Raw genomic sequence first — 288358 nt, forward strand, 5'->3', positions numbered from 1 at the left:
ATCATTTGCATATCTCACCTCCGCTAATGCATGTTGTAAATTTCATATTATTTGTATGCTTCCTTCAGGGTGTTGCATTTACGGTGGCCAGCAGTGTATATATATAGAGGTTAATCGTAACCGTAGTCAAACGTCTCATAAATGTGAAATTTTGTCATAAAACTGAGTGTGAGACCCGAATCCCCCTTGCGCACAAGTGGAATTTCATGGCATTTACGCACAACCGAGCCCCTCTTGGCCATTTTTCTTTTTTTCTCCCCACCCCTTTCTTTCTTTTGTTTCCTTCTTAAATTTTATAAAAGTAAAATGACATAATCATTATAAAAAGGACTGCTTTCACATCAAAAATTGCAAAAATATCAGATTTTTTGTTGGGAATACAGTCAACCACATCATAATGAACTCCAAGAGACCGGAGTAATAAAGAAATTTCGTTAAATTTCAGATTTTTATATTGTTCCTATGTAAACTTATCCGGGGGGATTAGAAAAGTTTTCGTTAAAACGATATTTTTTCCGTTATAACGGTATTCGTTAAAACGGGAGTCGACTGTATTTCGTCTCAAACTATTTTTTTACGCGTATATGCAGACTGCATGGGTAACAGGGTGTATGACACTTCACTGGCGAGTCGTTAGTCTTAGAGACATACCCAACTAGAAAAAGTATCCAAATCACGTGCCCAACTCAGATATGTCATTCATGTTGTAAGGGGTTGTATAGTTATAAAATAAAATAAAAAACTTTTTATGCCATCCCCGTGTGCCAAAGAACCCAATTAAGAAGTTGTTGCTCTGTCTTTTCCGATGACAACTAAAATAATCTCACGTTTCTAAGAGCAATATTCACCGATGTATGCGAATTCGAAAAATTGAGGAAATTTGGGGAAAAAAACAGCATTAAATGCGGGTGAAATGGTTTCCTCGCATTTAATGATTTTTTTTCCAACTTTCTTCGAATATCTCTGTGAATATTGCACTTAGAAACGATGAATTTTTTTGTTGGAGACCGGGAAACAACTTTCCAATTGGGTTTTGGGGCACAGGGTGTCCACATAAAAAGTTAATATTTTTATTTTAATAACTATGTAACCCCTGGCAACATGAATCAAATATCTGAGTACTACACGTTATTCGGGTACTTTCTCCAACTGGAAGTATGCCTCTAGGACCAATGGTTCACCAGTAAAATGCCATATGCCCCGTTACCCATGTATGCGCCTTGTATATTAAATATAGTACAGACTATTATGTGAAATATTGTGTTGTGTTTAAGCCAACTCGCACGTTGCTTCGTTCGCCTGCGAGAGAGCGGCCACATTATGAACCAAAAAGCCGCTTGAAGGTAGCTTGTCACATACAACGAAATATATCAGATTTTCAGTATCGAAATTGAAGTCAACAAACTGATAATTTTCTTATTTGAAAATCTGATTAGGGGTCATTCAATTATTACGTCAGCATCGAGGGGAGGGAGGGGGTTTCGGATTTGCTGACTTTTGATGATAAGGGGGGGGGGGTTGAAGGTTGTTTACGTCATCAACGACCCCTTTTTGAAGATATGAAATATTCTAAGCTGCTGACGGGGAAGGGGGGGGGTCAGTGTTTTGCTGACTTTTGCTGACAACGAGGGGGCGGGGGTCAAAAATGGCTGAAAATCTGCTTATGTAATACTTGAATGGCCTCTTATTTATATTTTCCGACGGGCTTGAAATCCTGATAATGAATCATTATTATGTTCACATGAACAGTTTTGTCACTGCGTTACGCAATGACAAACTCCGTATATACCGGGTGACTCGAAATGTTACGCCGTCCGCCAATAGAAGTTTTTTTTTTTTTTTTTTTTGCCTTGTAGCAGCATTTGCAGCGAATTCACAATGGTACTAACAATTTTAAAAGGGAATTAAAATTAATTTAATACTCTAGAACAATTTAAGAAATTCATTTTTAAAAATATTGTTGGTGCTGCTACCTACTTTCAAAAAGAGAAGTGCCTTATGAGGTGATGACGAAGCTCAGGCATAAAAAACTGAATTCTTCATTCAGCTTTGCTCCTTATAAACAAAGCTTATAAACTGACCTGAAAGATCAAACTTCCAGTTCGGTAATTTTTTCAAGAGACATCCAAAACAAAGGTCCTCCACACAAGCAAACGACAGGTAAGTGAATTTTTCCACTCTCCACGTTATAGTAATGTGCTGCCATCTAATGTCAAATTTAAAAGTGACTCATATGGTGATGATGAAGTTCAAAGTGAAAAAAACTATATTGTTTATTCCGCTCAGTTCCTTGTAAACAAAACTCGTGAACTGAACTGGGAATTCAAACTGAAAGTTCGGGTATTTTATTTGAGCATAAGGAGACGTCCAAAACGAAGAACCTCTTGATGAGCAGACGACAGACGGTTTGTTGGGTTCCCTATAAGCTAAACTCACAAACCGACCTGGAAAGTCAAACTACCAGTTCGGTTATTTTTTAAGGGCACAAGGAGAAGTCCAAAACAAGTAACCTGGAGAGAAGCAGACGACATTACTGGTGGGAGAATCCAGCCACCGCGACTGCAGCGACATCAAATGCAAGGAAATGACGTGACTCGGTCAAAACAAACTTCCCGCCTGGCAATTTTCCCATAGAAATGTACAGTTCGGTCTCTAAATATTGGGTTTTAAAGATTTGAAAAAAGGATAGAGAGAAGAACTCAACTAAAGAGAGAGGTTAAATTATTTTTATTTAATACCGGAATCATTTCTTGAATTTTCCTTCATTATTTTTTGAATATTCTTTCATTATTTCGGGAATTATTTCCTTTATTAATTATTTTATTTCTTTCATTACTTCTGAAATAATTGCTTTCATCCAGAATTGATTTGTTTCTTTCATTGATTCTGAAATTATATCTCATGAATTCTGGAATTGTCTCCTTCATTAATTTTGGAATTACCTCTCTTTCATTAATTTTTGAATTATCTCTTTCATTAATTTTTGAATTATCTCTTTCATTAATTTTGGAATTATCTCTTTCATTAATTTTGGAATTATCTCTTTCATTAATTTTGGAATTATCTCTTTCATTAATTTTGGAATTATCTCTTTCATTAATTTTATTATTATCTTTCATTAATTTTATTATTATCTTTCATTAATTTTATTATTATCTCTTTCATTAATTCTTTCACTAATTTTGGAATTATCTCGTCCATGCTGTGAAATTATTTTTTCATTTATTGTTTTAAACTCCTATTTATGCCATAAGAAAATAACAAGGGGAGGGGGAAGGGGATCGTGTTTGTTTTCGCCGAGTCACGTGATGTTCCGACAAAAGATGTTGGGGGACACAGTTCTTAGCACTTCCAAGGCGGAGACCGCTGACGTCATACTCTCTCCGGAGGCTTGATTTATATACTGTTGGTGCTGCCATTTAATCTCGAAATTTCAGGCAACTCATGAGATGATGAAAGAGAGTTCTCTTTGTTATTTTTTGGCATGAAATTTTTTTATGAGACGAAAATTTCCGTAACAAAATTCGTACATTTGCAACAATCGATTTTATGTAGAAAAAATAATTATTTCTTTGTACAAAAACATTCGGAAAATATGGATGATCGAACAAATAAGTGAAAACACGGATTATGTGCTCTTCGGATAGGGTTACCAGATTCAAAACTGAAAAAGGGGGACGCCTGGTGCGAACCTTAGGCGGTGCCGTCTTAACGCATGCTTCCCCTCTCCCCTCCCCCCCGGGCCGTGCCCGAAGTGCCTCAAGGGAAGAGGTGCCTCAGAAAAACGAGACGTAGTTGAATTTTTCGAGAATTTTCCAGGTAGGGCCTCCAAAAAATTCCTTGGCTCGGGGGGGGGGGGGGGCTATGATGCTATTACGACGATCCTGCCTGTCAGTCCTACTCTTGTGGAAGTCATGGAATTCCAGTACTTGATTCCTTTACTTCTATTAATTTACATTAATTACACAAAAATAGCAATAAAAAATTCGAAAATGATCAAAGTCATCGAATTGCAACGTATATTTGATAAAGAGATGATGAAGCGCTTTAAAAGTACGACAAAATTTTATGACTGTTCAATATGATTCGAGCCACGATGTCAGCAAGTGGACCACGCGCTAATTATTATCTATGAATTTTGTAAAATTAATTTAAATGTCATTCTCTCTCAATGGGTCGTGTTTGATTACGGTCCAGACCATCAACGCGTTCCTGAAATAATGAAACAAAATTAGAGTAATAAAATGCGTTCTTTCTGGAAAAAAAATTCCCCTCCAAGATTTATGTTCGCAACTCGAAAAGTTTGTAAGTCGGGAACAACTAAATAAAATGTTTTTGGAGGGAGCCGCAAAAATTTTTTTTTTGCATTGGGCCGAGAAATTCTTCCGAGCCCGGACCTGTGTGCGATTTTGAATTTAAATATCTCAGGGAATAATGCAGTTAAAAACATGTGATTTGTTTGTTGGACTCGGAAGAGAAAGAGCAACAACTGTCTCATTGGAAATTAGAGGGGGGGGGGGGGAATCGTACAAAAATTTAAATTTTTTATTTTGTGTACACTGTATTTTCATCCTCAAAACTCGTACAGGGTAACTCCTGGTCACATTGAGAATTTTTAAAATTATAACCATACCGCTACGACGAACGGTTGATGGATAAAGGCTGTACCAACACTCCAAGGAGAAACCATTGAATCTTATAATGGCCATAATATTACCAATAAACAGGGCCGCAACTAGGGGGGGGGGGGGGGGAGCACGAGTCTGGTGCACCGGGCGCATTACAAAAGGGGGAGCAAATTCAACCATTCAACCTATCCTTCAGCATTACGGGGGGGGGGTGCCTAAATGAGTAGTTGCCCTCGCTAACCAAGTATCCAGTTACGCAGTTGCGGCCCTGCCAATAGGTATCTTATTTCTGACGAATCGCCGTTATATTGGGTACTTTTTCTTTTAGATACATTCTCAAGTTTGTATTTTACACCTGGTAGCATTTCTTTTACTTCTATGGATCAAACTACACAGTTGATCCACTAATGACACATAAAAATCACGTCCTTATTCTGTAGAACTTGGTTTTCTGCATGGGGCCCATCTGGTCACTTCTGGCAACCAAGTGACAATTAGATCTGGTTCCGATTTTCAAGAGTAAATATGCAAATAGGTAGGTAGGAATTTTTAGCAAGGTAGTAGTTCCTCTCTCAGAAAAGTCGCTTTGTATGCGGACATATGGTAATGTTAAGACAGTCCCGGGCGGGCTTTATGAAAATTGTGAAAAGCTAATCGAAAAAACTTGGCAATAATGTGAAGTCTAGTTTGCAACATTATTAGATTCTCATCTCTCGTGCCATTCTTGTGATAATGATCTTCAACTATACAATCAAGTGTTCTTTAAATTTTAGGATCTTCTATCGGATGATGGATGTTGAAAAAAAAATCGTGCATTAAAAATAAAATACCATTTGATATCTTTTTGGTGGTGCCCCTTTAGTACTGATACCCTAAGCACGTGCTTATTTTACTTAATGGTTAATACGGCCCTGTGACTTTCTCTGGAATGAATGTTTCGAACAAATATTTAAAAAATTTTCACACGTATTTTAGTTCATTTTTTTAAGTTCATAGTATTGGCTACAACATGGACCTATATCCTTGATACATTGTTGAAAACGATGTGAAAGGTTGAACTTTTCAATTGTGATTCTTTTCTGTGTGGCTACTCCCTCATTATATACTACTTTTATCCGCGTGAAGAGAATAAAATTAATAAAACTGCTTGCTATCACTTTTTGTGATTTTCATCACTACAAGAACGCGTATTTTGGAAGCTACAACTGACATTTTCTCAACGAAACCATTATCATTTACACAAAAAGAAACTAATTTGAAATAATACAAATTTCATCCAGTACAGTAACTTGATGACATTGTGTCGTCTTCGAGCGCAGAATTTACATTGATTGAAAATAATTTATTATATATATATTTTTTTTACTGTATTCCTATTACGTTCATTTTGCTCTTTCGTTATTTTCATAAATTAAAAATTAATCAAATTAAATTCAAACATATTTATATACTTCAGACAATTTTTGAATAACTATCTTCTAATAGAAAAACGGCCGATGGGAGGGGGGGGGGTAGAAAATTATTAATGTTCGCAAGAGGGAGCCATAGGAATGAGAAATGGTTGAAAGGGGGCCATGGACAAAAAAAGGTTAAGAACCACTGCCCCCTAGACCACCAGACTACAGGGGTCTAGGGTGCCCACCAGGCAAGTGAGGACGTAGATTCGATTCCCCGCAAAGGAAGCTGGGTTTTATCTGTTTCTGAAATTCAGCTATTGTTTTCGCATCGGACACCGCGTCTGGTAAGAGCTGACCAGAATACAATTTACGTTCAACAGACGTGCTTTTGTTTCGGTCCAAGGGGCCGTTCAAGTATTAAGTCAGCAAATTTTAGCCATTTTTGACCCACCCCCCCTCGTCAGCAAAACTCTGACCCCCCCCCCCCCCTATCAGCCTAATTTCGTCATCATCATAATTTTTAATGTTAATTTTTTTGTTTTTTAAATTGAAATTTCGGAGGAAAATATGCCTTTATATGTTATTATAATCAATTTCTGTTAATTCCAATGCTATTTGAAGAACTCAAAATTTCTTTCTAAGAAATTCATTGCGACCCATCCTCTAAGCCATATCCAGCATGATAAATCCTTGGCCCGCGGATCAAATGTGGTCCTGGGGGTTATTTGATGTGGCTTGCCCCCTCAAACCTAATTTGGTAAAAATGACCTAAGTGGCACATTTACAGATCACTTAAGTGATCCGTGGAACAATTTCAGAGCATTTAAGTGGCCCGTGGCGCATTTTCAGATCACTCAAGTAGGCCCGTGCACGTTTACAGATCACTGAAGTAGGCTCTCTGGCACATTCACGGATCACTTAAGTGACCCGTGACCCAGTTCCAGAACACTTAAACGATCCGTGACACATTTAGAGATCTCTTGATTGACTTGCAGCACAGTTTTAGAGCACTTGATCTGCCACCAGTGCGGTTCTACATCACTCAAGTTACACGCGGCCCGTTCCCAGATAACTGAAGTGATCCGCGATCCTGTGTTCAGAATAATTTTTCCCAACTAAAACAGAACGTCTAAATCAGTGATTCCAGGGGGCGGTAGAAGCTACGGGTATAACATAGGATTCCATGGGTTAGATTGTGTTGGGGGGGGGGGCGGTGGGAGAAAAAAGGTTGGGAAACCATGGTCTAAATAAAAGAAAAAAGAACAAATAGAGCGATCCGTTCCCCCTTGCTTCTAATGAACTTTTTACACAGTCTGGTCAGTTGTATTACTTTTCCTGGAGCAGGGCGAAATGTTCCCTTTCTCTCTACCCTCAGAAATTTGTTTCTTTTAAATCTCTGGAGCTTTGTTCTTTACCAGAATTGATTTTACCATAGAAATCACACACCATTGAGTGTGGTTTACGCATCCTATTTTCTTCATTTCTGAATGCAAGAGGCAACTACCCCGCCCCCTCCCCCTTTCTCTGCAAACGTGGCAACGGGGGTGATCACCCCTCCCAAGAGCCGAATAATATGGGAAAAATATGTCTGTTCTGTAAAATCTGGTAGGATCCGATGTATCTGCACATTAAGTGGCTTCTCCGACACATTGTCCTGGATCCACCTGCCCCCGCTTCATTCGCAGCTGAAGATCCCAGCCTCGGATTCATTTACCCTTGAAGATGTCTGCCCACGATCTATTCAAAGCTGAGGATATCTGTCTCGGCTTGACACAACTCTGCCTCTTTTGAGGTAACGGAAGTAAGGTGCTTTGCATCAGTCCGGGGTTGTGAGCGGTTCTACATTGGTGTAAGAAATTAAGAGAATTTGCAGACTTGGTCGATTATCTATACAAATACAACGCCACAACAGGCAAAATGCCCAACGAGGTGGCTGAGAAAAATATGGATGTCATATATTGCAAAAATACAGCAACCCAATTAAAAATGCAATTAACAAAAATTATAAACAATGTATACACGTGATAAATATCATACAATGCCCGTAAAGAATACTTATGGTTGTCTTATTCTAAGTACGGATAGCTTCTCGATTTACCCCAATCTCTAGAACTACTGTACCGATTTTAATGAAATTTGATATGTACATACATTGATACAATACAAAACAAATAACCATTCAATAATTGTAACACTCGTTGGAGTCGGAAGGTATGAAACAGCGGTTGCAGGATAAACAAAAAAAAATGGGTTAATAGATGGGTTATGGTCCCCTCTTACAGATATACAGGTCTCGCAGCGTGATTTCATACTTGAAATAAGACAGTTTCTCATTTCCTGTAGCAATTGGTCTCACTCGTTCAGCAACGCTGTTTTCATTCCCTGGATGGTTCCCGGAGGAAGGGGGGTTGTGAGTTGCAATTGCCCTCCCCAGAGCGTCCCAGACATGCTCTATAGGGTTAAGGTCTGGAGATCTAGCTAGCCAATCCATCCGGCGAATATCCTCACTCTCTAGAAAATCGTCGAGCAGAAGAGCTCTATGTGGCCTCGCGTTATCGTCCATTAAAATGAACTCAGGGCCAACTGCACCCCTGAAAAGATGAACATAGGGCTCCAAGACCTCACACCAGTCACAGTGCCTCTTTCAAAGACATGGAGAGGTGTGCGGCCATCCAACATGATGCCTGCCCAGACCATTAAACCTCCTCCGCTATAATGGTCGATTTCGCGGACATTCGAGGGTAGGTAGTGGGACCCTGGTTTTCTCCATATGAACGTAAGGCGAGAATCGGTGCTTAGGCTGAACTGGGACTCATCAGTGAAGAGAACGGTCTCCCATTGATCCATACTCCAACCTCTATGCTCTCTGTACCATGATAAACGGATTCTCCTGCCCGTAGAAGTGAGCGGCACGCAAACAGCAGGTCTTCTTGCAAACAACCCTTTCTCATGAAGTCTTTTGGAAACAGTCACCCTTGATACACGGGTTCCTGTGGCTGCATACAAGTCACGAGAGAGCTGAGAAGCTGTAGCACTCCTGTTACGCCTCGCTATAATCGACAAATGACGATCTTCTCTGGCCGTCGTGGCTCTTGGACGACCTTGCCCGTGCTTTCTCTCGATGGATTCGGTATCCTGGAACTGTTTCCATAAGTTACACACGACGCCGGGCGTTAAATTGAACTCTCTACAAATCTGGACTTGAGATTGGCCTGCTTCTATCCTCAACACGATTCGCCACCTTATTCCATCATCTAAACGTTGGTGGTTACTCATTTTTACTGTTACAATTTGAAATTAACCGATTGCTGCAAAATAACACCAAGAAATTAGCCGAGGTGTGATAGCGAACTAAATGCGTCATAACTTACGCGCGCTTATAAAGCCTGTTTCTTTACTGGCTCCGCCTACACTTACGTATTTGACGTACACGATTTCCATTTTTGTCTAGAAGCAGTGGTTTTACATTCACTTCAGTCCTTTTCATGAAATTCGATAAAATATGCAAATTCTCTTAATTTATTTCACCAGTGTATCTATCTATCTATCTGCATCGGCTTCATTTACCGCTGAAGATGTCTGTCAACGCTCTATTCAAAGCTGAGTATATCCGCCTCGACTTCATTCGCAGCTCTGAAGATTTCTGCCTCTCTATTTCCTTAATAATATGGGGAAAATTTGTTTTGTATGTCCCGTAAAATACGGGACGATCAAATGAACTTACGCAATTCGCCCTTCCTGTCACATCGTCCTGGATCCGCGTCAACTTCCCTCCCCCTCTTCAGTATACGACATTAGCTGTTGGTGAACAATCAATGAAATTCTAAAATGGATGTTCGGATTTTGTTCTTTTATGGTGTTTTTTCAGACTTTCTATTCCATATTCGCCTGGGGCAAGCTGAACCAAGGGGAAAATAAAATCTGAAAAGAGGATGAAAAAAAGGCGTAAAACGTAGGAGGACGCTTAAAATGACATTCAAAAGGAGGACATATCCCTCTTAAAGGAGGATGCCTAGTAACTAGGCTGACCATATTTCCTCGAGAGAAATACGGGACATTGCATTTCCAAATACGGGAAAATACGGGACATCGCCAATTTTCGCCAAAAACAACGCCAAAACCAAACAAAGTTGCCAGATATTGTTGAAATTACGGAAAAATCACAATGGCGGGAAATGATGCAAATTGCAGTGAATTACAATGTATTCCACGAAAGACAAACTTTCAAGGCAAATGTGGGAGATAAATATTCTCATATATAGTTGTAATTGTCGTAAAATAATTTACGAGTTGAAAAATAATGTCAATCTTTGACTTCAATAAAGAATAAAACTTCAAGTTGGCTTCGTGTAAAATACGGGAAAAACCGGGACACTTTTGCCAAAAAGTCGGGACAGCCAAAAAAACAGAAAATACCGGGACTGTCCCGGGAAATACGGGACGTATGGTCACCCTACTAGTAACTATAAATAACCTACTAACCCTATATATATATAAAAAAAATACAAACGAAAGCCATTCCTTCAAATAAAATCTGATTTGCGATTTCTGTGCCGCCATCTCTTGATGATGAAGATAAATACCATAAATCCTCATTTCAACGTTCATGTCAATAGATGGCGCTATATTTTATTACAGTTATTTTTTTTTATCAGTAAAGTATAAAGCTGACTATATCTTCTCGAGGGAAATATGGGCCACGTGGATGCCAAATATGGTACATTGCCAGACGTAAGAAAATTTGCCAGCTATTGCCAGAATTGCTGAAAAATTGCTAAAAGCGGGAAATAATGCACTCCTGAAAATTGAAATGGATTAAAATTAATTCTATAAAGTAAAACGTTTGTGGAGTCGTGGCAAATATGTGACACGGCAATATGTGACAAGGGCGTAGCGGCGGGGAGGGGGGGACTTGGGGGTCTGGTCCCCCCGAAATGTGAGGAAAATGATCGGAAAAAGATGGCCAAATCTATTGTTCTATCACCTTTGATTCCCCCCCCCCCTCGAACGAAATTTCTGGCTACGCCCCTGGATATGCTTATTTATTTATACAGTCGACTCCCGTTATAACGAACGCCAAGAGACCGGGCAAATCACTTCGTTAAAACGAAATTTCGTTGTAAAGGAATTCCAGGTTACCTAGCACTGTCACTATGTAAACTCATTTGGGGGATTAAAAAAGTGTTCGTTAAAACGAGATTTTCGCTATAACGGTATTCGTTAAAACCGGATTCGGCTATAGTCGTAATTGTCCTAGGGGTACTCTTCTCTTATAACCACACCGTTATTTTCGACACCAAATTGGCTTGTTTTTAGAATTCTCGCATGCCTTATTTCAAAAGAGGACAGTCCCGTCATTTGGGGGGGGGGGGAGGAAGAAGTTGAAATGACGGCCCTGAAAGAGGGACAAAATTATGGACACTTTAGAAAAAAATTTTCGCTAAATCCCAAGGAGGCATAAATTCGAAGAAAATTCACCAAGACAAAAAAAGTCAATTGATTTAACGGAAGGTTGTAACGGGAACATGAATTGCAAGGTTATAACGGGAACATGAATTGCAAGGTTATAACGGGAACATGAATTGCAAGGTTATAACGGGAACATGAATTGCAAGGTTACAACGGGAACATGAATTGCAAGGTTACAACGGGAACATCAAATGCAAGGTTATAACGGAAGAGTATCTATCGTATTTGGTTTACTTTACGAGTTGGAAGATGATTTTAAGCTTTGATTTCGATGACGGAAAAAATTCAAGTTGGCCTCGTTGAAAATACATCAAAAAACGAGAGATTTACAACTGATTTACAGAAAAAAAGTCGGGATAGTCAAAAGTACGTGAAAATCCGGGAATGCCACGAACAGGGGCGTATACAAATTTTTTAAAAATTTTCTGCAGGCAATAGGTCCGCTTTTCTTCCCTACATTTTTCAAATTTCATGATAGCAAATTCACCTACCCCCACTGTTATAGCTCACTGACTTTCTCGATAGTATCAATAAGCTCCATACTTTTCTGCATGGACTGAATGGTGGAAACCAGAATGCTGAAGATTGCTTTTATGTACCTCATCAGTTTTTGATATTCCCAAGGCAAAATAAAGCTTGTGAAATCTTACTGCGTGCAGCATTCTTACGTATCAAAATCATTCATCGTGAATTTGCAGAGTTCAAAATCACCTTTGTATTACGTGCAAGTAATAATCAGTTCCCTTTTTATATGATGAAAATTACTGTCTTTCAACACACCCGCCATGTACTAAGTTTACCTGCAATTGATCCCAAACTTTGTTTGTCACCTATAAAAGGAAGATGCAAGTCAAGTGATGGAAGTGACGAATTTTTTTTCTTGTTTAAAAAATTTAAGCCTACTTTGTATCTTAAAAAAATATTTCTGAAGTTAAAAAAATATCATACAAATGAGAAAAAATGTCCTAAAACCTGAAGAATGCCTTAAAAATGATCAAAGAAATATCCTATAAATGCTGAAAATAAAAACCTTATAAGTTTTTTAAAACCTTAAAAAATGACTTAAAGTTGAAAAAGTATTGAAAAATGGAAAAAAAAAATGCAAATGTCATCAACATCCGCGGCCTGATTATGAATAACTTACCCCGGCCCGGGTTCCCCGGAGGGGACGTAAATATTAGGGGGAAGTATGGGACACTCCCTCTTTCTCTCTTTCAATCCCAGAAAATACTAGTCATAAGATCACCCTACTCATGACCTTTTCATTTTTTTATTAATAATTAAACAATACTCGTAGTGGTATCTATTAAGAACGCCTTATCCAACCGCAGCACCGAGAGAATTATTACAATTCGGTTTATTTTTAGAGCAATAACAATAAGTTATATTCCACAATGTATGAATTTTATTACCTTCATATATTAGTATATATATATATATATATACACTCTTTTCCTTCGAATTCTCTCCCAGATTGAAAATCAACAAATTTTTACATTAATTTTTCAAAACGTTCTTCATTTAATACAGAAAGTTGATAAATGTGGATCAAAAATATTACATTCCATCGAATATATGAACGGTAGATGGCGGCAGCACCTTCACGACAACATTCCGAAACATGAAGATTAAACAAAGGTATTTTCCGAATTACCGTATATACTCGTGTACAACCCGACTCGTATATGAGCCGACCCCTTCCCCCCCCCCCATAGGAGGCGATTGACTTGGAAGTCTGGGGGGGGGGCAAGGTCATTATTGCTGGGGGGGGCACGATGATGATGATGATGATGTCAGCTCATATATATGTTACCGGCAAAGTATGAAATCCAGGCATTCTATAGAATGCCTAGGCATTGTATAGAATGCCTGGTCGTTTCAGGCAAAGTATGAAATACCGGTTTTATTCTATACTTTGCCTAGGCATTCTATAGAATGACTAGTCATTCTATAGAATGCCTAAACACAATCCAGGCAAAGTATGAAATATCTTCTTCCAACAAATCTCTTTAGGGGCGGTATAAAATATTACATAAAATTAAAATTTCATAGAATTTTCTTTTTTTCCCGGAAACGTTTCCCTTTCGCTCTCGTGAAAAAGGATCTGTTGAGGGGCGGTATAAAATATTAAAATTTCTTCGAATTAAAATTTCGCAGAATTTTCGTCATTCTTTCCCGGAAACGTTTCCCTTTCGCTCTCGCGAAAAAGGATCTGTTGAGGGACGGTATAAAATATTACAATTTCTTCGAATTAAAATTTCGCAGAATTTTCGTCATTTTTTCCCGGAAACGTTTCCCTTTCGCTCTCGTGAAAAAGGATCTGTTGAGGGGCGGTATAAAATATTACAATTTCTTCGAATTAAAATTTCGCAGAATTTTCGTCGTTTTTTCCCGTTAACGTTTCCCTTCGCTCTCGCGAAAAAGGATCTGTTGAGGGGCGGTATAAAATATTACAATTTCTTCGAATTAAAATTTCGCAGAATTTTCGTCATTTTTTCCCGGAAACGTTTCCCTTTCGCTCTCGTGAAAAAGGATCTGTTGAGGGGCGGTATAAAATATTACAATTTCTTCAAATTAAAATTTCGCAGAATTTTCGTCATTTTTTCCCGGAATTTTTCCCTTTCGCTCTCGCGAAAAAGGATCTGTTTAGGGACGGTATAAAATATTACAATTTCTTCGAATTAAAATTTCGCAGAATTTTCGTCATTCTTTCCCGGAAACGTTTCCCTTTCGCTCTCGTGAAAAAGGATCTGTTGAGGGGCGGTGTAAAATATTACAATTTCTTCGAATTAAAATTTCGCAGAATTTTCGTCATTTTTTCCCGGAAACGTTTCCCTTTCGCTCTCGTGAAAAAGGATCTGTTGAGGGGCGGTATAAAATATTACAATTTCTTCAAATTAAAATTTCGCAGAATTTTCGTCATTTTTTCCCGGAAACGTTTCCCTTTCGCTCTCGTGAAAAAGGATCTGTTGAGGGGCGGTATAAAATATTACAATTTCTTCAAATTAAAATTTCGCAGAATTTTCGTCATTTTTTCCCGGAAACGTTTCCCTTTCGCTCTCGTGAAAAAGGATCTGTTGAGGGGCGGTGTAAAATATTACAATTTCTTCAAATTAAAATTTCGCAGAATTTTCGTCATTTTTTCCCGGAAACGTTTCCCTTTCGCTCTCGTGAAAAAGGATCTGTTGAGGGGCGGTGTAAAATATTACAATTTCTTCAAATTAAAATTTCGCAGAATTTTCGTCATTTTTTCCCGGAAACGTTTCCCTTTCGCTCTCGTGAAAAAGGACCTGTTGAAGTTCGTAATTTTTTCCGGAAGCATGCATTGGCCAGCGACGACTTCCATTCTTATTGGTGTATAATCGCACCATTTGATCCACGATGTCGACTCCATATTTAATTTCGTTATTGTAGGCAACTGTTTCTGGGGTAATTTTTAACGTTTTCGTTGATAGTTACATCAGTATGAAGTGAACTCAGAACTAGAACATTTTTAATTTTTTTTTTCTCTGATAAGATGTCAGCGTGATATCAGTTCCAGTTTTGAATACTATTGACGAGTATAGATCCCGTGTTCCTGTTTTTGCAGTTGGAGTTACCTCACGACGGTGTTTTTGAAGGGTCCCAACCAAGCTTGTCCTTTTCAAAAATGCACATAATCTCAGTGATGTAAAATAATCATCTGTTGTTTTGTTTCGACGTTCTCCTAGGTAAGGTTTGACTAATCGAATAACATGTTCATAGACAAGTTAATTTGCTTTTCTGGTGTTAACTGTCCCAGTGTAATCGAAACTGATTTTCTGTCTATTCAGAATATATTTGGAATCAACGCAGGCAAGAAGCCAGAATTCTGTCCCAAATTTGTCTGGCTTACTTGGGATATACTGTGTAAATGGACATCTTGCTTTTGAGGGTAGAAGTTGTTCGTCCACAGTTAGATTGGGCCCTGGTTTGTAGCACGTCGCACTGTATTCTATGAATGAAATCCATAGTGAACATGCAAGAGAAAAATGGTCCGATCGAATCGCATGAATTTCAAAATTTCTTTGAAACGATATCTTGTCATTGTTTGGGGGAAAAAAAAAAAGGACCCCAAATCTGGACGACCACAATGAATTCAGTAGGAAGTTTTTTGCACCTCTTGCATACATAATGGATATCGTTGCATCCAGTTCAAGCAAAGAAACTGACCAAGATGGGCTTCAGCTTCTGTATATGTCGAATCATTTTGTCGCAGAAAATAAGGCGTCACGAACCCAAAACACTTTCATTTATGTTTTTTGAGCGCATAAAATGTGGGGCCTTGATTTTCTCTCAATATATTTTGCGATCCTCGACATCCTAAAGTTGAGGAAGGTTCTATGATTTTCCATATGCTCCCATCTGCTGCAGTTTCTTAGATCGTTTCTGTGGCTTCAACGAGTTATAATGAGTCACACCACGGTCATTTTCTGCACACGAGAGCTAATTAGACCGGGACCTACAATTTATTGCCGATTCCGAACGGCAAGCTTGTTTCTAAGCTCATCGAGAGGTTGGTGCACTAACTCCTCAATGGGGGACTTCATGCGGTCAAGTCGCAGTGTCTGTTGTACCCCTGTGCCAGGAAAGTTTTCTGACAAAGACGAACCGGGTATCAAACTCACGACACCTCTAAACATCCTTTGGTACTTTAGGCGAGTATCTTATCGACCTGGGCTACCGCGCCCGAGAAATAATTTTATATTGATTTAAATATTCGTCATCAGAACCGCTACTTTCTTCACTACAGTTCGACATAGGGTAGATGTATGCTCTTCTGCACTTTCATCATAACTGCTTCCAGAGTTTCTCTCATCTAATCTTTGCATCTCCTGGAGTATTTCTTCAGTAAATATACGTTTTCTCGTCATTCTAAACCAATGTTTCCCAAAGTGGGCAATCGCCTCCTGGTGGGCGATAGAAAGGACCAAGGGAGCGATAGAAGCCACAGGTATAACATAGGATATATGGGTTCGCTTGAGTGGGGGGGGGGTGATGAGGGAAAAATTTATCTGAAGAAGGGGGCGATGGAGCAAAAAGTTTGGGAAACTATGTTCTAAACTAACTGTTTGAAAAGATCACATGCACTCAAATTTTCTACGTCCCAGAATAAACAATTTAACGGATAATATGGCAAGAATGCTTGACAAAAACCAGAAATGACACACCTGCTGACGACACTTGCAGATAAGAATGAGAGGAAAAGAAAGGTCACACACAAGGTCAAACGCAAAAAAGACTTTCAGAAGGATTATAGCCTACTTAGAAATCAATTGTGACGACGATAGTAGTATTTACCGCATAATGTGCTAGAATATAAGGAAGGGTCACTATGACCCCCCCTTCGGTCTTTCTAGGTATATCCGCTCGTAGCTTCGTTGTTAAAAAAGATAACGAAAGGAAGCTTTGGTATACAATAAGAACGTGCTAATTCAGGAAAAGTCCAGAAATTCCAAGTGGTTCGGTTTGTTCTTAGCAGAGATATGGAAGCTTAAACAGCGTGCAGGGTCAAAAAGACACCCGTTCCGTCTTTCTACTGTTAATATTTCATCATTGATAAATGGAACTTGCAAATGCGGATTATGCGATATCATTTTGTCTTGAAAGAACCGAAATTTTCCTCTACGGATTTATGAACAAAAAATATAATGTATAAAGCGCCCGTTAACTCATCTAATCGAGGGTAAGTGACCGTGGTATGTCGGTCACGGAAAACAAATTGGTATACGTAGGTTTACCATATTTTATCGGTGGAAATACGGGAGATAGAGATCCTAAGTAAAGAATTGCTTATTGTTAGGTCGACGATATTTGCTTGAGAAAAATACGTGAAATTGGGATTCGAAATACGGGAAAATGTGGAACAATGTCAATTATCGCTAAATGATGCCAAAAGTAAACGAAATCGTTAACTCGTGCTAAAATCACTGAAAATTCGCCAATCGTGAGAAATAAAGCGCCACTTCAAATTGCAGTGAATTAAAAAAAAACATGACAAATGTGTGAGATGAATATTCTTGTTTTTAGTCTCTTAATGAGGCTTTTTGAATCACGTGATATTTCCCTTTTTCTGGAGAGACATACATGGTAACCAATATGGCGACTTCCTGCGCAACTCATGAAAGACATAAATCAAAATTAAAGAAACGTAGAAATGAATTGTTTTTTTTTCTACTTTTTGATGGGTGCTAGATATTTCGAAAATTTTCTTGAAGCTCAAGTTATCGATTTGCCTGCTTTTGCTTCAAAAAATGCTTGATTAAAGCTGCGGAATTTCTTCAGTGTAATTTATGGGCCCATAATTAATTTCAAAACATCCTAAACTATATAGATTGATGATATTGGATATTATAAAACAATACAGAAGTATTAATTCTCATTTTTGTGCTTGAGAAGATATAAATCAATGTTATTGCATGAATATCTAACTCAAAAGTAGGTCCGGATAATTATTTTATATTTAATTTTCTGTGCTTTATATTTCTAAGCGAACTCAATTTTTCTAAAATCGAGAATTCAGTTCAATTTTTAAAATTATTGATGAGGCGGAAAACCCTACTAAATTTCCACATTTCAACGGTAAATTCGGCAATTTTAACATTGATTTCCATGGGAAAAACATGCTGTGCTTGTCCTTCCAAGTGATACTGATGATCATAGGCGTACGCAGAATTTTCTCGAGGGGGAATTGAGATTTTTTTACCTTCTGAGGGAGTTTTACCTTTTTTCCCTTTGAGTACGCCAATGATGATGATGATTATGATGTCTATTCCAAAAGCCTCATTATCGTGATGTAATTTCTAAGCTGGAAAGATCATTTTAATCGTTGATTTGAAGAATAAAAAGTCAAGTTAACTTCGTTGAAAATATTTGAAAACTCAGGACATTTCTGCAAAAAAGTCGGGACCTTAGAGGAGAAATAAAATACTTTATTTCTCCTCGATGGTCGGGACAGCAAAAAAACAGAAATACGTGTAGTGAAACCTGACGTGAAGTTTTTTGTTTCTCTAATGCTTGTTATGTGTAGTGCTGCCATCTGCCACCAGTTTTTCTAACTATGAGTGAAGTGTTATGATTGAATGATTTATTGTTGTAGGACTGTCGCTCTCTGTCGCGAGACTTTTTAACGGGGAGATCGGCTTGCATTTGCGCCTTGAAGTTGGGAACCACAGAAAACCAACTTCAGCCGACCACCACTGTGGGGTTCGAACCCGGATCCTCGCATCGCGAGTCCGTCACTATAACCACTCGACCACTACAGCGGCAAAGACGCTTATAGTTTTATACTTTATTAAAATCAACTATTGAAATTATTTTTCGACGCAAATTATATCACTATAATTACAACTATGAATAAGAATATTCACCTCACGTACGTCATGGTTTTTTTACTTTCTTGATAAAGTGATCCTCAAATATGTTCAAGAGATCCTGTATGATCTGTCCAGGGAATTTGTTAATGTTGATAAACATCCATGCCAGAGAGAATCAGGGTTCGAACCAACACTTCCACAGTAAAACGCTAGCTCCCAAACTACTCCACTGCAAGACGGCAAATACTAAACGTTGATTTAATTGTTTGCCCCTTCAAACGTTTTATTTCGTTATTTTACAATGTACTTCTTGGAATCCATTTTTGTTCACTGCAATTCTCTCAGAGTAATGCTTTGTTACCTGCCATTGGCGTTTTTTTAGTGATTTCTGCAAAAGTTGCTAACTTTGCTTACATTCGGCGTCATTTATGGCAATGTTCCGTATTTTACCCGTATTTGAAATCCTGAGTTCCGGTATTTTTCTCGAAGAAATTTGTTAGCCTAAATGTGCAATAAAACTTAGTGACACGGTTTTTACAATCTACCAAAATTACGAGAATTCTTTGGATAGCAATTTACTTCAGCTTTGGGAGCTTGCGTCAGTGGTGAAATAATTGACGTTATGTGTCTCATCAGGCCCCTAGCCAGAAATTTCATTCCAAGGGGGATCACTTTCATTTCGTGGGTAGGGACCAAAGTGATAGAATACTGGTTCCAAAAATTTTACGTCGCGGGGCACTTTTCAGAATTGTTATCATTGAGCACTAAATTTGACAACATTTACAGGTTGGTGCTATGTATAAAATACAGTAATTGTGATAAATCTGGTGATTGTGCATAATCGCCGGTTATTATGCACAATAATTTCATCCGTTTTGATCGGTGATTATGCATAGTAATCGATATAAATCCGGTGATTATGCGTAATTACAGATTTATGCCGTTTTGTTTACGGTAACGTATAAAAGGTATTCCACGAAAAACGTCCGAAAGCGATAAAATGTTGTCGGTATCCGATTTGAAATTCCAAAAAGAAATTACACGCTTAAATTCAGTTGTGATTTATTTTGACGAATGAATTTTAATTTGACGAAAATGTGACATTTTATATCGTCCATCCACAGATCCCTTGTCAAGAAAGCCAAAGGAAAAGTTTACAGAAAAAAATTAGGAAAAATTATATTAAATTGTAATCGTATAAATTGAATATTTTATACCGATCCTATAAACAGATCCCTCCTCCAGAGAGCCAGACGTTAAGGTATCCCGGAAAAATCGAAGAAAACTGTGTGAAAATTTAATTTGACGACATCGCCCCTCAAGGAATTCCTTCTCAAGAGAGTTAAAGGAAAACGTTTGAAATTGAAAACTGTGTGAAATTTTAATTTGACGACACCGCCTCTCAATGGATCCTTTTTCACGAGAGAGAAAGGGAAACGTTTCCGGGAAAAAATGACGAAAATTCTGCGAAATTTTAATTCGAAGAAATTGTAATATTTTATACCGCCCCTCAACAGATCCTTTTTCACGAGAGCGAAAGGGAAACGTTTCCGGGAAAAAATGACGAAAATTCTGCGAAATTTTAATTCGAAGAAATTGTAATATTTTATACCGCCCCTCAACAGATCCTTTTTCACGAGAGCGAAAGGGAAACGTTTCCGGGAAAAAATGACGAAAATTCTGCGAAATTTTAATTTGAAGAAATTGTAATATTTTACACCGCCCCTCAACAGATCCTTTTTCACGAGAGCGAAAGGGAAACGTTTCCGGGAAAAAATGACGAAAATTCTGCGAAATTTTAATTCGAAGAAATTGTAATATTTTATACCGCCCCTCAACAGATCCTTTTTCACGAGAGCGAAAGGGAAACGTTTCCGGGAAAAAATGACGAAAATTCTGCGAAATTTTAATTCGAAGAAATTGTAATATTTTATACCGCCCCTCAACAGATCCTTTTTCACGAGAGCGAAAGGGAAACGTTTCCGGGAAAAAATGACGAAAATTCTGCGAAATTTTAATTTGAAGAAATTGTAATATTTTACACCGCCCCTCAACAGATCCTTTTTCACGAGAGCGAAAGGGAAACGTTTCCGGGAAAAAATGACGAAAATTCTGCGAAATTTTAATTCGAAGAAATTGTAATATTTTACACCGCCCCTCAACAGATCCTTTTTCACGAGAGCGAAAGGGAAACGTTCCCGGGAAAAAATGACGAAAATTCGGCGAAATTTTAATTCGAAGAAATTGTAATATTTTATACCGTCCCTCAACAGATCCTTTTTCGCGAGAGCGAAGGGAAACGTTAACGGGAAAAAACGACGAAAATTCTGCGAAATTTTAATTCGAAGAAATTGTAATATTTTATACCGTCCCTCAACAGATCCTTTTTCGCGAGAGCGAAGGGAAACGTTAACGGGAAAAAACGACGAAAATTCTGCGAAATTTTAATTCGAAGAAATTGTAATATTTTATACCGTCCCTCAACAGATCCTTTTTCGCGAGAGCGAAGGGAAACGTTTCCGGGAAAAAACGACGAAAATTCTGCGAAATTTTAATTCGAAGAAATTGTAATATTTTATACCGTCCCTCAACAGATCCTTTTTCGCGAGAGCGAAGGGAAACGTTTCCGGGAAAAAATGACGAAAATTCTGCGAAATTTTAATTCGAAGAAATTGTAATATTTTATACCGCCCCTCAACAGATCCTTTTTCACGAGAGCGAAAGGGAAACGTTTCCGGGAAAAAAAGAAAATTCTATGAAATTTTAATTTTATGTAATATTTTATACCGCCCCTAAAGAGATTTGTTGGAAGAAGATATTTCATACTTTGCCTGGATTGTGTTTAGGCATTCTATAGAATGACTAGTCATTCTATAGAATGCCTAGGCAAAGTATAGAATAAAACCGGTATTTCATACTTTGCCTGAAACGACCAGGCATTCTATACAATGCCTAGGCATTCTATAGAATGCCTGGATTTCATACTTTGCCGGTAACATATACATTAGATCAGTCGACTCCACCTTTGACGCTGCCCCCCCCCCCAAATTCAGGATCATCAAAAACGCAATAAATTGAAAACCCGTGTATAAGTCGACTCCAAAAAGTCCGTGCATTTTAGAGAAAAAAAATTCTTATATTTTCATGCAAAATGAATAGCTTCTTACGGAAATTTATAATAGGAAATGATTCAAACTTTTCAATCTTTTTCTTCTGTGTCACCAATCGTAATACATCAGATCATCATCATAGGGGGTGCGGCATCTTCATTTTTATAGTATCTTCATCGTCCTTGTCACTTTCAAAGAGGATATCATTCAGTTCCATCCATCGCATTGTTAATGCAACACTTTTTGAAGGATTGGATGATAATTTCGGTGGGAACAGAATTCCACGCCTCATGTACCCATTGGCACACTAGGCCAATGCCAGGTTTCTTCTAGGCACCACTTTTTGTAGTTTCTTTATCATCGGAACTCATCCATTCGATCCGCAAATTACTCAAATGGTCTTTGGGAGGCTTGATCATGCTCACATCTAAAGGCTGTACAATCGACGTCAGCCCACCTGGCCAATGGTATTTTCCATTTCTTTGCCTCGGCTTCGACATTATCATTATCTGTGGGGTTTGAACATATCCCATACCAATAATGCCGGTTTCTCGAACACTGCTACAACAATGACTACTGATTGCAGAGGTCGATATTTTCTCATCAAAAACTGACCATAGTATAAGCCGATTCCCCCACTTGAGGGAACGAATTTTTCCACCAAAAAAACTCGGCTTATACACGAGTGTATACGATATTCCGAATTCTTGATATTTTTTCGGATGTATTCAGTGATTAAATGAAAGTGATATCGTCGACACATCAACTGCCATTAAAAATTCGCAATAGTACATTGCATGTTGCATATTGTGCGTTAATAAAATGAATTGAAACTTAAATATTATATCAAGCCTTTTTTTTTTTTTACATAATTTATTTATTTACAATAACCCCAGAAGGCATGAAATGCACTTATACTGGAAGAAAAAAATAATAATAATAGTCAGTACGGGAAGCACTTCGCATACGGAGTCGGGTCGAAATCCCCAATAGTGGAAGCGGATCTTGCGTAGGAGGCACATACAAGTTCTGATGGAAAACTGTTCCGTATTCTTGCCACACGGCATCTATATACGTGGAAAAAGCAATCCCTTCTAGCCGTTGGTATTCTTATTTGGAAGCGATGCCTACGTAGGTTAACTCGCCTGTCTATGATCTCGAAGAAAGGCTCTCTCGATGGTAGATAAACAATTTGGTGGACTAGTTTGTAGCACATCTTCAGATCTGCAGCGATTCTACGCCATTCCAGCGAGTGTGAACCCAGAAATTGAAGTCTCTGGCAATAAGATAGACCGCTCATGCCAGGTATTCGTTTAGTAAACGACCTCTGTGGCTTTTCGAGGAGCTGTATGTCCTTGATTTTGTAAGGGCTCCATACTTGCGAACAGAACTCCAGAGTCGGGCGAACGTACACACAGAAAGCATATGACAACGTATGCGCATCACACTTACGGTATGCAGTACGTAACATATATGAAATTCTATTAGCTTTGCAGACTATGCCATGATAATGATCAGTGAAATCCAGAATGCGGCTCATTGCAATACCTAAATCCACGCATGTATCCAATTGCTGTAACGTTTCATTACCTAGTTGGTAATATTCAGGATCGGCGCGGCTACCTAAATGCATTGATCCACTTTTCGATGATGAAATAGGTAGCTTATACTGACAACTCCACTGGAAAAGTTGTTGGCATGCCATTCTTAGGCCCCCTAGTGTTTTCCACTGGAGAGAATAACTTCACGTCATCAGCGAATTGCAATAGAGAGATGGGTGACACAGCCCGAGTAATATCATGTTAGCTGGTGGGGATTTCGCTCCACTAGCCTTTCTATTTGCCCCACCAGTGAAGATAAAAGATGAGAACTGGAGGGGCGAAGCCCTTTTCTCGTTTTCCTGAGGCAGCCTCAACTTTAAACCCTACCAATATGAAGGGAGTCAAGGAAAAAAACTCACACAAAAGATTTCGCCATTTACGAAACCGATTTTTTATGACTGGTCTTTTTTCCAACAAGGAAAAGGAAAGTTCAACCAAAAAGATTAAGTTTTCCAGGGCCCGACATCTCTGGAATAGGTCTTTTGCTCTGATAAAAAGTCCGACGAAGAACAGATGGAGGATTTTTGGCCGAGGCGAAGTATGAGACCATTGATTGGTTTTTTTTCTTTGATGCTCATTAAAGTGAAAACGATTTAGTTATATAACCCTGGGAGTAGAAAGGATCTAAAGCATGGCCCCTAGGCTGGGATCTTTTGCGGGCCCCCCCCCCCGGTCAGACTTTTCACGGGTCCCTTCTGCAGTTAATTTATAGTATGAAAAACATAAAAATTATGAGAACCACCCCGGGCTAGGTCCCCGTCAGCCACCCCCCCCCCCTTTGTGGGGGTCATAATATAAAGTTACCGGTTGTCATCAGAAGCCGGGGTTAAAACATTCTATTTTAGAGCAATATAGATAGGTAAACATCAGTGTAGTAGCACAAAGCCGCTGTGGTGGTCGAGTGGTTATAGTGACGGACTCGCGATGCGAGGATCCGGGTTCGAACCCCACAGTGGTGGTCGGCTGAAGTTGGTTTTCTGTGGTTCCCAACTTCAAGGCGCAAATGCGAGCCGATCTCCCCGTTAAGAAGTCTCGCCACAGAGAGCAACAGTCCTACAACGATAAATCATTCAATCATAATACTTCACTCATAGTTAGAAAAACTGGTGGCAGATGGCAGCACTACACATAACAAGCATTACAGAGAGACAAAAAACTTCACGTCAGGTTTCACTACACGTACACGCAACCGCGTGTACGTGGCGTGTGATGCCAAAGCAATATTGCCATTTATTCATTAGATATGGAAGGATCTAATGAATAAATGGCAACAGAGGTGGGATGACAACACAGAGCCCGGTCGATCAACTCATAGCATCCTGCGACATGTAAATGCCTCGGAACCATAAATGGTCACGTGAGATTATGTTCGTAACGGGCCATGGTCCATTTCCGGCTAACCTTCATAGGTTCAAATCAATCCCCAGTGATAAATGCTCATGTTTGGCCATAGGCACGCCTCTTCACTACGCAACTCTATGCCCCAAGACAACGGCTTTCCACTTCAGAGAGCCAGATGAACATCTGCGAATACCTTGGCTTGAGTGCATCTTGAAGCGGGAAGATTCGAAAATTAAAATACGTAAACTGGTCCGCTTTCTAGAGCAGCACCCTGAGGATATCAGAACTACAGTCCCGGAGCCAGAACCAGATAGAGAGCCACCTATGCCAGTTATCCACCAGACTACGACGTCAACTACACCCAGACAGCGATCTCGTACATCTGTTTAGAGAAGAGGAAGAAGAAGAGGAGCCTGAGTAGTCGAGAATAGTTTGATCCACGCGGGCTTATTGAAAAGCTGGATACAGGCAGCAATTACTGGCGAATGTCTTTGGACCAAATCAAACTACACGGTGCAGCGATTAGATCAACCCAGCAGCAGATTGACAGCTTTCATTGATGTGATAGTTTCTGATTCAATGAAACTCCCTGAAGAGAAGCAGATCAAATTTTATCAAGAACTATTCTCGATTATGACGATTATTATGTGATTTATAACCTGTGATTTACAATTGTGATTTATTTACAGAATCACCATTTTCCGATTACAAATTTTATACTTGTGTAGCGACCTCTACTTGAACTTTCACCGATTGCGGAAAAATTATGACGTCGCACTTCGCAATTTTCTGGTGCGAATATTTGTTGCCTAGCAACACGAGTTGCGATAAAAAATCGAATGTTTTTCTTCGCAGTCGGCAAGCAACCATTGTCAAGTGATGTCTTTCATTTTTATGTGTCCGTACCAAATTAAACATGTATTATATAAAACCTTCTGATTGTTATTATATTTAATAATGGAGCTCAACAACCGGTCCTACAGATAGGTGCCTACACATCGGTCCCATACGTGCATCGGTCCCTAAACTGGGTGCCTAAACTGGCGACGCTGGACGTGATTTCGAACAGCGCCATGATTTCGAACAGCAAGCTTCTCAAGGTAAGCGAGTAATCGTTTCCTCCGTTCCAAATGGACAATCCGCCGAATGTCGATCGCGTCGCTATAAAGCCGCCTCCATTTTGGAGAAACAATCCAAACTTGTGGTTTATCCAACTAGAAGCACAATTCTCGATCGCAGCGATAACTGCCGATGCTACGAAGTTCAACCATACTGTCGCTGGTATCGATGCCGATATTTTATCGACAGTCCAAGATTTAGTTCTAGAACCTCCCCAGCAGAATAAATACGACGCGTTGAAGACACGATTGATTCAGGTTTACGCGGAGAGCGAATCATCGAAAATCCGTACGCTACTGCAAGGTTTAGAACTAGGAGGTCAAAAACCATCGCATCTGCTTGCCCGAATGCGTGAGCTTGCCGGACATAACTTCAGTGATGACTTGCTGAAATCGTTGTGGTTAGCGCGACTCCCCGCTAACGTCCAAGCTATACTAGCTGCTTCGAGCGAAGGGCTTCCACAACTCGCTTCGATGGCAGATAAAATCGCTGAGTTGGCCATTCCAAATATCTGTTCAGCATCCGGTCGACCTGAGAACGCAATCAGCCAATCACTGGAGCAACAAGTCACAGCTCTGACCAAAGAGTTGAGTGAGCTGAAGGCCGCTATTCACACTTCACAGCGACAGCCTAGACCTCGATTCCGTCATCGAGAACGGTATTCTCGCTCGCGATCCCACAGCCGAGCCCAATACAAACAAGCTGAAAATGGCTTCTGCTTCTATCACACCAATTTCGGAGCTCAGGCTAAGAAATGTCAACAGCCCTGCTCCTTCAAAACCTCACCGGGAAACTAATAAGGCAGTCGTCCACCGGCCAAGGCCACGGCTGCCAATTCGTCGACAGAGTCATACTGGCCGATCCTTCCACCAACTGGACTTTTTTGATCGACACGGGCGCTGATGTGTCAGTCGTCCCGCGAACTGTCGTCAATACCCACAAGAAACCCGAGAAGTTGATTCTTACAGCCGCCAATGGTTCCTCTATCTCAACTTACGGTACCAAACTTCTAACATTGAATTTGAACCTCCGAAGGACATTTGCTTGGCCATTCATCATAGCCGACGTAACCCGACCAATTATTGGTGTAGATTTTCTATCGCATTTCAATCTGTTAGTCGATAGCAAACATCATCGCCTCATCGATGGAACGACCTTGCTATCTGCCACTTGTTCCATTGCAAGAAATATCGCAGCTCCATCTTTTTGCTTGAACGGTATCGATCTATTATCATCGCCATATCGGGATATAGTCAAAGAGTTTCCTGATATTCTCCGTCCACACATCCAAAATAAGAAAATTAAAGAGCACAATATCAAGCACTTCATTGAGACTACAGGTCCACCAGTTTGTGCCCGACCTCGACGGCTTTCCACGGAAAAGTTGAAAGTTGCGCGAAAAGAGTTCGAGTTCATGATGCAACAAGGACTTTGTCAGCCTTCGAAGAGCAGTTGGTCTAGTCCACTCCATCTAGTGCCAAAGAAATCTGGCGACTGGAGACCGTGTGGAGACTATAGAGCACTAAACAAAATCACAGTTCCTGATCGTTACCCGATTCCTTTCCTCACAGATTGCTCGCACATTCTCCACGGAACGACAATATATTCCTCAATCGACCTGATTAGAGCGTATCAACAAATTCCAGTGCACGAGCCGGATATTCCAAAAACAGCAATTACTACGCCGTTTGGACTCTTCGAATTTCCGTATATGACCTTTGGATTACGCAATGCAGCGCAGACCTTCCAGAGATTCATGAATACGATCCTACAAGGATTGGAATTCGTATTCTGTTATTTAGACGATATCCTGGTAGCTTCTCCAGACGAGCAAACTTATCTCCAACACTTACGTGAAGTATTCAGTCGACTTGACGAATACGGACTGTGCATAAATGTGCCAAAATGCATATTTGGCGTCCCGACCATCAAATTCTTGGGATATGAAATTAGCAAGAATGGACTCAAACCGTTATCCGCCAAAGTAGATGTCATCAAGAACTTTATGCAACCCACTTCCGCCACTTCCTTGCGCCGATTTCTGGGCATGTTGAATTTTTACCACCGGTTCATACCTAAGTGTGCGGACCTGCAGCGATCACTCACCGCTATGTTAGCAGGTCATACGAAAAACAGCCGGAAACCACTCAATTGGACTCAACAAGCTTCACAAGCCTTCGCCGATGTCAAGGAAGCGCTATGCAACGCCACTTTGCTCGTTCATCCAAAGCCAAACGCGCACATTTCTCTCGTAGCAGGTGCATCGGACAATGCCATCGGTGCAGTGTTACAGCAAGAGCATGACGGTGTGATCCAACCCCTCAGTTTTTTCTCTCGCACACTCTCCCAGTCTCAAGTAAAATACAGTGCGTATGACAGAGAACTTCTAGCTATTTATAGCGTAGTTAAACATTTCAAATGCCAACTAGAAGGACGTCATTTTACCATTTATAGTGACCATCGTCCATTGATGTATGCCTTCAAACAAGACCCGAACAAAGCTTCGCCTCGACAACTACGGCAATTAAATTATATCGCAGAATTTACTACTGATATCAGGTATATTCCCGGACCAAACAATGTAGTTGCTGACACTTTGTCACGCATCGCAACTATTGCTTCTCCATCACCAATCGACTACGATGCGATTGCCGACTCTCAATGTGACGATGAATTACGTGAACTCCAACAAGGCTCATCATTGAAAATCGTCAAACTGCGTTTGCCGGACAGTAATATAACGAAGCACTTGTTTTGTGACATTTCTACGGGACACATCCGTCCTTATATTCCAGAATCTCACAGAAGACAAGCTTTTGAATCACTCCATACGCTTTCTCATTCAGGTATCAAAGCTACTACCAAGTTGGTTTCTCAACGCTTCATCTGGCGCAACATCAAAAAAGATTGTCAGGCGTGGACTAGAGCATGCATTGCATGCCAACGTTCTAAAGTTCACCGACACACTCGTTCCGCTCTGGCCGAATTCAAAGTACCAAACAATAGATTTCAACACATCAATCTCGACATAGTTGGCCCATTGCCATTATGCCAAGGCTCACGGTACCTACTAACGATAATAGACAGATATTCCAGATGGATCGAAGCCGCACCTATGCCAGACCAAACTGCCGAAACAGTCGCCAAAGCCCTAATTGCGACCTGGTTTGCCAGATTTGGCATACCACAGAAGATTACCACAGACCAAGGAAGACAGTTTGAGAGTCATCTTTTCCAAACCTTAAGCAGATACCTCGGATTCCAACATCACAAGACGAACGCATATCATCCTCAGGCGAATGGACTCATCGAGAGACAACACCGATCTCTGAAAGCTGCCCTAAGATGCCGAATCCAATCCCATGCAGCTTGGGTTGACGCTCTTCCATTAGCACTACTAGGCCTGAGATCTGCAGTGAAAGAAGATTTAGGATGCTCCTCCGCCGAAATCCTCTACGGATCACCATTGCAACTGCCTGGCGAGTACTTCTCCGCAATACCAGACATCAAACAATCCGATTTCGTCCATCAACTTCAAAAACTAATGCGTTCAATGAAACCCATACCTACAACAACTCACGGATCTACGCCAACATATGTTCCTACATGTCTACAATCCGCATCTCATGTCTTCCTGCGTAACGATGCACCACACTCTGCCTTGCAACCAACGTATCAAGGCCCATTTCTGGTCAAAGATCGACGAGATAAATTCTTCGACATCGACTTCAACGGGACATCCAGGAGAATCTCCATCGATCGGTTGATCCCAGCTTTCTTAAGTGACCAGCATACCCAAGTGCCTTCGACGTCACCCGTCCATCCAAGTACAGTACCAGCAACTGTGACTCGTTCCGGTCGTCATGTCCACTTCCCCGACAGATACTCGACCACGACATTTCGTTGACACTAGGGGGGGAGTGTGTAGCGACCTCTACTTGAACTTTCACCGATTGCGGAAAAATTATGACGTCGCACTTCGCAATTTTCTGGTGCGAATATTTGTTGCCTAGCAACACGAGTTGCGATAAAAAATCGAATGTTTTTCTTCGCAGTCGGCAAGCAACCATTGTCAAGTGATGTCTTTCATTTTTATGTGTCCGTACCAAATTAAACATGTATTATATAAAACCTTCTGATTGTTATTATATTTAATAATGGAGCTCAACAACCGGTCCTACAGATAGGTGCCTACACATCGGTCCCATACGTGCATCGGTCCCTAAACTGGATGCCTAAACTTGTTTACTGGCGAGGTGCGTAATGGCATCTGCCCATGTATGTAACATATCTTTCTCAAGATCAATAAATGGTTAGGTTTCCCCGGAGGCACCCGAGTCCCCAGGGACAATGTGCTTATATCACTGAGTGTGACAGAGCCTGGGTGTCTCTCGGTTCCTACCACCCACAAAAATAAATTGAAATCCTATTGACAGAAATGAAATTTCTACCGGATAAAATGGAAATGTAGTATTTGAAGAAGAAATATGGTCTCTACATCTAGTGTAGTTGCCTTTAGACAAATGTAAATTATTTTGTTTATGGCTCGCCGCATTTCTCAAAAACTTACTATTAACAAACCATTTTAGAGTCCATTACTTGAAGAGTGATTCCGTCACTATTGAATCTCAAATGTTTGTAAAAATTAGAGAGATTGGGGAAGGGGAGAATGGCATGGCGTCTGTTTTTTGGGGGATGTGTTGGTGACGGTATCTCTTTGTAATGAAGCTAGCCAATGGTCACTCTCAAGCGGGGCCATACAGTAATAACAAACCATAAAAAATACCAATCAAAACCTAGGGTATCATATGTAAACGCCTTTTTAGGAGGATCTGTGTTACGTAAGATGAAATTTGAGGTGATTATAACCGGGAATTTCATGTTGAGAATTTATTATTCGCAAATGCGGACTTGTGTAAAATTGGTTTTTGGTCAGATTTTTTTTTCAATTGAACATTTGTTTTTCATTTCTTGCGTTCTTTTTTGATTGTTTTCTTGTTATAATGGAAAAAAGATAGAAATCAACATCCGCATTTTAACATCGAAGAAAGAGTGGGATTTTTTCTTGTTTTTATTTTCCATTCTAAAATTTGAGTGTTCGCATGTGTTTCTTTAGTGCCTGCTCAAGCTAGAACAGTGTTGACAACTTGGTTATTTTCCAACTAGATCAGCAGGCCTTTTTTTTGGCCATTTGGATGGAAAAAATACCCATCTAGTTGTTTGTCTTTTTCAAAAAAATTTCCTGTATACTAGTGGTCTATTATTAAATCACGTGAAAATACAGGAATGTTCCGGGAAATACGAAACGTATGGTCATCCAAATAATGATTAAAATTAATTCTGGTTAAATTAAGTCCGGTTTCTAATCGTTTTCGATGAAGAGATGAATCCCTTTTTTTAAAAACATAATTTTTCTGCATCTGCTATACGATGTCATCTTGCTTCTTTTTGTGCTTGTAATCATTTTCTACCTAGCATGTTTCTTATATTGTTTATAATCAATGCCAGCACCACGCAACCCTCTCCGATCATGCCTACACACTCTTGCTTTTGCCTGTGTTTAGTGCATTTTTTGCGTACCTTCATGTACCTATTTTTGCAAAGGTTATACACTCCTGTTCTGCATGTGCTATACAATTCTATCTTGCTTCCTTTTGTACATGCAATAATTTCCTACCTCGCATATGTTTTTTTATATTGTTTTGAATCAATGCTAACACAATGTGTCATTATCCCCCATTGTGCATAATTTTTGATTGCAGCTCGCTTTGTAAACTTCTGACAGATTTCTTATGTTCTTTTTCATGTTTGTATATCTCCGCCCTCCCTGTTTTGCATACGTTATGCATTAACACAGAGAGACAGAGTTGTAATTAATTAATGGATTTAATAATTAATAATTTCATTAGTTAATACTTTTATGAATTAATAATTTCATTAGTTAATACTTTTATGAATTAATAATTTCATTAGTTAATACTTTTATGAATTAATAATTTCATTAGTTAATACTTTTATAAATTAATATTTTGTTGATTAATATTTTTATTAAAATTTGAAATTTTCGCCTGCTATGTCATTTGTACGGAACACACTGGAGCTTACTCGGCCTCGAATGCCTTTTTTTGCTAGTGCCCCACCAGTTTCAATTTCTTATAAAATGGCCTGCACCATTCTCATCCGAAATGTAGAACGAGTAGTCAAAGGAAGAGAAAAAATGAATCCCCTCTAGTCCAGTGAGCCAAACCAGCAGCAGCTATAGCGAATATGAACACAAAAGCTATTTATTCCCTCTTCTGCGCAGTAAAACAAGACGAGCTGATGCTTCAAACAAATAAGAACAAAATGAATGCAGCGAAAACTACAGCCAAATCGCTAGATCATTTCTCCTCTGATGAAAGAGAGCACAAACTGATATCGTGGTCTCAGAGGAGAGAAAAATTCCAATTTGAGCAAAAAACATGAAAGTGAAAGGATGGTCATGGTATTTTTTCGGCCTGAAATATACTGAGAAATCGGATTCTCTGGATGTTATACCGAAACTGATATTTGGGAAGAAAATTGTCACTTTTCTTTCGAAATGTCAGTTTCGGCAGGCATAATATGCAGAAAATTCGAAAAATTTCTCAAAGGACGGTCAGTTTCTAGCAATTGAATTGACCATGTAGGTTTTTTTTCCTGGAACATGTTAAATGTTTGCTTGTCATGTGATGTTACATGACGAGCGCTGATTGGACACTGAGAGCGATTATGTGTTACTGGGGGTGGGAATCTTGAAATTTTGGGTAACTCACCCACATACAATGATGGTCACTGGGAAATTCGCCTTACGTTTTTCTTTCAACATTGAACAAAAACATAATTGGAAGAAAAAAAAGCAGTTGAATGTCAATGCCTTTCTTCGAGATCTTCCGAGAAGGAATGACAAAGATCTTCCCCTTCATGGGGCTCACAATCGAAGACCCTCTCAGCCGAATGAATGAATGCCAGGAGATCTGCAACCGGACTTATCCCCGTTGCTGAGATCTTTTCCAGCCCAGCTTCGTGGCAGAGTCTGGAACAAAGTGAGTGCACCTAACAGTCTGAATGTGTAGCTAGTGTTGTGTTTGATATTTCCGTGCTGCCATCTATACTTAATTGTGAGTGAAGTGTAATGATTGAATGTTTGTAACGTTAAAAGGCGAGACTTTTTAACGGGGAGATCGACTCGCATTCGCGCCTTGAAGTTGGAAACCACAGAAATCCAACTTCAGCCGACCATCACTGTAGCGTCGGTGGAGTTCGAACCCGGATCCTCGCGATGCGAGTCCGTCACTATGACCACTCGACGACCACAGCGGCCGAGATAGGAAGCAAAAAAGGTGACAACAGTTGCAAAAACTTCAAGTACTCGACGTTTTCACTTCAACCTCAAACTCCATATGTTTGGAAAAATTATCATTTCTATACATTGAATCGATGTAATTATTGTGGATTATAAAAATGTGTTGCTATAATAGTGTTTTACATTGCATATTGTCACTTCAAAAGTCTTAAACTTTGATGATCGATCAATTGACTGATCGTTGACAGAGATACGGTACCAGGTAACAACCAGATGTTTGGTCAGGCGGGGGAAGCACGCATTTAGGCGCTCCCTTTCAATGTTGCGGGAGAGGTTAAAGTGTGGAATTTGCACCCCGTCTGGTCTGGTGCCCGGGTCACCAGAGCTCTCAAGTTCCTCCCTAATTGCAGCCCAGCCTAAAAGAGTTTAGAAAAAACATCCCTTCAAAACACTAAACAGGCGATCAGCAGTATTGTCGACAGCTTGCTGCGACGCCCTCGACAAAGGTTGGTGATGCCACTGGGAGCCGCGACGCATGGTTTGAGAAACACTGATATACAGTATTTCTGTTCTTTTCCTTCAGACAACTTTTAAAGAGGTGGAGTCGATGTATTATCTGCTTTGCTTAATAGATATGGGGAAACAAAACAACAACAAAATACTTTTTAAAAAAAGTGAAAAGTTGCGTTTTTTCTTTTAAATCCTCAGGAGAATAGTATAAGAATACGTATGATTTAAGCAACGGTGATGTAATGGGAATTACAGTTCTTTAAAAGTTATTTTTAACATGATTTTGAAAAATTTAATGCTGTGGGTAATTATGTTTCTAAAGAATTATTACACAACAAACAAAATGCAATTGAAACCATTGAATTTTTGTGATATTTTGGTTTGAGGTCTATAGGTCGGGGGCATTTTCAAAGAAGTTTCAATTGTACGATTTTCACCCTCATACGCGCGACGTTTTGACGTAGCCTCTTGAACGTCGTGTAAACGAGGTTCCATTTGTGGTAATGAATATGTAGAATGGGAGAAATATAACCTCTCTCAAGCAAGAGTTAGAAAGTAAAGCTTTCCTTTTTATTCCGTCTTAGGATTGCTATTTAGGATTTGCTATTCAAAAAAGCCATAAGAATCGGACACCGTGAAGTTCAATCCGCGATCCCAAGGAAGAGAGGCGGACACAGAATGCCAAGGAATAATTTAAAAGTTCCGAATCTTTGAAGGAAGACCCTCATAAAATCAGCACGTAGGTCTTGAGAGTTTCGGGAATACCAATTTACCAAGTCTTCATGACCGCTGTTGCCTGAAGATTTACTTGATTATTTATTCAATCTTTATTTACTCATTATTACTCATTTAATCTTTATTATAGAATTTATTTAATATTTTGCTTTATCCCTTTAAGCCCGATCTGGAACGATTTTGCGGTTGAAATGCTTAACAAACATTCCTGTTTTCAAAAATTTCCCGGTCTTAAAGGGATATATTCATTATAGAATTCACTTGATGCAATTTAGTCTAGAATTTTTTGAATGCTGATGAAATTAGCTTTCCACGTTCCTGAATCAATCCTCTATGGATGAAAGCTCTTTCACACGCACTCTTTCTCCACCAAAATATACCATTTGAAAACAGTATTTTTGCAAAACTAATTCCTTCAATTTTTTTGCAGTAGACTTCTACGTAAGAATTTATGGCAGACCCTGTATTTCTTTCATATGGAAATTTGGATATTTAAAAGAACCTGGTATCCCCCACACATCTGAATATCGCGAAAACGCAAGTATTGCTTATCGTCCGATGGGAACTAACGTTACTGATATAAACGCGTTATTATCGATAACACCAACAAATAACACAGATAACTGAAATTTCTGTGTCTCGTTCGCATCCAATCAAAGACTCTTGTTTTCAATACCTGTTCATCAATGAGGAAGAATCGATGAACCTTCCTGTTGTTATCAGAAAACAATTCTGCCAATAAGAACCATTTAATTGAAACAAATCAGGAAATACTGATAATATTCAAAAACTTATTCTACAGAAACAATCAAATCGAAAACGGGGATGTGCCCATTGCGCTATACATAATCTAAATTATCAATTATTAACCTTACGTTCTTCGCAGTATAAATATCGGAACCGATCGTCGATTTCTTTATCCTTTTTCTGCAAATACTGTATTTAGGATTCTAAACCAAGAGCTGAAATAGAAAGCATTGCTTGTGAGTATAGCCTCTATTTTGGACTATAATTTCTATTGGCATAACGAAAACTTTTGTGTAAGTTATGTAATTAATTATATTATTATTTAAAACTAGCTATAATACCCGGCGTTGCCCGGGTTTTCTTCAATGAGGCTGTTTGATCACGTGATATCTCCCTCTTTCTTTGAGGGACATGCAAACCGTGTCTAAAGATAACCAATATGGCGACGTCCTGCGCGACTCATGAAATAGACAAATCTAAATTTAAAGAAACATAGAAATGAATAGTCCCCTCCCCCTTTTTTTTTAATGGGTGTTAGGTATTTCGATTCCCTCCTCCTGAACTTCAAATTATCTATTTCTGCCTGTTTCAGCTTCCAAAAATGCTTAATTAAAGCTGTGGAATTTTTTCGATGCACTTTACGGGGCCCATAACTAATTTTAAAAACATCCTAAACTATATGAATTTATGCAAATAAATATCAAAAGACAATGAGGAGACATTAATTTTCATGCTTGAGAAGATGTAAATAAAAAGTTGAAATAAATGTTATCACATGCATGGATATCCAACTCAAAAGTAGATCCTGCAAATTATTCATATTTTTAATTTTCTGGGCTTCGTATCTCCAAGTGAATTCAATATTTCAAAAATCTAGAATTCAATTTAATTTTTAAAATTATTGATGTGGCAGGAAACCCCCCCCCCCACTAAATTTCCGTATTTATGCAGTTAAATCGGCAATTTTAATACTGATTTTTATGAGGATCACCCTTTCCCTGACCCCCAAAGCGATGATGGTGATGATTATGACGTCTATTCAAAAAGCCTCATTACTGAGAGTATTGAAAATGTGGCAAACCATTATAAAGGCATAAACTATTATACATAACTGGCAGCATTAAAGAAGTGACAAACCATTGTAAAGACATAAACACGTCTGAAACTCATCGCTAGGGAACCACGGTAACCAAAGTAAACGTTCGGAAAGTGATTGTTGAGGCCCAAAAACCATTGTTGCCGGACAGTTTTTTGCCCATTTGGGGCATTTGCCCTGGTCTGATGAAATTTTAAAGTAGCCTATCGTTCAAGTCGGGTCCCATTTGGTATATATACAAAATTTGGCGACGATCGATCTAAAATTGTAGATTTGTATAGAGAACACACACACACACACACACACACACAGAAAATCAATTTTATATATATAGATAGATAGATTGAATGTTTTCGTGGCCATCGCGAACTGCTAGAGGTTTGGGGGTAAAGTACCGTAGTGTGCCGGTGCGAATTCATTTTCTTAACAATGTTTTACGCTGATAATGGTTGATATCATCAGGATGTGTCATTAGTGAGTACTGAATTAGATGGGTTTTGTTTCTAGCCGCAGGTCTAAGACTATTGATTGGTTGTTTCCGATTTTGAATGATTATTTTCATTTATTTATCTACTATTGCATGTGGTGGGCCTTGAAAGGTCTTTTCCTGACCAAAGTGCTTAATTTAGAGATTTTACTTCACTTTATCTTTGATTTTAGAATGGTCTAGAATAGTGATGGGGCCAAATGCGGCCCGCTAAGGGGCTCCATCCGGCCCGCCAAAGATCTGATAGAAACGATAAGTGCACACAACACGATAAATGCCTAGGGTCACCACATTTCCTTCATATGAACACGGGAAAGAGAAAATCGGAATCCATACTGGATAGCACAAATTATCACCAAAAAACCTGTCAAATGCAAGTTAAGTTGCTAAATATTGTACGTCCATAAAAAAATTTCAAAGACAAACAAAGTTCCCAGCTACCACTAAAATTGCTGAAAAATCGCCTACAGCGGGAAGTAAGGAGCTTCCACAAGACACAATGGGTGGAAATTTATATAACTCAGCAAACAAAACATATATTAAGGAAACAGTTATTTTCCGGATATGATGCTGAGGCGAACTCGGAAAGAAAAGTCATCTCGTCTCCGCCGGGACTCGAACCCAGGCCCTCTTGCATACCGGGCAAGCATGCTACCATCTACACCACTAGAGACATGACCCTGCCTTCCTTATTTCACAGGACTTCAGCGCCTTCAAGGCAGGGTCATGTCTCTAGTGGTGTAGATGGTAGCATGCTTGCCCGGTATGCAAGAGGGCCTGAGTTCGAGTCCCGGCTGAGACGAGATGACTTTTCTTTCCGAGTTCGCCTCAGCATCGTATCCGGAAAATAACTGTTTCCTTGATATCTCGGGTTGAGAAAAAAGCCATATATCTCACTCTAAAACATATATTCTCGACAAATATATGAGATGAATGTGCTAATATGACAAAAATTATTCATGATACAAATTATATTGTGATAATTATGACTAAGTCGTGAAACAAATATTAGTTATTGATTAAAAAATTTCAAATAAGTTTCATGGAAAATATGAGAGAAAATAGGAAATTTTTTAAAAACGTTGGGACGTTCAAAAAGTCAGAAATGTCCCTCAAAATGCGGGTCGCACATTTTGGCCACACTACACACACAAGTTTCTGGCCCGAGGGTGACAGAAACATATCATATCTGCCCGCAGACTGAAACGTTTGCTCATCACTGGCCTAGAACATTTTACAAATATATTTGCTAAAGTATGAAACCCTATGAAATTATAGCCAATAAAAATTTATTAATTTATTTATTCGCGTCATCCACAAACAAATTTTCCTAAACAACGAAACTTTTAACTTGGCTCCTACATTTCAGTTCATTTTTTATTTTGAAAACTACTTTTCTATAATGAATTTTTTGGTATACGAAGTAACTTCGTTATACGAAAACTCCACTGCAGTTACTTTGAGTGATGTGAATGTTGTATCGAGAGTTTATTTTCAAATAATTATCATTCAATCTTAATTTTAAATTACTTCATTAAAATTTACTCAAATCTTAATTTCTCTAATTATTTACTCAATCGCTATTCTAGAATTCAACTACTCTTTATCCTAGCGTGCATTTGATCTTTCTTTGCATAATTATTTATTTATCTTCATTTGTATAGCTTTATTATTAAATATTTATTCCACAATTTACTTAATTATTCATTTAATTAATTTTCATTCTAGAATCGTTATTAATCTTTGATAAAGAATTTGCATAATCTTCATTGACTTAATTATTTATTTAATTTTTCTCGGATTTTTTACTTCATATTTATTTACTTAAGTTTCGTTCTAGAAAAAAAACCTAATTATTCATTTGGACTTTATTCTCAAATGTATTTATTTAATCTTTATTCTAGAATTTCCCATTGAAAATGAACAAGTTTGTCATCGCTCTGATTGTCGCAGTTGCATTCGTGCATCTTGGTGAAGGTTTCTCTAACTTCTGTCCTGGAAGTAGATTGCATTGCAATTTCGGTTAGTAAATTATAAGAATTTACGAATATATTTATTGGCACGTTATTATTATCTTTGAAATTTAGAATTTCTCTCCCTCGGTTTTTTGATTACAATGTAAATTGCAATTGAAATCAATTTTGAACTAAACCAGAACAAGAAAAATATCAATGTTATAAATGAATATCGAATGGGCATTACTATATTAAATCCCGTTTATGCAAGTCTACAATGGTAAGAATAACTTACATCAATGTTATTCATAAAAATGATAGGAAATATTTCTTCAGAATCAAAAATAGCATTGATTTATACATTCTAAACGATATCGTGGAAATAAATGAATAGTTGTGATTCATTTTACCCTGGGGTTACACATCTGTGAGAAGCGTTCCCCTCATATCAGCTCAGTGTTACGCGGAAAACTATGTATAATTGCAGAAGAAACGAATAAAGTGATGAGTGAAAAATTAATTATAATACAATATACGAAGAGGGTATGCATCACTATCACGTAATGACTACTTATGGCTTATGTATTTTTACGGGGTACGCAAACCTCGCATTTCTACCGGGATACGCAAGGCCCTTACTCATTTCTAAAAAGGTAGGAAAGTATTCTACGCATGTCTGAAAATGATTTAGAGTTTTCCACATTTTTATAGATAAGTAATTTCTTCAAGCATTTTCTTTGGAAAACAACCCTACTAAGCATTTCTACTGGAACGCAAGTTGAATTTTCAAGGATACAAGGAACGCAAGCTACAAATTTCAAGGGGCACAAGAATTTCTAGGATTAATTAAGGCTTTTTCACATTTCTTGGGATACGCAACATACGCCTCTCATTCACATCTAGGGATAGGCATGACTTTTACGCACTTCCAATGTTTTTGTATCATTTTAACAGTTAGTATCTCCCGATTTAAAATAATAAAAAACCCAAAATTTTCCATAAACAAACTGTTATATAATTGTACATATGTATAACTTTTATATAAACTTTTAATAATTTTTTTCTCTTACATTACATCTATATTACCTTTAAGGCCAAACATGTTGTCGACTCTCCAGTAACGTTTACGGATGCTGCAACGTGATGAACGCCGTTTGTTGTAGAACGGGCTGCTGTAGACAAGGCCAATACTGCCTGGATGCCCTCAGGGCCTGTGTCGGGATCGGGCTGGCCGAAAACGGTAGCTACGTCTCCGAGATCACTCCGATGAATCAGTGCTCCCAGATCGAGTTAAAGAAACCGGAATGAATCGGTTTTTGATTCTAAAAGTGATTTTGATTGACTTTGGAATATATTTCATCTTACATTGATCGAGTGCCTTTAAATTGGAACAAAATTTATTGAAATTGTAATGGTATTTGGACTTGCGGGCTTCACACTTTTGAATAAACATAAAAGTATTTTTTGATTAGAATGATTGGTTTTCGATTGTTTTTTTAATGCAATTTAATGGTTTATGGATTCTCCGATACGAGATGAATAATAATAATTACTTAAATTTTGAAATTAGTAATACACACAAAAACTGAATACGGTTTCTTAATTCAATTTTGGGGCCAAAAAACCTGACAAAATAAAGAAAAGCACAAGAAAACTCTACCAATGAAGCCAAAAAAAAACAAAACAAAGATACTGTTCCAGATAATTTCTCTCACGAGTCCTTGAAATGAGCAGAGGATGTCACGAAATGCAGGACGTCACATATTTATTTAACGGAACAGCTATTTACACTCAGAGATCTTGACTGAGTGCGTCCTGCAAATAAAATGCGATCGACAAATAAGGTCTCGTCTTCCAGATAGGCAGAGGCCGATTTAACGGTGAGCGCACCGGGCCCAGGCTTCTAAAGGGCCTCGGAAAACCTAAATTTCACACTTTTTTTTCTAATTTAAGGGCCCAATATTTTCTTCTGTGCCCGGGGCTTCGACCGACTTTAATCCGCCACTGTCGATGGGATTTCAACAACTGGCCATCGTTCCGCTTTAGTGATGCCACTTGTAAAGGCGAAATAAATCTCCTACAAAAATCTCGATGATTCGCGTGACATCTTCACACTTCTTGTTTAGGGCCGTTCAAGTATTACGTCAGAACATTTACCCCCTCACCCCCATGTCAGCAAAACTCTGAGCCCCTTGTCCGCAAAATTTCGTCAGCACTGCCTCCTACCTCCTAACGCATATTGGTGGGATCAGAAAGGTACGCGGGAGGGGGCATATGGGGGGGGGGCTCGTGCGCCCCCCCCCCCAGATGAAAAAAAATATATTTTTGTAATGCAAAAAAAAATTTTTTATTAACATTTCGAAAGAAAATACCTTTATATGTTATAATCGATTTCTGTTCATTTCAATGCTATTTGAAGGCTATGAACTCAAAATTTCTCTTTAAGAAATTCATTGCGACCCACCCTTTAAGCCATATATGGCAAACCTATGGCCCGCAGACCAAATGTGGCCCTGAAGGTTATCTAATGTGGCTCGCCCCCTCAAACCTAATCTTGTAAAAATGAACTAAGCGGCACATTCCGTGGCACAATTCCAGAGCATTTAAGTGACCCGTAGCACATTTTCAGATCACTGGAGTAGGCCTCGAAAATCACTTTCGCATTCAAAGATCACTTAAGTAACCCGCGACACAGTTCCAGAACAGTTAAACGATCCGTGGTACATTTACAGATCCCTTGAGTGACACGTGGCACAGTTTTAGAGCACTTAAGTGGTCCCCATTGCGGTTCTACATCTCTGAAGTTACCCACGGAATATTCCCAGATCACTTGAGTGATACGTGACTCAGTTCCAGAGCACCTAAGTGCCCCGGACACAGTTCCAGAGCACTTGAAGTATCCGTGAAACATTTAGAGACCACTAAAGTGGCTCTGTAGGGGACTTATCAATAGGTAGGGTGTTAGTTCAGGTGCCCAATAACTATCGAAAGGGTTTTTTTTCTGTTTTTGGCACACCGAATAATATGTCATTAAGAATATTTCATAGCTTCAATAAAGGGTGGTTGATGACGTAAGCATCGTTCAAACTCCCCTTGTCATCAAATTTCAGAAAATCGGAAACCTCTTTCCCCCCCCCCCCCATCAGTGCTGACGTAATACTTGAATGATCCCTTAGCATCATGACATTGCTAACTTATGGCCGTCGCCAAACGTGCGAACTTGGCGATATTTACAGAGGATTTCATTAATGGCTATTTACAGGCGAAAAAAGATATAATACATGATAAATAATCATTATTTACATAATTTTCGTAACAATACATTACCTCAGTTTCAGTTAATCGTAAAATGATCCTCCAACATCAGAGTCCGAATGCGAGTAAGTTTCCCATTCAAAAAAAAATATCTCTCCACAAAAAGGAGGGGCAGACACAATATTGGAATTAATACGAAAATTCAGGCAATTGGCTTGCAATACGATATATAGATGGCAGCCCTTCTCGTACACGAAACACGCATAACGCCGACATCGTGAAAACATTAAGGACACGTTATACTGGGACTAACAATGCACTTCCCCGACATGCACCAGTTCCTTAAAAATTCTCCAGAGGAATGTTTACGAGGTGCATGTAAGCTTTAGTAGTGGTCAATCGTTACGATTCGCCGTTTTACCCCTCATTTCTGTAATCTGAGATTAATTTACATTCTCCTAGTTGTCTTAGAGGTGGAGAGTTGAGAATTTTTTCCCCTTTATACAGGGTGTTCCATAAGTTCTTATGCGGCACTTATCTCATCAACAGCTCGTCGTAGACGTATGGTTGTAAAAAATGGAGAAAAGGTACGGAGAAAAAAATCGCAAAAGTAGCAATCCACGCTATTCAGTGTCATCTGCTACATATGGACCGCGAACACGCTCACTAAAAATACGATACGCTTACGTTTTGCAGGCAGCGAGCACAGTGCGTAATTCAATGGAATTGAAAGTAATTCATCAATAGCAAGGTGTACACTTGATAAGCTAAGTTTCAAGATTATTCAGTCATAGTTAGACTGACCATATTTGTCCGAGAAAAATACGTGAAACTGGGCTTTGAAACACGGGAAAAATACGGAAGATCACCAAAAATGATGAAGTAAGCGATGTGTTGCCAAGTCATGCTAAAATCAAAGAAATAGCGCCGTTTCAAATTGTAGTGAATTAAAAAAAAAGAAGACAAATATGTGAAATGAATATTTTTATTTGTAGTCGTAATTATCGTGATATAATTTCTGAGTTGGGAAGGTGATTTCAATCTTTGATTTGAAGAATAAAAGTCAAGTTGGCTTCGTTGAAAATACGCGAAAAATCAGGATGTTTCCGCAAAAAAGTCGGGACAGCCAGAAAAACAGAAAAACCGGGACTATTCCGGTAAATACGGGACGACGTATGATCGCCCTAGGTCATAATGATAAAAAGGACATTTCGGACATTTAAATATAATAACAACAAAAAAGACACATTTCGGCACTTCTTCTTGGCATAGAATCTAGAAATAGCCTTATATTCTAGTCGCCTTAGTTCTTGGTGTTATTACTGATTGCTAAAACTGAAATGACGTATCTGTTGAATTTCCGGAATTAAACGTTCATTGCAATTGCCACATTATGCCGTACTAGGCTGTCCTATCCAATATACAATTAATTTGTTTTGGATTTCGTTGTATGATGAATAATATTTATAACATCCAGAATGACTTCTAAGTTATTTTGTACATACAAATTTCGAGCGAATTTCAAATTCAATAATCCCAATAACATGTATTACTCATATGCATTTATGTTTCAAGGGGTTATTTAATTTTCTGAACATTGTTCAGCGGTTGTCAAAAAATCGAATAGAATGCTTGGTCTCATTTTCAAAAAGGTCTCTTCGCGTTCTCCTAAAGTCATTCTTCCGCTTTTTCGAGGCTTAGTTCGTCCTGGACTGGAGTATGCTGTAAGGTTTTGGAGACCATACCTACAGAGGGACATAGACTTGGTTGAAGGGGTGCAGAGAAGAGCTACGCGTGTCCTTATTGGCACACAGGGCTTGAGTTATGAAGAAAGACTTCATTTTTTGAATATGTTTACATTGGATGAACGCAGGTGTCGAGGAGATATGATCGAAGTGTTCAAAATTTTCAATGGGATGGATAGGATGGACCATGAACTTTTAGTACACCGCCAATCGACTGCTTTTACAAGGGGACACCAGTATCGATTGGTGAGGGACAATGCAAGGTTATGGTGTCGCAGGGAATTTTTCTCCAATAGGGTTGTTAATAAATGGAATAGCTTACCCCCGGAGGTAGTAAATTGTAACACAATTGACACGTTTAAAAAGAAATACGATAAACATGTTGGGGTAAATCGAGAAGCTATCCGTTCTTAGATTAAGACAACCATAATATTCTTTATGGGCATTGTATAGTATTCTATCATGCATATATATATTGTTTATAATTTGTGTTAATTGCATTTTTAATTGGGTTGCTGTATTTTTGAAACATATGACAACCATATTTTTATGGGCATCTTTTTATCAGCCACCTCGTTGGGCATTTTGCCTGTTGTGGTGTTGTATTTGTATTTGTATTTGTATTAATTATTAAAATGTTAACTTTTTATACAGACACACTGTGTTGAAGAACCCGGTCACAGAGTTGTTGCAATATCTCTCCTGATGCCAACAAAAATAAAATTCGACGTTAATAAATGCAATACTGATTGAGATATTCGAAAATCAGAGAGTAGTTGGGGGAAAAGAGCGACGTTAAATGCGGGTAAAATGGTTTACCCGTATTTAAGGCCGATTTCTGCACTTAGACACGGTGAATTTTTTTTTTTTTTTTTTGTTGGTATTAGGAGAGAGAGGGCAACAACTTTCTAACTGGGTTTTTTGGCACACGAGAACGGCATAAAAAGTTAATTCCTTAATTTTAATAACTGTACGACCCCTTGCAACACGAATGACACATCTGAGTACTACAGGTTATTTGGAGACTTCTTTTTCTAATTGGAACTATGTATGCGTCTAGGACCAACGGCCCGGCAGTATATTGCCATACGCCATGCCCCCCTATGCACCCTGTATAAACGATCATTACAAACAGATGAAAATAATTTTTCGCTTGCAGCGTCATCTGCGTTTTGAGATTTTGAACTTGTTTTTACTTTTCAGACTGAATTTTCAGTGAATTAGTTGCAAAATACTCACTATGCCACACTTGCTCACAAACTTGTCATTTACTCACAAAATTGCACATTTACTCACTATGTCACACTTCCTCACACAAACTTGCTCATTCCCTCATTCATTTGCTCATCTACTCAGTTATTTGTTCACCTGCATAGCGATTTGCTCATTCGCTCACTCCTATCCTCACCCGATCATGATTTGCTCAGTCACTCACTCTTATGCTCACCTCTCATGATTTGTTCATTCACTCACTCCTATGCTCATTGGGTCACTTATTTGTTTACTAGCTCATTCCTATGCCCTCTTGCTCACTTCCTCATTTATGCACTTGGTCAATACCATGAACTCAAACACACACATGTGTTTTTAAACTCAACAAATTTTAATTCTGTGAGAAGGGTGATTCAATAATGCGCGCAATAACACGCGGGGGACTAACATCAGACAACCTCCCACTGGAGAGTTGTGACATACACTCCTACACATTTCTCCCCTTTGAGAGGGAGAGAGCCATAATAATAATAAGAAATACACAAGAAAAGAAAAGCGAAAGTTGACATCAACTCCATCTTGTGTTGGGAGCAAAAGATAAAAAGTTATGCGTTTCCATCCCGCCCGGCGTTGTAACGCTAATTACAACCAATATCAATTTAACACAGTACAAAAGAAATTAAAAAATGCTTGAAATCAAAACTTGTACACAATACATATTGGAAAAATAATTATGAAGAATCATGAGCATATAACTATAATGGTAATAATACATTTGCAAGATAAATGCATCTTACTTGTGTAGGCATATCCTATCTTAGGCATCAAAATGAACTGAAACAATCTAAACACATAACTGCTGTAATCAAACACGAGTGATTGATTCAAAATGCAACAAACATATATGCAGTCAATTCAAATTAATATCCAGTCTGAAAAGCTCAAAAAAAACATCATTATCATATGCAATGAAATTATGCAGCTAAAATGCACAAATGAAAATACTAAGATATATACAATTAAATATGATAAACACAAACACTAGATGATAAATTACATGAAGTCCAAGTCACTTCATTTGTCTTGAAGCGGGAGCAAACAAATTTTTGCTATGGATCGTTTGATTAGTCCGTTTTTAGTTCGAACAGTCACAACGCGAACCTTGTGATCTGGACCTGGAATGATTTCTTCAATTCTTCCAAGTAACCAGTTACACGGCGGAACGTTATCCTCCTTGACAATCACCATGGCACCTGGTTGCACATTAGATTTTGAGAAGTGCCACTTATTTCGTTGCTGGAGCGAACTTAGGTAGTCCATCTGCCAACGCTTCCAGATGGTCTGAACGAATCGTGTTGTGAGCTGCCATCGAGATAGTCGGTTATCACCAAGGTGGCACAGGTCAGGCTCAACAACGGTGTTAAGCGATCGTCCAATCAAAAAGTGAGCTGGTGTTAGGACCTCAAAGTCATTGATGTCTGGCGATAGAGGTGTGATTGGTCTGGAGTTCAAAATTCCTTCAATTTGGGTCATAACAGTCTGGAACTCTTCCAACGTGAGTTTGGAAGACCCAACAGTTCTTTTGAAATGGTGCTTGAAGGACTTGACACCAGTTTCCCACAAGCCTCCAAAATTTGGAGCTCTTGGAGGTAGGAAATTCCATGTGATTTCCTCGAAGGCGAAAAAATTAGCCACAGATTCATCAGGTTTCACAACCATCTGATGAAGACGTTTCAACTCTGTGTTGGCACCGACGAAATTAGTGCCATTGTCACTGAATATTGATGAGCATTTCCCACGTCTAGCAAAAAACCTCTTTAGACATGCAATAAATGCGTCTGCTGTCAAATCTGATACGAATTCTAGGTGGATTGCTTTAGTCACAAAACACACGAATAAAGCAACATATATTTTATGCAATTGGCCCCTTCTCTGACCCTTGAATTTTACGTAGAATGGGCCACAAAAATCTACTCCACAAACGTTGAATGGAAAAATTCTGTTTACTCTTTCCTTAGGCAAGTTGCCCATTATTTGCTCAAGAGTGGTCGGTTGTGCACGGAAGCATGTTACACACTCATGAACTATTTTTCTTGCAAGGTTTCTTGCACCAACAACCCAAAAAGTTTGGCGAACGAGATGCAGTAAGGTTTGAGAACCTACATGCAGGTGTTTACGGTGATAGTATTCGAAAATCAGTCTCGTTAGTCGGTGTTTGGCTGGTAGAATTATCTGGTGTTTTTGATTGTACGAAATGTCTGCTTCATTTATGCGACCACCAACGCGAAGCAATCCTTCCTGATCGATGAAGGGATTAAGATTTTTCAATTTGCTTTTAGTGGAGACTTGAGCCCCTTGCTTCAAGTTCCTCAATTCCTCACCGAATTCCCTTTGAACTATCTGGATTATTTTTATTCTTGCCACGTCAAGTTCTTGGGCAGTGAGTGGACCTGATTTTTTATCTGTCTTAGATCTGGCATTAGAACAAAATCTAAGCATGTAAGCAACTATTTTAATGATGGCTGTGTATCTGCTGGCTTTCGTTATTATGGGTGTTATAACATCATCAACACTTGCTACCAATGAATGTTCAACGGATTTCTTGAATTCACTCGCAAATATCTCATCCTCTGCTGCCAACGTAGGTGGATCTAAATCAAAACTAAGTTCTGATCTCAAATAATCAGGACCGCTCCACCACAATTCATTGTGAATTAATTTGTCAGGAGACAAGCCACGTGACACCAGATCTGCTGGATTGTCTTCGGATCTAACGTGGTACCACTTATACCCACTAGTTATTTCCTGAATAACTGCCACTCTATTGGCTACAAAAGTTTTCAACAAATGAGGTGAGGTGTTGATCCATGCCAGAACAATTTTTGAATCTGACCACAAAATAATTTTCTTAAGGTCTAATCTTAGAGATTCTACGACCTTACTGATCAACTTGGACAGCAACACTGCTGCACACAATTCTAAACGAGGTATAGTAGTCACCTTGAGTGGAGCCACTCTTGACTTACTACACAAAAGCTTAACGCTGTACACATTTTCAGAAAGACACCGCACGTAAACTGCTGTGCCATAAGCCTCAGAAGAAGCATCGGCGAATCCACGTATTTCAATTGAGTGACCTTCACCAGATAAGCAATAACGATCAATGCATACATCATTAACAACATGCAGGGCAGTAATAAACTTGCACCATTCGGTTGCTTCCTTTTTGGAAGCGTATTATTCCAGTCCAATTTCAACAGCCACAAACGCTGCATGAATATTTTTGCCTTAACTATGATAGGCCCTAGCAATCCCAATGGGTCAAACAGTCTCGCTATATCCGAGAGAACGGTGCGTTTGGTGTAATCGGAAGATAGGTTTGAGCTTACCTTGAACGTGAAATAGTCCTTTTGGGGATTCCAAGCCAAGCCCAACGTTTTCACCGTGACATTGTCCTTGGCATCAAAACTGTATCCATTCTCGCCATGGTTGACTGCGTTTAGCAGTGTCGAATTGGAACACCACTTGTGAAGTGTCATTCCACAAGTTTGGAGCATCTGTATCAATTGACGCTGAAGCTCTAGAGCGTCATGTAGCTCATGTGCACCAGACAAGATGTCATCCACATAAAAGTCCGAGAGTGCAATCTTGGACGCGTAAGGAAACCGAGATTGTTCGTCTAGCGCAAGTTGTTTCAGCACACGTGTAGCTAAATACGGAACACAAGCTGTACCGTAGGTGACAGTCAATAATCTAAACACCTTAACAGGATCGTTCAGATTTTCTTTCCACACGATTCTCTGCAAATCACAATGGCTGGATTCAACCAGAATTTGCCGATACATTTTGACAATGTCGGCGGTGAAAGCATATCTATGTTGACGAAATCTCATCATAATTGAGAATAAATCCTGTTGAATAGTTCCACCATTCATGAGCAAATGGTTAAGAGACACCCCTGAAGAAGAGACGGCGGATGCATCAAAGACAACGCGAAGTTTTGTACTCGCACTATCAGGTCGGTGAACGCCATGATGTGGCATATAGTAGGTGTTGTAATCAACTGCAACAGAGGTGAGTTCTTCCATGTGTCCCAAATCCTCATACTCCTTCATGAAGGACACGTAAAGCTTTTTCGTATCTCCATCCTTGTCTAGTCGTTTGCATGTTGTGTTCAATCTTCTACTAGCCATGGCCAAAGAATCTCCCAATTGTGTTTGATCTGATTTAAGAGGTAGTTGCACTACATATCTACCTGCCTCATTTCTGGAATGAGTCTCACAAAAATGCTTTTCACAAAGAAATGCCTCAGTACTTTCAATAAGCTTGTTTTCGTTTATGGATTCTAAGTCCCAGAATCTTTTCAAGGTGTTATCTAAATGTTCTAATTCATTTGATAAGTGACAATATCGCACATTACTTTCGGTTTGGTTTTGCACCGCACCGCAAACTATCCAACCAAAAACAGTTTCTTGCAACGATATTTTAGATGTGGTAATCCGATGTTCGCATAAAATCTCAAAGAATAAGTCGATTCTATTCGGAACATTAAAGTCGGGATCTGCTAGCCGTATATTCTCTGGAGGGAAAACTTCAGATTTGTTGATGTATCTGGAAGGACTGAAACCCATTACTTTCGGAACTATTAGCAACTCCAATGAGCGCCTAAACTTGTCTTCTGAAGATGAAATTACCACATGCAGTTTCTGGTTTATGTTTACTGGTAAGCCGCTCAACCCAGACACAGAGACAAAAGTTTTATTTCTTTTTAGCCCAAGTCTCTTTGCGCATTCGGTAGTGACAAAGCTTGACTGCGATGCACTATCCAACAGCGCTCTACATGGTTGTAAACAACCTCGTGAATCCCTCACGTATACCACTGCAGTAACCAGAAGAACGTAGATATTCGTCACTTGTCGAGGAGTGCTGTTTATGAGGGTCGATGTGTGACTGACTTCCCCCATCTCATCGGATTGTTTATCAGCAAGCGGGAGTACGCCTTGCGGAGGCGACTTTCCTTCTTTTTTTGTTTTGTCTTCTAACGAGTCATTTCTTTTAACTCTGTGAAGGAGGGTGTGATGTTTGTAACCACATATGTTACAGCCCTTGGGCATACATTCATTTACTGTATGGGAGTCATTTAAACAATTGAAACACAGGTGTTTCTTTTTCACTATATTTTGCCTCTCATTAATGCTTAGCTTATGAAACTCAGAACAATTATATATGGAGTGTTCTAATTTGCATACAGGACATGATTTCCCGTAGTTAGAGGATTTTACAGCAAAGGTCCTCGATTTATTTATAGGTGAATTGTGAGGCTCACGGACGGGAATGGTTCGCGTGATACCTTCCAAAAATTGACATCTGCTTTCCAAAAACGAAATCAAACTATCCCAACTAGGAATTTCTGTAGATTCCAGGGTCATTTCGAATTGTTTTCTTGTTTCTCTGTCCAATTTTCTGAGAATTAAATTGGATAATATTACTTCACTCAGAGCATCTGTCTTAAGATTTGCAATGTTTAATGCTCTCAGGTGCTTTAGAACGTTGTCTAGCAAGGCTCTCAAATCTTTAGCCGACTCTTGGGTGATTTTAGGGATTGAAATTAATGCATTGATATGCGTATCAACAATTAAACGTTTGTTTTCAAACCGTTTCTCTAGTGCAGAGAATAACGAATCAAAGGTGTCTTCAATGCTTTGAACTTGTCTAGCTTCACCTTTTAAGGCAGCTTGTAAATAATACAGTTTTTGTACATCGGAAAGGTTATTATTTTCGGTTATCAAAGAATTGAACTGATTTTTGAACAAGGTCCACTCTTCATATTTACCACTAAATTGTGGCAGGGGAATTTCTGGCAGTTTTACGTTTTGCTTAGAGGCATTAGTTTCGATTTTACTGGGAACGAAACTCAACAAATTCAAACGGATTTCAGTGTCCTCTAATTTTTCTTCAATTTCACAGAGCTCTACATTTAGAACTTCGAATTCATCATCTTTTAACACTTCATAATATTTCAATTTCAAATCTTCAAAATTGTTTTTTGTCGTGTTTAATGTTTCTTTTCTGCATTTAATTACTGCCTCACTAGCACTTTCATTATCTGACAAAAATTTATCAAGTCTGGTGATTTGGGCCTTGACGTTGCCCTTACGTCGACTCAACACAGTTAAATTCGCCATCGTGCGAATCGAAATATGAATTTGGTGAAATTCTACTTACAGTTTCTTGTGTAGAAAAGTTGAGTATCCAAAGTTGAGCTGATTTCCTAATCAACTATCAATCTATAGGTTCACTGATGCTCGATTCACTAATCAAATATCAATCTATAGGTTCACTGGTGCTCCTGCGATGACGGACCAACGGCCATGGTCAATACCATGAACTCAAACACACACATGTGTTTTTAAACTCAACAAATTTTAATTCTGTGAGAAGGGTGATTCAATAATGCGCGCAATAACACGCGGGGGACTAACATCAGACAACCTCCCACTGGAGAGTTGTGACATACACTCCTACACATTTCTCCCCTTTGAGAGGGAGAGAGCCATAATAATAATAAGGAATACACAAGAAAAGAAAAGCGAAAGTTGACATCAACTCCATCTTGTGTTGGGAGCAAAAGATAAAAAGTTATGCGTTTCCAGCACTCCTACGGTCACGTGCTCACTACTTTACTCATTCACTCATTTCCATGCTCACTTACTCTCACTACCGTACTTATTCACTCACACCTATGCTCACTTGCGTACTAAGTTTCCTCATTCATTCACCTGTGTGCTCACTTCCTCACAAACTTGCTCATTGCCTCATTCATTTTATCACTTTTTCATTCACTCACTCATTTGTTCGCTTGCATACTGATTTACTTGTTCACTACTCAATAATTGCTTTATTCACTAACTTCTGCGCTAACTTGCTCATTTATTTGTTCACTCCCCCAATACTGTGCTAACTTACTCACTTATTTGCTCTTTCACCCGATCTTATGCCCCACTTGCTCATTCCATCATTCAATTGTTCATTTACTCATCCATTCTCTCATTTCCTGATTTTCCTCACTCCTATGCGAACTTGCTCATTGATTTGCTCATTCACTCAGTCATGTGCTCATGCTCATCCTTTCACTTATTTGTTCCCTTGTACACCAATTTGCTCATTCACTCACTTTTATGCTCACCTGCTCATGATTTGCTCATTCACTCACTTCGAAGCTCAATAGGTCGCTTACTTGCTTACTAGCTCATTCTTACGCTCAGTTGCTCACTACCTTTTTCTTTCACTCATTTTTATGCTTATATGCTCACTACTATACTCATTTACTCATTCCTATGCTCACTTGCTTACTAACTTTCTCATTCACTCACTTCTGTGCTCACTTTCTCACAAACTTGCTCATTCACTCACTTCTGTGCTCACTTTCTCACAAACTTGCTCATTCCCTCACTCGCTTGTATACCGATTTACTCATTCACTTACTCCCATTTTCAGTAATTAACTTATTCACTCTCTTCCGTGCTCCCTTCCTAATTGATTTTGTCGCTCATCCCCATGTTCACTTGCTCACTCCCTCCCTTTTTTGTTCATTCACTTATCCCTATGCTTACTTGCTCATTGAGTTGATCTTTCACCCACTGTTATGCCCCACATGCTCACAAACTTGCTCCTTCCTTCATTCATTCGTTCATTTGCTCATTCAGTCACTCATTTGTTAACTCGCACTTTTATTTTCTCATTCACTCACTCCCATGCGTACTTGCACACTGATTTTCTCATTTACACTCATGCGTACTTGCACATTGATTTTTTCATTCATTCACTTCTGTGCTCACAGGTGTGTTCATTCACTTCTGTGCTCACAGATTTGTTCATTCACTCACTCATGTGCTCACGCACACACTGATTTGCTCCTTCATTCACTTCTGTGTTTACTTGCTCACTGATTTATTCATTCACCCACTCTCATGCCTCACTTGCTCACAAACTTTATTGTTCCCTCATTTATTTATACATTTGCTCCTTCATTCACTCATTTGTTAACTCGCACTATATTTTCTCATTCACTTACTCCCATGCGTACTTGCACACTGATTTGCTCATTCACTCACTACTATGCACACTTGCTGATGATTTGCTCATTCTTTCACTCCTGTGCTCACTTGCTTGCTGTGACGGATGTGTGTCCAGAGCCCGTAATGATTAATTGCCAAATGGCATTTAAAAATGCACGTCGTGTTGATGACGGCGGTCACCAAAATCGTATTCTGATTATTGTACTCGCTGATCATGAGCTAAAGTGGTTCTTTGTAACCGGGTATCAAAGGATCGTTTCGTAACCGTGTTTACAGTATAATTTTCGTGACCGTGTTCGAATCGAAGTTTTCGTCACCGTGTCTAACGGTGGTTTTCGTAACCGTACTCAAAGTGAGGTTTCTGTCACTATTTCTTAATGGTTTTCGTAACCGTGTTTAGTGGGAGGTTTCCGTGACCGTGTTTCAGGTATAGTTTTCATAACCGCGTTTTCAGTATAGTTTTTATGGCCTTGCCTAGAGAGAAGTTCTTGTTACTATGTTTAAGCCGGGTTTTCCTAAAAGCAGTTTTCCTGTGCCGAGCTTCACCCAGCGCAACACGCCCCTCACTCACCAACAAGAAAACCAGCATGACGGTTTTCCTACAGAGCGCAAGACGCCTCACGACAACGCTTTACGTTGGGCGTGAAAACACAAACGCTTAGCGTAATTATGTAACACGTTTCTGCCGGCGCGAAATGGTCTAATTCGGTTCACGCTGCGCAAAACGCCTACCTCAATGTCGCCATCTATATTTCAGAAGTGAAGTGAGTGACGTGTTATGATTGAATTACATTTGTACTGTTTGTATGTCTGTTGCTCTCTGTGGCGAGACTTTTTAAACGAGAGATCGGCTCACATTCGCGCCTTGAAGTTGGGAAACAGTCATACTGCTTTTCTTATTGGTGAGTGGACGGCGTTTCGCGCTGGGTGATTCACGTTGCGCGCAGCACAGAAAACCTGCTCCTAGGAAAACCCGGCTTTACTGTATTGGGAAGGGTTTTTTGTTAATTGAGCGAGTGAGAGAAAAAACGAGTGGTTGAGAAAATGATTGCACTCTTTAATGAGCAAGTGAGTGAACATTGGTGAGCAAGTATTGAACATTGATGAGTAAGTGAAGTGGGCGCTTTGATGAGCAAGTGAGTGGGCGAGTAAGGAAGTGAGCTTACAATCAAAAGTTAGTAAGTCTATGAGCAAGGGAAAGAGGGAGGTTATGAGCAAATGAGTGAGCTAGTTAACAAGCTGGTAAGAATGAGCGAGTTAGTGAGCTATTGAGTGACAGATTGAATGGGTGAGTGAGCGAATGAGGGAGTAAGTAAGGAAGTGAGCGTTATGTATATTGATTTATTGAGTGAGCATGATCTCAAGTGAGTTAACAAATGAGTGAGTGAGTGAGTTATCGATCAGGGGAAAAATCGAGTGAGTTACTAAGGTGAAAGTGTGTGAGTAACTCATTTGGTAAGCAAGTGAGTGAGGAAGTTTTTGAGTTATCGCGTTATTCAGCAAGGGATCTAACGTATTAGTGAGCAACTGAGTAAGCGAATAACGAGTGAGTGAATTAATGAGCAAACAAATGAGTGAGTGATTCAGTAAGTGAGTGAGCCACGTTAGTTGGCAAGTGGGTGACTAATCGAGTGAGCAAGTGAAATAGTGCGTTAGCCGGTGAGTGAGCAATTGAAAGCTTGAGCATGCTGATGATCGAGTGAGGAGAAAGTGAGTGGGCTAGTCAGAGAGCGAGCGAGCCAGCCAATGAACATGCGAATTAGCGATTTTGTGAGCATTTGGGGGATTACGATAGTGACTGAGTTAGTGAGTGAGCGAGTTCATCAGCAAATAGGTTATCAAGTTAAGGATTAGTGAACATATCAAACAGCACGTTAGTGAACAAATGAGTGAGCGACCATATAAGTGAACAGAGATCCGGAAATTTCACGTCCGGCATTTCGCCCCAGGAGCGTTTTGTCCTCGTCACAATTCGCTCCTGACATTTCACATTCTCTGGAAGTATGATCATTGATCATTTTTGTCGCACCACGGTCATTTTCTGCACCTGAAAGTATGAGTGACTAAGTGATAGACCATATGAATGACCTAGTGAGTAAAAAATTGTCTGTATTTCTGAGTGAGCAACCGTATAAATGACGAAGTGAATGAATAAGTGAGTGGCTGAATGAGTGACCGTACGTATGATTGTGCAGTGCACTTGACTGTATGAGTGAGTGTCTGTATGAATGACCAAAAGAGTGACCTTATAAATGGTTAAATGAATAACCAAAAGAGTCATTTCATAAATGCTTAAGTGAGTGACTCTGTGATGACCAAAAGAGTGACCATATGAGTATCCAAGTGAGTGACCATATGTGTGAGTTTGCACTTGACTGAGTGATCTCATATGAATGACCTTGATCTTATATGAATGACCTTATAAATGTTTGAGTGGGTGACCATATGAGTCACCAAATGAGACATCAAGTGATTGACCGTATGAGTGACCAAGTTAGACACGGAGTGATTGACCGTACGAGTGACCAAGTGAGTGTTTGACTGTATGAGTGACTGAGCGATTGACCGTAAAATTGACCAAGTGATTGTGTGTATGAGTGAACGAGTGAGTGACTCACCGTAAAAGTGACTAAGTGAGTGACTCACCGTAAAAGTGACTAAGTGAGTGACTCACCGTAAAAGTGACTGTGCGTATGAGGGATTGACTGTATCGGTCACTGTGATTGCTTGTATATGTGACCAAGTGAGCGACCGAGTGATCGATCGTATGAATGACGAAATGAGTCACCATATGAGTGGTTTAGTGATTGCCTACATGAGTAAAGTGACTGACGGAGACCACATGTTTGATCATCATATATATTATTCATATGTTCACTCATACATATCATTGGCCAAGTGAGTGATTTATCACATGAGTGACTGAGTGGTTGACCATATGAATGACCGAGTGAGTTACTGAGTGATCCACCATATGAATGACCAATTGAGTTGCTGAGTGATCGACCGTATGAGTGACCAAGTGACTGACCGTGTGATTGATTATTACATTAGTATTACATTAGTGACCATAATATAATCATTCATATGTTCATACGGTCACTCATATGGTCAAAGAAGGAGAAATGTCTTGGGATAAAGTGTCCAACTCACTTGATCACTGATAGAGGGACTCAATAGGTCACTCCAGCGCTCATATGGTGTGGCGGGCGAATTGTCAGGGGCGAAAATGTCGGGGACGAAATGTACCGTGGATGAAATACGCCGAGGAGCGAGATGGCGTTGACGGAACGTCGGAAGTGAAATATTGGGGGCAAAGTTTCCATAAAACCGTCCCGTAAGTGCTTACATGGCCTTTGTCTCATCAACCGTCCGTCCTGGAGGTATAGCTTCAATTTTTTTTCAAATAGGATACCGGCTCGCATTCGCGTCTCAAAGTTTGGAAACTGCAGAAAACGAACTTCAGCCTACCACCACGGTACCTAGAACCTCTAGATGAGAGTCCAGACGATGCCCTCACGATCACAAAGCGGCCCAACGAAATAAGGTCTGGACACTCACATCCTCACAGCGCCAGCAGGACCGTAGCTCGGGCGTCAGTTGGCCGTGACTCGGCTCATCCCCCATCAGACCACACGTTTGCGTGTGTTGCCCGTGTCGCTGCCGTATGCTAGCTTAACGGAGCTGTTTCGCCTGCTTCAAAATTTTAATGCAGCCGGTTTGGTGTGATCAAAATGTTCAATAAATTAATTAACAATAGTGATTTGGCTATAATAGCCCTAGCGTGTAATTATTAACAATAATTAATAATTCCTCTAATTCTTTAAAACAAATCTATGTATGTATAAAAGCTATTTTGTCTGTCGGTTGTTTTCCATAGAAATTTTTATTTTGGATTGATCTCCAAAAAAAATCCGTACGTTACAAATGCAGCTGAAAATAAAAATGGCGGCCATTTGCTCAGTTTAATTATATATACATGCATTACTGTTTATAGTTTGGAGAGAGTTTATAGTTTCCAGAGTGAATAAAAAAATGTATGAGGGGAGAAAAGAATGGTACTCTCTTCTTCACGTATACACTCGTTTTCATTCAGAGTCGATGGCCATCATAAATATAATCATCTGTAGGGGCAGGTGGTGTCAAATTCCGATAACACCTCGGAGGAGCGTATCTCAGCTCAGCAGGAGCATATGGTACGAAACAGAGTGTATATCTTGTGTACGTGGAATATTCTAAACCGAAAGTTCTCCTCTGCAGATGGCAAATGAAATCAATAATAATTTGGGGAGTTTTGTCTTCCGGATTCAGTGATAAAATCTCGCCAGTATTCGATAATAATTTGAAGCACTCATTGAATAAATCACAGTCGCTGAAAAACCCATGTTGGATATTTAGCACAAGGATGCTCAACTTGCGGGAAGTGCGGGCCACTTCATTGTTTTGAGAATATGTCGCGGGTTTCTCGAGTTATCAGGAAATGTTCCTCGAGCCTGCAAAATTATCTCTAAAAATGCCACGGCCACTGAAGTGTGTAAGCGTGCCGCGGGCTACTCAAGAGGTGTGGAAATGTACCACGATCCACTCAGAGCATTTATGGCCGTCTTGTATTAGAACATGTTGCGTGATCTGAATTAAGTACCAACTTTTTAAAATGTCTCCTATATTTTCATATAAGAAAAGAAAACCCAAAAGTTTTTTGAACCATTTTCTATTTAATGCGTGTTCAAACCAATACAATTCGTTTACAGAGCATTGGAAATTAAACACAATTAGTTTTCAAAGTTTATATTATTATTTTAACATAAATCTCTCCCGGCCAAAATTTCATTATAGGCTATGAAACATAATTTTCAACTTACTTTTCCCATCAAAGTTGTGAAAGTATTTTTCTATATGTTTTTCTTCATATTCCGCCAAGGGCCAAGTGCGTCTCAACAGTTTCGGGGCACAAAAAATGTTTGGGACACCCCTCCTCAAGATTGCATATATTTTATGGGGAAGGGGAAATCGGCGTACAGAATATACACAAACGCTGAGAAATATCAATACAAAAAAAAAGTAAAAGAAACACACAATTAAATGTTAATTAACTCAAAATTGATGGGGGGGGGGTAATTTTAAATTAATATGTGAGAAACCGTTTCCGAAACTAATGAAACATTTAGAACCAATGGCTTAAAAACAATTGAAAGAAATAATTCCAGCACCAATGAAATTTCAAAATTAACAAAATTAATAATTTCGGAATTGATTCGAATTTAGACTTTAATGAAGAAATAATTCCAGAATTATATTGGAAATTCATAATTAATGAAAATCAAGAAATAAATGGAATTAGTAATTCGCAATTGATGAAAATTGAGAAGCGAAATAAAATAAATGAACTCTCTCTATCTCTCTTCGATTTTCTACTAACGTTTTGGATAATTCGTAGTTTGATTCAGATGTGTCAGTCGCAAAATGTCTCTTTTCTCAGAATTCCTAGCAATGTTTTTTTTACCAATTTCACACACTGGCTTTTATCTTGCCGATATAGCTGTTGTTTTAGCGGATCTTGGGTGTGTGTGTGACTTCATTAGCAATTGCCAATGGCAGATGCAAATGCTACTAATGCTACTATTGAGAAAGTACATGATTTTTCTAACAAAGCGTGTTTCATTCTGTCTGGCATTTCGCTCGTATTTTGGAATATAAATGTAACATTTTTCACCATTGTCCAAACGAGGTTGTACGATTGTTCAGTTGTATACAAGTTTCACTGTATTCCATCTGAATGATTGGTGTCGTGACAACAATCTGGATCTGAATGCTTCAAAGTTCAGTGTCGTTTCATTCGCGCGAAAATTACATCCATTGCTTTACGATTACACAGTAGATGTAGCAGCTATAGAAAGAAAGAGCATGGTAATGGATTTAGGTGTAATTTTCAAGAGCGCTCACGCGGAAAGCGTCTTGTCAAAGTCCAACAAAAGTCACTTGGCTTTCTCGTTAGGTCGTCTGGACCATTCACCTCAGTTCCAGCGATGGTACGAGTACGACTGTATTTCGCATGTCTTACCCTCACTTGAGTATGGCTCAACGATATGGGGCCCATATTCCTAGTGATGAGCGTGCGTATTGAGCGTGTACAGAAATAATTTTTGAGGTTATTATTCCGGAAGATCTATATTGGTGTATACGTCCCAGATGCGCCTATTTCGGATCTTCTTTTTTCAAGATGACATCTTTAGATAGCAGACGTACAATGCGAGAAATACCATTCCTACACAAAGTTCTTCACGGCAGAATCGATGACTATTATCTGACGAGCCTAATTAACATCTACGCGCCATCTCGCGAGCGACGGGCTCATAGTTCCCGAAATGTTTCTTATTTACCCCGTGCACGCACGAACATTTAATAACTTCACCAAATTTGCGAGCATGCAAAAATTATAATACGGGTGAATTCCCAGACATCTTTCATAAAGATTCCTTATTCCACTAGGTACTCTCTATATGAATTTGTATATATTTCTCATTAAGGTTTCTTTATGGTCAATGCTATGGAAATCATGATTCTTTTTTTGTCTCTTGTTCCCTCATCCGTTTTCGGTTTTTCATTTTGGGGAGACGTTTTGTCTTCCTTATATTGAATTGTCACTGTGTGCTTTCGTTGCGCATGCATATTTTTGTATTACGTTGATGATTTTATTTTTAACGTGTAAATATTTCGATGAATTAGTATTTTACTCTTCTATTAATTTTCATTACTTGTATTTTTCATGTCCGTGGTGGTTTCCCATCCTCTGTAATTGGGCTCAGCCTGTTGAGATGTATAAATTAATTAATTCATCTAGTTTTTATGTCTTCGTGTTTGTCTTATGTAGCCAAGCGGGCAATCACCACACGGAATGTAATAATAAATGCCTCATTGTTTATTCTGTGGTATAGCATTTTTAGAGGTTTTGAAACAAAAGTTTTTAGTAGGCACATCTATGACTGTAAGGTTAAACTTTTTGAGAATCGGCTTGATCTTAAGTGGAGACTAATTTGAATCGTCTGGGGTATAACTACACTTTCATTAAGTGGTTTCTCTTGCTGGTTTCATGAATTATCTACTCATTTCGTCAACAATCTTGGTGTTGAATTCCCTGTCTTTAGCAATTGCTCTGATGGTTTCAAGTTCACGGTCTAATGTGTTTCGATCTGAGCAGATGTTAAATGCTCTCCCGACATAGGTACGAAACGCTGAGAGTTTCTTTTGCATGAGGTGGTAATGAGACCGAGAAAGGCTTACGATAGACCGAGGTTTGAAAATGTGACTTTTGTTTAGTTACTATCACTAGTACGTCAAAGAAAAGCAGTTCACTATTTGTTTCAAATTCAAATGTGAGTTGAACATGAGGGTCTATATCATTCATAATGAATAGCAATGCTGATACAAGCAGTACCGTCTTAACGCATAGGCCCACCCGAACAATACCCGAGGGCCTCAAGAAAAGAGGGGCCTCACAAAAAATGAGAACAGGCTCAAATTTTCGAGGATTCACCAGGTAGGGCTTTAGAAAAATCACTTGGCCCGGGGGCCCCATGATGCTTTTAAGACGGCCCTGGCTCCAAGTCATCTTTGGAACCGTCCCAAAGCACAAAAGTATCATCCACATATCTCCTATAAAATGAAAAGGGCACGACGTTCACTAGCTTCCGTTCAAATTTATTTATATATGTTACCGCTAAAGTGCAGAAATCAGCTATTCTACAGATTATCTAGGGATAAAATCAGTTAATCAGCAGATTAGCTAGGTAATGTGCACATTAACGGCTTTCGAGCTTTAGCGGTAACATATATATCACACAGAATCGGAGAGATGGGATTTCCCATTGCTAGGCCATCTGTCTAGGTGTAAAACCTATCATCAAAACTGAAAGCTGTTTGTGAGGCACACGTGAATGTGAGATTGCATATATCCTCTACTTAAGGATGTGAGAAATGAACCGTGTTTTAAGACGTCGTTCTAGACATCAAATACTACCAATTATGGGAATGTTGGTGAACATTTTGACCACGTCAGAAGATACCATGTTAAGCTGTTTGGGTTCAACTCTACGTATATGAGCGAAGCTTGACGAATTTCTGTGTTATTTGATTTAGTAAGTGGCGATAGAATGGGAACAAGGAATTTAGCGAGGTTTTATGAAGCTGTACTTATGTTAGAGACTACTACTACTTAACTGAACATGTACCTCGTACACATTCCTCTTCGGAATGTGTGTTCTTGAGTGTATGTTTGGCCCTAATGTATTTATGTTGTCGAGTTGCGCTTGTTTCGTGTTCATGCTGCCATCTGGCTTCCATTTTCTAAAGTAAGGATGGAAATGGTTGAATTTCCATGTTTTGTGAGTATCATGTTGTAGGCCTGCCTGCTCTCTGCGGAGAGACTTTTTCAAATGGGAGATCGGCTCACATTCGTGCCTTGAAGCTTAGAGACTACGGGACGGAGATATAATTGGGTTCGTGCACTTTGGGTAGGTCATAGATCCGTGAGGAAATGAGGTTTGATGAAATAACGCTATCTTTTACATGATCGGAAAGAAAAAAAAGAGCCGCTTGATTTTACCTCCTCTTTCAATTTCCTCAAGCGGGGATTGGATGGCTCTTTCTTCAGTTCTTTATATGGGCCACTCGATACCATTAACTCAGAGTATTGCTCTTTAGGCATTACCACAATTTGTCCCCCTTTATATGCTGTAAAAATCACATTTCTGTCACCTTGTAGTTCCTTGATGCTTTCGCGTTCATCCCGTGAATAGCCAACTGAGAACTTATTGCTCATCTGATCGTTATGCACTAAGATGTTGGATAAAAGATGTCTCAGGGTTGGATCTTACTTCGTGAAATCGACTTCTCTATAGGAGCAATAATGTTAACTGGGATGAATTTAAGTCCCAGTAACAATTATAGGCTTACACATAAACACGAATATTCAATCAGTTTTATTTTCTCCCGAAAATAGGCTTCAGTGACTTCAGACATTCACTCATAGATTACAGGAAGTGTTTCTCTTCCACGAGAGCGCCGATACTATTGTTATAGAGGCTGTTTATGGGTGCAGAAGTTTTGGTTTTAGGTCCTCCTTTTTTTAATTATTTATTTTTTGTCATGTTTATGGGATAGTTTTTGATCACGGAGAGTGTTGATAGGAGTCGCATCTTCCACCCACCTGTGTCTCTTCAGATAAAATAAGTGGGGGGGGGGGTCCACAGTGGTTTGGGCTTTCATCTTTTATGTAACAGTTGTATCTTTATTTTCACCAGAGATAATCACGCTTAAGTTCTCTGCTCTTCCGTTCCTGAATACTATATTTTTAGTTTTTGAATGCCCGCTGTAAACAAAACTCGATAAGAATCATCCGGAATAACCATGAGCAGCACATCGACCGTAACAAAAGACTAAAACTGTCGTGAAAACAAGTGTCATCGACGTATATCGTTCGAAGGCGGGGGGAGGGAGAGGAGGTCGATCGACGGAAAGCAAGGAAAAAAAAAAAAGCTAAACTTTTCCGTACCATTATTATTATTTGGTGCTATTCCTGCATTTACACATGAAAACAGAGTTAATCTGCTTCTCCCTAATTTTTTTTTGATTAGCTTCAAAAATTTTATTTAACATTTTTTTTCCCAATAAATTGAAGAAAAAAATTAAAAATCCCCAAATTTTTGAGAGCCATGGTTAATATACAGTATTTTAAAATTATATGTTGCTTTCATATTATTGTTTGGAATTTTGTTTATAAATTAATTTCAGCTTAGGGAATATTGCAGAAAATATTACTATGTTTATTTTCAGTGTTACTTACGGCACATCAATGAAGAGTAAGTGACACGCTCTAGTAGAAGATAATTATTTTTTCTAAATTTTAAAACACTCTCTAATTTCTGAAAGTACCGGCAGTGGTTTTTTTTTCAATTCTATAATTATTACTAATTTAACTGTGCAATTATGACACGTAAAAAAAGATTTTTCTCAGTGAGATTGGCGAGAATCGGCCATACCTTACCGAGGCCGCGCATCGATACATTGATTAAGAGGCTTTCGTTCCCATAGCAACGACGAATGCGGTTCCCTCGTAGCTTCCTCTTCACTGCAAAGTTAACCTGAAACGGACTATAGGCAGTGCCGTCTTAAGGCACGGCCCGGGGGCCTCAAGCGAAGAGGGGCCTCACAAAAATGAGATCTGGTTGAAATTTTCGAGAATTTGTTTGGTAGGGCAATTGGCCCGGGGGCCCATGATACTCTTAAGACGACCTGACTATGGGGCTTTGCTTTTTGCATACTTGTTGATTGATTGCCAGTTAAATTAACTATTTTAGATTTTTTTTTGACAGATGGGGGAACCGTATTAGCTACTAATTTAGAATATCTCTTGTTGAGGGTGTCCTGATGGCGTTTGGACTCTTTCATAGGATGCCAGAATGAACTTTGCTCTAAGCTGGGGGGAGAATGGCGAAGCACGGTGAAAGTCCTCGTGTTGAGATGCTTCTAAATGGGACAAATACAAACGGTTTCCTGTATTTCCAATCCTGAGAAGAATTTTCTGGATTTTTTTTAATTTTTCCTTGCTTTGTATCCTGAACACTACCTTCATACCAAATCTTATGTTTCTAGGGCTGCTAGAACTGCCTAGGATTAATGATCGGTGAGTGAGTCCGTCAGTGTCAAAATAACGGAACTTTGAGTTCCAATTTCACAAGAACTGCAAATGATAAAAAAGTGAAATTAAAAGTTTTAATTTAATTTGTAAAATGCTCCAGATAAGCCAAGTTCCAAGTTTCTGAGCAGCTTCTATCTATACAGCTACTATCTATTAACATTTTTACATAAATTTTTTAATACTGATAAGATTTTATTTTCTTTGGAGGACAGGAGATGGCACTGACATCCCCTAAATTTTTTTTCTTTAAGGTCAATTGACAAAATTGAGTATTGGAGTTTAAATGATTGATGAAAACTTTTATTGCATTTTGAAACATATCTCCATGTGCTATCACTTGATGTTGATACAGATGAAAAAAATCAAATCTTAATTATTTACGAAAATGATGTAACAAGAGTGGACATCCGACAGAAAAAAATCTGGTACTAAAGACACAACAGGGTGAAATGTGATAGGTGACCCAGGGACTCCTCTATAGCCTTTGAAAAACGTCCACCCCATAAGCAAATTCTAAAAACACACGCCCCCCACCTCGATTGAATTTTGGTCTGGTAAAATGTTTAAAATCTGGTCAGAGTGTAAAATAGTATTGCTCAGCTGTATATTATATCATCAGGACGATTTTTCTTTGACTTCAAAATTTCTTCTTGAAATTTCTGTGGTACTCGCAGGGCCCGAGATTATTTTGACCACTGGGCTCTGGTAAGGGCGACCCGGTTAACTTTTGTGCCTCTTAAAAGGTCGATCTTGTGTACCCCCTGTGAATGGGTACAAAAAAAGAAACTACGGATAACCGTCCGTACGACTGCAAAATGTATTGCACTACAATAAATAATTCACATTGCCTTGCGCCACCCCTCAACACATGGACTGCATCTCAATAAACCGCAGTGGTTCATTCCTATAAACACCACCCAATACGCATAACAGAATTCAATACGAGTTACACCACAATACGCGATGTAACACTAAGAGTTACAATATGTGATAAAGTGATACACACGCGAGGCACAAGGGTTTCGGAACTCTACCTAGTAATGATACAATATAATACATACGCGATGCACAGCAATTGCACATTACCGCCCAATACGAGATACACCACAATACGCGATGCAACACGATAAGAATAATCCACAACAGTTTTAGAATACCGCCTAGTAATGAGATAGATACACCACAATACGACATACAATACGTAATGGACCACGACACCCAACAATACGTAATGAAGTGTTACACGCAGTGCACATTTCCACAACACCGCCCAACACGCGATACCAGTTACAATATGCAATGAACCAAGATATCTCACAATACATAATAAAACGCAATATGCAAAAATTCAAGTGTCAGTAGTAATAAATAACAAAGCGCGAAATTCCACATGTATGAACCAGTAATAATCCACCAGCAATAAACCGAAACAAATCTCAATACGCGATGCGCAAAAATTCCACAATACCGCCCAATACTAGTTACGATAAGTAATAAAGCGCTATACGCGATGCCCAACATACTCCACAATACCACCCAACACGCGATATGAGTTACAATACGCAATGAATCAAAACAGCTCACAATAAGTAATAAAGCGCAATATGCGATGCACAAAAATTCTACAATACCGCCCAATACGAGTTACTATAGGTAATTAAGCGCAATATACGCGTGCACAACAAATTCCACAAAACCACCGAACACGCGATACAAGTTACAATATGAGATCTCGCAGTACGTAATAAAGCGCAATACGCGATGCACAAAAATTCCACAATACGAGTTTCAGTAATAAAGCGAAATTCCACATGTATGAACCAGTAAGGAACCAAAACATCTCATAATACGTAATAAATCGCAAAACGAGATGAATAAAAATTCTACACTACACCCAAATATTAGTTACAATAAATAATAAAGCGCTATACGCGATGCACAACATGTTCCATAATACCACCCAATACTAGTTACAATAAGTAATAAAGCACTATACGCGATCCACAATATCACCCAATACGCGATATGAGTTACAATACGCAATGAACCAAGACATCTCACAATATGTAATAAAGTGCCTACACAACTTCCGCAATACCACCCAACACGCGATATGAGTTACAATACGTAATAAAACACAATACGCGAGGCACAAAAAATTCCGCAATACCACCCAACACGCGATACGAATTACAATACGCGAGGCACAACAATTCCATAATATCACCCAACACGCGATACGAGTTACAATACGCAATGAACCAAGACATCTCACAATACGTAATAAAGCACCAACACGCGTGCACAACAAATTCCGCAATACCACCCAACACGCGATACGAATTACAATACGCAATGAACCAAGACATCTCACAATACGTAAAAATAAATCACACAATAGGCGATGCACAAACATCTCACAGTACGTAATAAAGTGCAATACGCGTGCCCAACAAATTCCACAATATCGCCCAACACGCGATACGAGTTACAATACGTAATGAATTAAGACATTAAAACAATACCGTAATAAAACGAAATACGCGATGCTCAAAAATTCCGCAACAAGCAAAATGACCAACGAGGCGGCTGGAAAAGATGATGCCCTCAAAAAATATGGATGTCAAATATAACAAAACTACTAGCCATAATAAGAGCGATTATCACGAAAAAAATAATACACACTAAAAAACTTATAAAAACTAATGATTATGTGAAAATACCGCGAGCACAGTACAAGATACAACACAATAAATAATTCAGCACGTAATTCCCACATTCAACTGGAATCTGTCTCAAGCACATCTATTTCCAACTGCGGATACGAGCATGACTCAACTGTATTATTAGATTAAAAAAAAAAAACTTACTTAACGTTCATTGTTAAACACAGAAGAGGCAGCACCTCTCCTAGAGATAGAAGGCCTCCGCACTCTGCTTGTGACGTCAGTATGTAGTCCATATAGTAGTCTGAATTTTCTTTCTTGTAATCTTCATCTCCAAAAATACCCAGTCTTTCAATGAATCTGGTATAGTAAGTAGTCCATTTTCTCCCAGAATATTCAGGGAAAAATTCCCTGCTCGTGCCAGTATCATTAGTGTGAGGAAAAGAAATGATCGGGCTCAGAATTGGCGACTTCTATGCCCCACATCCAATCACTATGCGGCATTTGTGAGCCAATCAGGAAGATTCTACGCCAAAATAAGAAGAAACGAAATAGGATGCTGTGTTGCAAAATGTGGCAAACTTGCTAGGTAGTCTGCTATAAACGCAAACAGTGCAGAGGCCTTGTATCTCTAGGAGGTGCTGGACGAGGGCCCTTTTTCTAGGTGATATATGTGAATAAATAACAACATTCAAACATTCATTTCAGACTCGGTCAGTCCAACAACATTATAACAAAGATAATTTTCCAACAATTTCTTAAAAGAGTAGAGTAACCTTATCATTTACCTTGAAATCCTGTTTGGTATAGGCAACACATTCTATAGCAGAAAGCCTCCGCGCGAAGCTTGTGACGTCATTGAAGTCGTCAATTTCACCTATAGTCGTTGGATATACTGCAAATAAAAGGAAAAGATTTCGCATACGTCGAGCTACTATATCAAATGGCTACTGGTGAAATGGACGACTTCAATGACGTCAAAGTTTCGCGCGGAGGCTTTCTGCAAGAGAAGGTGTTGGTATAGAATACGAGTAAATTGAAACTCAAATGAACACTCGAGAGACAAAGAGAGCGACCAGTGCCCCCGATTTTCATGGTGACTGGTCGGATTCTGTTTTATGCTGCTATACCCACATCACAAAAAATATACATAAATATCACAGGTATTTATGCAGTTGATGGCGTCACAAAATGCAAACTCGCCCAAAAGAAGGTTATTGTTGTTAAACTTTGTCCAGTGGTGATAACCGAAATAACACGATCACACAATGCTCAAAACACAGGCGAGGAAACATCAATTGGATAACAAAGACGTTAAACACAAAACAGTTACCAGTTCGAGGTTCGATTCCACAACAGCAGTTCCGGTGAGAGATGCGGTGCAACCCTCAAAAAACATATTCTGTACCTAAATCTACCAACCAAAAATTGAGGGGTGGTCTTTAACTTTTGTTTTGTCCATCCAGCTCCTGATCAAGAAAAAGATAAAATGAGAATCTATATAATAAAATTGATCTTTTGTCTGTGTTGTGCGTATGTTCTCTATACAAATCTACAATTTTAAATCGATCGTCACCAAATTTTACATATACCAAACGGGACCCAACTTGAAGGATAGGCTACTTTAAAAGTTCATCACAGCAGCGCAAATGGCCGAAATGGGTGAAAAACTGTCGGACAACAATGGTTTTTTTTGCCTCAACAATCACTTTCGGAACTGTTACCGTGGTTCCCTAGTAATGCGTTTCAGACGTACACAGGAAGTCGCCATATTGGTTAACTTAGACACGGTTTGCATGTCGTTGCATCTTTCAACCAACCGCCCCCCACAAAAACAAAATTGCATTAATCCGTCACTGTTTATGCTGTGGCACACTGTTTGGGAATCTACTACAGTATAACTGTTTAACAAACTCACATGCAGGCTCGGATCTATGGGGCGGTGATACCCCTTAAAGGGAAATGCGATATAGTTCATGAAATTTCCAGAACTTATACATAATAATATTGCATTCAATCAGTCCGTTGAAAATTCTGGGGTGTTTGGTCAGAATATATCTCCAAAAAATGGTTTTTTGATCTAAAAGTAAGTCTTGTTGATATAACTAATTAGAAGTGAGATAAATGCACAAATTCATGAGCACGGCTAAACAACATGCTGATGTATGATATTTTCATTTGTATTTGTTGTGTAAGCTTCATTTTTGATTTTTAAATGACAATGAGAGAGAGAGAAAATTTTTATATCTCAAAAATGTGATTCTGGAGTTATCATGTTCTGACCAAACACTACAGAATTACCTGTATCAACGTTTTTGATTAATTACGAATTCGAAACTTAGACTGAAAAACGGACCAAAAAGTTGGGACAAAGGAAAAAAAACCACGGAAAATGCGGGGCGTATGAGTATGGGCAACTTATTCAGGGCGACTAATTTTTAGCGATTCACCCCCCCCCCCTCCCAGCTCTAGATCCGCCTGTGATCACGTGTGTATGTGTTGAAACGTTGTGCAAGAAATTTGAAAACGTACATTCTAATTTATGTGAGGCAGAGTTCAAAATAATTATAAATAAATAAGTGAATATTTTCCCCCAAAAATCCAATCCTGCTCTTTAAACACTAAATTTATCGTCATTTCAACACTTCGATGTTTAAATATCGGGCCGAATCCGATATAAGAAGATCGCGCAAGTGCACTCGATATATATGGTTGATACTATCGATGATCGATATATGCAAAAAGGTCATTCAAGTATTACGTCAGCATCGATGGGGGGAGGGGTTTCCGATTTGCTGACTTTTGATGACAAGGGGGTTTGGATGATGCTTACGTCATCAACCCCCCTTTATGAAGATTAAATATTATTAATGGCATGTTATATTCGGTGCGCCAAAAACCGAAAAAAACTTACGATAGTTATTGGGTACCTGAACTAACATTCTTTCTGTTGATAGGTCCCCTACAGAGCCACTTTAGTGATCTCTAAATGTTTCACGGATCCTTCAAGTGCTTCTGGAAATGTGTCCAGGCCTCATAAGTGCTATCGAAATGTTTCCGGACCGTTTAAGTAACTGGAAAAGTACAATGCATCACTCAAGTGATCCGTAATTATGCCACGGATCACTTAAGTAATCTGGGAATGTTCCGCGGGTAACTTGAGTGATGTAGAACCACCCTGTGAAGGCTGCTTAAGTGCTCTAAAATTGTGCCATATGTCACTCAAGGGATGTGCCACGGACCATTTAGGTGTTCTGGAACTGTATCGCGGGTTACTTCAGCGATCTGAAAATGTGCCACGGGCCTACTTCAGTGATCTGAAAATGTGCCACGGGCCTACTTCAGTGATCTGAAAATGTACCACAGGCCACTTTAATGCTCTGGAATTGTGCTACAGTTCATTTAAGCGATCTGTAAATGTGCCGCTTAATTAATTTTTACAAAATTGTGTTTGAGGGGCAAACCACATCAGATAACCTTCAGGGCCACATTTAGTCCGCGGGTCAAAGGTTTACCACACATGGCTTAAAGGGTGGGTCGCAATGAATTTCTTGAGAAATGTCAATGAAATTTTCAGTTCTTACCCTTCAAATAGCATTGAAATTAACATAAATCGATTATAATAACATATAAAGGTATTTTCTTTCGAAATTTTAATTTTATGTTTAAAATGTTTTTTACATTAAATTTTTTTTTCGTCTTGGGGAGGGGGGGGTGCACGAGCCCGTATGCCCCCCTCCCGCGTACGTTTCTGATCCCACCAATATGCGTTAAGAGGTAGGGGGCAGTGCTGACGAAATTTTGCTGACAAGGGGGGGGGGGGGGAGGTCAAAAATGGCTAAAAATTTGCTGACGTAATACTTGAACGGCCCCAAAATGAATTTTTTGCCAACCTTCTCTCATTCTAGTATAATTTTCTTGACCAATCATTTGTCGAATTTGCTGCCCTAGGCTATAGCCCACTTGATCCCACTCCTGTAAATACGCCTCTATCGCAAACCGATGTAGCAACATCACGAAAGCTCACTCGTTATATCGGTATCGTCATTTCAACTCCGATGTTGTTACATCGGAATCTACCGATATTAGACATCGCATCGGACGATGTGGGCCTTACATCTGTGATTTATTATAAATTGGTTATTTTGCTGACAAGGAAAGAATGGAATTCAGAGAAGTCTGAGATGAAAGGTCGGATACCTGTTTTTTTGGAGGTCTTCAAAATTTTCAGCATCATAGCATATGAGAATACGACGATCCCGCATCCAACGTGGTACAGTAGAACGATGAATTTACACAGGCGGGAAGATGCCCCCCCCCCCATTTGCGGTGATCGAGTTTGAGGTAGCAGCAAGTGACACGGGAGAAGTCCAAATCTGGGAGGCACGACAACTAGCGAACGAGGGGAGATGACGTAGGATCACAATTCTTGGCTCGAAGTGAGGAAGAAAATATCCGAGACACATGATAATCCGGTAGCATTATTTCCATTCAGTGAGCAATATAAAAATTTCGAGCCGTCCCATCCGTGAACCACGAAGAAAATCTGAATGAAAATGAAAACTTTCAGCATCATAGTAGATGAGAATACGATGATCGCATCCCGAATTCAGGACCTGAACTTTTCTTCATTTCTTCTCTGCTGCATCCGAAACATTCGTATAGTTTCAGGTGGTCATTAATGGCTGAAATGAAACAACTTCACCTACAGTGTTTTATCCACCAATGGTCAACATCACAATGAAAACGCAAACTTTATGTAAGGGCCAGCAACAGTGATATTCAGAAATTAACTTTTAATAGTGCACCGTGCATTTTATAGGATTCTGATTTGCGTATTTCCAGTGATTTTATTTCGGCAGCGTGCTCAAGAGACAAAAATTTCAACCAAATACTTGTTCTATACCAAAAAAAAAAACCCTAGTGAGAATACATTTTTCGCAAACCGTGTGCAAATTACCAATTCCTTTAACTTAAAGAATTTTTAAACAATTTATAAATTTGTGGGATGTGCTGTATATGACGTTTTGAAAAAAATTGGACATTTCGTTTATTCAAAAAAAAGTATGGTATGGACAAAACTCTGAAAATACCAATACATAGTAGGCTAATTCTGAAAGAAGATGTCTTATCAATAATATACAAAAACTGAGGAATGCTAGATTATAATCTAAGAATTTTATGACATATTCTGTTCACTACTTGAGACAGAATGAGGACCATTTTAGTTCATAACTACGAAAAAGAAATCACAAAATTTCAAGGAATTTAAAACTATAAAAAGTCAGAGAGAAAATAAAACAGATTAAGCAAATTCACTCAAAAATACAATGATATTAGATTCTACAAATGCTTACCCAGCCATTGCAAATATCCTAATAATTGAGAAACTTGTAGAACCACAGCGAGGAAATTACACTGCTGGCCACCCAAATTGCAACACCAAGAAAGACAAGAGATATCGCAACAATATTTATTTTGTAGATAACATGTTGACCAAGCATCAAATGATTAAATTTATAGACTTCTGTGAAGTGTGGTTCCTGCCAAAATCAGTAGCCAGAGTAGCCGCCATTGTTGGAGATCACCGCTGCCAGACGCCTCGGCATTGATTCAAAGAGACTTTGGATGTGTTCTTGGGGTACAGCAGACCAAGCAGCTTCCACGCGTTGCCAAAGTTGATCTGGTGTGGCAGCTGGGGATGTAATCTGGGTCAATCGTTGAGCAACCATGGACCACATGTTTTCTATCGGCGAAAGATCCGGAGAGCGAGCTGGCCAGGGAAGCAATTCAATCTGGCGATCGACGAAGAACCTTTGGACAATGCGTGCCACGTGTAGTCGCGCATTATCCTGTTGAAATATGGCTGCGGGCAAGCCCTGAAGGTAAGGAAGGACAACTGGCTCCAACACCTCGGAGATGTAGCGCTGGCTTTTTGAAGTACCGGCAATGCGTACTAGAGGAGTGCGAGAGTGATATCCAATACCGCCCCATACCATAATACCCGGTGCAGGACCAGTGTGGCGGTGCATAACGCAGCTGTTCAGCATCCTCTCTCCACGGTGTCTCCAGACTCGAATCCGACCATCGTGGTGTTGCAGACAGAAGCGTGACTCGTCAGTAAAGACAATTTCATTCCATTGTGCCGTCCACATCCTTCTTTCATCGCACCATTGGCGGCGGAGACGTCTGTGGTTCTGCGTCAAGGGTAGACGAAGCAATGGACGTCTTGCGGACAGACCACTCTGCTGTAAACGGCGTCGAATGGTACGCGCAGACACTGGATGATGCGGTACAGACTGAATGTGCTGTGCTATGGTTCGTGATGTGGCTGAACGATCCGTCACTGCCATACGCCTGTCATCACGTGAAGTGGTGCACTGAGGTGGATGCGATCGAACACGTCGGTCCGTCGTACCCTCCTGCATCCAACGATCACATATCCGCATTACAGTTGTTTGGTTTCGTCCAACACGACTACCGATTTCCCTGAAAGATAATCCACAATCTCGGTAGGCCACTATCCTTCCTCTGTCGAACTCGGATACTTGATCAAAAGATGATCGCTGTTTTCTACGAGGCATAATTGATCGTTTTTTTCTAAAAACCACAAGAAAAACACAATTGCCGTACTTCAAATCGTCGAATTCTCCAAGCCTTAAATAGCGCTTTGAAGTGGCGCCACAGGCGCGCGTGATGTGCGTCTGCGCTGAAATTCTAATCATTTGCATATCTCACCTCCGCTAATGCATGTTGTAAATTTCATATTATTTGCGTGCTTCCTTCAGGGTGTTGCATTTACGGTGGCCAGCAGTGTAGAATGATACCCTTCCACTTTTGGAACATCATATATCTTCAACTCTCATGAATGACAGATGAAAACTTTCATACCAAAATTTTTCATCAGCAACTCATTGGTATTTGATAAAAAGAAAAAAAATAAACAATGTGAGGTATGGCAGGATAAAAAATATATGAAAAGATAAAAAGGCTTTTATCCATCCTTTTCACACAACAGGAGACAACACAACAAAAAAAAAACAACACATACCACAAGATAAGGACAACACATACATACAACCCTTTTACACAACATGAGACATCACAACACAAAAACACAAGGCTAGGACAGCACACACATCCATCCCTTTCATACAACACAAGACATCACAACACAAAAAACGCAAATCACAAGACAAGGACAACACATGCATCCATCCCTTTCATACAACACAAGACATCACAACACAAAAAACACAAATCACAAGACAAGGACAACACACGCATCCATCCCTTTCATACAACACAAGACATCACAACACAAAAAACGCAAATCACAAGACAAGGACAACACATGCATCCATCCCTTTCATACAACACAAGACATCACAACACAAAAAAACACAAATCACAAGACAAGGACAACACACGCATCCATCCCTTTCATACAACACAAGACATCACAACACAAAAAACACAAATCACAAGACAAGGACAACACACGCATCCATCCCTTTCATACAACACAATACGTCACAACACAAAAAACACAAATCACAAGACAAGGACAACACACGCATCCATCCCTTTCATACAACACAAGACATCACAACACAAAAAACACAAATCACAAGACAAGGACAACACACGCATCCATCCCTTTCATACAACACAAGACATCACAACACAAAAAACACAAATCACAAGACAAGGACAACACACGCATCCATCCCTTTCATACAACACAAGACATCACAACACAAAAAACACAAATCACAAGACAAGGACAACACACGCATCCATCCCTTTCATACAACACAAGACATCACAACACAAAAAAACACAAATCACAAGACAAGGACAACACACGCATCCATCCCTTTCATACAACACAAGACATCACAACACAAAAAACACAAATCACAAGACAAGGACAACACACGCATCCATCCCTTTCATACAACACAATACGTCACAACACAAAAAACACAAATCACAAGACAAGGACAACACACGCATCCATCCCTTTCATACAACACAAGACATCACAACACAAAAAACACAAATCACAAGACAAGGACAACACACGCATCCATCCCTTTCATACAACACAAGACATCACAACACAAAAAAACACAAATCACAAGACAAGGACAACACACGCATCCATCCCTTTCATACAACACAAGACATCACAACACAAAAAACACAAATCACAAGACAAGGACAACACACACATTCATCCCTTTCATACAACACAAGACATCACAACACAAAAAACACATATCACAAGACAAGGGCATCGCACACATCTATTCCATTCATAAAACATGAGACATGATAACAAGATCATAAATTCAGTATGCGCACTTACATAATTGCTATGAGATATTATCTCCTCTAATCTTTTGGATGACAATTCATAGCTGTTTTGTGGATTTGAAAAACCTGAAAGTAAAAAATAAAATACAATATATGGGTTCTAGTAGTAAGGGGCCATTCAAGTATTACGTAAGCAGATTTTTAACCATTTTTGACCCTCCCCCTTGTCAGCGAAAGTCAGCAAAACACTGGATCCCCCCCCCCCCGCACTGTCAGCAAAATTTCTTCAGCAGCTTAGAATATTTCATATCTTCAAAAAGGGTAGTTGATGATGTAAGCAGCCTTCAAACTCCTCCCCCCCCCGTCATCAAAAGTCAGCAAATCCGAAACCCTCTCCCCCCCTCGATGCTGGCGTAATACTTGAATGACCCCTAACTTAATGCATGCAATCACATCTGAGTGAAGGTCGTATATTTTTCTTGTATATTATAATGTTTCATTTTTAAACATTAATTTATTACAATAATGAAAACAAAATATTAATTATAATTTGCAATTTTGAATTTTTCAACATAAGAATCTAGAGCAGTGGTTCCCAAAGTTGGCGATGGAATGTTCCAGGGGGCGGTAGAAGCTACGAGTATGACATAGGATTCTATGAGTTCGATTGCGTTGGGGGGGGGCGATGGGAGAAAAAAATTTCTGAAGAAGGGGCGAGATGGGACAAAAAAGTTTGGGAAACTATACTGCAACGCAATCAAACCCATAGGATCCTATCTCATACCCGTAGCTTCTACCGCCCCCCCCCCCCGAAACATCCCATCGCCTACGGAGGGGGGGAGCGTTAACGCCCACGTTGGGAATCACTGCTCTAGAGCATATAAAATATAATTTTATGGTTTATTTATCTAAGCTACTCATTGCCTGTGTTCAATTTGCTAAGCGGAATAGAGTTGCTTATTCAAAATATGTATAATAGGGTACCAGGATTAGGTTTTAGGCTTCAGAAACTAAATCAGTATTAAAACAGTCAAAAACTTCAGTCAAAGAGTTTTTTTAACCAGATCGATATGTTAAATAACAAAACACTTACACTTTTATGTAGATTAAAGGATTTTACATTCTGAATTATAATTACTGAGAAAAAAATCTATTTTGATATTTTAAATTTTCTGATCTGCCCAAAATTTTATTCCATGTAAAAATTCTTACGCAGAATGTGTTAGTTACACCAATTAAACTCATTTATTTTCACCTAAAAATTTCTTAAAGCTCAGGGTGTATAAATTCACAGAGTTTTAAAGAGTATTTTCAACCAAAGCAGACCTGACAGGACTTGGTACCCAAAACATTTGTTTTGCACATTTAAATACAGCTTCAATTGGAAAACCATTGTATTATAAATGCAAGTAAATATACCATATCATAGTGCAAAAGTAATAAAAACTAAGTTTGACTAAGGGTAAGTTACAGGAGTTTCTGAAACTTCATGTCCAAGCTAGCATTGCCAAATTAAATTACATTTTAGTCTTACAATTTTGTATTTTTACACTAGATATATTTCAATGTTATGCACAATAAGAGTATTGTTTTAAGTATCAGTGATTAGATAATTTAATAATAACAGAAATGAACATTACATATATGATGTAATAAACTTTTTTAAACACTTATCTGTTGTAAAAAGAGTACAGCAGATGGTTTATATCAATGCACACATATATAAGCAGTTGAAGAAATTTTGGAAGGTCAAGAATCACCTTGAATCAGAGATGTCAAATCATTCATAGTTTTCCCTTCAGTGTTTACGCTATGCTTTATTCAAATTGTATATTTTATAAGAAAAAAAAAGCATATATATACATATTTTGAGCAAAATAATTCTGTAGGGAGTAGAAAATCATTTTAGAATCATATTAAATATTTATTCTTTGCATAATATAGTCACTTTAAACATTACATGCAATTAACGTGTGTTTCCAATGGGAATTTTTATGTTTAAAAGCAATATATGAGGGGTTGGACGTGACAGTTTAAACCGTCAAAAACTGTCACGTGTCAAAAACCAGACGACCCTGTTTATAAGTCATGAAAATAATCTGAATTTTTGATTCCAGTGAAAAAAAATGGAAATTCTTCAAGCCTACTTAAAAATAAAGAAAAAAACGGGAAAAAACCCATTACGGGAATGTCGTCACTTCATATACACAAGCTTCTGCCTTGCAAGTGTCAGAAATATTACATATCTCGCCGGTCGTGCGTCTTATAAGTTATACCGATAAGATAAGGTAGGAAAAAAAAAGTGTGATTGAACCACCCCACAGTGGTGCATTTTGCGAAAAACGTGGTCAAAACTCTTTACTGGCCTTGAAATCTGTTGCATATTCTTGAAAACTGTTTGGAACAATAAATATTATGCTTTTTTTAACGGCAGGGCGCAGATTATACGATTAAAAGGATTTTAAGGATATGAAATGGATAAAAAATGATATGTTTGTATTATGGCTATTGATAGAATTGCGATAAAAAACATAACATGGATTTGTTCGTGATACGTGTATCATCATCATATATACAGTATGACATTTGAATTGCAGTAACATGTAAGAATATTGCTGAGATGTATTAAAAAACTTATAATAACATAGAAATGCTGCATAAAAAACTAGTTAAGAATTCAAAAAGAAGTAAAAACAGGAAGTTAAAATATAAGCATAAAACGTAATTTAAATTTAGAAATTTTTAATAAAAAGTTTGTAATGGATGGAAAAATGTTTCTGGTCGTGGTCTGGGTGTAAAATCTTATGGTCACTACTATATATCAATGTGTATCATAATAATATTTTGATCATAATTATGATTTATTAATAACTAGCTATAATACCCGGCGTTCCCCAGGTTTTCTCAACACACTGGGATCATTGAAGAAGTGACAAAATATTGTAAAGGAATAACCATGTCTGAGGCGCATTGTTAGGGAACCACGGTGAATAAAGTAGACATTCCGAAAGTCATTGTTGAGGCCCAAGAACCGTTCTTGCCCGACAATTTCGGGCATTTGACTTGTTTTGTCGAACTTTTACAGCGGCCTATCGTTCAAGGCTGGTCCTGTTTAGTTTACGAGTATATGTAAAATTTGGTAACAATCTAAAATTGTAGAGAGAACAACATATACACAGACAGACACACAGAAAATCAGTTTTACTTATACAGATATCGCTCAAATATAGTCAAAACTAGTTTTGGTTTATTGAAGAAGTTTTGTGGCAATTTTAAATTTTTTTTCGTTGTTTCCCCCATGTTAGATATGAATGATGAGGAAAAAATTATTAATTCGCGCATCACAGAGTTTTTGCAAGAAACTTTTTCGAATTTATTCAAGTTTTTGATGTATGTGCGCTGTTTCCTTTTAATGAATCAGTTATTGTCCTTCTCTTTTTGTTCTCTTATTAGTCTCAGCAAATTCTGATATGTGTTCACCACCGATTCTTTGTGTGTGGAGAAAATGAGCACGTTTGTTAAGACCAGTCAAGATTTGCGATTCATTTTTGTTAACGTTTTCTGTACACCCTTCAAATTTTACTTAATTTAAGCAATTAAACGTCAAAAGAAATACGATAAACATGTTGGGGTAAATCGAGAAGTTATCCATACTTAGTATAAGACAACCATAAGTATTCTTTATGGACATTGTATAGTATTTTATCATGCGTATTTATTGATTATAATTTTTGTTAATTGCATTTTTAATTGGGTTGCTGTATTTTTGAAATATATGACATCCATATTTTTATGGGCATCTTTTTCTCAGCCACCACGTTGGGCATTTTGCCTGTTGTGGTGTTGTATTTGTATTCTGTGTCCATTTCTTTGAGCGATTTTCTAAAAATCGGTGCATTGCTGCTTAAAATTTCAGCTATGATCCTTTATATGTATTTCGTTAAAAATCTAAATTTTTTTCAGAGGGGAGCGAACTGAGTTTGAAACTAAAAGAGACAAAAAAAAAAATCTGAGGCATGTTTTGCAGTTTTCAGTGTTAAAGCTCAAATAATCTGCAGTTATCAGAGCAATAATCTGCCATTTGTAAAGAAATTTTCTCAAATTCAAATCCATTCCGCTTTTGTATAGGCAATGGCGGCTCAGCTATGGCACGTTGAAGAAAAGTCACTGGGGTCAGCGGAGTAGCAGATATTAGTAGCTAATTTCACCTTTTTCATAAACTAAACATGTTAAAGTATGTTAAGAAATGAATTTGAGGAGGTCACATCAGGTCATTTCTTTTCTACCGCCACTCACAAAAATAAACTTTTTTAAAAAAAGACATGCTACTAACAATAATTTGCTTTTTTAATAAAAATATCAAAGACGAAATTCAGAATGTATTTCTAAATTGCTAACAGACTTGAAAGAAAAGAAATAACTGCCTGAAATTTCCCGGAGAACTACGAAATTACTGAACGAGAGCGGCTTTGTAAAAGGTTTAGATTGATGTGCGGTATACCGCTACTTGAATCACCACATTGGAGCTCCTTCTGGGCGAAAAGTAAGAGGTGGTGAAGGAAAAAAAACGTAAGTCGAGAAGCCGGCGGGGGGGGGGGGTAATTCACTCTTCATCTGTGGAAAAATCAGGGTCGAACGGCAAAACTTTTTTTTGGGGGGTTTTAGCCACGATTTTCGCAAAACGCACCACTGTGCGCACCCAACTTTCAAAATGGTTAAGATTTTTTAAATGAAAGGCTGTGGGCAATCGCCTTGCCCCCCCCCCTCCCCCCCCAGTATAAAAACTATAGGTGATTTCCCCTTCTCCCCCTCTCCCGTTTGAATAGGGAGTGCCTGCTTATGTTTCAAAGAAAAAGTAACCCAATTTACAAGTGTGAAACATTTCATGATTCATCTGTTGAGGAAGAGTACGTGCAAAACAAAAAAAAAATGTCTAACAAGCATGTAGTAGCAGCTCCGAAAGATGTCCAACGTGTGGCAAAAGTCACACACATTGATCCATAGATCTGATGCAAAAGCAAAAATGAATCAATCACTGAGAAAGACGAAATCGGTATTCGTTAGACAAAAAAAAAAAATAAATAAATAAATAGGAACGATTCACGTGTGCCCTGTCTTTCAATGTTTGTAGTTGCTTACATTCTGGCCAAAAGAAGGCATGTGTTCTGCTGTTGACAGTAGTAATTGGTAGTAATTTACAATCCAGAGGCTTGCTGGTGGTGTGTTTCGGTTTCGCGTGTTTCTCCATGCTGGCTCCGAAGTGAATTTTGTCAGCAGACACTTTACCACCGCCGAGAGATTAAACATTCGGATTATAATAAACAAAAAAATTGATATACTCAGTCCCTCTAGGAGACTTGGAAGTCTGGGGGGGCACGGTCATTATTGCTGGGGGGGGGGGGCAAGATGATGATGATGTCGATTCATCTATACATATACGCATTAGATATGTCGACTTCACCTTTGATGCTGGGGGGGGGGCAATGCACCTCACGCCCCCCCCCGTATCTCCACCCATGTTGACATGTTTAGCTTTCGTTAGTGATTCCTCCTTAGCAGCAGGGCCACCAGACCAAGGATTTCTAGGAACCGAAAATGTTTAGGAAACCCTTTGCCCCGATTTTATATATATTATGGGGGGAGAGGAATCGACATCCATTATTTCAGCACACATATGAATGCCGAATTTGAGGTCACCCCCCTCCCTCTCGAAGTAATTTGACATGATGATTTAATTAATGCCAATTTATATTTAATGAAAGAATTCACATTTAATTAAAATAATTTCAGAAATTACAGGACAATGAAAGAAATCATTTCAGAAATAAACGTAAATTCATAGTAAAAAGGAAACTTCATTTAACGCAAATTGAATGAAATAAATGATATCCGGAATTGATGAAAATTCACATTTAATGAAAATAATGACTTCCGAATTAGTAATAATATTTAATGAGAGAAATCGTTTCAAACTTATGAGAATTGATATTCATTGAGAAAAATAAGCTCATAACTAATAATAATGAGTAAATAACTAATAATAACTGATACATAATGAGAGAAATCACTTTTTTCAGAACTTATTTATATTTATTGAAAGAAATTTCAAAATGATCTTTTTTTTTTTTTTTTTTTTTTTTACGTGATCCTCACGTATTCCCAAGGGATCAGCATGATCCGTCCAGGGAATTTGTTAGTAAACATCCATGCCCGAACCGGGATTCGAATCCAGACCTGCACAGTGAGAGGCTAGCTCGGTAACCACTCGACTGCCAGACGGAGGCCTCACTTAAATTGATATTTAATGAAATAAGTAATTTCAGAACTGACGTTGAATTCATATTCAATGAAAATTCATATTCCATTAAGTGTAAGAATATATACTTAATGAAGGATATCATTACAGATTTAATTCAAATTGATATTTACTGAAACGAATTTCATAATTTGCGAAAATTGATATTCAATTGAAATGAATTCAGAATTTAGGAAAATTCATATTTTTAATGAAAAAGATTAATTCAGAATTTAAATGAAAAAGATTAATTCAGAATTTAAATGAAAAAGATTTAAATTTAATTAAAAAAATAATTTTCGAATTAAAGAGAACTCATATTTAATGAAAGTAATAATTTTAGAATAACTCGTTTAACCAACATCAGCTATATATTAGTCAACTAGTGATGATTGAACACGGAGGAGGGGTTCTGTTGACTTATACCTCAAACATGAAATTTTAGGATTTTCCTTCCCCCCCCCCCCCGAAGTGTTTCTTCAACGAATTGTTACAAAGCATTGTCGTGTAAAAATTAGATTACTTTCACAAAACCATCATTCATAGGTGGAATTGTAGGAGCTCAGCAAATATGCTCCATGGTTTTAGGGCCTCGTTTACTTACGCGAGGAAAATAGGCACTGCTGTGCTAATTAGGATAACATAGAGGAGGCATCGAGTATTTGAAAGAAAAAAAATGATAATTCTTTTCCATTTGTAATATCCTGAGCACGCAAAAAAGTTCCATCTTATCGACTAAATACTTTCCGCAACTTTACAAAATGTAAAACCTAATTAATAATTAACTTAAGAAAGGTAGTTCTAAATACTTGAAATTGTTACTTACAATTAAACACGTTCGTAATTTTACAATTTCAGGGTCATTGTCTCAGAGCTGCCCTCAGGGGGGGTTGTGCGAACGACAGGTGCCGTTGCATCCAGCCCACGTTTAAAGAATGTCCAGCACTCATGATAATAGAAGTGAAGAAATACAAAACGTATCGCCAGATTAACCCTTTTCCCAACTCGAAATAGATGTTATGATTAAATTTATTTTGTTTCTAGTGATCGGTCGGAGGGACCCAAAGCCACGAATCAATCAGGGGGGGGCCCGAATTCCTGAAAACTTTCACTAATCCTGGAATTGTTTCTTTCGGTAATTCCGAATTCTCATCAATTTTGAAATAGTTTCGCTCATTTATGGAATTTTCTTTCGCTGATTCCGGAATAATTTCTTTCATTAATCGTGAAATAATTTCTTTCATTATTTCTGGAAATATTTCTCTCGGGTCATTCCATGTCAAATCACCCAGCCACCCATAGTCTCAGATTTCAATGATTTTTTTTTTATTTCTTGCATTTGCCATCCTTATTAACCGTGTGAAATATTATTTGCATATCTCTAAAACTTTTTGAGAAAAAAAATGTTTTCTAACCTCACGAATGACGTCTCTTAGGCTAACCATTCAAGCAATATTATTTGTGAAAATATATCATAACTTTGCAGATTTTCAATACATTCAAAAGAAATTTCCACTAAAATGCTCACAAAAAAATGTAGATTATGAATAGAAAAAATTTAAACCTTAGAGGGAAAAAGTCATTTAAATTTTATTTATTTATGTATTTTTTTTTTATTTTTGACACAATTTTTTAAACACTTTTTGGATGCACAGCATGAATTTTCAATTTTGTTTAAATTTAATCCTATTAATATATTTAAGAAGACTGTAGAAAAGTAAACATTATTTTGGCAGTTAATACATTAGAGTAACAAAACACAATTGTACTTATATGACTATATTAATTATATTTGTATATTTTGACTTAATATAATGATTCATGCTTAGTAAAAAGAAATTTATATTTTATTTTTCATGTACGCTTATACATTTATTACAGTATTCACTAAATTCATTTTCATGAGTAGTTAATGCAATAATTCAAAACAATTAATAAATTTTGAAATTCTAGGATTAAATGAATTCATGAACTAATTAGAAATGTTAATGTAATGTGTCAAATGAGAGTTGGTGAAAAAAAAGTTTTTGGTGAATAAAATAATTTTTCAAATTAAACCTTCACGTTCAAATTCTTAGAAAAGTGTTCAAATTCCAAATAATTAATTTCACTTTTAATTGATCTATAAATATTTCTTATGATGCAACAAAGGCGGACTTTTGCAATCTGATATATTTTTGCATAAAGAATTATTTTGTATTTGATAAATTCAAATAATATTATTAATCATATACATAGATGTATTTTTGAAGTTTTTTAACATGATTAATTATAAAGTTATTTTACCACAACAGTGTTAAATTTTTTTTTAATTACTTTGATTTTTACAGCATATATTTTAATAAACATATATTTAATGTATATGATAAATATGAAATGGTTATACTTGTGTGAAAAAAAAAAATCTACATTATAATATTTAACACAGGCCTCTATATATTTTTCCCAAGAAATAATTTAAAAAGGCTGATAAAAAGCCAGTATACAAATACAAATACAAATATACAAATACAACACCACAACAGGCAAAATGCCCAGCAAGGTGGCTGAGAAAAAGATGCCCATAACAAATATGGATGTCATATATTTCAAAAATAAAGCAACTCAATTAAAAATGTAATTAAAAACATTATAAATAGGAGGCATTAAATCACAAAGAATGAAATAATTATCAGCTACAACCTGATTGTTGTAGCTGAGGCAGATGGAAGAGAGTAGAATTGAAAACCTAATGTATATAATGCCTGGTGGTGATATATTAGATGTGATGTTTCTTGTTGTGATGATGATTGTAAAAAATAATAATAGCTTCTGGTGAAGATATAAACTATGGCACACTGGTCCTTGTCCTTCAGATTGCAGCTGGTGTCTTATTTAATTCTAAGACTTTATCATCCCAGCAGGTGATGATAAAGTCACTGCTGCTGTTTTATTGAGGAAACTAAAACAAAAGTGTCAGAACTAAACCGCTCCCCCCCATCAAATGATGCAAGTCTCAATGAAGACAGAGAATGTTCTCCATAAAGTAGCCTACTCCAGGGTTAGCAAATTTTCATGTATAAATGAAATAAATGGTTGTACAAAATTAATTCCAGGGCAAAAAATATGCCATGCCTGTAGGGACAAATGAATGCCTGTACTGACAGTGAATATAAACAACAATAAATTAGGCGAAGAAACTGAATACTGTGAAGAGATGAATAGTGATAGTAATGTAGAGAAGTAACTTGGAAAAATGTCAATTATTAAACAAGAAGCACTTCAAGAAATAAATTCATCTCTACAGAACATAGAAGATTCACCAATTAAACTTCATAGGGTAGCTCCACAGTGAAAGTCAAACAATGCCAAAAGAAAAGTTGGATCTGCTTGTAACACTTTAAAATCAAATATTTGTAAAGTTTTTGAAGAATTACCAGAAAATGAATCTCAAAGCACACTTACCATAATGAAGATATTAAACAGAAAGCAAATATGATTATTTTGATAAAGTTAATTAGAAATAAGACTCAATTTAACCATCACAACAATGAATGAATGAATGAACGCCAGAACTTTGCCACTGGACTTATCCCGTTGAACCATCACAACAAGGGGAAAACTGCAAATTTTAACTCTGGCCCCTGCTTTAAGAAAGGGGAACAAGGAAAAAAAATCTGAAGAGTTCAATGTCATTGAATATGCTGTGAGAAAAGCAGGATAGCTTTCGTAAATGAAAAAGCAAAGGTGAGAAAAATTAAATTTTAACGATTTTTTTGCAATCTGATTTTTTAATGCAAAAGGTTTAAATTTTCTTTCCTAGTCATAATCTACATTTTTTTTGTCAGCATTTTAGTGGAAATTTCATTTGAATGTATTGAAAATCTGCAAAGTTATGATAATATTTTCACAAATAATATTGCTTGAATGGGGTTAGCCTAAGAGACGTCATTCGTGAGGTTAGAAAACATTTTATTTTCTCAAAAAGTTTTTGAGACATGTACATGAAGTTTTGCATGGTCAACAAGCATGGTAGAAGCAATAAACAAAAAATAATAATTGGAATCCGGGATGATGGGTTGCATTTCAGTATCTAGTTGAATGATTTGAAATCGGAACGATCCAGTCTTATTTCGATTAATTTTGTGTTGCGAGCCAGAATAAACATATTAACGGTCAAAATTAACGGTTTCTCCAGTATTTTACTTCATATATTTAGGAGGAATTTAAAATAAAAGTTGTTTTGGTAACTGCTGTGCCTCTGGTCTAAAAATACGTTTGAAAATTTGTATTTTTTTCTAACGAAAAATTCCACCAAAACAAAGTTTACATGTTTTTTTTGCATGTAAATTTCAAATGTAAGTGTATGAATTATTTTTATTCATATTTTGTATGTCTTTGTGAACACTTTAGTGAAAATTTCACTTGAATATATTGAAAATTGAAAAAGTTATGATTTATTTTCTCAAACAATGCCGCTCAAAAATTGAGCCTCGGAAAAGTCATCAGCATCAGTTTTTGATAAATTTCAACATTTTTTTTCTCAAAAAGTTTTAGAGATATGCAAATAATATTTCACACGGTTGATAAGGATGGCAAATGCAACATATAAAAAAAACATCGTTGAAATCTGAGACTATGGGTGTCATTTTGGCATTTTGCCGGGTGATTTGAAATGGAATGACCATTAATTTTGGGAATTATTTCTTTTTTGCTAATTCTGGAATTATTTCTTTTTTGCTAATTCTGGAATTATTTCTTTTTTGCTAATTCTGGAATTATTTCTTTTTTGCTAATTCTGGAATTATTTCTTTTGATGATTCCGGAATTATTTCATTAATCGTGAAATCATTTCTTTTATTATTTCTCTCATTAATTCTGGAATTATTTCTTTTTCATTGTTTCTGGAAATATTTCTTCCACTAATCCTGCTCATTAATTCTGAATTTTCATCTAATTCTGAAGCTATTTTTTTTTCATTAATTTTGGAATTGCAACGGAACTCTCACTTTTGCGGACACCGGCGGGACAAAAAAGTTCGTTCGCGGAAGAAATCGGGGGGTGACCGCATCCAGTGCCGTCTTAACGCATAAAACGGCCCGGGGGCCTCAGAAAAACGAGAAACAGTTGAATTTTTCGAACATTTCTCAGGTAGGGCTCTCAGAAAAATCACTTGGCCCGGGGCCCATGATGGCCTTAAGACGGCCCTGACCGCATCTGACGGATGTCTGTTAAGAGGGATTTTACCGCATTTCTTTCATTAATTCGGAACTTTTACTTAGATGCTGGAATAATTTTTCCAGTAGGTTCCAATTTTCGAATTTATAGATGATTCCCCTTTGCCCAAAATACATTTGGGGATGGAAAGACGCCACACTTCCCAAAGCTTCTCCGGGGCCCCGAAATTGTCGGGACGCCCTGGTCCTTCTTTGTTCTCGCACTGTTGCCCGCGCCCGGTAAAGACGACTTGAGCATTTTTTTTTCTATAAATTTCATTGATTTACAAAATAAATGAATTTACGAAACCTTAACTGTAAAACTCACCAGAAAGGGAAGAACAAATCGCACTCTCGGAAACACAGGAGGCGCGGGAGGTAATTACGTCACTGATGACGCCTGAAATTCAACTGCGCAGTGGAATTGCTCCGTTGTCAGCTCTCTGTCTAGAATTTGGCGGGAAATTTCAAGCCTTCTCATTGGTCATTGGGCCATCTTTCACATCCGGGCGCTGTTGCTAATTTGTTTATGCTGCTGCTGTGAGAGACAAACAGAAGACAAAAATCGTCTGCTCTCTCTCTGTCTATGGTATTCGAGCGGGAAATTTCAAGCCCTCTGATTGGTGTTCCTTGGTATCCGGGGATTCCCAATATGGACCAATTTGAGAAGGATCGTGGCGTGCCTTCTCGGGGCCCTGAGGCAGACTTTTTCTTGAAGAGCCCCCCCCCCCTGAAAGGGTTATTATGCAAAAAAATAAGTGTAGGCCTGCATTTTTTTGTGAGGCTCTCATTCAGCTCAGGGCCTTGGGGCAATGCATCGGTTGGCCCAGAATTTGAGTTTTTCTATGAAAGCTTTTAACCTTCCGAAAACTCCCTACATTTTTTACAGCAGTTCAAATTTTTAATTTAAAAAAAAATTTCTTTATGACTTCACTTCTCTCCCTCATTTTCCTCTTTCAGTGGAAGTGGTTTGACTAAGGGTTCTTAATGTTTTTGTTCCCCGCGCTAAATTTGTGCCAGTAAGATAAAGTTCACGGATTCCCTATAAGGCCGTCTTAAGAGCATCATGGGCCCCCGGGCCAAATGATTTTTCTGACGCCCTACCATGCAAATTTTCGAAAATATCAACCGGATCCCATTTTTGTGAAGCGTCCTTTTCTCTTGAGGACCCCCATCCCAATTCAATGAAGAAAGATGAAGGGGCGCACGCAAGAGAACACAAACTCCTTCAAAAAAAAAAATTTCTGTGTATAGCATGGGCGGCAATGTCCCCCCCCCCTCCGCAGCGTCAAAGGTGAAGCCGACTGGTCTAATGTATTTGCGTATATATGAATTGACATCATCATCATCATGCTCTCACGGCAATCCCCCCCCCCCCCTCAGACTTTCAAGTCTGTCTCGCCCAGTGCCGTCTTAACGCATGGGTCCACCAGCACCTCAAAGAAAAAAGCCTCACAAAAATGATATCCTGATGAAATTTAGAAAAATCAACTTGGCCCGGGGGGCCAATGATGCTCTTAAGACGGCCATGCCCCCTCCCCACTATGGTGTATAGCAATGTAAAAACAATGAGTTGGTTGTTTTCTCATCCAAACTCACGGACCCCCCCCCCCCCCGCCGCTCCTGAATTCTCTCTGAGGACCCCACTATTATGAACCGCTGTTTCTGACTGACCCCCTGAGTGAATGTAGAAAGAAATGTGGGGGGGGGGCTTAAAATTCTAAATTTCTTCTGGAACTATGACGTTTTACCGGTGGGGGGGGGCACTGACGAAAGTAAGGGGAGCATCAGGATTTCAGAGATGCTTAGGTGGGGCATGGCCTGAAAAGGTTGGGAACCACTGGTTTATACTAAGGCGACTTGATAAGGACCTTATTCTAGTGGCTATAGTTTATACCAAAGAGCGAGAGTAGAGCAGATAAGGGGGAGGAGGAAGTAGAGATGCAGTGCCGTTTAAAGGCATGGGCCCACCCGGACATGGCCCGGGGGCCTCAAGATAAGAGGGGTCTCACAAAAATGAGATCTGGTTTACATTTTCGAGAACTTGCCTGGTAGGACCTCAGAAAAATCGCTCGGCCCGGGAGCCCATGATGCTCTTAAGACGGCCCTGAGTAGATGGAGAAAGTCACGTGGGGGAGGGGGACTCAGCTTAATATAGAAATATTTCATGAAACATTATATATATAATTCATTTTTTAAGCACTGTATCGCTTCAATACAGTTGCTGTACAACAAAAAAAAAGCAAAACCATTATTTTCGGTTTTTTCAAGGGTTCCGCCAAAATTCAAACTCATGTAGCTCCACAAATACTCGGAGCAGGACTTTGAAAATTTGGGTGTTTTCATACCTTGGCCTCATCTGTGCGTTTGCCGAATTTGAAAAAAAAAAATTCGAGTCGAATTGGTTGAGTTGCCATGGAATATAAAACGCTATAAAACATTACGGAAAATAAAATTTGTCACAGAGCCATCTATAAGAGAAATACTATAAATAAATAAATAGGTTTTCTGCAGGTGCGAACCTTTTGGGACGCTCCGTCCGTCAGAGAAGCGAAATTGTTTTCGGCACGAGTGGCCTTGTCGGGACCCTCCGTCCTCCACAGAGGCGAAATTGTTTTCGGCACGTGAACCTGCGGGACCCTCCGTCCGTCTCCGCAGCGAAATGGTTTTCGGCAAAAGAAAAACTGTCAGGATCCTCCGGCCATCTCAGCGGTGAAATTGCTTTCGGCACGTGCGAATCTTTCGGGACCCCCCCGTCCGTCATAGAGGCGAAAATTTTTCGTCTTTTAAGTCACCCTTTCAGTCACTCACATGTTCTCTTCCCTCGCTCACCAAGCCATTCTTTTGGGTGACTGACATATTGCACACTGTTTTGCTCACTCACATGCTTCCTCATTCTCTAGGCGAGTCCTCCCATTGGTCCTGATTTTTCTCTAAACGACACCAACTTGTTAAAATCCAAAACAAAGTAAAGTTTTGCGAATATTAATATAACAAGAAAGTTTTCTTCTTCCATACTTACTCTCGAAAATTGTCAGCAGATCTTATTATCATGAGGCCACTTCTGCACTTGAGGAGCCTGTGCCATACCAGAGTGAGTCCATGTGTTAAGACGGCACTGTATGGGGCAGGGGGGCTCCACCATAAAAATTAGACTAAAAAGGGCTCCCCGAGTCAAAAAAGGTTGAACACCAATGCTCTAAACAAAAGCACTCCCGCCACAACATCTTCATGCCCATACACAGTAAAAAATACAATATATAATTTCTCTTTTATTCCACATTTTAAAGAAATCTCTCTGTGTCCCAAAAAATATTCAATTAAATTTGAAAAATTCTTTAAAATTTTTTAAAATTCATTTTCAAAAATTAAAAAATTGCAGAAACCAACGGCAGTATACAAATGGTGAGAAAGCGAAATTATGCCAGAATGTGTTTCTCACAGATTTTATTGCATTATTTAATTTCGGTTCCGTTCACAATCCCGACAGGGTCGAAATGCCGACACGGTCAAATTGAAAAATTTAATTTCGCCGTATAAGCCGCGCTTCGCGATTTCTGTCGGGATTTGAATTTCTCGAGGCGAGGATCGCCCATGAGAATGATGAATTGCGATCAAATAAATTTTTCAAATTTTAATTTCAAATGTATTATGCAGTGGAGTGTGTGAGAGGTGACGTTATGTCCTGTTAACCCTTCCGCAAATTGCTGCAGATTTCAATGCTGGGCCATCAACAAGTGTCAGCGTGCGAACCATTCAACGAAACATCATCGATATGGGCTTTCGAAAACAAAGGCCCACTCGTGTACTCTTGATGACTGCACGACACAAAGCTTTACGCCTCGCCTGGGCCCGACAACACCGACATTGGACTGTTGAGGACTGGAAACACGTTGCCTGGTCTGACGAGTCTCGGTTCCAATTGCTTCGAGCTGATGGACGTGTACGGGTATGGAGACAACCGCACGAATCCATGGACCCTACATGTCAACAGGGGACTGTTCAAGCTGGTGGAGGCTCTGTGATGGTATGGGGCGGGTGCAGTTGGCGTGATATGGGATCCCTGATACGTCTAGATACGACTCTGACAGGTGACAGGTACGTAAGCATCCTGTCTGATCACCTGCACCCATTCATGTCCATTGTGCATTCCGACGGACTTGGACAATTTCGGCAGGACAATGCGACACCCCACACGTTCAGAATTGCAACAAAGTGGCTCCAGGAACTCTCTTCTGACTTTAGACCCTTCCGCTGGCCACCAAAATCCCCAGACATGAGCATTATTGAACATATCTGGGATGCCTTGCAACGTGCTGTTCAGAAGAGATCTCCACCCCCTCTTACTCCTACGGATTTATGGCCAGCCCTGCAGGATTCATGGTGTCGATTACCTCCAGCACTACTTCAGACATTAGTCGAGTCCATGCCACGTCGTATTGCGGCACTTCTGCGGGCCCTACACGATATTAGGCAGGTGGAGCAGTTTTTTTGGCTCTTCAGTGTATATAATAATATATGTTACTTATATATGTTATATACACATAAAAAAGTAGTTTCAGAGGAAATACAGTCAACTCTAATTTTAAGGAATACCATTATAACGGGGGGAAAATATCGTTTTAACGCAAACTTTTCTAATCCCCCGGATAAGTTTACATAGGAACAATATAAAAATCTGGAATTCCTTTGTAACGAAATTTCGTTATTACGAAGTGATTTCTCTGGTCTCTTGGAGTTCATTATAATATATTTGACTGTATCCCCCAGTCCTAAAGTTACTCCAGTTCGCGGTAGCAAATAACACGATGGTTCGCAAATAAAAGTGTAACGAGAAGAAAATAAAAACAATACGAGATTATTTTCTTGTCTCAGTATAAAACGTCCTTTTTATTATTATAATTATCATCATCATCATAGAGAAATACCGCAAAACAATATTACACGGACATTCACACGAATCTCGATTCATTAGCACATACAAAAACATAAGAGAGAAATAATAATGTTATAAAAAAAAAAGAGGAAAACCCATCAATGGCGAATATGAGTTCATACATACATACAATAGTGACTAGATGGCCAAGTGAGCACCACCATTACTGGGAAATAGGATTACAATCCAGCCACGACAGAAACTTTGTTCACAACATTCACTCGCATTCACAACTATCAAAGAATAATAAACAACAAAATCACGTATTCATTCGCAGTCTTCATGCATTATTGCGAACACAATGATATTGAGAGTTAATCATGTAAGGAAAATACATTAGCATGATAGGGAAGATGATATAAAATTTTCGTGAATAAGATCAAATAATCAATACGTTGTCGATACGATCTCTAACAAAGTCAAAGAAATGACAGTTTTAAGAATGAACGAATTAAACGGAGAATTTGATGCATTAAAAATATGTAATCACAAAGTCTCATATAGTCGGTATACAACAAAAACTTAATCAAGTCTTCGATAATTACGAAGCCTTCCTCTCCCAAATTCAAGTAATTCTCGATTTCTATAGCGAGCGACTGACAAAAAGTTATTCGTTTTACAAATCACTACCAACTGATCAGCAATAATTATGCTCAGTTAAAAATATTTAGCGTTTTTACTTAGCTTCTAATCACTGTTTTGGCAAAATACAGTCCGCGCTTATAACATACCCCCCCCCCCCCAAGATCACAGATCAGGGGTCTTAAACGCATGGTCCGCGGACCACATTTGGCCCTCGTAGCTTTTTGTTGTGGCCCACAGATCATTTTCAGAAAATGCATGAAATAAATTAAAAACGATTAATTCTAGAATGAAAGAAAGAAATAATTTCGGAATTGATGAAACAACTGCAGAATAAATGAAATAATTCCGGAACAAACTGATGATAAAAGAAATAATTTCTTTTATTAATTATCAAAGATGAAACAGACAAAAATAAGTCAATTGTTTTCGTCCCTGTTTAAATGTTGATTTAACTATTGGCTTGTTGATTGGTTCCTTCTGTTAAGATGTCACTAAATCACGAGAGTTGGTAGCCCGCGTGAATCGTGGAAGTCTCAAATTGGCCCGCCGTGTATGAAAGGTTAAAGACCCCTTGGCATAGGCGATTGATTCTACAGGGTGATTCAGAAAAGATGGGAAAAACTTTAAGAGGGGTGATAGTACACACCAATACAAACAACTGTCAAAGAATGCATGGTATAACATGAAAAGCAAACGCGCGTTTCGAAACGGCAGCTCCACAAATGTTAAAACGGTTCATGTTGAAATTTATCGGCAGAAAAAGAACACCATGCATGCAAATGCAACCTGAGGAAGAAGAAGAAACCGTATTCAAATCTGCGTCACCGTGAATGGAAGGCGCGGACGCCAGCCCTTTGAAGTTATTTCAGCGTGCAACCGCGCGTTCTAACAGTTGTAACATATGGGATAATGGCGCACTTTAGTGATACTGGAAAAGCAGGCATGCATTTCATTTACGGAGCTGCAAACGAAAGTACCACAGAGGCAGCACGAATGTACGGTGAGGGTTTTTCCCAATAAGAAAACATTTGCGATTGCATCGGCTGCTGTGGGAAACGGGATCCTTTCTTGCTTCCCGGTCTGATGCAACTGCGACGCAGATTTGCGTACGATTTCTTCTCCCCCAAGTTACATTTGCACGCATGGTGTTCTTTTCTTCCGTCTAAATTTTGACAGGAATGCCGTCGTAACGTTTGTGGAGTGGCCATTTCGGAACGCGCTAGAGCGTTTGCATTAGACCATGCATTCTTTGATGACAATGGTGTGGACAGTGGCGTCGGAGCCGGGGGTGCTCGAGCACCCACGAAAATTTGTAAAACAGGTCCGAGCACCCACAGAATTGATTCAGAAATCGAAATTTCCTATATGGAACTCAAGACGAGCACCCACAGGTTCGAAACATTTCCGACGCCCCTGGTTTGTATTGGTGTATACTATATATCACCTCTTAAAGTTTTTCCCATCTTTTCTGAATTACCCTGTAGAAGTGTTTGTATGTTATAATCTATGTGTGTGTTATACAAGTGAGGTCTTGAAATTAGCATATATAGCAGTTGCGTGTATACATAAAGTTGCATTACTGAGAATGTTCCGGACGAAATAAGCTTGGCACATAATTAAATTCAATATGGAATGAATATTTTTGGTTGATACCTTTCGAGGAATTTTGAAAATTTATCGAAGCACGTAAAAGTTACTGAAGTGCATATCGTAAATACAGGATATATAGATTTTGATTGAATTTTTTTCCTTACTTCAACTGATTTCACTGGTATTATTTAAGTTTATGCCAATGGTTTTCTTTCAAAGTTGTCAGCATTCATATAATAAATTTAAAAAAACACTAATGGTCATGAATTTCAATTATCATCAATCAAAACGCTCTTTTGCATATTCTTTGACTAATGTAAAGATTTGAAACTTTTAAAACGGTGCGGATTTCTATTTTCACCGATCATAACAATCGTTTATCACCGCCATCAACCAAGTAATCCAAAGTACACATTCAATAATAAGTCCATGGCCTTGATCTTATTGGCAAGTGGGGGGGGGGGGCATACAGTCCTCATCTCATTTTCACAAAGGATCTATTAAACATGAACCACAAGAACTAATGTTTTAGTTTTTCAAGCACAAAATAATAGCGTGAAGCTACGAGATAATCAAATCATTAAAGCTACTTAAATTATAAAAAATATTTATAGATGAATCCCCAGGGAAATACAATGGGTGTTTATTATTTAATGGAATATATGGATTGGAACCAATTTTTGCGGACACCACTGAGACATAAAAATTTGTAAAACAGGGGTGACTATAAAAAAGGGAATTATTATAAGAATTTTTAACTAAGCTATTAATGTATTTGGCCGTAACACTGGGATGACCGCATTAAGAGGGGGGGATTTCACTGTATTTTTCAAATTTGAATTTTTTTCCAGGAATAAAATTGTTTTCAATCATTTTAATGTAATACATTGTTCTTAAAGGATAACTTTTCTGGCAGAAATTGCATGAACTAAGCAAATACGAGTCATAATTTTCATACATAACAAAAGAACTTTCAACTTTTGCACAATCTATGAACACTCAATGCCATTAAAAAAAGTCACGTAAAATGCATGGAATTTTGTAACTGAAAATAAAAATGAGATCATCTTTCCTGAAAAGACTTGTAAAAAAAAGACAATGAAATACAAAAAAAAAACCCCCATAGAACTATCGCTCATTAATTTCAATACAATCCAGAATTTTGATACTTCTCTTAAATTATGGAGACGAGTACATTATTTTTTCCATAACATTTCCACAGTTTTCTCAGCATTTTAATTACACCGTTGAATCAAAATATAAATTTTAAAAAAAAACATTTCAAAGAAAAAGATACTCTCAGGCCAGTATCCACTCTCAAGTCTAGGTTTTCTCCAAGTTTGAACTTGGCAATATATTTGCCATCAATTCCAAATGTTTTATCCAATAAAAATATTATACACATAGTCGTTGATGTGCATCAACAGTTGCCGTGTGGATCATAATATTTGACAAAGTGGGAAAAGTCGCTAAACTTATTTGATTAAGCAGGGAATGTTAACATTGTGTCTATGTAGGAAATTTCAGTTCCAGAGGATTTCACCTGTATAAGTGGATATCGGTTTATCCATTACCCAATTAAGTGGGGGCCAACTATATATGCAAGGTATAAATATGCTAAGCTATGTTTGAAAATTAAATGCCAAATTTGTTTCAATTGTTGAAACTGAAAAATTGTTGCATATTTCTGTAAATTATTTCTAAAAGCTTAAAAAATAGAAACATATCAAAATAAATGAGCGATAGTATATGTCAGTGATTCTCAAAGTGTGTGTCGCAGCTCCTAAGTGACACCACCAACCGTTTTCGGGGGCGCCACAGTCAGTTGTCGATATTGATATATACCTTTAGGTGCTACGAAGACTATTGTTCTTTCTCTTTGTTAGACTATGGTGGGGAACCATTGTGAAAAGTTGACCACAGTAAGGGAGCCACGAATGACAAAAGTTTGAGAACCACTGGTATAATGCATGAAGGAATCAAATAGCAGCATGAACAGCAAACCAAATGCACTGTAAAAATTATTCCATGGAATGGATGAAAGCAGTTAAATAAATGATCAGATTTACATACAATCTTGCATTGAGAAAATGAGATTCTTTTAAAACTCAGATGTGTATTCAAATGCATTGGTGTAAGACACAGCATCAAGCAAAAGCATAGTTCAACGAGACATATCATCATGAAGGTAAAAAGAACAGTATCTTAAAGAATGGATATCTTGTGATTGAGCAAAAAATATTCAGGAAAAAATGAGCAAATTTCCAAAAAAAATAGATTCATTTAACGAACTTGCATGAAATAAGTTGGTAGCAAATGAATACAGAATACAAAATAACGGTACAGTTATGCAGAATAAAAAGTATTTTATAGTCACAAAAAAAAAAAAAAAAAAAAAGATTAATCTCATTTAAGGATCCTGATCATCACTGGGGAATGATACATTTAGTTTGTTAAGGAATCTATAGCTTCTATACAACAAATGGATAGAAAATTTTAGAGTTCCTTGACAGCATGTTTAATGCAATGTGATTAAGAGATATTTGCAGAAAGCACAGTTAGAAATATGAAACCATATCAATCTCTTGCAAAAAATTCATGCGATACAAATAATATGTTCAAGTATTAATGACTCTTGTAAATAGAAGTATCAGCTGCTGTGAAAAATAACTATATTTTCTGGTACATGGTCCAAATCACAGAATTAAGAAATGGTTTCAAATAAAACTGGGAAAAAAGATGACTATTCATACAAAGAAAATATGTCATTTACGGCATTTAAAATGATTTCAGAAATAGGGTAAAGTGAATCTATTTGTAAGTCATCTATAATCTCATACCATACATGCATTTATACACAGAAAACAAGATGATTATTAGTTTCTCGACTCTGCATCAAAAATACCATGACTACAATGACAGAAATGAGAAAGTAGAAAAATTAATAGTGAAGATGTTCGTATTGCGAGTAAACATATCCTAATGTCAAATAATATTACCTGATAATGACTATTGATCGTATGGTGAAAATGCACACACGAACACACATTAGATCATACTATCTTCAGAATCCCAGCACTGTTGACCATTACACACACATACACACTCATCTCATTTATATTCATTCATACAGACATGTATATATTCATATATATATATTATATTTATATAATACAAAAGAAGGAATACTCGAATCTATAAAAAAAGCACACAAAACTTTCATCGCTAGCCACAAATTCCTCGATTTCTCTTCCGTTATAAAATTCTCAAAGTCTACAACAAGAGTATAACTGTGTACAGTAACAACACAAGTATAGAGGGTAGGGGGGCGTGTATTTACACTGGTGAATATGCATAAAGTTATTTCTTTCTTCGTGACAAGCATTCCAAATGAAAAGTTCTCTCTCCGTCTCGTTTATTCAATTTTTGGCCTGACTAATGACCCGATACTCGAAGATGGCTGCATAACCTGATGACACCTGGATCATCATTATTACAGGGCTTCCAATTTCAAAATTAAATTTTAAAATCTTGACTTTTTTTTCATTTATTGATCACTAAGGTGTAGCATATACGAGGAAATTCTCATTCACAAATTTATTTGTAAATTAAACACTGAAAACTGTAGTTTAAATAAATTAAATGAAAGCAGACATTGTTACCAATTAATGAACTGTACAAAACACATTTTTGTTGAAATTCAACTACATAGAGTAGGGTAGCAATAATCTGAGCTATGGATTACATATATATATCCCTAGAATACTAACTTCATGTCTCAAAAACATAGCCGTATAGGCAGTTGACATGCAGTTTTTATCTGTTTTCATTTCAGTTAGTATTCTAGGGATGTAGAGATTGCCTATGCCCATATTTTTACATACACAGTGGAAAAAATGGGAGAAAGCTCTTGAAATACAAACTGGGCAGTGTTTGAGAAGAAAAGAAAATTATCAAGTGAAGCACATTTTTAGAGCAGGGCTTGAACATGAATACAACAGAAGCCACTTATTGGAATCATGGATATTGATATTATTATTAGAGAATTTTTACACCATTTTTGAAAATATGGACAAGGCATAAAGTCGAACTCTTTGATTCAACACCAACCACCATTTGTTTCGCAGAACTCTGGCGCTAAGTGATAGCTGGTGTTTGGCCTTATAAAGAATCATGGTCGAGCCCCGTAATCCTCAAATATTTTTTGTTCACGTGTCCTAAGCAGAGTCCCAGCAGCTGTGATCCATGTCTATGTGATGCAGCATGTGCAATGGACTTCTTTTAGTGGAAGAAAACAAGATATAAAAGCAAGTCCCTTCAGGACTTCTTCCTGATTAATTTCTTTCAGTTGACCAGATTGTTTCTTATCCCAGACATTCACAAGGGATCTATATAACATACTGTTGCCACAACTCTTTTTATCTTTTCACTCAACTTCAGAGGGCAATAAGATCTATTTTCTCTAATTTTTTGACTATCAGAGGGAAGCCCAGTCCATATTAGCTAGCTCAGATAATTGCAGCGCTACTAATTCAAATGGGCTAAAAATTTCTTCAAAAAGGAAGGGGGTAGAATGGCTATAGAAATGTGTTTGTGACAAAAAGTTAATTATAGTGACCTCTATTATTTAATAGCTGTTTTTATGCTTCGATTGATTGGAAGCCCCAAGCTCAATAAATATCCATATCAGAGTGAATAATTGAAATGCAAGTTATTCTTTCTCTATTGATTTACACAGCAAATTCAGAGATGCAGTCTAATTTAAAATTAAAATTACAGCTAAACAGATACATTCCAACACAGCGAATGCATAGACTTGAATCCAATATGCACAAAAAAAATTACACAAGACTAGAGCGCTCCTCTGAACTTGGTGCAGCTCTCTCTCTCTTTCCAAACTCTCGACTGTCTTTGACTACAAGCACTTGTGACACGCATACATACACAAATCGGAGACACAAAGAGCATGTGAAATTCTCTCTCGATCTCACCGCTGTACAACATTCACAAGATCTCTGATGGTACTCTGCAAATCACAGAGCAGTTTCTTGTTATCAGAACTATTGTTGCTGTTACAAGCCCGCAACTGTTCGCCCTGACTCTCGAGCTTTGACAGTAGCTCCCGAAAACGAAACCTGCCATGGGGAGGAATGTAATCTGCATAGCTGCCACAGGATGAATGGAAGAGCTGCACCTTGTCGTTCAGCTGGATCACATTCATGCTACTGATCACGGAAGCAGTTTTGAAACCTAATATGCTGTTCTCTAACATATTTGATATCTCTACAATGGAAGCTTTTGTGCCAGCTAGGTCTGAAGATATTCCTTCATCGGATTTACCATCTTTCTCGGGAGGTTTGTTTTGACTTTGTTCAGTTGACAGTTGAGAACTGGGACTGTCTGGTCCCTTGCCAACTGGGACACTGCGAGGAAACACTTGAGGTTTGGTGGTTGGTTTAGAGGGCTTGGTGGTCAGCGTTGAAGGTATGACTGGTTTTGCAACTTTCACTGGTGGCTTCACTGGCACTTGGGGTTTCGAAACATTGACGAATGTTGAAGCATATTCACTAACACCTTCAGGCGATTCGAACTTAGCTGGAACTGGGTTATCCATGACAGTTTTCCCCTCATCATTGTTATTGATAGATAAGTCACCACTTTGAGTAACATCCTTCAACGGGGTAGTAACTTTTGCCTGCAATGGCAAAGGACCTTTCCAAGTCAGGGAATTACTCCTTGAACTTCTCCCCATTTCACTAACTTCTGGTTGCATCACACTGGATTTTTGATCACTGCTCTCTGAAAGCTCAAAACTTCGCTTGGTTCTTGTCTCCAGTTGCTGCGCCATGACCTTAGGAGTTATTCGCTTAACATTATCTATGACTGGCTTTTCTGGAACATGCGCAGATGTTTCTTTCTCCCAGAGTTTCTTCAAACTGTTTATGCTACCAGAACTGTGCCTTTTGGCCTCATCCTCCGCTTCTACCACAACTGCTTTGTCGGGATTGGTGATGTCGTTTGTTTCATGTTTGACTTCGCCGTCGGACACAACACTTACTCTTTGAACAGCAACAGGAACAGCGGTGTCTTTCAATTTCTCTTCTTCCAGTGAAGCACACATTCTATCAATAATCGGCTTTGAATAAACATTCTTTTTCTTATCACTATCTTCCAATCTCTTTTGAACGCTTTCATGATGAGGTATGCGGGAATCAGTATTTGGTACCAGAAGATTATGCGGCATGGAATCAGCCTGATTATGAACATTCAATCTTGAGTCTGCATTATCATAATTTGCATTTTCTGCTTCGACAGTTTGAGCAGCTGTTGTGCCCATTTCTACGGCCCTCTTCCTTGCTTTCAATTTCAAACTTTCAAAAAGTTCCGACACTAGTTGAGCAGCTGGACTAGCTGATGGTGCTGGTGCTTTGCATTTAGAAGAAGGAACTGGCTTCAGACTAGCCCTCAAATCGGCCGGTGAAGGGGGCAAGTTGTTATTTGGTAGAGAGTTACATATCATAGGAGGTGGAGGTAGTGGTTCTGGTAGAGAATATGGTGGGATGTCGGCATCTTGTTTTGATTCATTAGCTTGTTGAGGACTGTTTGCTGTAGAGCTGAGAGATGAAGCGCTGGGACTGTTATTCATTCGATCGGACACAAAGTTCACAATAGGTGACTGTTCACTGCTTCGACCCAAACGTTCATCCATGGAACCACTTTTAACCAGAGGAGCTTTGGGAGGACTAGGAGGGCGATCTTTGGGTCGTTTTTTGAGAGTTCGTCTCACGAGTCCACATCCAAATGGAGGTGGTGAAACAGAAGTCATGCTAGCATCTCCTCCTTGTTCATCGATACTTTCTTCCCTATGCTTCAAACTCACGCCAAAGGGTGAAGGATTATTTTCACAGGAAGATGAATCGATTCCGGCTTTGGTAAGTTTGCTGTTCTCTGTCTTCCCGTCTTTCAAAGTCTTTTTCTCTGTCTTTTTTGTTCGTGGTAAGCGAGGTGAAGGAACTGGCTTTGTTACTAACTGGTGTGTTTCTGGGATCGACCCAGTCTCAAACATTTCACTAGTTTTGTTATGGGTCAGATCAGATTTTTGGCGTTGCAGAGCTCCGTGTGAAAAATACCTTGAAACATCGGATACTTGCCTCAAATTTGCCACACGATTATTGGTGACAGCAGAAGTGGCACTCGCAACACAGTTCCCAGTTTTTTGGCGGTTATTCTCGACAGAATTTGTGAATGCCAAGTCAGGGTTGACTTCTTTGAGCACATCAAGCTCTGATTCTAATACTGGTTCTGGCTGAGAGCAAGAGTGAAGACCATGTTGGCGGAGAGATTCCAAATAAGCGCCAATTCTGGCTCCCTTCGGTAATGTCCCATAGCGATTGATGGCCCTTTTAACATTTTGAACTTCCAGAGCAGCAACTTGCACTTTTTTTGCCTGGGCTTTACTCACTGTTTGAGTGTTTTCTTTGGCTCTCTGTTGATAGTTTGGTGGGTATGTTCTAGTTTTCTTCAATTTCTGCTGCACCGAATCTTGCAAGTTATTTGGAACACTCATAGCTGATGTTGCTGTATGACTTTCTGACTCTTCTGTATCCGGTGTACGTTCTTGAACATCACTTTCCGTCTCGCCAGCACTACTGTTCATTTCGTGTGCATCCCTATTCATGCTTTCAAACACTTTCTCTAGTCCATTCATAGCTTCCTTCGATCCTTCAGATCCATCTTCACCAGGTATTCTATCCTGGTAAGTGCTGTCACGAAATGAGCTAGTCCTTTTTGGGGGTACAGGAGCAGTTTTACGTGGACCAGATCTCCTCAATTGCACAACTGTAGATTTTGCCACCTGAGAGACTGCTGCTGGTGGCGGTGGTTGTTGTTGTTGTGATGGCTGCTGCTGTTTTGGCTGAGTATTGGCTCTTGCTATGTGAGGTATAAAGTGAAATCATACTTTAGTTACAGATAACATTTCTAGAAAAAGCACAGAAAGAAAAAACTTGATAAAGTAGGACCTCTCAAATTTTTGGACTCTTCGGGACGTAGGTGAATCCGGATTAGGGAATCTTCTGGATTATGGATCAACTTTTGGTTATTCCCTAATTTTGCATATTCAAAGCAGTAATATACACATTTTGAGCACTTTGATTCCCATTTCCCTCAGAAAAAAAATTTACAAAGCAATATATATGCATATTGTGAGAGATAATTGAATAATGCACAATTTGCCTAACATTACTAGTTAGCCATAAAATAAAAAATTGTTTCTTTGTTTCTAAAAATCAAACATTGTGGATTTTCTCATTCCACATTCTCCACACAATATTTGAACTGGTGCTCCATGTTCTAGCTTTTCCAAAACTTCAACTTTCTCACATGTATATAAGGCATCTTGTTTACATTTGCACCCTTCACATCACTTGATGTTTTTTCAGTATGTTCCAAAATTCACTCAGATAATCACAGAAAATAATAAAGCATAGGACAAGTTAAAAAAAAAAAAAGTGGTTAACAGCATGGAGAAATTAAGTAAAGAAAGAATTCCTTCTGCTCAAAGCTGACTTTCTGTTATTGATATTCATTAATTCTTACAGCAGCAATCCAGAGATATCTAGTCTTTTTGAAACACCTCATTTTGGCAATCCTGAGCCCAGCTAGCTCAATCATTGCCTGATAACATTTACCTTTCTCCCCCTCCCTTTCTGTCAATCAACTGCCAGTGGGCGGAGTCAGTTTTGTTTAAAGTTAGGAAACAGGAGAGAGAAACTAGTTTTCCCCATCTTTTTGGAGAAAAATAGAAATATGCATACAGAATAAATGGTAGAAAATAGATAGAGTATTTATCTTTCTTGTTGTTATTATTACTATTGTTCTTGGTTTCAGATAAAAACATTTATCGCTACACGAGATCGAAAAAAAAATATTCTTGTTGATGGTAGCTATAATTTTGATCAATGAAATTTAGAAACCACTTAAAGGTTTAAGATACACAACAACAAACCAACAATGGCAACCACTCTGTCTCCGCAAGGGATATAAGCTGATTATTCAAAAGAATATAGGTCATGGCAAGAAAAATTTAAGGATGTCCACAGGCCCCGCCTCTCACTAAGAATGTAATATTAGCAGTGATCTTGAATGTAATGCATTCTATAACAGTGTGTGTGTGAAGCCAACTGGGCACCCCCTCCCCACTCTGTCTCACTACACAGAAGAAGGTTAAGATACATAGCTGCCCTCATTGTTTCCCAGAAGCCTGAAAATTTCAGTGGGCAGGAACAATAAAAAAAAATTCTGATATATTAGAAAAGTCCAAAAAAAAAATTTAGATGAAGGAAGAACACCAAAGTCTATGGTTTTAAAAAAAAGTAGCTGAGGTGTCGAGTTATGGATTCGTTTGAGTTTGGGAGGTCCTACTGTATTTGAAAGAATAAAAACTACATTGAAAATTAAAATAATTAATTAAATGACAAATAAAAATCTAATCAACAGTTCAATCAGTCAAAAAAAAATAATTAAAAATAGTGTGAACAATGCTAAAGTTTACATACAGCTGTAAATACCTTGTTCAGATTCTTCTTGACCAGATGCTTGGACGTTAGAGTTACTTCCGCCATGTTTTTTGAACGATGTCGTAGGAGTTTGTCTCTCCAACTGTTTTTCTACTTCTGCAAATACAAATTTATGTTTGTTCTTGAAGTATTGAATGCATCAAACTTATTTCCTTCTAGCAGAAGCAACATGTTAAGTATCATGAGAATAATACATTTTGACATTGAAGCAAGCCAATGCCAATCTCTTGTCAGAGAATTCTTTTTTAATATTCATATAGAGAATCTTTTGCAATTAATTTTTTTTAACATGGTTATTCAATTATTTTTATCATGCCATAATCATTTCAAGGTCACAAGGGTCAATTAGATAATTACTACTAAACCACACATGCATCTTATACATGTCCCCCTAGGAAATTTTAAATGGAACTGGTGCCCTCCAGAAAGTGTTATATACCCAAACGCAGGCCCTAACATATTCATTCTAATTTGTGTGTGTTCTTCTAATAGGGTTGGATCTGGGGCCTTATCTATTTAGAATAGGACATACAACTTATCACCAATTCCGAGCAGTTTTTTCTATCATGTCTTGGACTAGCATACTCCACAAATGGAAGTTGCATCTCTGCATCAGTCAGGAATGAATCAGAAGGAGATATAGAGGTCTGTTAGTCACAAAACCTCTTGACATCCTTTGGTACAGTAGTCAAAAGGGTGGTGCGAATGCACAAGCCGGCTTCCCATTTGAAAAAGTCTTTCCGCAGAGAGCAGGCAACAACATGATACTGACATAACATGAAAATTCAAACATTTCCATCTTTACTTCAGAAAATGAAAGACAGATTGCAGCACGAACACAAAACAAGGGCAGCTCGACAACATAAATGCCTTAGGGCCGCGCACACTCAGAATACTCATCCCGGCACGTGCAGATTGATTAGAAATGACGTAGAAGAATGTGTACGAGGTGCATGTACGGTCAAATAGTAGTAGTAGTCAAAAGGGTGTTGTCAATCTGGGTTACCACACTCATCAGGCCAATGTATAATGTTGAAAATCAATGCAACAATGCAAATCTTGAAATGTTTTTGCTGGTACTACTGATAACTTATTTGAGATTATTCAAATATTATGCACACCATTGATAACGTAAATTATATGTAGGTTTACTTCTTCGAAAGGTATTTATTTAAAATGATAAAAGTTCCTGAATGCAGACAGAATTATTGCTAACAAGCACATACTCAAGAACAATCAAATCCCATTATTAAACCATGAAAAAAAAGTATGAGGTTATGGTTTTTACTTTATTTTATTTCTGATTGGCGAAAATTGTTATTTTAAGAGCTTTCAAAAGGTGGTCTGCAGATGCCCAGAGGCTGTAAAAATTTCTAAATAGGGGTGTGAGATATATTTCAGAATGAAGCAGAGATTTGAGTTTAAATATTGAGCCATTATAACATTCTTCGTGTTTGATGATAGGCCCTAGAAGCCTAAGTGGAAAACACATCTACAAAAATTTAAATGTCATCTGTACAAACCCTAACACTATGTATCGTCCCCCTTATGCTGGAAGCACAAAATAAGCAATGTCCTTGTGGGGGGGGGGGGGGAAGAGAATGTGGGAAATGACAGTTGAATGTTTACTCCACCTGTCTTACTCTACGAAAGTTATTTCCCTAAAATGTTTCAGACAAAGCTTAGACAGCAAAATAAGGTATCTGACCCGTTGATGAAAAAAGAGGAGAAATTTGCACGTTTGGATGGCGCAAATATATGGATATCATTGGATACAGATGATATACACTGAAGAGCCAAAAAAACTGGTCCACCTGCCTAATATCAATATCATGTAGGGCCCCCGTGAGCCTGCAGAAGTGCCGAAACATGACGTGGCATGGACTCGACTAATGTCTGAAGTAGTGCTGGAGGTAATTGACACCATTAATCCTGCAGGGCTGTCCATAAATCCGTAGGAGTAAGAGGGGGTGGAGATCTCTTCTGCACAGCACATTGCAAGGCATCCCAGATATGTTCAACAATGTTCATGTCTGGGGATTTTGGTGGCCAGCGGAAGTGTTTAAAGTCAGAAGAGTGTTCCTGGAGCCCCTGTGTAGCAATTCTGGACGTGTGGGGTGTCGCATTGTCCTGCTGAAATTGTCCAAGTTTGTCGGAATGCACAATGGACATGAATGGGTGTAGGTGATCGGACAGGATGCTTACGTACCTGTCACCTGTCAGAGTCGTATCTAGACGTATCAGGGGTCCCATATCCCGCCAACTGCACACGCCCCATACCATCAGCAGCTTGAACAATCCCCTGTTGACATGTAGGGTCCATGGATTCATGAAGTTGTCTCCATACCCGTACACGTCCATCAGCTCGAAGCAATTGGAACCGAGACTCATCAGACCAGGCAACGTGTTTTCAGTCCTCAACAGTCCAATGTCGGCGTTGGCGGGCCCAGGCGAGGCGTAAAGCTTTGTGTCGTGCAGTCATCAAGAGTACATGAGTGGGCCTTCAGCTCCGAAAGCCCATATTGATGATGTTTCGTTGAATGGTTCGCACGCGGACACTTGTTGATGGCCCAGCATTGAAATCTGCAGCAATTTGCAGAAGGGTTGCACGCCTGTCACGTTTAATGATTCTCGTCAGTCCCGTTCTTGCATGATCTTTTTCTGGCCGCAGCGATGTCGTAGATTTAATTTTTTACCGGATTCCTGATATTCACGGTACACTCGTGAAATGGTCGTACGTGAAAATCCAAATTTCATCGCTACCTCGGAGATGCTATGCCCCATCTCTCGTGTGCCCACTATAACACCACATTCAAACTCACTTAAATCTCGATAACCTGCCATTGTAGCAGCAGTAACCGATCTAACAACTATGCCAGATACTTGTTGTGTTATATAGGCGTTGCCGACCACAGCGCCGTACTCTGATTGGTTCCATATCTCTTTATTTGCATGCACATGCCTGTAACAGTTTTTTTTGTTACTCTTAAGTTTATAACCTCCTCAGTCCTCAAGATCATTTTGAATTTTACGGTTTTTTTTTTCAATTTCAAATTTATTTTACAATACGTATGAATACATTTTATATGATACTATTGGCAACCAAGGAGATGAAATGTCCTATAGTGGTTGTTATAATGAATAGGTTTATAAAATATAGTTCAGTGAAATTATTTTCAGATATATGATGGGGGGAATAAACAATACAAAAATAAAGATAGTAGTTACGAATAAAAATAGTATAATTAACAGAAAATAAATAAAATATGTTAAAGATAAATAATAAAGGATATTCCATGCAACGGTGGAGGTGCTATAAAAATTACATATGAATAATATCAACACGAATTCTAAATAGACTTAATATTTACCCCAAATGCACAAAAGAAAAAAAAAATGAATAACATGTTAAATACATAATAAATATGGAGCCAGTACATGAATTTGTACAGGATTATGGAAGGTGATTTAAAGATATGATTTAATTAAACATAATGTTAGAGGATGTAATCAGAAATGGAACTCAATGGGAGTCAGAAATGGGACCCTAAAATTACTTTCTGCTGACAGATGAGTCTAAATGTGTTACTATATATACCAAATGTTTAAAACATCCAGAACTAAATTTGAGTTCTCTGTGAGCACTTTATTCAGCAGGGTGGATTTTTTTAGAGTGTTGTTTAGTGTCTCCCACAGGCACTGAGGACATATTCTATAAATACAAATTATGAAACTGATATTGCATAGATAGAAAATTATTTTCTGCCCAACAGGAAAATGATACTCACCTTCAGTGATGCTGGAATTCTGAAACATCGTCTCTAATGTTAGATGAATATCTTTAAATGTTGGCCGCTCTGATGGTTCCCAGTGCCAGCCTGCATAAATGGAAACGGAATTCATATTTGATCAAAATTTGGCAAAGAATAATACATTTTTTTCTTCATTATAAGAAATATAATTGAGTGGTATTTATAAGGAGAAAAATACATTAATTTCTTCAAATAATGCTAGTTTACCAAAAATATAAAATGATAAAAGAAAAACTGTTTCTTAAAAAATCTATATGGAAACGGAAATAGCAGTTTTACAGATCATACTTCGCTGATAGAAAACATACATTATTTGATTATATGTATATGAGCTCAGTTAATATAATAATGATGGAAATTCAACCAGAGCTTAACAAATTTGTAAAATACTGTATATAGGTGCCAAATAAATTTCTTAGGAGAAAAATATTTTATCTAAAAAGCAGTCTACAATAATATATTTTTTTCTGAATCTTCAGGGAACTTATAGCCCCTTTCTATGCTGGTGGACAAACTGGTATAAATTAAGAAAACTTTATGCACCCGTGCAAAATTTTTAGTCACTATGGAAATTGACACCTGCAATTTGCCAAGCCCTCAAGTCAACTAATTCAAGAGATTTTGATACAACTAAAACAAGCATATATATTTTTCTATAATGTGATCCTCATGCTTTTTCAAGAGATCTGTATGATCTGGCCAAGGATGCTTTTTATACCATCTTTGGTTTGTTATTCAATTGCATTCAAAATCTCATGGTTTTATGTAGACACTTTGTATAACAGAAAGGAAATAATTTTTGGACTTGGTGTGAATGTGTTCCTTTCCTAGGAATTAATTATGAAAGAGCTTGTCCACTTCTAGGCCTCCTTTATGCAATGTCAGGGCTTAAATGATTATCAAATGAAGAGGAAAAATTACAAATGTCAAATAAATGCACTTTTTGAATAGCCTCTTCAATCAAAGAGTACTTATATACGTAAGTACTCTTTGAACATAATGCCTTTATTTTTGCCAAATTGACATTGATGCCTATTCACGTCGTGAATTTCATGTCAATGTAAAATCACAATAACTTTTTCCAGAAACCTTTGAACATTCATATCATAGTGAGAGTAAGATTTTTCTATTTATATCAATAAATGTATTAAATGTAATCTGTTAATTCTAATGAGAAATTTCATTTCTCATTAGAATTAACAGATGTCTTTGTTATGCTGCTTTCAATTGTACATGATGTTACTCTCATTAATTTCTATATTTTATACTTGAAGAGTAATATACAGGCATCCCTTGCTTTACGCGATTAATTGGTTCCGCAAAATAGTCACATAAGATGAAGTTGAGTAAAGTGAGTTGAATTTAACATGGGAAAATAGGAATAGGGGTTGGTTTTCTTCGGAAGGATTAAAAAAATTAAACCCTAAAAATCAAAAGAACTTTTATGAACAAACTCTTATGAACAAATCCCATGAATTTAAGCAATATCAATAAATTAAATTAATACATTTTCTGCCTTCACTACTTCTGGTTGATTCTAGTGAGTGCGGATGTTTTCTTTCCTGAAGACCCTGGCACGATAGGCTGAAAACTTTAATGAAACAGTCGAGATTTGGCTGACAAGCAGCAGTTTTCATCTCCTTATAAAAACTTCAGTAGCACAGTCTGAGTATACTGCATATTTCTCACAAATATGAAAATACTAGTTCCACTGGAATCACTTCTTTTGATTAAAATTATCATGGCATTATCAAATGTGTTACCAAACTTTGTTCAGCAGTGAGATCTGGAGAGTTGTATCTGAGAGAATTTCTCATATATTTGTCTAAGCTACATCATCATATTCAATGTATTTTGCTATCAAAGGATTTAACCCTAGAGAATGGTACCTATACATCTAAGATAAGTAATTTTGTACAGGTATTGCAACATTGGATCGTTTTAGGTACCATTCTAGGTTAAACTACGCTATATCTTCAATTTGCAGCCAAATTTCAAAGATTGCAATTCCTAAAATCAATTTTAAAAAATTGTATTATAGCAAAATTCTGTAAAGTGAAACTGTGTAAAGCGAGGGATACCTGTACCCACGATAGGCAAACACTAGATTTTTCTATCCACATATTATCAGAGTTTATCTGTACATACTCATATAAATTTAGTCAGCTACAGAATTAAGTATCATTGACCATAGAAAAGAAATGGTCATTGCAAAAGTGAACAAAAATCCCCCCCTGAAAATTTGTTTTCAAACAATGATGATTTATTTTACTAATGCTCAGGATCATGAAGGCTCTTCATGAAGGTGATTAGATTTAGAATTATCATATTAGAATTACAACACCAGAATGAATGTTTAACTCTGTTAAAGTTCAGTTCAAGAATAAAGAAATTGCTGTCATACACTGTCTCATCAGTTCATATACCCTTGGAGGACATCCTGGAGGGCATTCCATTCTGTAACCAGATTCTAACATATGATAAACATCGGTCAGATCAACACCAGGATATGGTGACATGCCATAGGTAGCTATTTCCCACAAGAGTATCCCGAATGCTGCAAGAAAACGAGCAGAATTATGTTGAATTAAAGTGAAATTAATCAGCAAATGAATGATAGCATTTAATAGCGTCACTTAAACAAGATATACAAGGACTGGGTCAGTGTTGATATATAAAAGTAACCAGACTTTTGCCAATTATCAAATGTGGACTGAATAAACATTTAATATTTTAATTTTCCTCTCAACACAATTACTACACTCCCCATTACACATCTCTTTCCCATGGGGGGAAAAACAAAAATAAATTATCCGGTTTTTTTTTTTGTATCAGAAAGACGTTCAGAAAATTAAGGAAATTTGAGTGAGAAATTTAGTATTTAATTTTTATGCAAATAAAACTACACTGTATCGTAACCTACAATTAATGAACCAGTTTCCCCTATCTCCCATGTACTTACCCCAAACATCTGATTTTGTGGAGAATTTGTTGTACGCCAAACCTTCGGGGGCAGTCCATTTTATGGGAAATTTGGCACCAGCATGGGCTGTGTAAGTATCATCTCGCATAAGGCGTGCTAAACCAAAGTCTGCCACTTTCACAAGGTGGTTCTCTCCGACGAGACAGTTTCTTGCAGCCAAGTCCCTAACACAGACAAAAACATTTTCTTTTAAGACATAAATCTCAACTGTGATTTACAAAAAAAAATTTCACACTCACACATTCTCTATCTCTCTTTTTCCCTCTCTCGCTTTTCTCCTCTCTCTCACACACACGCACATGTATGTGCATTCATATACAATTATAAAAAATGTGGGACATCAGACATACAACAAAGAGAATCAGAATATACGAGTTTGGGGGCCGCTATTTTAGGGCACATGGAGGACCCTTTGACAATACGAATTCAAATACGAGATTCAAAGTAACATGTACTAGTAAAAATATACACACAAAAATGCAAGATTATACACAACAAATAACGTAAAAATAAAAAAATAAATTGGGGCCCTGGCATGGGACTTAAAGGACCCCAAAAGTCATATACATTCAAATATAATTTCAAAAAGCATGTGGAAGGGCAGGAAAACACGAAAATGTCTTACACATACACGTGAACTTTGTTATAATAGACTCATAGAGGCTGAAGGTTGTCTATCATAATGAAAGTGCAGTTTATAACAAGTAATTCCTATAGGGGTGTAATGCTACAGGGTATACATGAATGAAAATACAGTAGGTAGCTGTAAAAAGTGCTTATTATATATCAAATAAAAAAACAGCCTTCAACATAGGTTGAATTGAAAAAGATGTGTACATATACACTGCATCAATCTTAAATTTTTCTGGCTGGCAAGAGGTACGAGTCATGAAGCGCATCCATGAATCTAGCACGAAAGAAACGATGTGATTGATGTTTAACCACTTGGAAATGCTTTCCCACGAGTCTAAAAATGAGTTTTAAACTGGTCAGATGAATATTTTATCATTTTTTTTTTAGTTGTCAATCATAAGAAGCGCAATCAGTTATAATGGGTTCCTTTATAGTGAGATTCTACTGTACGTGTAAACTAGATATCAGTAATACGAACACAATAGCAGTAAAATTTAAAATAGATTCTTTAGTGACAGCATTTTTTTTCTTCTTTAATACAGGTTTCTTTCTCTTTAGAACAAACAGTATGTATTTTAGGAACAGAGAATAAAGCTACAATCCATCAAGAATGAAGCTGATAGTCTATAAGGTTTTCGCGGCCATCATTTGATAAAAATTGTTTTTTCGGGTTCGAAGACCGTCGTCCGTTTGACTTGACTTTGATCCAGTTTATCAATTCTCCTGATGATGCCAACCACTAGTGTTGGGGAAACGTTGAGAACAAACTCAAATGGAAGACGGTCTTCGAACCCGAAAAAACAATTTTTATCAATGAAGCTGATGATTGCTTCTTGGTATTTCATAAAACTAACCTTTAAATTTTGTGTGGCATCTATGAATTTAACAATTTTTATTGAACCTCCCCCCCCCCCCACACCCCCAATGGGAAATCATGTTTCAAAAAACAAAGATTTTGGCCAATGAATGTGATTCCAGAATAGTTACCTACATATCTCTCTATCTATGTACAGTGAAAATGTTATATATTCAAGGGACCCAAGAAATGTATCATTAGAGGATTTATCATTACGGATGAAATATATTAATTTCACTATGAAAAATGCACTGGAACAGATAGATATTGTTATACGTAAAATTATTGTTATATAGTTAGATATGATTTTCACAGTATGTATCAATTTTTCTTAAGTGAAATATCACTGTACTCGATTAAGCCACAATACACATTCTCACCTGTGAATGAAACTATGCAATTCCAAATAAGACATGGCAGAGGCTATCTGTGTAGCCATGTACATCAACACCACTGCATTGATCTCTTCCCTGTTTGCATTCCTCAAATAATCTAGAAGATTCCCACACGGCATGAACTCTGTGATGATGTAAAAAGGTGGTTCTCTTGTACAAACACCTAAAAATTGATTAAAACCAAATGCTTCTTAAACATCTAAAATTATTCTAATTCACTATATCATTTTCGCAAATTAATTTCAACAGAAATTAGGAAAGCTCATTATAACGTAAACATATTAAGATACACATTTATACGTGTTCAAGTATTCATATGATGAACTTTCTTAAGTGGATCACAGCCAGGGTTTCCACCAGCTTGCCTTTTATTGATTGCAGCAACTTGGCCAAGCATTTATTAGAAATCACTGTATTTTAAATTCTTCCTTTTGATAAATTTCACATATCGATACATTATAAAAAGTGATTAAAATTGTTTAACAGAAAAAAAAATTAAAATGAAGAAAAAAAATATACATTCAACAAATAGCGCCAAAAAAACACTAATCATACGATTCCATACTTTCAACCATAATTTAGTGAGTATGCATAATTGTAGTACAACCGGTTTGGTTATTCAATGAAATTGTTAATAACAGTTAACATTTTGTATTAAAAGTTTATAATTTGACTCAATTTATTTGACTAAATCAATTAGATGCCTTAAATTGTGTTTTTTTACATAATGTTTCAGAAGAATGACTATATTTTATATGATCAATACTTGTGATCAAAATATATCGATTACATTTTTCGACGCGGGTAAACACAAAATGTTTCAATGGAAATTAGTGATGCTTCAATTTCAAATCGAGTTTCATGGAAGTTTTGGAGGAAAGACCAAAATTGTCTCCACTATGAACAACAGTTTTCTTATTCAGGAAACATCAGCTCTTCTTCCCTACCAGCACCATTCAAGAGCAGTTTCAAGGGTTAAGAAACAGTGTACAAATCAAAATTAATTTTCAAATCGGTGACTAACATAAAATGAACTTTTAAAAGGAAAAACGGCAACAAGATTAGATCCGAGCTGTCAGTGGATAGTTGCGTGAAATGAATAAATATATTTTTTAAGCATCAATTTATTTTTTAAAGTTGTCAATACTATGTATGTAATGAATGATTAACATTTGAAAATATTGAATTGATCCCCAGCGCTAGCTTATAGCAGAAGTTTTTATTATTATTATTTTTTTTAATAAAAAGATTTACCCAGTAACTGGACTAAGTTTGGATGTTTCATCTCCTTCATGATAGCTGCTTCTTCCAGAAAATCTTTCAATGCCATCGTGTCTTCCTGTTTACAGAAAAAACAAAAAAAAATGTGAGAAAAAGTTTTTTTATACATTAAACAAGCTTTACAAGAGTATAGATCGATACATTAACACAGAGTGATTAAGTGAAAAACAAAAACATGAGTCCAAATCAGGCAAGTGTGAATTTGTTTCCTGTGTCATTTGTTGAATATACAGTTGGACTCACTTATAACAAACATGATTATAAGCTTTTACACATAATGAAGTTTTTCTGCGACTCGTGAATTTTGTATTGCTTATCTATGCTGTTTTGATTGCTTAAAACGAACATTGATTTCAGCAAAGTAAGCCTATAACAAATTTTTGACCAATTTTTAAACATGGAATTGTCAAAAATTTCTTCGTCATCTTTCTAAAAATCTTTTTATCTGTAAATTTACTTTTCTGCAGATGATATGTCTTCTTTCTTTCCTTGGAAAACATTCTATGAGAGTTGTTTTGGGTGTTTTGGGTAATGTAAAACCATATTTCGCTTATTTCCTACTTTCCTCTGTTAAATCTTATTTTGATTGCAGGAAACCTCAGTAGGAAGAAACGATTAAGGTTATGTATTCTCGAGAATCTAATTTCTTAACCACCTTAAGTGCAAATTTGCCATTCTCAAATTAGCTTCAGATGTTGGTTGTGATGGTTTCATTGTGTGCAAACTAATTTTAAGAATGCCCGAGTGCAAAACACAACTCATTGCTTCAGGAATTGTAATTATAGAGTAGGATGAAAGCCAAAAATAGGCGGGAAAAAAAAGTGAGGTATCAAAGAAAATTTGGGATTATACTCAGAGTTCGTTACAAAATGGTTGTAAAAAAATTAAGACAAAAACATTTTCTAGTGTTTGTGCATGCGTGGTATAGCCGTAGTAGGTAGGGCCTCCAAAAAATGGCTCGGGGATCCATGATGTTCTTAAGTCAGCCACCTCGTTGGCCAGTTTGCCTGTTGTGGCGTTGTATTTGTATTAATGGGTTATAGCACAATAGTAATTACACAGAGTTCAAGAACCTACAAAAATTAAAACAGCCATTTCTTCAAAGAAGCATGCTAAGCAATGTATGTGTAATTCAGCACATCTTGAACACAAAACGCACAACTCTGACATCATAAATACAGTATAAGGCCGAGCATAAATACACACAAAACACATTTCGGCATGCCCCAATTTGTAACCACTTCTTCAGAGGAATTTTTACAAAGCGCATGTACAGTTGGTAATATAAATGTATTTAGAAAGTTCTGTCATCTTTTTTTTTTCTTAATTCAACAAACTAATAACTATGAGTAGATGCAGATGTTAAAAGTTTAACAGCACAATAACAGGACTCGAAGAGAGGACAGAAACATTTATCAAAAAGTTGCAGAGTGATAATGTTATTTGAATTTGCGTGTGAAGACTTTACTATCGTACTGATAGGAAAACGTACAGATATTTTATTATACATGGAGTGTGAAACATGTGACATTGAAATGCTAGTGAGGATTTTACTGCATGTACATGCTTTTGATGAGATAAAAAATTATAAACATATTTATGATTTTTTTGCTTCACTTTCTGGTCATTACCTTCAGAGTCTTCACAGCCACGGTGACATTGTACCTCTTCCAAACTGCTTCATAGACATCACCATACTGACCTCCACCAAGTTTGTGCTTCATCACTATATCCGTCCTGTCTATTTCCCATTCATCCGGTTCTGGACTTAAAGCAAAAACAGTGGGTTTATTCCTTTTTGGGGCTGGATATAGCAGCAATGTGATGAGACCATCTGCGTGCATTGAGTGGTGATGTACTAATTCGGCCAATGTGTTGAAACGACATTCTGATGTCACATAAACCTGACACAAATAAATAACTGATTAGTATATTAATGGACAATACATTTGAACTTATTTATAGCAAACCTTCAGATACAACGAACAAAATTTTTGTCCCATATCCCATAGCATGTTTTCTTATTATATCATATAATTTTCATAATCTTCAGTTTTCACTCACTAGTTTCAGTGCTGTGTAACTGCATTACAGCATAGTTGGGTCAGTAACTTCAACAGCAATTTAACAAAACTATTACAAATATAGTTTTTTTTTTTTTTGGTAGCAAGCGCGCGCACACACAATCCTCTTATGGTTTATGTATGTGCTACAAATCTGTAGTTAACAGTAAAAATTTATCTTGCGTTTTTTACTGAGAATTCAAACTTACTTTCCCATCAGAGTCTTCGCTGATGCGATAGTGGTAGACCCTGCCTTCATATCGCAGAGATATCGACCTCTGGCCAGGACTGCTCTCACTCTCCCTGACCAAGAAGCTCCCATTTATGCCACTGCTTAGAAGGTACTCAGCAGCATTGCGAGAAATCGGACCATGGTACCAGGAATGTTTCTCCAGGCTGTTCACTGGTGTTATGTAGTTGCTCGGAACCCAACCAACTTGGCAGGATCTGGACTGAGCTTCACACCATTCACCAGTTCTATTGTAAGACAGCACCCTCACCTGCTCTCCTGTAAAATGAATTACGGGTGAAAAAATCATGCACATATTTCACAACAAATTCACAGATGACGAGCTTGACAAAAGTTTGAAAATATTTAACCACTACTTCATCAAACACAAACTCTGGCCATATCACTATATTGCAATTTACTGCCATTAATTAGTTGGGTTGGAAATTAACGAACCATGTATCAGTGATTGCCTCAAGCTCGTTAAGGAAAATATCTATATTCCTCCCAGAGTTTGAACCTGGGACTGTGACTGCAATCTTTATGGGATGGACGAGCATTTTACCACCACGTCACTCTGCCGCTAAAATACTTAACCAGGAAAAATGCCTACAGCTCTATTTGTTTCATCATTTAAAACTTTTTAATTATTCCTGTAGAGTTTGTACGTTTATAGATGATATACTTATTTATAATAATAACTGCATCATAGCATTTATTCCAGCCCATCACCACTGCTCGACATGTGCTCTGAACAGTCTTCGTACTTGGGGACGGTTAGGCAGTCTTTGGCAGCAATATTCAACTTCATTTCACATAAAATATAAGTATCAGAAAATAGTTGTTTTCTTTTTCTTTCTTCATTTGTTAAGGATGTGAAGTAGGAGGAATGACTATACCTTTCTTGAGCGACAACTGGTTCTCTCCTCCAGATTGGAAGTCATAGAGAGCAACAAAAACCTGCGGATCTGCATCTTCTTGGAGCAGAAGATTTTCTTTTGACATCCATCGAGATGCTGTTTCCACACCTAATGGTAATCCAGCAGTGTCCTCAAGAAGACCTGGGATTTCTGGTAATGGGCGACTTTGCAGCAGTGCTTCTAGTCGAGAGAAAATTTAATTGTCAAAATACTAATTCAAAAAAAATATTAATCTTGCCACAAAGGTCACGCATTTTCATCGGCAGAACAGAAGAGTAAAAATTTTATAACATGCAAATTGGGCAGTCAGGGTTCATACTCATTCTCCTAAAAAAAATTTCCCTGACTTTTCCAGGTTTTCCAGTCAATTTTTCAAAAAATTCCAGGTTTTTTTTTTAATCAAAAAGTTGATATAAATTAATAAAAATTTACAAAAAATTAATTATAAAATTATTTATATTAATTATAAAATTATTTATATTAATTATAAAATTATTTATATTAATTATAAAATTATTTATATTAATTATAAAATTATTTATATTAATTATAAAATTATTTATATTAATTATAAAATTAATAATTTTAATTGCAATATCATAATGACATCATAATCATAGATTTTTTTACACGCATTTATGCTTTTCCAAATACGTTCCTCCTCGGCAGTATCTCTACTGTTTAGTTTTTGCGATATTTTACGGATTATCCATATTTACGATGTTATCGGAATTCCCTTTTTTATCCCGACGGAATTTTTTTCCCCTCTTTATTATTTTTTTTTATCGATTTTTTTTTCCGATCAAACGACAATCGTGACGATTTTCCAGGTCGTTGTCTGAAATTTCCAGGTTTTAAAACAAAAATGGGTCATTTTCCCTGTTTTCCCTGACTTTTTTGAGTAAAAAAAAATTTTTCCCTGACTTTTCCAGGTTTTCCCTGACCCGTACGAACCCTGGCAGTTACTCAATTTCAAAATAGCCTATGTATTAAAGCTAGAGCCATAGCCAAAAAAACTTTCGGGGGAGGGACTAGTACTTTGGGAGGGAACAAAGTGATAGAACAATAAATGTTATTCATAAAAATCTGTCATTTTCTAACATTTCAGGAGGAGAGGGTGTTCTCTCCCTCTCGCTGTAGCCTTGATTTCAGCTGATGCATCAGTAATTGGATTTTTAAATCAATGGTTCTCAACTGGGGCATTATATTCCCCATTGCAGCCCTGAGATATTCTAAAGAGGCTGCAATCAAAAATGAAGTGGTAGGAGAGCCATGACCCCTCTTAAATAGAGGGGGGGGGGGCCACAGAGAGCAATGAAAAACAATTCAAATGTGAGGAAATAAAGCTTTTATGCAAAAAAAAGGTGGAGAAAAAGTGGCACTATTTTCTGAATTCAGCAGAACTTCCCATAGAACTCTGGCCAATGTAAGGTGTTAAGCCCCCCCCCCCCATGTCCATTGGGAGTGGGGGGGGGGGTGTACACGATGAGATCTGACATCATGATTTTCAAAAGAAAGAAAACATACGAGCTGTTTTTCCCCCAGCTAAGAATGCGGCTCCAAAATATCATTTTGCTTGGGAGTCCCGCGATGTTTAGGTGGCATGACATAGAATCTAATAAAATTGAATATTGTCCAAGGGGAAAAAATAGGTGTGAGAGACTGCTTTAAATCATGTCTATTCAACTTGTAGCATAAAAAACTGCAGTGTATTCTAAAATATCCAATTTCCAAATTCCGTGATGATAGACAAAGAGAGAGAGAGAGAAAGAAAGGGCTTGTATTTTTCAATAAAAACATACCAGAGAACCCTTAGGTCAAACACATGGTGTACCCAGGACACCAGTCATGAAGTTTGACACTTACAGCTGCATTGAGGAGATATCTTGCCCAACTTGATTCCATGTATTTCAGCCATTCCTAGATACCTCCCTTCCTTAAAGCAAAGCCGTGTCTTCCAAATATGCGGTTGTAAGTTTTCTAGTGATAAGATTCCCCCCCCCCCAACCGGTCAGATCAACTGCCAGTGGGAGGAGTCAGCTTTTATTCAGAGTTTGATAATAGAAGGAGAGAGATGGTGTTTCTTTTCCCTTTGCTTGGGAGAAGGAGTGTGTGTACAGCAGTGTTATCCGAAAAATTTTTAAAGAGTAATTTCCCTCTTTTCCCCAATTTTAAGGGGTAGTTTTGTAAAAAGGTGTGTTTTTTTCAATGAAAAACATAAAAATAACTAAATGAAAAACAAAAATACCTAAAATTTGAAGGAGTATATTTTCACTTTTCAACATTTGGAGTGAAATTGAATCTTGATGCATGAATCCCGAATCTAGATGTATATTGGCGAACAGTATAAATTATATATGAAAGATATAGCCAAAGATATCTTCCTTGGTTATTTTGTTACATTATTCTACGAGGTGAAGGGAATTCATTCTACTCTTGCACGTGAAATCGGAAAATAAGTATTCTTCCTGAAAAAAGACTGGACATTTTGCAAAAGATTTAGTGATTTCCACTATAGCAGTTATAATGCGCGGCTTAGGGAAATTTTAAAAACAGCTTAAAAAGGGTTAAATAAAGTTTTTGAAGTGAAAGTAGGATATTGGAGGATTAATTTTTCAATGAAATGTGAGTTCTGATTCCAAAATTAAAAACCCGGTTCAGCCTACACTCAACTTTCTTCTCGTATTTTTTACGGAAGCAGCGTAATCTGGACAAGACAACACATTTTATCAGAGAGAGAGAGAAACAAAAAGCAACTACCTTTTTAAATTATCGTAAAAAAATCCGAGAAAGACATACAAAAACTACGAGAAAAAATTGCGAAAGTAATGATTTTTTTTCCCACCTTTCCTTCCGCGAAAAATCCAAGATAATAAGCAATACCCTAACTTCCTCCCCAACTTGAACTTCATTCAACAGTTTTTATAACAAGACAAACAAACCACTGGTGCGGGCGGCAGATCTTAAGATGAAGGAAGTAGGCAGGAAAGAAATTTCTGAGAAACGACACAGAACCGGAACTATTCTCAGTGTGGGAAATCGTAAAAATCAGCGGAGTTCTAGAGAGAGAGAGAGATGGGGGAAAACGGTAAGACTTTTTTTTTTCTTTAGCGCTCTTGAGTTGTTTCCACTTAGCAAGGGGTGGAAAAATGAATGCCCGATTTTCCACTATTGCTTATTTACTCAGCAAGCAGGAAAGAAACAGCGACTGTGCAAGAAATTTCTTGCAGGAAGTTGGTTGAAAGTGAAACTACCCGCAAGAGATGAGGGCCCAACCGCTTGAATAGCAAAGGAAAAGGGATTCTCACGAAGTAGAGATGCAGTCAAGAGAGAGATATGGATAGCTTGACAGGAGGGGCAACTGGTGTTTGTAAGTGATAAAAATACAGCGCTAGTTCCTCAAGCAACAACGGAATTTCCAAGAATGCAGTTGGAAAGGGTCTCGCTGAATAAATATTCCCTTTCCTCTGAATACATGCGGTTTACTACCACATCGTTCTGAAACTAACAGATAATGCAATCACTCATGGGTAGCTGACAAAAAACTGAATTTTCATGTCAGAAATTAAAACGTGGGGAAAAAAAAAACACGATAATTCTGAAGCTTTTTGCACCGTATTTCTCGATACGGAAAAAATTCGTTTTGGTGAGAGAGGGCCTTGATAGTGGTTAACAGGCAGGGCCGCAATTAGGGTGAACAGGCGGGTCTGGTGCCCCGGGCGCCGTACCAGAGAAGACGCCAATATTTCAACCTTCAAACATCTTTTTTTTTTTTCAACATCACAAGGGGGCGCCATAATTCCTGCTTGCCCCGGCTGATCAGGCATCTAGTTGCGGCCCTGCTAGTAGGATACAGCAATACCTCGACTCGCAAGTTACGTAATTTTCTGTGGAAAAAAGCACATTTTTCATGTTCAAGCACAATCAGCGGAATTTATGCTGAGATATTCTTTTGTTCAGTATTTCATTAGAAAAACTTTCCGCAGTTGTCAGTGTCTCTAAAACTTGGAAATCAAAGTCGGTATTGGGGTGGGGCGAGGGGTATCTTCAGCATATTTCCTGAACGGTGACAATTCATTCCACAACAGGCCACAAATTCATGGCCACAACAGGAAAATTGCAAAACGAGATGGCTGATAGATATAAATTAAGTTTATACAACTATGGATGTCAATTACTATTACAGCGATACAAATTAAAAATAATAACGAAGAAACAAATAAATTTGAGAAACAAACGCTATAAATAAAAAGGAATATCTACTACCAATACATGGTTGTCATCAATAAACGATGGATGGGTTCCCTACATGAATACTGTATCGTATTTCATTTTGAATGGTGACAATCAAGGTAAAACTTACTACAACCGAGGATATGCTATTTTATTTGTTCACAACCCAGTTAGAAAATTATAAAACTTCCCGCAACACTACAACCTAGAATTGTCACTTATCAATCGATACTGGTGTCAAAGCGCTACACTGAAGACGTATTCATAACTTATGGTCCATCCTATCCATCCCGTTGAAAATTTCTAACACTTTCCGTACGTTATGGAGTACTTTACTAATTAAATATCAGAATCATAAAATTATCTAGATGATGACGATGTCCCAAAAAAAAAAAAAAAATCATGCCTACGGCACCAGTTGCAACTTCGCAAATTTGTTCAAAAAACCTAGGGTTCATCTCATCATTTACAGAAAAAACGCCAGCCAATAACGCTTAGAATTCCAATCACCACTGAAGATCATCTAAGAACAGGGACAAGTATCTTCCAGTGATTAGAGACGAATCTTAAAAAAACAAAAAAACCATCCATTTGCAGAGGGTCAACACCCATCGTTCAACAACGTATCAATTATTTTTCCTTCTTGTTTAATACGGCCCATTTGAAGAAAGGCGTTGTTTCTACCACGGACAAGGCGGCGACAACGACCTTGCACTGATATTGAAACCAGCACGCTAAAAAAAAAAAAACTGTCCTCTTTGGAATTGAATACGTTGACCTCCAATAAGACAGCTGAGCTCAGGAAATAACTCGTTCAATATACGTACATCAAGTTAAGTTCAAAAATGTTCCTTGAAACCCATTCGTTTTATTCGATTAAAGGCAGTGTTGGTTTCAGAACACGGCCACGGGAGCCGGAATGACAGTGATCTCTTACTTATACTACGTCGGTCGGTGAAACGGAACAAGGAAAAAACGACGCAATAGGTGAATAGCATTATTTACCCATGTCTTTGATCAGGAGTGCAAAAAATCATCTTATACCAGAGAAATGTTTTAGTGGGAGGGAGATAAAAACAGAGATCACAGTACAGTGGAACTTCGGTCAACGAACAATTCGCATAACGAGCAAAAATTTTGACTCCGTTGACGAGTGATGGTTAGCATTACGAGCAAAAATTTTACGCTTTTTCTATTTATTTTTGCGTTATCACAACTGAGCTGATGGTTTTTTGCTTTCGCCCACACACGTCTTATGGAATTTTGGGTGATATTCTCCCCTACGATTATCCGGTAAGCGTGTCTCAGTCAGAAATTTAACGCACGCGCGTGTGAATATTTAACATACGAAACAAGATGTAGCAAGCATAGCAGCGATGCGTTATGTGCACTTGAAGGTTTTTTTTAAATTATTATGCTTGGAAAAAACCGTGGGTTGATTGTATTACTGAACATGATTTTGAGCGGGGCTAGCTCATAAACAGAGCCACTACTTGTCGAAGAGATTTTGTGCTTGGGGAAGACCATGGACTAGAGGTGCATGAGGATGGCATTCGGGAACTAGTGGTGAAAAATGTCTAGAAGTTAACGGTAGATGAAGTGATGGATGTCTTTCTCACGCACTTGCGAGAGTTTATGGAAGGTATCTCGTCCGAGGAAGAGAGAAGTAAGGAGGAGTCTCTCACATAAAATGCGATAAGAGAGATGTGTATAATGTGGGAATCTGTGCAAAACTCTGTAGAAAAGAACCACGCAAATAAAACTGGAGCACTGTGCAAGCAATGAATCTCTCCAAATGAACACTGCAATTTACCATTTCCCAGAAATCCCAAAACAGAGGCAAAAGCAAGTGTCATTGGATTAGGTTCTTTTTGAAAGTCAGTTTAAATAGTCCTAAACGATAGTCCTCCTCTTCCTCTCGACATTTAGAGAAAGTTAATTTGTAAACATTATCATATTGTGTGTTTATTTATGGAGTTCTTTATAATGTATATTTTATTGCATTATGTATAATTGTTATTGTGTTTAATTATTGATTGAATGTCATTTTCATTAGTCATTTTTATGCGAATGAATAATTGTGGAACGAATTATCCGAGTTTTCATTATTTCCTACTGGGAAGTTTGATTCGAATAACAAGCTATTCGGATAACGAGCACGTTGGCGGAACGAATTAAGCTCGTTAACCGAAGTTCCACTGTACTTTGCACGAAATCTTCCGGACTTTCACAACATTGATACAGTAATCCTGAGTTCCGCGATTAAGCGATTTTTTCTATGGAAAAAAGCACATTTCTGAAATTCAATCACGGGATTATTACTGAAATAGAATAGTAGAGATTATCAAGTGATAACTAAGCAACTTCTGTTTTTGGAGGATACAGCGTATAAAAATATAAAGATGAAAACTGCCGGGATTTAGAAATAGAATCCCACGGCTTGTTTGGCATTTGCCATTTTTACAAAAAACAGACAATTTCATACCTGTAGTGCAACGCTAGTTTCAAATATTATTTGTTTATTTTGTTGTTCTTTGACGGCAATTCACCTGGCCCGTGACTTTCAATTAACTACAAATCATGGCTGAAAGTTGTTTTCTGCTTCCAAACACAAGCAGCTCATTTCTTTTGATGGGCCGAGGTGTTATCGAAACATTTAAAGCATTTTACACGACTTTCATTTGCAAAGATTTTAAGAGTATACATCTCTTTTTACTGGAACGGATTGCCGTCTTAAAGCAAATTAGATTTTATGAAGCCATAGAAAAGCACCATAGTATTACGGGCCATAATAACGAACAAAAAGACAAGTGCTCTTGTCTTGGTACAAATTAACTAATATTTATATGTATTTCTATGGAAAACTGTTTCCCGAATTCGAAACACACACACGCCCTCGGTCCCACCTATCACATAACTTCGGGGTATTACTGTGTATAAGCACCACGATCGTGGACATAAAAACATTTTAAATTGAATACACGACTTCATTTTCATCGACTACAGCCACCGCAAGACATCGGGTTGGGAGAGAAAAAAAATGAAAAGACCCTCTAATTGCTAACAGCCTACACAGCGTGAATCAGAAATGTTTCACATCAAATCAGGGCGTAACGGCAATAGCGAAGGGTTTCTTAAAGAGTATCACCATTATAATCATCATCACTCGAAGAAACTAAAGGACGAGGAGGCCAGGAAGAGCCTCATTTGTGCCTCACTAGAATCTCAGTTGGAGGAAGAGGTTAATTAGCGGAACAAAAAAGTATTCGTGTATAAATGCGTAATAAAAAAAAAAGGATTGAGGGAGCGGTAGAAAATCAGATTCCGAATGTCTTTGATGATAGTGATGATGACCCCAATAATGGGAGTATTAACAGGTGTTGAATCTCGCCTTCGAGGTCCCAATACTTTTTTGGCACGTTCACAAGATGAGGAGCGAAAAAGACGAGTAAAAAATTTCCATTCAGTCACCGTCAATGACAAAAGATTATGTAGTCGTATAATTTTATAATTCAAATAATAAAATTCAGTTACCTGCCGATAATCGACCATTATTTTAGTGAGCTATTATCATAATCCTCTCGTTTATTATCATTGCGGCTCCACCTATATCTCCGCGAGATATTTTGCGTTACCCGAAACTGGTGTACGGAGGTAAAGGATGAGTACGATTAGTTAGATTTACACAAGGAGTGAATGGTTATTTTGATTGAATGTAAATTTTATTTTTCAATATATTTTGCGTGGTCCGACTTTTATTGTATCTGAATATTTATTATTGAGTTTAAGAATTATCATAACCGGCCATTTTACCTATTTCAAAGCCTTGGATGAAAGAGATTCTTCTAAAGTATTTCACATAATGGATTCTCCATGTCCTTGAGAAGTTAATGATAAACATACAGTGTATCCCAGAGCTTGACAAATTCAAAAAAAATGATTCAGGTGCAAGAAAAGCTTTGGCCAAGTCTAAAATTTTGTTTCCCCCCGCCCCCGATATTTCTGACAATAGGAGACCCTTTTTCATGTTCGTTGACACGCCGCTATAACTTCCAAAAACTTGGTGTTAATGCCGCAATCACACCAGAAATTTCAAGCGCCAATTTCAATTTTTGATTCGCCATGGCGACCTGGTTTCCCGGAAAAATTAAATCAAGGCATGGGCGCAGATACGGGGGCGTGGGGGGCATTGCCCCCCCCTCCAGCGTCAAAGGTGTAGTCGACTGATCTAATGTATATATGCATGTATGAATTGACATCATCATCGTGGCCCCCCCAGACTTCCAAGTCTACCTCCGCCTATGAATCAAGGTTTCATTTGAATAGCATATAATGCTAAATTGTGCACACACACTTTTCACCTCTAAAAATCATTTAGCCGTTTTTCTCATGTTCAATCTTCAGATAAGTAGACACCTGGTGGCAAAACTGCCAGTATATGTTGAGCTATAAGCTCTAAAAGAAAAAAAGTTCGTTGCCTCTGTAGCGTAATGGTCTAGCGAACTCATACGGAATGCGGGAGGATGGTGGTTCGATTTCTACAGAGGCGGTTGAATTTCCTTCCCTGAAATTCATCTTCGCATCAACCAGATGTTCCAGCTGTTAAAAACCTTCGTATGAAAGGTTCTCGTCAAAGCTATTTGAAGTCACCTTTAACTCAATTCTGTATGAAGTTCTAAACCAGTTCAAACAAATAACATCATATAGAGATATAACACAAAACAAAGGCTGCCAAAATCGGAACAAAAGAAATTCAGGTGAAGGTTTTAAATTTCAAAGAAATCGAGCAGATTTTTTGCCTGAGAGAAACTGTCAACAACAACAACAAAAAGAAGCTTTTCGGGACTTTGTGAACTTTTCCATTCCATGGTGGGAGACATGATGAAATAAATTCCAAAAATTTGATGTTGCCCGCACACTCAAAATTAATAACCACGTATGGAAAATATTTTAGGCGCGAGTCCTAATTTTTTAATTCACTCTAGCACCTGGAATTTGTCAAGCCCTGCACAAGACAATACACCCCAATCTATAACCTTATATAAGCACCGAATACATCAATGCACGGGATCTGGAATAAGCGTAATCGGTGGAAAATGTCGAACACACATGATATGTATAGGTTTCGATTGCAGGACAGGAAGCAAGAAATTACAAAAAAAACTGTTCAAGAAACACATTTCGTTTCTCACAAATATTGTATTAGCAAATTATAAATTCTAAACAACGAGGTCATGAGAAACACGAAACATTAACTTCGACATAGTATACAGTATAGTACCGACATCCCGCCATTCTTCCTCCCCCATCATTTCTACATAAAAATGATATCAGATTTAGGTTACCATAGGATATCCGGTTGCGAAATTCGAACATTAGCATCGAGATCCGATACAATAAAGGACTGAGATTTCGTTTATAATAAAGAGGTAAAAATAAAATTAAATTAATGTTTTAGTCTCGTTCAATGTGAAAATAATTTGAATAGCTCGTGGTTTCTTTTAAATTTCATGGACTTACACGCTGACACTATTTACTTTCCAAAAAAAATGATGTTGGCTATGGCGTAGACACAGCCGCAAGTTCCAACGCGAGTACGTGTTTGCTTTCGCCTTGAGTGGTAAGTGTTGAACAATCAAATTCAGTGTTTTTAAGTCTGTAACCGATGATAATCGTACAATGAAGCGAATCTGAAGCATGGTGAGGCGAGTGAAAAATATACATATGAAAATGGGTATTGGCCTCTATCTCTTCAATCAACTCTAAACAATGAATTTACCGTGTTTTTTCTTGTTTAGAACACAAGGAAATAATTGCATTTCTCCTTCTGGTATCAATTATGAAATAATTTATAATCAATCGATGATAGCTTACCAGGTACACAATACACTGAATAATTAAAACCAGTGGCTTGTAAGGCTCCGATATCACAGTAAATGAGGTACCGTTGGATTCGTTTTAATGAAATCTATTTGTAGGCATTTTTGTTTAAAGCAAAATAAGCATGATACATATATTGACCGAATATTTCAGTAGCCATCATATAAATTTTTCACAAGAAACCATTTCTACTTTGACGGGGCCGTGAATTTTGGTCTGTTTTCTGGACCCTTCACGATATTCTAGATCTCGAAAAAGAGCCTTCTAAAAAAATTTCAGGTCAAGAAAATGGTCCCTTCACAAAATACAAATCAATCAAAGAAACCATAAATTTGGAGTTTCCTTTGTGGAAAAATTTACTAGACTATCTAAAACTATCCTTACGAAAAACTAATGAAAATTTTCACAAAAACAGAATCGTATAAAAAGTGTCAGAGCAGATCCCTTTTAGATCCCATAGGCTTTGCCTATCAATTTTTCTGTGTTGCAAGAACAGAAGAATTTGTAAGATATTGTTAAATAAGTACTGTATAAGTTCTGTGTTCAGATGGCAAAATGTTATAAGTCACTTCAAAATTTTATGCGACTGCAATTTTAAGATTTAAGATGTCACGAAAAATATTTTTAAAAATGACGTTACAATTTGTTTTCATTATAACTGAAAGAGAAAGACTTCCGACATTTTATCACCTTCTAAACATGAACGAATGAGACTTTGGAGTACGAAAAACTCAACATTTTGGGAAAAGTGGCATAAAATTTCGCCATCCGAGTAGTTATACTCGTGTATAATCCCGTTCTTGCATAAACCGACTTAGCCCTACATTCAAAAGTCCTATTATTGACGGCATCAAAATCCACCCTAAATAGGGATTAAAAACTCAATACAATTTTATATGCATGGTGTTTTCAGCATTGGAGTGTCTTTTAATAGCACATCACTGCTGCAAACATTCCACTTTTTTTCTTTTCTTTTTTGTGACCCACAAAGAAATTCAGGCATCTGGACCAATTGCTGGTAAACAATAACGGAAACCAATTGATACAAAACAAAGTACGTGATCTGAGATATTAATTTCATAGAATTGTTTGTTTCGTGTTTTGAACAACGAAGAGCGTCACGATTGAAAAACATCTCTCGTAATAATTGTTACAGCGGGAGAATAACCAAGAAAATCCGCTAGTATTTTTGGGAAAGTGCCTAGCGTTTTCTCCAGAATGTTTTTGCAGCCGGTTGGTAGGAATAAATACCCGGATGAAAGCTGATGCGCTCGTTGCTCCTGACATTTTAAAATTTTCAGCCAGTATGAAGTCTTTGCCGGGCGATTCGCCTGCTGAAATGGCGCGATGGATAACACAAAGTTCCGCGAAACAGTCTCGTAAACATCAAATCCCCATCCCCCGAGAAATAAAACGCTAAAAACCTTTGATCTAGCTCACTGTCACATTTGACAGGTATAAAGATTCAGAAAACCCTGCTAGATACTATTACGGTAAGATATTTATTTTTAAAAAATTCAATTTAAAAGATAGACAAGGAAGGAAATATTTATTTGAGCTTTGCTTGTATTCAGTTTAATGGAAAATTGCATGAAACGATGCTTCTCAAAAGTTAGTTCGCAAAATGTGTTTTAGAAGAACGTTTAAATTGAAGTGAAAATACAGCGAGTGGGTATGCTTTATGGTTTAGCTGAGGAGCTCCTTGATGCTATTCGAAGAACACTGGATTGAAACACTAATTGACTTGAATGACAATATTCAATCCAAATCAGGGAAAATAAGCATGAACTTTATAACGATAATATATATATATATTTCATTTCCGATTATACATGTTAAAAAAACCAACGAATACTCATTGCTAAAGCACAGGCGAAACAAAGCAACAAACTGATAACTCACCACGAACACAGCATTTTCGCATCATGTCAATACCAACACCTGATCAACAATAAAACGGGGAAGAAAAACCACTAAATTTCCATAACTCCGACATTAATTAGCATACACATATGAAAAACATGGCAATTCACGCTGTTTCATTACAAGATGCCAGCTGCCCCACAAAGTAAGTTGAGAAAACAGGGGAAAACTTGGACAACACTAATTCTATCACCTGCGATCACTGATACTAAAGTGGCATCTGCTGTGGCCTTTTTTTCCTCGCAGCGGACCACATACCACTGCTGTGGTATCATGTTCCCATTAACTCTCAGTGAATATCTTCTCTCTCTTTTGGATGGAGGAGGCTCTGTCTCTGTAGATTCAGGTTCGATTTAAGGGGAGAAAATAAAGACCTCTAGGACATAGCCAAAACTGGTCTTTATTAGCTATATGTATATGGAGATGACGCCATTGCATCACAATTTTCACTTTCTTTTCTCCTCTTTTCAACATAAGAATTTGTAGTGATATATATGGCGATGAAAAATGTATTAGAATCCTGTCTTATCTTTTTAAAGGACACGAAAAAAAAAAGTAGACCTGTCCGATGGGTGGTCATGCGCCGATGAGCCGGTCACGTGTATACAGCTGATTGCATACCGATTGACTGTGAAGGCGTGTGCTGTAAAAGAAACATGCATGTTTCACACTGCAGAAATTGCCCACGAACAAATTCCGCAGCCTCAGTAATGGTGAAGAGGATGAAAAAAGCACTTGGCGGAACGAATCGAGTTTCGATATGATTTCATATAATTTATAATGACACCAGTCCTCAGATGAAATAGAGACAACGTTTCATTTTGGTAGAGACAGTGTCCATATTTCACAATTATTAAAAAAAATATTCGACTTCAGCATCTAACCACAACTTTTTACGTCATCTTGTAACAAATTATTACTGATGAGAATGCTTTGATCTTCCGATTATTCGGGGAGGAAAAGATTGTATTTAAAAAGAACCCACACATTTTCTTCATTGTTGTATAAAGAACAAAAGACCCCATTAAATCGTGAAACTACTGATAATTGTTATTTGTACATACACACACATATACACTATGTACAATGCGCCATATCATAACGCGTTTTCGGGTTCAATGCTGAGGTCAAGGATAACTGGTTCTTTGCTAGTAAGTCATCCAAGCATACAGTGGAAAGGAGGGAATCGAAAAAGACACGTGGAATGCGGAAAACCGTTTGGTACTGAAACAATATTGGCCGGTTTCTCTTGAAAAATTTCTCATCAATATAACTTGAGTTAGACATTAATTTTCATCTCGTCAGAGAAAAATCAACAATTTTCTTCGCAGGCGTAGATAGACTTGGAGGTCTCGGGGGGGGGGGGAAGCAAGATGATGTCATATATATGTTGATCAGCTGACTCCACCTCTGACGCTAGAGGTATCTCCGCCATGGTGAATATATGGAGTTTTCTCAAAGTTCAGGAGGACTAGATCCCCAGACACCAATCCCTGGTTACAGCCTTGTCACTTAAGCTGAGGGAGGAGTGATACACAACTCGAAATAGTGATCATCTGGTATAGTGGCTCTTAGGCCGGTATTACACTATAAAAGTTGGATAAAATCCCTTTTATAAAACTTAAAAAATCCAACCAATGAAGCTCATAGGTTACATTCCAGCAAATGCAACCGATAATGTTATTGGTTGAATTTTTCAAAATTGATAAAAGTCCTTTTATCAAACTTTTATAGTATTTCCGGCCTTAAACAGAAGGAAGGGGGAACAAATAAAAATGCTAATAACTAGTCGCATGATACTGTTCATGTTTTTTCTGTCTTTTTGAAAGTTGTTATGAAGAAAGACATCATCCACAAGTGTTGTTTATATTATGAACAAAAATTCTGGATGCTGAAATGTTTTCATTGTAGCAGAAATAAATGTGCAGGTCAAGCGGAACACATGAACAGTATTTTATATACTAATTCTTGCACACTATTTTGAGTCACTTCAGAAGAGCGTTGCCGTACATAGGTTGTATTGAAATCCATTTGAGATCGGGTTTGTAGGTTCATCATCACAGCCTCCAATGCAAATCACACACCACTTTGCATCAGTGCATAAATATTTTAGATCTGATAAAGAGCTTTAAATTTTTAATGGACGACAGGTTTTTTTTCCAAGCTTCCTCCAAAATATACCCCCAACTTTTATTTATAAATGAGATTTAAAACACAGTCACAGAAAGTAGTCTCATATGGCCAAGTTAGGCTAAAGTTCAAGCTTACAAGTACAGTCAAACTCCACTATTAATATAAACCTAGTTTATAAAACCAGTTAAAACGAATGGAATTTTTAATTCCATCCCATGGAACAATAAACTTTAAACTTTTAATTCCAGTGGCAGTGGTTCCCTTGCTTGAGTGATTGCTCAGTTAATTTGGTTCATCCATGGTACCCTAGAATGGTCTGGAAAAGATCTACTTCAAAGAACTGAACAAGCACACATTATCACCAGCTCACCACAATGCCTTTAGAAGACGTTAAACACACTTTGAGAATAAATGTCATAAAATGTTCTCTTATTAGACCAGACATAACAAAACAAATTTTTTATCTCTCTATGCTTGTTAGAACGATGTTCGGCTGTATTAGATCAAGTAGAATGAGAAAATACAGTGTACCAATATAAATAACCAAATAAATTCAAACTTAAAGCTGTATGTCCGTGAAAGTGAAAAACTGATTCCAATTGAAGTCTTCTTAGGGCAGAAAGGGTTAGAAATAAAAGTAGTTCTAAACATATTTGCCTGCACTATTGTCTGATTTTGCAATGACGGTTTCATTCTATTTTTTCCTCTAAAATGTGGCCTCCATTCGGAATAGCTCGAGCTAACTCAGTAGAAAGGCCATGCACAGAAAGGGTGGATTAGAAAGAAGAGAAAAGATATTTATATAAGAGAAATAAATCCCCCTTGGCTAAGTTAACTTCGGTTTCTCTCCCCCCCCCCCCATTGACTTGAGAGCATTCCTTCTACTTTTATGAATATAATATTTTCAGTTTACAAAAAATACTGATAAATCCAGAGGAAAAAAAAGTTTGCTCTCAAGAAACATGGCTAGTGCCTAAGTTTCTTAAAAACTGCTTTGTGTGTGTTCTTAAGAAACTTAGGCACTAGCCATGTTTCTTAAGAACACACACAAAGCAGTTTTCTTTTTAGAATAACAGTCCAAAAAAATGTTTGTTTAAACTTTTCCAACACTCACCGATCCCCTTTTAAATGTTCAACATAATTTCCAGAAATTTTGTATTGCCTTCTAACTCCAATCACATAAAGACTTTAGACAGCAACACATATTTTTCAATCACCACAACATCCTAGGATTTGTTGAGCACTAGTTTGAAATGACATAATTTTCACACATCCCCTCGGAGAAGGAATTGACAAAAAAAAAAATCCCAGGCACCAAGTCAACATGTGATCAAAAAAGTTAGACCTATTGGCACATAAAATTTTTGTTGCGTGGTTGTTGAATGGAATCTGAGAAAAAAAACAAAATTTTTTGAAAATGGTGCATGTCTCTCTCCCAACATGGAAAGAGATCAGGCATTAAATACTACTAAACCATACATGCACCTCGTCCATATTCCTCTGCGGAACTTCTAACGAATTGGTACATGTTGGAATGTGTGTGTACATATAGTGAACCTTCCGTGAAGTTTGTTTCTGTGTAATGCTTGTTATGTGCAGTGCTGCATTCTGCAATCAATTTTTTAGGTATTAAGTACTGGGGAAAAAAATGGAAGTGGGGTATCCATTAATTTGAAAACTTTTTCTCAGAGAAAAATTATGCTTGGATCACCTTAAAAATTGTTCGGGTCCCTAGATTTTTTTTATTATTTGTCAAGCTTTACCTCATAGGCCCATTTAGAGGCGAAATGTTTTCATGGTTTGACAAAAAAATCTAGACACCAACCAAATCATCTTAGAAGTCAAACATATTTTGTTTGCCAGAGCTAGTAATTACACAGAAAATTTTAGGAGCAAATTGCAATTTTCTGGTCACCATAGCAATCTGGTGCCTGGGATTTGTCAAGCCCTGTTATTTTCTACCTCTATCATATGGGAATCTTACATTATAGTTCTCTTTTATCCATCAAACTTTCTTTGCAGATTTTTTCGTTTCCCCTTCAATTTTTTTCTATCAAAAGGTAGGTGTGGCAAATCAACAAAAAACTCAGGCGCCAGTCAAATATTTAGGGGAGCTAAGCACAATTCTTTTCTGAGAAAAGTCTTCTACAGATATATATTTTTAATATTTTTCAAGCACTTTCAGTGACTGATCCCCTTCCATGTTATTAGAGATGCCAATCCAATTTAAAAGAAAAAATGTGATTTCTTTGGACTCTTATTTACTGATCATGCACATAAAACTTAACCCTTTAAGTGTCAATGACGAGATATCACTCCTGCATAAAAGCCTCTTATTTCAGCATTGACGAGCATAGATAGTTTGTAAAGTTGATTTCTCAATGGAAAATGTTACTCTATACCCATGAGTTTGCACCTGCTGAAAATTGTACTATTCCATTAAAAAAGATATGACATTTTGCAGGAGGAGGGGAGGGGGGGTTAGTGATTTCTAATTCAAACTTAAAGGGTTAAGTCGCCAATCCCAGATTTCTCATTGCTATTGCATGCTGGGATAAGCCAAGGTTTTCTGAAAAATTTCCATCTCCTCCTTGATGTGTTTCTAGTCACTTCAATGTTTCATTACCCCGTTTAATTTAAGTAACTCATACACTCTATTCCTGCTCAATGGTAAACATGATTATATTTTGGATGCGATGAAACTTTCTATTCTAAAAATTGATATCACAGGCAACTTTTCTAATTCAAATCTGACGTAATTCAGGAGAAAAATATGTATCAAAAAGACTTAGTTTGCAATACACTAGAAAAAAAATAAATGATCTCTTATGCATGAAGAAAGGTAGAGTTCAATCTACTCATACAGTTTGACTGTTGAGTTCTTGCTCATTCTCTGAGAAACACCATGACTTAATTTATTTCATTCCTGTATTGATATTTAAAAATGAATTTGCCATCATTTATAAACAGGTTGAAGAATAATGATTAAGTCACATACCAATAAGGTAAGTCCACCAGTAGTGGGCCTATTGTTTTTAAAAATGAAACAAAAAACAGCAAAACAGATCAAAGATGAATTATAAGAAAAAAAATCTGAATAGTTTAAACTCTATTCTACCACTACTAAACCACACATGTACCTCGTTCATATTCCTCTGCAGAATTTCTAACGAATGGTACATGTTGGGATGTGCATGTCTGTGTTATGAACCTAATGTGAAGCTTGTTTTGAACTGTATTCTACCATATTTCAAGCTGCATTGTTTTAATTTTCAGTTTGTATTGAAGCTGGATAAGTTTTTTTGAAATGTAGGTGAAAAGGGAGTGTTGCCTCGACTGATTCTTAGCACTTTTAGCAAGACCTATGTTTGTATTAAATTTTGTTTAACTCCATAGTGCATTTCATTTTCTGTTTTAAAGTGTCATTATTTCATGTCAGTAAATTCTGAATATTTTATTGTATTACCATAAAGGAGATTGATTTCAAATTTCATAAAAATCGGGTGATAAACATGAACTCGAGTTCATGATGTCTCAAGAGGTTATGATTTGAAAACATGAACTTGATGGTACATAAAAGTTAAAGGGGTGGCCCAAGGGTTGAGAATTTTCTAATTCTTCTAATAGCGAGCCACATGGTCTTATTGCAATTATCAATCATGCTAGAGAGATAATGCTATCTCCTGAAAGCAGAATATGCTTAAATCTGTGACGCAAAACAATCTGGAAGAATTTTGAGAAAAATGAAGAAAACACTATTATGGGAATCTTTACTGCAGAACATTTTCAGTCAGCCCAGGACTCATTGCAGAACAATGAAAAACATTCTGCTTTAGGGATGTATCTTGTAAACAATCTAAATGATATTGTTGGGTATATAACATACATTATTGGGCATTGAAAATACCTTTTTTCTTTCAAAGGCTCTTTTTTCCAGCCAGATATGCAGGCATTTGTAAGGCCGGAAAAAAAAAAACCATTCCTAGTGACTGCTTTGCAAATGTTTCAGTATTTTAGAAAAAGAATGAACAACACACTAAAGCTTTAGAAGAAGACAAAATCAAGAGTAAAAATAAAGAAAAGGCAAGAGAAAAATGAAAAAATCTTCAATGATTTAGTGTCACTTTTAGGATGTAAAACTAATAAAAAAGTGCTCAAAAGTGCATTTATTAAGTGCATGTATGGTTCAGAAAATAAAAAATAAAAATTATACCTGTTTAATGTTAGAGATCAATAAGAAATAATAAAAGGTTTTTTTGAGCAGAGAATTGTGTTCAACATTTCTAGACTGATGTCAGAGTCGGGAGTGCTATGAGTGCTTGAGCCAGGGCCACAACTAGATGCTTGGTCAGCCAGGACAAGCGCACATTTTGGTGCTTCCTTATAATATTGAGGTTAAGGTTAAAGGGTGAAATTTACACCTCCTCTTGTCTACCGCCCAGTGCACCAGACCCAGCTGCTCTGCCCTAGTTGCAGCCTGGGCTTGAGCAACCCTGATAATTTACGTCATAAGTCTGGGCACCCACTTAATTGATTCGGAAATTGAAATTTCCTACATAAAAATTAAGATGAGCACCCCCCAGTTCACAGCACTTCTGATGCCCTTGTTTCCAGATAGTATTGCATCAACCACAGCTAAAGTTCATCACCTTGTTTAGGTATTTTTTCAATGAAAAAGGTACAGGGGGTGTACCATCTTCTGATTCTTAACTACAGATTTAATTTTAGTTAAGAATCAAGAGACAATTTTGCTACCACATTCTTAACTAAGAATCGTTTTTCTTCCGTAGTTAAGAATTGAGTTAAGAACCAAGGCACTACCCACTTTTTAGCAATGCGAGAAATAACAAATTCTTTCTTTAATAGAAGTTTATTTATTTTTATTCATATTTACGATCATATTTTAGAAAATTTAAAAGTATTCAACTGATGCATTTTCACTGCCGAATAAGGAATTTGTCCAATTTTTTAAGTTATAGAAAGGTTGTGTGAGAGAGTGGAAAACAATTTTGGAATCTATACACAGCACATATATGTTGGTAATAGTGTTAAAATCGGATCATCTTGATAAATTTTGCTACATTTATTAAATTTACCAGTGATTATGCATAGTTCTTAAATTTTCAATCCATATATATCATGATCGATGGGTCGTAAATATTTCCACTTTTTTATGTTATGGGAACTTGTAGATTTGACAATTTTTCTTAGCTTAAAAGGTGAAGAACTTTTCACACAAAATATGTGAGAAGCTCTAATCTGCCAAAATGTAACTGCACATGAATATAAAAGTCATTATTAACTTGCTGCTGCGTTTGTTTTTTCCCCACACACTTCAATGTATGCAAAAAAAGCCAACACCACAGAAACGATGTCAATTTTCACGGTTACTGCGTATTATATGATCACTATTATTTTTATTTGACCAAGAAGCAGCTATGCGATGCATGCAGTACCATGTGCATTTTGCCATGAAAACTAATTTCAATTAATTAAGAAGCATATTATTGTTAGTCTTGCAATGTTAGCTTTACTTACATACATAATGTAAACAAAGATGATTCATTTATCGCATTAACCATAGATTGACGATTACGCATAATATCCTGCCAATGTGTTTGCAGTATGCGAGCAAAATTTATGAAATTTATTGAAATAGCCGATGATTATTCACAATAACAGCTCTTTAGCACTTTCACCATAACATGTATAGCATAGCCACTCTTTGTGGAGTGGGGGGACAATGTGCTCCATCCCTGTGGATGTAGGAAGAGAATCTTTGATGTCAATCATATCGGATAATTAAGTATGAACATTTTTTGGATTTTTACTGAAACACGGTTCAAAAAGCATTATGTATTAATCATTTCTTCACCACCATGGTTATATTTCCTTAAAAGAACTTTGCTATCTTTTCAGGCTAGTGTCATTCTAAAATTTATTTTCCTCTTCCCTCATCTTCTCAACAACACGTTAATTTTTAGCTGGGTGTTGATTGGTCAGTGGCGAAATTCCCCAAAAGGGAAATTTTTTGGCCTGTCCATCGTCGTAACCTCAACAATAGCCTTTAACAATTGCATCGTGGTTGTATTCAGAGCTTGATTCTTAAGGTGCTTCTTACGAATCGATTCTTACGTATGGGTGATTGGTTATTAGGAATCAGAAGAAGGTATATCCCGCCCAGTACTAGAGCCCAAACTAAATAGTTTTCTAAAAAAAAACTATTTTGCCTCTTTCATCCCTAAAAAAACTCTTGGAGGGGATATTGCTAGCTACTAACTCTTTTTTTCCTGATTTGTCAGGCCCTGTTCTACATATTCAAATATGTATTGGAATGGGACTGCAAAGAGAGTAAGTATGGACATGGATTCATATTGGTGTTCACATATATAAAGACTGATTCAAGGATCAGTTAATAGTGCAATTTTGAAATAAAAATTACAGCTCTATATACAGCCTTTGTACAAAAAAAATTGGATTGAACTACGATTTATATTGCATTCTTATAGAGTATTCAAATCATTAATTATTTAAACACAGTAAAACCCCTGTCCAAGTAGGAACACCTACAGTTACATTAGAATCTGTCCGAATTAGAGAGATATCCAAGGCAAAGTATTGTGGACGTTGTGTTGAATCATAGTTGGTTTCATTCAAAACCATCTCTAGTAGAGAAGTGTCCAAATTGACAGGTTTTACTGTAATGGATTTTGGCAAAGATCAATTATTAGAACTGATTGATATTGGGTTGGTGTGAGGTGTACTGCTAAATTTCCTGTAATGATGGCTGAAAAAAAATCATAGAATCACCACCACATCTCAACTGATACTATTATTCATCAGTGAGTGTTGGCATCTCTGCTTAAAAACCATAGCAAGTACGAAAGTGTGATTACATCCTATTAAACAAAACTCGTCAGACAATATCAAGAATGAATAAAAATGTGATGCATTCACTTATTTCACATGCATTGAGCAACTCATTCACCATAATTACACAATGATTTTATGGTACATAAGTGAGCTGAAAGGTTTAAGCTACGGTCGCATTTTGCGAAAATCTTAGAATGTGAAAGAAGTGGTAGCCACTTTCGCAAAAATGCATACAAGAGGTACAGAACGAGTAGACATCCAACCATTAGCATTATAGCATTTTGCTAAAGCTTTTCTCCTCATTTTCGCTTTTTTGCGAAAGGAATTGTTTTTATCTAGCTTAAACCCTGGTGAGCTGTGCATCCCGAAACTTGTTTGGATCACTGATATTACATTATAAATTTTATAAATAGAAGAGAAGGTTGAACATTAAGCTCTATAAGTATTGAAGGTAATGTGTAATAAGTTGAATGGGTAATTCCAAAAAGAGTAAATTTCGACATGGATTCATTTGCATGATATTTGATTGGCTTCAGAAATCGCAAAAAAAAAATTAGGTGCCAGCCAGATTTCTTAGGAGCCAAACACGTTTTTTCCCTAAGGAAAAGTCCGAAATAATGTTTTGACTTTTCTGGGACTTGATGACCTTTTCCTATGTCGCATCCTGGCAGGGTTGAAGCTAGGTGGTATTTTTTGCAAAATGCAAAAGAAAATCTTCGAATGCGAAAGAAGAAGTAGCCACTTTAGCAAAAATGCGTACAGAAGGTACGAAACAAATATACAGACATCCATCAATCATTAGCATTTTGCATAAAGCTTTTTTCCATTTTTGCTAAATGACTTTTTTTATCTAGCTTAAACCCTGCAGCACAGGGACCCGGGTTCGAGCCCCAACAATAGCACAGTGGTGATTGGCTGAAGTTTGTTTTCTGTGGTGCCCAACTTTGAGGTGCAAATATGCAAGCAGATCTACTCATTAAAAAGTCTCACCACAGAGAGCAACAAGCCTATAAACAGTGCAAATATTCAGTCGTTACACTTCACTTCTGAAATATAGATGGCAGCACTGAAAAATCACACATAATATGCACTTAGACTGTTAGGTAGACACACTTACACTTCCGGCACAACTCACTAAGTAGCAAATTACCCAAAGCAATAGATCTGAGCTGCGCTCGGTTGGGGAAAAACCCTTTCTCATGTTGAAAGACACATTAGGAAATTTAAAAAGTTCGTGCCATCATTAAACTTCAATTTAACAATGATACATAGAAAGTGTTAAGCATCAATACAGATTTTTGGTAGCCATGGCAGCCTGGGAGTTGTCCAGCTCTAGAACATATGAACACGGATTTAAGAATTAATCGATGGTGCAATACGGAATTGGATTATGCAATTCTATACAGCAATGATATAAAGGAAATTGAACGATTCAAGAAGCGTAAGATCAATGGCATGCAGTGCATCAATATAAATAGCATACCAATTTGTGGAGACAACTTCCATAGGACACCGAAAGAAACACACAGAATATTGCTGAGCAGAGTTCTGGGATATTTGATAATTTGCCAAAAGTAATTTGCTAAAAAGTAAAAATTTGCTGTCCCAGTTGCCATCTCACACCACTTTAAAGTGGCTCAAAATATAATTATATTGTGTGTTTAAGAGCATTGTATATATTAGGGTGCTTTAATATGGTTGTACATATCTTTAATTATTTAAGGACAGTAAAACCCCACTTAACGGACACCCCTCTTTTATGAACAAATTATATCTCTTTGTATAATAAAAATATATATTTCAAGCCCCTAATTAATCATCACCCCCCCCCCCTCTTTCAAGGATTAACTTTTTTTTCTCCCGATGGTGTCTGCAAAGGAGGGTTTTACTGTACGTGAAATAGTAATTCGCAAAACTTGTATGGTAGAACTGTTTTTGGTGAGGATGATTATTTGCACCCGTTGTTCTTCAGAATGGTGATAACAAAATCTGGTTATAATATACTTCAAAACCAGATTTTGTTTAGAGAGAATTATGATGGTGAAATATTAAAAACCTCAATTAGTACCAATATTTTGCGACTATTGGTACCTGTGGTTATGGATCACAGAATTCTAGCATTTCACAGTATATGAACCCCTAATACAAATACTGTAATATGAAGGCCACAGACTACTTCTGCCAATAAAATGAAGGCCATAATAGAGCCATCATAACAGCACCAGGAGCCATTTGGGCTAAGTGGTGTCCTTAGGCCCTGCATAGTATGATATACTTGCCTACATAAATTTCCATACTTACTCTGATAAATTAGAATACCAAATCTCATTATGAAGAGGCCTCTGATGCACTTGAGGCAGGGCCAGAACTGTGAAAGGGGCAACTTCCCTGGGCCGCAAACTTTAAGAGTGGCAAATGTTAAGGGAACAAAAACATGTTATAGAATCAAATTTTACAATGGGGTAGGAGGGGGGGGGGGTCAGTAAAATCATGTTTGTCCTGTCACCGAAATCCTAGTTATGGCCCTGACTTGAAGCCCCTCTGCAATGGGTTAAGATGGCCCTGGGCTATAAGTATTCACATAATATACAGTAAATACGATAATTATATAATCATTCCCTCCACCTCCCGAAGGCTCTCCTAAGAGGCTCCCCAACAGGTCCCTTTGGACCCCTGGCAAAGTAAAAGAGTATGATTCCATCTAACAGAACTGAAGTCAGCCATATACATTTTAAATGCACTAAGAAATATGATCGTCACAATTACATATAATTATATGGTAATTAAATCAGTTGTGCTTCTACAACGCAGCTTAATGCTGTTGCATTATAAATTTTATATATAAACGGTAAATATTGAACATTCAAAAGTGTATTTGAATGGAGAATTGCAAACAGAGTGGGTATATGGACATGGATTGTGTATGTATATTGGTGCACATATAAACAGTGATTCAAGTATTAATTAAATGGTGCAATATGGAAATGGATTATACAGCTGTATACAGCCTCGGTACGAATAAAATTTGAAACATTCAAGAGTGAAGAAATACATATGTGCAAGATCAATGAGATATGTAGTGCATCAACATAAATCAATATAATTGACACGTCAATTTGTGGCGACGAATATCATAGGATTTTGGCAATAGGCATATGCGTTAGCATAGGCGTTCATTGCTTACCGTTGTGCTCGGTGAATATGTTGGCGGAGGTGGATGATATTCTGGTGTCTTTTGTCTTGGATTTGTGTTTAGCAGGCTTGCCACCATGACTCCCACTGCCAACTGAGGAGCTGCTCCCTCGATTCTCTTTACCTTGCTGGGCACCCATGGGCCTAGCACAGGGTCGTCGATCAGCCTATCCAGGTTCGAATCTCACCATTAAATCAACGATCGAAATGCTCCAAATAACTCTGTGTGCTTGTTTTTAAACGCCTTCCAAATGCAACGCGATAGTCATAGGCACCCTCGGAGTTATGGCTGAACCACACAGCCTAAAACCTCAGCCATATTAGCTACTTCCCTTCCGGTCTGCATCACGTAGCCTCGAACGCAGAATGTTGATGACTAATGAAGAGGCTATGTCGAGCGCGTGCTTCGACGCAGTGACGAATCAAAAGACGTCTCGTACTCTCAGTTGCATTGTTAAACGAATTTTAATTCGACGATGGTCGTGATTCTTTGATGCAGTGGTGATGCACTTCCGTGGTTGAATTTTTTTTTTAAATTTCAACCTTTAAATCGGAGTTTCAAGTTTGAAAAAATTCGAAAAATTCTTTGTATTTGAACGTTGATATTTATCCACAAATTTCGTCCGAATTTTTTAAAGAAAGTGTTGTCTTCTGTTAGAAAACCAGCTGATTGGTTGCAGCAGTTACAAAGGCATCATAATGTTTACAAATTGAACTGTCACTGCACATATTATGATAATAATATCGCGTATTTGATTGTTATTGTTTTTATTGCTGTGATATGCGAATATTTTATACATTTTATTTCTTTTCAGTAGTCTTATAACATGTGAATGAACTGCTTCCAGTGCTAATCAAATCGCAACCACGTGAATGAGATAAGAATTTAGCTAGGTAAGAACTTTTTACTCTTCTTTTCATTTACTATCTAATCGCTATAATGTATGGGAAAAACTAACGGTCTTGAACAAATTATTTGGATACCTTATATCCTATGAATTATCATTAAAAAAAACCCTTTAAAATTTCTATAATATCAGTGAAATCTAACTGCTGATGTTCAAGGACATGGAATGCGGCTATAATTGGCCGTCATCAGTGGACCTATTGCACGTCTAAGCCAAGCACGTATCCAGAGGGAAGGGGGCGATCGCCCCTCCCAAGAGTTGAATAATGTGGGGTGAATTTGTGTGTCACGTAAAATGCGGGATGATCCAATGCACAATAAGTTGCTTCTCCAACGCATCAACCCGAACCTGCTCTAATCGCAGCTGAAGATGTCAGCCTTGGCTCCATTTGAAGCTGAAAATATCTGCCTCCCTTCCATTCGTAGTTGGAGATATGTGTTAGACTTTATTTACAGCCAAATATACTTGCCTCCACTCCATTCCTAGCTGAAGATATATGTTTGGCTTTATTTGAGCTAAAGGTGCTTGCTTCCACTCCATTTACAAATACAACGCCACAACAGGCAAATTGCCCAACGAGGTGGTTGACTTAAGAACATCATGGATCCCGAGCCATTTTTTGGAGGCCCTACCTACTACTGCTACACAACGCATGCACCCCCCCGCACACCTCCCACCCCCGCGGAACCCCCAACTAATCGGTACATGCGGGAACATACGTGCAACGTTTTTTGTTTCTCTGTAATGCTTGTTATGTGTAGTGCTGCCATCTGCCACCAGTTTTTCTAACTATGAGTGAAGTGTTATGATTGAATGATTTATCATTGTAGGACTGTTGCTCTCTGTGGCGAGACTTTTTAACGGGGAGATCGGCTCGTATTTGCGCCTTGAAGTTGGGAACCACAGAAAACCAACTTCAGCCGACCACCACTGTGGGGTTTGAACCCAGATCCTCGCATCGCGAGTCTGTCACTATAACCACTCGACCACCACAGCGGCAAAGTTGAAGTCTTCCTTAACTCTATTTAAAGCGGAAGATTTCTGTCAAGGGTTCATTCCCTAAACAAACTTTTCCCATCGACAAATCAACGTCACAAAATATCTGGGCCTGTCAATGCTAAAATGAATGGCTTTATGGAGGCGAGACATCTCATCATTGCCACTTAAAGGGTTAAAGTTTGTGTCACAAATTCAGATTTGCCTTGTATTAAATTGAATTGGGCTTACATGTATTGGCATATTTGGTTTTGTCATGTGAATATAAAGCACTGAATGTGAAATGCTTTGCTTTTTTTCTTCAGATGCCACTAAAAAATAAGGATGGCGAATATAAAGCCAAGCTCGAAAAGAAATTATGTGTGGTGAGTATCAACATAAAGAAAATTAGGCATGGTACATTTTGACATACAAACCAAATAATGTGAACAAAATTATTGAATCTTGAGTTATTTTTTCCTGTACTGAAATTAACATATTGATGAGAGAAAATGAAGAGGGTAGGGGGAGAGTTGGGTAATGCCGCCACCTTAAGACAAAAACTTTTTTTCTGGACTTTGAAGTAACTGAAAAATATTTTTTAATATTTAAACACATTAATAAATCATTTCTGTACCTTTTGTTATTTTTGAAAAAAAACAAACAATTCTTCTTTTATAGCATAGATGTATAAAAAAGAAAAAGTTTGTGCAAAGTGGCAGATTTACCCCATATTGGGGGGCAGTTCTGTCATGGCCTTGAGATAATTCCGTCATAACGTAAATCTATTAGATATCGGTTTTTTTTTATTAAGAATGTCCCCACATATACAGTACATAAAAACATATGTTTATTACAAATTACAAAAAAGTTACACGCATTTATAGCCCAGCAATTACTTTAAATTGAGAGTTAAGTTGTCAAGGAGGTGACAATATTAACAGGGCTATCAAGTTATAATAAAAAGTAAAAATGTTTATGGGCGTGTGCAAAAATCACAATTGTAATTTTTTAGACTGTCGTATCCACTGTATTTAGAATGAGTCTACTTTATGCACATAATGCAGCAGTACAGAAGTTCATTGTTACCAAACTCTCCACAAATCGTACACATTTCAACATCACAGTCAAATAAACCAAAAGTGTCATCATCTTCATTACCGTCACATAGGCTTTTCTTGTCAATATCTTCTGATGATGATGATGACTGATCAAAGTTGAGCTTTTTCCTGCCATAAGAATTATGATGAAATAAGAACTGCCATAAGAATTATGGCAGGAGAAAGCTCAACCTTAGATCAGTCTGTTATTAATTGATTTTTTTAAAGATTCTTACACTGCAATTTATTGATTTTTCAGTTGATTTTGGCTTTTTCAGTTTGAACCCTGTCTATTTTCAATTTTTTTTTATTGTTTTTATTGGTCTTATTATTGACCTTATTTTTCTTATAGATGGTCTCTGTTTTTCTTTCGATTCCTTTTGTACTTTAGTGTTTTATTTTTTTTTCTCTTTCAACTCTTTTTTTAATTTACTGTTTTCAATAACTGGCTTCATAGGTGAGGATGTTAAAATAACTGAGGGCTTTTCCATCTTTACCAGTTTTTGTTTTGGGTCCAGGGTCTTTTGCTGGCAGTGGTGAGAGTTCTTCAATTGTTTTTTTTTTTTTTAATTCTGTTTCTGAGGATGTGCTTGGTTAAGGATTAGTACATAAATCTTCTGATACTGCAAGAGTTGCGCCGGTTAGAGTGGAATCTACCATTTCTGAAGCAGCGTTCTTATCCTTAATAACTACTTGTTGGATTAGGGCAATACTGCCACATGGGGGAATTAATCCCTCCCCCTCATTACGACATTATTGTAGTTTGGACCCTACAGCTGACAAAGTACTGGACAAAAACAAATGAAATTTTTGTACCAAGTACCTGATAATACAAATACAAAGCCATAACAGGCAAATGCCCAACGAGGTGGCTGAGAAAAAGATGCCCACAACAAATATAGATGTCATACACTTCATAAATACAGCAATCCAATTAAAAATGCAATTACAAACAATATATATATACATCATAAAATATACATTGCCCATAAAGAATACTTATGGTTGTCTTATTCTAAGTATGGATAGCCTCTGGATTTACTCCAACATGTTATCGTGTTTCTTTTTAAACCTATCAATTGTGTTACAATTTACTACCTCCGGGGGTAAGCTATTCCATTTATTGACAACCCTATTAGAGAAAAATTCCCTGCAACACCATAATCTTGCATTGTCCCTTACCAATCGATACTGGTGTCCCCTTGTAAAATCAGTCGATTGGCGGTGTACTCTTGGTGAAAGTTCATGGTCCATTCTATCCATCCCATTGAAAATTTTGGACACTTCGATCATATCTTATCGACACCTGCATTCATCCAATGTAAACATTTTCAAAAAATTAAGTCTCTCTTCATAATTCGTTTCCCGTGTGCCAATAAGGACATGCGTTGCTCTTCTCTGCACCCCTTCAACCAAGTCTATGTCCCTCTGTAAGTATGGTCTTACCATACATACCTAAAACCTTACAGCATACTCCAGTCCAGGACGAACGAAGCCCTGAAAAAGCAGAAGAATGACTTTAGGAGAACGTGAAGAGCCCTTTTTGAAAATGAAACCGAGCATTCTATTCATTTTTTTTTCTTTTTACCACAGATGAATAATGTTCAGAAAATCTAAGCTGCTTGTCAATGAGAATTCCTGAATCGGTGACCCTAGTAGCATTCTGGATAGTGACACCATTCAACTCATAAGGGAACCGTGGATTGTTCAAACCAAAATGAGCGACCATGTACGTGTCAATGTTAAACGTCATGCTCCACTCATTTGCCTATGCCCCAATCCTGCAGCAACTCCCTATCGCTTCGACTCCTGGCCATCCCCATCAGCTTCACGTTATCTGTGAGTTTGCTAGCAATCCCATCGATACCCTGATCGAGTTTATCGATAAAAAGTGAAAAAACATAGGGCCAAGGACACTTCCTTGAGGAACTCCATTTGTGACGCCTGTCCAACTAGAGTATTCCCAGTTCACCATAACTTGTAGTGGCCTATCTCTTAACCATGACTCTATTCAATTCAGCAAGTTGCCCCCCAATCCCAATGTGCACTATTTGTTTATATTCTAGCAAAACTGGAAAACACTCACTTTTTTACAGATATCACAAAATGAACAGATAGTGAAACTATAGAACAATGAGTGAAATTTACTTATTTGCAAATAGCACATACACTAAATGCAACAGGTGCAATGGTAGTACTGGCTGAAGCCTCCCACATCTCCCTAGCACAGTGCTTAACTTGCTCGTGCCTAGCAACAACACAAGAGCCAGTAGAATGGGGTGCCGGATTTGTAACACTATCCCCCTATATACTTAAAAAATTTGATGAAAATGTTTTTGAGAAATTTTTTGGTTATAGCAGAAATGGCATTGAAGTTTATCATTAAGTCATTAGATTATTAGATTAAATTTAGCTGAAATCACTTAGCAGAATTCATTAGAAATAAATATGCTTAAGAAATTCATGATGCAGCTATCTATACCTATATATGTTTATTAACTGTGTGTATTTTATTTCAATTTTTCTGTCATACAAAAATTTAGATTTACGTACTTAAACTCATCTCAGTTTTGTCAGATTATCAAGATGTCACTGCATTACATATGCTAGTTATTCCTTTCAAGAAAGTTACTCTGAAAAATTTTCTTGTTCACTATTAAACCCCATGCATGCGTTCATATCAGTGAGAATAAATTTTATTTTAATTCTTTTAGGCTAAGGAAACGCCAGAACCAATATTTGACTTAGCTGACTGCAACTTGAAAGAAGTAAGCTCGTTTTATTAGTACCATTTCTTCATTGTAGATGTACCATAGTTTGCTCAGGATTTGTTTACAAATACCGGGTAACAAGTGGCAGTAGAAAATTTTTTATTGGTGCCTAAAATTTTCTAAATGTGATTGCCAAATTGCATCTAAGGATGACATAAAATTTTCTGATTTCATTACATTGTGTCTTTCAACATTGGAAGAAATTATAAAGTTCTTGAAAATGCCAAAAAACCTTATTTAGCACCATGTTTCTTGAGCAAATACCATGCTTGGCTCCTAAGAAATTTGTTTGAGGCTTGAATATTTTTTTGATTCGTCAAGCCTTGTGTTTGCTGTGAAATTTTCTTTCAGCAGGACTTGAAGAAAACAAAAAGGTTTTAGATTCCAAATATTCTAAAAAACAGTCCTAAATAATGCTTTCCAAACTTTTCTGGAATTTTATATACCCTATGCTAAAAGACACTGAAATCCAAAAATTTTGTGTCATTCATAGATTATAATTCAGCAATCACATAGAGAGAATTTTAGTCACCAACACCGATCTTCTAATGACTATGGTAACCTTACACCCGGTATTTGTCAAATTCTGCTTTTAGTAGTAAATTGCCTCGACATTAAGAAAAACAGCTTTTTCATGAAATTACAATCATACTTTGTTTCAAAACCCACAATTATTTGTATTCATACATGTATTTTTCCCCTCTGATACCAAAGATAGATTTTCCAAAGACAGATACCAAATATAGCATTTTCTGATAAACCACATTTTTTAGAACCAAAAACCAGTTTTACATTTTTCTAGTTTTTTAGAATAATTTTGAGGCATAGACTGCATGTACAGTCAGCTGGCAAATCTGATACCCTGCTTATACTGATAAAATCCTCAGGAACCAAACTTTCTCTCCCCATTAATTAAGCCTAATTGAATCTCTAAAACTTTTCCCCGCTTAATCGAATATTGGAATTCACACAACAACTGTAAATACATATCAACCACTCTGTACATGATATTTTTATTTAATAAAGCATTCAAAAATTAAGTAAAATATGTGAACATTATGTTGAAAAATCCAGAATTTGTGCCCTGTAATGTCAAAGTTATCTTCAGTGCATTTAATTTTTCTATTTTATTTTTTTTTCTTTGTTTAACTCATGAAGGGCGCTAACTCTTCAAATATAAAAAAATCATTAAAAAAATTGTGCAAACACTATGGCTTCATGCAGTGTCTTGAAATTAGAAAAAAAAATTATGCAAAAATAAAGAATGTCATCTGTGTAACAGATTGAAAAATTTGAATGCAATAATAGTAATAGTTCAACTTTCTAATCGAATATTACGCTTCACACCTCAAATGTTAATTCATATCAAATCATCAACCACTATACACATAATGTTTTCATTCAATGAAACATTTGGAATTAATGGAAAATATGTTAACTAAGTTAAGATACATTTAAGAGTAGGTACGTAGGTACCAGCTTCTCAAGTATTCAAGTTGTCTTAAATGCATACATTTAATTATTTTATTTTTGTTCTTGGTTGAGCCAATAAAGGGCACTAATTTTCTTAATGAGAAGTAAAAATCTTAGGTAGTAATTTTTGGTATTTTTAATTTAATTAAATATAATTTCCATTTCATTTTTGATGTCTGTTTTATTTAAGAAGCTTTATTAATATTGATCCTTCATCAGTTTTCGATATACAAACTATGCTAGCATTGTAAAATGGCTATTGAGTTGTCCCACACATAATCGGATACCCTGCTCAATCAGATATTGTGTGCTTGATATCCAATCAAATGGAGCTGATTGTATTAGTTTTTTAGAAAACAAAATCCTGAATATTTTATTATATCCTGAATGGACTGTGAATGATAATAAATGAGAGTTTCTTCGGCATGGGGTGCTGTCGTTACAAATTAATTTTCCTCTCATCGTTCCTCCAATGCTAATGATTAGCATCATCAGGAGTTGTCTGAATTCCATTACTAAATATTGAATAAGAAGATTTGTTACTAGCTAATATCCTAATTCAAGAAGACAATATCCATGTGGAAGTTGAATTTTAACCTGGAAATGTATGCTATTGCCCTACTTAATGTTGCAATTATGAAGGATATTGAAATTTGATTTTTAGTGTATTTGAATATTTACTGTGATTTCTACACCAGTGCAGCATTTATTTAAAAAAAAAACCCCTCATATTTGTCAGAGTAGTGCTTTAATTTCCTGTCTCAAACGCAGCCTGGCTTTTCTGCAAGATAATGATTATAAACCTTGACAACATGGTATACCAATACATAAGGATAGATGTTGTGGTTTTCTAAGCTCTAAGTAAGTTTTTTTCAATGGATAAACTTATATATATTATTTTGTGTCAAATTCTAGGTTCCTGAGGGTGTGTTCTCCATGTGTCGTGTGTTTCGTAAAGAAGTAAGTGTTTCATGGATGTTACTGTATCTGAGACCATGTGTCTGTCAAGACATTTGTTTCGGATGTACCCTTTCATGTCGCAAGAACCACTCCTGTGGTCGTTCCCTCTAAAGAATGAATTATTGATGATTTTTACTGCAGCAGCTTCGGAATTTCCCAATTCGAGCTTGTAATGGTATTGCAATCTTAACTGAGTGGATTCTATGATTGACTTGGTGTCGGTAGGATTGAATTTTTAATGCTCCTTGAATGAAATAAATACTGCAATTGCATCACCCGGATGTGATACTGTCGTAAATTTGCATAAACCTCAGCGCTTGTTTTCTTCTGCAACCAGTAGAAACCTTAAATTATTCAATGACTGTTTCATTTGCAACAACCCAGTATTTAAAAATTCTCTTTTTATTTGCAAATAACTTTCTATCATTGTTATTTTTTGTATTTTTGATGGTGACTCAGTTTTTTTTTCTTCAAATTTTTGAGTTGACTCTACTTTATCTGTGTTTCAGGTTTTACTACTACAAGACAACCATTTATACTTTCTCCCAAATGATAGTCTTATGAAAGATCTTAGCATGTTGAAGGTGCGTAAAAAAACAAATATAAATTATGATGCTATGTGCTTATCTCACATTCTGTCTTTTATTTGTTGAGTTACTATATTATCCTAAATACCATGTTTTTGTATCTAAAACAGGGTTCATACATCCTTACAAACTCCTTAAAAAGTTTTAACTTTTCATTTCCCTCTGGAAGGGCACTTATAACTCCTTACTTTTTGCAGCCACTCCTGAAAAAGGTCCTCTTTTCTGAAGGGATGATCTTAGAATAGACATTTCCCATGGTGATGAATAGCATTGCCTAGGAAAATAAGAGGAAGCTTCCCCTGAATATAAAGGGGGGAAAAGAGAAAAACCCTCCTTTGTAATAGGAAATGTGAAAGCAGGGGATGGGATTGGAACATCCTATGGTTGTGCATACCTAACAACCGTTACGATTTTAGCAAATTAATACAATTATATGCTTTTGCTTCTAAAAATATGATTTTTTACAGAATCGCTAATATTGACATTTTCTTGCCTATGTCGCAAACTGGTCAGCGTTGGAAATCGATGATTTGTTGACCGACATCACTCTGCGGAACCAGTAGCCGAAAATTCCCCCACGCCCAGCGGTAAGAAAAAGTTGAACACAGCTGGGAGTTTTTTACTGGGGCAGCGAAACAATGTCTCAAGCCGCCTATATTATGTACTATACTGAGTGGCGCCTCAATCCGTTTGATGGATCAATATTTTTCCAAAATTTGCATGCTATCCTAACCATTTATGCTTTCATGAATTATATAGCATATATTTTTTTTAATCCAGGCCAAATTTTCTAAATGAGCTTGTGCCAAAAACTGAGTTCATGATTCACACATTTTTGATAGATTTACAATAATAGACAATTATTTTCTGATATTTGAGTATGGTAATTTTTTTCATATCTGAAATTTATAAAATTACTTTTCGGATTATTTTGGATTTTCGGAAATTTTTGACAAAAATAATTTTTCTCTTGATATAGTTCTATTAATATTGATCATTCAGGTGACGAGAATGTCTAATTTTGAGTCATGAATATCAGTTGATTTTCAACCCTTTAGCATTCATTTAATTTTAGAATTAAAATTTTTGTTTTCACGTGATCGGAGGACTGTCCCAGTGAGCAAAATCATATTTCATTTTAGATAAAACATAACGATAAAACAAAAGAGGGACACAAGCAAATGAGTTTTTGATTTTATTTTTTAAAATTAAACCATACCTTCTTTTCTCATGCAGCAATTACTTTTTCTAATTGTCATTATATAACTTCCTAATCAATTTTTAGTATGAGGTTTCCCCCAACCCACCTCTTTTTTCCGTGAATTTGAAAACAGGCAGTGTTACACTTTTTATGAATAGAGTAGGATTTTTTTTTCTTCAGAGGTTGGCAGGTCTGGTTGTGTGTGTGGGAGGGTCGTTAACAATTTAATCATTTCTGGGGGGCTGGATGAATCTCTGTGTTTATTTTGTTATATAACATTGTAAAATTTGCAACAACGGAAACCCGAGATAAATCCAGTCAGGTGGCCCTGGAATTTATTTGTTGTGAAATTAATACAAGTGAAAAACTATTGTGACCCTGACGGGGACAGGGGAAGTTGATATGACTCCCAGGTCGGGGTCACTGATGGGGAAGTTGACAGGTTTCATTTCGGGGCCTTGGATGAATCTCATTGTTTTTGTAGCTTTAGCAGAAAAACTTTGCTATAAATCCATGTATCGGGCCCATAAAAAAATCTGCATATTGGCTTCCCACTCCTTGGTTGAGGGCCCTTGGATTTTAGTCGTTGGTAAAATGAATATGAATTAAAATTTTTTGTGGTTCTCATGTTGTGGGGGGGGGGGGGTACAACAGGGCTCCAGACTGGGGACCCTCATGGGGGGAAGTTGACCCATTTTGGAAGGGTGCTTGATGAATCTCATTGGTTTCTTTGTTGCTTTAAGATTGTAAAATTTCTCAGTAAGCTGGTGCTTTCACATGCCACTTTTCTCTCTCACTATCACTCTGACGAAGTGGGACAAAATAAACAAGATATGACGTGAACAGAAAAAAGGGTGTTGCCGCCGAAGGGTGCAGGAAGGCTTTGCCGCCTCCCTAGTATAGCTATGTTCATAAACTTTTCCCTGATATTTTATTTTTAATAAAAATTTGACTCATTCACAAATGCAGATCATGTGAAGTTGTCATGACTTTTCAATACATTTTTAAGTAAAACATTAAGTATACATTGTTAAAACAAAACAATGTATATGAAAGCATTTGAATGGAAAATGAAGTTGTTAGTTATTTAGTAGCTTATGAGCATATTTTCTTTAACAGTTTATAGTGATTTAACTTTTATTTGGTTAACATCTGTTATCTCTCTCTCGCAGAAGTGGCCACGGCTGAAGCAAGATAAAAACAAAATTTATTGCAAACTCAGTACATCACTTCCGATTTCTTAAAATCATTTAAATACTGCTACCGCTACTCTCACTCTCTTCTTTCTTACTACACTTCTCAATACCTAATCCTGATCATCGTGCTCTGTTACTGTTCAGATTTGTGTTCTCAAACAGTCTCTTGTTACTCGCGCATACAGTCATGGCATATCTCTTTTCAGCAGCTGAAATTCCTACCCATCATACTTTTAATTCTGAAAGTTGAAATCTTGGAACCATTGAAATAGAAATTTAAAAAAAAAAATTAATGAAAATAAATCCGCATGCGGGCTTCTTTTGCTTTTAGTCTAGTGGTGAAATTTTTTTACAGGGTGTGACCCCATAACTCCTTAAAAACTCCTTACTTTCCATTTCGAAAATTTTGTATGAACCCTGTAAAATCATAATTAGAATCTGTGCCTAAAGGAACACATTGTCTTCATTCGAGAAAAATAGTGGTTGTTTAATCAAAATAAGTGTAATATTAAATGCAGTATAGAAATAAATGTGTTATATGATAATTCATTCATATGTGCAGTGTCAAAGTTTACCTATTTTCATTGCTTTTGATTAAATCTACATTTCGCAGGCAATCATGTCCATTTTTTTTCCTTTGCTGTTATATTCCTCTTTTCAAATTCGCTATTAATGGTGGATGTATGTATCTAGCTACAGCTTAGATAATAATGTAAACTGCTTGAGTTCAGTATAAAATATATTTTGTGAAGAAACCCCTTTATGAAGTAATGTGAGAGTGTTTTGCATGCATTTGACAATTATAAAGATATTGATTCTGGAATTTTGATTTTATTCTAGTGCCATAAAAAAAGCAACTTCTTCTCTATTTTTATATATTCCTGTTATATTGTGATTGACTTTCTTTTTGTTTTAGGTTTTAAATTTGAGCAATAACAAATTTTATACATTGCCGGACAGCATAGGTAGTCTTAGCAATTTGGAAGTGAGTTTTTTTTTTTTTTTTGCTTTTTATGAAAATTTTTCACATCATGCACAATAAACTATAACACATGTTCTCACATTCTATGGCAACTATTTTGCATGAATTGTCTTTTTGTTTTCCAATTTTAAAATTGTCTAAATAATTTTATTACTTTTTTTTTAAAATAAATTTCTTTTTGTTTGTATTATCACTCTACAAATAATGAAGAACCTTGCCAATGTCACTCGAGCTGCTGTTGTTATTTATTCAAGTATACACACCTACAGGAAACCCAATCACAGTTGTGGAAAAAATACATGCAACAAATTCATGTAACTACTGTACATACAGTCACTCAGAGTTAAAATAAGAGGAAGAAAGAGTAAAAACAAAAAAAAAGAATCATAAATTATTAAAAAACATTGGAATCATTATATAAACAAATCAAACATAGTAAATATAAATATTACAATTGTAACATCAGATCTCTAATATTCATTATAGATATACAAAAAGCATCAATGGTTTCACTGTTATGAATACTTATAATGGTTATACTCCAACTCAGTATTTTGGTTAATTAGCATATGGCAGTGTTTCTCAAGTGTGTGTCATGGCTTCTAAGGCCATCACCAACCTTTGTCTGAGGCATTACAGCTAGCTGGCGATATTCATTAATGCGCCTATTTATTCTTTGTAGTATTTTATTATAAGTGAAAATAACTGATAAACTATCATGGAGAGCACTAGGGATGAACCATGAATCAGACAAGGGAGTTGTGGGTGGCAAAAGTTTTAACAACAGTTTCATACAGGTATTTTTTCTTTTTTTCTTAAATAATGACCATATCTAATCTGTATTATTCTTGCTGTAAAGTAGTAAGATTTTGTTATTATACTTCAACGAGATGAATACTAGGCATTGATGCAGCAGTTATTAGAAAAGGAATATTGACAAAAAATTTTCAGTGATGTAAAATTTGATTGATGATAATTAATTATCATGTATTTGGACAATGTCAAAAACTTTATTTCTGTGATTTTTAAATTATTTTTATGTGCTTTTGTTTATTTTATTTTATTTTATTTTTATTATTTGTTTATTTTATTTTATTTTATTTTTATTATTTGTTTATTTTTATTTATGTATTTATTTTGCATATTTTTGCCTGTGAATAACAGATTTAAGCTTGACTGTATCAATATACAGGCTGTTGAATAGTCTTTACTTGTTAACTAGGAGAGGACCCTTCAATTGCTTCATCATGAGAACTTGGAAGAATCGACTAGGAGTAGAGGCTTAAAGTCCAATCTGCACCTTCTTGTGGTGCAGCCTGTAAGTAGTGTTCAACCCCACCGTCACCGCAATGGTGGTCGGCTGAAGTTGGTTTCCTGTGGTTCCCAACTTCGAGGTGCAAATGCAAGCCGATTTCCCTATTAAAAAGTCTCGCCACAGAGAGCAACAGGCGTATAACAATAAATTATTCAATCATTACACTTCACTCATAGTTAGAAAAACTGGTGGCAGATGGCAGCACTACACATAACAAGCATTACACAGAAACAAACTGCAAGTCAGGTTTCACTACACGTACCTACACGCACATTCCTGCAGGTACCAATTTGTTAGAGGTTCCGCAGAGGAATATGGATGAGGTGCATGTGTGGTTTAGTAATAGTAGCCTGTAAGTAGTCATGTTTAAACATATGGTGAACGGATGCGGATGGGCTTCCTCCAACCCGCACTGGCTAGTGTGGAGGATTACGGCCAAAAACCCTCTAAAAAGAAGTACGAACTCTCTCTATAAACTAAGACTCTCAGTCCCCAGCAGTCTGAGTGTCTCTGGTTACTGCAACAACCAGCAAGACATGAAGACAGATGGTACTAAGAATTTCTGGGTTGAACCATGCTGCCATAAGGGGATGACCTTGGCCATGTATAACGGACGATCTCTTTCTTCAGAAAATCGTTTGCAGTAGTTGGAAGAACTGGAAAGAATAAATTGGGACATTTTTGGCATCTGTGAAATAAGAAGAAAAGGAGTGGACATGTATTTTACTACAGAGGAACAGATAATGGAAGAACCAGTAGAGTAGGATTTCTCATTCATAAAAAGTGGGAAAATCACATCGTTGAGTTAGATAGTACATCTGATAGAGGTGCTAAGCTGGTTATACAAATATCAAGCAGATACCGGATACAGATTATACACATCTATGCACCAACAACAAGCTATTCTGAGGAAGATGTAGAAGACTTTTATAGGGATGAGAAGGCGTCCCCGTGCAAGACGGATCGACGAGATCAGAAAAGTGGTTAGAGTCAACTGGTTGGCTAAAGCATCAGATAGAGCAAAATGGAAAAATTTAGAAGAGACCTTCATCTAGCAGTGGATTGAAAATGGTTGTTGATGATGATATCTTACAGAAACACATCTTATCTATACTATCATCCAATGCAGAATTATCATTATTTATTGGATGTCTATATATATGACACATTTTTTGTTAAATTTTACCAATTCTCATTTGAAATCAAACTTTCAGATCAGCAAATAAATCGGAAAATCATGGAATATTAATGATATTTGAAATTTTATTTACCTCTGTAAAATCCAGTTTTTTAGTCACTGAAATGTGTAAAAATCATTTGAAAAACAAAAATATTTTTACACTGTAAAGAAATTAAAATAGGCTTTAATATTTATTCAACTTGTATAAATATTGCAAGTTAAAAATATATGTTTTCATAGTTTCTGATAAAATATTTTTTACAAAAACTTTATTAAAATAAAATTCATTGCTTTTAGTGTTATTTCTCTTTTTATGTAACTTTCTGTGATCATATGAAGTTTTCATATATATTTTCATCCATGTAATTGGATCATTCTCATGAAGTTGGACAAAAAAATGAAAAAAAAATTATCAAAAATAAATGTCAACCAATTACCTGCTGATAAATTAAATATAGTCAGCAGCAAAGTTTGTTCAAAATTAATAGTGAAAAAAAAATAAAAATTATTTAAGATTACTTCATGATAAGAAGTAGGCAAATCTGAGACATTTTTCCTGTTTCAGCACTTAACTTAATATTTATGCTTGACAGTCACAACTTGTTCCATCTATTTTGGTAGCTCATTTTCAACTTGAATAAGCACAGATACTCTCAATAATTTTTAGTCAATTGCATTTTTGTTTCTCTTCTTTTGTTTCTTGTTCTTTTTTCGTCAAGTTTATGGGTGACAACATATTTTTAATTTATCTTTGTTTTGCTAGAACATGAGATGCACTCTAAAGCAAAGTCTTTGGATGAAACATTACTGCAGCTTGATGTTGCAACTGAGAAATCTTGATTTTTTTTAAAATCCTCCTCTAATTAACTCCCCACCTAATCCGACCTTCCTTTTGGTTACCTGATGCCAAAAGAAAGACATTTTAGATTTTTTGCAACACTAACTAAGCATGTTGAAATCATGTGCTTTCAAAAAATGATAGATGTCTCTAAACTGAAACGTGTGGGGAAAGTGAAAATAATTTTTTATTATATATTTCTCACCAAAAAAAAAAAAAAAAACCAGGAGAAGGACATTTATTAAAGCATTCACCTTTATTTCCCGGAATAAACCTAATTTGTGGATTAATTTACAATTCTGATTGATTTAAATGGAGGTTCAAGAAAAAGCTACATTCTTAATCTTCTCAACTCAAAATTTGAGTGGTGGTGACGGGTGTTATATGATTCAAACCAATGTTTTCAAAATGTTATGAATGGGAAATAAACCTTTGGAAAATATTCATTTGGCTATAAACTATTGATAAAAAATATTTAAAATTATAAAAAAAAAAAATATGAAAGTATACTAGTCCTATAAAAATATATATTACTAAAAAAAAGTAATATATTTTTGTTTTAGGATAGAAAGTTATCATTTTAAAATTTGAAAAATAGGCTGAAAACAGTTGAGAGAAGGACATGTTTGGGGCGTAGTAGTCCAAGTCGATGTTTAGAGGTGACGCGAGTTCGATAGCCGGTTCGCCGTTGTCAAAAACTTTCCTGACATAGGTAGGGGTACAATGGAAATGGTGACATGACCACGAAAAAATGCGACCACAGGGAGTCCCACATCGAGGGGTTAGTGCACAACCTCTCAATGAGTATGAAAACAGGCTGGCGTTTGGAATTGGCAATAAATTGTAGGTCCCAGTCTTATTAGCCCTGTGTGCAGAAAATTACTGTGGTGCGACAATCATAATCAGTGCTCAGTGAAGTGCATTTTCTTAACAAATGAAAATTTGTTCAAGCAAATTTTACAAATCTATTATGGAAAAATTAAAAACGGAATGGCACCTTTTCTCTCTCCAAAACTGTAATATAAATAGAAAGTGAGGAAATAATAATTATGCGCTTAATAAGTTAAATATAAACTGCTGGGGGCAGAATTTAGGCCAATTTCGGGAGAGTCACTCAAATGTGACTGAATAAGAACTACTTGTTTAAATTCTTTCTAACTTTTTTCATATGCTTTCTGTTCAAGGTGTTGTCTTTAGAAAACAACTGCCTAAAGAATTTGCCAGCATCTTTTTCTAGTCTGAGAAACTTACATACACTTAGCCTCAGAGGTATTATAATGGTCATTCTTCTCATATTTATTAGGATTCTTTTGCCTTATTGTGTAATCTTTATTTCATCTTGAAAATGAATCTGAAATATGTGCTGAAAGCATATGTATAAACTTAATTTTTTTAGAATCTTCAAAATAAAACAAATTTTCTTCTTTCTTAAATAAATTAAAATAAATGTGTTTTTTATTTGTTTCGAAATACATAGTTTTTCAATATATTTTTTACTTTATTGACCAGTGATTTTGCTGATGTTTTCTTGTATATTATATAATTTTACAGGGAATAAATTTGACAAGGTTCCACTTGTGATATGTACTCTTAGCTCAATAAAAAATCTGGACGTATCTTGCAACAAACGGATAAAAACCTTGCCTAAAGAACTGTCCAATATGATGTGCCTTGTAGATTTTCACTTTGATTTGTCTAATATCACATATCCACCTCCTGGTATGCTATTGTATTCAATATCTAGTATGTTAACGTAATTCTCCTGGTGCTTAATTAACTAAATACTATATATATATTTTATCCATACCAAACATTTTATTTTTCATGGTCTAATCTCAATAATCTGGTCTGTCTCAATAAATATAAATACAAGGCCACAACAGGCGAAATGCCCAACGAGGTGGCTGAAAAAAAAAATGCCCATAACAAATATGGATATCATATATTTCTCTAAAATGCAACAGCCCAATTAAAAGTGCAATTATATATAAACTAAAAACTATATATACAATTATAAAATATAATACACTGCCCATAAAAAATTAATGGCTGTCTCTTCTAAGAAGGGGTAGCTTCTCGATTCACCCCAATATGTTTATCGTATTTCTTTTCAAACATGTCAATTGTGTTAGAATTCATGACCCTCGGTGGTAAGCTATTTCATTTATTCACAATCCCATTAGAGAAAAATTCCCTGCGACACCACAACCTAGAGTTATTCCTTACCAAAAGCGATACTGGTGTCCCCTTGTTGAAGCAGTTGATTGACAATGTATTAACACTAGAACCGCGGAGTGGGTCAATTTGACCCAAATCAAAATTCGTTTTCATTTATCTCGAAAACTTATCAGCAGATGTTAAACAAATTTCGTGACTTTTCGTGATATGATATGAATATTAATTCATGAAAATTTTATTATCTTCCCATTTCGTGTTTCTGAGTTATAAGTACTTATACCTAGAACCGCGGTTTGGGTCATTTTGACCCAATGTACTATTCTATAGGAAAAAAAGGGTGTAGAATTTTCTTGGAAGTGTTACCCTTTCTAAAAAGTATTTCTAAATTAAGATAGTGAAGAATAAAGGTCTTTCAAGGTCAAAGCCAATTCATTGTCAGAGCAGATTTTTTTTTTCAATGGAAGAATGGCACACACACACACAAGTAGAGCTAAATATTTTTTTTCCTTTGTAAACTTGATTACCTGGAATTCTGACGGGACTCAGTAAAGATTTTGGGAGTGTAAAAAAATTTAACTCTAGAAAAAACGTGTAGGTGAAATTTCTGGTGGCAAACGATGTCACAGTGGATTTTCAAATCTCGGGAAGTATCAGCATCCAACGAATCTCTCTTTCAGAGCACATAGAGATGCAACTGATCAAGCCATTTGAGAGCAAGGGCAGAAATGCTTCAACCGACACTTTTTTCACTACACTGAAGCTGGCTCAAATGCTAAAAGCCAAAAAATACGAGCTTAGTAGAGACGGTGAGACGAAATCAAAGAGCAATATTATCTGACACAATAAATATAGTGAAACAACAGTTGTATGGAACAATGATGCCACAATGACAATTTATCAAGGAAAGAACGATACAAGCTTTTCATTATTCAGCACGCTTCATCTGGCAGTCGATATTGGCAGTAGTAGTCCCAAAAAACTTCCACACACACACAAACTATTTCACACTACAATTCAAAAGTGTAATGATCGTTGTTGTAGCGATCAAATGCCCAGAAAATATTCGGGGAGGATGGCATTATATGCGTTTTCTGCAACATCCTGGATCTCACTATAAAAAATTCCTGTATTTTGTAGAGCAGTACAGAAGGCCAGAACTATTTTTCGAAAGCAGTTTGTCTAAAATCTTTTTGAAGAGCTGCATTCATCATACACGTTGCCCTTGTGCAAAATGAAACGTTCGTGCGCTCTTGATCATGTAACTGTTCGTGAGTGATCAAAATAATAATAATAAGAGTAATAAATAAAAATAAATGAGTCTGATATCAGGTAACATAAAAATGTAGAAACAAAACTCTTAATTTTTGCATGGGTCTTACAACTTCAATATGTGATGAATGTGCAAGAATAATGAAAAAAAAAGTTGCTCAATCATCATAAATTTCACTTATCAGTAAGAAATGAATACTTATTTGACACTATCATATTATAGACTTTCTCATGCTTAATTTGACGTGCTTATTTTACATTTTTGTCATATTATGGGATTACTGAAAAATTTTTTGGACTGAATAGAGTAAATAATGTATACTAAATCATATTTTTACTGAATTACATAATTTTTTAGCTAATTTCAAAGCTCATTTTATATTCATAAACAAATATAATTTCCCATTATGAATATGCAATTGAACAACATTGAGTAACTGTAGGGGGGAAAAACCCCAGGAATCAAAAATAAATTCCTGTTTTCGCTATGAAACACCGTTTTTTCCAGTGTGGGTCAATTTGACCCAGTCCGCGGTTCTAGGTATACCGAAAGTGCCGCGGTTCTAGTGTTAATAACTCATGGTCCATTTTATCCATCCCATTAAAAATTTAAAAAAATTTTATCACATTCTTTTGTCACCTGCGTTTTTCCAATATAAACATATTCAAGAGCAGTTTGTGTACCAACCAGAGCATGCATAGCTCTTCTCTGCACCCTCGCCCATCAACCAAGTCTATATCCTGTAGGTAAGGGTCTCCAAACCCTTACGACATACTCCAGTGCAGAACGAACTAAGCCTCGGAAAAGTGGAAGAATCACTTCCAGGAGAAGGAATCTTCAAAACCAGACCTTTTAAGAACGAAACTGTTTTTTTTTTTTTTTGACCACCGCTAAACAGTATTCAGAAAACGTAATTTGCTCGTCAATAAGAATATCCAGACTGGTGATGCTAGTTGCATCCTGAATAATAACACCACTCAAATCATAAGTGAAACTTGGATTGTTTGAATCAAAATTAGCGACCATGGATCATTAATAGAATCTTATTAATTTTATAATTTTATTCTACTCTCCTAATTATTATATTTTCTGTTAAAACAGAGGTTACTACTCTGGGTACTGAAAGCATATTGAGGTTCCTTTGTGATGGTAAGACAATTTTTCATCATTTACATATAATTTAAAGCTTATTTTATTTCTTTAAAAACTCCAAAATATACTTCTAAATAATATTTGCGTAAAGTATCTGGGGTTGAATTTGTTATGTAGTTTTTTCTTGTCCCATCTGAAATTTTCTTATCATAAATTAATTTCTTTATCCATGCTTACAGAATCTGGAAGAAACTATGTTCCTTCACAGCCTGTTCTCACTCCAGATTCTCCAGACAGTACTCATTTGTCAACAACTTCAAAGGGGCCTTCATGGGAAAATTCGCCAATTCTTGTAACTTATTAATTTTTGCTCATGTACAATTTTTTCTATACTTGTCTTAAATATATTTTCTATTGGATTCTTTTTAAGTTGAATAATTGGATTCTTTTAAGTTAAAAAGACTATTTCTTGGAAAATTAACTTGTGCTAGGATTTTTCTTATTTGCAATCATATTCTCTGTAGGCTTCAATACAGCCTTTAAAAAATTGTTTGTGATTAATATATTATTTTTGCCAAACAAAGAGAGAGATAAAAGTACCTAATGGGTTTCATCACTATTCAAATATGTTTTCTTTTCTTCTGACAGGGAAAAAAGCTAGTTCATGTAACTGTAACTTTTTGAAAAAATTGGATATTCAACAATGTTTTTATTTAATTTTATATTTTTTTCAACTGGGTTATTGTTATCAACTATCTTGTGATAAGAAATGGTTAATATCAGAATCTCAACAATAACATTTTTAGTGCCAGTTTTCGTTCTTTATGCCTTAAATATGTGTTTTTTTTTCATTTGAGGAAAAAAAATCCAATTAGAAAATTTCTATATTGGGCAAAAACTTATGCAAAAATGTTGGGTGCAAATGATGCACTCATTACTTAGTGGAAAATCATTGGGCAATCAAGAAGATACATACTGATCATTTATTGCTGATAAAAATGAAATTATTTATATTAGGATTTTAGTGAAAAAATTACGGTTATCGATGTAAAAAGCTTTTGTTATTAAGCTGAAGTTTGCCATAATGGTTTAAAGTACACATAAGTGAGAAAAAAAATCATCTGTTAGCAATACATGTGTTTTTATACACAAAATATTTTGCACATATTTGTGTTCATAACACCATTTTGTTCATATGTATGTGTGATCAAAACATTTTTGCCAGAAATTTTCTCTAAGTTGCTCAGGGTCTTGATTATAGTTCATAAACTTAACAGTAAATCCAATCATTTCTGTAATTGAAACTACTTTTCTTCCCTTTTTTAATTCCTTCAAACATCGTAATTTCATGATTAGGGATGAAATCTGTATGCCTTTTTTTTTCCTCTAATGCAACTTAGTCCTTATGGAGCAAGAACATAAAATTTCTCATGGAAAATATTTCAGGTTTGTACTTCGTGTACCACACTATAGGCTAGGCACATACTAAAAAAAAAGACAAATATATTCATAAATAAATTTAAAAAGAAAAGGAGTCAGTTTATATTTGTTTGCTTTTCAATGCCAAATACAGCTGAAAATAAATCTGATGGTTAATTCTTTCAGATTAATAATCTTTAAAATCAATATTTGACCATATGTAATGTTTTTGGGTTCAAATGGTATTTTTTTGAGGAATCTAATTATTAAAAACTGCATGTTCTATATTTTATTTCTTATGCTAAATCATACTTTTCCTATGGCATTAAAAATTCACATAGATGAAAGATATTAATATTTTGAGCACATTGTTTATATATATGTTCAAGCAATGTGTTTGGAATTGGTGTGATGTAACCATTCTAATTCACTTTGATATTTACGAGTAGTTTGTTTTTGTTATGTTTTTTTCTTGACAATGAGTGTGTGGATGAATCATTTTATTTCTTTTAAAAATGCTTTATAAATGTAATTTGTAAATGTAAAGCATAGGGAGATTTTGGCATTGCATAAAGCTCAAATTCATGCTTAATTTTTTCACTGTGTGCACTTTATAGTTAATGAGATTTTGTTTGATTTTGTAGGAAACATATCGCAAGTATGCAAGATCCAAGGCATGTAGAAGCTTTATCTGTGCATTTTTTTTTTTTCATTTTGCTCAATTTTTTATTTTCATCGCATGTTGGTTTGCATAAATTTATGTTCATGCACAACTCTAATTTAAATGCTGAGATTATAAGATAGCTTGCCGTGCTGTATGATTCAATTCAATTGGTGCGCTCTGGAAGAAAATTTCTAATTAACAAAAATACTTTGAGCCATTAATTACAGCAGACAAAGTCTGAAGATATTTTTATCAACCTATACTTTTCCTTGCTGTTCAGTTAGAATGATTTTGATTTCATAATGACACAGAGGTCCTCTGTTGTGGATTATGCATCCTTCATCTCCCTTGAACAGTATCCACCCTAAATTATGACATGGAATCTCTCTGTGTCATAGCAATTGAAAAACATGTAATACATATGTTATTTTTGGATACATATGTGCTTCACTGATCTGAGTAATTGTGTTTCATATTTGAGATCGCATGTTTCGGTTGGCATAAATTTGCTGAGCACTAAAGTATTTAAACTATGTTTGTTTTTTCACCATTAAAGTGCTGCTTTAAAAGCTAAAACAAAATTTTAATACAACTTCTCTGTAGGATCGCTATTACGCAATGAAATCATCCGAAGTCTAAATGTACTTCATGTGGATTTGCAGTTTTATACATTTGAATTCTTCTAAAGAAAGTTGGCCAGAATTTAAGTTTTTTTCCTACTAGTTTATTGGGTTGTCTTGTGTTTCCCATTTATATCCTGTATGTATATTAGCGCTGGACAAACCACAGAAAATTTACATGTCCAGTGGGGGCATGTAACTTAAAATTATAGATGCACGAATTGATATTTTACATGTCTGGAAAAAATATTATTACGGGATTTACTAAAACTTAAAAAAAATTTGTGAACATAAAAATTATCAAAGTGATATTTTTCTTCAATAATCAGAATTTTCAAAGAAGTACAAAAATTTAAAAGGTTTTTGGTCACCAAATGAAAATCTAAAATAAGTTAAAACAATAATTATAATTTCCAATGCTGTTGCATCAGAAAAGAAGTCGCCAAGTTACAATCCAGCTCACTTATAGAATCATTGCTGACTTATGGTATGGTTCAACCCTTATGTATACACATAATTACAAGAGTTTTTCAGAAAGTAATTGCACTTATAAATACAAAGGCCACAGCAAGTGAATTGCCCATCAAGGTCGCTGTAAATAGATGCACACAAAAATATGGTTGTCATTGAATATAACCAAAATACAGCAACTCAATATAAAAGCATATATCATGAAAGTAAAAACATAGAATTCAAACAGTGATGTATTGCTTACTTTGACAATGCTGACTTTGACCATGATCCTTTAGATATTTTCCCATGGTCTTTTGTCCTTGCTACTGGGATTCTGGCTGGAGTAACAAGAGTTTACCATGGTAGCAGTGATTCAGAATACTGCCAATATTGAAGTTTCTTCTGTGATATATTTCCTCAAATGTGTTAGAACTTAACCAATGCCTACCTACAATGAAATTATCTCAGTTTATGTGAGCCAAATAGACACAATACAACAATGTGGTGCTGTGTATTCTTTGTAGTGTATTCTATGTGCTGTGTGCTGTAGTGTGTGCTGTGTATTCTATGGGGTCCAAGCAACAATCTTTAGCCATGTTGCTAAAGATTATTGATGATATATTCATCAAAAGTAAAAAAATGCAAAACCTTCATTTTAGTAAATAATTCATTTCTGGAACATGATTTATATTTTCTGGGATGAGAGTGGCATTTTTCTGATTGGTTTTCTGCCTCCCAGCACCACAATCAGTGCAGCTGCATATTTGCAAACCTCTCAATACCTGTGATGAGCTGTTCAAAAAAAAAACAAAAAAAAACACACAAACACATAGAGTAATGTTGACATGTGATGCCTTCCTGCTAAGGCTCGCACAGCTAATGTCAGAATGTCACAATGCACTCTTGATAATAGAGCTTCCATAATTAAAAGACCCTATTTTAAAGTAGCCTACAGGCAAAACCCAGTCATCAGAAAAGTGTGAACTTTTTTGGAGGACTATGAAGTGATGAGAATTTGTTTCAGGGGGAAAAATTATTTGCAAATGTCACCACCAGAGGGCGTTTCACTTTGAATACCTGTAGTAAACGTGTAAATTTATGTGATGTCACGCAGCAGCTGTTATAAAACCTAGAAACATTCGCGGAGATCTTGTTTCTCAATGTGTTTGCTGCTCACAATGACGATAAGTTTACGAGATTGCGCTTTCTTGGTCAAATTGTTTCACCAAACAGCAATTCCTCAGTAACTAAACTACGGAAATATCAGACTTGGAAGAGGATTCGAAAAGGTCCAATGAATGTTAAAACCTTCGGAGTACGATAAAATTTGAAACCACAGTATCGTTGGCTGTTCGTCCTGGAAGAGGAAGAAAACCTGTTTCCATAGAAGCAGTGCAGGAGGTTTTGCTTCAGGTGGAAGAGGACAGAGCTTCAAATTCTTGTGGTAGCACTAGTGTCAGTCATGTAGCACAGGCGTTGGATAGGCCACGTTCAACTGTCCATAAGGTCATATGGAATATCTTCCGATATTATCCGTACAAACTTTCACTTGTGCAGCGGTTGCTTCCACATTATTATGACGCCCGACTCCGGTTCTCACTGCAGTTTTTAGCTCGCATTTTGAGGTCGATTCAGAATGGCCTTCGAATATCCTCTGGACGGCCAAAGTGCATTTTCACTTGGATGGTGCAATCAATACAACTGCCGAATTCGGGAACCAGAAAACATGCATGCTATCTTAGAGGTTCCGTTGCATTCATCAAAAGTGAAGGTATGGTGGGGATTTACTGCGTCATTTATTCCCTGTCCCTACTTCTATGAGGAGTTACCCTCTACAGGTCCAGTGACATGTTCGATCACTGGGAAGTGATAGGCATTGCTGTTACAGAACAAAATTGTTCTGGCTCTGCAAGCACATCAATTTCTTGCAGACACAACCTTTATGCAAGACGGAACTCCTCCACACATTGCATTGTGTGTTAAGAATGTTCTTGAAACACATTTTACAGAAGAACATGTCATCAGCCGGCACTTCCCTAATTTATGGCCTCCCCGGACCTCAATCCATGCTATGTTTGAATCTGGGGGCATTTGAAACGTTTGGTAGATCGTGACAATCCAAGAACTTTACCTGACCTTAAAGGCAGCATTTCACTCCACATGCTGAATATTTCACTGCACACACTTCGGTCAGTTGTGGAGCATGCCATCTTGAGATTTCACATTGTATCTGAAAATGATGGCCATCATGCAGAACATGTTTTGTGGCAGTAACAATTGTAAAAGTGTTTAAAAATTGTTAAAATTATAAGCGTTTGCCTAAATGTGTCATTTCTTGATAAAATACCCTCTGGTGGCGACATGTGCATCTAATTATTTTTTTCCCGGAAACAAATTCCCATCACTTCATGAAGCCCTTCACAAAATTTCACTATTTTCTGATGACCGGTTTCGTCTTTTCTTTCTCTCTTTAAAATTGAGCACCACTCAGGTCTATCACCATGTATGGGCGATTTACTACCTAGTGACTTGTTCCGGAAGTGTAACTGTGTGTGTACCTAACATGTCTGAGTTCATATGTAGTGTTGTGTAATTTTTTATTGCTGCCATCCATATTTCAGAATTGAAGTGAGTGATGTGTTATGATTGAAATAAATTTATACTGTTTGTAGGGACTGGTTTTGCCTGTAGGCTACTTTAAAATAGGGTTTTTTAATTATGGGTGCCCTGTATTTAAGTAGCAAGTATTGACTACACAGTCAGAATTTTGTGGCCAGTGACTTCCTGTTGTTTCTTCAACTGGGAAAACATCTTGGGGAACAGACAACACGTTTGTGATAATGAAGCGATAAAAAATAAAGTTACAATATAGTCCCCTTTGGTAGCTGGCGGAAGACGCTGAAGAACTGCAACTAGTACCCAGACCAAATAAACTAAATAAATAAATTTTAAGACTGGTAGCAGTTACATAGAAAAATAACTCATCAACTAGTGAATAATTTGCAGTAGGCATTTTGTTGAGAAAAGAAATGCTGCGACTCTAAATAACAGCCATTGTATATTAACTTTTTGAATACTCAACACCCCTAGTGTTTATTTGCTTTCTACATAAAATTATAACCTGAATCAAATATGTTGACTTTCAACTTTCATAACTTTTCATAATGTAAATGAGAAAAGTTATGAAAGTTTCTTGTTTGAGAGTTCCACCAGTACACAACAATGAACATAACAAGTTTGAAATCTACAACTTTTCATGATGGTGAGTGAGTTATTCTGATTGAAACTTGTATTTTATGTTAAAAATAGAAAAATATATGTTTAAATAAAAAGATCTGAAACATAAGACAACACAATGCACTGATGGAACTGTCATACTAGTTAAATCGTTCCAGTTTTAAAAAAAAATTTAGCATATCTTTCTTTGAGAAAAATTTTAAAACATGAGTATTGTTATTTGTCTCATTAGGAACAAAGGCATAAGGAATTGATGCAAATGGAGCTGCTCATGAAAGAAACTGACGATCTTCAAGCTCAGTTAGCTGCTGATGCCTTAACAAAACGGCAAAAATTGCTGGAAAATGTAGCGCTAGTTAGTGTGAACATTTTAAAAAATTTCTGAGTGTTCTGTTACAAACTAATTGTTTTCTTAAAATTAAATGAAATTTATATTGATATGAAAATTATGTAAATAGTTATTTATTATGTTTTATCATTTATGTCATTTAAATAATCAACAGCACATTTTGCAGTAAACCCCTCAAAATTACAACAGACTTGGCACGTTTGGCGACGGCTCGGATAAGTTGGCGATATCATGTCCCTAAAAGACCTTTCCAGAAACTTTTCTCTTGCTATACAAAAGCATCCCCAAATTAGAACTAGAAGAGATTTAGAGAAATTTTGAAGATGAGACCTGTCTTTGTTATTTTTAGATCATTCCTGTTTTTAGCATCTTTCTTTAAAAAGCGCTGATTGTGAGTGCAACTTGTTCTGTGAATAAATCTGTGACGTTCTGCATTTTTTTTCACCCTCTGCTTATTTGGAGGACTTGTGAAAGAAATTATCTGGAACAAAATCGTTGTGCCATATTATCATACTCTGTTTTTTTCATGAGTACAGATTAAAATTAATATTTGTAATATATTTGATATTTTATAAGAGCTGGCTATTTCTGTTGCAGGAGCAACTAAAACTTGATCAAGAAATCATTGAATTGCAAGGAAGAAAAGAAAAAGAAAAACAGAGGCTTTTGGCTGTACTTTCTAACAGTATGAATAGATTTTTTCTATGTCATAAATTAGGAAATAAATTTTGATATTGGCATATTGATATTGAGAAATTAAAATATTGACACAAATTTTATTTGTACTTCTAAATCTGTTTAACTAAATTTTGCATTTTATTGTATATGTATTAATGAGCATTTTTACTCATTAATAATGAACATTTTTAAACTATACACAAATTTAACTCATATGTGACAGCAATGATATCAGTGTTCATTGTTCTGGCAATCTGTAAGGATAATAAACTTGAACTGCTTCATTTCAAAAACAATTCAACTGCAGGGAAATAAAGAATGAATAAAAATAAAGTCTATTTATATGGCTTGTAGCGATTCATATGTTAATTGATGTTTTTTGATTGAAAAAAGTCCAGAACATATTCCAATGTTTTTTTTTTTTTTTTAATGTGTTAGTGATGGATGCCATCATTGTGGAATTTCTGAAATTTATTAACTTTGTAATTATATGGGTTAAGATAAATTACCTCTCAAATAGAGCCCATTTTTTGTCATCATTAGACTTCATCAACTTTTTTTAATTAATAAGTTTTTATTATTATTTTTTTAATCATTATAAGATTTTCATTTCAATTTGGAATTATTTAAGAATCTTCATTTCAATTTAATTATATACATGTGTTTCTTTTAGTTGAAGATCATTCAGGAAAATTAATTGAACAGTTGATGTGCCTCAATGAGAAAAACAAAAAAAGTGAAATCATCTTGGAGAGTTTAGAAAAAGACAGGTTAGTGTTTCATTTCAGAAAATATCCTATTTCCTATTTGGTTATGCATAACAGTTTTTCTTTGGTAGCTCTAAATTTAAAAATAATATATGTTTCAAGTGATTTATTGTGCATTATAAATTATTATAGTAATAATTTTTCTAGATACTATTTTTCAAAATTCATGAAAATATTCATTGCTTCATGTAATTAATTGGTTGTACAAAATTTCTGTACAAATATAAACATAGGTCACAACAGGCAAAATGCCCAACAAGATGGCTGGAAAAAAAGATGTCCATAACATAATATAGATGTCATATGTGTCTAAAATACAGCAATCCAATTAAAAACTTTTAGACTTCAACATGAGGCCCACTATACAGCTGTAGCTCCCCTATGCTTTGGTTTATACACCTTCTAATCATATTGGGATATTTTTTTAGTCATTCTGATTGCAAATCAGTGTTGAAAAAAATTGTATCATTTGTTTTTGTGAAAGCTATTTGATTGTCTCTGCAACAAAGGGAATCTTATTCAAAACATTCGTGTTGTTCACCAGATCTCTTCATTAATGAGCTCAGATGTGTGTGGAGTAGGAATAATAACAGAATAGAACCTCATTTGCAATATATATATAATTTTAATTATCACATGTCTTGATTTCCTAAGCTTATTTTCAAAATTAAAATCAAAAACTTCAGACTCAATTTTAACAGTTGCTATTTTTTAACTGACTTTATGAAACTTAGTTACAATATAAACGCATAATGTGAGATTGCTTATAATAAGATATACCATATTTTAATGATGAGTGTTGATATACGTGAAATCATGTTTGAAGGCTAGAGAGTGTAACGTGCAGAGAAGTGATATTGAAACCATATGGGTTGAACTTGAGAACAAAAGACGTCATAAGCTTATTGTTGGGGTTTGTTACAATCCACCGAATAGGGATCAAAACTATATCGCCAAAATGCATGATGAAATTTCCTACATGTGTAAGCGAAAGAGGGTTCTCATACTAGGGGATTTCAATTACCCGGGTATTGATTGGGAGAACCTTTCATCTGGAAATCAGTATGGAAGAGACTTTCCTAAGTTGGTGCTCGAAAATTTTTTGTATCAGCATGTATCAGAAGCCACTAGGGGTACTGCTATTTTGGATTTAGTTCTTACTAGTTCTGAGGATCTAGTTGAACATGTTTCGGTGGGGGAAGAGTTTTCTTCCAGTGATCATCGTATCGTCAGATTTCTCTGTAACTTTTCCTCGGGTAAGGTTGATAACAAAAGACTGGTTCCTTGTTTTCGGAGAACTAACTTTGATGTTTTGCGAAGAAGGTTAGCGGAAGTTTTCAAAGACCGGTTGGAATCAGTAGGGGTGGTAAGTCAATGGGAAGAATTTAGTACGAAGCTGTCCTCTGTTTTGCACGACGTCATACCCTTTGTTCGAAAAAAGCGTGTTTGTACATCACACCCTCTATGGTTCACGGATAGCGTGCGGAACCTTTATCTTGAAAAGAAAAGAGCATTCAGAGAGTATAAAAGTGGACGAGGTGACCTATCATTGTTTACTGATAAAAGAAGACTGTTGAAGAAAGCGATAAGGGATAGTAAAAAGCAAGTTGAATCTAGGTTGGCAGATAACATTGGCTCTGACCCAAAATCATTTTTTCGATACGTCAATAATGGATGTAAGGGGACAGTTGGCCCCCTCTCGATAGGAGGCTCAAAAGTAGAGAGCAATGTAGGCATGTGTAGTGCTTTCAATGACTTTTTCGCGTCGGTTTTTAATGGAGATAATGATATTCGATATACGGGTGTTGCATGGGGTAATAAAACGCTCAACGATATTCAAGTGGAAGACGTGGAGGTCCTAAATCTTCTAAGAAATGTATGTGCAAGCAAAGCACCAGGACCAGATGATATCTATCCCAGGGTTCTCAGGGAAGGTGCTAATGAATTGTTGGGGCCAGTCGCACAGATATACAGGAGTAGTGTTGCTGAGGGTATCGTCCCGAGAGATTGGAAACTGGCTAACGTTGTTCCGATATTTAAGAAGGGTAGTAGAGAAGTGGTGTCTAATTATCGTCCAGTGAGTTTGACGAGCTCCCTCTCGAAAATTTTGGAAATTATCATCAAAAGGCAGTTTGTGAAGTGGATAGACGAGAATAATGTATTGTCGGATAATCAGCATGGGTTCAGGAAGGGGAAGTCATGTGTAACTAACCTCCTTTGCTTCTATGATTACGTGACTAAGGCTTTGGGTAAGAGCAAAAATGTCGACGTTGTTTACCTTGATTTCCAGAAGGCATTCGATCGGGTCCAACATGGCAAACTCTTGAAGCGTTTACACGAGATTGGAATAGGGGGCAACTTGCTGAATTGGATAGAATCGTGGTTAAGAGATAGGTCGCAACGAGTTATGATGAACGAGGAATTCTCTGGTTGGACAGACGTCACAAGTGGAGTTCCTCAGGGAAGTGTCCTTGGCCCCATACTTTTTTCACTTTTTATCGATAAACTCGATCAGGGTATCGATGGAATTACTAGCAAATTCGCAGATGATGTGAAGCTAATGGGGGTAATCGGGAATGAAAGCGATAGGGAGTTGCTCCAGACCAACTTAAACAAGATTGCAGCATGGGCAAATGAATGGAGCATGACGTTTAGCGTAGATAAGTGCATGGTCGCTCATTTTGGTTCGAACAACCCACGGTTCTCTTACGAGTTGAATGGTGTCACTATCCCGGATGCAACTAGAGTCACCGATTTGGGAATTCTCATTGACGAGCGACTTAAGTTTTCTGAACATTGTTCAGCGGTTGTCAAAAAAACGAATAGAATGCTTGGTCTCATTTTCAAAAAGGTCTCTTTGCGTTCTCCTAAAGTCATTCTTCCGCTTTTTCGAGGCTTAGTTCGTCCTGGACTGGAGTATGCTGTAAGGTTTTGGAGACCATACCTACAGAGGGACATAGACTTGGTTGAAGGGGTGCAGAGAAGAGCTACGCGTGTCCTTATTGGCACACAGGGATTGAGTTATGAAGAAAGACTTCATTTTTTGAATATGTTTACATTGGATGAACGCAGGTGTCGAGGAGATATGATCGAAGTGTTCAAAATTTTCAATGGGATGGATAGGATGGACCATGAACTTTTAGTACACCACCAATCGACTGCTTTTACAAGGGGACACCAGTATCGATTGGTGAGGGACAATGCAAGGTTATGGTGTCGCAGGGAATTTTTCTCCAATAGGGTTGTTAATAAATGGAATAGCTTACCCCCGGAGGTAGTAAATTGTAACACAATTGACACGTTTAAAAAGAAATACGATAAACATGTTGGGGTAAATCGAGAAGCTATCCATTCTTAGAATAAGACAACCATAAGTATTCTTTATGGGCATTGTATAATATTTTATCATGTGTATATATTGTTTGTAATTTGTGTTAATTGCATTTTTAATTGGGTTGCTGTATTTTTGAAACATATGACAACCATATTTTTATGGGCATCTTTTTATCAGCCACCTCGTTGGGCATTTTGCCTGTTGTGGCGTTGTATTTGTATTTGTATATTTGTATTTGTATTTAACATGTATAAGAACACCCCCTTTTGCCAAAAATTGGGAGGATTCTTATACATGGATAGTGTTATAGATATTGACCAATTACTCAATTCTGTAAAACTCAAATCTTCATAACTTACAACAACCGCAAGCCGCACATTCGTCAAACAATTATGGTGGCGTGGAACTACTTTCATGAACGATAAGCTGATATAAACAGTAAATGATGTAACATACTTTCTCTAATGATTTAATTAAAAGAAAAAAACGAGGAATTGAAAACAAAATTTAAAATACATTAGTTAATTTAATTCTTCCTGAAGATCTACAATCCATATATGGCTCTGCTTATAGTTCTCTACATATTATCTCTTATATGACTGTTATATATATACCTGAATCAAAAAAAAAAATCTTTGATTAAAACTTTTTTCCAAATCGTAAGCCCAAAAAATCAAGGAATTCGTTATACATTAAAATAAGGTAATTTCTGTTGAAAATAAAAATGTGAAGATTTCTCTAATTGAGATTTCTTTTTCAATAGTATGTTTCATAGAATATTTCATACGTTAAACAATGAGTGTTTCTATTGTTTTCATTGATTGAAGAAAGTGGGTATGAACTGTGATTATGATACATGAATATATGTCTCAATATGAAATGTGAGTTATTTGTATTTATTTACTTGTTAATATGTGATTTATTTTTTAAGGATCGAAACAGAAGAGATGTTTACAATCAAACAAGAAGAGCTAGAAGATCTCAGGAAAAATGAAATTTTAGGTGTGTGTGTGTGTAAAACATGCCTTTTAATTTTTTAGGAATCATTAAGTAGCTATCTAAAACAATCTAACAAAGTGATTAATCTGCCAACTTCCAGATTCTATGAAGAATATGTTAGAAGCTGAAGAGAGACAGAGAGTTTATGAAGCAGTAAAGCTAGAATCAACTAGAAAGCGCCATAGCAGGTCAGTGCTGTTATTCACTTATCTGGGATTCCATTTTTTTTTTAAATTTTTGATAGATTTCACCTACCACTGAGGCAGGAAAAAAAATTATTTATCAGAACAACCCAAATCGCTTTTGCGTAATTATGATGAACAGCAAAGTCCTGTATCCAGAGTTATCAAATGCTGAAGCTGAATTGAAACCGATATCTAAAGTACAGAAAAATACAACAACACTTTAAAGAACTCTAAATGAAAATGAATACAAGGCATAGCCAGAAATTTCTTTTGGAGGAAGGGAGCAAAGTTCAAGTGACAGAACAATAGACTTAATCATGTTACTCCATAAAAATTAGCCATTTTCCAACATTTTGGGAGTGGGGTGCCGGACCCCAGTCCCCCCTCTCATTATGCCTTGAAAGAATACATTATAGCAGAGTGTTTCTCAAAGTGTGCATCGTGACTTCTAGCGCATCACCAACTTTTGTCAAGGGCATCACTGTGAGCTAGAAGTATTGATTTGTGTGCTTATTTATGCTTTGAAGTGGTTCTTTACAGGTGAAAATATTTGCACTAAACTATTTTAATGAGTCGCAGATGAAGTAAATTGTGGGCAAAGGAGCTGCAACAGACAGAAGTTTGAGAACCAATTCATTTTAGTAAAAATTAAGATGTTCCTATTTAGACAACAGACTTTTTTTATTATATTTTATAATCACAAGTATTTTGTTCATTAAAACTTACGTCATGGCCATTATTATTTTTGATTAACAGCATTTTGAACCTCTTCATTTTCAAGTTGTCTATGACTCCTCTGGGTTCTCTTAAATATAGTCAAATATAGATTTCTTGCTCTGCCATGGGGAAAGTGAAGGTGATACTATGATGATGGCAAGACGACTCTGTTTCTCTCTTTTGGTACAATTTGAATTTTTTATTGACTTCTCAGAGAGACTGAATTGTTCTCACAAATCATGAAGATCTATTACAGCCCAAATCTCTTTTACAGTGTATTTGTTACAATAAATATGATGTTGCAATAAATGCATGAATTTGCTTATTATGCAAAATAACTGGTTTATCACATTTAGTATAACATATATATTATGATGTTTGGTTGTATGGCTATTGTGATAGTCTTGCATTTTAAGGGCCCAGGTTTGATCCCTTAGACGCACTGAAGTTCATTTTCTGTGGTTTTTCAACTTGAAGCTGGTCTCCTATGTAATGAAGTTTCTTCCCAGAGAACAGGTATCCCAAAAATATGATACAGTCAATGCTTGACATAACGACCCCCCCCCCTCGTCCCATTGAAACGGGTGTTATGTTATATTGGGAGGGTCATTATATTAAAAGTAAAACATATATGATAGGTGTTCTATGAAAACATTTGGAACTTATCCAACCGGTCATTTTAATTTGAATGGTTGCTATAACATGGGGTTGTTGCAATGAGCGACTGTATTTGCAAAGTGAAAAAAGAAAAAAATTCAGGCATCTGCCACTCTCATTTCTGTGTTGTAAGGTATATGGCATCACTTCCTCAAAATATGACAAGCATACCTCAGACATCACAAATATGTCAGGGATGTATAAAAAGTTCCAAACTAAAACTTCCCAACATGCACCAATTTACAGCTGAGAAAATAGCATCTGCATGCACCAATTTGTTAAAAAATTCTCAAGTCCTCGCAGAGGAATGTGTTGGCATAGGCCTTCACAGCCGGCATTTACATTGAGAATAAGGACTTGCCGGAATGTTAGCCCATGGCCTGCTATTTCTTTTTTATGTTTCGCCCATAGCTGTGGCAAGCATTTGCAGAGGTGATTTATGGTACTACCGAGTACAAACGAGGTGCCCTTCTTATCAACTTTTCCAGCTTCACTTTCTTGGCATGGTTGTTATGTTTGGCTGGTTCCCTCATGCTCATTTGGGATTGGTCGAGAACTGTTACTATTTTGTGATTGGTGAAGATCTATTGTCAGGTTATTTCCAGAGCAAATTTCAGCATATGAAAAGATTTGGAAACAGGCTGGATTTATCTTAAAAAAAGTTTCTTTTTTTTTGAAGCTATTCTTATGCCTATAAATCTCTTCAAATGCAAAGTATAAAATACTGATTTCCAATTTTATTATACATATATTTGATGTGTAATAGGTAACATATTATTTTAAAAACCTTATTTTGTATGAATGTTAATATGTGTATGGTAGGCTATGCAAACTGCATTGATCTAAACACAAAAATTGTGTTTTATACATTGCTTAAAACCATCAAGCATTTGATGGAATATCAGATTTCATACATTATCAGTAGCATATGCAAAACAATAAATGAACAAATACTTTTCTCCTAGAATATTGTTGCCACATTTATTGCTGCTGTATCAGAGTATACATGTAACATTGCCATGCATATGCCATAGGCAGAATGGAAAATCTGGCTTCTTGTAAAGATCGTGGCCACATTGTGATGTGGATGTCTTATTAGAAAATTATTTAGCACTTTCTAATCAGCCTAATATTTTTTAGACTTATTTTTAATGGTCCCATTAGCATTTAAGGTAATTAGAAAAAAATTGAGATTGTTTGCTCAAACACATAGCTCGCGGTTTCATCCAGTAGTATAGTATTCTTCCAGTAGGGAAGTATTTAGGCTCTTTGAGAAAAAGGTTGGAGGAGGGGGGGGGGCAAAAGAAGATATTGCTTTCTTCCCCCCCCCCCATTATCTTGTATCCGCCTATTGTATAAAAATTTCAATTTTTGTTTTCATGTCAGTGTATGCGATGCTGATGCAAAACTGGTGGATGTTCTGTACGGACGGGCATTGGACCAACAAGTGCTTTTAAATAGATTATTAGATGAAGTAAGCTGAATTTATCTTCTACTGCAAAACAAGTATTTTTTATAACAAGAATAACTGCAGTGATGGGGAATTAATAGTTTAATTGTGTAATGTTTTTGGACAGTTTCTATTACTTTATTTTTCTGAATGGACTTATTTGCTGAATTTTTAATTTCAAGAAATCGTTCTTATATTGTCAGAAATGGGTAATGTTTGTGATTGATCAGATCTTACATAATTTATTATGCATGATATACCAATTACAAAAGACATTTTTTGAATATGTACACATATTTTAAATTAAAAAAATGCAAATTACTTTTAGTATAATGCATGATATCTATAAGAAATAGAAGTGATGCACTTGTGTGCAATACTGATATGTTGCCACGGTGAGAATTTCGTAAAAAATTCGCCTGTAATTAACATACTCCTAAAAAGTTCTGAAATTTTGACAATTATTTGAAAAGCAAAATTTTCAAAACCCTATTATGAACTTCATCAAAAAATTATGTGTATAGAGATTGAAATGTATCTCATACTCATCTTGATCTATTGTTTTTATAATATTGTCAAAAATTCAAAATCTCCCACTTGGTCGGAAACAAAAATTCAAACATTTTTAATGACACAAGACTGATTGATCTGTCTTTATTAGGTTCATTATCATCTCAAAGAAAATGGTTTTCAAAATAACTTGGAATGCACAGTAGAATGAACTATTTTGCTCTGGATATATTATCCAGAGCAAAATAGTTCATGTAAACCAACATTTTTTCTTGTGAATTGTACAAATATATAAAAATACAAGGCCACAAGAGGTAAAATGCTCAACGAGATGGCTGGGAAAAAGATGCTCATAACAAATATGGATGTCATATATTACTAAAATACAACAACCCAATTAAAAATGCTATCACAAACGTTATAAACAATTTATATATACACATGATAAAATATTATACAATGCCCGTAAAATGTATTTATTGTTGTCTTATTCTAAGTATGGAAGCTTCTCAAGTCACCCCAACATGTTTATTGTATTGTGTGCAAAAAAATAATCACATTCAGATGTAACCCATATACCAAATTTTTGTGATAACATTTATATATCTTGGAGTAGCTGATTCATTTTGGTGCATGTAAAATGGCCATACTGAGGGGAAACAATCAAATGTGAAACTGGGAATTTTTTAGCTTGAGCAATATGGATGAAGTATTACGTTTGTGAATCAATTGGTTTGTATTTCAGGAACGTTTGCAGAAAGAAGCATTCCAGAAACTGCAACTTCAAAGGGATAAGAGGCATCAGGAAATTGCTTATCAGGTGAACTTTCTTATTTCTCTGAGCTTCTATTCATCATTTAATCATCATGTAGAATTTCTTTTTGGTTAATACACAGGTTTGTTTTTTTTTTTAGTTGAGCTATCTTTCTAAAGAAATATTGGGTTACACGTAAATTGATCCATTGAAATTTTATATGCTTAGAAATTGGGCACCATTTATGTATAAAAATTAAACATAGAATTCAGAAACTAAATAAGTGAAAAAAATTTGAATATTTCAATTAGATATGATGATCTAAATTCTATCTCCTAGTGTCTCTTTTAGTATTTTAAGAGTTCATAAGGCGTCAGTGATACATTTCTGTTTCATAAACATCAAGTGTATATAGGAAGGTATAAATGTCTCATTTTGCACCATTAGAGAGTCAAGAGGTGGTTTTTTTCATTTTTCTATCTTTTTCTAGTTTGAGTTTTCACCTTGTAATTTGCATTTCTTAACCTTTTCACACCTGAGCCAAAACTGTAATTAATTGAATAATTTGTGAGTTACTATCTACACTAGGACCATTTGAGGTAAGTGCATGTGTATGTGTGACTCGTGTCTTAACCCTTCAATCATTAAAAACCATTTAAAATGAGGGAGAGAAGAGATTGAAGATGCCTATGTAGAAATATCTGGCTTGTGTAGGTATCAATCAAAGTAGGAAAAGAACATTACCATATTAACTTCATTGCATTAATTGTGTATTAAAAATCATTGAAGATTGAAATCAAACTGGATCACTGTGGGTTGGGTCAATAGGATGTTTGCTTATTATACCAAAATATATTAAGAAGTGTTGTAAGTTTGATACTTAATTAAGCCTCGTCAGAATTTTTTTTTAATACAGAGATTCAACAGAAATTGTGACGTTATGACTACTTCACCGAACACTGACTCTGGCCATATAGCTATATTGCAATTTATTACCATTAATGAGATGGGTTGGAAATGTAGGCACTGTCTATCGGTGGTCGCCTCAAGTTCGTTAGGGAGAATATCTTATCTATATCCTCCCTTGGATTTGAACCCAGGACCGTGACAGAAACCTTCATGGTGGTAGACAAGCATCTTACCACCATGCCACTCGGGTGCGCTTGGCGATATGACTGCTGAACACATTGCTACTGTAAGAAGTCCCCCCCCCCCCATCAAGAAGTTAGTATGCCAACCTATTAGTGAGTGACATTGAAACAAATGCTATTCAGAATCATCTATAAATTGTACTTCCTGATATGCTCTCATGTGCAAATTCAGTTGTGAGACAAAAATTATTAAGGAAATTGAATAAATTTTTATGACTATTGAGCTACTTCTTGAAAATATAAAACATGAGATATATAAAGAGAAAACAGAAATTTGAACAGGAAATCTTATTTGTCTTCACTGTCATTTGAAATTACTGATTATTTATAGAATGTTCAGAAATATCTTTTAGGTATTGTTGCTTGCAATAGTTAAAATCAATTGCTTTTGATATCAGTGTTCAGTGGATTTTTGTTTGTTGTTGTACAGATAAAATTGATAGAAGATGAGCTTTCGAAACTTACTCTGGCTGAAGTTAAGAAACAAGATTTGAAGGCAGATTTTGAGTTGGTAAGATGCTAGCTTGCATGCTATTTTCAAATATATAAACAAATGTATGCCTCCAAAATGTTGAAAAGTTATGGCAATTAATTTACCTTCTATAACAGGGTTTGCAACTTCTCACTATTCTGCATAATGATCAGCTGCAGTGGCGCGAGCTGTGCCAGTGTAAACACCCCATTGTATAAGCTTCACCAGCAAAATGACCCAGAAAAATCTGCCTTGCCTCTGTTTCAAGTAATATGGTGAAAAACAGGGAATTTAGTAATTAAAATTTTACCCGGGCTCCACTTCATAAACTGATACATATCCATTGTATATCTGGTTCCCTGCTAATAGATGCAATGCATCAAAAATTGTTTCTTTTGCAAATTACAGTAGAATCCCGTTATAACAAACTCCAGAAAACTGGAAAAACCATTTTGTAATAATTAAATTTCGTTATAAAGGAATTCAATACTTTTTACATTGTTCTTATGTGAACTTATCTGTGGAAAAAGTTTTCATTAAAATGAGATTTTTGCTATAATGGTGTTCGTTATAAGATTCGACTGTAGTTCATTCAAATACAAATACAAATACAAATACAACGCCACAACAGGCAAAATGCCCAACGAGGTGGCTGATAAAAAGATGCCCATAAAAATATGGATGTCATATGTTTCAAAAATACAGCAACCCAATTAAAAATGCAATTAACACAAATTACAAACAATATATACACATGATAAAATATTATACAATGCCCATAAAGAATACTTATGGTTGTCTTATTCTAAGAATAGATAGCTTCTCGATTTACCCCAACATGTTTATCGTATTTCTTTTTAAACGTGTCAATTGTGTTACAACTTACTACCTCCGGGGGTAAGCTATTCCATTTATTAACAACCCTATTGGAGAAAAATTCCCTGCGACACCATAACCTTGCATTGTCCCTCACCAATCGATACTGGTGTCCCCTTGTAAAAGCAGTCGATTGGCGGTGTACTAAAAGTTCATGGTCCATCCTATCCATCCCATTGAAAATTTTGAACACTTCGATCATATCTCCTCGACACCTGCGTTCATCCAATGTAAACATATTCAAAAAATGAAGTCTTTCTTCATAACTCAATCCCTGTATGCCAATAAGGACACGCGTAGCTCTTCTCTGCACCCCTTCAACCAAGTCTATGTCCCTCTGTAGGTATGGTCTCCAAAACCTTACAGCATACTCCAGTCCAGGACGAACTAAGCCTCGAAAAAGCGGAAGAATGACTTTAGGAGAACGCGAAGAGACCTTTTTGAAAATGAGACCAAGCATTCTATTCGCTTTTTTTGACAACCGCTGAACAATGTTCAGAAAACTTAAGTCGCTCGTCAATGAGAATTCCCAAATCGGTGACTCTAGTTGCATCCGGGATAGTGACACCATTCAACTCGTAAGAGAACCGTGGGTTGTTCGAACCAAAATGAGCGACCATGCACTTATCTACGCTAAACGTCATGCTCCATTCATTTGCCCATGCTGCAATCTTGTTTAAGTTGGTCTGGAGGAACTCCCTATCGCTTTCATTTCCGATTACCCCCATTAGCTTCACATCATCTGCGAATTTGCTAGTAATTCCATCGATACCCTGATCGAGTTTGTCGATAAAAAGTGAAAAAAGTATGGGGCCAAGGACACTTCCCTGAGGAACTCCACTTGTGACGTCTGTCCAACCAGAGAATTCCCCGTTCACCATAACTCGTTGCGACCTATCTCTTAACCACGATTCTATCCAATTCAGCAAGTTGCCCCCTATTCCAATCTCGTGTAAACGCTTCAAGAGTTTGCCATGTTGGACCCGATCGAATGCCTTCTGGAAATCAAGGTATCGACATTTTTGCTCTTACCCAAAGCCTTAGTCACATAATCATAGAAGCAAAGGAGGTTAGTTACACATGACTTCCCCTTCCTGAACCCATGCTGATTATCCGACAATACATTATTCTCGTCTATCCACTTCACAAACTGCCTTTTGATGATAATTTCCAAAATTTTCGAGAGGGAGCTCGTCAAACTCACTGGACGATAATTAGACACCACTTCTCTACTACCCTTCTTAAATATCGGAACAACGTTAGCCAGTTTCCAATCTCTCGGGACGATACCCTCAGCAACACTACTCCTGTATATCTGTGCGACTGGCCCCAACAATTCATTAGCACCTTCCCTGAGAACCCTGGGATAGATATCATCTGGTCCTGGTGCTTTGCTTGCACATACATTTCTTAGAAGATTTAGGACCTCCACCTATTAAATCCATAATTTTAATTTTACAGACAATTTTTTTTCCTACATTTTTCTACAATTATTTTTATTTCTTCTGCTGGATTTAGCTACTGTTGGAGCCTCGCGGGTTGAATAGAAACTCAAGGATTGATTCACACACCAAATAGACTTTGAGAGGAGTTTTATTATTGGGATGGAAAATTTGCAAAAGGCCAGTCATGTGGATAGTATTGACTATCATGAGTAAATCGGTGATGGTACCAAGATAAAATGGGTTAGCTTCACATAACACCAGGCAGAATACCTGTAGATGTTATGAAAGGGTGTGCACACGCACCCTTACCTGGTGCTCCTGTATGTATGAGGTTACACGGAACCAGATTTACGATATATGTATTCTTATTACTTGAGCTACATTCTTGGAACAGAATATCAGTACTTTGGTGTGAGAAAGTGTTAGTCTGCTTCAATGTTGAATGCCACCAACCTGCTATGGTGAAATTTAGAGATGACTGCTTCTCTGTTTTCGACACAAAAAATCATTGTGTTTGGATGTGGAACTCTCTTGTGCAATGGCACAACATGAGCCTGATCATCCCATATGACACATTTTTTTGCTCTTTGAAATTATTAGGGTCTGTGTAGGCTATATATATATATACATACATACATACTTCAAAAAAGTTTCGTCACTGTGAGCAGAATACAAAATATGCATTCAGCTACAGAGTTCAGAAAAAAGACAACTTTTCAATTCCCAATGAGGTAGCAGAAAGAAATGGGGTAAAAATACACGTATTAAACTTTAAGAGCAACATGTATACAAAAAAGTCAGTGTGATCCATAGCTAATTACTATCGTCAGTAGAAATAATGAATGTAAATAGTCTGTTTATCAGGGTCTGCTATTGAGACTTAAATAATGTGCACCCTGTCCAAATCAGTTTAATACGCAGTAATTTTACCTAATCGCAGGCTGCATGAAATCGCCTCAAGGGTTGAAAAAAAAACTATTGCAACTTAATCTGTATTCTCATGTTAAAGAATCACTCACCATATTTTTTACCATTTGAATTGATTTGTAATATGAAAATTCTCTGCTCGAAATGAAATCTTAAGTATCAGTAACTGTTTTATATACTTTCAAATAAAAAAAACATTCTAAGAATCCATATGCAGTCCAACTTTTTTTTTCAATTAGTTTTGCTTGATGCAAAATAAATATTTTTCTCACTGGGCGTTTAGTTAAATTACTTTTCTGTTAATTAATGAAAGACTTTGGTTTGTATGAACTACTACTGTTGTTTTTCCTCCTTCGTCTTAACAAGGTTTGACTACATATTCATTCCCACCAATAAACTTTCTATCAATATGAAAGAATGCTAATTAAAAATTATTTATCCCAGACAGTTTTGGCAGAACGGAGGACTGCCCTGGCTGTTCTGCTCACAGATTTGCTTGAAGCTAAGGAGGTCAGAGAACAGGAATTAAAACATAGACTTGTAAGTTATTGTGTAACTCTTACCTGTTCAATAGTTTTCAATAAAATCAATAAATTTATTCAATGCTTTTTTTCTTCTTCATGGGTTTCATATTCCATTTCCCATAGTATAGTGATAATTTTAGTCACTTGAAATTACAAACCACCTTTTTTATATAACTCAAATATTTTTAACAAATTTCCTCAAAATCTACCAGTTGACCAGTCAATATGCTGATTTCTTACTTATTACAGTTTTAAGAGAGGAATTCCTGTAGGCTTCAAACTGGTAACAGTGAAATCGTGAATTTTTTTTTTTGAAATTTTCACTAAGTTAAACTCCTCTTAATACAGTGATATTCATTACTATGATGAATCCCTATGTAATGATATATTTTCTTCAAAAAGATTTTGAAACTGCTACAACAATATTTTAAAATATTTTGCATAAAATCACCTTCAATATATTTTAAAACACCATGCTTGTTCTTGTTCCGCCAAGTGCATCAAGGGGGTATCCGTATTTTGCACTCCTTTCCCTGAAAAAATTGAAGCCAGGTCACTACTTTCTGTGTCGTATACGAAATCATAATGCAGTGAACCATGCCACAAGGACAAAATGTTATGCTGGAATTTTATTAATTAACTAATTTATTACAATTTTGTGCTGCCAATGTTACTCATTCGTGTATTTTGGTGGTACTAACAGCACCACAGCACATGGATTTGCTGGTATGGCAATAATGCTTTCTCTTGATATAATGATAATCCTTCCACAATATACAACTCACCAGATCTCACTGATGAAAAACATTTTGTAATGCATTGACAATGCCATGAGAAATTTAATTCAAAAGAGCGGTTCCAGAGTGAAACTAGAATTTTCATATTTGCGAGAAATATGTGGAATTCTCAGGCTTTGCTACTAAAGTTTTTATAAGGAGATGAAAAATGCTGCTTGTCAACCGAATCTCAACTTTTTCATTAAAAGGAGTTATCAGCTTATAATACCAGGCTCTTCAGGAAAGAAAATATCCACGCTCACTAGAACCAATCGGAAATAGTGAAGACAGAAAAACGTATTAATTTAATTCATTCATATTACCTAAATTCACTGGATTTATTCATAAGTTTGAATAATTAATTCATTAAAAAAAGTTTCTTTTCTGTTATGTTAAATTTTTTAAATCCTTCTGAAGAAAACCAATCCCTGTCCCCCATCCCTATCTTTCCCATTTAAATTCAACCAACTTTACATGATTTCATCTTATGCGACTATTTTGCAGAACCAATTAATTGCAAAGCAAGGGACACCTGTATAGTAAATGTAGTGATATAATATATAAGGTGTAGTAATAATAAGTGTTAATTTTTCAGCAAGAAATGGAAGAGAGACATATGAATGAGATGAAAGACTTTTGGCTGATTCAGTTTCAGAAGTTGATGGACAAACGACCCCCAGAAGTGTTGGATGCTGTAAGCATCAATTAAAAATTAATTTTTACTTCCAGTGAAAGTTGTTAGTTCATATGGTTTTTTTAATCCAGAAATAATTATTCATGTTATAATTTTTGGATGCAATTGTCTTTAAGTACTAATGAGATAATTGTTTGTCTATTTTTCTGAATAGAGCTAATACTTGAATAGTTAAATCTTGAACCTGACTGCTTAATACATTTCATAAATTGATAAAATTATTGTATTCCCCTGCATTTGCCGGTATGCTGAGAAACAGCAATGGAGTGTAGATTATGGAAATTATCAGCTTCTGAGTCATAGATTCTGGAAAATTCTTAAATACCTTTGTTCTAAAAATACATTGAGTTGCATGAGTGAATATTGTGATCAGGGGTCTGTCCAGCCGAAATTTAGGTCAGCTTACCGGACCCTTCACAAAATTCCGGATCTGAAACAGACCAATACAATGGACAAAATGGAAATTAATGAAACAATAAATTTGGCATTTCATTTCTTTTGTTACTAATTACTACATTATTTTGCTTCCCACAAAAAATTACTAAATTTTAACAAAATTAATGACCCCCCCCCCCTTTTCGCAAAAATAAGGAAAAGTTTCACAAAAATAGGACCCTACTAAAAATGTCTGGACGGACCCCTGGTGATATTTATTAAACCTTACTTTTCCCAGCATGCCAGAAATGGACTAGACCTCCCCCCCCCCCGCTCTCTTCCCCCCATATTCAAAAAGCTGGTGTCCCCAAATTTTACAACGTGCCGGCTAATGCGAGGAAATATAGTATATGCATATGCATACATTCAAACCTTATTGAAATTAACTTGCTTATGTAAATTGAATATTTTTCTTGTCTGACATTTTCAAAAAAAAAATTGGTTTGTCAGTTATAAAACTAGGTTAGCACCAAATATTTTTATCATTTGTTTGACTTTGTCTTTACAAGGTTCAGCTGTATTATATCTTTAGTATGAGTTCTGATTTCTTTTTTTTCTATTCTCAGGAGCTTAACATGGATCCAAAAGTGAAAGAAATCTTGTTTGAGGCTGGAGCAGGTTACTTCTCGCCTTTATTTGCTATCAAATCGATTAGCTTCAAGCAACTAATGTGGATGTCTTTCACTGACCTGAAGAAAGTATGCAATACAAATTAATATTTTTTCAGTTAAGAATCCGGCACCTTCATCCTCAGACACTCCACGTGTCATCAAATTATACTAAACATATGTTATCAAAGACCTCAGTGGACCACACATTAAAGACCCCTAATTTAAATTATGTACTTTTCCCTTTTAAATTATAATTTTGACCCACCATAGCTATATTTTTCTTCCCTAGTAACACACACAATTTTATCTGAAGCAAAAAATTACCAGTCAGTGGTAAAGTAATTCAAATTGTTCCGAAAATTATCAAATTTATTTGTTTATTTTTTTTTTTTCATTTCTAAACTCTTGGTTATTTTATCTCCATACTCATTTATTATGTGCAGCCATGCAGCTATTGATTGGTATCTAATTATTTGACTGTATTAATTTTTTTCTTAAACAGCTGGGTATTCTGGACAATTCTGTTTGTGAATCAATAATTTCAAAATGCCAAAATTATCTTGAATTTGAAAAACTTGGTCAAGCTTCTGGAAGGTAAGGCTTAATTTTTCAGTCTTCAAGAGTAGCAATATTTTTTAATCATAAAAATATTTTTACAGAATTTGTAATGGAGGATATATTTCATCAATAATGAGTGTATAGATCAATAATACAATATTATGACTAATACATCCAGAGAAGTTATTTTCGCTGTTTTTTTAGTAACTAATTCCAACATGGTTTGATTATAAAATTTGCTATACTATACCCAGGGTCGCAACTGGGGGTAGTACCGTCTTAATGCATGGGCCCACCTGGGCCTCACAAAAATGAGATCCGGTTGAAATTTTCTAGGATTTACCAGATAGGGCCTCCAAAAAACCACTTGGGCCAGGGAGCCCATAATACTCTTAAGATGGCCCTGCGAGGGAGAGCAGGTGGGTCTGGTGCGCTGAACAAAAGGGTGGCAAATTTCACCCCTTTAACCTTGCCTTCAACATTAGGAGGCTCCAAAATGTGTGTTATCCCTGGATGAGTGTGGCATTGACTAAACCAGTGTTTCTTAAAGAGGTTGATATGGCTTCCTTAATGGGGGAGGGAGGATAGAAGCTATATATATATATATATATATTAAAAGGCAGCATATAGGATCATATAGGCTCTCCCAAGTTTGGAGGAGGGTTGATGAGAAAAAAAAAAAGAACTTTTTGAGAGAATGATAGAACAAAATTTAGAAAACTGTATAATAAAATATGAAGCATGGACACCATGTGGCTATTTTTATTATGACAAATGTTATACAAAAAATGGGTCATTTTTTGATTGACTTCTTGATAAATTTTTCTCTTTCTTTTTTTACTGTTATATGACAACAATAAATTTGATTTGATTTGAAAAAAAAAATACTTATTGAATTTTATAATATTATATGAGCATATGATTTTTTTTCAATATCATTTCAACATTTTGTAGATTGTTAAATTCCTACCAAACTTAGAAACATTTTTTTTTTTTTTTTTGCTCCAGCCTGTCTCCATCATCACCATCAACAAGGGATCACCCATTACCAACAGCTCCTCCTGAGGAAGATGATGTCTTTTCTGAGCCTTCAGCACCCCCTCTATCACCAGGCACTGAAGTTACACTTTATTGCCAGGCAGAGTGTGTGATTTGTTTGGACAGTCAGGTGAGCCTAAACAACAAATTGTAGCTATGTTCTGAAAATTTCCATCAAATTTTCAAACTTTTTTTCTTCATCATATTGAATTAAATTTAGTACAGTCAAATCCTGATATAACAAACTCCAGGGGACTGGAGAAATCACTTTGTTATAATGAAATTTTGTGTAAAGGAATTTCCAATTTTACGAATTTTAACATTCACTAAAAGATTTCGTTACAACGGATTTCAATTCTAATGAAAAAATTGCTTTTGCATTTTAGATAATAAAAAGAAATGAAGTTAAATTTTGAAAATTACACAAAGCAACTGAAATCAATTAGGCTTTGCATTTTTTTCTATACATTTTAGGTGCTGTAATTTTTTTTTTGTACACGTACAGTGGAACTTCTGTTAATGAGCGATTCACGTAATGAGCAAAAATTGTAAATAAATTTTGACTCGGTTAACAAGTAATGATTCGCATTGTGAACAAAAATTTTGCACTTTTACGTGAAATTAAATAAATATTAAATTTCATTTTATCACAACTGAGCTGATTGTTTTTCTTTTTCGTTCATACATGCACTGTGGAATTGTGTATAATATTTCCCCTACATTCTTGGTCAGTGCAAAATCCCATAAAGAAGAGAACCCCTCTTTTTTTTAGGGAAGGTTGGTCAGTGTGCCTCACTCGAAAAATTAACATGTGCGAGCATGGCTGTTTATGGTACAAAACTAAATGTAGCATTGTAAGCATGCGCATGTGTGCTTGAATGTTTTTAAATTCTGGTTGAAGAAAACTGTGAGCTGATTACATTATTGAACGTGACTTTGAGAGGCCAGCTCATAAACAGGAGCCAACATTTGTTAAAGAGATTGTGTCCTTGGGGGAAAGACCATGGGACTCTAGGTGCACAAGGAGGACATTTACAGGGACTGGTGGTAGAACTTGGCCAGGAGTTGGCCGTAGATGAACTGGGGCTCTCCTTTGCAGGTAAGAGTTTATGTATGGTATTTTATCTGGGGAAGAGTGAAATGAGATTAGGGAGATGTACAGAATGGGGGGAAATCTGTGCATAATTTAGTAGAAAGAAACCAATCAGATAAAGCTGTAGCAAAGCAAGCAATGAATCTGTCTGACGACAATGCAATTTTTTAAGGAGACAAAGGGATAGGCTCTTTTTCAAAGTCACCCAAAAAAATGTTAACTGACAACGAGGGGTTAGTAAATCGTCTTAAATGGTAGTCCTCCTCTCCCTCGTCGTTTAGAGTAAGTTAATTTGTAAACATTATCATATTGTATGTTTATTTATGGTTTTGTGCAAAAAAAATATTTTGTTCTGTTACTTATTTTGTTATATTATTGACTGAATGTCGTTTTCGTTAGTCATTTTTATCTAAATAAATGATTGTGGAACGAATTATCCGATTTCCCATTACTTCCTATGGGGGAAATTCGATTCAATATATGAGCGATTTGGATACTGAGCAAGTTGACGTAACAAATTAAGTTGGTAAACCAAAGTTCCACTGTATTGTGGAAACCAAGGAAACAACAAATTTCTACACTTGCTCAAACAAATGGTCTAGAAAATTCTCTTGAGGTGGTAAATACTGTGAGTTTCCAAACTAACCAAGGCTTCTGATGCTATAGGTACCAATCATGAAATTTCGTATTTAAATTGCCATTTTTGCCCTTTTTGACTATTGTTTTCATTTTGCAAGTGAACTTCCCGTGTTCCATGAGTACAGCACAACCTATCAGCAAGTTTTCAATATTTGTTTTCTTTTGCGAAACAAAATTCTATTACTTCAGGGTTATTCATGCAAATTTTCAAGTCATTCTGACCAGCGGTTCTTATTTTATGGTGTTTTGAAATTTCAACTTAATTATAATCACCCCGTGTTTTGATGATTTTCAGAACCTTTTTTTTTTAGCATTTGTTACAATAGATTTATCCTTTTGTTATAAATGAATTCGCAATGCATTGCTCCTTTGAAATCATATTTGAGGAATTCGAAAAATTTTTGTTATGATGAGATTTTCCCTATAAGTGTGTTCTTTATAACGTGAATCGACTATATATATTAGTTTTCTTCTTAATTAATTCTTTTATGAAGTTCATAACCCGAGCATCACATACTAATATTACAACTGAACCATACATGCTTTCCGCTGGGGAATTTCTAAGGAATTGGTGCACGTCAGAAAATTTGTGCATGTACATGTAATCCTAATATATGTATGATGCCAGAGCTATGTTTTTTCATGATCGAGAAGTATTTCCAGGACTGAATTACTACTACTTAACCATACATGCACCTCGTATGCAAAAAGTGCATGCTCATGTTTTATATAGTCTATTGTGTTGTTTGTTTGTTCAATTAAAAAAACATTCCTGTATGGAGTTTTTAATGAATTGGGGGTGTGTATATGATTGTATGTATATATAATAAGTGTTATACCTAAGATAAGTGTGTGTATATAGGTGACCCTAACATATTTATGTTGTTAGAATTATGTTTGTTTTGTCTGATACTAGTGCTGCCATCTAAGTCTAAATTACTGCTCCCTAGCAATAATAAATGATTCCTTATTTTTCAATTTTTTCATTGTCATTTTTATTAGTACAAGTGAAACCTAATAAAGGACACCTATGGGACCAGACTTTTTTTCCCTTAAATATAGATGCTTTTTTCTTATTCAGAGTGTCCCTCGAACAGAGGTTGGACTGTGCATAGCTTAATGAGGCTTACTACTACTACCTGACTGCATGGCCCATCATAAAGTTTGGGACGAATTGATATGTGCTAAATGAATGTTCTGGTTGTATGTGAGGCCCTAACGTATTTATGTCAGGGTTATGAATGTTTCATGGTCTGCTGGTGCTGCCATCTCCTCTCCATATTTTGAGATGAAAATGGTGTATGTTATGTGAATGTTATGAATTGATATTTTATGTAAATATGATGTTGATAATCTGCCTGCTGTCTGAAGAGAGATTTCTTTAATTAGAAGATCAGCTCACATTCGCATCTTGACTATGACTCATGCTAAGACTGATTCACATGCATAATAATTTATTGCATTACTTCAGGGCTTGACAAATTGAAAAACAGTTTAGGTGCCAGCCAGATTTTTTGGTGCCAAAAACAAAAACATTTCTCTCAAAGGAAATGGTCTAACATAATGTATTTCTGTTCTCTTCTTTTCCAGTGCGTGACCCTTTTTATATGTTTGTGCACATAACTATATAAAGTCTGAAAATTTTGTGTTGCCCTCAAAACGAATTTTGTAACCTCACATAGAAAATTTTAGGCTCCCCCAATGTTTATTTTTTAGTCTTCATGGCAGTCTGGTGCCTGGGATTAGTCAATCCCTGTTGTACTTTATTCCGTCTTAAAAGACTTGGGAGAGTTTACCAAATAAAAACAATGTAGGGAAATATGTCCTCTCCACTTGTTATTATAAGATTCCTCCAAAGATTGGTTATATACAGAGATGATGATTTTAGGAAGAAAATTTGACTCTGTGTCCCTGTGGAGGCAGAGTTGACACTCAAACTCATACATTGGGAGTACAGTGAAACCTATCTAAGACAAACACTGTATGAGATGGAAACCTGTCTTCAATGGAATCAAAAAATAGTCCCTTCATTCAGAATCCTTCCAAAAATAATTCCCCCATTGATTAATACTTTTATGCACACCTTTATAAAATATGAACCTGTCGAAAATAGAATATCATTTTGGCCTCTGGAGAGAGAAAGAGAGAAAGAGTGAAATGAAGAGGTATATAGTGAAAAAATATCTTTTGAATGACGACCCACACACACACACACACACACACTGTATAGGTTCTGTTTCACTCTCATACAATTCAATTTATATATGCATTATATATATATATATATATACGGGGTGATTATAAAAAAAACTATCCCGACATATGGGCCCCTAACTATCATACCATTCACAGAAACTGAATGAAATTTTGGCATAGGGTATTTTGAGGTATGCGCTCAAGAATGATATGGAAAACAACAGTGTCACTGTAACAGTTACGGTTACAGTGAGAAATTTTCGAAAATATCAAATGGCAACACCAAGTTTTTTGTATTGGAATGCGAGCGATCTCCATACTGAAAAACACTAAATAGCATTGGAATGGCACCTGTAGCATGAAAATCCCCGGAGCTAGGCAAGGAAAAAGTAAAAAGGACTTTGCCGTGCACCAGAGCATTAATGTTCGTTTCATTCGTCACACCGTTTCTTCAGCTGAGATCCCAGCCTGATTAGTCCTCCACAAGGTCATGTGGAAAATTTGTGAAACACAATAAAATGCTTTATTTTATGCTGCTTCTCTGTCCTTATTGGTTGTTCTCACTTTTAGCCTATCTACCGCTGGTGATTTTCACGCTACAGTTGCCGTTCGAACGCTATTTAGGGTTTTTCACAATGGAGATCACATTCCAATACAAAAAACTTGGTGTTGCCATTTGATATTTTTGAAATTTTCTCACTGTAACCGTAACTGTTAGAGTGACACTGTTGTTTTCCATATCATTCTTGAGCGCATACATCAAAATACCTTATGCCAAAATTTCATTCAGTTTCTGTGAATGGTATGATAGTTAGGGACCCATATGTCGGGATAGTTTTTTTATAATCACCCTGTATATATACATGCACAAAAAAAAATTATTTAAGAAAAAGGAAAAAAATTTAGATTTATGAGAGTGAAATAGAACCTATGCAGTGGGTCGTCATTCAAAAGATATTTTTGCACTACCTCTTCATTTTTTATCTTCATTTCTCTTGTATTTTTATCCTACTATATATATATTATAAAACCAATATAATATATATGTGTACATTATGTTGAAAAGGAAAAAAATCAGATCATCACAGGATGATTGAGCAGTCTACTATGCGCTCATTGGTGGATGATGGGGAATTCTGGGGTTTAAACATGATGTATATATGAGTAATATGATGTATACAGGATGAATGTTCCCTGTTCGGTCAAATGAAAAGGGGTAATAGTAGATGAGCAACAAGTGGAACACCTTTCCCCAACCCTGTTTTATCTCACACTGTTCTGGAGTTACGTCAATAATCAGTTATGGGTAAAAAAAATGTGTCATGTCCAAAATATCCCAGATTTGTGAAGTTTCTGAATGACCTACATGTAAACTATAACTTTTTTTTTTATAAGTACATATATTGAAAGAGCAGAAAAAATCCTATAAGGCGACGTCAATTTCATCAAAGTTTATGGATTTAATTGCGAGCTACAAACGCTGAAATATTGGCGAAGTTTGAAATCGAATTGTTGCTGAAATTTTTAATCTCCAATTCCTCAAGCACATTTCTAGCTACAATCAGTCAAATTTACCAAAAACTGTTCCCTGCACTAGCTGTCCAAAAAAGCCTTCAATAAACCTTTTTTTTTGTTCTGGTTCTGGAAAGATTCAGCTTTGTGTTGGCAATACATCACTAAAATCTACTTTCCCCCCCCCCCCCATATCCTGGAGCAGGACCCCCGGTCAGACTTTTCACAGGCCCTTTCTGTAGTTAATCTATAACGTGAAAAAGCAAAAAATGATGAGAATTTCTCGGGCCCCAGAGCTAGAGCCCAGTCACCCCCCCCACCCTTGTGGAGGCCATGCTGAAAGTAGCTTTTGCCAAAGTAGACACCTTATAAATTTTGATGGTAGTTTTATTTTGAACATTACCAATCTCTCAGCTCTTGGAGCTCACCCATTAAATCCAAATATCTGGATAGAAGTGGTGTCACCTTATATGATTTTTTTTTTTTTTGCGAAATGAAATTGTCCCCACAATCTGCAACCACCAATTAAAAATATTCATTGAATATCTACTTTGACAACGCTGATTTCAGTTATGTACTGCAGACGAAAAGCTGAATTTCTCCTGAACCAGAAAACTCATATGGTTTATTGTAGACTCCAGAACCAAAAGCTTTTGCAATGAACAAGTTTTTGGTAAATTTAACCGATTGTAGCTACAAGGGTATTTGCAAAATTGCCAATAGAAAATTCTTTCGGCAATTTGATTTTGAAGTTCTCCAATCTTTCAGCGCTTCCAGATTGCCATCAAGTCCAGATATGGTTGAATACCATTACAGCGAAATCTTGTTTTAACACAAACACTTTTCTAATCCCCCAAATAAGTATGCATAGGAACAATGCAACCTGAAATCTCTTTGTAACGAAATTTCCTTATAACGAAGTGATTTCTCCGGTCTCTTGGAGTTTGTTATCACAGGATTTGGCTGTATTTCAATGAAATTGGTGTCACCTTATAGGATTTTGTCTGTTCTTTCGAAACATGCACTTTGTTTGCATTTAGGTCTTTCAGAAACTTCACAAATTCAGGTTTTTTTCAGACTTGGTGCATTTTTTTCATAATCCATTATCCCCATAACTCGTAGGATATTTCATGTTCCACTTGGGCTCGTCTAACACTCTTTGTTTTTTTGGCAGAACAGAGCACTTTCATCCTGCATATATATGTATATTAACTTAATGCATATTCGATGGATCTAATGGTTTTTCTTTTTCTTCTTTGCAGAGCACTACTGTCTTTATTCCATGTGGTCACGTTTGTTGTTGCTGGACATGTGCAAGTACTCTGAACATTTGCCCGATATGCAGAAGCGACATTGCTACAAAATTTACACTTTCAGTGCCATAGCTTCTTGTTGCTGTGATGTTTATTCTTTCTATATTTTAGCATGTACATACATGTATACATATATATATATATATACACACACACTCATACAACTGTCATATTTTGCCATTCCTTTCTTCGAAATATCGAGCCACAAATTTTTTATAGCGACTGTAGATCTTTTCATGCTAATGTACAACACTGTTTTCTTTTGTCCAGTGCTTTACTCTATTCGATTGCTTCGGTTCTCAACTATATGCATCAATGTTCAAAGAGTTGATTAGCTTATGGAGATGCGGCTACACACTTTATTTTTATCAGGCTCCCGATTATCTGTGCAGTTAACTGATGCAAGTACTGCAAAGTACTGAATCTGAATAATCTTGACATTGGTTTTTAAAGGTAGTAAATAATAATAATTCAACTGCAAAAAAAAATATTTATTTGTTCTTCAACTGTTTTTTTTTTCAAATACACTATCTTACATGCGTTAACTTTGTTATGGGAAATTTGTTAATGCACGATATGTATAAACAAATGTATATATTTGGCATTTGGAGGTGTCTAAAGTTTTTAACCGCTTAACAGTTTTGTTTTTTTTGCCATATTGTGTCACAAAATGAGCACATTTTTGATTTACAAAATTTTGTATTCAAATCGATTACATAAATTCAAATCCTCAGTTAAAATTGTTACAAGTGTTGTATTTTTTAATTTATGCTAATTTTTAATTTTATGGTATTTTTAGTTAAAGTTGGTTTTTTTTCGAGCAACTAGCGGAAATATCCATTACCTTTACAAAAATGGATGTCAAAAAAGATCATGCATTTTTTTTAATACTTACATTTTTGTTTCATTTCAAAACTGAGCTTTTTGTATGGTAAGTTTCAAAAAATAGATATAAGCAAAAAAAAATTGTATATCACAATCGGAACAAAAATATCTGGTTGACAACTTTATCCAGACAAAAAATTTACTGGACAACTAGAGCCATCTATTATAAATACTGCACAAACTGACAAAAGACAAAAATGTGCTTAACTGTGTTTTTTTAAATCATTAACATAAAAAATCATAAAAATTCAAATAATTACTTATTAGTAGGGCTATGATTTTTATGAACTGAAAAACCGACAGGATATGCTCCACTAAAAATTCATATATACTCCAAAAAAATTAAAAAATATGGTATAAAAATCGAAGGATATGTTTTTATAAATAGGCTGACAATATTTTCTTCGAGAAATTACAGGGAATGGCCAATCATTGTCGAAAATGATGCCAAAAGAAAGGTGCATTAATAAAACTGCCAATAGTTTCTAATATCACCAAAAAAATCACCAATCATTGCTAAAAACAACGTCAAAGCTAAGTAAAATTGTCAATTCCTGCTAAAATCACTGTTGCGAGAAATGAAGCTGGGGAAGAAGAAACTTGGGGAGGAATCCCTCTTAATTTTTATGCTGAAATACAAAAAATAATGGTCAAAATATGAAAATATGCCATTAATTCTAAAGGTAATCAAAAATGCTCTAAAATTACTGAAAATCCTGAAAAAACGCCTTAAAATTGCTGAAAATCATGAAAAAAATGCTCTGTTGTGTAAAAATAGCGAAATATGTGGTCATAGAAATCTTAACCTTACTTATTAGTTTTGAAAAATTATGAGACTAAAAAATCGGCATGACTTCCTTCATAGCTGGATGACTGGTTAATTGAAGAATGTGGAAGAAATTAGAAAATTGATACCTATATTCACCTCTAGAGGGTGGTTTTTCTATGCAGATTGAAAATTTTTTGTGAATATATGACCAAATTGCTCAAGGCTTATGGCAAGGCAACTAAGCTTCTCCAGCAAAACTACCTTCGTTATCATTCCTTCCCTAAAGAGGGTATGTTATTGAGTTTATATAAAAACTTGCTATTCTCATGAAATTTTTTTTTCATGAATACTGTGCTTCCGCGCGAAAAGCTATGCAGAGATTTTCCCGTCATTGGAAATTCTCCTTGTCCCTTGATAAACATGTTCCTAAAGTTTTACAATTTTTCAGATGGGAAGTTAAAGGTGTAGCCAGCTCGGAACAAATCATTTCTCTATAATGTCTTCATCTTAGAGCTTCTTTGGGTGCACTGGCTAAAGCACCAATCCCCAGCCTCTGTAGTCATTCCAAATTCAAATTCCAGTAAGAAATAGATGTAGCCAAGTCCTGATTATTACGGCTATCTATTATAGTATTCTTGCATTAAATTATTTCATTTTATACTTTGAACCTTCACTTCAAAGACGCCTCAATCATTCTATCAATACACTATTATCAAGGGATCTGTGAACGTGTTATTTCGACATGATGGCTACATGATCGATTTGTCATGTTTAATACATCTAAGAGACTGAAGAAAATCTGTACAAGTCTACTCTGGCTCATTCAGTATCAGATTTAATCCTCCAAAGTGACTTCAGAAGTGTTGCAAAACTGTGGGTGCTCGTCTTTAGCTTTATGTAGGAAATTTGGATTTTTGAATAAATTCTGCGGGTGCTCAGCCCTCCCCCCCCCCCCACATCCTGGAGCATCTAAGGCATGTCCTCCTCAAGCCAGACTTTTTACAGTGTTCTTCTATAATGAATTTTATAGCATGAAAAAACAAAAAATTATGGCAATCACCCTGGGCTTCAGGGCTGGAGTGGAGCACTGTAAGCCCCAGCCCAGGCGCTATGCGTGGACCCGTGCCACAAATCACCCGAGGGAGGATTATCTATTTTATCGAAAGGCCCACAACACCCCTGGCTCTGATGCCACTTTTCTTTAAAATCCCAGTGAGAGAGAGAGGCATTGGATATTATAGTCATTGAAATCTAAAAACCGTTGAACCCTAAAGCAGAATGTTCTGCCACAAGCCGTCGGCTGACTGGAAATTGTTCTGTAATAAAAATTCCCGTAATAGTTTTTTTCTACACTTTTCTTAAAATTCTTCCAAATTGTTCTGCGATGGTTGCAAATTTCAGCATATTCTATTTTGTGGTTGTAGGACCCGGTCTAGTTATCTTTCTTGTTCATATTGTGTGATGATAATTCATTTCAGCATCACCATTAATATGAGAGATTTTTTTCTTAATTGATTTCCCAGAAATAACTTAAAGGGGGAAGATTGCTTTCAGTCCAAAAAGAAATTGAAATTAATGTTTGTGCGCTCAGTATTGTCTCACCTCTAACCATGTAAAACACCAGAGGCAAAAATGTTTTCAATCCGATGTAATAAATGAGGAAAGGCATGGCACAAGGGGGGGGGGGCAACAGTGATCTTATTCACACTCATTTTGATTCTGCCGGAAAGTTTTGTTTTGTGTATTGAAAGCGTTCTTCTCCCCCCCCCCCCCACCCTTCACTTACACCAGTGTACCTAATTGCTTCCTCTACAGCATTCTTTCACAATCCTGACTGTCTCTGTTAGTGTTAATTTGCATGCTTCTCAGGACTTTGCACAAATTTACAGATTTGTACAAAACATGGACATTCTGTATTTATTCTTCCCGGTGCTTTCAAATTGCTTGTGAGTTGTACCAAAGAGCATTTATTATATGGATAGTTTTACAATCACGCTTCTTCCTAATAATGTAAGAATGAGAGAGATTTCATTCTAAAAGTGCTCATGATGTATTCAAGATGTCTGGTTCAAAGTTGTACTCACCAGGAACATTGTATATAGGGAGTGTTATTTTAAATTAAACACCCTGTACTTATTAAAAATGTAATTTCACTTGATAGGGATATGAATGGTATTTAGTATTATGACCAGAAGGAATTCCTAAAATCTATTGAGTGCAATTGTATTGTAACCAAGTCACAAAATAACTTACAAAAAATGTCTATGCAAATTACATTAAAGCAGTGGTTCTTAAAGTGGGAGTCATGGCTCTCAATGACATCACCAACCTCTGTAAAGTGTCAAGCCAAAAAAAGTTGATTTGTGCCTATGCAGTTTGTTAGCATGGAACTAGAATTTGTATGATTTACATAATTATTATTTTCATATTGGTGCTGTAGGTGTATGATTACAGGGGAGCAACTATTGCCGAACATTTGAGAACCACTGCATTGAAAGATTTTTGTTTTATATGATCTAGCATATTCTGCAAACTATTAAAGAGTCTTTACAAAATTTGTGTGCTAAAATGGAAAATACCATTACATATCATGAACATATGTGCAATTGCATTTTTGAGAAAATTTTTTATGACTATCGTTTTGGCTATACACACAAATTGTCAGGTGACTACTACAACTAGGTAACTCAATTTTTATTGTTTTAATAAATCATGTAAATTTTGAATTATTAAAAATAATTATTCTGCTTGGAGGAGTGTTATAGGTTCAATAGTTGTAGTGTATGGAAGCTCATGCCAAAGGCATTTAATTTTTTGTGCTTACCTAACTGGCTCTTTATTTCTGTAATATTCGCACGACGGAATTATAGATGTGTATCAAATGTTTTAAGTGATAAAAAATTGTGTTGAGAAATCCATTCCAAAAATTTCTGTTCATTCCTGTTACTTTTGAGCTCTCTGTCAATAAAAATGTACCATTATTTCTCTTTATTATTGATGTAGTTGATTATGATGACAAAATCCCTTTTTTATATGTGATTTTCTCCTTGGAATCCTGGGATTATAGTGGTAAAATTGAGAGAGAAAAATGAAATAAATTTAAAGTTTTTAACAAAATTTGAAGTATATTATCACTATTGTGCAATGTCCTTTCCTTTCTTGATATACAGGGTGGTAACTATCGACCGCCCAATAATTACACACGAGATTCTTTTTGGAAAACGAATGCAGAAAAGCGTTTTTCGTTTTTGGATCGGACAAATATTGAGTAGTTACACGGTTTCACCGTCACCACAGTGATGGTCGGCTGAAGTTGGTTTTCTGTGGTTCCCAACTTCAAGGCGCAAATGCGAGCCGATCTCCCTGTTACAAAGTCTCGCCACAGAGAGCAACAGTCCTACAAACAGTACAAATATTCAGTCACTACACATCACTCACTTCACTTCTGAGATATAGATGGCAGCACTGAAAAATCATACACAACACTAGATACGTACTCAGACTGTTAGGTACACACTTACACTTCCGGCGCAACTCACTAGGTAGTAAATTGCCTATGGCGGTAGACCTGAGTTGTGCTCGGTTTGAGAAAAAGAAAAGTTACAAGGTTTGAAATTCTGTGACGTGTCATTTTTCTAACGGTCAGTTACGCGCCAAACTCCGAACCAAAGTGCATATATCTTCGCCAGCAGCGGGTTGTCACTTCTTAAAAATAAACTGAAATATTCAATCCCATTAGAAGCCAAGTTCTGCCTTCTTCGTTCACGATTAGCGCTTTTTCTCTCCATGTAGTGTGATACTATAACCTTTCTATTGCGTATAACTTACGTATTAGCGTTGGCCCCTATGTTGGCAAATTTATCACAAGATTTGTAAAGTGTTAGCCAAATAAGATCTGTTTGAAATTTGTTTTAGCCAAATCACCACCCTTTTTTGCTAAAATGTGGCAATTTGTTTAACTTCAATATCGTCAAATTTTTTGAGGGAAAGTAATACAGTGAGTACGTGTTTATACTGCATGATCGTTATTTTACGTTGTCGTTTTAGTCAAATTACACTGAAGAGCCAAAAAAAACTGGTCCACCTGCCTAATATCGTGTAGGGCCCCCGCGAGCCCGCAGAAGTGCCGCAACACGACGTTGGCATGGACTGGACTAATGTCTGAAGTAGTGCTGGAGGTAATTGAGACCATGAATCCTGCAGGGCTGTACATAAATCCGTAGGAGTAAGAGGGGGTGGAGATCTCTTCTGAACAGCACGTTGCAAGGCATCCCAGATATGTTCAATAATGTTCATGTCTGGGGGATTTAGGTGGCCAGCGGAAGTGTCTAAAGTCAGAAGAGTGTTCCTGGAGCCACTTTGTAGCAATTCTGGACGTGTGGGGTGTCGCAGTGTCCTGCTGAAATTGTCCAAGTCCGTCGGAATGCACAATGGACATGAATGGGTGCAGGTGATCAGACAGGATGCTTACGTACCTGTCACCTGTCAGAGTCGTATCTAGACGTATCAGGGGTCCCATATCACGCCAACTGCACATGCCCCATACCACCACAGAGCCTCCACCAGCTTGAACAGTCCCCTGTTGACATAGGGTCCATGGATTCATGAGGTTGTCTCCGTACACGTCCATCAGCTCGAAGCAATTGGAACCGAGACTCGTCAGACCAGGCGACGTGTTTCCAGTCCTCAACAGTCCAATGTCGGTGTTGTCGGGCCCAGACGAGGCGTAAAGCTTTGTGTGTCGTGCAGTCATCAAGGGTACACGAGTAGGCCTTCGGCTCCGAAAGCCCATATCGATGATGTTTCGTTGAATGGTTCGCACGCTGACACTTGTTGATGGCCCAGCATTGAAATCTGCAGCAATTTGCGGAAGGGTTGCACGTCTGTCACGTTTAATGATTCTCGTCAGTCGTCGTTGGTCCCGTTCTTGCATGATCTTTTTCCGGCCCGCAGCGATGTCATAGATTTAATTTTTTACCCGGATTCCCGATATTCACGTTATACTCGTGAAATGGTCGTACGTGAAAATCCAAATTTCATCGCTACCTCGGAGATGCTATGTCCCATCTCTCGTGCGCCGACTATAACACCACGTTCAAACTCACTTAAATCTCGATAACCTGCCATTGTAGCAGCAGTAACCGATCTGACAACTATGCCAGACACTTGTGTTATATAGGCGTTGCCGACCGCAGCGCCGTACTCTGATTGGTTCCATATCTCTTTATTTGCATACGCATGCCTGTACAAGTTTTTTTGGCTCTTCAGTTTACATGTTGATCAATAAAACGACAATATTTTTTGGGGTTTTTTTTTTTAACTTTCATCGAAACTGTTACGCGTAGAAAGCTTCAATGAAGGATGTAAAAATGGTAGCTTGACGAAAGTGTGTGACTGGTGGAAACAGTAAAATAACAGCTATTCAATCGGAAACTTTTAATCAAACTTATTATGTTATGAATTGACCTATTCAAAGTAAATTTTGGTTACACCACTCAATACTGATTTTGTTCTAAATAAAAATTTCAGTGATTTTAGGGTGCTTTTGGGGCACTCATTCCGAATCTGACATTTGTTTTATCAAAGACAAAGTTTTAAACAAAGCTCTAGTTTTTGGGATGAAGTGAAAGTTGAATTTCAATGGTAATACCAGAAAGCAGGTGCGGATCTATGGGGGGGGGGGGTTAATCAGTGTGATCTGCCCCCAAGCAAAACGTGATAATTCATGACATTTTCGGAACTTTTATATGATAATATTGCATTGTGTTTTTTCAATCAATCCGTTGAAAATTACCAGTATAAACATTTTTGATTAAATAACAAATTCAAGAAAACTTTGACTAAAAAATAGGAAAAACCAGTAAATTTTTTTTCAAAAAAAATCGGGACTATTTCCAGAAAATACGGGACAAAATGAAGGATGTATGGTCACCCTATTCACAGTGCATAACTCATTTTATTTATTTATTTTTTATTGTTATTTTGTAAAATCACCCCTCCCAACAACGCTCAACTCCCAATTCGCACATGCCGAAAGCAGCATGCAAATCACATTGAAACTGTGCGAAATGTAAATAATTAATAAACTTAATATCAAACATAAAAATTACTGATGTCTGGTAATGATGTGTTGAATAAAATATTAAAGCATATAAAAATTTGAAAGAAAAATTTCCACGAAAAAATTAGTGGCTGCAGACTGTATTGAAATACGTAAGAGTATTCGTTGACGTAATTTTTGAGTATATTGAAATATTGATATTATGTATGTTATCTCAAAAACTCACCTAGAGAATGAGGAAGCATGTGAGTGACCAAAATAGTGTGCAATATGTTAGTCACCAAAAGAATGGCTTGGTGAGCGAGGGAAGAAAACATGTGAGCGACTTAAAAGACGAAACGTTTTCGCTTTTGTGACAGACGGAAGGTCCCGACAGATTCGCACGTGCCGAAAGGAATTTCACCGCTGAAATGGCCGGAGGGTCCCGAGAGGTTTACACGTGCCGAAAACAATTCTCCTCTGATAGGGACGAAGAATCCCGACTGCTTTTCTTGTGCCGAAAACAATTTCGATGCGAAGACGGACGGAGGGTCCTGAGTGGTTTACACGTGCTGAAAACAATTTCGCTTCCGTGACGGACGGAGGGGCCCGACAGATTCGCTCGTGCTGAAAACAATTTCGCCTCTGATAGGGACGAAGGGTCGCAATTGCTTTTCTTGTGCCGAAAACAATTTCGCTTCACTGACGGACGGATCGTCCCAACAGGTTCGCACCTTCCGAAAACCTTTTCAATTCATTTATTTCTCTTTTTTTTTGTCTTATAGATGGCTCTGTGACAAATTTTATTATCCGTAATATTTTATCGCGTTTTATATTCCATGGCAACTCAACCAATGAAGGTTGCTCTACTGAGTCGAATTTTTTTTTTTTCAAATTCGGCAAACGCACAGATGGGACCAAGGTATGAAAACACCCAAATTTTCAACGTCCTGCTCCGAGTATTTGTGGAGCTACATATGCTCGGTGGTGGTGGTCGAGTGGTTATAGTGACGGACTCGCGATGCGAGGATCCGGGTTCGAACCCCAAAGTGGTGGTCGGCTGAAGTTGGTTTTCTAATATGCACGAGGTGCATGTGTGGTTTAGTAGTAATGATTGATTAATTGTACCGTTGCGCTAGGTGGCGATGTTCAAATTATTAGGTGCCCATAATTCTTTGAGAAAATAGGTTGCAACTGGTATCTTAAACACAGTAACATACGGAATGTCGTCATCAAAAACGTTGAAATAAGTCTGCGAAATTCCCCATTGTTGGTAGATGTGCTGAAAAATGCAAATAAAACTTTGAATCTCACAAATACTGCATGTGTAAGATGAATATATGTATTCACATATCCATAATTGCCACAACAAGTATAGAAATACTGTTTATTAACGATTCTATTGAACATTACAAGTTTTAAAGAAAGAAAGGGTTCGAATCCGGGCATAGCACGTCAGAAGCAAGTTCTTTACCTACCGAGCTTGGGGCGACCACCGATGGGACGGAGTCTTCATTTCCCACCCAGATCCACTGGTTGAAAATTGCCGTATGGCGATATATGACCGGAGTTGGTGTGCGGTCAAGTAGGTCCTTAGCTTTAGAAAGGTTGAGAACCTGTTTTAACTAAAGGTTACCACATTTAACGCCGATATTCGTTAAATAGAGATAATCCAAACTTCTTGCCAAAAGCTTGTACGTGAAGTGGCTAAGAGAACTCTCGTATTTATTTGTATGCTACCACACATTAGTCCTAATTTTTTTCTTCTGTCCAATTAAAAAAAACACCGAGATGTAGAAATCTTTCATTTCATTTGTGAGTGTTGACAAATACTACAATTACCACAATACAGGACGTCCCAAATATATTCATAGAACAACAATTTGCACTATTGACAAATACTAACACCAATACTCACAGAGATTCAAGAACAACAGAGAGAGAGAGAGAGAGAGAGAGAGAGAGAGAGAGGGAGAACTCCCGTTATTCTTGTACCACCCATAATCTTTTAGCCCACGTCACAAATGTTGTCAATGACGCCAAACTCCACCAAGTTTGTGTCCATTTTGGCGCGATTCATGGTAACATATATGCAGCACATGTACTAATTTTATGAATCGGGTAAACTCTGGTTCAGGCTAAGTAGGAACGAATCAATATCGCCAGCCTTATGTGACACCCCGTAACAAAGTTTTAACATGGCCCTGGGAGACACGACACACGCAAAGACAACCGACCACCCAATGATATCGCACATGATGTGTGTATATATGTTACTGTCAAAGCTCGAAATCGGTCAGTGCGCGAAATCACCGGCCCAGTTGACTCGGTCAATGCCCAAATTTCGGGCTTTCACCGGCGCCTATAAATAGATCTCTATGATTCAGGGCCATCACTCCGTTGGAGTAAGTTTTTACGATAATTATGGCCATTTTTTTTAATTACGGTCAGCTATGGCAACCCTAACGATCAAATGAATCGGGATATCTGTATCTTTGGGATCGATATATATATATATAGGCTGACCATATTTCCTCGAGAGAAATACGGGACATTGAGATTCCAAATACGGTAAAATACGGGACATCGCCAATTATCGCCAAAAATGACGCCAAAACCGAGCAAAGTTGCCAAATATTGTTAAAATTACGGTAAAATCACAATGGCGGGAAATGAAACGTTACTGCAAATTGCAGTGGATTAAAATGAATTTCACGAAAAAAACGTTCACCAAGACAAATGTGGGAGATAAATATTCTCATTTATAGTTGTAATTATCATAATATAGTTTATTAGTTGAAAAATAATTTCAATCTTTGACTTCAATAAAGAATAAAAATTCAAGTAAGCGTCGTGTAAAATACGGGAAAAACCGGGACACTTTTGCAAAAAAGTCGGGACGACCAAAAATACAGAAAATACCGGGACTGTCCTGGGAAATACGGGACGTATGGTCACCCTATATATATATATATATATAGGGATCGGTCAAAGAGTCCGAAATTCGGACATTAGCCGGGTCAACTGACGGGCTTTGATAGTAACATTATAGAGGGTGCATAACAAACAGAGGGCATGACATTTTACTGGCTTAACCGTTGATCCTATAGGTATACTTCCAATTAGTAAAAGTTTCCGAATAAAACGTCACAGCAGACCGCGAGGTTACCGCAACTTTTGATCCATTTGGCGCCACCATATTCCTGGCGACATTTTATAATGGATATACTAAATTCAACTACAGTTCGGCAACCACGGTTGGTACAGTGGGAAGTTCATGGGACGCTATAAACGAAGGTTATGAGTTCGAGTCCCTTCGAACCCATACGCCTTTTTTTCCCTAACATCTTCGTTTGAAAAATGTAATATCTTATTACATTTAATTTCTTTTAACCGTTGCACATAAATATGATTTATTATAGTATAATTCCCCACAAATTGTCAGATGCACGGGAATGGGTGGGGGGTTGTTCCCAAACAGCGAACTTGGCGATACAGGGGAATGGGGGGGGGAAACCCCGTATAATAAGTTATCGTATATTGAATCACTAAAAAATGTTTTCATTTTTTCTGATTTAATCCAAATGTGGTTCAGTTGCATCAAGTTGGCAATAAAAAAGGCTCGCGAAGCTGGGCCCTGCTATCATTTATTGATTCATATTCGAGCACTGTTTATTATGCTCAAAAGCTCCATGTCATTTTTATAAGAAGAAAAGTCCTGCAAGTTCGTAAGGCACTGAACTGCACTTGTGTACGAGTTTATCCTAAGATCTTTTTGTGCAACTGTTTTGGATTTCTCTTCTTCATCACTGCTGCTTTCATCGGTAAGCTGTCCCGAAATAGCAGTAGCAATACAGTTTTCATGCGGTGCTACCGTTGCTAGTCCATCATCCACTGTTACGAAGTCTATCGCATGCAATCCTACTTTTGCTTCATCTAATGCGTCTTGTATATTATCAGTGTTTCATGCTTTACTGATTCTTCTATTGAATTGATTTCTCCAGGGAAGATAAAACGGTGACTTGACCGCAGCAAAAAATTGCTACCGCAGGGAGTCCCCCATCGAGGGGTTAGTGCACCAACCTCTCGATGAGTATAAAAAAACAAGCCTGCCGTTCGGAATCGGCGACAAATTGTAGGTCCCAGTCTAATTAGCCCTCGTGTGCAGAAAATGACCGTGGTGCGACAAAAATGACCAAAAAATGATCCAGGGAAGTTTGTTGCTTTCACAAAACCAGAGAGTTACGGTTTCATTATTAACTTTTTTCCATGCATTCGAAAGCCACAATATCGTATCACACACACACACAAGTAGGCTGATAGATTTTGTTAATCCCGATAAACTTGATGTATTTTTCAACTTTGCCAGCAGTGATTGCATTGCAAAGCTCCAGTAATTTGTTTTCACGTTGCGAATCACTCCTTGATCGATCCATTGGCTGTGTAACACTAGTTGTGCTAGGTGGGAAAAAAAGCCAGTTTAACATTAAAAAGCTGAATGTGAGGATGACAAGTCGCATCGTCAAGAAATAGCAAAACATGTCGCTTTTGTTTCTTCATTCTGGCATTAAAGGCAACAAGCCACTCTTCCATGATTTTAGCTGTCATCCACGCTTTTTTGTTTGTCTTCCGCTCAACTGGTACAGTTTTTGGATTTATATTCTTGAAACAACGTAGTTTGATCCATTTACCAATAACCAGAGGTTTTTCCTTTTCTCCAGTCATGAAAGCACACAAAAACACAGTAAGTCATTCCTTCGACTTTTTGCCTCCAGCACAACTTTCCCCCCTTCAAGCAAAGAGTTTTGTTTCGTAGGGCCCTGTAGAACAATCTGGTTTCATCTCCATTTGCTATATCTTTAACACCGTAACTAATCACCGTAACTAACACCGTAACTAATTGAGTAACACCGTATCCTTCAATTAAATTCACACGCACAAGTTTTTCGCTCCAACTATTCACAGTCTCAGGATCAACATCAGCAGCTTCACCACATACTTTCTTGAATTTTATTGAATGTCATTTACGAAAACTTTCTAGCCAGCCATTGGATGCATGGAAATCTTCCTTCCCCAAGTTGTTTGTCAATTTTTTTTTTTTTTTTTTTTTGCTTCAGTATGAACCATTGGCACAGATATCGGCAGTTTTCTAAATCTGGTGTCCACAAACCATTCTCATACAATTTCGTTAATTTGCTCATTTCCAGTCTTGCACATTTTACGTTTTGTTTCTCCGTTTCCATTCAACCGTTCTTCTCGAATTTCTCGTTTTCTTTTGATGATGTCATAACATTAGGTTTTTCCAATAGCAAACATTTTAGTTATCTCCGACAACCAGTATCGATTGGAAAGGGGCAATGCGAGGTTATGTCGCATAATTATCGAATAAATATCCGGTTTAAAAACAATAAACTTAAATTACTTAAATTAAATGTAGATAAAACTAAATTTATGCCATTTGGTTGTGGCACTTTCGATGATTTTGGTGTCCTAAAATACCATGGTATGAAAGATGGTTCTACCTCGGTTTGTTTATGCACAGCTGTCAATAGAGTTGACACCTATAAGTACTTGGGAAATTTAAAAACTATCTTGGAATACACATATTAGCCATTTGAGTGTAGAATCAAATCAGACGCACCGACATGAAGAAAACATTGATGGGGTGGGGTTCTGAAAGTTGTTGAGCGTTCCGTTTACACGGGACTCAAGCACGTACGCAGAGGAGAGAGGGTGCATTGCATTGTTTTTAAAAAATGATTGGGAGAGCTCAGCATGGGCGGAGATACGGGGGGGGGGGGCAACATCAAAGGTGAAGTCGACTGATCTAATGCATATATGTGTAGATGAATCGACATCATCATCATCTTCCCCCCCCCCAACAATAATGACCGTGCCCCCCCTAGACTTCCAAGTCTATCTCCGCCTATGAGGCTCAGCCACCATACAAAATTTATTGAAGGGGAGGAGGGCTCAAGTGGTCTCATCCCCTAGGTTCCGGCGCTTACGAATCAAATCGCAACATTAGTTTCATCTGAGATGCATGGGCTGTTGTTGTATAATTTTGTCGTCTTCCTCGCCCTTGACCACTTTGACGAAAATCAGTGATCTTATATGTGTCTGATGGCAGTATTCCAGCAACCACCATTGGACCTCGGTACTTTGCTTGTGTTTTGGTGCTTACTCCGGTCTGCTCTGGTAACCGTCGTACCACTATCACATCACCAATAGAATATTTAAAAGCAACGCTGTGATGAGCATCGTACATCTCTTTCATTTTCTCTTTTGAGTCCAGAATATTTTCTCGAGCTATCTATTTTCTCGATCACGCAACTTGTTTGGTGACTCATATTCGGAAGAAGTTGGCAATAATTCCGGTGGGAAGTAACCAGGTCTTCCGGGTTTGTATCCATGTAGAAGTTCAAAAGGGGATTTGCCTGTGGACTTACTGGGTGCCCAATTTATTGATCTTTGCACTTCAGGCAATACTCGATCCCAATCCCTATGCGACTCAGTTTTAACAGACGAGGTTATCATAGGTATAAGAACTCGACTTGACCATTTGCTTGTGGCCTTTGACTACAGATAAGTGTATGTCTGATTCTATGCAATTTACAGTAATCTTCAAATGCTTTTGACGTGAAGCAGGTTCCTCGATCAGTTATAACACGATGGGGAATTCCATAATCATTGATGAATTCATCAAAGTACTTGAGTACACTTTTCGTGGAGCAATTAGGACACGGTCGTAAGCGCACAAATTTCGTGAAGTTATCAATAATGACCAAAAGTTCTTTGTTGCGATGAGAACTGGATATCAATGGTCCTAGGAAATCCATGTGAATAATTTCAAACTGTCTTTTACCTGGGAGTACAGGGTTCAATTTCCCTTGTTTCTTTCCTGATGGTGCTTTTGTAAATGCACAGACCACACACTGTCTCACATGTTGTTTGACGAAGCTCACCATTTTTGGAAACCAAAAATGTTCTCTGATCATCTGTACTACTTTTTCTGCACCATAATGACCTGAAAAGCCATGATATTTCACAGAAAGATATTTTCTCATGGTTCGTGGCATCACAAACAACTTTCGTTGCTTGCAATTAATTTCTTCGATGCGATATAGTATACCTTCATTCAACTCATAGTTATCAATAGTAGATTTATCATGATGAGTACGTTTAGATATTGTCTTCTTGAGAACGGAAATAATTTTCTGCAACTCTTTGTCCTGAGTTTGAATAAGAGAAACTCTATCTCTTTCGGTGGAAATGTAAAATGCCTTGGAATTTACATTAAATTCGCTTGGACTGTTAGAACGAATCCCGTCATACGATGTATTATCCCATTCTTCCACAGGTGAACGACTGAGAGCATCGACGTGCATCATATTCTTTCCAGGACAATGTTTCACCTCATAATCAAATTCGCTAAGTTGTTCAGCCCATCTCGCAATTTGAGGCTTAATATTTCGTTGAGTGTTCAAGTATATATGCTTCGGGGGTGCCCGTAGTCGATCTCTACGGAGGAGCGAACCGGCCCAGGGCGGAAACGTAGCCTCGAGAGCTGTCGCCACCAGTACAATTGTCAAATCATAACAATGTTGCCGCTGCAAACTACCAACGCACATAGGGAGGGGTATTTGTTGGATGTAGCTGATCAAAAATATTTTTAGCGGAAAAGTGTAGTAAATCGTATATTACATTCGTTTATCACATTATAACACTTTTGAAGTAGTTTTTCTTTGGAAAATATATTTTTCCGCCTAAACTGCGTACTTTCGGCCAGCTACATCGGAAAAATAGCTCTATGTGCACTGTTGCAGCAGTGCTTTTGTACTAAAATTTAGTTAAAACTTTTATTTTTAAGTAAATTATGTATATTATTTTTTTTCGCCTAAGGCTGGTATTACACTATAAAACTTTGATAAAAATTCTTTTATAAAACTTGAAAAATGTAACCAATAAACACATCTGTTACATTCGAGCGAACTTAACTGATCCGCCTATTGGTTGCATTTTTCAAGTTTTATAAACGAACTTTTATAAAACTTTTATAGTGTAATTCCGGGCTTAGCATTAATTTTTTACAATAGTACAATTAGGCCGTGGAACCCCATAAAAAAGCCACGGATCCCTGGGATCCAGGCACCCCTAATTGGCAGGGCTGTAGTGTAACTTCTCGGTGCTCCGGGCAGACATTTTTTTTCTTGGGGTCCCTTGAAAATGAAAAATTATGCAAAATAAGTGTACATTTCTTGTTCGCCCCCCCCCATTCGGCTTGTGTCCTGGTTGCCCAGTCTATTTACGGCCCTGCTAATTGGGAATCGCTGCCCTGTAGCCATGCCCCCCCCCCACATCCTGCAGCAGGGCCCTAGACTGGGATCTTTGGTGGGCCCCTGGCCAGACTCTTTAATTGCCATTCTAAAGTGAATTTATGGCGTGAAAAAAAAATGATGAGAATCAGGGTCGGCTCGTGAAGGAAGCGCGCAGGCGCATGACCCCCACCCCCTGAAAATTACGTCATTAATTTAATTCTTTGAATGTATTTGATACCAACTTATAATACCATTGAATTTCTTTCTTCCTTTTTTTTAAATGAATTTTTATAAATTAGAAAAGAAAAATTTTCGGAAGCATTGATGAAAAACAAAGTCCCGTAAAATACGGGTCATATGGTCAAGGTTCGGCAGAGAATTTAATTATCTATGAATTGGGAAGGAAGTGTTTTTGCCTCTAATGTATAACCGCCTCACTTCTACACATATAACTTCTCAAGGTTTGTTTCTCTGCGCCTCCTATTATTTCGCGCCCTGTGCACAGGTCGCACTGCCCTAAGACCGTCACGACGAGTTTTTTTATTGAAAAATTCGTTTCTATAATTTTGATGTTGGTTTATATACTAGTTCTTTTCTGGAAAATAATTCAGTAGTTCCAGCTGGAATTTGCAATTTCTTGAATCAGAATTGAATGCAAGAAATTTCCAAAATTTCCTAAAGATAAATTTCCCGTCGACAGAGTCAATAGGAGAAAAAGTGACAATGAACTATTAAGAATACGGGATAACGTCTGTCTAAGTGCTTACAATGAAAGCTGTCTTTCCAATTTACCAACAATGGGCGCAATTTCCCATAAAAGACGAGGCAGCGAGTGTGTTGGGATCAGACTCTCATTTAACCTTGGTGGAATTCGTGTATTTGGTCTAGTCACATAAAAACATGCACACAGAAAAGCGCGCGCTCACACATTCACGCACTCGCACCTATAACACATGCAACCGCCACCACGCCACGTGTGTCAGCCATTGCAGGTCGAGAACTCTCAAGGATGTTAGTGTAAAGTGTCAAGAAGTTCTATAAGCTAATTGCCACGCGATTTATTTTACACTAGCGGAGGAGACACAGGGTTTTATAGCAATGGACCAGACCGGGGAACAAGTTGCCCGGAATCGCGGTACCCCTCGGGCGGTGATGCCTTAGAAGGTGAGTACATTTTTCCAGTGGATGACTTGTTTTTCGGAGGAGATCGACGCTCACATCTAGGGAGATGTGGAATTCTCGCAGTGGTGTGCACTGCTTGAGATATTCCCCTGGTTCTAAGTCCTGTCCGAGTTCAAGGGAATGGAGTCCACCTACTGAATTTCCATATTAAAAGACATTGTTACTATGTGAACCGTATATTATTGCTTGAACCCGGATTATATGCAAGTACATAAGAGCATATTTTACCACTTTTTATAGTTGATGCATATACAGTATAAGTGCGTGAAATCACTGAAGTTTTAGAATTGAATGCAAATATTTTAGTATTTCTTTTCTATTGATTGCATTGTACAACATGTTTGCAAGATTATTTTTATCTCTTGCCATTCTTCAAATTTTATCAATTTCTTCAATTTTTCCAAGAAAATGCTTTACCATTGAGTATCGATCATTTTGGGGCATATTTTTAGGCACTGCATTTATTTAGGCTCATTTTAATGCATATTTTCAGGCATTTTTAAATGCATATTTTTTGCACTTCTGAATGCATGCGTTCTTCATATATTGCGCACATTTTTTAGTTTTACTGTACGTTTTCCTTTTCTTACGTTAGGCCCAGTTCAGTGCTTTCGATAGAGTATTTCTTTTTTCCTGTTTCACGCATATTTTTCTTTTCTTTTTTATGCATGTTTTTCATTTTTAGGGAAACTTCAGCAGTTTTAAAAATGCATATTTTTTTTAATTCCACGTGTACTTTTCATAGGGGCCTATTCAAGTATTACGTCAGACGATTTTTGGACATTTTAGACCTCCGTCCCGTTAGCAAAATTTCGTCAGCTTCGCCCCCCCCCCCCCATTCTTAACGCGCATAGTGGAATCTGACACATACGCGAGGTGGGGGGGGAAGCACGAGCCCCTATGCGCCCCCCCCCCCCAGACAATCAAAAATTTATTTTTGATACAAAAAAATAAATTTCTGATTTTTGATAGAGTTGAAACATCGGAAGAAAATACCTACCTTTATAACTACTTCAATCAATTTCTGATCATTTCAATGCTATTCGAAGGCTAAAAACTCAAAATTTCCCTTTAGGAAATTCATTGTAATTCACAAATTTTACAACGTAAAAATAAATATAGATTCATCGTGAGGCCCCAGGGTTGTTGCACTATCAGCCTTCCGATGTAAGCACTGCATGTAGTCAGGGCCAGAACCGTCTTAATGCCTGGGCCCACCAGGGCATGGCCCGAAGATGCCAAGTGCAGAATGGGCCTCATGATAACGAGATCCAGTCAAAAATTTCGACATTCAGAATGCAAATTGGTTAGCAGTTGTGTCCAATCAAGTGGAACCCGAAACAAAAAACATAAAACCCTTTTACCCAGGGTAGGGCCGGAACTGGATAGGTAGGACAACTGTCCCGGGTGGAAAAACTTAGGGCGGTGAGAAAAAAATAACACCGTTATAAAATTACCGACAGAAAACAGCGAAATGTGGCTTATACAAAGAAATTAAAATTTCAAAATTTTATTTGATCGAAATTTATCATCTTGATTAGCGCCCCACAACGCGCCTAGCGGCGAGAAATGGAAATCTCGACAGAAGTTGTGAAGTGCGGTAAAACTAAAATTTTCAATTCGACCCTGTTGGGATTTTGACCGAATATGACCGTCGCGAATATGACCCAAAAAAAAAAAAATTAATGGAACAAAGGGAATGTATATGTTTAATTTTTTCCATCAGCAAAAATGGTGAAAGAGAGCCTCAGCTTCTTATTGTTTAAAGCCACGCTTGAGTTCAAACACACACACAAAGACTGTGTGAAGTTCATCTCGTTTTAAACTTACAATCAGGGCCGGACTTAGGCAGGTGCGAAGGGTGCAGTCGCACCGGGCCGCTAAATTATAGGGACCGAAAAACGAGTTACAAATACTTTGTTTACAATGAGAAAATATATTGATTGCATTGAGTTACATTTTGACTTCTTATCAAAGCAATATCTTAAGATTCTGTCCGAGAAAAGGGACCCTCGAGATCTAGGATTTTGACAACCCCTCTCCCGAACCCATGACCTGCATCTCATAAGCTCGCGCCCTAGGAAAGTACTATTTTGGGGCGGCTCTTGTACAGTTTTCTTTGAGGCAGAGGCGTGGGGGAGGGAATTTGCCTGTAATGCAAAAAAGCAGCCAAATTCTACGCCCTGTAAATTTTTGGGAACGTGCCCACAAAATCCGGAGTGCTCAGGGGCGCTGGACAAGAAAGAGCGCTGAATTCTCACTCTTAACGACGTACTTATTTAAAACTACTCTATATCAGAGAATAGCATCGGAACCTGGGGGGCTGAGTCTTATTTCAGCCCCCTCAAGGATCTTGAAAAACAATTTCGGAGGGCCGCAAAGCAGCTGTTTTCGCACCGGGCCGCAAAATGGTTAAGCCCGTCCCTGCTTACAATTCTTGCACGTAAAACCACTTGGGTGACAAGACTTTTGGGCCATTCAAGTATTACGTCATCATCGATGGGGGGGGTCCGATTTGCTGACTTTTGATGACAAGGGGGGATAGGGAGCTTGTATAATGCTTACGTCGTCAACCACCCTTTATGAAAATATGAGTTAGGATTCAGAGGGGCAGAGCTTATGACGAAATTTTTCTGACAAGACAGGGGGGGTGGGGAAGGGATCAGCGTTTTGTTGACTTTTGCTGACGGGGGGGGGGGGGGGTCAAAAATGGCTAAAAATTTGCTTACGTAATACTTGAACGGCCCCTTTGCTCCCGGTGGTAGAAAAATTGTTAGACCGCGAGGGCGATTTCTCCATTATGTTTATTTTTTACTGCACAAAAAAAAAGAGGAAGAAAATGCGTCTCCCCCAAAATCTCCCGCAGGAATAAACGAAAAGAGCCCGAGAGAGAGTATTTCTATCTGATCAAAATCGCTATGTACTGTACGTCTATAGGTGCACTACCCGTCGATTCTTTTCTTTTCGAAAAATAACCGTAATATCACATATACACTCAAACCTCCAATTTCTTTCTCCTCTCAGTCATTTTTCATGTATATTTTACAGTTATTTTTTCAAACACGTATCTTAAAGATATTTTTCTAGTAATGTATATCTAACGCGTTTCGGAGCCTCTTCTCATTTGACGTCCTGGTCGCACTGCCCTAAGACCGCCCCTGCTCTGCGGGTACCACTGGTATTGCACATTCGGCCAATTTGATTATACGTAGTTAAAAAGAAAATATGGCCATCCCGCAGACGATAGCTAACACGAAGTTCGTCATAAAAACAAGGAAAGTTCTGATAAAACTTGTTTATGTAAAAGTGAACTCACACGAGGTGCGACCCGTTTCTTGATAAACGCCGATATGAAATTTCTTTGGGGAAAAAAATTGTAAATTTTTCTTTCAGCTCTGTGCGAGAACGTGTCATATCACAAATAATGCATGCTACCGGGCAGGGAAAGTCCAAACAAAATAAAGGAACTGTTTTCATCAACAGACGCAATGCAGGTTTTCTTTTTTGCTATAGTCACCAAATATTTCCAAGAAAATAGGCAGGATATATGAGCGGTTACCAATCACAGTCACCAATCCCATACTGATCAGCGGCACTCTTTTTACTTTGTGGCATTGCAATACAATTACAGACTTCAAATATTCCATGACGCCGACCTAGGGGTGGGTGTGTCACCTGCTGTGCAAGAAAGATACTTGTCACCAGTGATGGTAACCTCGTCAAGCAAAAAATTTCCCTTTTGACTAAATTTTTCCCCCACATTCCGAAATTTGTGCTGCCATCTATTGGTGGAAATAAGTAGTGAATTATTTTCCACTAGAAAAGCATTCTGTGTGTGTGTGTTTTGCATTTATATATTTTTTCAACAAAAATTCTTTTGTTTGATGACCTCTCAAAATTTCCCACAAACGCCAAGAAATTCCCCATGTGGACCAATTTAGGCCAATTTCTCCCACGAATATGGGAAATTTCCCACGAGTTACCATCACTGCTTGTCACCAATTGGGGTTTGGGTGCATGCTTTTGTGTTCGTGGATAGCCGTCGGCAAAAGAAGACAATCACGGACAACAGCTGTAAGGCCGTGGCGAGAGGGGAACTGGGAGGTCCGGTTACGCCCCCAACATATTAGAAAAAAACATAAAAAAAAAAATCATTCATAAATAAAGGAAAAAAATTAAAACCTAAAATTAAGGATTTAGAAACTGACAAGAAAAAAAAATATCACTCTTATGCCACATACTAAAGTATCAGGTGCCGTAAATCAGATATTCCTTTCGTTAGGGGACGACCAAACCGACAGAATAGAATTAACTGTCATCCCGTACATATCGGTCATTTTTTTATATTGCAGGGGTATAGGTGGATCCCAAGTCCCCCCTAGGTTTTCTCTCCTGGGATCCAGTTTTTCCGCGATCCCGCACCTAGAATTCAACCGGGAATTTCCCTGGAATCTCAACTCATTTCCCGGGATCCCGGAAGTAATGATAGTGATAGGAACCGAGTGACACCCAGGCTCTGTCACACTCGGTGATATAAGCACATTGTCCCAGGGGACTCGAGTGTCTCCGGGGAACCAAACCATTTATTGAGCTTGAGAAAGATATGTTACATATATGGGCAGGTGCCATTACGCACCTCTCCAGTAAACAAGTATAAAATTTATGATCGAAAAAATTGTGATTCATGTAAATAAATCACAAAATCACAATTATAAATCACAGGTTATAAATCACGAACTCATCATTATAATCGTCATAATCGAGAATAGTTCTTGATAAAATTTGATATTTGATTCTCTTCGGGGATTTTCATAGAATCAGTAACTATCACATCAATGAAAGCTGTTAATCTGCTGCTGGGTTGATGTAATCGCTGCACCGTGTAGTTTGATTTGGTCCAAAGACATTCATCAGTAATTTCTGCTTGTATCCAACTTTTCGATAAGCCCGCGTGGACCAAACCATTCTCTTCAGGCTCCTATTCTTCTTCCTCTTCTCTAAACAGATGTACGCGATCGTTGTCTGGGTGTACTTGACGTCGTATTCTAGTGCAGTGGTTCTCAACCTTTTTTTGTCCATGGCTCCCTTTCAACCATTTCTTATTCCTATGGCCCCCCCCCTCTGGCGAACATCAATAATTTTCTACCCCCCCCCCGTTTTTCCATTAGAAGATAGTTATTCAAAAATTGTCTGAAGTATATAAATATGATTGAATTTAATTTGATTAATTTTTAATTTATGAAAATAACGAAAGAGCAAAATAAACGTAATAGAATACAGTAAAAAAAATTAGAATAAATTATTTTCAGTCAATGTAAATTCTGCGCTTGAAGACGACACAATGTCATCAAGTTGCTGTAAATACAAATACAACTCCACAACAGGCAAAACGCCCAACGAGGTGGCTGAGAAAAAGATGCCCATAAAAATATGGATGTCATATATTTCAAAAATACAGCAACCCAATTAAAAATGCAATTAACACAAATTATAAACAATATATATATGCATGATAGAATACTATACAATGCCCATAAAGAATATTATGGTTGTCTTAATCTAAGAACGGATAGCTTCTCGATTTACCCCAACATGTTTGTCGTATTTCTTTTTAAACGTGTCAATTGTGTTACAATTTACTACCTCCGGGGGTAAGCTATTCCATTTATTAACATTCACATTTTTTCCCAGAAAACCTAGGTGATGTCAGCGACGAGCACGGTGAGCGATTCCACTAGGACATATCCATCATGTAATCGCATTATCAAGGCAACTGGAGCCCAAACATGCTGGCCGATTACTGTTGGACATTGAAAAGAAATATTCCTGCTGTAAAATAATGTAAAAACACCTTTTGAACTGCCATTAATATTAGAATTTAAGCTATTTTAAGTTCTAAGCAAATGCGAAAAATATACGTTTTTAAAAATTTTAAACGCGTGTTTCTCAAACGCTACGCCTGACACACAAATTCTGAAAGCAGATTCGGAATCAGTGAGGAAAATACTATAAGAATGACCATATTTGATCAAAGATACACGAAAAAAGTGAAATTTTAGTTAGCAGTGTATATATAATCGAACATCAAAGTATTATACTTAATAGTAATATCAACTACTTCCCTGCAAGACGTACACTGATTATCGAAAAATTAAGTTCACTCCAAACGCATTTATAAATGCGCAAGGAAATATTATTCACACCCATCTCATACAACACATCAGTCATACACATAAGTACCTTGGTGAAATTTTCTATAAACGTCTTAGCAAAATTTTCAGCCGCAATATGACCCTTTATATCAACAACAAACGCATTTCCCATAAATTGGTCATACATTCAACATTACGCAGCTCCTACCTGGATATATGCTAGAAATCTTAATATTATTGCTCCTAAAAGTTTCCAAAACGTTTTACCAGTTCCCCCTGGTTTATCAGAAATGAGCATATACACAGAGATACGAGTACCAGCAGGATTATGCTTGCCCAAACGCGGGGCTTGAACAATCATGCATTAACAAAATTCGCTCAAGCCGCTTTACTTGTACAATCACCATGGTTGCATTAAATTCTCATACAGACGCTCGAGGATTCTTAAGTCCATGTGGGTTCGTAAAATACAGCGTTCACTGTACCAATCAACTCGTAAGTGAAACGTGAGTTGTTTGAACCCAAATAAATATACATGCACTAATCAACACAAAAGGTCATGCTTCATTCCTTAGCTCATGCTGCATAAATATCCACGTTCGTCTGGAGGCTTTCTCTGTCGCTTGGATTCCCTACTATCCCCATTCGACGTCATATTTCTATATTTTAGTAGTGTTTAAGTGTTGTTACAGTGTCATCTGCGATGCACGAGTAAAGGTTCAAGGTGAAAATATCATTTCTCGTTTTGCGTGCGCGTGTGAAAGAGAGAAGAGACCCCCCCCCCTCCCTCCCGTTTATATTTTATTATCTTTGATGCCGATTCACACTTCGAATTCACCGACAGTTGAATCCTAAATGGAAAATAATCAATTTTCATCAAAATAAGCAAAATTAAGGTCCTTTCAACAACAGAAGTTTATTTTGCACAGAATCCCACCGTGGATTCCTTATCTGTCAGGAGCAGACTTGTCTTGGACTGCCTATCCATCTGAACGTGTCATCATACGGATGGAAACTGGGCAGGTTTCTTGTAAAGGTAAAAAATTCCACGGTAAAAGGTATTCCACGAAAAGCGTCCGAAAGCGATAAAATGTCCGTATCCGATTTTTGAAATTCCAAACGGAAATTACCCGCTTCAATTAAGTTGTGATTTTTTGACGAATTAATTTTAATTTGAGGAAAATGTGACATTTTATATCGTCCATCCACAGATCCCTTGTCAGGAAAGAACTGAGAAAAAGTTTACAGAAAAATATTCAGAAAAATTACATTAAAATTGTAATCGTATAAATTGAATATTTTATAGCGCCGCTAAACAGAACAGATCCCTTCTCCCGATAGCCAGAGGTTAACGTTTCTGGGAAAAATCGAGAAACTGTGTGAAATTTAGATATGTACTTAAGCTATCTGGAAATGTGCAACGGGTCGATAAAGTGATTTGGTAATCATTCGTACGCCACTTGAGTGATTTGGTTATTATTCACACGACTAAAGTGTGGCCACGGGTTGAGAACTAAATTAATGAGAGAAAAGCTGATTTTTTTCTAGTTAGCCCCAGTACCGATATAATAAAGAGGACATTGATTGCGATCATTAGTTTGAATAAAGCTAATTGTGTGTGCGTGCATATTTCTCACATATTCAGAAAACAAATCATTCGTGTGAATCATTTAATTTCTGAATAACGTTCCACAAGCAATTAGAGCATGATTCCAACAAATACAACATTTCTGATAATCCCTTTCTCGTAGAAAAGCATTTTTCTATTGACTTAACATTGCATGAATGAGCTCGGAAAAACATCTGTCAAAAATCAAATATTCTTTCCAAAAATTTGAAATAAATGTCCTGGTGATGGAGGACATTTGAGGCGTCTGCTCAAAAAAAATTAATAATATTCAGAGCATAATTACTCTGGTAAAGAAATCATCAATAAACAGTGGTTTTACGTTGCTTTATCATTAGAAGATGTCGCGCGATGAATCTGATGACGTCAATCGAACCTTGAAAGCGAAAATTAAAAATCCAGTTTTACGGCCCAACTGACGAATGACGTCATTAATCTCTTCAATGATTCGTTCCTCGTTTCTTCGCCCCACCCACAATTGATGACGTTGCACGTTCTGCGTCTCTCATTCGTTCGATGATGACGTCATGAAGTCCTTACGCTGAAGCTCGACTCAATGCCAGGCTTTTGGGTCACTTCATTAATTTGAAAACTTGTGGAACGCGCGGACCACTTAATCGAGTGATCTTATAAAAAATGCTGTAGATCAATTAAGTGATCAGCCTCGGGGTCACTTGAGTGATCTGGTGATGTGCCGCGGTGATCTGTAAATACGCGACGACTCACTTTACTCACCTGGGAAAGGGCCGACGAATATTTTAGGGGTCTGGAACTGTACCGCGATCACTTAAGTGATCTGAAAATGTGCTGCGCTGATTGAGTGTTCTAGAACTGTGCGCGGTGATCTTCAAATGTCCCGTGGGTCACTTGAATGATCTGAATCCACGGATCACTTAAGCGATTTTTAAATGTGACGTGTGTGGGTTGCTTGAATGATCTCGATCTGTGCTACAGGTCACTAAGGAGACCTGGAACTGTGCAGCGGGTTGAATAAAGTGGTCAGGAAATGTGTTGTAGGCCACTTGAATGCTGTTGAACTGCATCGCAGGTATTCGTGAAGGGCTCCGGGAATTTTGTCCCAGACTCTTCGCTCCTCTGAGTGACTGTACGAGTATATGAACATGAGTGAGTGAATATTCATGTGTGAACGACCAAGTGACTGAACATATGAGTGACCAAGTGGGTGACCGAGTGATATGATTGACCATATGAGTGCCCAAGTGAGTAACTGAGTGATTGACCATATGATTGACTGATTGAGTAAGTGACGACCTGATTGATCGTATGAGTGACCAAGTGAGTAAATGAGTGAGTGGCCGATGGATCGACCATATGAGTGACCAAGTAACTGAGTGAGTGTCTGAGTGATTTACCATATGAGTGACAGTGCTGATTGAAAGCTGGAGACCGAGTAATTGACTGTATGAGTGACCAAGTAAGTGACTGAGTGATTGACTATATTAGTGACTGATTGTATGAGCATATGAGCGACCAGGTGTGTGACTGAGCGATGAATGACCAACTGAACACAGAGATAGTCTAAGTGACCTAGCCTATGAGTGACCAAGTGAGTGACTGGGTGAGCGTGAAATCGACTTTATATGTGAGTGAGTGACCATATAAATGACGAAGTGAGTGACTGAATGAGTGACCATATGTGTGAGTGCGCAATTTACTCACTCAGCCACTTGGTCACTCATACGGTAAATTACTCAATCGCTTAGTCACACATACATTCAGTCATTCATAAGATCAAACGTCGCATCTTTTCTAATTCCAGAGATATTTTGAAACAGTTGGCATTGGAAATTTTGTGCCGTATTTCCGGCAAAATTGTAATGGAAAATGGCATGCGTATTTCTTATCACTGATAACTTTCACCGTTAGGCGTCCTATCGCTTATCGCGTTTCACCAGAAAGAGTCATCTTCCCTACAGGGAATAGCCTTAGATGCCGAAAATCCTGAATAATAAAGTCAAGTCAAGTCAATACCACAAATAGGGCCGGAGCTGTCACACTGCAACTTGTTGCAGTTGCAGTGTCTCAACGTTAAAGTTTATTTATATATATTTATATTATATATATATTTTATTCACACTTTTTTTTTAATATAATGAATCACAGATGGCGGTGTATTAAGGCAATATCACCATAACCATGTCTCTACTGTAGCTAGTTTCGATAATTTTACATATATATATATTTATTAATTATATATTTATATATATATATATACATATTAATATTATATATAATTATATAGATATATGTTACGGTAAAACGCCGGAAAACGCTTGTAAACAAATACATTTCGGACTTTCACCACGCACTTTGGTAAATGCTGTGAGTTTTCTGATTTTTTATAAATTTTTAAATCTTACAATTCCTTAATCACAGTGATCCTGATGCTAATTAAAATCATAATTAACTAATTACTCATTCAAACTCGTGAAAATTAGTGATGCGATTTATCCAACTTTCATAAATTCGAAAGATTGTCATTTATTAATCACATCGTTCCTGATGCTAATTACGATCCTGATTAGTTAGCTAATTCAAATTCGTTAAAATTAGTAAAATTTCGATTTTTTCTAATTTTCATAAATTTGAGAGATTGTCATTTATCAATCACAACGATCCTGATGCTAATTAAAATCATAATTAGTTAATTAATTAGTCATTGAAATTCGTGAAAATTAGTAAAATTGTGAATTCCGCGATATTTATAAACTTGCCATCCTGATGCTAATTGAAATCATAATCGATTAACTAATTAGTCATTCATATTCGTGAAAATTATTAGAATTGCGAATTTAGTAGCATGTGTATCATCGGCCATATGTGAGATTCCTATTTGATAGTCGTGATTATCGTATTATGGTTTATGAGTTGGGAAGAGATAGTTTTGATACTCGATTTCAAAATGAAGAATATAAGTTGATTTCGTAGAAAAAAAAGGGACATCTTCCAAAAAGTCACAGGATGGCCAAAATGACAAGTGAAAATACGGGATGTTCCGAGAAATACAAGACGTATGGTCATCCTTAATATATAGCAGCATAGTAGCATTAATTGGAAAATTGCAATAAATGTATTTAAAGCCACTTATGACAACCGTGTGGAAATGTCATTGAAAATATAAATCAGCGTGTTTTTGATCTTTTCAGGAAAAGCTGAAACATTCGTCCGAGTGGAAGACGAATTGAACTCTTTGACTTATTGCATTTAACCGTCTTTTCGGTAGGAGCGCTTTTAGACGCTCAAATGTTCAATGTCATTTCTGGGCAGGACCGTCTTAAGACGTCAAAATTTTCCATGTCAATTCTGGGCGCGAAAGCTAGTTCCTTCCCCCCAAAACCCTTTGTGTCATGATTGACAAGCTGTAACTCCCCTTCTCATTCAGGTGTCCTCCCTTTGGGGCTACTTCACAAGAGCAGAAAATTATACTCGAGGAAAGAGTGCGTATTTTATTGTGTCCTTTCAACAAGACCGCCCTGCTTAGGTTCAAGTACCGCGGACGACAGGCTATAGACATTCCCATGCCATAAATACAATAAAATGGCTTCGGTAAAAAGAATATAATGGCTTCGATAGAATGCTGCATACTTCGGCATCGTTCACGAGATGCCCAGTTTTGTTAATTGACAACTACAATTGTAAGTTGTTTATTCATTCTGAAAATGGCGGGAAAAGGGTTTTGTACTTGTCTGTTTAGAGTTCATTTTTTTCCGCACGCATAGGAACTAGCTATTTCCAAGAAATACAAGGGTGAAACACAAATTACACACACACAATTACCTTCAAGGGGAAATAATTATTTAGAGTAGCTGAAGCCTCCCATTTGCCGGACATCATTTTTTTCTAGTTTTTCTTTTTCTCACTCAGATATTATCGACGAAATCGTTTTTTACTGTCATGATCCTACGAGAATAATATATGTTAAAGACAGCTAAATTATGGAGGAGGGGGCGGGCAGAAATATAAATTCGGCCAATAATATATTTTCCTGTCAATAAAAATTCCGTGACCTAGCGACGCTAAGCCTGTAAACCTTTTTTTTCGGTTATTTTTCCCGTTTTTATGAATTTTTAAAGTTTCTACGGACTTTTTTGCACACCCTGTTCATTAATTCTGGAATTATCACTTTCATTAATTCTGGAATTATCTGTCATTAATTCTGGAATTATCACTTTCATTAATTCTGGAATTATCACTTTCATTAATTCTGGAATTATCATTTTCATTAATTCTGGAATTATCTGTCATTAATTCTGGAATTATCTGTCATTAATTCTGGAATTATCACTTTCATTAATTCTGGAATTATCGCTTTCATTAATTCTGGAATTATCGCTTTCATTAATTCTGGAATTATCACATTCATTAATTTTGAAATTATCAATTTCGTCAATGCTGAAAGTATCTCTCATTGATTTTGGAATTATCTTTAATTGCTCTCATGAAAGGAATGCCACATGCGACTCATGAAAGGAACAAATCGAAATGAAAGAAGCAGAAATGAATGGATCTGCCCCTGGTTTTGCTTCAAAAAATGCTTGATTAAAGCTGCGAAATTTGTGGCTCGCTGTCTTTAGCAGTCCTCACATTTTGGTGTGACTCATCTTCCACTTACGGAACTGATTCCCGATAGTTGGAACCGCTCACAATCCCGGAGTGATGCAAAACACCTTATTTCCATTACCTCAAAAGAGGCAGGGTTGTGTCGGAAAAATTAGCAAGTAGTGGCCCCGTGTTCGCAAGTATCAAATCATTGGCGCATAAGGGCTGGAGATCGCAGCTTGGGATTTCAAAAATTAAACTGATTCCCGAAGTTCTAGACCGTGGTGGACTGGAGGTGGGTGAGTCTTTGAAAGCTACTGTTTGGCGCGATTGATGGTTCGCAAAGAAACCAGTAGTGTTGCCACTTTTTTACAACAGTGTTTTTGCTGACCCCAAGATGTTTAATAATCTATAATCAATTAATAACGTATTCATAAATTATTTTTATAGAAGATTTATTTTATTGTATAATTATTGTATAATTACTTCCTTTCATTACAATTTACAAACGCTTAATACACTGAATAATACATTTTTATCGACAAGAAAAATATTCATTCTGGGCCCTTAGGCTAGAACCTGAAATATTAGTCTTCACGAGAAATAATTATTCATAACAATCACTGGAAAATCCTGATATTGGGAAGAATTCTGAAAATAGCCAAATTTTCAGATCAGGGGTCCCATATCACGCCAACTGCACACGCCCCATACCATCACAGAGCCTCCACCAGCTTGAACAGTCCCCTGTTGACATGTAGGGTCCATGGATTCGTGCGGTTGTCTCCATACCCGTACACGTCCATCAGCTCGAAGCAATTGAAACCGAGACTCGTCAGACCAGGCAACGTGTTTCCAGTCCTCAACAGTCTAATGTCGGTGTTGTCGGGCCCAGGCGAGGCGTAAAGCTTTGTGTCGTGCAGTCATCAAGAGTATCCCACAAGGGACAGAGCGGGGGCCATGTTTGGTGTTTGCATAGTCATCAAGAGTACACGAGTAGGCCTTCGGCTCCGAAAGCCCATATCGATTATGTTTCGTTGAATGGTTCGCACGCTGACACTTGTTGATGGCCCAGCATTGAAATCTGCAGCAATTTGCGGAAGGGTCACACGTCTGTCACGTTTAATGATTCTCGTCAGTCCCGTTCTTGCATGATCTTTTTGCGGCCGCAGCGATGTCGTAGATTTAATTTTTTACCGGATTCCCGATATTGACGGTACACTCGTGAAATGGTCGTACGTGAAAATCCAAATTTCATCTCTACCTCGGAGATGCTATGTCCCATCTCTCGTACTGTGGTGGTCGAGTGGTTATAGTGCCGGACTCGTGATGCGAGGATCCGGGTTCGAACCCCACAGTGGTGGTCGGCTGAAGTTGGTTTTCTGTGGTTCCCAACTTCAAGGCGCAAATGCGAGCCGATCTCCCCGTTAAAAAGTCTCGCCACAGAGAGCAACAGTCCTACAACGGTAAATCATTCAACCATAGCACTTCACTCATAGTTTGTAAAACTGGGGGCAGATGACAGCACTACACATAACAAGCATTACACAGAAACAAACTTTACGTCAGGTTGCACTACACGTACACGCACATTCCCGCATGTACCTATTCTTTGGGGGGTTCTGCGGGGGGGGGGTGCATGTGTGGTGTAGCAGTAGTAGGTAGGGGCTCGGGGATCCATGATGTTCTTAAGCAGCCACCTCGTCGGGCAATTTGCCTGTTGTGGCGTTGTATTTGTATTTCTAACCGTGTTGTGAACCTAACGTGAAGTTCGTACTGTGTAATGCTTGTTTTGTATAGTGCTGCCATCTTTCATCAATTTTTCTAACTATGCGTAAAGTGCAATGATTGATTAATTCCCAACTTCGAGGCGCAAATGCGAGCCAACCTCTCCATTAAAAAGTTTCTCCACAGAGACCAACAGGTCTACAACGATAAATTATTCAATCATTACACCACTTAATATCTTATTACATTTAATTTCTTTTAACCGTTGCACATAAATATGATTTATTATAGTATAATTCACCACAAATTGTCAGATGCACGGGAATGGGGGGGAGGGGCACCCCCGTATAATAAGTTATCGTATATTGAATCACTAAAAAATGTTTTCATTTTTTCTGATTTAATCCAAATGTGGTTCAGTTGCATCAAGTTGCCAATAAAAAAGGCTCGCGAAGCTGGGCCCTGCTATCATTTATTGATTCATAATGATAATAGATTCATTAGAAAACCAAACATAGAACTTGCGTTTCGGCAAGTCACTGTATTTATTGCATGTCAATATAATTACTATTATATAATATATATCATTATTATTATGATCGTTATATTATAGTATTGTTAAATTATGTCACTGTAATATTATCGTGTGAGCAAATGAGACGTAATGACAAAATAATAGCGAAATCGTTTATAGACGCTGGTGTTTGACGATAAGTTGCCAAACATAGCAGCAGGAGGTACACTTCATAACGTCACAGCTGCTTGACTCTGATTGGCTGTAACGAGGAGAATCCGAATTTCTAAGCGTTGGTGGTTTTTGGGGACATGAGGACGGTGTTAAAAAAAATATGATTTCTTTATATTAATAACTATACGATCCCTTTAAAACACGAATGACATAATTATCTGGGCACTACATGTTTTTTGGGTACTTTTTCAAAGGTCTCTAGAACGAACGGTAAAATGCCATACGCCCTATTTGCTATGCACACTGTATAAAGACAGGTCATCGCACTTAACCGAACTAGTGTGACGATGTCCAATAAAAACCACAACGTTCAAAAGAGTCAACAAAAATATATCCATTTATCCATTTAATTAACATCCTTATACATCTTGGTCACGTTTTGGCATCAACCTAGACGAGCACGGACAGCAAGAAATTGCCAGCGACGGGTGGTTCCACAAGGTCGAACTGCTGAACGAATTTCTTGAGATCGAATCCGATTCGGAGGTTATCGATGAAAGTGCTGACCGGGCCGATATCCAAAGTGCTTGTTTGTTCGTAGTAAAGGATCACGCTCATGCGAGTCACTGTAACGAGTTTGAAAATGAATTAAAATACATAGTAGTATGTATTACCAACAGTATTACCAACATGAACAACAATTTTTCATCGTGATTTTAGATCTCTAGTGTTCATAACCATGAATCTATTTTTAAACAAACTATCAAACTTATCTCAATATCGGAAGTTGGATCATAAAACGGTTTTTCTAGCGGAAAAAGCTGTTGCCTATTTGTCTCTCCAGCACGTGATCAGCAAGAGATGAACGGATTGACCAATCAGACACGTGCGATGCTGTACAATATAAATTTACTCAGGGGAACCCTTCTGAACATAGTCAATCTTTATTTGAGAGTATAAGACACAGAGTCTATAGTTGTAAACATATGAATCTTTAAATTAGACTTAATTTCTGTGGAGAAATAGTGGTGTTTTTTTTTTTCACGATTAAGTGATAAACATAATTGCAGAAACATGGTTTTTTCAGTAAAATTCAAACTATGGAGGAAATTGAATGGACTAATTGGCAAAAGAAACAGCGATTTCTGATGTATTGCATCTATACCTGGGCGCAATTCTACAATGTACATAGGTTTTACCATGGGATACGCTCATTGGCGAAGATCACAATTACGTCATTAAAGATCGATCCGGACGCTAACGCTTCCATTTCGGCTGCAACACGTGGCGAACGTGCCTTCCTTAAACATGGTCGTCCGGATGCTACACGATCCTCCAACGTTCCAGTTTCCTCAAACCGCTAAAGAAGCTTTTTGAGGCCTGTTGCCGTTAAAGGCCCTTTTCCAATCTTCACATTCTTCTGAACTCGGAATTTACGAAAGGCAATGGTCGCCTATATTCCTGGTTCACGTAAAACAACTTCACCAAAGCTTTATCCTTCGCACTCAGCATCTTTGTTCACATACACGGTTTACAACAGTGAACTGCTTGTGGATTAGGAGTGAAAGTTCTTATAACCGTCTCATTTGCATATTTCCACTAAAGTAGCTCGTACCAGGACCACCTATCGCTTGTTTTTTGAGTTATTTTTTTCCGGTCTTGAAAAAATTCCCGTGACCTAGCGATGCTAACCCTGCAAACCGTTTTTTATTTCGGTTATTTTTCCGAATTGTATGAATTTTTAAAGGGCTCTCTACGGACTTTTGCCCACTCTGTACTTTTAATTATTTGGTGGATGCCGATACTCACTCAGTATGCTTGGTAATGATGGCGATACGTAAAATACCACAGTGCGACCGTCACTGATTCTATTGCCGGGAATGTTGACGACGAGCCATTCCAGAAATTGACTGTTTTCCAGACTTCCAGTCAACACATTAGGTCCTAACCAAACAATTAATTATTTTCATTAAAATAATAACTCGTAATTCATTACAAAAAATTATTGAACAAAATTGAGGGAACAAATATTGATTATCTACCAATCATGATTAAGGTATAGTTGGCGGATTTATTCGCTGAGGCGAATGACACCGTTGGCGGCAATAGTGATTGGTACGTGGGAATCTTCGTTCCATAGTCAACATCTTTTTCGCCATAAGTCACCTATTCAAAAACATAATTATCAATTTTCTAGGAAAGAATAAACATAATGCAAACGAAAGCTATCAATTTAAAGCAATGCATTGCAAGATTAATGCACAAAGGTTATATCATCAACAATAATTTCCGAAACTTACTGAATCACCTGTTAATATGGTATAATATGGTACTACGTTAGGTACCAATATAGATGTTGTACCTTGGCCATAGTAGATCTTGAAACACTTGAAATGTGGTTTTAATAATATAGAATTTTAGCCGAAGTTGTCGGTGTGCAAGAGATTAGAAATACATCAGCTCACAACTGAATGTGTTTTTAGCTCTTTGTCTGTGACCATGACTGAAATTTTGCAATTAATTGGCACATTTTAGTAAAACAAATCTCTTGTTTTTGACCACGTTTTTTCACAACATAAAAAGTTTAGTGTGAACTATCTTTGGTAATTATAATCTATGCAGTCACCTGGTAGGGCTAGGATTTTTATGCTCTAAAAACTTCAAAAAAATGCTCTATAAAATATGCATTTTTATTCTCTTAAAAACTAAATAGCCCTTTAAAACAAAAAATATGTCCTAAAATGTTTCTCATTCCTATCTCAAATAACATTAGTTTTAGCAAAATAATGTCATAATGAGAAGTGTTGAAGCTGTCAAAACTATTTTGAACCATTACTAATTGTATGAACAGAAAATTATTCGTTTTACTAACTAATCTCATCGAGCCAAAAAAGAGCAAGTTTTTTTAATTTATTTCTCCTAATTTACCTTCAATTACTCAACCTGCACTAACTTTTGATATTTATATTCTTTGTCTTTTAAATACAATTTGGGTTTTAAATGTTCGTTCTACACTTTTTTCCCATAGAAAGTTCAGCTACATTCATTTTTTCTCTTCCACTCACTTTCGATTATTTCCCAGTCAAATTCGCTTAAAAAAAAGCAAAGTTTTTAGTGTACGATGCGTTCAACAAGTGAAATTCCTTGAGAAGAGAGGTGAAAAAACATTTTATTGTTGATCAGTGCCAGATACAGCAAATGTTGACATCACGGGTGTTATATCTAGTCTATTGCAATCACCTAGCATCAAGGGAACTGACAAAACTAAATGTGTAAAAACATTCCATTTTGCTCTCTACAAGTATGATGCAGAATAATTCTGTGGTGTTTGGTCAGAACATGATCACTCCAAAATCACATTTTTGAGATATAAGCATTTTCATTGTCATTTAAAAATAAAAAATAAAACATACACACAAATACAAATGAAAATATCATACATCAGCATGTTGTTTAGCCGTATGCATGTATTTGGGCATTTATCTCACTTCTAATTAGTTGTAATTAGCAAGACTTACTAATAGATCAAAAAGCCATTTTTTGGAGATGTCATGTTCTGACAGAATTATGCATTTCATAAACAAATATGTCCCTACCTTCGTTATTATTAATTTTGTATATATATATATACAAATAATAAAAATTTGTGTGATTATTTTGATATTTATTTTCTATCCCAATATATGATTTATATTCAAACAAAATTCTTATTATCTTATTATTCCAATAATATTTAATAATAATATACTAATTTAATTTCTCTGATATTTTTTTCTTTAATGCCTCTGCATAATTTTGTGTCTCTGCAATATTACCCTGTTTCAATTTACAATACTCCTTGTTGTACCTTGGAACATTTTTTGCTTTACCAAAAATCTCCCTATTTTGTGGTTACAGTACAAAAGAAGGAAAATAATTTAAAAACTTATATCATGTTTCGTACATTATACGGATACTGAAAATGAATTTAGTGAAGAAAAAAATGAAACAGCTCCATATACTTTTCAAAAAAGAATTAACCATTCACAAAAATTGAAACCCATCTTTGCATCCACAGATTGTTTCAAATTTATTATATTTAATAATTATGTTAATATTTTTATTAATGACATTGAAGACGCTTCATAGACTCCACATGTGTTAACATCATTAATTTGCGTACATCATATCACATCATCATCAACCATTTTCAATCCGCTGCTGGATGAAGGTATCCTCTAAATTTTTCCATTCTGATGCTTTAGCCATCCAGTTGACTCCTGTCACTTTCCTGATCTCATCAATCCATCTTGTGTGGGGACGCCTTCTCCGACGTTTAACACCACCGGGGTACCAATCTAGAATACTTGTGGTTCATATTTCTTTTTAGAAGGTTTTTGGCCGTAATCCTCCACGCTGGCCAGTGCGGGTTGGAGGAAGCCCATCCGCGTCCGTTCACCACGTGTTAAACATGGCTACTTACAGGCTGCACCACGAGACGGTGCGGATTGGACTTTAAGCCTCTATTCCTAGTCGATTCCTTCAAGTCCTCATAATGAAGCAATTAAAGGGTCTTCTTCTAATTAGCAAGTAAAGACTATTCAACAGCCCTTACATCATATATCATACAGTATAATCTATGCCTCGACTTGAAACAGACAAGGCACAACTTATTATTTCAGGCTGCCTTTGCCATTGAAGGCAGTATTGAAGTGGAATAAAATAAACTGATAAAATGATAAATTTTAAGAGAATCAGGTGAAGTCTAAACAACAACAAAAAAAAACTGATCAATATTATTAGCAATTGGGGGGGGGGGGATTGAATAAAATGTAGGAATCGGTTTTCTGCTAACTGTTTTGAACTAAATGTTACTAAAACTAAATACATTAATTTTTCCTTGAAGTCAACAAAGTATTATTATTATCTTTCGCAAGTTTAACTGAGCTGGTGCTCCTTGTAACTGTGGTCATCTCGAACAGGTTAATACCGTCAAATGCCTAGGAGTTTTCATCTTGATTCGAATTTAAAATGGATCACATGTAAACCACATTCACTCTAAACTCCGGTATATAATTCACAGACTTTACTATCTCAAACTCATATCAGCTCATCTTTTCTATTGGTCTCGCATTACTCATTTTTTCATCCTCATCTGCTATACGGATTATCAGTTTGGGGTTCCGACTACATTACAAATTTATTCCTATTGATTTACCTTCGAAAAAAGAATAATCAGATTAATCACTGATGACTATAGATCATCAATTCATCAGCGCTTTGAGGTTCACTGAAACACCTTTACTTTTTCAATTCTATCCTTATTTTGAAAACAAAAATTCTGAGGAAAAAATGAAATATACTGTCTCGAAGATTAGGAGATGCGAAATAAATTTCCTAAAGTGAAGGAAATGTGCCTTTGAAGAACAACATGTCATTACAGACAAAATTCGAATCCATTAAAATGCCTCTTGTATTATCAAAAACAATATCCAATATGTGAATAAATAATACACCACGAAAATGATATTTTAAAGGAAAAGAATTATTATGGCTCATTTACCTCGAGCTGGGAAGTCGGAGCTTCGTCAATGGCTGCCGGAACGATGTTTGCTGCACGGAAAGCTTCATCCGTCCCCAAGCGATCGGCAAAACACGCTGCGATCAGAACAGCGAAGGCTGGAACCAACAGAACCAAGGATTTCATGACTTATCGGTTGATGCGTACTGTGTATGCCTCGTTCAGAAAAGGCTTCATTTTATATACATTTTCATATACGCTTATTCCCAATAAAGTATCGAAATCACTCAAACGATGTACATTTAACATATGTTTGAGAAATGACACGCGTTTTTCAGAAATGTGATATTTCACGAATTTCTGGATTCGCGTTTGCGCTTTGAATTTCATTTGGAAGACTTTTGTCATAGTGACATTCGAGCGAATGGTTTGTCAGATTCCGAATAAGGAATGAATTTGCTATTTCCGTTCATTAAAAAAACATTCAATTTGTCTGCGTTTCGGTTTTGAAAATAATTACTACTTTGAATACTCCTATAATTTTCGTGAATTTGCTTAACTGTTCGAACAGACTGATATGATAGAAATTCTCAAGGTCTGCAGAAAAGACGGCGTCAATGACCATGAATTTCAGTTACGCCGAGAATGACTGTTTATTTTACTCCTGGTCGTATAATGCGAGATTTCTCTTTCGAGACATTACAGTAAAAACATATCAATTATTTTCCCGGTTTTGTTAGAACTAATGAGCACATACACGACTCTGACTTGCGAAAAGTGCTGGAAAAATCACGTTTCTTCCCCTTTTATCACAAATACGTACTTATCTGATTTAAGAAGAAACGCGTATACGTAAACCTGTCAAATTCAATAATGATACTGTTTTACCCACTAATGACACTAGAGGGTGTGCAGCATGATTTAGTTTGTATTGAACACTTTCTGACTAATATGTATTTAGTATTTCTTTGTTCCAAATTCTTTGGTGATCAAGCTCTACCGGGGCAATATTCGCGAATTTCTTTTCCTCCTATTGATAGTCGGATAAATGATATTGTATATACAGGGTAATTAGGCCTATAATTAAAGTTTCCGTAATCCGATCAGTTTTTTCTCAAAAATGAATTATCCGAATAAATTCAAATTTTAAGGATATCTTAATGAGACCATAGGACAGATTTATAAAATTAAAAAAAAGTTCAATTTTTGAAATTTTTTTTTTCCATGGTTCATTTTTAGCGTAAAGTTTCCCAACCTTTTTTGTCCCATCGCCCCCTTCTTCAGAAATTTTTTTTCTCCCAACGCAATCTAACCCATAGGATCCTATGTTATACCCGTAAGCTTCTACCACCCCTCAGAAACATTCCATCGCCCCCACGGGGGCGTTAACGCCCACGTTGGGAATCACTGATTTAGCGTGTATATACCAAGTTTCAATGAAATACGTCCACCAGAACGGGAGCTATACAAGTCTGAGTAGTTATACTCACACTGATCAGACCTACACAGCTCCCGTTCTGATGGAGGTAGTCCATCGAAACTTCATATGTACTCAATATGGACCATGGAAGAAACGAAATGCAATAAAAAAAGTGCCACTTGTTTACCTCGTGGCCAAAAATTAAACTTTTTTTTATTGCATAAATTTCTTTCCCATGGTCTCATTAAGGTGTCCTGAAATGTTCGCTGTATTCGGATGAATAATTTTTGAGAAAACCTACTCAGAGTACACGGGCACTTTAATTATAATTTACTGTGACTATACATCCCGTTCGGGTGAACGGGACGTAAAGTAAATAGGTATTGGTAAAACGGGAGAACCGTTTTTCTTTTCTCTTGTTCTCATGTGCTTGTATTATATGACTAATTTCTACGTTCCGGTACTGTCACAATTGATACATTGTATACTTCATGACGTACACATATTTTGTTCCCCGTTTTGTTTCATATTTTGTTTCTAAAAATTGTAGAAGAATGAGACTGACCCCGATTCCAAATTTTGAAAACTCTCTTTTGTATTGAAAATAAAGGCAATAAATTAGTTTTGTGTAATCACCACCCCCCCCATATAATTGTACCATAATTTATAAGTGAATAGAACCAAGCATAGTATAGGTCTTTTAAGAAATTAGCGGAAACGCTCTTACTTATATAATAAAAATTATATAAAACAAAACGAAGTTTTTTAAATAGTTCATGAACATGAGATTGCCATTTTAAACTGCTGTCTACTTTTAAACCCAAGTATTTGATAGCATTTACTTCTTGAATTGCATCACAATGACAATGAGGGTGCAAATTACACACAAGGGTGTGAAGTTTAAGATTACGATGTAAATCAGATTTCATAAGATTGAAATTAACGTATTTTGTCTTCTGTAAATTTAATTTTAAATTATTAGCATAGAACCATTTTTGAATTAATATTAAATCGTGGTTAATATGATTCTTAAGGCTGTCAATATCATCACATGAATACATTAATACAGAATCATCGTCATAAGTGATCATAGAACCGTCGAATTCTAAATTACAAAGATCATTAATGAAAATCAGAAAAAGCCGAGGGCCCAATATAGATCCTTGTGGAGCTCCTCTATTTATATGGACATAATCACAATGACAATTATCCTGTATTATCCTCCAAATTATCCTGTATTTTGACTCTTTGTTCTCTATTAGATAAATATGAAGTGAACCAATTTAGAATATGATCCCGAATACCAGCTGAATTGAGTTTTTGAATGAGAATATAATGGTTCAAATTGTCAAAAGCCTTCGAAATATCTGAAAATATTGCAACAGTAAATTTGCTCTTGTCAATGCCATTATGAATAAATTTCGAAAAGGCCGAAAGGGCATTATCAGCACCTCGTCTTTTTATAAAACCAAATTGGTTTTTAGCAAAAAAAATTCACAGAATACAAAAAATTATATATTCTAATTGAAAGAATTTTTTCAATAAGTTTAGAAAAAACCGGTACAATTGAGATAGGCCTATAATTCAGCAGAGAATTTTTATTGCCAACTTTAAAAACAGGGGGTGTACCACCTTCTGATTCTTAATAGCCAATGATCCATACGTAAGAATCACGTTAAGAATCGAGCTCCGAATACAACCACGGTGTGATTGTTAAAAGTTATTCTTAAGGTCACGTGACGATGGACAGGCCGATAAATTTCCCTTTTTGGGGAATTTCGCCATTGGCCAATCAGCGCCCAGCTAAAAATTAACAACAACTTGTTGTTGACAAGATGGAGAGGAAAATAAATTTTAGAGCGACGCTAGCCTGAAAAAATGGCGGAGATTATTTCAGCAAATGTGAATACGGTTGAGAAGAAATGATGAATACATAATATTTTTTGTAACACATGTTGCAGTAAAAAACAAACATATCCATATTTAATCATCCGCTATGATTCGAATCAAAGATTCATTCCACGTTCACTGGGATGGATCCCTGCCACCCTCCATGAAAAGGGGCTATGCTATATACGTTATGGTGAAAGTGATGAAGTCCTGTTATTATATGAATAAACATCGGCCATTTCGGTAAGTTTTAAAAAATTTTCTCATATACCGTGAATCTATCACATTTGTAGGTCATTATGCATAATTGTCAAACCATGGTTAATGCAATAAATGAGTCATCGTTGTGTTTACATTATGCATGTAAGTGAAGCTAACATTACAAGACTAACAATAATTTTTATAATATACTTCATGTTTCTTAATGTCATGATGAACGCGGTGATGTACATGTATTGCATGGTCGAATAACAATAATAGTGATCAGATAATACATCAATAAAAAATGGTCATCGCTTCTCCAATGTTGGCTTTTTCACGTACACCAAAGCATGTGAAAAAAACAAACGCAGCAGCAGGTTAATAATGATTTTTAATTTACGTACAATTATATTTCGGTCGATTAGAGCTTTATCTCACATATTTTGTGGGAGAAATTCAATTTTTTCTCAAGTTTTAAACTAATAAAAAATTTCAAATCTACAAGTTCCCATAATATGAAAAAAAATTGTATTTACGACTCATCGATCATGATATTTATGGATTGAAAATTTGAGAATTATGCATAATCACTGGTAAATGTGATAAATGTAGCAAAATTGATCAAAGTTTATTGAAATAATCCGATATTTTATCACTATTATCAACATACATGCGCTGTATATAGACTCTAACACTGTTTTCAACCTCCCACACAACCTTCAGATAACTTTTCGATAACTTAAAAAGTCTTACGAATTCCTTATTTAGAAATAAAAATGCATTGTTAATTTTTTTTTCCAATTTTTTAAAATATGAATCATAAAAAAACTTTTATTAAAGAAAGAATTTAAGTTATCTCGCATAGAAGTTATTTACTAAGAATCAAGCTAAGAAGTGGGTAGCCTTGGTTCTTAACTCGATTCTTAACTATGGAACAAAAACGATTCTTAGTTAACAATGAGGTAGCAAAATTCTCTCTTAATTCTTAACTAAAGATCAAATCCATAGTTAAGAAGCGGATTCTTACTAAGAATCAGAAGGTGGTACATCGCCAGGAGTAATAGTGGTTCGTTTCAGTGACTCGGGAAATGCAGCAAGTCGAAATGAGGTATTTATAAACTTTGCGATAAATGCGACATAATATATATTTGCAGCAAACTCTTTAATCAAATATATATTAATTCCATCGTAATCATACGAATTAGTTTTAGAAAAAGAATTTAAAGTACCTCAAGATCGACTACATCAAAAAAGGCAAGGGAATTTATTGTAGGCGCAAGGTATTTTTTAAAATCAACATCGTTACCAAATAAAGACGTATTGTGGATTATATGATCAAAGTGGGTGTTGAATTGATTTGCAAGTTCTAGAGTATCAGTAGAATCTGGCAACACAATAGCTGTATTTTGGTTTTTCACAATACTGTTAATAAATTCCCATTTCTTTTTATTTGTATCGCATTGCATAAACTGTTGCTTGTAATATTCATTTTTGACTAATGTAATACGCATTTTAAGCTCATTGGCTGTGCATTGATACGTTGTTCTGTAGATTCTGTCATATGGATAGTTCCGCATTTTTTTTCATACAGTTTTTCTTTTCTACGAACCATACGTGTAGCAATTCGTTTGTCATCCAGTTATTATTAAATTTATGTGTTCCCCTAATGCGATATTTGAAATTATTTTTAATAGAATTCAATACAAACGCAAAAATTTTATATTGCGCGTATCGATATCAACATTATCCCTCCAATTGGATTTATAATTATTTAGAAAATTAGAAAGCATATTTTTGTCGATTACTGTAAAGTACCTACAATCAGAAATTTTTGAGCTTGGAATTGTATCATGGCTCAATTTCATAACTATATGGGAAAATGATCAGTTAGATTGTGGATGGGTTATTTTGTGATTTTAAAAAATATATGATTGATGCAAGGGGATGTATCTCTCACTCTAGTGGGTTTATTTATCAAGCACTTAAAACCATATTAGCTGGTCACCATTCAATTCACATATTTGTCTTCTTTTTTTTAATTCACTACAATTTGAGACGTGGCTTTTCATTTCCCACGATCGGAGCTATTTCTTTGATTTTAGCATGAGTCGGCAACATTGCTTACTTCATCATTTTTGTTGATCTCCTGTATTTTCCCGTGTTTCAAAGCCCAATTTCCCGTATTTTTCTCGGACAAATATGGTCAGCCTAACTATTACTGAATAATCTTGAAAGTTTTTTTAGACTAATTTTGGGGTGCTGAATTCAAATATGAATGTAAAAATCCATATCACGTGCAGTTTTTCTGTAAGCATGATGGTCACGTTTTGAAATACGCTCACACTATGAAAAACTTACACATCTTGAAAATGGAGATAATCGGCATATTCTTGAAAACAAATTATAATATATTTATTACGATAGTTATTCTATAATAGGGGTCATTCAAGTATTACGTAAGCATCGATGGGGGGTTTGACTTTTGATGACAACGGAAGGGGAGGGGGGTTTGGATGATTCTTACGTAATCAACCACCTTTATGAAGATATGAAATATTCCTGGTGGCATCTTACTCGGTGCGCCAAAAACGAGAAAAACCTTTCGCTAGATTGTGGGCACCTGAACTAACATTCTCCCTAATGATAAATCCCTCACAGAGCCACTTCAGCGATCTCTAAATGTTTCACGGATCCTTCAAATGCTCAGGAAATGTGTCCGGGCTGCTTAAATGCTATGGAAATGTTTCCGGACCGCTTAAGTGCTCTGGAACTGTGCAATGCATCACTCAAGTGATCCGTAATTATGCCACAGATCACTTAAGTAATCAGGGAATGTTCCGCGGGTAACTTGAGTGATGTAGAACCGCAACTGGGAAGGGGGGCGGGCGCTTAAATGCTCTAAAATTGTGTCACATGTCACTCAAGGGATCTATCTAAATATGATAAGGATCATTTAAGTGCTCTAGAACTGTGTCGCGAGTTACTTAAGTGATCTTTGAATGTGTCGCTGGCCACTCAAATGCTCTGGAATTGTGTCACGGGTCATTTAAGCGATCTGTAAATGTGCCAATTATTTCATTTTTATAAAATTGTGTTTGAGTGGTCAAGCCACATCGGATAACCTTTTGGGCCACATTTGGTCCGCGGGTCAAGGGTTTACCATGCATGGCTTAAAGGTTGGGTCGCAATTAATTTTTTAAAGAGAAATTTCGAGTTTTTACCCTTCAAATAGCATTGAAATTAACAGAAATCGATTATAATAACGTATAAAGGTATTTTCTTTCGAAATTTTAATTTTTTTACAAATGTTCTTTACATTAAAAAAAATATTTTTAAATGTAAAAAAAACTTGGTTTCGTCTGGGGGGGGGAGGCGCATGAGCCCCCTATGCCCCCTAGGGAGCAGTGCTGACGAAATTTTGCTGACAAGAGGGGTGAGTGTCAGTGTTTCGCTGACTTTTGTTTTATAAGGGGAGGAAGGGGGGGGGGGGTCAAAAATGGCTAAAAATTTGCTGACGTAATACTTGAACGGCCCCCATATCAATACATCGTTATATATGAAATAGCAAAAAATAAAATTTTCCTGATGCACATACATGTAATATCCATAGAGTGCACATGCATATATTACGGTAAAAGTCCAAAGACTGGTAAAACCTAGATGTAAACCTAAGTAAGGCCTAGATTTCACCAAGACGAGTTGGTAAAAGCACGAAATACACTTGTAAACATTTTCATTTCGGACATCTACCAAGTCGAAGTCCGTATTTAATAAATAAACCATCATGCGCTCACTAGTTCCTTATTAATTAATAATCATAATTACTTACATATATATAATTATAGCTGATTAATGATGAACAAATAAATTAATTAACAGCCATGAACTTATAAGTTGGTGACAATAATTAAAGAATTACTAAAATTATCCTACTCCTGAAGCTGATTAAGCAATTACTAGTTATTATTAAATTAATTAATTAATAATGAATAATAATTAATAATAACTAATAATAAAAAATTAGTAACTAATTAATTATTAATTGATATTAATTCATTAATCTACTCTGACCATCAATAATCATCATATATTTTTTCAGAGATTTTCACGATAATTCAAAATTCTGCTCACCTTTGGAATCAGTTTCGGCGCCAAATGCCGATTTTCCGTCTTTGGGATCGTAATTTCTCCCATTTCTCCCGACTAATATGGTCAGCAATTCAATCTTGCATATTTTTCCTTTAAACCTTTTTTTGTTTTTGGAGACCTCCTTATTTTGCAAGTCAAAGAACTGAACTCTAAATCAAGTTCAGTTTTTGAGCTCTATCCATGGGGAACTGAAATGAACAGATATCCACCTGTCGTCTGCTACATCAGAGGCTATTTGTTTTGGATGCCTCCTTACGTGCTGACCCAAAAACTGAACTCCACATCAAGTTCGGTTCGTGAGCTCCGTTTATAAGGAACTGAAATGAATGGATGGATTCCACCTGTCGTCTGCTTCTTCGGGGCTATTTGTTTTACACGCCTCCGTATGCGCTGACCCAAGAATTGAACTGTAAATCCAGTTCAATTTGTGGGATCCATTCAGAAGGAACAGAAATGAATAGCTGTCCGCCTGTCGTCTGTTTCTTCAGAGCCTTTTTTTTTAATGCCTTTTGAAGTGCTGACCATCGAGCTTATATTACTGGAGGGAGCATCCAGTCGCCGCGACGGCGTAGACATCAAATGCAAGGAAATCACGTGACTCGGTGAAAATAAAGTTCGTTTGCCCATAGAAATGTACAGTTCGGTCTCTAAATATTGCGTTTTAAAGATTAAAAAAAAGAATAGGGAAATTATTCATCTAAAGATGAAAAAAGATGAAATCATTTCTTTCATTAATTCTTGAATTTTCTTTCATTAATTCTGGAATTATTTACTTTTTAATTATTATTTCTTTCATTACTTTCGGAGCAATTGTTTTCATCAATACTGGATTTGTTTCTTTCATTAATGCTGAAATTATTTCTTTCATTAATGCTGAAATTATTTCTTTCATTAATGCTGAAATTATTTCTTTCATTAATGCTGAAATTATTTCTTTCATTAATGCTGAAATTATTTCTTTCATTAATGCTGAAATTATTTCTTTCATTAATGCTGAAATTATTTCTTTCATTAATACTGAAATTATTACTTTTTCAGTGATGCTAAAATTATTTCTTTCATTGATTCTGAAATTATATCTTTCATTGATTCTGAAATTATATCTCATTAATTTTGGAATTATCTTTTTTATTAATTTTGGAATTATCTTTTTAATTAATTTTAGAATTATCACTTATTTCATCAATGTTGAAATTATTTATTTCATTAATTCTATAATTTTTTCTTTCATTAATTCTATAATTTTTTCTTTCATTAATTCTATAATTTTTTCTTTCATTAATTCTATAATTTTTTCTTTCATTAATTTTGGAATTATCACTTTCATCAATCTGAAATTATCTTTCATTAATGCTGGATCGGAATTATCGCTTTCAATTATTTTGGAATTATCACTTTATTAATGCTGAAACTACCTCTTTCATCGATTTTGGAACTACCTCTTTAATTAATTCTAGAATTTTTCTTTCATTAATTTTGGAATTATCCATTTTTTTTAATTCTCGAGTTATTTCTTTCATTAATGCTATCGCTTTCATTTATTTTGGAACTAAAATTATGTTTCATTGAAACTAGAATTTTTCTTTCATTGATGCTGAAATTATCGCTTTCATTTGTTTCGGAACTAAAATTATCTGTTTCATTAAAAACTAGAATTTTTCTTTCATTTATTCTGGAATCATCTTTCATTAACTCCGAATTATCATTTTCATTTATTTTGGAACTGAAATTATATCTGTCATTAATTTTGGAATTACCTTTCATTAATTTTGGAAGTATCTTTCATTAATTTTGAAACTATCAATTTCGTCAATGCTGAAAGTAGCTCTTTCATTAATTCTAGAATTGTCTTTAATTAATTCTGGAGTTATCTTTCGTTAATACTGGAATTATCACTGTCATTTATTTTGGAACTGAAGTTATCTTTCATTTATTTTGGAACTGAAATTATCTTTCATTTATTTTGGAACTGAAATTATATCTTTCATTTATTTTGGAACTGAAATTATATCTTTCATTAATTTTGGAATTATCTTTCATTAATTCTGGAATTATCACTTTCATTAATTCTGGAATTATCACTTTCATTAATTCTGGAATTATCACTTTCATTAATTCTGGAATTATCACTTTCATTAATTCTGGAATTATCTGTCATTAATTCTGGAATTATCTGTCATTAATTCTGGAATTATCTGTCATTAATTCTGGAATTATCTGTCATTAATTCTGGAATTATCTGTCATTAATTCATGAATTATCACTTTCATTAATTTTGGAATTATCACTTTCATTAATTCTGGAATTATCTGTCATTAATTCATGAATCATCACTTTCATTAATTTTGGAATTATCACTTTCATTAATTCTGGAATTATCACTTCCATTAATTTTGGAATTATCACTTTCATTAATTCTGGAATTATCACTTTCATTAATTCTGGAATTATCACTTTCATTAATTCTGGAATTATCACTTTCATTAATTCTGGAATTATCACTTTCATTAATTCTGGAATTATCTTTCATTAATTTTTGAATTATCTGTCATTAATTCTGGAATTATCTGTCATTAATTCTGGAATTATCACTTTCATTAATTTTTGAATTATCTGTCATTAATTCTGGAATTATCACTTTCATTAATTCTGGAATTATCACTTTCATTAATTTTGGAATTATCACTTTCATTAATTCTGGAATTATCACTTTCATTAATTCTGGAATTATCACTTTCATTAATTCTGCAATTATCACTTTCATTAATTCTGCAATTATCACTTTCATTAATTCTGCAATTATCACTTTCATTAATTCTGGAATTATCACTTTCATTAATTTTGGAATTATCACTTTCATTAATTCTGCAATTATCACTTTCATTTATTTTGGAACTGAAAGTATCTCTTTCCTTAATTCTGGAATTATCTTTAATTGCTCTCATGAAAGGAATGCCACATGCGACTCATGAAAGGAACAAATCGAAATTAAAGAAACATAGAAATGAATGGATCTGCCCCTGTTTTTGCTTCAAAAAATGCTTGATTAAAGCTGCGGAATTTCTTCAATGTAATTTATATGGACCCATAATTAATTCCAAAACATCCTAAACTATATGGATTGATGCAAGTGGATAATATAAGACAATACGGAGACATTAATTCTCATTTTCATGGTTGAGAAGCTATAAATATAAAAAAGTTGAAATCAATGTTATTGCATGGATATCCATCTCAAAAATAGGTCCGGCTAATTACTTCATATCTAATTTTCTGGGCTTCGTATTTCTAAGCGAACTCAATATTTCGAAACTCAAAAATTCAATTCAATTTTTAAAATTATTGATGTGGCGGAAAACCCCACTAAAAATTTTCACAATATTGCGCATTGAAACTGACGGCACTTCGCTTAAGTCGTCACTCCGCTTAATAAGTCCTCATAATTTTTTCGATAAAATGAGGTGACGACTTATCGAGGTTTTACTTCTTTACTTCTCCGCCCTTCTTCGATTCCACTAATTTTCTTAACCACTCGTTCCTCAAATTGACCGCCCCTCTGAACTTGAAGCCCTAGGCTGTGGCCTACTAAAACCTCTGTAAATACGCCACTGCTGCTTATTTATGCTGCCATAAACTAATTTGTTTTTGAAATTTAGGCCAAATTTTTGGAATTAATCGTGGGAATAAATGATATTCTCAATTCACGCATTTCAGGTAGTCTTTCTAAAATGGACTACCACTTTTCCGATTCTTGCGTGCACAGGCGTACGCAACAGGGAAGGGGGAGTGGGAACGATGAAATAACCGAATATTATGAAAAAATATAATACTGCCTCTGAAAAATGGATCATATGGTCACACTATGTGTTACTCACGAATATATATATGTTACCGGCAAAGTATGAAATCCAGGCATTGTATAGAATGCCTGGTCGTTTCAGGCAAAGTATGAAATACCGGTTTTATTCTATACTTTGCCTAGGCATTCTATAGAATGCCTAAACACAATCCAGGCAAAGTATGAAATATCTTCTTCCAACAAATCTCTTTAGGGGCGGTATAAAATATTACATAAAATTAAAATTTCACAGAATTTTCTTTTTTTCCCGGAAACGTTTCCCTTTCGCTCTCGTGAAAAAGGATCTGTTGAGGGGCGGTATAAAATATTACAATTTCTTCGAATTAAAATTTCGCAGAATTTTCGTCATTTTTTCCCGAAAACGTTTCCCTTTCGCTCTCTTGAGAAGGGATCCCTTGAGGGGCGGTGTCGTCAAATTAAATTTTCACACGGTTTTCTTCGATTTTTCCGGGAAACCTTAACGTCTGGCTCTCTGGAGAAGGGATCTGTTTATAGGGTCGGTATTCTTATTCATAGTTGTAATTATAGTGATATAATTTATGCGTCGAAAAATAATTTCAATAGTTGATTTTAATAAAGTATAAAACTATAAGCATCTAAAAGTAGGCTTTGTAGATTCTACAATGTAGAACATTCGCGACAAACCACGGCATTCTTGCAAAAAAAAGTCGGGACAGCCAAAATAAAGTGAAAATACGGGAATGTCCCGGGAAATGCGTGACATATGTGTGATATGCATAAGGTCACCACAAAACGTTTGCTAAGTAGGCCTATATTTTGCTATTTATCTTTTATTTTCACTGTCCCGAATTTGTTTTTCAAAATGTCCCGTATTTTCGACTAAACTCACTTGACTCGCTGAAACTCGCTCAATCTTGACTGAAAACGTGGAGGAAGATAATTTTAATTTCTCACAAATCACGGTACGATTAATTATGATTGTAAACATAAACGTTCATGTCGTATATATATTTGTGATGTGTTTCTTTTTTACATAACAAAAGCAAGACATTTTTAAATAAATATCAATAACATAACATTTATTTCGTGAAATACATTTTTATTTACAGCAATTTATTGTAGTCCTTCTTCGTACATACCCATCAGCATTTCTTTCCCATCAATTTTAACCATAATTATCAATTTTTCAACATTTGACAATTTTTTGAGAGATAGAATAGCAATAAGCAGGGTGACCATACATCCCGTATTTCTCGGGACAGTCCCAGTTTTTTTCTGTTTTTTTGCTGTCCCGACTTTTTTGCAGAAATGTCCTGAGTTTTCAAATATTTTCAATGAAGTCAACTTGACTTTTTATTCTTCAAATCAACGATTAAAATTATCTTTCCAGCTTAGAAATTACATCACGATAATGAGGCTTTTGGAATAGACATCATAATCATCATCAGCATTCTCAAAGGGAACCCCCCCCCCCCCCGAGCCAAGATTATAGTGTTATTTTACAGGAAAAAAGGTAAAACCCCCTCAGAAGGTAAAAAAATCTCGATTCCCCCTCGAGAAAATTCTGCGTACGCCTATGATCATCAGTATCACTTGGAGGGATAAGCACAGCATGCTTTTCCCATGGAAATCAATGTTAAAATTGCCGAATTTACCGTAGAAATGTGGAAATTTAGTAGGGTTTTCCGCCTCATCAATAATTTTAAAAGTTAAACTGAATTCTCGATTTTCGAAAAATTGAGTTCGCTTAGAAATATGAAGCACAGAAAATTAAATATAAAATAATTAGCCGGACCTACTTTTGAGTTAGATATTCATGCAATGACATTGATTTATATCTTCTCAAGCACAAAAATGAGAATTAATACTTCTGTATTGTTTTATAATATCCAATATCATCAATCTATATAGTTTAGGATGTTTTGAAGTTAATTATGGGCCCATAAATTACACTGAAGAAATTCCGCAGCTTTAATCAAGCATTTTTTGAAGCAAAAGCAGGCAAATCCATAACTTGAGCTTCAAGAAAATTTTCGAAATATCTAGCACCCATCAAAAAGAAAAAAAAAACCAATTCATTTCTATGTTTCTTTAATTTTGATTTATGTCTTTCATGGGTTGCGCAGGAAGTCGCCATATTGGTTACCATGTATGTCTCTCCAGATAAAGGGAAATATCACGTGATTCAAAAAGCCTCATTAAGAGACTAAAAACAAGAATATTCATCTCACACATTTGTCATGTTTTTTTTAATTCATTGCAATTTGAAGTGGCGCTTTATTTCTCGCGATTGGCGAATTTTCAGTGATTTTAGCACGAGTTAACGACTTCGCTTACTTTTGGCATCATTTAGCGATAATTGACATTGTCCCGCACTTTCCCGTATTTCGAATCCCAATTTCACGTATTTTTCTCGAGCAAATATGGTCGGCCTAACAATAAGCAATTCTTTACTTAGAATCTCTATCTCCCGTATTTCCACCGATAAAATATGGTAAACCTACGTATACCAATTTGTTTTCCGTGACCGACATACCACGATCACTTTCCCTCGAATAGATGAGTTAACGAGCGCTTTATACATTATATTTTTTATGACATGAATGTCGCTCTCCACTTGTTAATACAAGATATACAGAAGACTGGATGTTGTGAAGATATTTATTATTTGAGATCTTAATTTTTTAAGGAAGGAGAAAACTCATCTCTGTGTAGCTTAGTGGTCAGAGCACTCGTCCGGCAATCGAGGGACCCGGGTTCGACTCCCGGTAGAGGCAGAGATGAGTTTTTTCCTTCCTTAAAAAATTAAGATCTCAAATAATAAATATCTTCACAACATCCAGTCTTCTGTATATCTTGTATTATATTTTTTGTTCATAAATCCGTAGATAAAAATTTCGGTTATTTCAAGACAAAATGATATCGCATAGTCCGCATTTGCAAGTTCCATTTATCAATGATGAAATATTAACAGTAGAAAGTTGGAACGGGGGTCTTTTTGACCCTGTACGCTGTTTAAGCTTACATATCTCTGCTAAGAATAAACCGAACCACCTGGAATTTCTGGACTTTTCCTGAATTAGCATGTTCTTATTGTATACCAAAGCTTCCTTTCGTTACCTTTTTAACAACGAAGCTACGAGCGGATATACCTAGAAAGACCGAAGGGGGTCATAGTGACCCTTAATTATATTCTAGCACATTATGCGGCAAATACTACTATCGTCGTCACAATTGATTTCTAAGTAGGTTATAATCATAGACTTAAGATATAAATAGACCGCGCACGCTATTCATAAAACTTGTCGAACGTGAAGAAAAGATGAGCAGTATTGTCGGGGAAAGAACAGGTTCTGCGCTATTACATTTGGCGCGTTTTCGCAGAAGCTAGGATGTTGCTGTAACGAAATTTGACTCAATTCGATCAAGTTGATGAAAACTTTCCTTCATTTTTTCAATGAATTTCACTCATTTTTATGTGAAATATTTAGGGAGTATCAGATTTGAAAAAATAAATTCTATAAAATAAACAAATATTGGAAAACGGAACAACGTATATGTTGTAAAGCCTAATTCATTTATATTTTTAAATATTCTCTTCATTCACTTTGTCGCTTTTAATTTCGAAAATTTATTTATACTAGGGGTTATTAAAACAAAAATATATCTTTCCAGAACATTACAATTACTCTATATACTCATAATTAATGTATAATTAATTATAATGCATCATATTATGTTATGTAATGTAACACATTCACACTCATACCATATTCAGTCATGAAACAATATTCAAACAATAAGAAAAAGTTTCATTTCTAACATTCCTGAAAAACCTTTTATAACCTCATCACACAAAACTGTAAACACTTACATAATATTTCAGGATTAAAATAGATTTTACTCAAGAAAATTACAGAATCTCATCATCAATTTCTCTAAATTATAAGAATTAAAATTCCATGTAGAGTATATATGTAATAACTTAAAGTGTGTGTATATATATATATATATATATATATATATATATATATATAATATTTTAGGATATAATATTTCATATATATAATATAATATTTACACATGTCACATATATATATATATGTGACATATGTAATCTCTTCGCTCCAAAAGTATGCATATGTTAATCTTAATTTAAGGTATTAAATCGTTTTTAGAATGATTCTTTTTCAAGATAACATCTGAGGTACACAATATATGACTTCAGGTCTTAGTACAGATATTGACTCAAAAAATCAATTGAATAATTAATTTTCTTGTTTGAAGCGGCAATTTCACATACAAAAAACAAATTAATGAATAAAAAAATTTCTTTTCTGTAATAGCTTTATCTCAGGTGTGAAGAGGGGTAAAAATACTATTATTTTTAGAGGTTGTTATGCATTTTTATGCAAAACTGCAATTGTCTAGAGGGGGGGGGGAAGTTTTCCTCACATTCTATTTAAATAGAATATTTTTCATCAATTTCTCCTTCTGAAAAGCATATTTTCTTCCAAGTTGAGCAAAACTCGAATGAACTCACTAGCTCGCCAAATCTCGCCAAATCTTGCGGAGACGTATATTTCAGTTAAAACTTCATAAAACTCACAATTTCAATCATTTATTGCCAAAAATTCTATTAAAACATTTAATAATGATTCATGACATTTGAATTTTACCAAAACTTGGAACTTTAATTGAATTAAATCCAAAATGGAGTCGTTAAAAACTGAGATTACGTCAGAAATCCATTGCATCGTCAATTTAATATTCCAATTTTTAATTTATAAGAAGAGGAATAAGCAAAAAAGTATTCCCTTGTGAAAGGATACTGGTCCCCCTTTCCTAAACCGCTCAGAACATCCGAAAGCTGCGCAAGTGTTGGCCATTCTAATCAAAAATAAGACAGCGCGTGTAGATCGTCATACGAGTAGCCATAAGGAAAGCATTGCCAGCGAGATTCCCTGACCAGCCTTTCGACTGGAGTCACGTGACTCCGGATCTTTGCTTCACATTGTAACCCCTCGCGCGCACTCTATAGTATTATTACTCTGTGGTTATAATCCTTCTGAAAGTCTTTTTTGCATTTGACCTTGTGTGTGACCTTTCTTTTCCTCTCATTCTTATCTGCAAGTGTCGTCAGCAGGTGTGTCATTTTTGGTTTTTGTCAAGCATTCTTGCCATATTATCCGTTAAATTGTTTATTCTGGGACGTAGAAAATTTGAGTGCATGTGATCTTTTCAAACAGTTTAGAACATAGTTTCAAAATTTTTTTGTTCCATCGCCCCCTTCTTCAGATAAATTTTTCCCTCATCACCCCCCAACTCAAGCGAACCCATAGGATCCTATGTTATACCCGTGGCTTCTATCGCCTCCTTGGCCCTTTCTATTGCCCACCAGGAGGCGATATTGCCCACTTTGGGAAACATTGGTTTAGAATGACAAGAAAACGTATATTTACTGAAGAAATACTCCAGGAGATGCAAAGATTAGATGAGAGAAACTCTGGAAGCAGTTATGATGAAAGTGCAGAAGAGCATAGACCTACCCTATGTCGAACTGTAGTGAAGAAAGTAGCGGTTCTGATGACGAAGATTTAAATCAATATAAAATTATTTCTCGGGCGCGGTAGCCCAGGTCGATAAGATACTCGCCTAAAGTACCAAAGGATGTTTAGAGGTGTCGCGAGTTTGATACCCGGTTCGTCTTTGTCAGAAAACTTTCCTGGCACAGGGGTACAACAGACACGGCGACTTGACCGCATGAAGTCCCTCATTGAGGAGTTAGTGCACCAACCTCTCGATGAGCTTAGAAACAAGCTTGCCGTTCGGAATCGGCAATAAATTGTAGGTCCCGGTCTAATTAGCTCTCGTGTGCAGAAAATGACCGTGGTGTGACTCATTATAACTCGTTGAAGCCACAGAAACGATCTAAGAAACTGTAGCAGATGGGAGCATATGGAAAATCATGGAACCTTCCTCAACTTTAGGATGTCGAGGATCGCAAAATATATTGAGAGAAAATCAAGGCCCCACATTTTATGCGCTCAAAAAACATAAATGAAAGTGTTCTGGGTTCGTGACGGCTTATTTTCTGCGACAAAATGATTCGACATGTACAGAAGCTGAAGCCCATCGTCGTCTAAATAAAACTTCTTGGTCAGTTTCTTTGCTTGAACTGGATGCAACGATATTCATTATGTATGCAAGAGGTGCAAAAAACTTCCTACTGAATTCATTGTGGTCGTCGAGATTTGGGGTCCTCTATTTTTTCCCCAAACAATGACAATATATCGTTTCAAAGAAATTTTGAAATTCATGCAATTCGATCTGACCAATTTTCTCTTGCATGTTCACTATGGATTTCATTCATAGAATACAGTGCGACTTGCTACAAAACAGGGCCAATCTAACTGTGGACGAACAACTTCTACCCTCAAAAGCAAGATGTCCATTTACACAGTATATCCCAAGTAAGCCAGACAAATTTGGGATAAAATTCTGGCTTCTTGCCTGCGTTGATTCCAAATATATTCTGAATGGACAGAAAATCAGTTTCGATTACACTGGGACAGATAACACCAGACCAGCAAATCAACTTGTCTATGAACATGTAATTCGATTAGTCAAACCTTATCTAGGAGAACGTCGAAACAAAACAACAGATGATTATTTTACATCACTGAGATTATGTGCATTTTTGAAAAGGACAGGCTTGGTTGGGACCCTTCAAAAAGACCGTCGTGAGGTACCTCCAACTGCAAAAACAGGAACACAGGATCTATACTCGTCGATAGTATTCAAAACTGGAATATCACGCTGACATCTTATCAGAGAACAAAAAAATTAAAAATGTCTAGTTCTGAGTTCACTTCATACTGATGTAACTATCAACGAAAACGTGAAAAGACCCCAGAAACAGTTGCCTACAATAACGAAATTAAATATGGAGTCGACATCGTGGATCAAATGGTGCGATTATACACCAATAAGAATGGAAGTCGTCGCTGACCAATGCATGTTTTCGGAAAAAATTACGAACCTCAACAGATCCTTTTTCACGAGAGCGAAAGGGAAACGTTTTCGGGAAAAAAAGAAAATTCTGCGAAATTTTAATTGGAAGAAATTGTAATATTTTATATTGCCCCTCAACAGATCCTTTTTCACGAGAGCGAAAGGGGAACGTTTTCGGGAAAAAATGACGAAAATTCTGCCAAATTTTAATTCGAAGAAATTGTAATATTTTATATCGCCCCTCAACAGATCCTTTTTCACGAGAGCGAAAGGGAAACGTTTTCGGGAAAAAAAGAAAATTCTGTGAAATTTTAATTTTATGTAATATTTTATACCGCCCCTAAAGAGATTTGTTGGAAGAAGATATTTCATACTTTGCCTGGATTGTGTTTAGGCATTCTATAGAATGACTAGTCATTCTATAGAATGCCTAGGCAAAGTATAGAATAAAACCGGTATTTCATACTTTGCCTGAAACGACCAGGCATTCTATACAATGCCTGGATTTCATACTTTGCCGGTAACATATATATATTTTTTTTACCCTTTTATCTACTACAAGCGAGGATTCTTGTTCCGCAGAGCGAATGCGAACTTTTGGAACACCCTGTATATTGAAGAAATATCCTTAATTTGTTAATGGTTCGCCCGCGGAATAGCCTCGCAACCATAAAGTGTTCCGCCTTCCGCGCAAGCTTTCACGTTGGAAAAACCCAGGTCCAGGAAATAAAGTTTATCACGTTTTATGCATACTCGCCGACCACTTTGGTAAGTTTGATAAATTGAAACCTAAGACGGGCGAATTCCAGGGCGTTCATTTATCACTTTTACCGCGATTATGCAAAATATACAGACGTCATTGTTAAATTTGAAAAATCGTACTAAATCAATCACATTTCCCGGTTATTATGCATAATCACCATTTCCTATCGGTAAATATGATTGATACATCAGTCCCCATTGCCGTGAAAAGATTTCTTACTTAGATGACCTTCCATTGAACCAGAGTCTAAAACCGATATAACGAACTCTGCTTTTGACGAATTTTTCCGAACATTCCCGAAATAAGTCCTATTAACTCCTATTCGGCGGATTTCGAAATCGAACGTCGATATAACAAACTCCTTCCTATTCAACAAGTTTTATGACATAAAGAGCTCACATTCAGCTAAATTCATAAGATTCAACGAATTTTTACAAGTTCTTGGGCGTACACAATCAGACCGCGATTAACAAACGGGTTTTAACGGATCCTGCAATTGGACCCCGATACAACGAAGTTCAATGTAATGAATTTTTAGAAGATCCTGTTCGAAAATATTATTCGCAACCCGCATATAATGATCTTCCTCGATTTTATTTGATTCATCAAATAGAGGAAACACTTATCGGGGGGTAAGTCAAACATACAAGACCCATTCAGGAATTTTTATCATATTAATTATTTCATCCAGGGCATTATCCATAAGCACAGGCAAAAACTATACAAATTTCAAGTATTTATCAAATTAACCAAGTACGTTTATAAGTATTGGACATAATCGCTGGTAAAAGTGATAAATTTATCAAACTTACGGAGACGATTGGTGATTATGCATTATTATTATTATTTTTATCCTGTTTACCGAAAAACTAAAACATTTTGCACCATTTGCCGCTTTAGCCCCACCCCGTATTTAGTGACGTAATGGTGACCCTGGCCAATGGACGTAACCCCACGTTAAAATCCTATTGTTACTATCTGTAGGCGACAGATGGCGCGATCCTTTATCGCAACCTTCCGTTGGCAACGGGAGTTGACACCGGTTTCGGTTAAGCGCATGAATGCGTGATTGGTGGAGAACTGGCAGGGCGTGTAGAGAAAAAACCAAAAAGTCCCGCCCTTCCAGACATTGGTTCAACCCTCCGTACAGTGGCGCCGCAAAATTGGAAACTGTAAAATAGAATGTTGTGGAATGTTCTTTTTCTCGAAGTTTCTCCGGGGTTATAAATAGTGCGGCGCTCACAAGATGGCGGGCTCAAGGAGATTTTAGAGAGATTCAGTCAGTTGTGTTTAAACTTGGCGAGAAAGTTGTTAGCTCTCTGATTAGCCTGTAAATACGTGTAAATTGCTGTTCTGTAAATAAATCTGTGTTTGTACGTCGAACCGCTTCTTGTTTTGCAATCTCGAAGTCTTGTGGAGAATTATCCGGAACAATATGAATGCAAAATACTATTGCAACATGACCATTTTCGAAACACTTTAATCTCTGTAGCTCCACACAAAACAGAAAACGAGCGTGGTTTCGATCCACGCACCTCTGGATTATGGGTCCAGCACGCATACAATGCGCCACTCAGCTACAACAGGGAAAAGGGAAATTTTATCTTATCGCTCAATCAGTTTCATCGTACGTTCGACAAAATATGAATGCGAAATGCTATTGCAACGAAACCATTTTCGAAATCCTTTAATCCCTGTAGCTCCACACAAAACAAAAAACGAACGTAGCAGAGCGTGGTTTCGATCCACGGACCTCTGGGTTATGGGCCCAGCACGCTTCCACTGCGCCACTCTGCTGCGGGAGGAAAGAGGCTATTTTATCTTATCGCTCAATCAGTTTATCAAACGTTCGACAAAATATGAATGCGAAATGCTATTGCAACGAAACCATTTTCGAAATCCTTTAATCCCTGTAGCTTCAAACAAAACAAAAAGCGAGCGTGGTTTCGATCCACGGACCTCTGAGTTATGGACATAGCACGCTTCCACTGCTCCACTCTGCTGCGGGAGGAAAGGAGCTATTTTATCTTATCGCTCAATTAGTTTCATCGTACGTTCGACAAAATATGAATGCGAAATGCTATTGCAACGAAACCATTTTCGAAATCCTTTAATCCCTGTAGCTTCAAACAAAACAAAAAGCGAGCGTGGTTTCGATCCACGGACCTCTGGGTTATGGGCCCAGCACGCTTCCACTGCGCCACTCTGCTGCGGGAGGAAGGAGCCTATTTTATCTTATCGCTCAATCAGTTTCATGAAACGTTCGACAAAATATGAATGCGAAATGCTATTGCAACGAAACCATTTTCGAAATCCTTTAATCCCTGTAGCTCCACACAAAACAAAAAACGAACGTGGTTTCGATCCACGGACCTCTGAGTTATGGACATAGCACGCTTCCACTGCTCCACTCTGCTGCGGGAGGAAAGGAGCTATTTTATCTTATCGCTCAATTAGTTTCATCGTACGTTCGACAAAATATGAATGCGAAATGCTATTGCAACGAAACCATTTTCGAAATCCTTTAATCCCTGTAGCTTCAAACAAAACAAAAAGCGAGCGTGGTTTCGATCCACGGACCTCTGGGTTATGGGCCCAGCACGCTTCCACTGCGCCACTCTGCTGCGGGAGGAAGGAGCCTATTTTATCTTATCGCTCAATCAGTTTCATGAAACGTTCGACAAAATATGAATGCGAAATGCTATTGCAACGAAACCATTTTCGAAATCCTTTAATCCCTGTAGCTTCAAACAAAACAAAAAGCGAGCGTGGTTTCGATCCACGGACCTCTGGGTTATGGACATAGCACGCTTCCACTGCGCCACTCTGCTGCGGGAGGAAGGAGGATATTTTATCTTATCGCTCAATCAGTTTCATGAAACGTTCGACAAAATATGAATGCGAAATGCTATTGCAACGAAACCATTTTCGAAATCCTTTAATCCCTGTAGCTTCAAACAAAACAAAAAGCGAGCGTGGTTTCGATCCACGGACCTCTGAGTTATGGACATAGCACGCTTCCACTGCTCCACTCTGCTGCGGGAGGAAAGGAGCTATTTTATCTTATCGCTCAATTAGTTTCATCGTACGTTCGACAAAATATGAATGCGAAATGCTATTGCAACGAAACCATTTTCGAAATCCTTTAATCCCTGTAGCTTCAAACAAAACAAAAAGCGAGCGTGGTTTCGATCCACGGACCTCTGGGTTATGGGCCCAGCACGCTTCCACTGCGCCACTCTGCTGCGAGAGAAGAGGGGCAATTTTATCTTATCGCTCAATCAGTTTCATCAAACGTTCGACAAAATATGAATGCGAAATGCTATTGCAACGAAACCATTTTCGAAATCTTTTAATCCCTGTAGCTCCACACAAAACAAAAAGCGTGCGAAGTTTCGATCCACGGGCCTCTGGGTTATGGGCCCAGTACGCTTCCACTGGGGCACTCTGCTGCGAGAGGAGAGGGGCAATTTTATCTTATCGCTCAATAAGTTTCATCAAACGTTCGACAAAATATGAATGCGAAATGCTATTGCAACGAAACCATTTTCGAAATCCTTTAATCCCTGTAGCTCCACACAAAACAAAAAACGAACGCAGCAGAGCGTGGTTTCGATCCACGGACCTCTGGGTTATGGGCCCAGCACGCTTCCACTGCGCCACTCTGCTGCGGGAGGAAGGAGGCTATTTTATCTTATCGCTCAATCAGTTTCATCAAACGTTCGACAAAATATGAATGCGAAATGCTATTGCAACGAAACCATTTTCGAAATCCTTTAATCCCTGTAGCTTCAAACAAAACAAAAAGCGAGCGTGGTTTCGATCCACGGACCTCTGGGTTATGGACATAGCACGCTTCCACTGCGCCACTCTGCTGCGGGAGGAAAGGAGCTATTTTATCTTATCGCTCAATTAGTTTCATCGTACGTTCGACAAAATATGAATGCGAAATGCTATTGCAACGAAACCATTTTCGAAATCCTTTAATCCCTGTAGCTTCAAACAAAACAAAAAGCGAGCGTGGTTTCGATCCACGGGCCTCTGGGTTATGGGCCCAGTACGCTTCCACTGCGTCACTCTGCTGCGAGAGAAGAGGGGCAATTTTATCTTATCGCTCAATCAGTTTCATCAAACGTTCGACAAAATATGAATGCGAAATGCTATTGCAACGAAACCATTTTCGAAATCTTTTAATCCCTGTAGCTCCACACAAAACAAAAAGCGTGCGAAGTTTCGATCCACGGACCTCTGGGTTATGGGCATAGCACGCTTCCACTGCGCCACTCTGCTGCGGGAGGAAAGGGGCTATTTTATCTTATCGCTCAATCAGTTTCATCGTACGTTCGACACAATATGAACGCAAAATTCTATTGCAACGAAACCATTTTCGAAATCCTTTAATCCAGAGCCGGATTAATCCATATGAAAGCCCTAAGCACTCAAGTGATTTTGGTGCCTCTTTCTCCTACTTTCAAACTTAACGCCCGCCCCCCTCTCTAATACAAATAGACTTGTTTATAATTTTCTAGGATAAGTATGCAAATTGGTAAGCAGGTATTTTTAGGTGATGCGGAGGGGGTTTCAGATGAATCATTTTTTCTGGGGGGTGTGTGTGTGTGATGCCACGACTGAGAAGATTCGAGTGCCGGGAAGGCTTCATAACAATGTGATATGGATAAAGTTGTGGAGAGCGTGAGTATATGCAAATTGTGTGGTAGTCAGGTATATAGATAGGTACGGGCCTTTGAAAAATTTGTTTTACCTGGGGGGGGGGGTTTATTCTGTTGAGACGGCTCCGGGCTTACTTTATGGAAACAAAACCTCAATCAAAAAATTGAGTATTTAAGCGAGTTCTTGCTTGAAATTAACTTGGTTTCTGTGCTTTTGTGTCAACCTTAGCGCCGCAACTGGAAACGAAAATTTACTGTCGTTTTGAGGTGTGTACCTACATTATTGTTTTATCATATTTGTGTATTTTGGCACTACCCCCTCCAGTAAATTTTAACGTAAAAAGAATAAACTCGCGCTCCTGGCTGGTCCAACGCCCGGTAAACAGACCCTCCCCTGCCCTTTTAGTTTCGTCCCTGTGTGTGTGTGTGTGGTCAACCTTTCGATAAAAATCTTCGGCTATACAATCAAGTGTTTTCAAAATTTTAGGATTTCTCCTTACTGCTGGGAAAACTTTATTTTTTCATTTTAAAAAAAATGTACTTTTTTTTTTTTTGTGGTGCTCCTTTTCTCCTGAGGCCCTAAGCACGTGCTTATTTCGCTTAATGGTTAATCCTGCCCTGCCTGTGGACTCCTTCGTGTTGTGAATAATTCTCGTTTATTTGTTGTGCGAGGTGTTTCAAAAAGAACACGATTTGAAATGCGTATATTACGAAAAATAGTGAACACACACATACACAAAAGATTAATTCTATATTACATGACTAATCATAGTTTTTTTACAAACCGTATTAAAGGTGTTCAGTATGTCCACCTTGTGATTCACGGCATACGGTAGTCAAATTCGTCCATAACTTTTGTGAGCATGTTTGCATGCACTGCTGCTATTATGGGTATCTTCAGTTCGGCTAATGTTGCTTTTATAAACCCCCACGAGAAGAAATCGCACGCTGAGGTATGGCGATCTTGGAAGCCAGTGATGTTTAACTGAATCGTCAGTTCCCGTACGGCCGATCTATCGGAAGGAATGCGGTTGTTCAAAAATTCTCGAACGTCCAAGCTCCATTGTGGTGGTGCCCCGTCCTGTCATCCGAATCGGTTTCTAAGTGTGGGAAAAGCCAATATTGACAAACACTGAAGTGGCGGCCGAAGCAAAAGCGTTAGCGCCACCTGTCCAGGGCCGTCGTAAGACCATCGGAGGCCCCCTGGCCACTTGGTGACCTGAAGCCCCCCCCCATCCCCCGAGGGTAGGTCGCCGTTAAGAATTAACTCTTTATGTTTTTCACAGATGGCGCCACTATACTGGCAAAAGATACAATGCCGCTATTCAGGTAATCTCCTCTTACTTGCGGAGCCCTTTTTCCTCTTTTTTTTATTTACTTAACAAGTTTACTGATTTATTTTATTTTCTTCGAGCTGCCGCGGAGCTCTTGGGAGGTGCACACGAAGCCCCAAGCAATTGAGAACAGCTGCTTTAGAGAGTCGCATAAAAAAAAGGCAAATACACTGAAAAATTGAATTTTCTGTATGTTATGCCGAAACTAATATTTGGAAAGAAAAGTGACTTGCTTCTCACTTGCAGGAATCGAACCTGGATCCCCTTGCATACCGGGAAAGTGCGCCAGGGCCGTCTTAAGAGCATCGTGGGCCCCGGGCCAAATGATTTTTCTGAGGCCCTTACGTGATGAATTCTCGGAAATTTCAACCACATTTCATTTTTGTGAGGCCCCTTTTCTCTCGAGGCCCCCGGGCCCATGCGTTAAGACGGCACTGCACCTGTCGGCAACTGCGTGAAACTCGAGATTTTCCCTCTTTCTTCCTATACACTATTCGATCGAAACGGATTAAAGCTAAATAGTTATGATTTTTTTAAATCAGATGACTCTTTTTGAAATACCCTGTATAATTTGCAACGATTATTATCATCTCTATAGTTGAAGCATAGCTACCTTGTTCTAATGTAGAAAAGAAATTCAGATTGTTTTTATATTACCACATATGCTGGACTCCTTCAAGCGCGGGGTCCTGTGGGCCGCATCTGTCCTACACCCCTGAGGACAATTAGTAAATTTAATACTAAATATGTAAGATAAATAGCCGTGGTTGTTTGCAGTACATTTATGGTGTAAAAAAAAAACAAAATCACCAGAACAACATGGGCCTCAGAGCCCTGTCTGCTCCTACTCCACCTTGTGTGAACCATGACGTCAACTGATGACCTCTTGGGACAGTCATTGGTCAGCTATACATATACAATGCAGTCCAATGCCTGAGCGAGACATGTTCATGTCAAGCATTTGTGGAGAAACAAAAATTTCTAATTCTCCTCTGCTTTTCTAACATGGGATGCGTTCATCTAAAACAAAATCATTCGCGTCTAACACCATCCGGTGAAAGCAGTCAATGCACGGCAACACCAAGTCCTCTAACTCTCAGATCACTTATTCGCATTTAAATGAGACTGGAAGGGGGTGAAGTCAGGGCTTTCAGATGATAATTAGTACCAAGAGTTAGAAAATTTTAAAAAGTGCAATTCTTTTGTTCTCAATGCTCAAAATATTAGTCTTATAGATTATGACCACTGAAATTCACTAATAAACTTAAAAATATGTTAAAATAGGCATTTATGGCAGGAAAACTTCAAAAAGTCATTTTTACCAAAGGTGTGAAAATAGGCAAAAAAAAGCATTTATGACATTTTGCCTGAACTTCCGGGTTCTAATGATAAGTAATACGTGAATATATGGGGGCAAATGTGTATGTTTTACGAACAATTTTTTTTAATGGTCGATTTCAAGTGCAGAATCATTTTGAAATCAGATGATTCTTTCTTAATCACCCTGTATACGAAAACAATGGACCCAACACCTCGCTACACTTCCATCTTGCATAAGAGACACTAAGTATATCGAAGAACAAAGTAAATATTTATATTTAAAAAAACTTAATATACATCTTTGGAAAAGTCAATATCGCCTTATTACAATCGGAACAAGCATTCTGAAAAGGGCTTTTGGCACAGTACATTTACTGGTGAAAAAATCAGAATGTCCTGGAAAACCGAGATATATGGTCAGCCTATGTATGGGGTCGTCGATAAATTTTTTGGTCAAAAGGGGGTTGCGCTTCAAAAAGTTTGGGCACAACTGCCCTAGACCACTAGAGTATAAAGACAACGAACATCATTTGTAATGGATGATGTATATGAAAAATTTAGTGGATACAAGAATAAAGCATAGATCTCAAAAAAATTTTACAAAATGTAACGATGAACACAAAGGTGGAGACTCGATGGTTTTTTTATTTACACAAAATGAGTTTATAAATTTGAATCTTAATATCGCAGTAGCATCAACTTTGTACTGCATTCGCTAATACGTCAGTCTTGTATTTAATGCTCAATCCGTTCATCCAAAACTTCAGCAGCTGCAATAAAAAAAAAAATTTTAATGAAAATGAAATTTAAGAGGAGACATAATTTATAAAAGAAGATGAACAAAAGGGAACAAATTCATTACTGGCTCGTCAAAGTCTCTAGAGTCTAAGGATTTCAGGAGCTTGGCGGATTCATCTTCTGTACGTTGTTTAGTTCTCGAAAAAAAGAAGAGCACCTTGGCTTTGCTGAAAGAAATTTAAAAAGATAAACAATTGCATGAAAATCAGTTTTTTAATCTATACAGATAAAATTGATTTTCTGTCTGTGTGTGTGTGAGGGTTCCAGGGTTAAAGCTACTGTCACATTTTTCACGAAATGTGAAAGAAAATCTTAGAATGCGGAAGTGGTAGCTACTTTTGCAAAAATACAAACAGGAGGTATGAAACGAATAGACATCCATCAATCATTAGCAGTTTGCTAAAGGAATTAGAAGCTTAAACCACGGTGGGTTCTCTATACATACAAATCTACAATTTTAAACAGATCTTCGCCAAATTTTATGTATATGTTACTGCCAAAACCCAAAGTTGGCCAATTCGCAATGGGCCAGCCCAGTTGACCCAGCCGAATTACTCTGAAATTCTGGCTTTTGCAGGCTTTAGCCAGCCCCTATATATTGATCTCTATACATATATGGATCACTAAGATATTGATATTCAGATTCCTTTGATCATTAGGGTTGCCATAGCTAACCATAATCATTATGGTTAACTATGACTAATTATAAATGGCCATAATTATCACACAAAAAATACGCCAATGACTCCGAATCATGGGGGCCTAGCAAAGGTAGAATTTTGGACATTGGCCGGGGTCAACTGGGCTGGCTCCATTGCGAATTGGCCAACTCTGAGCTTTGGCAGTAAAAAATATACTAAACATGACCCGAATCGAACAATAGGCTACTTTAAAAGTTCATCACAGCTAGACAAATGCCCAATATAAGCAAAAAACTATTGGACAACAATGGTTCTTGGACCTCAAACAATGACTTTTGGAATCTTCACTTTGATTACTGTGGTTCCCTAACAATGTGTTTCAGACATGTGTATTCCTTTAGAATAAAGAAATAGGCATGTAAAGGAAGCGACAAACCATTGTAAATTACAATGGTTTGTCGCTTATTCAATGCTTCTAGTATATGGAGAAAACTTGGGCAGCGCTGGGTATTTTTGCTAGTTATTTATAAAAATCCTCTCCAAAACTATTTTTTTCTTGGCATCAAATGCCCAGTTATTCCAGGCATCAAGTTCATGTCAAGAGTAATCAGTTTTGATAGATATCATGTTTAAACATATACGGCAAACCAACAACAAAAAATCATCTTTATCTACAGTGAGATTTGTTTTCTTTGGATAAAATAATGCCAATTTGACCAAGAATGTATACTATTTTTCAGGCCCATAAATAGGCTGGGACAACCGAGGCAATGCCCCCACAAAGAAAAAAGTACACTTGTTTTGCTTACTTCTTGGAAATTTTAAGTTTCTTGTTTAAAGTAATCTGCAAGAGGGACTAGCATCTAAAACGATCATTGATAATTTTTGTAACACCATGGTCATTTTCTGCACACGAGGGCTAATTAACCCGGGACTTACAATTTATTGCTGATTCCGAATGGCAGAATTTTTGTTATACTCATCGAGAGGTTGGTGCACTAACCCTTTGATGTGAGACTCCCTATAATAGCAATCTTCTTACGTGGTCATGTCGCTGTTTCTGTTGTACCCCTGTGTCAGTAAAGTTGCTGACAAAGATACACAAACAGGGCATAAAACTCACGACACCTCTAAACATCCTTTGGTACTTTTGGCAAGTATCTTATCAACCTGTGCTACCCCGCAATCCAAAACGAACCCTTCCTTTCCTGAGCATAACCTTTTCAGGGAAGCCTCAAGTAAAGTTTTCCTCTGGGCTCCGAGAAGGCATGCTATAGCCCTGCTCTTTTTTCTTTTCTTTTTTTGACATATTTCCGAAATTCTGCATCAAGAATTTGTTCGAAGGGATCAGACTAAATGTTGTTTTATATTTTGAATTACTGCAATATCTGCAGTGAAATACGAATTGACTAACAGAGTTAAGAAAGTGATAGGATTGAATTAGAAGGTGTGGGGCGGTGTATACCTATGCATTACATCCAATAACTTTTGAGACAACATTCTTGACTCTAAATGAATGGTAGTTGCAACTAAAACATTATACCCTCCAAATATCAAGAATCTTATAGATTTCTGATTTTCCAAGGAAAATCATTTTCATTTCATATCACTAAGGGGGAAACTCACTTCATCCAAATTCCTTTTTGAGCAGTGAGAAATTTTTCCAATGCTGATAATGGCATCAAGTCGCTCATAATCGCTTGCTCCATTCTTGTCAACACTTGTGGTACTGTGAAGATATTAGGAAAAAATGAGGGTTAGGAGGAGTCATGTAAGGATCCCCAGTAAAATATGCTTGATCATTTCTCTAACTTTCCCTGACCAAAACTCCCGAAGAAAGAAATATAATTTAAAATTTTAGCCCTCCAACTGCTTCAATTCTTTCTCATCACAGAATTTTTCCTTTACTTTTAAATACTTGCATATTTCCCTGGCTTTTGCCAAATATTTCACATTTCCAATGCCTTTCTAGGTTGCCTGAAAACGCTGCATGTCTCAAAAAACTAACTATATTTACAGAGTGTTGTAAATGACTTGAAATTATTAGCATGATGCAGTGGAACTTCATTACAACCATACTCGATATATAGCAATAAATCCCTCCCCGCCAATATTTTTTTAAATCTTAATTTGAATTGCCTATAGTCTAATCTTAAACTCCTCTCAATACAATAATATCCTTTATTATGATAAACACCCCCCCCCTCCCCAAATGATGTTTTTTTTACAATATTTCAAAACCGCTACCCGAATAGTATTATTATGAGCGTAAGCACATTTTTAGCCATTTTTTACCCCCCTCCCTCCCTGCTTAAGTGTCCCGTGGTACAATTCCAGAACATTTAAGTGGCCTGTGGCATATTTTCAGATCACTTAAATGGCCCGGGACACAGTTCCAGAACACTTAAGCGATCCGTGACACATTTAGAGATCCCTTGAGTGACATGTGACATAGTTTTAAAGCACTTAAGTGGCCCCCAGTGTGGTTCTACATCACTCAAGTTACCCGCGGCATATTCTCAGATTATTTAAGTGATCCGCGGCATATAATTATGGATCATTTGAGTGATGCGATGCACAGTTCCAGAGCACTTAAGTGGCCATTCCAAATCACTTGGATTCCCGAAATATTTAGAGGTCACTAAAGTGGCTCTGTAGGTTACTTGTCAATGGATGGGGGGGGGGGGATATTACTTCAAGTGCCCACAAACTATCGAAAGATTTTTCTCATTTTTGGCGCACCGAGTAAGATGCCATTAAAAATAGTTCATATTTTCATAAAGGGTGGTTGATGACATAAGCATTATCAACCCCCCCCCCCTTGTTATCAAAAGTCAGCAAATCGGAACCTTGAACAGCCCCATTCTACATGTTTTTGAATTCCTCATCAGTGTTTGTTCCTTCGAGGGTGCTCTAATAACATTGGCATTTTGAACTATCTACCATCCGAAAGTGTAAATGAAGTTGCCCTGAAGCTACTTTCTGTGTGGTACACAATAAACCACTTTATAGTATGGAGCAACTATCTGAATCAATTAAAACTTTTTGTTGCGAATTAAATGTTCATAAATGCATTTTATGGTGGTAACAACAATGCCATGCCAACGTAGACTGAGCCCATCAGATATCACTTGAAAAACAACTTCACTTAGCAACGCTTTCAACAATCATTTGACAACTCCTCATAACAATGAACTAATGATTTGTGTATATTAGTTTAAAAATTGTATTACCTTTATCAGGAATCTGTGCAGTTGTATGAAACACAAAGTCGAAATCATTAACAGATTCAATATCTTTGAGTTCGTCTTTTTTGGTAACATTGATTTCAATGTGAAGTTCCGAAGAATGCACATGATCCGGAACACGCGTATCTGGCAACAGTCCTAAGAAATTGCATTTCCAAGAGTCCTCATAAGTCACTGAATAATAAATTGGACGATAGCAACCGGTAGGTATCAAATCCTGGGAAAACAAAAGTAATTTTCCATCATTCTCTATATATAATTATCATCACTTAAAAGGAATTTTTATAAATTTTGAAATGAGACGTACTTACTTTCATGTGTGTTATGATGGATTTCATGAGTGACAAGAATTTGGATTTGATGATTATCTGATTGCCCACAATAGTGTGATACGCTAAGCAATGAAATTTCTCATGTCCTAGAACCTGAAATAAAAGAAATTATGACGCTTGGTATCAACTAAAATTTTCAACCGGTTAATCAACATTTTTTTAATTGATCAGTTGATTAATTTTAAAAAAAATGTTTTCGAATGCTAACTATTCGTAACAAACATAGTCTTGGCGACTATATAATGTTATATGAAGGGTAGAAATTTGAAAAGGCTTGTGAATGCATGCAAGATATGTGTGCCATGCGATTGTTAGAATAGACGAGCGAGATTCTAAAGGAGACTCTGACAGTAGAATTCGAAGGGAAAAGGCGTACGTTTTGGAAGGCTGTAATAGTTTTAACAGGACTTCTAGTTGATGTAAATAAAGATGTTTCAGTGAGTTTTTACCCATCTTTAAGTACCCAGCGAAGAATCCGAGAGATCCTCATGACAGGACGATCTGGTGACAGAAGTTCAATGAGACCCGGTGACTGGCACAACAATATTAATTGTGTGTGATGCTATGAAAATATATTTATTCATTGCACGCACTTATGTCCTAGATGTGAACAAGCATAGGAATAGAATATATAGCAGAATATATATTCTGGTTACCCGCATTAAGCAATTTAATACGCTGAACATACTTGTCATAGCATGGAATTTCTTAACTTGTATCTTGCCGTTTTTTTTTTAAATTGGTAATTTTAGGTGAGTCACCGATTTGAAAACTAAACTTTTGATCTTTATATATTCCTTTAGAAACTATAGGAGATATCTAAGAGAGAGGGGGGAGGGGAAGTTTCACTCCCAAATGGTAAATGCTTCCTGAATATATGATTATACGCCAAAGCTGCTATTCGCAGTGGAGACAATATATTTTGGGCTTTTTCTTTTGAAACACCCATCACACTCAATTTGGAACCGAAATCCGCACCAGTTTCCATGTAATTGACTTGTATTTCCCAATGCTGAAAAATTTCATGAGAAATTATTGATTCAACATTTAAATATGGTTATTCATCTAAAATGTTACGAGTAGGAAAATAATTTAAGACATTTAATTGTTTTCCTTAAATAAACTGAGTTAATTTACTAACTTTTAGTGAACATTTTATTTAAATTTGAACCAGATTGATTGATTAAATCGATTAAAAATATTAGCTGCAATTAACAATTGTTTGATTAATAGGACCAGCCCTAAATATGTTTCTGATTTCACATTCATTTCCACTGTTTAGTAATTGGGCTTTGATTTCGAATAAGAGATGCTGCCAATAGCTTTCTCTTCACTGTTATATTTTGAATACTGAATGTACGATAATTGTATGAAATTATGTGATCACATGGGTGCATTCAGTGCTGTTACCAATAACAGTGCTGTGAATGCTTTGATAACAGCTCTGTCCATTGAATCAACAGTAATGAACTGCTTGAGGTTTGATTTTTCAAGAATTTTTAAGTGAGTTTAGTGATAAATGGCAGCTTCACTCACTTGTCTAGGACAACTTTTTCGGCATTAATTAGCAACTGCTCCCATATTTTAACATGGAGGATTTCCGATTTCCTGTATTTTTATTGAGGAAATAGGATCAAATATGAAAATACAATAATACCTCGGTTTTTGTTGACTTCGGTTGTCATCGGTTTTGGTTTTCGTTGATTTTTTTCTGCGAAAAAATTTGTCTCAGTTTTCATCAGTTGCCTCGGATTATGTCCCAATGCCCATGTGCTCGCTGCCAATTTTTGTTCTGCTCAGCGTGGCGTATTTCACGTTTTGTTCGCATTACCCTGTGTATCTAGCCAAACAATTCCATGGGACCACAGAAAATTTCCAGAGCCAGCAGCCCTTCCAGAAGAAGGCCATGCCCCATTTTAAGCAAATCGTGAAGAGGCGGCAGAAACAGACCTCTTTGGACAGCTTTCTTGAGTGACATAGGTCCACTGACTCTGAAGCTGATCCTAGTGCCACAAGACCAAGATGGGAAGTGGCCCCAGATAGTATCTTGATACCTAAGTTCTATCTGCACCTCTCTCCCTCCTCCTTGCCATATTCCATATGCCTTCCTCAGAAAGGTATGAAAATGTAAATGCCATGTTAAATCAAATGTTCATTTATTCTTTACATTAGTTATTTATATTCATTTCATATCAATTTCTGATTGTTTTTGACATTGAACTCTACATTTTTAGTTCCTATAAAATGTGTTTTCTGTATTATTTTGAAGTGTCTATAACAAATTAATTGGATTTATATTGATTCATATGGAAATAATTGCCTCCGTTTTCATCGGTTTTGGATTTTGCCATTTGTTTTCGGACAAATTATCAACGAAAACCAAGGTATCTTGTATTGTGTGTATTGAAACTTTTCAACCCAAACACTTTTCGAGGGCCCAATGGAACCCCATGGAAAGTTGCATTTCGCTCATGGGTCAGAGGTTGTGCACAACTGGTTTATCATTTCATAATAATTAATTGAAAATAAATAAAACAGCTCCAGAAAGAGTCAGAAATATAACAAAAGAATAGAAAGTCAGAAATATTGGAAATTTCGAATAGAACCTTGTAAATATCTTTGATTGATTTGAATACAAATCGAAGCTCTTGAGCATTCGACTCATCGTTGTTCTCAACCGTTTTAATTTGATGATGGTTCTCGTTTGTCATCTCTGGCAAACAGTCCTCATGATCATATTTAATGTGAACTTTTATGAAACCTTCTTCAGTTTCTGAAAAACAATTTAAAAAAAAAATCAGATATGACATAATTTCAACACAAACTTTGTAAATTTTCAAGGCAAAACACGTATTGGAGTTTCTAAACATTCTAAATTATAAATCTTAGTTCAATGCTTCCCAGCCTGTGGTACAGGTTCCCTCCAAAGGTATTGTACACCCATGCTGAGTTGGCCTCTGGCTACATCATGAAATGTCCCAATGGGCGATTCCATTTATCTTCTTTCGGTAAAAGGGTTGCAGGGGAAAGGAGCAGGTTTGTATTTTCCTTTCACATCTTTTGTACTATTTTAGTGAATGTTTTCTTCCCTTTTCTCCCATTTCCCCTCGGAAAATGAATCCTCCCTTTGTGCGTCAATGTCAGAGGCCAACTCAGTATGGGCATACAATACAGGACACACTATTTGCAAGTAAATAAAAAAAATAAGTGATGGGAAGGAATGAGTTAAATAATAAGAAATTCAAACCACAAGTTATGGCACAATATACAAGATGGATATGCAAGCTTCTCATACTTTTTTGGTGGTATACACATCACACCCATTTCTAGGGGGTATGCAAACCTCTTTTATATATAGTGGGAAAAAAACTCCAATATATATTGACACCCTTTATAATGCCAATCGCTTATATAGCAATATTACTTTCTGGTACCGATGCACTTTTCATAGTTAATGTGTCATGTTAGTTAGTTATGTTCCATTTATAACGACAATCCTTCATAACGATATGTAGGGTTACCAGATTCAAAATTGACAAAGGAGGGGATAATTGTGTGCACACCTCTTTGGTAGCATTACTTTTTCCAATTTCTATGTAACAGATGGTGCCACTATGCTAACAAAAAAGCCACCCATCACTAGGGTTACCAGATTCAAAAACTGAGAAAGCAGGATACCTGCGCACTCACCCCAATTTTCACAATAGATGGCGCCAGTGTTCCAACCTAAAAAAAAACTGGGCACAATAATAATTTTTCCCACCAATAGTTTTTTCAGAACCGATAAAAAAAAGCAGAAACAGACAAAAATTCTGGGAATTTTGACAGTTATTGGTGAATGCATGGGGGGGGGGGGGAAGCACAAAAACACTTATATCAATGAAGAAATGTATGTTTTCCTTAGAAAAAAAGAAAAATAATTCCGGAAACCTGAAAAGGGTGGACAAAAGGGTGAATTTTCCAAAACGTAGGAGGACGCTTGAAATGACATCAAAAAGAGGATTGGTTGGTAACCCTACCCATCACCTTTCCTAACTAAAACAGAACCACTAAAAAAAGAACAATATAATGATCCCTCTCTCTCTCCTCACTTTTTACGAATTGTTCACAGTCTGGTCAGTTTCATTACTTTGCCAGGAGCGAGGAAAGGAGTTTTCTTTCTCTAACCCTCAGAAGGTGTTTTTTTTTTGCCAGAGAAGTTTTTTCCATGGGAATCAGCATTGACGAGCATTTTTTTTTCTGAATGGAAGAGTTCACACCTCCCTCCCTCCCCACTACAGTATATGGCATTAACTGTTGGTGAGCAAACAATGGTAATCTCAAAATGGATGCTTAAATAACATCACAGATCTTGATAGCATCACAAGCAAAGCAATTTTTCTGGCATCCCCGACCTGGCTAGAAACACCTGCTACCAAATTTACAAACTCGCTATAAAAATTTCACCAGATCTAATTTCCATGATGCCTTGTTTATACTTGAGGCCCCCCAGGCCATGTCCAGGTGGTCCCATGCTCTAAGATGACACTGGTTATAGTTTTGTTCTTTCAAAGCTGTTTTTCAGACTATCTTTTTCATGTTATAATAGAGCAAGCTGGGCCGTGGTTAAAGTAACATCTGCCATGCTTGAAGGCAAATTGGGTTCTTTTATTCTGGGAATTTTGACGACGATTGGTCAAAGCGTGTACAAATGTAGGGGGGGGGGGAAGAAACAAGAGATATTTTTTTGTTTTTTCCACTCTGAAACATATAATTCCAGAAATCTAAACATAGAAGAATGTTGGAAATGATATCGCAAAGGGGGATGTGTCTTCCTAAAAGAGGATGTCTGGTAACCCTACAATATGTTTCTCTGGTCCCCCGAATAACGTTCTACAGGTATTTCATTGTATAATATAATGATACAAAGGTATGAATTGGTAGGAAGTGAAAAAAAAATCATGCATATCAAAGAAAACTTTATTATACCTTCTTCACGCTCGAAATCAATTATTTTTCTCTCAAATGGATATATCTCCATAATTTTTTCCACGACTCGCTATAAAAATTTCACCAGATCTAATTTCCATGATGCCTTCTTTATACTTGAGGCCCCCCAGGCCATGTCCAGGTGGTCCCATGCTCTAAGATGACACTGGTTATAGTTTTGTTCTTTCAAAGCTGTTTTTCAGACTATCTTTTTCATGTTATAATAGAGCAAGCTGGGCCGTGGTTAAAGTAACATCTGCCATGCTTGAAGGCAAATTGGGTTCTTTTATTCTGTAAATTTTGACGACGATTGGTCAAAGCGTGTACAAATGTAGGGGGGGGGGGGAAAGAAACAAGATATTTTTTTGTTTTTTCCACTCTGAAACATATAATTCCAGAAACCTAAACATATAATGTAGAAGAATGTTGGAAATGATATCGCAAAGGGGGATGTGTCTTCCTAAAAGAGGATGTCTGGTAACCCTACAATATGTTTCTCTGGTCCCCCGAATAACGTTCTACAGGTATTTCATTGTATAATATAATGATACAAAGGTATGAATTGGTAGGAAGTGAAAAAAAAATAATGCATATCAAAGAAAACTTTATTATACCTTCTTCACGCTCAAAATCAATTATTTTTCTCTCAAACGGATATATCTCCATAATTTTTTCCACGACTCGCTCAGCTCCAGCTTTTAAAATCCACGTAAACCACATGTGCAAATCTATAAACACTGCCTTGTTACCAGTCAAGTCCATGATAGACCGTGATTTGACATTGCCTCTCAGTCTACGGAAGGATTTGATATTCATTCCAATGGCACTGTTCAGTGGAGCAACATGCTGATTGTGCTCTGCATTAAAGACCTGTAAATATATTAAGAGAAATTTCCTAAATAAAAGCTTGAACCCTTCAAGAGAAATCAAAAATCAATCTAAGAGCACGAGAAAACTGACTCAATAACAACCTCTCTAATTGATAAACATCTGTGAATGAGTACAGAAGCGAGAAGTGAACTATTGTCATATAAGTTCACTTACTAACTTACTTAACTGCACACACTCCTTTACAGAATTTTTAACCAATTCATACATGCCTGAATGAGTATTCTGAGTGTATGTATGGCCCGTGGGGCCGGACTTGGACAGGTGTGAAGGGTACAGCATCAACAGACAGCTAAATTTTAAGGGAGCCGCAAAACAAAATAAAAATACTTTGATTACATTAAGTTGCATGTTGACTTCTTAACAAAGTAATAGCATAACTCCTGTCCAAGACAGTGTAGGAACCACAGATCGAGGTTTTTGACAGTCCCCTAAGCCAGGCATTTGTATCTCGGGCCCTGGGCAAATATGACTTGAGACCCCCCCTTATATACACAGTGTTCTTTTTGAGCCAGAGATGTAGAGGAGGGTCCCGTGACTATAATGCAAAAAAGCAGCCGAATTTCGGGAACCCTGGGCACATGCAAAGCCTCCTAAATTGGAGGCTTGGTAGTATCTAGATGCTTTTGCATGTGCCCTGTTTGCCCATGCCAGGAAACAGGCCCTGCCCCAAGACAAGAGAATACATAGGTTTGATGTCCCAGGAACTGGACTAGAAAAGAGCACTCGAGTTCTCCCTTTAATGACATATTTAATATGGTGCATTAGAGATATTGACAACACACATATAATACATGCCTCCCACCCCTCCACATTTTGCAACATGGTCCTTAGTCTGTGACCTTCAATGGACCCAGGACAGATGTCTCATGGGTCCTTCTATAGTGAATTATAAGATAAAAAAACAAAATTAATAAAAATCATTCCGAGCCCTATGAGCCCCCACATTTTTCTCGGGCCATGCTTACAAAGCAGTGGTTCTCAATTTTCAAGTGCTGCGGGCACACTTACAATTTCTAACATTGGCCCAAATTTATTGCCCCAAGTTCTTTTTTTCAAGTCTCGCCACAGAGAGCAACAATCCTACAAACAGTACAATTATTCAATCATTACACTTCACTTCTGAGATATAGATGGCAGCACTAAAAAAGTCATACACAACACTAGATATGCACTCAGACTGTTAGGTACACATATTTACACTTCTGGCACAACTCACTAGGTAGTAAATTGCCGATGGCGATAGACCTGAGTTGTGCTCGCATGAAAAAAAAAAAAGTTTTTTTTTTTTTAACAAATACAAGGCCACAACAGGCAAACTGCCCAACAAGGTGGCTGAGAAAAAGATGCCTATAACAAATATGAATGTCATATATTTCTAATGATATGGAACATAGTTTGATAGTTTTTCTTGGGTGCTAATGTAAACCAGGCCTACGCCAAGGTGCTGAGGACACTAGAGGATTGGAGAAATACCATTTTAGAGGGAAGCAAATATGTTTTCTCACCGGCCACAAAATACTTAAGCCCATTCCTGTATGGCCGTCACTTATTTATGTTGCCCGAATAATGCTTGTTTTGTGTTCTGCTGTTGCTGACATCTATCATTTTTATGCAGACTTAACCCGATTTTGAAAAGTTAAGTTCAGAAATTGCAAACTGCAAAATTTGGTCTGGAACTTTAATCCTGAAAATGGGATTGCAATTGAATGAATAGCGTAGTTAAACACTTTGATTATGAAATCCGTTAGATTCGATGATGTTGCTGATGAGAGAAATTCTCAAATATATAGCTTACTAGATCTCACTAATGAACAACATTCTGTAGCACATTCAAAATGCCATAAGAATTTTAATCTAAAAAAGCGGCTCCAACGAAACGAGAATTTTCATACTTTCAAGAAATATGCAGTAATTCTCTGGATTTGCTACTTATGCTTTTATAAATAGACTACGAATGCTGCTTGTCAGCCAAATCTCGACTGTTTCATTAAAAAGAGTTATCAGCATGTCATACCAGGCTCTTCAGGAAAGAAAGCATCCATGCTCGCTACAATCAATCAGAAGTAGTGAAGACAGAAAAAGTATTAATTTAATTCATTCATATTGCCTAAATTCACGAATTTATTCGTAAGTTTAAATAATTAATTCATTTTAAAAGTTATCTTGCTGCAGGGTTTTCTTCATTTTTTTTTAATCCTTCTGAAGAAAACTAACCCCCTATCCTCTCATGTTAAATTCAACTCACTTTACGCACTCACCTTATGCGACTATTTTGCGAAACCAATTAATCATGTTAAGCAAGAGATGTCTATACATACAGTACACACCAGTTAATGTTATCACACCAGGACTCAAAAGAAAGAAAGAGAGAGAGAGAGAGATTCTGATAAAAATAATTTAATTGACAACTATACTCAAAAGAAACCCAGAAGCTAATATTATGACGTATTATGGAAACGAGACAATTTAATTTTTCTTTTCCATATAACTGTTTACAAAATGTTTAATCTTGCCACCTCCCCCCCCCCCACGCTGCATTTTTTCTATTCACCTATTGTGGGGGGGGGGGGTTGAAATGTAACTGACCAATGTTTCTTGAATTATGATATGTACTTTTTAATGTGTAGCCTACAGTCCTTTCCATAGATCCCCTTGGAGAAAGTCTTCCAGGCGAAAACTGTGAATCTGGTTAACTGAAAGAAACTGACCAAGAAGTTAAGACTTTTTTTTGTCTTGCGTTTATTTGCCTCCACTGTAGGAACTTCATTGCAAAAGCAGCTTCACACACATACATGGATCATTGCGGCTAACTTTAACCCGATTTTTCTTCATTTTTCATTTGAAAACAAAAATGTCCAGTCAATCAACTGGTCAGGAAATTTCTTTGTTTAAGTCTGTTTATATAAAACCCTTGGTTGAGTTCCCCCATACACTTACTGCCACTAATCTCATGATTTGACATGAAGTTTTAACTCTAATATTTAGTGTTGTGGCACTTAATCATCACCGGCTGGTCTGGAAAGTTTTAATTAATTCATTCATTTTTGCCTGAGTTTCCTACAGATGTCTGGTTAATTTTCACCTTCCTACGATGATCGGTAGGCCATTGCAACACTTGCTGTGCTTCATCAAAACCAACCATTTCTCAGAAAGGTCAATGATGGTCTTTTCTCCATCCCCCTGTACTGTAACACTGTGAACCACAGACGGTGTTAAGAGTTTAAGGTGCCTCCACTGCCTCTGAGAATAATAGAGCCATGGACATGAAGTGAACCGCCGAGTTCCAAGAAGCAATTCTTCTTGGAAGACCGGCAATACCATCTGGCCCATATAACGAGGAGGGTGTTTGGAAAAACAGGGTCTTTTTACCTGTAGTGGAAGTGCATGGAGGTTAGAGAGGGAGAAGGACGAAAGGAGCTTGTGATGCAGTTTTTTTCTAGATAGCAGGAAAAAGTTCTGGGGTTGAGATGCGTCAGGGAGATAAATATTTGGTGGCAAGTGCCATAGTAATTTAGTTGAAATTCACATATGTATACCTCTCTCAATGAAAGAACAAAACGAGACCATTTATTAGTAGGCATATATCAGGATAATATATGTTCAATATTAATAAGCACGTTGGATGTGGATCTCCCTTTTTGAATAATTTATTTATAATTTATTCAAAAAGGATTATTTATCCTTATTTTCATTTATAATAATTTAATAAATGAATTTTGTATCGTTAACCCTTTTGTTTGACTTATATTAATTTTTGTTGATTGTTTTCTTTTGTTGACGGAGGCTCTACATAACGCAATAATTTCAATATTGTGTTTTTCTTTTTTTTTATGCCCCTTCAAGCGACTCCATCACAGTACCTCTGGGAATGATTGGTTCTAGGATTTCAAGTAAATGGAGGGATACTGAAGAACTGGACGAATCACCTAATTAGCTGATCCCATGGGCATATGCTCATCAAACATAGACGATGAGTGTGGGCGTAAAAGATCTCGGTATGATTGTTGGTGAAAATTTTTTGATTCAATAACGAGCCATATACTTTCCTGATCTGTGAATGTTGCAAGTGAATTTAAACGTCAAAAATCTGATGTCAAGTTATTTTGTAAATTAGATAGAAAGGACTTTAACAAATTTGATCGATTCAACATAAATAAATAATTCTGGATGAAAAATTACATTGTTTTCTTTCATTTTGTTGTCTGCTAATATTTGGATACACAAAAAAAAAATCTGGGAGTGTATGAAGCATTACAATAGCATATATAAAAAATAGACTGAGTGTCGAAACCAGAAGGGGGAACAAACCTTCACCGTCTGTCCCTTAAGCTCTCGGATAATGTACTGAATATTCTTCACCAGAAATTGCCACGAATTGAGTAAAAATATCTGATCCATCATCACAATAATGATGCTGTACCAACTCTGAAGACCTCTAGCCATGGTGTCTTTCAGGAAAAATGTGTGACTAAACACGTGTCCTCTATGGTTATCGCCAAAAAATATTGGTCCTTCACGCCCTGGACACACCTGTGAAATATGAATGAAAAAAATTATAATTTTTAACAAAAAAAACTCACCTACAAATACCAACTTAATATTGTCTTTGACATTATAAATCCCTGATAACTCTATAACAGCTTAAAGAATATTTCCATATTAAATCAAAAATATGATAGATATTATACAGAGATTGGTAAACTATGAGTTTACTAACAATGGATTCTTTCTTGAAATAGAAAATATCGAAGTTTTCAACAAAAAAAACATATTCAGCGCAAAATGCACTCACAAGGAAAGGGTCCCAACGTGTCATCCTCAAAAGAATATGAAAAAAATTAAGTACGGTACATAGGTGCCAATTCACAGACTTGAAAAATCTGTAGTTTATCACGTGATGCAACATTCCGCATCAAAGAAAACATCACACAAATAAAAGGGAAAACCCGGGAGACTTTTTTTTTTATTTCAACGGGTGACATAGGCGTATGCAGAATTTTCTCAAAGGAAGGGGTTTAAATTTTTTTTTTTCTCAAGGAGGGGGGGGGGGGTTTAAGTTTTTTCCTGCAAAATAATACTATAATCTCGGCTGGAGGGGGTTAGAACCCCAAAACCCCCACCCCCATTTGCGTACGCCAATGCAGGTAGCCATATATAAATGTCATTTTTCCGGGATGAATTTTTTGCTGTCCTGATTTTTTTTGCAATAATTGGCCACTTTGCATGCTTTTAGCATCGTATTTGGCCACAATTACTGATTTTCCATACTTGAAATCCTCATTCCCCATACATTTCCTGAGAAACCGGGGTCAGCCTGAAATTGTAAGGACTGGAAGAGTATTTTTATAAGGATTTTCTATTCAAACAAAGCACAATTTGCGGACTTTTAGCGATTTTTCTTTGAAGATACGAAAAATCAGAAGAATCTGATTTCCAACCAGAAGATTTTAATAAGGCTGAAAAATTGAAAGCATTGGCACCTATGACAGTAGCTCTCGCTAATCCAGCACATATCAGACCAGGGTCTGCCAGATTGCTGAAATCGTTGGATTACTGGAACTGAATTGAAAAAACCCATTTAAATAATATAAACCTCAGCACAAAGACATGTAGTAACATGTTTTCCCTCCTCTATATCTCTTTTTTGGCTCTCCAGCTTCTCTTCTAGAAACACTTTTTTTCTCTCCGTCTTTGCTTGTGTGCTGCACCTGACCTAAGATACCTTACAAAATCCACCAGTATACTCATCAAGGGTGAAAAACCCTGTTTTCTGTTCAAATGTGACGTTTAATTGTTTGAAAAACAGCATAGGGGGACAGATACTGGTTGTAACAATAATACTGATGTCACACTGCACGTTAATGGTTAATGATGAATCAGCTTGGTTTTATCCAAGGTAACCAGACATGTCCCCCTTTTTTATGTCATTTTACGCATCATCCTATGTTTTATCAAATTCACCCTTTTGTCGTCCTTCTGAGGTTTCCAAAATCATTTTTCTTCTCTTTTATTTCTGGAAAATTTACTCTGAAACCTCTTCAAGGACATGATTGTTTGTGCCTTCACACATGTTTACACGCTTTTACCAATTGCCATATAAATTACCATAATACAAGAACCCAAATTGACTCGAAGAAGGGCAGATTCTATTCCAACCCTGCCCCCATTCTTGCTACAGTATAATATGAAAAACATGGAAAGACTGGTTATTTGTGGAGATGAAGATTACAAGGAAGAAAATTCATCCCCGGTCTCTCGCTTGCCGGGCGAGTGCTCTACCATCTAAGCTATGGAAGCAGATAGAATATTTCAACCTTGGAGCGTATATATATGTTGAATATTGTTGATATATATGTTGAATACTGTTGATATATATGTTGAATATATATGATTGTTGACGCCGTCCATGTATGGCACCTTTCAACATATATATACGCTCCAAGGTTGAAATATTCTGCTTCCATAGCTTAGATGGTAGAGCACTCATCCGGCAAGCGAGAGACCGGGGTTCGAGTCCCCGTGGGGGCAGTGATGAATTTTCTTCCTTGTAATCTTCATCTCCGTAAATAACCAGTCTTTCGATGAATCTTGTATTGACAAGTGGAGAGGACGTTTCTATATGCATGAAAAACATAGTCCAAAAAACAGCTCTGAAAGAAGACAACCACAACATCCATTTTGAGAATACCATTGTTTGCTCACCGACATCTATCACCATAAACTGGTGTGGGGAGGAAGGGGGAAATGTTACCGCTTCCATTCAGAAATAAAGGGAATAGCACGCAAAAAGCATTCAACGCCATTTCTTATGGTGATTTACAAATCATCGCTGGCAAAAAAAGCAATGCTTTTAAAAGAAAAAAATCTAAGCACAGGACAGCAATCGGGAAAAGGGAGGGAGCAGGTGGGTCTTGGTCACCCTGGTGCTGAACTGGGGGGGGGGGTGCAGAATTCATCATTTAATAACCGCTCTTTTTACAATACTCGGGGGCACCTATATGCATACTTGCCCCTGGCTAACAAAGCATCTATTTGCAGCCCTGCTTCTAAGGATACAGCAATAAAACTGACCAGCCAGTAGGAACGATTCATCATAAGGGAAGGGAGATGAATTGGTATTTGTTCTTTTTTTGCTCTTTTTTTAGCAGTTCTGATTCAATTGGGAAAATTTATTATGGTGGTGAGGTCCCGTCCCCCCCACACACCAATATAGTGGTGCCATCTGTTGTGAAAATTTGGGAAATTGAAGCTATCAGGGGTGTGCAGGCAATGTACCCTCCTATCTCAGTTTTGGAATCTGGCAAACCTAGTTTTATCCAATGGTTATAACCTGATCATGTGTTCCTTGAATAATGTCACTCTAAGACTATGGGGTTTTAAATTCGATCTTGGCCTCTATTGCCGTTCAAAATATTAATATTTGCAATTTTTTTGGAGTGGCACATAACAATTCCGCCAGATTTTTATTATTTTTGTGCAGATTTAAATGAGCAGAATCAATGGCAATTTTTCCAAAACTTTCTGAAGATGTCACCCTGGGACAATTTCCTTGTCATTCACAACAAGTCTGACAGTATTGTCTTTAGTCAAGGTCATCGAAAGCCCTTCGTGTACCAAGAGGTTTTCTGGTGAGGCCAATGCATTTAAACACACACACAATTCTGATTACTGAGTTCAGTTAGTGATTGAGAGAGACTATAGTGTTTATTATAGGCACGAATGTGAGCCGATCTCCCCTTTAATAAGTCTTGCCACAAAGAGCCACAGACCTACAAACAGTACAAATGTACATCATAACACATCACTCACTTCACTTCTGAAATAAGGGGCGCGGTAGCCCAGGTCGGTAAGATACTCGCCTAAAGTACCAAAGGATGTTTAGAGGTGTCGCGAGTTTGATACCTGGTTCGTCCTTGTCAGAAAACTTTCCTGACACAGGGATACAACAAAAATGGCGACATGACCGCAGCAAAAACTGCTACCGCAGGGAGCCCCCCATCGAGGGGTTAGCGCACCAACCTCTCGACGAGTATAAAAAACAAGCCTGCCATTCGGAATCGGCAATAAATTGTATGTCCCGGTCTAATTAGCCCTCATGTGCAGAAAATGACCGTGGTGCGACAAAAATGATCAAATGATCAACTTCTGAAATATAGATAGCGACACTGAAAAAATCAAACACAATGCTACATACGCGGAAGTGTAACACACACACACAGTTACACACACTTCCGGCACAACTCACTAGGTAGTAAATCCCCCATAGATGGTGATAGATGTGAGCTGTGCTCGGTTTGAAAGAACGATTATTACCTCACAACTCAAACTTCGGACACAAGCTTGTCTCACGATACTGAAAAGATTAGGATGCAGTGGGTATTGGCTGCTGATGTAACTGACTCTCGCTTCATGGTCGTTGCTTATGATGCCTTTAATCTTTGCATTCATCGAAGTACACCCCTGAAAAAATATATAATGCAATTTTTTTACTACTTATTATTATCGTCAATGCATAATAATAATAATAATAATGAATATTTTTCACATTATTCAAATCACAGCAACTGCCAATCGCCAAATTATTTTTCAAATTTATATCAAATGAAAAAATTCATTTTTTTAATTAGATTGTTTAAGCAGGACTTGACAAATTCCAGGCGCCAGGTCGCCACGGCAACTATGAAACAGACATTGATGCCTCATTTTTTCGTAACTGAATTGAAGTCTGGTCACAACATAAAACTATCAGAAATTATGTCAGCAAATATCTGCTAGCATATGAAGGAGGTCTCCAAGTCCTGGACAAGTCGATGAATATGTTACGGTAAATGTAATGAATCCAGTTACTATGCATAATCGCAAAGAATTTTGGCAAGTTTGATAAATTTCCTTAAATTTATCAGGTTCACCAGTGATTATGCATAGTAAACAAACATCAATTGTAAATTTAATAAGTATTAAAAAATTATCACTTTTACTGGAGATTATGCATAATACCCGAGAGTATCGTTGTACAGAGAGTATCGAGTGCATAGTTGGTAAAAATGATAAACCATACTATATGATATACATTCAACTTATGAAATGTCGCAACAATGTTTTGATAGTGAAAGTGCAACAAACATCACAAAAAAAGGCCTAAAAGTGATCTTTCGAGATACCAAAACTAACAATTGTCAACAATAAATGAATCCAGCTAATTTGTTGTCAAAGAATGACGAAGGTGAAAACAGCTTTTCGAACAACACAGAAGCAAACTGAATATAATCAACTGGAAAACTAACATGTTCATAATGAGCATGATGTCATGATCTTACTTCACAGCCGTCTAATCTAAGGGGATGAAGAAGAGACTACATTCTTGTCCCGTCAACCCCTTGGCCACAAAGGCCTGTACCAGGACACCGTTGAGATGCCCTGGGAGTTCTTGGTGCTGTTGCAACCCGACAGATGGATCCCTCCCCGGCTGAGATCTTCGGTATGTGTGTGGAAGCCTCTATTGAAAATTTATGGCGTAAAAATAATATGATTCGTGCTGGGCCCTTGGGGCACAAATTTTGTCCGCCGGCCATGCTCAAAAATACCACAACAATGGATTTTTCAACAATATGAAGATCATCTCATTAGATATTTACGTATATATTTCAAACAATGGTTTGACATTGACGGTATAACAAACACCACAATAAAAAGATTAAAAATGATCTTTCAGATAACAACAAAACTAACAATGGTCACCAATGACAATGAATTTTTGTTTTCAACAATGGGACTTCTTTTTTTTTTTTTAACAACACAGAAGCAAACTATGACATAATCAATTGGAAAATTAACATGTTCATGCTGAGCATGAATGCCATGATCTTACTTCGCAGCCATCTGATCTGAGGGGTGGAATGGAGAAAGCGTTCTTGCCCCGCCGACCCTTGACCAGGGACGTGGGCCCGTACCAGGACTTCGTTGAGCTGCCCTGGGAGTTCTTGGTGCTGTTGCAACCCGACAGATGGAACTCTTGGTCTTCCCTGAAGGCTTGGGTGCAGAACGAAACACTCGGGCCGTGCAGTTCGCAAAACGTACACAGAGCAACAACAGCGTTCATTGCTTTTTTTTTCCCCCCAAAAAAAATATTAAAACACCAACAATGGGAAAGCAATCGAACACAGGGGAAAAGATTATCTCAGCCTATTGTTGAGGATTTTTTCTTGACGAACTTGTGACACAGATCCATATCGAGGCAATGATGCTTCACGAACCACATGATGTTATTTATTTACGGGACAAACATTCACACGCACGTGACTCCTGTCTTTACAACTACTACATTTTACAACCCATTCATTCACGCTCGCCCTTGTCGTATGTAAATGCCGTTGCCAATCGCATTGTCGCAAACAAAAGACGTCATAGCGCTTGATCCGGATTGACCATATGATTGAAATTTTGTGGGACGCACCCGTATTTTTCTGGTGAGAAATGTCGCATTTTTACCCGTTGCGTTTTCGGAAACAGTCTCACTTAAATTTAAATTCTAGACTGAAATCTTAAATAAAAATGTTTATCTCCCGAAGTGTTCTCTCCCCGAAACCCCCGTGAAATACGGTCAGTCTAGAGTTGCCAGTTTCGAAAACTGAGAAAGGAGGACGATAGCGTGCGCAACTGCGGTAACGTCACTTTTCCCAATTCCCACAACAGATGGCGGTACTATACCAACATACGGACCCCCCCCCCCCACCGTCGCCACAATAATTCCTTCCCCATCTAAAACAGAAGAACGACTTAAAAAAAAGAGCCAATAACGATCCGTCTGCCTTCGTTTTCTATGAAATGCCCATACTGTCTGGTCAGTTTTATTACTTTGCCTGGAGCAAGGAGAAAGGATTTCTTTCCTCTACCCTCAGAAGAATTTCTTTTCCCTTTCGTGAGTGTTGTTTCCCCCCCCCCCCCAGAGATGATCTCGCCATAGGAATCGACATTGAGTGTTGTTTATGCATCCTATTTTTTTCGTTTCTGAATGAGGCTTTTCGAATAGACGTCATAATAATCATCAGCATCACTGTGAGGGACAAACACTGAATGATCCAAGGGCGAGGAACTTGGGGGTCTGATTCCTCCCCGCCCCCCCCCCCCCGAAATGTGAGAAAATGACCGAAAAAAGGGAAAAAGATGGCCAAATCTATTTTTCTACCACTTTGGTCCCCTCCCCGAAATGAAAGTGGTCCCCACATAACGAAATTTCTGGCTACGCCCCTGGGTTGATCCTCATAGAAATCAATGTTAAAATTGCTGATTCTAGCGTAGAAATGCGTAAATTTAGTGGGGTTTCCCGCCACATCAATAATTTTGAAAATTGAATTGAGTTTTTGATGTTCGAAATATTGAGTTCACTTAGAGATACAAGAAGCCCAGAAAATTAAATATAAAATAATGAGCCATACCCACTTTTGAGGTGGATATCCTTGCAATAACATTAATTTCAGCTTTTTATTTGTGTCTTCTCAAGAACCAAAATGAAAATTAATGTCTCTGTATTGTCTTATATTATCCAATTACATCTCAATCCATATAGTTTAGAATGTTTTGAAATTAATTATGGGCCCATATAAATTACATTGAAGAAATTCCGCAGCTTTAATCAAGCATTTTTTGAAGCAAAAACAGGCTGATCGATAACTTGAAGTTAAAAAAAATTTAGAAATATCTATAGCTTCCATTAAAAAGGAAAAAAAAACTATTCATTTATTTTTCGTCATGCCAACTGAAACTTCAACCACAGCGATTACGCCTCAATCTCAACTCACTAGAGTCGCATTTCGTGCACCCCCTTTTTGGAAAAATAACGCCGAACTATGGTTCATTCAGGTTGAATCCCAATTTCAAGTTGCTGGTATAACTAATGGCCAAACCAAATTCCACAACGTTGTCCCCGTGCTCGATAATGATGTACTGCTTTCTGTTAGCGATATAGTACGCAACCCCCCCCCCCCCCCCCCAGCGAAGGTGCCTACGACGCAATTAAAAACCGTATAATCGCCTAGTACGCAGAATCTGAAAATGCGCGATTACGTTCGCTTCTCCAAGACTTACAATTAGGTGATAAAAAACCTTCTCAGCTCTTGCGACAAATGAAAGATTTAGCACAAGATCATGTCTCTGACGATGTGTTGAGATCGTTGTTTTACAACGACTCCCAGTAAACATGCAACAAATATTATCAGTCAGTAAAGATCAACTGACAGAGTTGGCCTTGGTCGCAGACAAAATCGCTGAAGTTACCGACATTTCGCCGGTTATCGCGGCTACCTCTACTGACACGATCATTCAAACTTTTGAAAAAAAATTAGAAGCTCTCAGCGAGCAAATTGAGCTTTTGTCGCGGGGACGTTCCCCGACAAGACATTTTCAGAGCCGAAATCGTTCGAATTCGAGAACTAGAAATCGTTCTAAAAATCGTGTTTCCTCCGAAAATCTTTGTTGGTATCACAGGCGTTTCGCCGAGAAAGCTCGCAAATGCATCAGCCCCTGTGATTTTTCGGGAAACGCGCGAGCTCATCAGAACTAGCGGCATCTGATGTTAGCCGACTCAACTGCCGCTTATTCATTTCAGATCGCAACACTGGGTTGCGTTTTCTGATCGATTCAGGCGTGGCATGTTCCGTCTTTCCCATGAATCACGTGATCGCAAACCAGTTGTGGACGAAAACTTCATTTTATACGCTGCCAATGGAACCGCTATTAAAACATATGGCAATAAACATTTAGTGCTCGACTTGGGTTTACGCAGACTTTCCTTGGTCATTTATCACCGCCAATGTCTCCGGCCCTATCTTGGGAGCTGATTTTATGCAGCGATTTGAGTTATTGGTTGATATCAAGAACCGTCGACTCATTGATCAATTGGCATCTCTTAACGCACGAGGTAATGTTTTGCCCGGTCAGCCTCCTGGTTTGAAGACCATTTTTTGGTACTTCCCGGTACCATCAGCTACTGTCCGAATTCCCAAACATTACGCAGACTGCTCTCAACCAAGTTCCTATTGATCATTCAACAACACACTGTATTCTCACTGATGGTCAACCTGTAGCTTCAAAAGCCAGACGTCTTAGCCCAGAGAAGTTAGACGCGATACGACAGGAATTTCAGATGCTCTTGGCTCAGGGCATAGTTCGCCCGTCCTCAAGTCCTTGGCGAGTCCCATTCATCTCGTTCCGAAGAAAGATGGATCCTGGCGTGTCTGTGGAGACTTTCGTAGGCTCAACGCCGTTGCAATCCCGGACCGATACCCACTGCCACACATCCAAGATTTTGGCATGGAGTTGAATGGTAAAAAATTTTTCTCCAAATTGGATCTCGTGAGAGCTTACAACCAATTTCCAGTTAATGAGAAAGATATACAAGAAACAGCTGTCATAACTCCGATAGGACTTTTTGAGTACACTCGCATGACTTTCGGTTTGCGAAATGCAGGCCAGACGTTCCAGCGATTCATTGACGAAGTCGTTCGTGGTCTCAATTGCTATGTATACCTCGACGACATTTTAGTGGCTAGTGAAGACGAAACCACGCATCTGCAGGACTTGCGCAAAATTTTTGAACGTCTCAATAAATATCGCGTTGTCCTCAATGTCAAGAAATGTGTATTTAGCCAAACCGAATTGCCCTTCCTTGGGTACCTCATATCTTCGAGGGGTACATCGCCATTACCCGAAAAGGTCAGTGCTATCGCCGAGTACCCGAAGCCTACCACTGTGTAGGATTTGAGACGCTTCTTACCTCTCATAAATTTTTACCATAGGTTCATGGACAAAGCAGCCGAAAAACAAGCTGCACTCCATGACCTGGTGAAAAGTAAAAAGAAGAAAGACAAAACCCTTATTGCTTGGACCCCTGCAACCGAGAAAGCTTTCCAGACTTGCAAGGGCATGATCGCTAATGCTGCCATGTTGGCTTATCTTAAACAAGACGCTGAATTGGTTCTCATGACCGACGCCTCAGACACAAGTCTCGGAACCGTTCTGAATCAAAAACATTTAACTACAGTTGAGCCCATTGCTTTCTTTTCCCGCAAGCTCACTGCAACGGAAAAGAACTACAGTGTCTACGACCGCGAGTTACTGGGAATTTATTCTGCTATTCGGCACTTCCGTCATTTCTTGGAGGGTAGGCAGTTCACCATTCTTAGTGACCATAAGCCTCTCACCTATGCCTTCTGCCAGAAGACAGACAAGTGTTCTCCCAGGCAGTTACGACAACTCGAATTCATATCGCAGTTTTCTACCAACATACAGCATGTTCCTGGCGGGCAAAATCCTATCGCCGATGCTTTTTCACGTATGGCAGGCATAGAACTGCCAGTCAATATTGACTATCAACTCATGGCACAGGAACAGCAACGCGATGAAAGTTTGCATTCCTGTAAGCTTGACAATTCCGGATTGGACTTTAAACCATTTTCTGTTTCTTCCGATGGTCCCGATCTTCAATGTGACGTCTCAACAGGCGCTATTCGACCTCTTGTACCTGAAAGCTTACGAAAAGCAGTTTTTGACTCTATGCACTCGCTGTCACATCCAAGTGGACGTGCTACAGCAAAGCTAGTAAAAAGCAGATTCATATGGCCATCTCTAGAAAAAGACTGCACACATTTTGCTAAATGTTGCATTACCTGCCAAAAGAGCAAGGTCAGCAGACATGTCAAGTCACCACTTGGACAGTTCGCATTACCCAAATCTCGGTTTAGGAACGTCCATATTGACATCGTTGGCCCTCTACCACCTTCGCAAGGCTACACGTACTGTCTCACATGCGTTGACAGATTTACTCGGTGGCCCGAAGTGTTTCCTATGGTTAATCAAACTGCTGAATCTGTTTCTGAAGTTTTCTTTGCAGGATGGATTTCAAGGTTTGGTGTCCCAGAGGTTGTTACTACTGACCGTGGTGCACAATTCGAATCTGAGCTGTTCCATTCTTTCACTCGTCTACTGGGTACAGAGAGAACAAGAACCACGGCATACCATCCAGCTACTAACGGGATGGTCGAGAGATTCCATAGACAGCTAAAGGCTTCCATCATGTGTCTCCAGTCCAACAGCTGGATGAAAGCATTGCCATCCGTCTTGCTAGGAATCCGTTGCAGCCTCAAGGAAGATGTTGGCGCTAGTCCCGCAGAACTTGTCTATGGTGAGACACTGCGTTTGCCAGGTGAGTATTTTCACTCTTGCAGGATCTCCCCACGAGCTGACCAATTCTTGGTTCATCTCCGAGAGCGCATGCAGAACCTGAAACCTGTTCCGGCGAGTCATCATGGTCAGCACGACATCTTCGTCCATAAGACTTTGCCGACAGCTACCCACGTCTTCGTCCGAGTGGATGGAGTTCGACGACTGCTTCAGGCACCATACAACGGACCCTTCAAGATTCTCGCACGAACTGACAAGTTCTACACCTTGGACGTCAATGGCAAATCTCAAACCGTGTCAATCGACCGTCTCAAGCCGGCCTTCGTCCTCGCTACTCCAGAAGAGTTTACAAGAGAGACAGACTGTTCCACATCGGACACAACAAAAACTGATCCTCCACGAACTGTGACAACTCGTTCTGGTCGAACTGTAAGATTTCGTTTTCCCCCAGCCTGACCGGCTTACGGTCTCAGAGGGGAGTACTGTGGGGATCCAGTGTATTATTACTAAAGAGCATGTTTCGGCCCAGAGAGCCGAATGACCTGTATAATTGAGCTAGAGTTTTATATATGAAACAGCGTGGCTGACACGGCCAGCAGAGCTCGCTCGTATGTTCTCGATTACCATTACCCTTTTTTTGTCTTCATCGTATTAATTGGTCTAATAAATATTTTATTATGTTCGCGGAGAGATTTCAATATATTTGTCAACATCATCAACCCCTCTTCTTTCTACCGCCACAGAATGACCTTTTCCATAACTAGAGCCCGGATTATACGCATACAGGGCCGGGCTTAGGAATTTCGCTGTACGGTGCAAAAAAAAAAATTTTGCGGCCCCTTCAAAAAAATTTTCTGCTGTCTTTCTTCGACTAATAAACTTTTCGAGTTACGAACATAAATCTTGAAGAGGGGGAAAAAATCCGTTCAGGAAGAACTCATTTTTTTATTATTTCAGAAACTCGTTGATAGTTGGGATCGTAATCAAACGAGCCCGAAAGTTTAGGCACTAAGAATGGCCGAAATATGCATGCAAATAGGCACTAAAAGAGGCATTCATAATTTAAGGGGTGTTAAGGGTGCAAAAACTAGCTGAAAAATTGGTTGCACTTAATCTGTCCACCGCTTTAATTATTGTTTATAATAACTGCATTATTATCCAGGTTAAATTGATTTCGAATCCAAAATAAAGTATTTGAGGTCCCTCACAGATCACTTCCAGGGCCACCATTACCAGACACAGAACCCGAAGAGAAAACGATCTGCAGGGCTCCTTCGAGTTGTGAATAATTCTCTTTTATCTGATGTATTATTTGGAATAATCACTATTGTTTCTATAGTTGAAACATAACTATCTCGTTGTATCATAGTAAAAAAAACCCCTTTTTTTTATATTCCCCCATATGAGCGGGACTCCTCCAAGTGCGGAGTCCTGTGTCGCCGCTGCTGTCGCACACCCTAGACGGGAGGGTGACTGGTCAATTTAATGGAATACCAAACAAAAAATATATATGTAAAATAAATAGCCATGGTTTTTTGCAGCGTATTTGTGGTGTAAAAACAAAATCAAAACAGCATTTGGGTCCACGGAGCTGGCTTCTACCCCGCCTTAGGTGAGTCATGACGTTAACTGTTGACTTCTGGGAATAGTCATCGGTTAGCTATACATATACAATGTAGTCCAATGCTTGAGAGAGTCATATGATGTGAAGTATATAGAGAAGAAAAAAAAAATTCAATTTTTCCTCTGCTTTTCTAGCATGGGCCACATCCATCTGAAACACCACGACTAACAGCCATGAACCCCACACAGGTGGGGCTGACAGGACTCTATCCGGGGGGACCCGATAACTATTTTTTGTCTTCTTTGGGGCCCGTGAAACATGTGACAAGGAGGCCTGCCAAAGATCCCAGCCTGGGGGCCCAGACCATTTGTTTAAGCAAGCGTATACTTTAGAGGAATTTGTTTCCTTGGTTTCCATGAATACTTGTGCAAAAAAATAATAATAATAATAATTACGGATTATTTGTCTCTAAAATGTTAATTAAGTAAAACTTATGCAAAAAACTTCAATGTGATTGAGTTGCTTTGTATTGATTTGAGTTGCTTTGTATTATTTTTAAAATTCAACTTCATTCTTTTTATTATATAGAACGTAAATAAGTATTTTTTTTCCTAGACTCAAATTCTGCTACAACGATTTTTTTTATGCGCATGTTAAAAATTGGAAATTCCTTTATAACGAAATTTCGTTATAACGAAGTGATTTCTTTGGTCTCCTGGTTATAACGGGATTCGACTGTATAACTTATTTATAATAGTAGGCAAACACATTATCTTATCAGAGAATGAACTATCGGGGCTGCAGGAAGAAGGAAAAATATCAGGGAGACCCCCCACTGCAAGCAACGTAGCCTACATCCTAAATTTTCTGACCTTTGTGCTCTTTTGTTTCTATGTATGAACACTCTCTATTCATGAAACAAAATATCTCTTATGTTGTACTAGGTGATAATCAAGTTGAGAAAAAAAATCAGAGAGAGAGAGAGAGAGAAACGTCTTACCTTTTTTTCGGAAGTTCAGTAGCAAAAATTGTCAAAATTTATAATTTACACATTATATATCTGTCTTCCGGAATATATGAGAGAATGATTCAGATGGACTGAAACAAAGAGGCCTTTCACGCGGATCCGGAAGAAGTTTCAACAATTGGAATATACTGAGCCTTTCAGACGTAGAGCCAATGTATACGCGCCTTTACGTAAACGATAGAGAGAGAGGATTTCATAGTGAAATACCAAAGATGTTTGTAACCTTTATCCGTTGCTCAAGACAGATTTAAAGAAAAAATTAACTTATTTCATCCTCGTTAATATAGAGCGAATATTAAAATTTTCGAGTTTCCTTCTTTTTTTTTTTTTCAAAACCGCCCATTACTAGAAACTATATACTGTATTCCTAAATAAAAAACGTGTAGAAATAATTTCTATGAGGATTTCTTTTTTGCTAATGAGTACGTACTGAGAATATGGAAGAAATGATGCGAAAATATCACTTAAATTCAACTGCTTGTCAGTCAGAGGTGATATGCGTAATATACATGAGTGATATCACGATGTGGGTTCACTACACATATTTTACCATAAAAATGAAACTGAATGAAAATAAGTGCTATGAGAATGAAAAAAACGTATAAATTTCTATCAGCGTTGTAACGTTAGCTTCAGGAGTGGAAGTTGGGGAAGGGGGAAACTGTCCCTGGTGGCAAAATTTAAAAGGTGGCAATTTTAAGATGGAAACAAAAGAAAACCATCATAAAGTTGTCGAATTTTAAAGTTGTGAAGGCGGAAAAAATTCTAGTTACGACCCTGTGCTTTGCTTTCTTCACATTTATCACCCTTTTAAAAGTATATGCGCAACATCACTGATCGAATCCATCATCCTAGACTAAAATTTGAGCAAAATTTCCGTAAATTTAAATAATTTATTGACAATTTATCACATTTACCAATACGAGCTGTGGATTATACACATAATCACCGGTAAATGTGAAAAACGAAATTTATTACACTTACAAAAATGGTTGGTTGCATAATAGCCGGATTTATCTAATTTCCGTAATATAGTATATAGCGGTTCTGTTTTAGTTGGGAAAAATTATTGTGATGGTGGGTATCCTTTTTGAAGAAAAAAGTGGCGCCATCTGTTGTGAAAATTAAGAACAATGACGTTATTAAGGGTGTCCGAGAAGGCGTCCTCCTCCCTCAGTTTTTGAATCTGGTAACCCTATAAATAGTTGTTGCAGTTTTGTTCTTCAAGAGGTGTTTCTTCTCCAGAGCCGGTACTGGACATTTTCCAAGTGTAAGCGATTGATATTTTGGTGATAAAAAATCGCCTCTCCCCTTCAGCTGGTGGCCTAAAAAATCAGCCCCTTTGAGTTGGCGCCTTCCGCTGCCGCGTAGTTCGTAGGTTTCAAGATCCGGCCCTGCTCTCCTATTAGATCTTTAATATCATTGTCTCTAAATCTTTCTGCAGATTTATCATTACCTCTCCGCGAAGATGAGCAGACAGACGTTCCACGCGATAGTCTCAAAACAGAAACATAAAAAAAATTCAGTCATCGCCATTTTAAATTCAAAATATGAAAGACAGATGGCAGCACCACTAGAACACAGAAGACTAATAACTCTAACAACATAAATACATTAGGGCCACAAAATACATTCCGGCACGTTTCAATTCGTTAGAATATCCCCAGATGAATGTTTACAAAGTGCATAACCACGCAATCAGGCAGGCCTACAACATTCAAAATTCACACGTAATACGGAACAGGCAAAGTAACCTGCCAAGCGGTTGCTTCCAAATTTGGAAGACGGGTGGCAGCCCTGTGTGAACGCCGCTTTGCGGTCGTGCGGACATCGTCACGGACTCGCACTAAGAGGACCCAGGTTTGGTCCCCCACTAATGGCATAGTGGTGTTCGGCTGAAGTTAGTTTTCTGTGGTTTTCCAACTTCGAGGAGCAAATGCGAGCTGATCTTCCATTTAGAAGAATCTCGCCGCAAGAAACAATCATACTAATCACACCTACAACATTAAAAAAAAATCACGCACGACACAAGTGAAAAGCAACCAGACAATTTGTCAACTTCCGAATTCGGAAGGCAGATGGCAGCACTACATAAGCAGCACATAACAATCATTTCACAGAGACAAACTTCACAATAAGGTTCACAACACGTATATTCTTACATGTACATTCATTCGTTAGAGGTTCCGTA

General features: G+C 37.0%; 7 protein-coding genes across 12 annotated transcripts; 3 read left to right on the top strand and 4 right to left on the bottom strand.

Moving 5' to 3' along the window:
* Positions 1-26010: 26010 nt before the first annotated feature.
* On the top strand, positions 26011-26750 carry LOC149083636 (uncharacterized). Its single transcript, XM_089235212.1, has 2 exons — positions 26011-26657; positions 26741-26750. Exons 1-2 carry the CDS (start codon positions 26011-26013, stop codon positions 26748-26750), a joined length of 657 nt encoding a protein of 218 aa, XP_089091338.1.
* Positions 26751-35383: 8633 nt separating this feature from the next.
* LOC149083637 (uncharacterized) lies at positions 35384-40278 on the top strand. The gene is made up of 3 exons (XM_089235403.1): positions 35384-35551; positions 38803-38920; positions 39947-40278. The coding sequence occupies exons 2-3, from the start codon at positions 38818-38820 to the stop codon at positions 40159-40161; spliced, it is 318 nt and encodes a 105-aa protein (XP_089091529.1). The 5' UTR covers positions 35384-35551; positions 38803-38817; the 3' UTR covers positions 40162-40278.
* Positions 40279-46139: 5861 nt separating this feature from the next.
* On the bottom strand, positions 46140-50179 carry LOC149083638 (uncharacterized). The gene is made up of 2 exons (XM_089235213.1): positions 48455-50179; positions 46140-48287 (listed from the first exon to the last, which is right to left on the bottom strand). Exons 1-2 carry the CDS (start codon positions 50177-50179, stop codon positions 46140-46142), a joined length of 3873 nt encoding a protein of 1290 aa, XP_089091339.1.
* Positions 50180-98328: 48149 nt separating this feature from the next.
* LOC149083639 (uncharacterized) lies at positions 98329-140790 on the bottom strand. Of its 4 annotated transcripts, none has more exons than XM_089234121.1 (11): positions 140405-140790; positions 116158-116355; positions 115239-115537; positions 114598-114870; positions 112940-113024; positions 111671-111848; positions 109781-109965; positions 109223-109375; positions 106795-106884; positions 102986-103102; positions 98329-101360 (listed from the first exon to the last, which is right to left on the bottom strand). In XM_089234121.1, the coding sequence occupies exons 1-11, from the start codon at positions 140550-140552 to the stop codon at positions 98416-98418; spliced, it is 4671 nt and encodes a 1556-aa protein (XP_089090247.1). In that variant the 5' UTR covers positions 140553-140790; the 3' UTR covers positions 98329-98415. The 4 variants fall into 4 exon arrangements, with proteins under 4 accessions (XP_089090247.1, XP_089090248.1, XP_089090246.1 ...); XM_089234122.1 differs by having other exon boundaries at positions 102998-103102; positions 116158-116358; positions 140405-140696; XM_089234120.1 differs by having other exon boundaries at positions 116158-116358; positions 140405-140696.
* Positions 140791-141110: 320 nt separating this feature from the next.
* LOC149083640 (E3 ubiquitin-protein ligase LRSAM1-like) lies at positions 141111-195072 on the top strand. Of its 2 annotated transcripts, XM_089234124.1 has the most exons (25): positions 141111-141306; positions 142622-142681; positions 146110-146163; positions 148555-148599; positions 149109-149183; positions 152500-152568; positions 157083-157167; positions 157450-157617; positions 160448-160495; positions 160678-160790; positions 162502-162531; positions 167064-167186; positions 167778-167865; positions 168532-168628; positions 172891-172961; positions 173059-173146; positions 175904-175991; positions 177223-177297; positions 178813-178893; positions 182547-182642; positions 183998-184096; positions 185098-185229; positions 185645-185736; positions 186709-186868; positions 193441-195072. In XM_089234124.1, the coding sequence occupies exons 2-25, from the start codon at positions 142622-142624 to the stop codon at positions 193561-193563; spliced, it is 2160 nt and encodes a 719-aa protein (XP_089090250.1). In that variant the 5' UTR covers positions 141111-141306; the 3' UTR covers positions 193564-195072. The 2 variants fall into 2 exon arrangements, with proteins under 2 accessions (XP_089090250.1, XP_089090251.1); XM_089234125.1 differs by lacking the exon at positions 162502-162531 and having other exon boundaries at positions 141177-141306; positions 193441-193691.
* Positions 195073-225833: 30761 nt separating this feature from the next.
* LOC149083641 (26 kDa secreted antigen-like) lies at positions 225834-231154 on the bottom strand. Its single transcript, XM_089235404.1, has 4 exons — positions 230983-231154; positions 227483-227606; positions 227250-227384; positions 225834-226066 (listed from the first exon to the last, which is right to left on the bottom strand). Exons 1-4 carry the CDS (start codon positions 231124-231126, stop codon positions 225891-225893), a joined length of 579 nt encoding a protein of 192 aa, XP_089091530.1. The 5' UTR covers positions 231127-231154; the 3' UTR covers positions 225834-225890.
* A 26992-nt stretch (positions 231155-258146) lies between these two features.
* Positions 258147-278779, bottom strand: BHD (folliculin). Of its 2 annotated transcripts, XM_089234126.1 has the most exons (10): positions 278268-278779; positions 276713-276859; positions 272708-272929; positions 268123-268378; positions 265147-265313; positions 262520-262633; positions 262194-262425; positions 260587-260689; positions 258384-258486; positions 258147-258291 (listed from the first exon to the last, which is right to left on the bottom strand). In XM_089234126.1, exons 1-10 carry the CDS (start codon positions 278496-278498, stop codon positions 258217-258219), a joined length of 1650 nt encoding a protein of 549 aa, XP_089090252.1. In that variant the 5' UTR covers positions 278499-278779; the 3' UTR covers positions 258147-258216. The 2 variants fall into 2 exon arrangements, with proteins under 2 accessions (XP_089090252.1, XP_089090254.1); XM_089234128.1 differs by lacking the exon at positions 260587-260689 and having other exon boundaries at positions 278268-278742.
* Between the last annotated feature and the right edge of the window lie 9579 nt (positions 278780-288358).

Source organism: Pholcus phalangioides, unplaced genomic scaffold (genome assembly GCF_987345545.1).
Source record: "Pholcus phalangioides strain wild (caught in Gottingen) unplaced genomic scaffold, Ppha-v1.0 ptg000008l_1, whole genome shotgun sequence".
In the NCBI taxonomy this organism is placed as follows: domain Eukaryota; kingdom Metazoa; phylum Arthropoda; class Arachnida; order Araneae; family Pholcidae; genus Pholcus; species Pholcus phalangioides.

What these genes read in the sequence shown, in the direction of transcription:
- LOC149083638 (XM_089235213.1), bottom strand. Translation starts at nt 50,179, where the DNA reads ATGCCCAAGGGCTGTAACATATGTGGTTACAAACATCACACCCTCCTT. An exon ending in AGGACTATTTCACGTTCAAG is followed by an intron (nt 48,288 to 48,454) that starts GTAAGCTCAAAC and finishes GCTTCCAAAAAG; the next exon opens with GAAGCAACCGAATGGTGCAA.
- LOC149083639 (XM_089234120.1), bottom strand. Translation starts at nt 140,552, where the DNA reads ATGGGTGCCCAGCAAGGTAAAGAGAATCGAGGGAGCAGCTCCTCAGTT. An exon ending in GCGAAGACTCTGATGGGAAA is followed by an intron (nt 114,871 to 115,238) that starts GTAAGTTTGAAT and finishes TATTTGTGTCAG; the next exon opens with GTTTATGTGACATCAGAATG. An exon ending in TGGCTGTGAAGACTCTGAAG is followed by an intron (nt 113,025 to 114,597) that starts GTAATGACCAGA and finishes TTCTGTAAACAG; the next exon opens with GAAGACACGATGGCATTGAA.
- LOC149083636 (XM_089235212.1), top strand. Translation starts at nt 26,011, where the DNA reads ATGGACAATCCGCCGAATGTCGATCGCGTCGCTATAAAGCCGCCTCCA.
- LOC149083637 (XM_089235403.1), top strand. Translation starts at nt 38,818, where the DNA reads ATGAACAAGTTTGTCATCGCTCTGATTGTCGCAGTTGCATTCGTGCAT. An exon ending in TAGATTGCATTGCAATTTCG is followed by an intron (nt 38,921 to 39,946) that starts GTTAGTAAATTA and finishes ATTACCTTTAAG; the next exon opens with GCCAAACATGTTGTCGACTC.
- LOC149083641 (XM_089235404.1), bottom strand. Translation starts at nt 231,126, where the DNA reads ATGAAATCCTTGGTTCTGTTGGTTCCAGCCTTCGCTGTTCTGATCGCA. An exon ending in CTCCGACTTCCCAGCTCGAG is followed by an intron (nt 227,607 to 230,982) that starts GTAAATGAGCCA and finishes GTTTTTGAATAG; the next exon opens with GTGACTTATGGCGAAAAAGA. An exon ending in CTATACCTTAATCATGATTG is followed by an intron (nt 227,385 to 227,482) that starts GTAGATAATCAA and finishes TTGTTTGGTTAG; the next exon opens with GACCTAATGTGTTGACTGGA.
- LOC149083640 (XM_089234124.1), top strand. Translation starts at nt 142,622, where the DNA reads ATGCCACTAAAAAATAAGGATGGCGAATATAAAGCCAAGCTCGAAAAG. An exon ending in TATCACATATCCACCTCCTG is followed by an intron (nt 157,618 to 160,447) that starts GTATGCTATTGT and finishes CTGTTAAAACAG; the next exon opens with AGGTTACTACTCTGGGTACT. An exon ending in ATCAGGAAATTGCTTATCAG is followed by an intron (nt 177,298 to 178,812) that starts GTGAACTTTCTT and finishes GTTGTTGTACAG; the next exon opens with ATAAAATTGATAGAAGATGA.
- BHD (XM_089234126.1), bottom strand. Translation starts at nt 278,498, where the DNA reads ATGAACGCTGTTGTTGCTCTGTGTACGTTTTGCGAACTGCACGGCCCG. An exon ending in TGATTTTGAGCGTGAAGAAG is followed by an intron (nt 265,314 to 268,122) that starts GTATAATAAAGT and finishes ATTGTTTTTCAG; the next exon opens with AAACTGAAGAAGGTTTCATA. An exon ending in TGCACAGATTCCTGATAAAG is followed by an intron (nt 260,690 to 262,193) that starts GTAATACAATTT and finishes ATATCTTCACAG; the next exon opens with TACCACAAGTGTTGACAAGA.